At 39.6% G+C, this 285,757-nt stretch overlaps 3 protein-coding genes and 5 long non-coding RNA genes across 16 annotated transcripts; 5 read left to right on the top strand and 3 right to left on the bottom strand.

Annotated features, from left to right (window-relative positions):
• The first annotated feature begins 7,604 nt into the window (after positions 1-7,604).
• On the top strand, positions 7,605-15,133 carry LOC135327294 (uncharacterized). Its single transcript, XR_010387397.1, has 3 exons — positions 7,605-7,840; positions 13,880-14,092; positions 14,842-15,133. It is a non-coding gene; the product is annotated as an uncharacterized LOC135327294 (long non-coding RNA).
• A 27,071-nt stretch (positions 15,134-42,204) lies between these two features.
• Positions 42,205-45,847, bottom strand: LOC135327479 (uncharacterized). Its single transcript, XR_010387648.1, has 2 exons — positions 45,784-45,847; positions 42,205-44,877 (listed from the first exon to the last, which is right to left on the bottom strand). It is a non-coding gene; the product is annotated as an uncharacterized LOC135327479 (long non-coding RNA).
• Positions 45,848-46,054: 207 nt separating this feature from the next.
• Positions 46,055-129,725, top strand: ITGB8 (integrin subunit beta 8). 7 transcript variants are annotated; one of them, XR_010387644.1, is made up of 16 exons: positions 46,055-46,442; positions 60,798-60,883; positions 64,099-64,273; positions 67,832-68,078; positions 69,953-70,118; positions 72,952-73,110; positions 78,247-78,342; positions 78,439-78,528; positions 81,095-81,229; positions 84,233-84,638; positions 86,854-87,079; positions 88,575-88,678; positions 89,843-90,006; positions 97,439-97,564; positions 124,385-124,609; positions 125,339-129,725. XR_010387644.1 is itself a non-coding variant. In XM_064506331.1 (15 exons), exons 1-15 carry the CDS (start codon positions 46,313-46,315, stop codon positions 124,454-124,456), a joined length of 2,382 nt encoding a protein of 793 aa, XP_064362401.1. In that variant the 5' UTR covers positions 46,055-46,312; the 3' UTR covers positions 124,457-129,725. The 7 variants fall into 7 exon arrangements, 3 of the variants coding, with proteins under 3 accessions (XP_064362401.1, XP_064362402.1, XP_064362403.1); XR_010387647.1 differs by lacking the exon at positions 46,055-46,442 and adding an exon at positions 54,700-54,787; XR_010387645.1 differs by lacking the exon at positions 78,247-78,342.
• An 11,883-nt stretch (positions 129,726-141,608) lies between these two features.
• ABCB5 (ATP binding cassette subfamily B member 5) lies at positions 141,609-177,562 on the top strand. Of its 3 annotated transcripts, none has more exons than XM_026105132.2 (30): positions 141,622-141,746; positions 142,346-142,424; positions 142,884-142,952; positions 144,111-144,198; positions 144,294-144,342; positions 145,381-145,534; positions 145,963-146,029; positions 146,250-146,441; positions 147,514-147,685; positions 148,869-148,993; positions 151,394-151,571; positions 152,565-152,678; positions 153,643-153,753; positions 155,284-155,409; positions 156,414-156,617; positions 158,046-158,216; positions 160,259-160,420; positions 160,914-161,123; positions 163,159-163,305; positions 164,313-164,417; positions 165,235-165,312; positions 166,464-166,547; positions 168,613-168,816; positions 169,588-169,688; positions 171,080-171,220; positions 171,700-171,856; positions 173,516-173,713; positions 174,620-174,826; positions 175,846-175,992; positions 176,540-177,562. In XM_026105132.2, exons 3-30 carry the CDS (start codon positions 142,904-142,906, stop codon positions 176,735-176,737), a joined length of 3,939 nt encoding a protein of 1,312 aa, XP_025960917.1. In that variant the 5' UTR covers positions 141,622-141,746; positions 142,346-142,424; positions 142,884-142,903; the 3' UTR covers positions 176,738-177,562. The 3 variants fall into 3 exon arrangements, with proteins under 3 accessions (XP_025960916.1, XP_025960917.1, XP_025960915.1); XM_026105130.2 differs by having other exon boundaries at positions 142,845-142,952; XM_026105131.2 differs by lacking the exon at positions 142,346-142,424 and having other exon boundaries at positions 141,609-141,746; positions 142,845-142,952.
• LOC135327478 (uncharacterized) lies at positions 173,707-238,468 on the bottom strand. The gene is made up of 3 exons (XR_010387643.1): positions 238,318-238,468; positions 233,330-233,449; positions 173,707-174,392 (listed from the first exon to the last, which is right to left on the bottom strand). It is a non-coding gene; the product is annotated as an uncharacterized LOC135327478 (long non-coding RNA).
• Positions 238,469-244,229: 5,761 nt separating this feature from the next.
• Positions 244,230-248,649, bottom strand: SP8 (Sp8 transcription factor). The gene is given in 3 exon segments (XM_064506329.1): positions 244,230-247,438; positions 248,406-248,492; positions 248,494-248,649. Coding segments are annotated over 3 exon segments (1,722 nt in total). The 5' UTR covers positions 248,635-248,649; the 3' UTR covers positions 244,230-245,944.
• Positions 248,650-248,728: 79 nt separating this feature from the next.
• LOC135327477 (uncharacterized) lies at positions 248,729-249,817 on the top strand. Its single transcript, XR_010387642.1, has 2 exons — positions 248,729-249,238; positions 249,667-249,817. It is a non-coding gene; the product is annotated as an uncharacterized LOC135327477 (long non-coding RNA).
• A 10,236-nt stretch (positions 249,818-260,053) lies between these two features.
• Positions 260,054-271,505, top strand: LOC112985965 (uncharacterized). The gene is made up of 3 exons (XR_003259872.2): positions 260,054-260,333; positions 261,576-261,697; positions 270,476-271,505. It is a non-coding gene; the product is annotated as an uncharacterized LOC112985965 (long non-coding RNA).
• Positions 271,506-285,757: the final 14,252 nt, after the last annotated feature.

Below are 285,757 nucleotides of genomic sequence, written 5' to 3'. Positions count from 1 at the left end.
TTCCCTTTCCAGACTTCACTGAAACCCATACTCTGCGACAACTGTTCTTTGAAAATCATTTGATGAGACACTGTAGTTTTCTGCAGGGTTTGACTCATTTTCAAAACAGTCTTCCATAAAGCAGATTTATACTGTTAGGTCTTACGAATGCTAAGTATTATGTAGATAGTTAATACGCAGTTTCAAATGTTTAATTAACCACACTGTTTGTGTACAGGGGAAACCCACATGGTGTACATGCAGTTAAAAGCAGATGTCAATTGATTCATTTGACAACACGTTTTCCACATTTTTTGTCTGCTGAGCTCAATCCAGATCTCAGATACACTTCTATCATTGAAATCAATGGAATGCAGGGAGAAATATGTTGGCACAGAAGTGGGATCTGTGATGTTAATTTTTGGGGTGGAGAGCTTGAAAGCTGAGAAGTCACATGCGTAAGAAGCACCGGATGAAAGCTCAACATTATGGGTCCATCCATGTGGGCAAATTGACTAATATAATGAAGGGTGTAAGAGCTGTTCTGCAGCAACTACCTCTTCCAGGATATAAGTCACATCACTGGGGACTTGCTTCATTTTGGAAGTGGGTGAATGACACCAAGCCACATCCTTTGGCTTTTGCAACCTAGTAGTGGTGGCCAGATCCTGGAAAGCTTAGGAATGTAAACAGTCACTTTCTGATTTGACAAAACATGTATGGGAAGTGGCAGCCATGTCTTCACTTTCCATTTGATTACAGTATATGCTTTCCACTTTAACGATTCTTCCTTTTTATTTGTTTTTTTTAAACTAATTAAATATTGTGATGGACAGGCTAAAAATAACAATGATTACAGGGTCAAAGAAGTCACTTTTGTTCTATCTGTGAACATATTTTATTCATTTGCAACAGAAAAGGCTGCAGTGTATGTTATATATTTTTCTTATCCTGCTTACTTTGCTTGTTCCTAAAGGCTGTGAGAAAACAACTGTGAAATCCTCATCCATCAATCTATTAGAAAAGTGGAGCCATAAATCCTAAACTACATGACAGTTACCTGTGCAGCCATTTCCATCAAAATTAGCTGTGGCCGTTACATCATTTTATGTATGCATGTGTGAGGCGAAAAAAGGAAACAATCTTGGGCCATTCTGGATATAAATAGGCCATTCAGACATGGTGAAATGTATTGTTTTTCTCCCTCCTGTTAGTGGAAAAAAGATTCTGTGGCAGAGAATATTCTGGCCAAAGATGTTTATACATGGGCTAACAGCTTGAATGTATCTCCCAATGAAATAATATTTAATAACCAATGTGGAGGTGAGAATTGGTTTTCTGCCTGGTCTATGCTAAAAATGTGTAATAGTACAGTTATGCTGGCAAAAGCATGTTTTGGCTAGTTTTGCTGATTGCAGATCCCCGAGTATAATCGATACCAGCAAAAGCACTTTTTCTGCCAGTTCTGTGTCCACGTTAGGGCCGTTGCCAGTATCAAATACTGCCAAAAATCACACTCCTGAGGGACATTACTTATACTAACAAAAGTTTCTAATACAAAGCAGACTTTACAAACACTAACAAATACTCCACCCAGGCAGGCAAAGCCACCTTTCTCAATAAATAGTGTACCAAGGCAATTACAAAGCTTTTACCTCGTTTTGGAAGTGCAGGATGCAGTCCTGTGCAATGTTAAACATCAGAAGGACAGCTCTCAAAGGATGTTATAACCTCAGGGGGCCATCTCTTAGACTTTAGTAAAGGTGAGGACCTGGTTAAAAAAAACTGTTGCATTTTAACAAACACGTAGGAGTTGTGGCATCAGTACCACACTATGAGAAACTACAGCCAAAGTCTGCAGCAAAAATATATTGAAAGTGCTGAAGGCAATAGACAAGACTGAAACAGCACTGTGCAACATGGAAGGTAGTAAGGAAAATGTTATAGTGAACAGGAGAAGCTCTATCTGTGATTATTATATCAGCTTGTACTCTGAAAAAAATTTCACAGTTCTCCGCAGTGAGTTGTATCATGAACTGCGACTTATAAAAAATTTTTTTTATCAAAATGAAAATTCCTAGTAAAAACACAGTTTTCTGGTTTGCATATATCAATAACCTGAAGAAAATATGTGGTTTCTTATTATTCCTTAATCAAGTAATGAGTATGTCATGCCCTTATGCTGAGTGAACATTAAGTTATAAAAAAGGAAAAAAAAGGAAAAATTTTTTTTTTAGCGAAGACAAAACTTTTAAGAGGATCTTCCAAACTAAACATTAGTGTGAATAGGTAACTGGAAAATTAGAATGAAGTTCCAGGGCAGGAACTTTTCTGAATGGGAAGCATATGGTCACAAAAAGGGACTTGGAGGAAGGGCTCTGAAAATGGTAAAGAAAGATCTCTTTCTCTCTTGAAATAGCAAATGTGTTAGAACTTGTGCCCTAGGGAAGGACCCACAAAATGTCTTTTGTAACATGTAAACATTTGTGTTTCCGTTCTGTAACTGAGGCTGTTTAGTTTGGTTAGTTGCTAGATTAGTTTATGAAAAGTGTGTGCATTAAACAAACAATTTCTTTTTGTGTTTATACCATTTCCACTCTGTTGCTAGCAAACTTCTTTCTTTCACAGCAGAATCTGCTGGTCTCTGCAGGGAAGGTTCACTCAATCTATTCCCATGGAGAAAAGGCACCAGGTGACCTCGAAAGAAGGGAAGCAAACTTGGCTTTCGAATGTAAGCATGTCATCTCAGTCAGTAAAGCGCAGGCCCATGCAGTGTCTTGCAGGGAGCTGTGGTAGAGAAATGCTTGCACTAATGCTTATGGAACAGAGGCAAAAGCACTAATGGATGGTAGGATTACAGAGCACTTATTTCTGTAGTGTCAGAGTGGCAAAAGAACATCTTTCATGGTAGGAAACCCCTTTTTTTTCTCCTAGTTCCTGATTAAATCACTTGGACTAATTAAGATGGATTGCTTCACTTAAACTGCATGTTACCATCACAAATGTTCCATGTGACGGTAAAAAAAATTCTGCACACCAGAGTGGCAAGGTAAAAGAACAGGATCTAAGCCAGGAATTTCATTTCTTAAAGAGTAATGACTGGTGAAGCCAGAAAAATCCTGCTCTATCTCTGATGTTTTTACATGGTATTTCTAGAAATGATTAGCACATTGTACTCAGCTACAGTCTAGTAGAAAATAGCAAATAGCTGATTGCTAGAGAGATGCTGGAAATGAATACGTTTTTCTGGTTGTTTTTAGCCTGATTTCCCCAGGAAACAAGGCCTGTGCAATCACATCGTGTCTGTCTCTAAGTCTGTAGTCTCTTTGACTGTTCCTCACCAATGGTTTGTGAATCCATTAGCCAGCTCAACTCAGTTCACTTCAGCGGAGGGACAGCAATCTCAAAGTAGCTGGAGTGCTGTAAGTTTCTTGAAAAGAGTCATCCAGGTAATAGAGAAAGTTAAGGATCTCCTCAGGGGAAAGGTTATTATATTATTAGACCTCAGAGAATCATACAGAAAAGAACCTGTGAGAGAGACACTACTATGAAATTGCAGAGAGGGTTTCAGGACTTGTGCCTTTTTAGCAGTGGATAATCCAGTTCAAAACAAATTCAGGAGAAATTCAGTTCCAGAAGTTCTTCTTGCTCATAGGAATACCCATTTATTTTTGATTTGGTTAGGCAATGCCCATATGGGCAAAGAAGAAGAATGCATTTATGTGAATTTATGCAGCATATACATAAGGAAGCAGAATCTGATCTCATTGCAGATCCCAAGCAGCTCTGCTGAATTAAGCAGATTTGCTCCAAAGGAAAGGTGTGGTTCAGTAAAGCACTTCAGTCGGTGCTTACCTTTGACTGTATAAGTTGTCAACATGGACCAGTTTTTCAGCGGCTTGTGTGTTAGGAACTTGAAAGTCTGGCCATGGGTGCTTCACTGGGAGGCAATAGATACTAGGTGCTTTTGAATGTCAGGCCTTTGTTTAGGTGCCTACATGCAAAGCAGACTCAAAATCAGAAATGAGCCACAAGGCTAAAACCTGAAAAATGTTACCTGGACTGCATTACAGACTTAAGCATCATTGTCTCCATGTTAGATAGGGGTTCAGCAGTGGCATAAAATGAGTTTATTGTTTCTTTTCTTTATTGTGTCTTTTAAAATTGAATGTATTTGCTAGTTGTGGTTTCTATCTTTTACTTCGGCCTAATAAAAAATACAATTCTGAAAAAGCCCAAACACTAAAACTTATATATTATACCTTCTTACCAACTTGAATAATTATTTCTTAAATATACATTAATTACAGACTATCATAGCTTTTTTTGCTATAAACTTAATACTTGCCCCCTTATCAGAGATGTATCTCCAGTAAGATAGGAGCTAATAAACTCTGAAAACTTAGGGCGAGTAGTTCAGTGTTTTCTACAGTGAAAAGTTAGGGCTGTTTATAGTAGAAAATATTTCCCCAGTTTTAAGTTTAATAATGCTTTAGTCTGTATTTAATGCTAAACCCAAATTTAACTGATTTACTGAACTATGGCCTAAAAAGTAGCTAAATAGCAAATCAGCAGTGAAGCTGTGAGTGGCACCAAAGTCCTTTCTTGTAATCACTCAGCATCTTTAATCAGAGCATGTTGTTGCATACATCATATACAATGATGTATGCTTGAAATGTACTCAGTTAAAGTAAACCAGATGAGTGCATATTTCTGTTTCCACAATAACTTAGTCAATAGTCTAGGTCTATTGTATTTTTGACCTATCATACTCTGTACTCCATGCCTAATACCTTACGTATTCATTAGTCATATTTACGATGTTGGTTTATCAGACAAAGTGCAAAGATACATTTTCAAATGTTGCCGCCAACTAGAAACATGAGTCAGGGTTTAAATAATATCTGTAGCATGAAAAACAATTTAGGAGCAAAACTATCACAGAATTGTGTAAGAAACTGGATTAATCAGTTTGTATTCATCGGTTACTTATACCTCATTTTTGTAGATTAAAAATGTACAGGTTGTCCTTGCATTTTTAATTTATTTTCCTTAGATAATTTGGTCATAGTTATTTTAATAGTGACTCTAATCAGTTGGGTTCTATTTATGCCTGTGTCACAGGCTTGAAGTACAGAACTGTGAATCTGAACCTCTCTCCTATCTTTTCGTCTCTTAACTCTCACTTTCTGTGTACTCATTACCTAGAAAAAGCACTCCATTTCCCACCACTGGGTACAGAAGACAAAGTAAACTTCTTATAACCGTGCAAAAGAAAAAATGCCTGTGATGACTCTAATGATGGGTCTACACTATGTTTCAAAAGCAGCCTTGAAGGGCTGTGGGTAGTTGTCCACTGTGTCGTGTGAAGGGATTGCAAACCTTGGATGAGCATGAGGCTGTGGTGTGCTCCTTGGGGTGTCCTTGTCTTTCCTGTGCACAGCCACAGTAGGGAGTACTTAGTTCGGCCACCACCACCTATCTCCAGTGCTACTTAAATGACATTGCATGGTTAATCTGAAGCTGACATAATGGTCCTGAGTCCTTCCTAGAAGGTCTTTAATGTTGCCTACCAAAAGGGAAGATAGTCTAGGCTGCTTGAAGAACAACAGGGCCAGACCCAAAGAATATTTCAGCCTAGAAGCCGCTCCCAGAATTGGCCTGGTCCAGGAATATATATATTGTCACTTCTGGCCATGATACTTCAGCAATACCACCAATTGCCTCTGATTAGCATAATGACTATTATTAATGCATACATTATTAGAGCACTATGTGCTTGCAAAGCAGCCGTCCACACACTTCCAGCACTGGGGGTGATTCTTTGCAGTGTATGAGGCAGGGGTAGATGTGTACTCTTTGCATATACCATCATTTTTTGTATTAAGGTTGCTAATAAGGGAATAATAGTAATACAAGGGGGCAATATTCTGACCTCATTTTCTGTCAATATCTAGTGTGTCTTTGTTTATGTTTTCTCTTTTAAGGCTTTTAGAAATTCTGACTGAAAATGATTTGCCAACTTACAGAAAATCTGCAAGCTGTAATAAATAATATGATTTAAATATGGTGTATGCTGAGAATACAGTCACAGAAGAGAAATAATGCAGTTTTCAGTGCCAGATCACCAGCTATTATTAATCAGAACAACCTTCGTGAAGTGAATGGAGTAATTTCAGTTTACATTTTCTGAGGATCTGATTCCTTCATTCAAAAGCAAAGCTCTTAAACATTGACCATTTCTTAAGGGCACTAGGCCCCTGTTAAGCCAAAGCTGTGGAAACAGGAGCATGTTTGCTTTTGAGAATAGCAGGTTCCAACAAAGCACTGAGTATTTTCGATGCTGACTGGCTTGAGGGAGTGCTCACTCAGAAACCTTGCAATGTTTGTTCCTGCTACTTTCATTTTGATTTAATAATTTATCTTTGTTGACACCTACAGGAGTACAAGATCAAATAATTAACTGCTTTAAACTTCATTAAATGGCATGAGAGGTTTCAGGATATGTTTTACAGCAAAACAACACAACCAGTGATCCCTTAAACTAGCCTCTTTTGATGTCATACACAGTTCTCTTTAGCCTTTATTTTCTTCATTCCCAAGCAAATTTTGTGAGGAAGCTGTGATTATTCAGGGTGATGAAATTGCAGCTCTGTGCCAAAGCTGGTTATGGAGTTAACAGCTGCAACGTCACTGACTTCACACAACTTTTGAGTTTATACCAGCAGTGACACTGTCCTGTGGGTGGAAGCTCAAGTAGGAACAACAAATAAGAAGGGCGGTAAATCTATCTCAAAATGTAACAACAGAATAGCTGCATTTCAGTAAATACATAAAAGTTAATCTGTCCATGAAATAAGATGGTTTCAAATAACAGTTTGGATCAGAGAGGTTTCATGAGTATTCCCTTTGCATGCACTTCTTGCTGAAGGCCAAGTTCAGACACATGCATATATTGGACAGTGATGTTGGCACGTTTCAGTAACACTTCTAGACTACAGTAATGCAAATGCAAAATCAACATTAAAAATGTGCATAAATATTTGCCTGTATAAAAATCTACACTTGTGTTTTCATATTACTATCTACTCCTTTCATTGGTTTAGTTGACTGGCAATTTGGAATGCATTGCTGTATAAAGTAATACTGTTTGGAATAGGAGCTCATTATCTCACTTTATTAATAGTGGGCAAATTTAGTCATGGTAAAATAATATTCATTAAAACATTAATCTTTAAAATATGAGGAAAAAGAACAACTTATGAATCTGAAAGAGGTCCAAACAGTGATCTTCTTGCTGAGTGTCTTGAAATGGATTCTTCAGCAACATCTGTAAGCTATAAGTCATCAGTTTTTCTCCTCATGAACATGTAAAAGCATATACAAGTCCGATCATGACTGTTCCACTGTGGATCAAAGCCGTGATTCACTGTAATGAAAAGAGTACTTAAATACACATACATTTAACATTAGTTATCAGTGCTACTATTTTTACTGACTTCACAACTTCAGAAAACAGACAGCTTTTGGTTGAACAACTGCATATATTTCTAACCTGGCTTTAAAAATCTTCCTGTCATCTGACACTTTCTTACAGTAGATATAGAGCTGTCAAGCCTCACACACTGAGGGGAAGGTTTATACTTGTGACACCTACCTCCTGTTCCTCCATAGTTCGGGCCACATCCCATGCATTGGCCGTGCAATGCCGTCTCTCTGGTTCCTTTGCTGACCAGCTGCACCGGGAGCATTGGGTTACAAAGTAAGGGAGAAAGCCTGAGTCTGTGCTAAAGCTGAGAAGACAGGTGTGTGCTGACAGTTGCCTCCCAGGGAAGGACTCCTTCAGGGATTCATTTCTCTGGTAAGAATAGTGCCACATCCTTCCCATCCCCTTCATCTCAGGTGTCAGCCTGGCATTCTCCTGTCCACAATCCAGAGTCTCTCTTGCACACTGAAACAGCTGAAATTTGAAAGGAAGCATACTAATAAAGTTGGAAAATCAGTCAATCATGCTTGAAATTAGAACCATTCATCCAAAGCATGTTTGCATGTTTCTGTTCATCTTGACATCATTATGAATTTCTAGATCTTAAAAAATTGGTGCCTTTTCTGTTCAAAGTTTGATTGAGTACTGGACATTTGGAAACTAATTCATTTGAGCTAAAAAAGCTATAAAATACTTTGTTGAATTTGACTATCTATTTTTATTTGTCAGCCATGCTTTCTTTGGAACTCCCCTCTTCCTTGGACTATCAGGCACACCCCAAAGCTTCTAACTTCAAACCTTTTTGGTGAATTTGTCCCAGAATAAAACTGCAGGCAAACATAACCTGCCAAAATGCCTGTGGCAGCTCAGAAATTACACCCTTCACAGATTTTTATCCTTGCTTCTCTGCCAAGAATTTGTAGCTAGAGCTCTTCTGGCATAACATATCAGGTGAGTGCTCCTCATCGCATTCATAATCTGAAACTGTACCATGAAAATCTTCTTTCTGCATTTCCATTCTGCCGTTTGAAATACAAGGTGGTAACCTTTGCTTGTTATCTTATTTCTCTATTTCAGCAACTTGAGTGAACGGAAGCAAGATTTGCCTTCTTTCGCTGCAACTTGCAGACTACTGGAAAGATAGTCTAACTTGTTTGGAACTTTTCCATATAACTCGTATGAAATGGGCTGATTTCACAGAATTCACAAAACTTTGCTATCAGTTCAAAATGTCATTTTAAATTCTTTCTTTGCACCTCACACAGTTTTCCTATTGCAACATGTGCTAGTCAGTTCAGAAATTAAAACCAATGCTTTGCCACTCATAGACTATCTTTTGAGTCAAATTCCTTATGATGTCATCATGACTTTGCTTTATGTGGCCTGAAAAATAATGTCTCATTTGTGTCACTTAAATTAAATTTGATAATTTGGTAAGCAATGACAAGAGCATCTCGTACAATAGCAGTATTTTCACAGTCTCAAGCCATGCCAAATTCCAAGCATGGTCACGGCAATGAGTGAATGGAGCCCTTCCCACCTCCTTCAGGTTCTTTTTGCTGCTGTGATATTAAACTTCCCATAATATTGGCATCTTCACAGCAGGGTCCATGCCAGCAGCTGAGGCCTCAGTTCTGAACAAAATATTGTATCTTTACCAGTACAACTATGTCTTTAGTTTGCATAATCTTGTAGTCTCTTTATGAACCTTCATGTCATTACCCATGTATGCTTGAATAAAGTCAGTTGCTTTTGTTGGGGAAGTTTGCTGTTTCATCAACCATAATTGGATCCTGTTTACAAGAAACCGTTGCGAAAATACCCCTCACAGTTTTAACAGCCATGATTTCTGTTATCTTGTTCTGAATAACTGGAATTGTGCATTTGTTTTGACTCTTTTCTAGTTGCTGTAAAATATCAGAATCATATCTGCTTTCAAAAAGCAGTTGAGTAAAGTTGTATTCAGCTTTTGAGAGGCATATCTGCAGCTTGTTTACTCCAGTGATCTTGTGGTACAAGTCTTAGTCCTGCAAGATGATGAATACCACTTAGAATTTTGTTATCATTTTCCTGTTTCCTTCTTTCTCTTGTGTATACTGAAAACTTACCAAGCCATCGACATTCTTTGTGGTTGCTTGAACAGTAAGAGCTTTGGTGTCTCACAAACTTTTTTTCTGATTAGAGAATCCAGCCTGAATAAATGCTTCATCTGAGTACTTAATCCAAAATAATTCACGATTAAAAACTGTATGACCACACAAATGAAGTGCATGGTCACAGGCTTCAGAATAACAGAACCACTGAAAAACTTCAAATTACAGTGAGCAGAGGAAGGGGTTTGTTTCCCAGGGTTACACAGAAGGAAAGGCTTCCGTGGTTTTTCACAAGACATTTGAAATATATTCCTAGGATCAAGCACTAGTTCTTGTTTATGATTATGGTAAGTATAGTCCACTACTACATCCAGAAGATGGTTCACTTGCTGTCAGAAACAGTGTTTCCTTTTTAAATGAAAAATATTTAAATATTTTTCATTTTAAAATATATTTTATCTTCATGAAAATATTACACTTTCTCAGTAGTTTGTTCAATCACTACTTACTAAGCTTTAAGAATGTTTAGGACTGCTGACAAAAAAAACTGTTAGCTGACTTTGGGGTATATATGGTAACTATCCTTTAAACAATAATCCAAAATACAGCAGAATGGAGAAGGGAAAGTTATGTTCCTTTTTGTCCACAGAAGAACTAGCTTTTTCTAGTTCTGAGATAAGTAGTTATAACTAGTTTGTTAAACTAGAATTTTAGGGGGAGAAAAAAACCCAAAAAACAGAGTTAAAAGCATTTTCTGTTAAAATTCCTTTCTTGAGAAGTCTGGAAACTTGATGAAAAAATACTTTTATTTTAATGTATTTCTGAGAGTAAAAGTAATTAAGCAGAGGTTTTGGCTAAAATATTTTGATTAATTCTTTTAGTTAAATAACTAGGTGATGTCACACACAGATTTCACAGAAAACTGCTGCAGATTTTTTAATCGTAGCCTAACCTCACCACAATATCCACCTTGACCTCAGTGCCTCATCTAAAATTCCCAAATGATATAGGCCAAACTTTCACTATGTGTCAGTCTTGCTGTAATTGCCACTTGCACTCACTTTTTATTGTTTCTGAAAAGCAGGAAACCAGGAAAAGAACTATGTCTGGAAAAAGAAACAACCTTACTATTTATTGACTTTTGGAGTTGTCCTGCCAAATGCTTCAGGTTCATTTTCATGAGAAAGAACAACATAACCAGAAGCAAAATGTGTCTTTGTGGCTCTAGACATCAGCAAAAATACTGATGAATCAGAGATACAGAAGTACGTTGCCAAATCATAATTTTGACAGAATTTTTTTTTGTTTAATTGAATATTTTGCTAGAAATAAAACACTATTTTTACCAAATCTGAGGACTAAGAAGTAGATTTCCAGTAAACAGAAATAAAATGTTCTTTCTTCATTCCATCACAGGGACCACAGTGGCCATAAAAAAGTAAAAAGTTAGGAGCCACATGCCAGGGTTTTCTGGTCTTAATAGAAACTCTGGTTACATCCATGAAGTACAAAAGAGATATTTTTATCCCTGTCCCTTTTCTTCCTCTTCTCATTTTTTTTTAATTATCCCCTATTCAGTGAAAGTTCACCAAGAAGAAAAGTTGTGGCCCATGTATAATAGATCAGAAAACATTCATTGTTCTATGCCTTCAGGAGTTAATAGAAGTTTTGAATTTTTTTTTAGATGTTATTGTTATGTTTCTTAACAAAATAAATTGGCATTTGAGCATAGCAAATGATTTTATGTTTACCTTAACTTTCTCAATATTATGATCTATTTACTTTTGTGACTGTTTCTTTGAAGGGACTGATCATTTTTATTATTACTTTAAGCTTTGGTGTAGGAAGTATTTTAAATATATATTTAACTTTAGATGCTTGTATTTAATTAAAGTTAAGTGTGCATTTACATGCTTTTCTGATGTGGGACATTTAAACAGAAAAAGGGGCTGAAAATTCAATTTCCACAGTAACACACATTGTTTTAAAAAACGGTCTCTCTCTACTCTGTAACAGATGTCATATGGAACGTTGAACAGAAAATGTGATGAAGTGATTTTTATCTACAGCAAGTTACTTTCAGATGATTTGAATTACAAGATTATTGAATGTGATCTGTATATAAACAGTTGAAATCAAGGTTAACAGACATCTTTAAAAGAAAATGCTCTAACATCTTTTACACACATTTCCACTGACGAAACACCCATGAGTCATATTTTAAAAGCTTTGCAATAAAAAAGCTGCTATAACAGGGCTCTATTCCACACGCACACACAAAAAAGGTTGGAACCTCACATTAGTTTGATAGTGGAATAATTCTGTTCCAGAATATATTCTTTTGCCAGCTTTTTTCCTATGGAAACAGCAAATCTTTCCCCATGAAATACAAGGCTGGAAACACAGTGTGCTCAACTACCAGAAAAGCATGTGGATTTTCATAGACCCTTGTAACAGGATAATATAGTTAGAAAGAAAAACATACTTTACTTTTATTTATATCTCTGTCAATGAACTCTCATGCATTTTAAATAAAGAGATGTAAAATTTACCAGTAGATATACAATTAAGTATTATCAATGAGAAAAACAACAGTGAATATGAAGTTTGTAAAGCATTTTCTAAAGAGTTTTAAAATTTTCAAAACCTAATAAAGCTTTAGTTATATAAAATTCTTTCAAAACTTACATTCTGGATCACTGATTAATTAGTTTAAACTACTAAAAAGATAGAGACAGTCTATCACTAGCTTACATACTCCAGCTAGGCCTGAAATTAAGCAAGCAGAGGTAAATCAGACACGCTTCTGCCTTGGGGCTTTGTCCTGCTCTTGTTCGAGGAACAGAACTTTCGAAGAGGGCAGTGGAGAGACACTGTGCACTAAAACTCTTTGCAGGTGGTGACCTTCTGAGTACCCAACAGGCCTGGCAGGCTGCCACCGTTGATAAATCATACAATTTGCTACACAGACCTTTTCTGCTGTGGTTCTATTAGAAATCGTGCCAAAGAAAAGACGCCAGTTACTGCGGAAAGTATTATATCAAAATATTTGCCTGGCGTTCCTGGATCAGGAGCCTATGGAGAGCTATGAGAGAGGCCTGGGGCAGATTCTCCATTGCAAGTAAAGTTTAAATTAAGATTAGATTTATTTTCTAAAAGAAACGGTTGAAATGCAATTTTTTTCAAAGTTATGTGTTATATAAAAGGGCAAAAGAGATGACCACAACAGTCCCTTCTACCTTTACAATGTATGAAAAATGCAGGACCCCATAAACTCCAGAAGAGTATTTGAGACAAAGATACAGCCAAGTCCATGAAGAACAGAATTTATTGAGCCCAGAACTGGCCTAATACACTACAGCAACTAACAGCAGGCCAGGGCTGGTTTGTACAAAGAATGCTGTGCTAACATAGCTGAAGTATTTGGGAGAAAGGGCTGAAAGAATTTGAATTCTGGAATTTTTAATAGGGCGAAAGATGTAAAGATGCTTCGTAGGGCCATGTGATAACTTTAGCTGAGTGACATGCATCAGCAAAACACTTGTTATGGAGTCATCTCTTGAAAACATGCTTTTCATGCAATGATTAAGAGTAAGGTGGTTTTTAAAATCATTTTTCATTTTTAAAAAGACCTGAGGACCCACTCGAAATCCCACCGGGGCCCAGAAAACAATGTATAGTTCTTACTCAGCTTGATGGCTAATTTTTTGTATCAGCATTGTGTCGAGCATATTTTATCCATAGATCCGCTGTAATATCATTCCTTACCAAGCGCAACGAATGCAGAAGGCACACAGAAAGGTTTCCGCTCAAGGAGGCTTGGGGTGTTGTGGCATATCTGCGGGCTGTGAGCAGCGCACTGTGGGGGCCCGCAGCAGTGCTTGCTCACTGAAGTAACCTCGCCAACTTCGGCAGTCAATGATCACAAAAACAGACTCTCTGTTGCTATGGTACCCAGTTTCCATAAAATGGAAATGATCCTTAAGTTTTGTAAATGATAGAGCCCAATTATCAAACTGAAACGTTGCTAAACATCTTTAGGTTAGTAGAGTTTATGCTTTTCTTTTGCTTCTTTTTCACTTTCTTATTCTTTGATGTTCAGACTGCACGTGTTACCTTAAGGGAGAAAGAAAAACTTTCTTCTTGTTCCAGAGCAGCTTTTCTGTGTTTTCTTTTTGTAATACTGACAATTTTAAGCGAGATAAAATTTAAGGAGTCTTTTCTCCTTGTTTGGTATATTTAATAGTTGCTAGATACACTGTAAAAAGATTCTAGTGTTGTTCTAGAAAGCCTGCAAATATTTTGGGGATATCTTTTTCAGATCTGAATCAGCTGTGTTGTCTAAAAATAATCATACTCCAGGACTCCTCTTTCTATGAAGAAACCCACAGAAAAGAGATGAAGAGCCAGGAAAATTGGGGTTACCTGAAATGCCCTTTTTTGGAGGAGTTGGAGCAGGATCTTAAAGGAATCTGACACCTGTTAATCCCATGAGTCTTCAGCATCTGGAAAGAAAGGCTCTCCCGGAACAGAGGTAAAAATAGCTCGAAATCATGTAACTAGAGATTTATCTTAGCTACAATATTTCCTAACTGCTGAGGCCTTGATTTTGCAACATACGTTTTCAACAAAGCAGTGAATGGTAGAGAGGAGTGGGCATGCAATTCAGGTCTCTGTGGTCTTAATTAGGTGGAGAAGATCACTACTTTCTGGTGATGATTTTCCGGGCCTTTGTGGGATATTAAACTGTAGTACATTTCCTTATGCTAAGGCCTGCGCGGAGGAGAGTATTATCACTGATCTTTCAGGCTACAAGCAAATGCTCAGGAAAATAGTTCAGAAAGTTTTTGGATACTTCAGTTCTTCTGGGAGGACTATCTCAAGCTCTTTTGTCGATAGCTCCTGAGCTGTTAAGTGGCCACTATGGACCTTCCAAGTTTCACATGGAAAACCAATAGTCTTAGCATCAAAATTTTACTTGTGCATATATTTTAATGTTCAGTAAGACCAGCTATTGGCCACCAGTGGTCTGGAGACCACTGCTCTGGAATCTGTAGTTTAAATTACTAGCTAAGTTTAACTGCCCTGGAACTCTTTGGAAGGTCTCGCATCCTTACTGGCAATAAGAGACCTGTTTTTGTTTAAAAAGGCACTTTTGAAGGACAGTTTGTCACTTTGAAATAGGAAATATTGGTCTTGATAGTTGATTGTAGAAAATCAAATGTTCTATTGGAATGCCCCTTTTTCAGCATGATTAATGCTCAGAAACTTTTCATTTTACAGGAAAATAATTCCACTCCCAGACTTTCGCAATCCCTCCACCTGCTGTCTCACATTCTTCTCATGGGTCTCAATGGCAACAGTCAAGCTGTCAGTCAAAGTTGCTACTGATTTTGAAGATAGGTCTCTCATTAAAGTATAGTAATATCATTTTGTGTGAAGAAGACACTGTGTTATGCTACCTGCTGTTTAAATATCACACCATACATAAAGTAAACTTGCTATATAAACCACTTTGAATAAAATTATTTTCCTTTCCAAGACTGCATCAAAGGAAGTAATCTACAAAAGGGGTTACAACAGTAAATGAAATTACAGCTCACTTTTGCCATTGGAGTGCAAGATAATGCAGAGCTGCAACATTACTTCAAAGAGAAGTTTTTGCTGCTGGAGCTCGCTGGCATGCAGAGGAGGAGCAGCCATCCCCAGCTGGCTGGCTGGCTATTCAGCCTGCAGCGCAGAGGAATAGGAAAAGTGCATTATAATCGTGAGAATCCATATGAGTAATAGCTTACAGTCATGCCTATCTAATGTGTGTCTGTGTCTGTAATGTATAATTCACAGGCTGCCCTTCCACGGGGCAGCATAGATATAAAATGAAAGCGAAAGATGCCAAAATCATTTGTACACTGAAAAGCACATTGTACATCCTCTGCTACTCCTTCAACTTGGCAGGTTTGAAATTGATAATAGTCTCTCATAGGACTCAAAGGACAGTGTTTTATAACAAAATCACTAATATGCAGTTACACACTTAGAAAGATAGTCTCCTTGTATATTGGGAATTTTACTAGGTTAGAGCAGAATAGAAAGTGAATGTGCCATTCACCTGGTGAATGAAAGCTATATAGGCAACATGCAGAATATTAAAGAATCTACTGTGCAGTTTTAGCCCTAGGAATAGTAATAACCAAGAGACTACAGTCTCTCTGCACATTAGTTTTTTGTATTTGGCCCATCATCAATGTATTAGAATCTCATGCAAGAAATGGACTGATAAACTCTTGGGTTTTTTTTCCTTTTGGGTTATGGAAAGCTTTCCTTTTGTAAAACCTAGGACAAAACGAAAGCAGCTATTAAGGATATCATTCTGGTCCTGAGGAGGAATTAAAAGAGCTTGCAGTGGTTCCTTGGCATATTTCTCCCTCATTCAGCCTCCTAGTAAGGATGCACAGGATTTACACACTTAAATTTTGGTCTGAGGATTTGTATACCCTGAGAGAATACAACCTTCTGAAGAGCTCATATGATCATGTTACAATTCTCTGAGTGGAGTTTTATTCTCAATTTTTTCATTTGCAAAACCTTAAATTCAGCATTTGTGTTGCTTGTTGATTCCTGTGTTTGATTTTAATTGAAGGAAGAAAAAATATAAGGTCTGTTTTTCTTTGCTAGGAGAAGAGTCAAACTCATACAAATGAAAAATTATGAATCTAAGGCTTTAGGACTCTGTGATGCTTTGAAAGTTTGATCTTTTATCAACTGATGCGTCAAATTCTGAGAAAGCGGTTAGGAAAAATCTGGACAGAGCGCTCAGTTTATTCCAGGAAAGAGCTGCTGTTCAGACGCCTGAGAGACAGACAACAGGGATCCTTGGAACAGTGATTGCACCCTGTAGCATGCATTTAGCTGGCAGAATAAAAAGCAGACATGCAGTTCTGAGGACCATCACAAGGAGTGAAGCATTGACATACACATGTAGGTGAACTGACTTGGAACCCAGTCCTGCAAAATACCCTGTGTTTTCAAACTCAAGAAAAAATCAGTGGGAACTGAATGCAGGTTCAAATCTTTATACAACAAAAACCTTTTTTCTAAAGGACTTTTTGGTAAGGGAATTTCAATAATCTCTCTTGGTAGCATATTACCTAGGCTATTATACAATGTGAGTAGGGCAGTAGACTGAAATTTGAGAGACCTTACATTGCTCCAGATTTTCCTGTAGGACTTTGGGCAAGTTGGATTTTTGGGGGAGTTAAGTAACTAAAACCCTTTAAAGGTCATACCTTAATCTCTATTTTCTTCCATTTTTTGGCCTATAAAGTGGAGATAACAAGACTTTTCTATCTTACAGCTTATAAGAAAAATACATTAAACATTTTAATGCAGACAGATGCTGAAGTTTTTTTTTTAAGTAAGATTGTTAATGAAGTATTACATGTGTAGTCTACATATTTTTTCTTGCTTGGAAAAAAAGACAAAATTATACAATGTATAATTACAGACTTGTCAGTCTCTCTATTTAAAATCAAGACACTGCCCATAAATTGAGTCAAGATACTAGCTTGGAATTTAAATATGTTAACAACTAAAAAAATTAGGCTATTTTAATTGCTATGAAAAACTTTCTTAATCAGGTCATTTTTAAATATCTGAAATACAATATAGGTTATTGTAAATGGAAGAATGAGAATATACATGTACCCATGAAAGATTTAGTATACCTCCACCTTATTATGGTCCCAACAGAGCAAAATATTTTCTGCTGGACCAGGTATGGAAAACAGACATTTTCTCTGAGTGCAACTGAGAGTGGTTTTTCTCTAGTATCAATACATCTGTATATGGAAAAGTAAGAACAATACACATACTTTTACATACTTACATATGAATATAGAAATGACACACAATAGGTATGTGTATCTATTTTATATGGATGGGGCAAAGCTAAAAGAAAAAAACATAAAGGCTTAAAAATGACAGGCAAATTAAAAAGAAATAATTTCACAATTCTGGGAAAATGAGCTATAGCTCACTATTTTGAGGCTTGGGTTTGACAGTAATGACTTTATAATAGAAAGAACAACAGTAGTTCTCTGTTTCTTGGAATATTACCTGGGATAGAACTATTCTGAAATCAGCAATCTGTGGCAATATTTCCTCATTTTTTTTAGCATAAATTTAGAATTCATTGGGAGTTTATGTGCTGGAAGAACAGAGCCATATACACATACACACAAATACACAAACATATGACAAATGTATGTATGAATTATTTAATTCAGCCAGTGAAAGTTGTGCTGTAATTGATCCCCCACTTTGCATACGTGACCATACTGCAGATTAAGTTTATTTACCTTTCTTGGTAACTGTGCTAAAGGACACACATGTTCTTGCCCTGAGAACCCATCCCTGAATGGCAAAAGCGTAACTAATGCCAATCAGAAATGAACATTTCTGATTCTAATGAAGATAACACAGCATGAATATTCCTACATATACACACCCCTCTTCATCACATCACCAATATCTCATAAGAAGATAAAATCCTGTGTGTTGAATGTACCTCTGAAATTGTTATCCCTTTTACTGTAAGACAGTCGTTATATGACTCTAATATGGCAATCTCTGATATGTCTTTACCAAACATAGGATTTCTGTGTTCCATAAGCCTGGTTTTCAAATGCACAAAGTAAACTGCAAAATGTAATGGCTGGCACCAATTTTTTGAATGGATGGGTGCAAGTAAGAGGAGTATTGCACAAAATCCACAGAGTAAAAATAGTAGTAAAATGACCTATTGTGACCTGAACATTTAGCTGCAGGATTAGGCATTAGAGAGTTTAGAATATGTACTTAGGAATGAAAAAATATGTCTTTTTTTTTTCTGAAGTATATTTTCAATCATGAAAACAAAAATGGTAGCTCTGTCTATGCCATAAGGAATATTCACTCCAGTATGTCAAAGGGAATTTCCTCTAATGCATTCTGAGGTAGAAGATAAATATCTTAAAGTCTAGTTTTAATTGAAAGCTCCTGTATGATTTGCCTAGGAGTGATTTCTTTTGCCCATGACTATGGAAGTGTACCTAGAGGAAGGAATTAGTATGGTAAGATTAAGCAGGCAAAGAGCAGACAAGGCCTCTGACATGACAGCGCATGCCTGGAAGCTGAAGATGAGACTATTGTGATGGGTGATGGGCTGGAAAGAAACGAGAGCTTGTACTCAAGCTTCACATTATGTTTACTCAAACTTTCCATGACAAAGAAGTTAGACACCGCTGTATGCTGCACACTATTGTTGTCTGGTCTGTCTCCTGAAATCCAAGGCTTTGCTTTCCCAAATGGTGGACAACTTCTGGTCTCACTGATCACACATCAGATTCTTGCACAAAAACTGCTCTGGGAACCTGGGAATAGGAAAGCTATCAGAGATGCAGAGAAAACAGAACTTGTAGGAAGAGGAAGAATGTAAAAGACATTCAAGATGCTTCCCAATGGGAAAAATGAGAGCTGGAAGGATGAAAATCTCCAAAATACAGAGAAAGTTTAGAGCTATGCAGAAGCCACCTCAAAGTCAATTTTTCTAGGTACTTGACATTTTGTTTCACATTTGATATGTTTTTTGTCGCATATTTTCCATTAATTAGAATTTTAATTTGTGCTACGCTGTGCCTTTTTAATCAGTTGAGTCAATGGAGATACCCGTTTTTCTGTGATTTCAACCTTTCTAACCTTTCAACCTCTCTAACCAGAAGAAATATGTTAATTATGCAAAATGTGAAATATTAAAAAGGTCACAAAACCTAGAGCAGAGTAAGATGTAAATTATATATCTTGGGACAGATGTGCTGTCATGTCAATCTATCTACTCACCAAAATGCCAAGCTTGTCTTAGTCTTCTTCAGACGTGCAGTTTACGGACTTTCATGTCACAATTCAGCTTAGTTCTAAGGCTACGTACTAGTCATTGCTGCTTCCAATTTCCTTGATGCCAGTCTGACTTTTCAGCCTTTTTCTGGTCTACGTATCAGGTCATGCAATGGGGAAGAAACCACAGCATAAAGCTGCTATAGAGCAGCTTTCACTGGGCAGCCTCATTTCTGGTTCTGAAGCCAAGACATTCATTACAGCTGTTGCTGTGTTATCCTGTGTGTCCCATTGAGATCTGCTCCTATCATCAGGCTTCTGGGATGTTCTCACTCATTTAGTTCAGCTCTGTCTTCACTTCTTCTTTCTCTGTGTGAAATCTAGATTTGATATCTAGGATGTGAAATCTAGAAAGTTTCCTTTGCACATGAGGCACAGCAAAAGGCATGAAAGATGTCCTGATGTTGTGCTGCAAAGCTGTGAGGTAGCTGTTCCACTGCGTGGGAAAGTAGGGACGGAGGAGAGGAGTGTGTCTGCCACCCACTATGTCAGGCTTGACAGAGCTGTCCTGTCTTGTATCATGGGCTTCTCGCTTCTTCCTGGTTCAGTTTTAAGTCAATGGGGAGTGCTACCTATTGAGTGATCCTTGGAAAGTATGTCATTAGCTTATGATTTAAGATAATTGTAACTGAAATTTATACAGACAAAAATTACAGCAAGGGCTCTAAATTAATGAATCCACTTAATCTGACTTAGTGAGAAGGACAAATTGCACTTAAAGTAGCTCTCCTACAGTTTCATGGCCAGCTCACAGCCACTTTCAGTAATTCTTTTCTGGCATGCTGATCAAAATCTATGGAGCTGATCATAACTTGCCTGCTTTATGTGTAACGAAGCTTTTTGAATCTCCCTGTCTACTAAATCTCTCACAGATCTTGGTGTTTGCTTCTGAGGTGCCATACTGTTGTCCTTATACACAAAGTAAAAGAACTGTCCACTGTCTCATACTGTTGCCTTATATCCACACATACCAAAATCAATAATAGAATATTCTGGAGATCTGGAAGGAATTTTCTATTCTTCACTCAATGTAACTGTGAATAGCCAATGGATGAGATGAACTAAACTTTTCTGTGCTATGTATTTTAAAGGTACATACCACTCTGATAATTCCGACACTAGAATTCCTAAAGCAGGGAGATTTACAGCACCGGTCAAGTAAGAAAGGTTGAATTTTATCTTGGCTGGGGACATTGAAAAGGATTACTTTGTATATAACTTTAGGTTTTCTTAGCTGTTTAGTCTCTTAGATGTGCCTCAGAAAGCTGGCCTAAGGAAGGTTTAAGGAGTATTTCCATGCATAGAAAATGTTGTAAGCTGTGTATACAGACTACATTTCTGTTACTTTCCCTGTTAAATGAAGGTGTTCTAAACTAAAAGTGAGGGCATAAAAATGCCAGATTTGGTTAACTGTGGCATATGGGGTACAGCACACAGTCTGCCTGAGAGAAGAACTAGTATTTCTAAAAATATGATGTTTGGTTAGCTGATATAAGATGTTCACATTGCACATGATCTCAATCTTTATTTGCAGTTATTTAAAGAAAGAACAAAAACAAGTAATATCTGAGAGAAAGAGGAAGAAGTGAAGACAGAGCTGAACTAAATGAGTGAGAACATCCCAGAAGCCTGATGATAGGAGCAGATCTCAATGGGACACACAGGATAACACAGCAACAGCTGTAATGAATGTCTTGGCTTCAGAACCAGAAATGAGGCTGCCCAGTGAATGTTAGAGTCCAGGGTCTGACTGTTGTGAAAATACATGTTGTAAAGGTGGTAGCGAGCACATAATTACATGTAGCAGCAGTACCATTATGTCCCAGACTGACTACCTCTTGATAGGAGAAAATGACCTAAAGCATGGTAAAGTGATCCTGTGAGAACTGACCAAAGTAAATTAATATTCTGTGTGAAAAGGCTAGCAAAGGAGAGAATGTGAGTGGAACAAAGGGAAAAGCAGCAGAAAATCACAGATACTGGTGTTAGTTTGGGTTTTCAAGGTGATGGTCAATGACCAAGTAACACAAAGATTTTGGCTCAGTGGACATCTGTGGCCAAATAAAAGGATGAGAATATTCTGCATAGGGGATAAAGAAGAAAATACCAACAAGAAAATAGGTATTGAGAAGATGTAGCAATGCATAGTGGGAAGATGAGAGAGAAAGGACATAAACTGAAACAAGAAAGGTTCAAACTGGATATAAAGAAAAACTTTCAGGGCATTCAAAAAGTTGTGCAGAGACTGTGCACTCTCCATCCTTAGAGGCTTTCAAGACCAGACTGGATAAAGCCCAGAGCAAACTTGTCTGCCCTCCTAACTGACCCTGCTTGGAGAAGGAGGTTGTACTAGACATCTCCTGAGGTCCATTCCTATCTACACTTTTGGTAATTCTGTGTTATACTGTAGAGGTAAATAACTGGAAAATGATCTCGACTGATGGAAATCTGCATGAGAAGAAAATAGTTTAAAAATTGGTTGAAAGAAAAAGGAAGAATTACATGTCATGGTGAGACAAAAAAAAAAGAACCCAGTAAAATCAAATTGTATGAAGTTTACACAAGCATTAAAATATCTCAACTGATGGGTAATGGTTGTGAATAAGAATGTCAGTTTAAATGTTAGTGGTCAGGATGAACAGAATGAGAAGCTGGAAAAACCCTGCAACAAGAATACACTGAATGAACTGCAATGTGAAGTGAACTAGACTATGATTAAGCAAGTCACAAAGTACACGTCAAATTGTGGCCAGTAAGCACAATAGAAGAATTACTGCTTCACAGAATGAAAATGAGATTGCTCAGGAGAGTTCTGGAAAAAAAAAAAAAAACAGATATGCAGAGAAATTATAATCACAGTCCAGGTATCCCCTGTCACCAAAAAAAATGGGTTACATGAAATAAAAATTTGGCCTCATGGCCAAAGAACAACAAGTTTAAAAAGTTCAAGAAAATACAAATCACAGGAAAGAACAGAAAGAAATAAAAGAAGCTGTGGTCAACTTGAAGGATGTATATGGCATAAATACGTGGGGGTAACAAAAGCTGCTGACTCCAAAAACAGGATAATGAGAATACATAATTTCATAGATCTGCATGACACTTTGAAAAAGGAAATAGAACAGAATACTAGTCTCATTAAAAATAATTGACACTGATATAAGCCAAGCCAGAATTTCACCCATGCGTTTTCTCCCAAAAAGCTGATAATCTTGAGAAGCATCCTAGAAAGATTATCTTTTGTGAGTAGTCCTAACCTTGGTGTTATCCTAATAAATGATGTGCGAATATTCAGCTCTAGGCAGAATACAAAAAATGCTGATGCAAAGAGAGAAGACAAAGAGAAAATACAGCTATGAAATTGCCCAATTTTATCAGGAATATTTTGAAAGGGTTACATTGCCATGCTAAGACTAATATATTTTCTTGCAATTAATATCCAGGTGATCAATAATAGTTGTTGTTGTTGTTATTATTTCCAGTTTGTCCATCTTCACTTAACTTTTCCATCTCTTCTTTTAGATATTGCTTCATATATTTGGGCTCTTTTTTTTTTATTTTGGTCTTCCCACCATTCACCTCTGGTTACTTTTAAGACACTATTTCCCTTAAAAGCTGGTCAGGAAGCATATTTCTGCTTCTACAAAAAAGTATTCTTTTTTTAAGCATCATAAATCAGGATGAAATTCTGAAATCTGTTTTTTTCTGACATTTTTTGACAGATTAGTTTTCTCTTCCAGAAAAACTCCCAATCGGAAAATTTCCAGCTGTCACTCTCACCTTATTTTCATGTCTGCACAATGGGCCTGTGCATATAAAGTATAGCACTTCATCATGTCTTCAGCTTCTAGCTTCATTCATTCATTGATTTCTTCACACTCTCAAATCTGTATTTACTTTTCTAAATGATTTGGAAGCCTATTTTGTAGTAACGTACATGATCCCTTCTGATTTCTGCAATAGTTGTTGACCTAGATTCCTTGGGTTTTGCTGATAATATCTTTGAAGGAAGGAAAAATGAGCTACTCTCTGTCAGAACATGTGGAAGCAGACACTCAGTCCTGCACTGACATCTTGTTCTTCCTGACAAATTCTTTGGGCAGGACATGATTAGCTCACATTATACACCATGATAATGAGTGTCATGCCTAGTGGTGCTTGGTAACTGCTTTGTGTTATATAACATGAAAGACCAAGGGAAAAATAAAATACTCCCAAAAAATGTAAGTGCAGTTTAACATCTAGAAAAGAGCTGTTCAGTTTCCTTGTCTAGTTACTATATATTTGTTCCTTAGCAATAGAGTAATTAGTCTTCTCTTGGAATAGAGAAGTTATGGCCTGCTATTGAAGAACCATGTTTTTCCCCTTGATTTAGCAAAAACTGAAAGATATCAATGTCAGTGTTTCAAGATGGTACTAAGCCTGTTTGATAAAGAAAGCTTAATATATCAGAGTGTTAAAATCTCAAAGAGACAAGAAGGAAAGAAGATCAGGAACTGGGGAGAGATGTAAAAACTCTGGGGAGAATGGCTGGGTATTTATGAGTGGTAGTTTGCTGTCAGAAATGTGCATAAACTGTAATGGGAAAAGAGTCTGCTTGATTGTTTCTGGCTCTCATACTTTTACACTCAAATCTGACATTTACATATAGGACATCTAATTATGAAATGCCTGTTCATCCATTTATTGTCTCCTGTTTGATTAGCAGTGATATGACTGGAACAATAAATATTCTCAGTGGCTTCAGTCTCATGTTCCTTTTATAGCATGGAAAGTTGTACTGCTTGGCTTGAGTCAAATTGATTGTGACATTGGACCCCTGCCTTGAAATAATACTGCATTATATGGCTTTACATGCTTTACAGTTCTTTGACTAATTCTTCCACGAGGGAGAAAGTGTGGTTGTAGAAAAAAAAAGTCTTTCATTCTCTTTATCCAGCAATATTTTAAATTCTGATATTTTAGATTTGATTAAATGATCTTGCATTGTTGTTGCTATTCTTTAACGAAAGCTTAGACTTAAAGAAAAATCATATCACTTCATTTTTTTCAGAGTTTTCATTATAGCCTCTAGTCTTTGGGGCTCTGGAGACAGACAGTAAAAATACTTAGGTTCTTTTCATGATTCTTTCACTAATATAAAATGTTCCATAGTCAGTTCAGGGCCTCAGTGTTTCCACCTATAAAATGGAGATTATGTGTACCTGCCTTTATAAAATATTTGGACATCTAAAATCTTTCCGTTTCAACAAGCTCAAGAATGGAAGGTCTACCACTTCTCTTGGGATTTATGGCATGCTAAAATCACGTTCAAGTTACATTTTTCATTTCTTATATTTGCCTACATCTTGCTTTGTTCAGTTTTATTCATTTCCATATTCCTGGGCCAAATTGATATTTGCTTGTAATTCACTTTTAATTTTAATTTAGTTGTAAGCTGCCAAAACTCAAAATTATACATGTCATTTGGATTTTCCCAGTGGAAATCTGAACCTCTGCAAAAACAGAATTTTCCCTTAGTATATAATGTGGATTCCCCCCAAACCAATATCTGATGTCATATCATTTTGATGGAAAAATTTTGACAAGCATTAATAATTACTATATATCACTAAACTGTCATTTCCTTTTCAAAGATTCTACTTTTTTTTTCTTTCATTTGGTAAGACGTTTATGTTTCATTAATTTAGATTTAATCTCCAGATATTACTTTGCCTTTTACAATCACTTTGTTTATCATCTATATTGTGCGTAAATCATAGTGCTGCATGTTTCAGTTTGGGGGAGGCGTTTTGGTCATTGTGTAGATCTCTGTGTGGGGGTAGGTAGATCTTTCTGACAGTTTTGTGTTTAAGTATTCTGTTTTCACATACTCCAAGTAACATAAAAACCTCCATTTTTGGTAGCTCAATGCACCATTTTTAAATTAAAATGTTACAAACTCCACCCCTCTCCTCTTGAGAATATGTGAAGAGACTATTCATACCTGGCTTTCCAGTGAACTTCTTTTAGGTTTCATATGTGCCAACATACATATTTCGCTGAAACTTTGTAGAGAAACAGCAGAAAATGAGTGTGTGAGAGTTGAAAGGCAGCCCTCTCTCTGTTTCCCCTGTCTAGTTTTCAAGAAGACTAGACCGGCCCCAAAATTCTCTTTGAAGGAGTTAGTCCCGTTTACACATGTCTGCCTGAGAGGGGAGGTGCAGCACAGAATAGGTAGCAGATTATATATTCAAACAAATCTCTACATGGGGACCTATGCAGGGGAACTAAGGAACTATCCTGCCTCTGCCACAACATCCCAAGAATCCCAGTTGTGCTGTTTGCAAACACCTGGCAGGCTTGACACGGTGCCCTGGTAGCACCTGAGATCCTTGTTGAAGATCTCATCTCTGACTGGGAGAGCAACATCGTGGGGCCACCAGTGAAAGCGGTTACCAAAAGGGGAACTCATGCAATGGAGAAAGGTTGCAGCACGGCCTCTCACCTCTGTGTTTCTGGCTCCTGGGTTTCTGCATCTCTCTGTTCTATGTTGACAATGCCCAAATGCCTCACTTTTGGGCCAGGTTCTACCACCACCGAAAGAAAATGGCATGTCCAAAATATATGGTGGTGCCACAGCTTAATTAGAAAAAAGCATCCAGTTTGTATCTCTCTCTCTCTCTCTCTCTCCCCACTCAAAATTCATTTGTTCTGAATATAGTAGCTCAGTTTGCATGACAGTGTAATCATTTTAATGCCTGAAGAACCTTGCTACCTTATCCTGATTTGTTTTATATCTAGTGTGGGGTGTGGATTCTTTGCTTGATGGGATTTTAATACAGCTGTTCCCAGAAGCTAGATTTACCATGTTTCTTTTTGATCCCTGTTTTTTTCCTGTTTGTCTGTGGCATATATATATTTTTCAAGAAAAAAAAATCAAACTAATTAAATTTTACAAAGAATCAACTTTTTTCCTTTCACTTTTACCCTCTTAATTATACCCCAGTTACAGAAGCTTGATTACCCTTTGTACTTTACCAAAATTTCAGACAATTTCTACTCTGTCTCCAGGGTTCAAGCCACTTATGTCTTATAAATAAATTAGCCTGTTTCAGATAGTACTGGGAACATTTGTAGTTCTTGGAAGTTAAGCTTTCCCTAATATTGACTTTCATAAGGATATGAATATTTCTTTTACACTTGAGCTTGCTATTCAGAGAGTTACTAAGAGTGAGTCCCTACTTGCTCAACTAGTGTTTAAGGGAAGAATGGGCTCGAATGGGCTCAAATAATATTTATGAACTTTTATGGGCACTTTTTTAAGATCTGGACCTACCTCTAGAACTGAATAAAGAGGTGACAGTTGATCTTAATCAAACATTAGTGACCATTTTTAAAAACCAAGCCAGTCTGTTTAAAAATTTTTTTTTAGAAATTAAAATAGAAATAAGGATCCAGAAAGTTGACATTCAACCATCTAGTTGTCAAGGAACTACAACTCATTTGAACTTGGGTGTGTGTTAAAAAAGCAGATGTTTGTGTATCTACAGAAGCACTCTGGTATAGGGAATTCAGTGCCTACTTGAGATTGAGATAAGAATGGTATTAATTCTGAGCATACATATACAGATATATTAAGTAATATATGTATAGAGGAGGATTATAATAAAACATGACCGGCAAAGTCATGTTCACTCAGAAACTCTGCTGATGGTCACTGCTGTAGAGAAATATTTAAATGACTTTAAAAATATGGGCCTATTGTCTCAGAAACATCCCTGAAGAGATGTTCACATCTCTTTAATGGTGTCCAGACATAATGTTAGCACTGGGGGATCCATGAAGGAGGTCTCTCTAATTTATAGCTTGGACATTCTTTCCTTCATGTTGTGGTACTGCACTGTGATCCAATGCTATAAAAGCCCATATATATTGAATCCCATGAGCTACTTACAGAGAATGACAGACCTGTGAAAATAATGCTTCTGAGGAAAAACACAGGAGAGGTTTTAACTTATCCTGTTTGATACAATATACTAGGATTTTTACTGTCTTCACAGAGAGTTAGAGAAAGGTGATAATACACTGAGAACTTTTAATCTGAAATAGAAGTGGTGATTTTAGACAGCATGTGAAGGTAAAACAGTGCATTTCAATAAATGTAGCCATGATCTTGCCAGGAATTTTCCCTTTGGTGAATTAATTGTTACTGGAGAGAAACATCATCATCATATTTTCTCCTTGATTATTTGAGACTATATCCCTTTTGCAGTTATTACAGTTGGAGTACAATGATTCAGATAGGTAGTTGATGTGTACTGCTGGCTTCTCCGGGACAGAATCAAATCTCTGCAACTGCATGCTTGGAGGATCTACTATCTGAAAAATTAATGGAGATGTTTGCTTATGCCAAGTGGCAGATGCCTGGCTTTCAGGATAGAAGCAGCACTTGTCCTTGCTCTCTCAGAAGTTCCACATAGGCTTTGTTTTTTATGACAAACTAACATCACTATTTTATAGTGATGAAAGAAAAGAAACAAATTTTTACACATTTGTCATTGATACTGAACTCACAAGAAGCAAGCAAGATCTTCCCTTTACATCAGCAAAGTCCTCATTGCTTTTTCTGTAAAGGTGTGTCCATTTTGTTTCTTATCTCCCCTTTTATTTTAATAGTGCTTAAGCAATAATAAAACGAGTTACTGTATTGTTCTTTATGCAAAAAAAAAGGAAATATTTAGGATTTCCTAATCTTGTTTTAAAAGCTCTTCCTCAAACAAAACCAGCTAGTTTAGGATTATGGATATTTTATTATACTTTTGGTGGAGAAAACAAGGCATACCAGGACAGTGTTTATACTATTCAAGTGGTTCTCTTATGCTTTGAATTACATTACTCTGGGGAATCTATCTGTATCTATATTTTGCATTTGCTCTGGTCCATCTCCATAGCAACATGTTTGTTCCTAAGGAGAATCTGGGTGAATAATTTCAAATTGAGCCTGAAATTTTTAAAACAAGTGGTCTGTTATCTACAAAATAATTTTGGACAAAAATAATTTAAACAATCTCAAAAATAAAGATAGTTTTGCTTGAGTTTCTTTTAGTTTTGAACAATTCTTCAGACTGGGAACAGGCTTATCCACATGACTTCAGCAGCTGTTATAAAATCTGGTGGGGAATTTTTCATTCCAGTTTGAACAGCTCATTTACTGTATTCACTAATTATGTTGTTATATACACGTTCCAAGTTTTTGCTCAGAAGCCTTCAATTAATAAATAAATAAATACATAAATACATGAAAATCTCATGAGAGGAGGGGGAAGAGAACAGGGCAAGATGAGTTTAAAAGGACTTTCAGGATTATGTAAGTCATTTTAGAGGTCTTCTTTAAATTATAGCTAGTATCACTTCCTGCTCATATTTGTAATTGTTCACCCTTTGGTCACAAGGAAAGATTCTATGGCTAAGGACTATTCGTGACAAGGTAACAGTGTTGAAAAAATATTTAACATTAGAGCTAATGAAACAATTATTACTTCATTTCTTCAAATGTATGCATCCAGATAAATCTAAAAAAGGGAGGATATTTCCGTCAGAAATTACTGGACAGTAAAGTAATAAACCTATTCAGAAAAATATATATATATATATCTTAAGAAAAAAAATCACTAATTATATAGTATGTTTTTTTCTTTTGTCGTGAGTTTTCATAAACCGGTAGGTTTTGTAAGTTTAGCTGTAAAATGATACATTTAATTTTAACTCAAATAATTTCAGGAATTCTTATTGAATTGCCAAATTTGTCTGACCAAAGTCAGCCTTCCTGCATTGCACAATATAGCAACACTGAAAATCCTCTGTATAAACTGACATAAAAGAAAGGACCCTTGTTTTGTTTTTTTCTTGCGGTGGGATTAACTTATTGAATCAGACTCGGACGAGGCATTGAGCAAACTTACAAGAATTACTGCCATGAAGCTTGAACACTTCCATAATATTTTAAGGCAGACCCAGCATCTGCATCATGTGGAGGCAGTGAGGCTTTCATTCTCGATGCCAGCTATTCAGGTCTTATATCTGACATTCCAAGAGTTTTCACAGATGGCCCATTCCAACCTGTTCCTTTTCTACTTCCCCTGTGTTTGTATTTTTTTAGGCATTTCCCATCTGCCTGCTTTAAGATCTTTAAATAGGTGGAGTATTCTGGTGAAAGGAATGAATAATTATTCTGTCTGCAAATTCTTTCTCAGTGATGCCACACCAACATTAGTGCAGATACTTTTACAAGAAACATAAAGTTAAAAAACAAAATATGGACCTGTTTTATATAACAGTGAGTCACTCTGCTGTATTTCAATCACAGACTACAGACAATAAAACAGAAATGAAGTGTTAATGATTTAATTGGCAGTAATAGACAAAGGCTGTACAGAGACAGCATACTGTCTTTTAAACTACAAAATCATGTTCATTTATGGGGTAGGTGCCCTGTCATCAGCCAATGGAGTCACCTTTAAAAATCTACATGGCATAAGTAAACAGGACATACAATTCTGGAAGTGGTTTCTGAATATCAGTCAGAACAATATACTTGAATGATGAGAAAATAACTGAGAAATAGCTACTGAGTAAAGAAAGTAGTATCATTCTTTTTGAGTAAAAGCATTAAAACAAATACATTCCTCTTCCATGAAGTCAACAAATTATGAAATTAGGCAGATTCTGTAATGATTTGGTTGTTAATCATTTAAATCAACCTTTCCTAGTTCAGCTAGGGAAAAAGGGAACATAGAAAAGGGTAGTACTCTTGTTTGGAATTAAGACTGGATTTTGGTAAAAAAAATCCAGTGTGGCATGTGTGGCCTTTATTACTGCAATACATGCACTGAACTAGTCAAACATCTTCAGATTTCAGATTGCAATCCACTGGATTTCTGTGGGAACTATAGTGAAAATCAGCTCCTCTATAAATTAGGTGTGAAAAACTGGGCTGCTCAAGACCCAAGGAATTTGAAACCCAGGCCACTTTTGAAAATTTGTGTTTCTGTATATTAGCAGAGAATTTTCACTGGCAGAGTCAATTCATATTTGTCATTCAGCAACTTCTGCCTGAATGATCTACAAAAACCTGCAGAAAGAAAGAAGACTATTTTCATCAGAATTAAAGATACTGAAGACGACTTATGTTATTACTCAAGTTCATACAGTTTTAGTTTTCTCCATCCTAAGATTTAAGATGAAAAATATATCTTGCAGTATAGCACCTCTGCACCATTCCACAATGAAGATCATGAACGTTCATCAACTCTGTGGAATGTACATTAAACAACAGCATTGAAAGTTGGAAGCATTGAAACTATTGAAAGCTGTGTTTTTTATCTCACATGAAGCAGCAGAAGAACTAAAGAGCACATCAGGAATAAATCTTACTGAAATGTAAGAAGAAAAATTAATATCAGACTCATCATATTGCAAGAAACTAAGGTGATCAGGAAATCTCATATGCAATTTTTAAAAAGCTGGAGGATAAATATTTCAATGAAATACCAATCTAAGAGGCAAAAAGCATTTTCCTGACAAAGAAATATTTGGAGACTCATCATTTAATAGGAGAATTGATATATAAGCTCTTTCTCTTCGTATCCAAGGACTGCCTCTAAATGTGTGGTGACATCAGAGGAAGCTCCTGGGAATACTCTGTGTGCTTTGGATCACAGAACAAGTAAATGCCTTTTGCTGTGGTCATATTGGAGGTTGTCTGAGGATACATAGGATAAAAGTAAAAGTACAAACATACACAACAACTAGCGAACTGAGTAAAATGAGCCACATTATTGTTTATCAGTCTTTCATATTGTGTATATTTTGTGTAACTACATCTTATTCTAAATAAACACTACACTGTCTTCATTACAGTAGTGTTTGAGAGCCATGTATCGGTCATGTTCTTATGCTTCATCCAGGGAAAGAAGGACACACTGGAATGTCACGTTAGAACAGGTTCTTTTCATATACATCTTTTTTTATATATCTATGTCAAAAACAGCCAGGCCAGAGGGGATGTGCTTTGCACTTGGAAGAAAATATAGACATGTCTAAGGTGCCTTAACACTGATAGAATTTAATTCCACTGTTCTAAAAAAACTCTCTCCTGCATAAATAAGTTTTACTCAAAAAAGATAAGAAGTGTAAGAGACAGACTGGCATGCTCACTCACCAAAATAGAGAGTAAGCCAATAGTTAAGGCACTTTTCCAGAATGTGAAGGTTGTTAATTCCAGGAGAGTGCCTTCACTAACACATTAACTTTCCCCTCTTGGGCTGGAGAACTTTTCCCAGGATACTGTACGCAAGTGTACAGTATTATATATTGCCAGAAGATAATTCAGTTTCAAAAGAAAAATTTTTAGCTAAGAACTTTTCATTGGCTCTACATAATGGCATGAATAGCTATGACCATCCCATCAAGTGCTAGGACAGGACCTAGCTAGCTAGAGATAACATTTACAGTCAGAAGCTTTCTGTGGAGCATTCATAAGGAAATGAAGGCAATTTATACACTATTGAATGAATTAGCCAATTGTGAATTTGTATCACCTAGCAAAAAAGATGGCTTAATGACTATGAACTCTTCAGACTGTTTCTCTTTAACTATCCCACATCTCTTCTTGGCTAGCTTAAACAAAGCCTTCTTCTGTGAAATGCTCTTATCCATCACCCAAAACCATACTGTTAGCAGCACGATCTTAAGTGGTGAAGAATACCTGCAACATTTATATTTCATACTAAACATGCACTTGTTCCCATAAAATAAAATCCTTTTCATACACACTCATCTACACACATAAATTTTACATATGACAAATAAAAAGACATAACAAAATGCGTTAATGAAATAACTAAGTACCTAAGTACAAATTATGGACCTGCCAACATTCCCTAAAGCCTATCCATTGCATCCATACGGATCACACCTTTCTTCCTAAAGAGGCTTCCTGAAAAGGCTTACCTAGAAACGTAAAAGTAATTTCAGGTTTTTTTCTATTTAACCACCTCCTCTGTGGCTCTGGCCTTCTGTTGTGTTTCTGTTTAAAGAGTAGAAACACTTCTGCTTTAATGTTTCTTTCCATTTAATTCTATTGTATAATAGGCTAGCGGTGTTACCTAATTTGAAAAGCTTGGCCACCTAAAAGATGGCAGTCAAAGTAGCAGTTGCTACAATTTAAGTGCTTTCAGATATAGTTTCACTAAAGTGCAATTACCCACACCTGCTCTTATTATTTATGTGGGCTAATGTGTAATTCCTTCTGCGTCATAGTGGATGCATCCTCTCTTACCCCTCATTACATTAAGTCTCTTGTTTCCAGCAGCTTGTGAGATCATTTCTACTCTGTTTCCCAAACAAGCATTTTAAAACTACCCCCCATATCGCAAATATTCTCTAGGCAGGAAAATGTATGGCAAAAGAACTTAGTCCAGCTCAGTGCGAGGCAGGACATGAACACCCTGCTGATCACAGTTACACAGAACGCCATTATTATGAGGCACAACCTCAAAAGACATTTTACCCCAGGAGAGACTGCATGGCTGAATAGGAGATGGATGGACTTTTTAAAATTGAGTAAAAATGTTTATATAGTAATAAAATATTTAACTGAAAAGTGAGTGGACCTTTTAGTAACTCTGCTTCTAATAAGACATTCTCCAATGTTTTGTTATGTAAACAAATAACGTGCCAGTTATAAGGAAAATGCACACAAGAGGAGCAGGATGTCTTTTGGGTGGAAGACTTTTGTCTTAATCTTTTCTTGCCACGTAAACTTCTATTGGTACCCCTTGAAAGAGCAAGGGCATCTGTTATAGTATCCTGGCAGTATTCCATATCAAGTCATATCATTCCATTTACTACATAAATTCAGCTACTTGAATTAGATGCCCTATTCTTCACTTTCTGGAGACAAGAGAAAGAACAGAGCAAAGAAAAGATATCTTGTACCAAATCAAACAGGGACTTGAATAAGAGGATGTTTTGGCCAGATCATGGGTATGAATGATTAAAATGCAAAGAATTTGTAAAGCTTGATGCCTGCATTATGTATGCATCAGGAGGTGAACTAGCTTGCAGCAACACAGGGTAATAAGGGGATAACGCTGGTAATAAAAAAGCAAGGCATCTCTCCATAGGTGGAAACAGAGAGCCTTAATACCTCTTCCCTTCCACTCTGCTTCCGCTCAGCACTTACCAGGCATAAGTTAGTTAATAGGCTCTGCTAGCAGACAGATGCATCAGCACAAATCCAGGAGTGTGGTAAAACAGCCATAAGTCTCCTGGAGAGACCCTAGCTTGCAGAAGACTCGGACCACTGAAAATGGAGCTCACATCTGTCCCCAGACATTCATGTGGATATACACAAAACAGAGAAGTTGAAAGAGAAAAGTGAAGAAAAGGGGGATAAAAAAATAGATATTCTTACCTAAAAAATACCCACACATTCCGTCAGACCTTACTTATTTACAAACTTTTTAAAAGGAAATTGTATTTTCTAATGAAAATCTTAATGTAATCTGATCTTGTTAGTCATTGAATAACTAGTCATTTAAGTTAAACTTCTTGATTTTTCACATCTGGTTTGTAATCAGCATACACAATTGCTTGTCTCACTGCTGAATCTGGATGTTTGTTCTGTTTAGGTTTCTGGCACCACAATGTTGAATACTTCAGTGGATCTGTGGTATAGTGAGAAGATGTATACTGTATTAAACTGCAGAGGTAAACAAACTGATTTGTAGCTGCATATGATTGTTAATTATGCAAAGAAGAACTTCGGGAATGGTACAATAAACAGATGAAGTTATTTGTAAATCTTTCATCTTGTTTTTTAACTCCCAACATATATAATGCAAACGTGGCCATGCTTGCTTATATGATAGTAAGTCAAGAAAAGAAAGTTCAGTATCAAAAGATATCTTTGTGCAGTTATTTGTAAAAACAACAATGTATTTTTCCCCTATGATCTTGATTATCAAACATTTTGACATCACTAGATGTCTCTATAACATTGTAGGAATATATATTAGCAGAATTTCAATAAGTCCATTGCATAGCTGCAACAAGCTAATCCTAGGTTTTTTACAAGCCCATTTTATGAAGGAAATATTTTCACAAAGTTCTGTACTAGAACAGCATGGGAGAAGGCTGGGGTAGTAAGCCATGCCACTCCTGAAGGTGTAATTTGAGTGAACTCCTTTGGAGACACAGTTTCCCATGGCATGTCCCAAATTGCCCAGGACACCGTGCAACTGCTTCTTCCGGGGGAGTTACTGTGCCAGGGAGGCAAGGGGACCCACAGCCCCTATTACACTGCCATGACTGGCCCTTGTGCAGAGGAGGAGGATGGTAGGGGACTGCCAAGTGTTTCCAATCTCTTCCCAGGTACAGTCCGGAATATTATTTACACTCTAGTTGATACAACATAAAAATACCACATTGAATGCCATTTGTATACCCAATGTATCAATGGGAGTAAGAATTTAGACTTTATGGTGTGTTGCTAAGAGTACTTTGAAAGAGAGAGAGGGTGGCACAAGGACAACAGGCCACAGACAGTGTTCCCAGGAACATTCCTATATATCCAGATATAGTTATTTTGGAAAATTGTTTCACACGTGTGAAAATTCTTTCATTTTATTTTTGGATGGATTAAAAATTAATTCTTCTATTAGATATCCTCTTTGCCATCTGAAGAAGAGACCATAAACCACACAACTAATAAACCTAGGAATTCAAACTGTAGCCCTTGGCTGCCACCTAAAGGCTTCATATACTCCTTCAGAAGGCTACATCAGACTAAATTCCTATTTTTGGAATGGAAAAATGCTTGTCCAGTATTGTTAATGGCAGCCCCTACAGTCACTATTGCTGAAAGAGATTAAAGAGAAAAAAAATATTATTCTGGAAGAAAAAACAAACCAAAGAAAAAAATGTATATACATATTAGTTCAACAGCACTCCAGAAAAAATGATTTCTCCTCCCTGCATATACTCTCTATTTGAATTGCCAATATAAAAAGTAGAAAAAATTACTACACACACCACTTGGTTTCAGGAAGGGAACTAAAACACCACAAATATATGAAACAATTCAAAGAAAGAAAAAAAAAGAAAGAGACAGGAAAAAGCCTAACCTAATGAGCAATGGATGACTCCAGAGACAAATTGTGCCCAGACCCCATCGCAGTAATACAACAGAGGCAGAAGGCATGTTGTGTAGGCTTTACTCTCCACAGAGGAGAGGCTGTTCTCTCAAGGTACTCCCTAGAAATTCAAGCTACTTGAAAAGAGCAGGAGGTTTGATGGCTGTGACCACACGGACTCCTTTTTGCACCAACAGGCAGAATTCTGCCTCAACTATTGAGCTAACTCCCTCTATAACTTCCATCAAGTCATGTTAAATCATTCTAATACTGACATATTTCACAGGTATTTTGACTCTATTATAACTAAAAATTCAATTTCAATAAACTGTCAGCTTTACATGATGAAACCATATGTTTTCCTAAGATATCTTTGTATCTAGATTTTGTGGCATAATACAGTGAAACTTATGTTTTGGTCCTTATATAAGTAGTTCATCAATACTTTTTGGTAGGTTGTAGAATATAGAGGGAGGATCTGAATAAGGAGAAAGAGGGCTCTGAAGAGATTTGGCCACACAGTATAAATGTAAAACTGCCACAGAGTCAGCCTATAGCTTGAAATAGAGTTGAACTGAACTGTTTAGTGTTATAGTAATTTCAATGCACATTATCTTTTGTGTGATATGTGTGTCCTCTATGTCCTACCCCTTGGAGTACAAACAGAATAATGACTGAGATATTTCAGGAGAAAAAAATATATAGTGTCATGGGTTAAAAGAATTTATGGAGAACAAAGAACTGTATTTCTGCTATTTTGGTTTTGAAGTTTGATCCAGATTCACACATCCAACCCGATTTTGACTCCCCACAGTATCTGATCTGTTTTATTTTCAGTTTACCTTCTTCTACAAGAATGACACCTCTCATGTTCTTATAGGGAAGTGGACTGACCAAATGACAATGATGCACTAAAAAATAAACCGAGTCTACAGAGAACTAGTGGTTTCCACCCACACATGGGAAGAAGCTTAGTGACAGCATCCTTTTGGCCCCCATTGTAAAAATGAAAACCCACAAGTCATCAGTAAATTCATAGCTGTGCATTTTCAAGCTGTGATCATGTAACTGAAGTAAGTGTTCCTTGGAAGAAAGTTAATGGCTAAGAGCAAAAAGACCTAGTTATTCTCTTCTGTCCCCTTGAGTGGTTCATGCATCTGTTTTCTATAACTCACATAGTTATAGATAATTTTTTACCTTGATCACATCTCTTGAGATCATAACCTTCTAGGGCATTTATTATTATGATAGTCTGAGCATAAGTAAAGTGCATGTCACTAGTATTTGTACTGCTTATGGTGCTGGCTATTCTTTCTCTAAGCTCAGTTTTACACATGTAGTTTTCTTTTTAGTGGGGTGAAAGTTTAGTTGAATTTGATGTAATTTACTCCTTATTTATTTCAGAGTCAGCCAAGGCAAGTCTCTTATAAACTAATGTTTTGTGTTCCATTTTCTTCCAAGTCTTACACTTTTGCTGTATTATGGTAGCTTTCTTCCATCACTCAAACACTTTTTTTTCCCCCTAAAACTCTATTTATCATACATCCAGACTCTAGAGATCCTGCAGCAACTGTGTCTCACCAGCACTTAGATGATATTTATAACAGAATTAATTACCTATAGAACAGTAGACATTTAGAAGATTGATAGATTTTAAATCAAGAATGAATTATGATCATCTTTTCTGACCTCCTATATTATATTGGCTATAGAACTTCACATAGCATTTTCTCCATTAATGATAATGCTTTTGTTTGATCTATAGTCTGTCTCTCATACGACCATAGACTCTTGAACTAAAGACCCCAAGTGATGGAAAATTCTGCCAAAGAAGTCTAACCAAAAGCATTTTTCTTCAGCTACAGTTAAGTTTTACTAAATTATTTTGTAACCTTTACTTCCCCTTATCTTCCAGGGTTCATTAGTGCATCATGCCACACAAGGATTACTTGCTGGTAAAGTATTACATTAACAAAATTCTAAAGGAATGTATTACTAGTTTGGCTTTCACTTAATTATGTAAAATATTTTCCATTTGAGATAAAATGGCTGAATGGTAAGGTAGCTGTGTAGGCTTATCAAGTGTACATCAACAGTCTGACTTTAATTTTGGTCCTCAGTTTATATAGACTCTTTAAATATTGTGGAACAAATCAGTCATGCCTTGACTGCCTCAACTACAGCTGGAAGTGTCTGTCCCAGACAAAGTGATATCTGTCCCTTAACAACAAATGAATCCCTTAGTCCTTCTCATGCCTTATCCTGACTTCAACAATGGTCTGTACCAGATTCTTCAGCAAAGGTAGAAATCATCTTTAAAGGGCTACATTAGTGTATGGATGCCAGGGAAATTTTTTTGCAGCCCCAGACAATGGTTGGTTTTGTTCTGGAGTGTGAAAGCTTACCTCCTTTATGAACTATTATCCTGGCTAGTAAAAAGGAACATAAAATTCATATAAACATCTAATCTATTTTTAAATCCTGTACAGTTCTTATCTTGAGCCAATGAATTCCACAAGTTAATTATACATTATTTAAAAAAGAATCTTAGCTTTATCACAGCATGAAGGAAAAACAATAAAACTAATAACTGCATCTCTACTGGATCCTGGAACTAGATAAGGGAAGATACATTATTATGAATAAATATTTTTTCAGAAGTAGGGATGTCTTCTGTGAGGTGCTGCCCAAACATACATGTTTCTATGCCAGAGCGATAACAATCTAAAGATGGGCAGGATGTGAGAGGCAAGGACACATATATACAAACACATATTTGAAACAATTACAAAAATCAGTAAGCAAGGATTTTTTTCTAAATGCCCCCAACTGTCTGCCTCCATTCTTTCTCAATTTGGCCATTAAATGTTTCTTGATTTATTTTAGTTGCCACAGTAGCAGTAAGTCTTGAGCAGGGATCTGGTGAGAGGGGAGAGGAGATATCCTGATAAATACCCCAAAGAGAGTGTTCTGGCTATAATGTGCACACCAGATTTCAGAACTGAGGACAAGAGCATATGAAATCTTATCAAAGAGGATGAAAACCTATGATAATTTGGGGAAAACACACACACCCTTTCTCTGTTTTTTCCCACCACCCACCACCACCACCACGCACATACAAAGTTTGCCTTCAGGATTTTTCCATTCATTGACCACTGCTCAGTGCATCAGATTTAGCAGCTTAGCTATGGACGGGAGAAATGATTTGTGACCATCAATCACCCAGTTACAAAATTCTGCATTATAAGTGCAGGATACTTTTGAGTCTCATCTATAAAGCCTATACTGTGCTAATACTGAATGTTTATTTTCTGTTAAACAGTACAATTCTGTTTCTAAACCACAGCTTAACTTTCCCTTTCAACTCTAACACTTAATTTCCTCAGGAGTTTCTCACAAGGAACATCAATCCTTTAGGAATCCAAATAAAGTATTTCCTTCTATTTCTCCACTATAACCTGCCTTTTCTTTCTACTACTTCCTTATAAATGGGAACCTTACATAGGAAAACTCTGGGAAATAGGAGTGAGCTAAAGGTGACAGCAGCTTATCTGGGAATTTTCCTTGAAAACTTTCCAAAATGTTCTCGAGCCTGCTATATTATTATGGAATATCTCATCTTCTCCTTTGGCCACCCAATATCTTATATCCTGGGGAAAGACAAGGGATGAAATCATAATGGAAAGCGGATGAGGGAGAAACTGCAGCATCACTTGAGAAACCTGCAGCAGGAGAAATCGTAACCTTGGCCCTTCATTAGGGAAGTGAGAGAAGCAGTGAGGGGAAGGTGGGGAAGCTACAGGCCTGTAAAATAACCGAGGGATCATCTCAAGTGATTGAAAAAGAAATAAGGATCAGAAGGAAGAGCAAAAAATAATTATAAGACAGATGAGGAGGGAGGCAGAGAGGGACAAATAGTCCTCAATGGAAAGAGAGAGAAAAATAGTGTCTGAGGAAGAAAACAAACAAACAAACAAACATGAGTTGTAACATAGTCATTTAATTGGCTTTCAGGTACCTGACCTCAGCAGTGAGTGGAGATTACATACCTTTCTCAAGTACCAAAGAGAAAGGTAGGAGAGAGACAAGAATAGAACGAAATGGGTGGAGGTAAAAGAAAGGAAAACGGAGTGTCAGTGTAATGCGGATACTTTCCATTTGTAATAATACAAATATTTTTGATAAAAGTGTGTGACAGATACCATTACTGAACTTCACAGTGTCTGTTGTTCCTTTGTAGAAATGAAAATACTATTCATTTACTTCATAAATTGTCCTTTGAAACCTACATTTTCAGAGGAATTCTGTGGCCTTAGCTTTTGTGGATCTATATCTGTATCGATTAATAGGAAATCTGGCCATCACCCATCCTGGTGGAACTGAAAAAACACACAGGCAAAATCAAAATCATAATGACTGTTTTTGGATGGGCTGCAGTCATACATGAATATGAAACTGAGTTAAACAATATTCTTCTACTTTTCAGTTAGTCACTGAAAGAAAACACAGGAAAATAGCACAAAGATTATTTACATGGGGCCTGGTCTTCCGTCCTTCAGGTAAAAGTCACACTGAAATAAGGTTAATGAAATAACTTATCTGACTTACTACCCTTCTATTCTTTTCCTTCCAGAAATCAAGTTGCAGTGCCTGTAATTCTATGATGTAGTTTCTGGAAAATATTAATGATTACATTCAGAAGAGCCCCAGGTAAATTTTATACTTTAAAGATAGGCCAGATGGGAGCTATTCTATCTGAACTCAGAAAGGCTCTCAATGTGCACCACATGTTTACTTGTCAAAAGGAAGAAAATACTTCTATCTGTAATACCAGTTCCGTCACATAAAAATGTATAGTGGAAGTACTGAAAAATCTTAGTGTAATTGTTCTTTAAAACTTTCCATGTGACAACAATTAAAATGTTCTCGTTTCAGAATACATCTGTTCAACTGAATACACTGCAGGTTTTTTTTCAGTAAATACTTCCAGAAAGAGATTATTAGAGCATTTTAACAAACAATCCTAAGCTTTGATCACTTGTTACATTACATTTTTTATGCTTCCAAGCATCTTAGCTAGACTATATTGATAATTTCTTCTGTTTGCTTGTTTCTAGAAACATCACCCTACTCATTCTCAAACAGGGGACAAGGGCATCTTTGCTAAAGCCTCCATCAATACTAATTTACAAATTGGCTGTCTGTACCACAGATGCCCTAGAAAACAAGTTTCTGTATAGAGCCTGAAGTACTGATTTTGACCTAGTAAACCCTAAACAGACTGATAGGTCCTCACCTGAGAAGCCACTTCTCCCTCTGTCTCAAACTGTATATGGTGAGATCATAAAAATGATTGACTGTAGCACTGAAATTTATTTCCCAGAGTGGTATGAAATAGTTCGGGTTTATCGTGCTGCAATATATAACTGCTTCACTAAGCTTCTGGCAAGAACTGAAGCACACAAGATCAGGATCTGGGATTTCTTGGGTACTGCATATTGACTTTTTAATATACATACTTAGAATTGGATTGGTTATATGAGAAAGGAGGAGATGTATACTTCAGGGGGTTTTGCAAGTAATTGCATACAGAAAAGAGGAAGGGAGGGAATATTGCTTATAGCACTTATGGACGAGAAAAAGTTTCATCTTATAGTTAAACCCATATAAATAAATGGTGAATAAGAACATCAGTTAGACAAAACATACACAATGGCCACGAGGCTGGAATGATCAAAAATAAAAGGCTGGAAAATTCAACCTGCCTTTGCATAACATTGACCAAAATGTAGGGTCAAGAAGGTAAAATAAAAAAGATAATGCTTCAAATCTTGCTAGATGTTCTCATGCAGGCCTGTCACTAAAACTGAAAATCCAAGCAAGATTTGCAAGCCCATGTGAAATGCGCATGTGAAGTCAATGGAAGCCTTCATGAAATGCTCCACATAAAGCATGGGTCTTTTTAGATTATCACTTTTTCTTATAATGAGCAATTTTCTCTTTGTGCTTCAGGAAGGTCAGTAGTGTAGACTGGTGACTAAGGTACATTTTCATAGAAAACATCATGAAAAATAGTATTTCTGTTTTTCATGGATAAGTATCCTCTTTTGTCTTGTAAAGCTGACATTACCAAACAGTTTGGACAGTGAGAATTGAGCCTACAAATAAGAAACAATGCGCATAGTTCTAACATCTTACAAGGACATGTATCACAGCATTGTCAAAGTGACAAAATGTACATTTTCTTAAAAGTTTTAACTGTGAATTGTATAGGACAGTTAGAATTTTATGTAGAATTTCATTGAATATGAAAAACAGCATAGGTAGATTGTTCACAGTCTGCATTGCTAGAGGAAAAGCCTATGACTTATGGTAATCTATTTCTTGGGAACAGCTATTGAATTTGAATTGTTCCATCTTTTTAAATTGATGGTTTATGAAAGACTTGCAAAATTCACTGGCTTCTTCATATGAAACAGATGCAGTTTAGATTCAAATACTGTGTAAAAAAGAACCCAAACTATAGCAAACGTAATTGTGTGTGACAGAAAATCAGGTGATTCTTTTATTTAGTTATATAGCAAAGAAACTAGAATTTGTATGTTAATGTCAGTGGGATCAAGTGACCCCTCCCCCCCCCAAATTCAGAACAATTACCACACTCCAAAGAGATTTCACCTTATTAAATGAAAAGTAGTAGTTCAAAGTGAGGTCTCATCAAAATGTAAAAGAGTCAGAGGAAAGTAAAATTGATTTAAGTATACGAAAATGCTGTCATGGTGATTTTAATAGTGTGTAAGATGCCATGATAATGTAAGAAATCACATGACATACTAATGAACACATAATACGATTTTCATATAAAAAATACTTTTGATACTAGAAGTTGTAAAACACCATCACTCTTCCCTTTGCAGTGTTGGTTTGGATTCTCCCCCATGAAATGGCACATCAGAGATGGTTGGAATTACTCAACCAAAAAAGGAACATGGTTTTTGTAAGAAATGTTTCGGGTTTTTTGACCACCTCTAGTGAATATTCATTGTAGATGCAACATTTTCAGAACTGTTTCCAGAAAAGAGGTTATTCTTCAATGCTTTGATACAGTATTAATTACACTTTGTTTGTAGTAAAGCAAATGTAAATACTGACTGGAAAGAAAGCACAATGATAAATAACACTTTAAGAAATTAGAATAAGAACATGCAGAATAAGAACAAAGCATTATTCACTTTTAACTTCACAAATTCATAGAATGACTTCTGTTGAAATAAATCTCTAAAGCCCTTTGCTCAAAAGAGATCCAATTAGATCAGGTTGCTTAGGGACTTGCCCAGTCTCTGAGTTTAGAGCCTGAGTTTAGAGTAACCCCAAGGATGGAGATTCCACAACCGCGTGACCTCATACATTCATGGCCTCATGGATAGGACTCTGACTGACACTTAAATCCAGTTGCAGTGGTCTCAAATTCCTTGTTACAAGTCTCTTGTGTGACCTTAGATGATTCAGTTTCTCCATTTGCAAATTTAGAATAATTAATCAATTTCTTTGAAATACAGTTTATATTATTGCTTTATGAATGCTATCTCAACAGCAATTTATTTAAAGATGCCATCATTGCAGAATAAATAAGTATTTCTAGGTCTTTTGTTTCCACCATGGGAAGAAAGAAACTAAAGTAGTAGGCAGGAGCTGCATTTTATATCAGCGAGCAGGATACTTTGAATAGCTGGAGTGGCCTCAACTAGTACAGGCTGCAACTATTGGCACCTTCAACTCTTGGCTTCTTTTTCACTCTTGGTGCTGGTGACATTTAGTATATAGGATGAATAGTTCTCACCCAATACTGACATTCATTTTTTAATGTTCTTGGCATTTAAACTAATGACTGCAGTATGTCAATTTGGGTTACATTTGTCCCAGATTTTATACAAAAATTATCATTTTTTCCGTTCCATTTTGGACTATAGGTGTTTGTAGTCTGTCCAGTATGCCAAACTCTTGGACACCATTCTCATAAGAAACAGTATGTGCCTTTCCTATTTCTGGAGTGAATAGCCTCTGCTTAGAAATTCACAAGGTAATTCATGCTGTGGAGGACAGAGCCATGTTCTCTCTGATGCTTATGATAATTTACATTCTGATCTAATAAAGAGGTAGACAAAAAAATTCCAAAGTAGAGACATCGCATTTTCTGCAGCTTTTGCTTCTGCTGGGATTTTTTTTTAAAGATATTTCCTTGAATTTATTTATGTCTCATAGCAGTCCCATTTTTCCAGATATTTTTGAATCACCATGAATTTACAATGTCATGACACAGGATTTGTAAATTATACTATCAAATCAGAGTGGATTGAGTTTAGCTCACCTGCCACAAATGTGTCTCATTTCAAAGAATACCACTCATTTTTGTTCCCATAGTTTCCCTACAGGCATGGTAGCTTACCACTTGCGTAGTTTAAATTGTGATCTCTGAAATCATAGAGTTCTTAGGTCAAGAATGCCATAGTATTTGAAGTCATGTAGATGCTACTCTTTTATGTTACCATCATTATATATGGCTTTGTCACATACGGTATCTCCATTTGGACGTTGGCAGCTTGAGGAATGACACTCAAGATAAATGTCCGAAATGGGAGGATTTTTCCAAGACAAAGCAGAAAAATTATGTGGTATTCAAAAACTCCAAGAGTAGGAGTACAGGACTGTTGCATTGCTATCTCTTCCTCAACGACCTTGAACAAGCCCAGAGTACCTTCAGTTTCGGCCCTGTAACATGAAGATAATAAACCATCCTTTTCTTAGTGCTGTGAGGCTTCAGCACCTGATCTGAAAATGCTCTGACAATTCATCAAGACTGTAAAACAGCACAGTGTTTATGTGGACTGCATTTGAATGTTTTATTAGTGATGCATGCTGCGCAGAGAGACTGGGGCACCACGTGGAGATACCGTTTTGGGATCCATTCAGCTGCACCAAAGCTGAAGCGATGGCCCTGGACCACCGTCAGGGGCACCGTGCTCAGCCTGGTGGCCCGGGGGTGCTCGGCCTTTGCCTGCGACCCTGTCCGGGGCCTGCAACCCTGCCAGACTGGAGAGGCAGGATGGCAGCTTGACAGACCACCTTCCACAGGTGCCTGTCACCTGCCTCCAGAAGGTCACACTGCGCCTTCTCCAGCAAACGGTGCCCGCCGCTCGGGGACCGAGCCCTGAAGGGGAAAACAGCACAAATAGTGGTAGTCGAAGAGCAGGAATCAGCAGCACCAGACCTCCCTGCAGGGCTGCGACGTCCGGTGGCAGTGGAAGAACGCACCTAAGGCCCAGCAGGGAGTTTCCTCCCCTGCGCCTCGAGGCGAGGTACTTTCCGCTCAGCCCAGGGCACGGCTAACCTTTGCGTTACTCCCACTTTGCCCGAAGAGGTGGAAACTCCGAGCAGAAATTACTCGGGGAGGGTGTGAGGGTGACAGGGGCGATAAAACGCAGGGAGAGCGGCAAGTTATTTCGTGTTTTCTCTTGTTTTTTTTAAGATGAAGCAATCGGCAGTAAAAGCCGACAAGCGGCGACGCCGCGGGAGGGGGGCATGTGCGAGGCACGGGGCAGCGCCAGGGCAGCAGGGCCCGGGCGGCCCCCGGCGCCCCGCGCAGGCCTCACGCGGAGGCAAGGCCGCGGGCAGCCCCTCCCCCCCCACGCCGCCACACGGGGCGAAGCGGCGGCGGCAGCGCGGGGGGGGGAGCGCGCCGTGCCCGCCGCCCCTGCCCGCCCCCGCGGAGGCCGCTGGCCCGGCCGGTGCGAACAAGCGGCGCGGGCCGGCGGCCGCGAACAAAGAGGCTCGCGCGGGCGCGGTGACTTCACCGCCGGGCCCGGCCCCGCCCCCGCCCGCTGCCCCTTCCCCCCCGGCCGGGCCCGGCGTGGAACCTGCCCCGCTGCCGTCTCCTAGCAACGCGGGGACCCGCGGCCCGCGGCGCCCCGGCGGCGGCGGCTGGGGCGGGAGCGCCGGCTCAGCGCCGCCGGCTGCGCTCGGCAGCCTCCCGCGGCCCGCGGCGGCGAGGAGCAGGGCCGGCCGCGGCTCGGGGCGCGACGGGCAGCGCGCGCCGCCCGGCCCCGGCAGCACCCACCTGGCGGCGCGGCGCGGCGCCCCGGCGGGGCTGCGCGGCGGCGGCGGGGCGGCAGCGCGGGGAGGGCGGGGACAGCGGCCAGGCGGCGGCTGCTTTCGGTAGGGAGGTGCGGGGCGGGCGGCTGCGCTCCTGCCGCTTCTCCCCGCGCGGTGCCAAGTGCCTCCCCGCGGCCGGGCCGGGCGGACGGGCGGACAAAAGCCCGTTGTGTGCCGGGCTGGAGGCGGATGGAGGCAGCCGCTCGCCGCGCTCGGCCGGGGCCCAGCCGCCGCCGCCGCCGGCGGGCCGCCCCCTGCGGGGCGCGGGGGGGCGGCGGGCGCTGCCCCTGAGATGCGGCACCCCGCGCCCGCCCCGCCGCCCCGCGCCCTACCTGTGCCGGCCCCGCCGCCGCCGCCGCCGCCGCCCCTCCCCCGGCCCCGCCGCCGCCGCCGCCGCCCCCGCGGGGGCCGGGACTGAGCGCGCCGCGCCGCCGAGACGCGGCCCCGAGGAGAGGGCGAGGGAGCGGGAGCCGAAGAGCTGCCGCCCGCGCCGCATGATGTGGGTGCCGCTGCTGGCGTGCCTCGCCGCGGGGATCGTCTCCGTGCAGAAGTGCCAGCGCGGCCCCGGCCCCCTCCTCGGGGCGGCCCGGCTGCTGGCAGCCGCGCCGGGACTCTGCCAGCGCCGTAAGTAGCCGCGCGCCCGGGGCTGCGCGGGGCTTTGCGCGGCTGCCCGCGCGGGGGGCGCGGCGCGGGCGGCGGGCTCGGTGCTCCCCGGCGCCGCTGACAGCGGCGGGCGCGCCGGCTGCTGTGGTGCCGGTCCAGGTGCGCGCGGAGCGGTACCTGCCGCGGCGCGGAGGGGCCGCGCGGAGCTCTGCGTGGCCGCGACTTCTGCGTGCGGCTGGTGCGGGGCAGTGGTTTAGCACGGGGGTGCTCGGCCTTCTCGGAGCCTTCCCGCGGGGGGACGGGGCTCCGCGGGCGCGGTGGGCTCCTGCCTTACCCCGCCGCCCTTTGCAGACCCCCCCGCTGCGGCACACGGATCCGCGGGGGTCGCCAGCCGCAGATGGGATGGAAACGCTCGTTTTTACATCGCTTACACGGCGCTTAGCGCTGGGGTTTGCAACGGGGAGAGTGAGGGGCAGACTTATCCCCCTCTCAAAAGGGGATAGCGTGTGCGTTGACAGTTCCCTGGCAGACGTCGTAGTGGTGGTGGCAAAGGCTGTGGTAATAGCAGGTAACAGCTCAAACGCAAGCTGAAAGCAGTTCATGCAAATGTACCGCAGATCATACAGCAGTTTGTCAGCCAGATCTATCGTATTACTACCCAAGTGTTTCATAATCGGTCTTACTAACTGATGGTGATCAGAAAAGCGGATCAAGTTGCTAACACCTTTCCTTTTCTTTCTTTCTTTCTTTTTTTTTTTTTTTTTTTGTTTGTCTTTGTGGAGTAAATGCATATTCCAAGTTTCTGCCTGGAGTTAATTTAAAATGTTAAGTTGTAACCTCTAAGATTTATAATGGGAACAATGTATTAGTCTTAAATTCCTTATTGCATGTGTGACAAGTTCGTGTCTAATTCAGCCAGATTTGCCCAATGCTTTTAAGTAACAATGGAATAATTTGTTAACTTTCATAGGATAATTTATTTTGCTTTTTTGGCTTCATATTTTGAGTTCAAAACCAAAGTAAATGTCAATGGGAAAAATAAAAACTAGTATTATTAAATTTCTTTTGAAACATGACATCTTGTATTTAGTGTTCCGGATTATTTTCTATGCAGCGTAATTGAGTTTGAAGGCTAATTGAAACTTGATGGAGAGGGCTGTTCTGTGCCTCAGTGCAATGTGTCCTTGCTCATAACTGTAGCCCCCGGGTGATACGTAGTACAAATATGATTCTTGTTCATAGTACAAATAGTATTCTATCCTGTGAGAAGAGAACGACATAGGTGAAGATCGTGCGTGGGGCTTTTGCTCCAGAAAAGTGCTTGCTCTCTTTGCTATAGTTGATAGTGATGGTGAAGATAAGCGTGAGAGATATGCTGTGGGTTCCACATTTATTGTGTCAGCAGGCAGCTTGTAGCTCAAAGAGACCTTGTTTTTTTTCTCTTTATTTGAAATCTCTGCTAATTCATGAAAGCTGAAAGTTGCACTGAATTCTTTCCTTCATACATAATCACTTTACAGGCTAGAGCCATACTTGAAGCAAAAAGATTGTTTTGTTTTGTTTCCTTGAATGAACACATGAATGATGCTTTGGGGGGAGGGGTGCTTTTTCTCTGGGGATGGAGGGGCTTGCATTAGCTCCATGAGCCAGTGCAGCACCGCCTGAATTGTTTGAACTTCTGCAGGCTGCTCTTACAGAGGCTCTGGGCGGCAGCTGCCTGTGCAGCTATTTGGCAGCACAGCTTTGTTGCACCAGCCACTCCTCTTTGTTTCTGCCTTGACACACCTCAGTGCTGGGCATGGCAGAGAGCATCATGCTGTTCCTGTGCCACCAGCAAGTTCAGTTGATTTATTTGCAGAGCTGGCAGTACCTGTGTATGTGCTGCAATGAATCTCCAGTGCTGTAAGAAAAAAATAAATGTGAATGAATATGAAGTTACTTGGTACATTCATACAGTCTTGCTGGAGAATTTATTGCTCTTCTTATTGAAAAACGTACTGTTTGATTCTACCTGAGTTATTTGCACTGCAAACTGCAGTTTGAGATACAAGTTATTGCTTGGGTGTAAACAGAGGTAGAATTTGTCCCCTGAGTTTGAAGTTAAGAAGAGTACAAAAGCAAACCTCACAACCCTGCAAAGTTGCAAATTAAATGTTCTGTAAGCTCAGATAAAAGGTTAGTATTGCTGCCTTCTACAAAGGCTCCCTTGTTCAGTAAGTCTTACCAAAGGAAATTTGCAGCTCACTAAGCCAACTAAAACAAATACCTGACATAAGAATGGAACTATTTCAAAATTAAATTTGCCTCCCAGTGATTTAGACAGATCCCAAATTTATTATAGAATACTAAAAGCTGAACAGCTAAATAAGTAAACCGATGAGCTGAATAAAAGCTGAATTTTGCAGTGAGACCATGTATATGTTGATCTGTTGTGTAACTACTGACTTGAGTGGAGAGTCAGTTCACTTGGCTTATTCAGATACTAAACAGATAAAAGTCTTTAGTTTATGAGAGCTTTAGCTTTAGATATGAAATATCTAAGACTAAAATACTATGGAATAGCCACACAACAATTCTGTTATGTAGTCAAGGTTGACAAAACTGTAGACCTTTTAAAAGTTGATATTCTCATGTTTTTTAGTGTCATGTGGAAAGACAGGTTAGGGGTTTTAGGAATGTAGAGGGCCTGTGATCATAGCAGGGACAAGTGTTAATTGATTCATCCTAGTAGCATTACTTCTAATGCCAAACATAATTCATAAATGTTCTCTTTTCTGGTTCTTTGGTATTTCACCAGTCTTGTCATATCAGATTCTCATCTGTATTCACTCTAGTTAGAAAGTTTCATAAATCATTATTGTGTCACTTCTCTAAGGAGTAGAAAAAGTCATTCAAACCACCCATGAAAGAAATGTTTTTGAAGAGAGGTGGTCAGGAAATGTTCCTGAAGCAAAAAGAAAAAAAAAAGGGGGGGGGGGGGATAAATGGTATATTTTAGTAGCTTTAGCAGTGTGTTTGCCTGTTGATTTCTCTTTTTCCTGGTCCATTTCCACTTAGGGCTCAGTGGAGCTGTATTGCACAGGATACTCAATATTGAGACAGCTCATTTTTTTAAGTCTTACAACAACAAGAAAAAGAAATCCCCCTTTTTTTTATTTCCTGAGGTTGCGTGGGTGAACTTCTCCCTAAAGTTATTGGACCATCTTCAGGAAAGCCAACCTGAGTGTTTGGGAGGGAGCATGGCTGTAGGGTGTGGTTCTGAGGACCAGGGAAGTAGAGGTTTGCTTATCTGCTGATCCTGTTCTTTCTGCTTTGCCGAAGAAGCATATTATGCCACTGGCACATATAGATTTGGATTTCAGATTACACACTTCTCATAATCTGTTGCATTTTTGTGTGACTCTTCTAGGTTTTTATGTGGTAAGCTTTTTGTTTTGTATTTTATTTTGTTGTATTTGCAAGTTGAATGGAACTGGTGGCTACATGTATTTACAATGTTTCCATACTACAGATGTTTGAGAAGGAATGGTTTTGGGAACCATGGAGAGAGGATGTGGGCAGTTTACCAACTCGAGGAGCAGTAAGCATGCTCTTGGTGCATTGGGAAGGTTGATGGTATGTCATCAAGGACGTGCTGTTGCAGAGGGAAGTAGTGAAGGCATCTTGAAGCTTACAGTCATCAGGAATACTTTTTATAGCAGATTGAAGAAGCAGTAGTTTCTTTTCTGGTCTTTAAGCTTTCAAGGGCCTGAGATGAAACAATAACCAAGCAAGCAGGAGCTATACTCCATTAGTCAAGAGCCCTGAATGAATAAGTTTAATTTTCCTTTGAAGTACAATCTAAGTTTAATTTACCTCTCCAGAGCATCAGTAAGATATCACAATGTGAGCTTTACGGAATGCTTAAGACAGTGAAGAAAATCTTCATCAAATAAACCCTCATGTGGTTGTATGTTCAACAAAAGGACATTAAAACATGAAATCAGTGAGCCTTATAATCTCCCATATACTTCACAAAGTGCACAGATACTGGAAGTATTCTGCAAGTACCTAGAAAGAAGTCCATTGCAAAATAAGAATATGAGGAAACTTTTCATATGAATGACTCCTTCTGAAGATAAAACCACATCAATTCCAGATATTAGTGTAGTATAACAGAGAGTTACCAAACCAAGATGATTTTAAACTGGATAAAAAACAGAAGGATGAGATGTCCGTATTAATTGGACTTTAGATTTGGGACAATTTATTAGTTACTAATCTACAGTGGATGTTGACAAGAAACATGTAATACTATACTTACAAATTGCATAAGTTGACATTGGCTGCTAATATTTATCAAGACTATTGTCAGAAAGTCAGGTTCATCATTAGCATACTTGAAAGTGAGTCGATAGGAGAGACTAGAGATACTACTTCTTTAGGATAATCTGGGCTTAAAAATGTTAACCTCATGGGACAAAAGGAATCTACACTAAATAAATGAGTTATTTTGTTTATGACCAATACCCATATAAAAAATGCCTATAGAAAAAACATATTTTTTTCTAAGTATTGATATAGGTGTCTCTTGGGCAGTGATAGGAATTTAATGAGTCTTGTCCAAATAAGAAGGACAAACAGAATGACTTGGTGACTTCAGCTTTAAAGTTTGTTCAGTATTCCTTAAATACGTTAATGACACTAAAAACACATGCTGTATTTTCAAAAATGATATATGTGAACTATCTTGTGCTTTTACTGTAACTGGTAGTCCAGATATTTTGGTATCAACCTATCTTCTCAAGCTGAATATACTGAAACTAAAATGCTGGAGAACATCAATTCCTTTCTGCTAAGAAACTCTTACCAAACTCTTATGGCCTCAGAGATTCCCCTTTTACTTATGCCTTCCTTTCCAGTGAAATCTGTATTCAAAACTCCTGTGTCTTTCCATTGCTAATTGCTGACTTCTGTCTATCCAGTTGAAAGATGTAATACTTCTTTTTGATCTGCTTAAATAGGCACAATTTATGATGGACAACATAGAATATGGTCTATTATTCTTTTCTAAGCTCTTGAACTTTATTAACAAATAGAAATCATTTTTCTTGGCAGTTAGCATAAATTGACTTGGGCTATTTAGTTTAGCTTTTGGGAAGGAAGTAGGGCTCTAATGAATTAGTTCACTGTCCACTGTAATGGAACCTTTCTTCAAGAAGAAAAGTGAGCATCTTGCCAGCCATTCAGGATTCCCTCTTGTTCTGGTGGCAGAACAAGAATAACCCCTTGAGCAAAATATGTTTCAGGATGATAGGAATTTACAGCATTAGAAGGCTGCCGAAAAAGCAGCTTCTAGCTGAGACTGTATTTGCCTAAGCTCAAAAGTTTGCAAAGCTCATAACTGACTTTTTCTTTATTTCTTTCTATGCTTCCCATAACTTCATTATCATATGCCTGCGGTAATTTCTGCCTACTATTGCCCATAGTGACAGCAATGAGCCTGGAGTATTTATAATTATCGAAAGATATGAAGACAGAGATTTTAACTGTAAATATTGGAGAAGGAAAATGCTCTAGCTTCAGGCAGGTGGGATAATGTTCTTGGAGGCTGGGGTTTTATTGTTTGTAAGGTCCCTCCTCTGACAGTGGACTTCTTTGGGAATCAAATTGTTAGCAGCACTCTGTTATTTGGTTCATATCTTAAAAACTTAGGTATTTTTAGAATGTTGTTATTGTCATAGCTATATAATAAATACAGCTACATGTTATTGTATGGTGGCATCACAAAAGTACTCCGAAGGTCTGATTAAACCAAAAACTGCCCTTTCCCAAAATAAACTCTCATCTTTCTCAGTAACCTAGTGAATTAGGCTAAGTGAATTCCACTTGTTCTTCTGTACTTCAGAGTTAGATTTGTTTCCATTTCATCTTCTCAAGCTGACAGGAGTTAGTACTGTGATAAGGACAACTTGCTTCTTTTAGATGGCATTTTCTTGCTGTAAAGCTGAAGGTTACGTACACCAAGATCATATCTTCTTGTACAGACAGGACTCGCAGGAAGTAGGAAGACTTGAGACAGCTCACACTCTGGCAGGAATGATGAAAAATATCCTAAATAAAACTAATGACATAAGCAAGTGTTCTCTTCCAATCTAAGCAAAACTGTTGAATTGCATTTTGTTTCCAAAATGTTGTGGAATGACTTCAGAACATTAAATATATTACTACCTGTTTAAGATCTTGAACTTGCATATTTGAAGGCTTTCCATTATAAAGCATTTAAACTGCACCTGCAAAACATACACGTGTGAATATTTGTTTGCAGAAACCCAAGCAGAAGCATGCATTCAAACAGTGTATGTGTATAAGCTGTTATAGTTAGTATGTGAGTCTGCATATTTTATAGATTGCAGTCATGATTTATGTAATTTTGGCCCCAAAATTATAAAAACCTAAATGGCTTATAAAAACTTCAAATGGAGGATGGGCAGTATCTGTTCCTAGACAGGTTTGATTGATTGGTATTTTTCTGAATGTTTGTGAGCAATGCATATATCCTGTTTTGGAAGCTAAGTTCTCAGGATTCTTTTGGAAGATATGTGTATTCATTAATTTTTGGTCTGTATATTCAGAAAAGCACTGTAGTTTAACCCACCTACCTTTGAAGGACTCATGCTTCAGATGTTAATCATCAAACTGGATTTTCATAGGCTCTTGTGCTGTGTTATTGTATAATTAATTAAGATATGACAACTTATAAATGTTTATGCATTCAAAGAGCATAAAACAAACAAAAATATCTTAAAAGAAAATCCCAGAAAATGTTTACCACGCTCCATTTGTCTCATGGCCAATAACCATGTTCTAAGACTTAAAATTCTATTGACAAGCAAATTACCAAAATAACAAATACCAAACACTTTGTATTCCAGGATGCAATAACATTTTTAAAATAGCCTTGCTGAGTACATCTTTTTCCAAGACCTGTGCACTAGACTTTACAAGTCATTGAAGAGTGGTGGTTACCCTCTCTGAGACCAGTCCTATCTTTGGTTTAATATTTTTGGGTTTTTTTAATTGTGGCTGTAAACAACATATTATGTGTTCGCTATTTTGTTTTAACCTTGTAATGTCTTCCTAATACATACAAACACACAGTTTTTGGTTTGGGGTCTTTGTTTTGTTTCAGGAAAAAAATGCTGTAAGAGCAAAATTTAATTATCATTTTGTGTTCAGAATTGAGGCACTGATTCCTCTAGATTTTCAACTTTGAGCAGTACTGTCTGAAACATGGAATAATTTTGTTCTAGTCACAGGATATACAGATATAAATAAAATCAGTCAGTTGTTTACACCGCTACAGACTAAGTCAGTTGTTTACACCGCTATGGACTAAGAACCCTCACTGAGGCAGTGAGTGAGGATCAGCAAGCCCGTGGTAACACATCTTGTGAAGAAACAGTTTTGAGTTGTTGCCCCTCCTCTGCGCTGGTTCTGCGTTTCTGAATGAAAATGCAGCAGCAAGCTGAGGTAGTGCTCTTACAAGATAGAAAGCAAGAAGTCGGTGACGGCTAGACATGCAATAGAAAGCTTGACTAGGGAGGAGATGTAGCGTTGAGATCCTGGTTTGAGGAGGTGGAGCTATACTGGCTGATGGGAGATACACCTTGGGCCTGCCTTTTATTCACGGTCAAACTTCTTTAAACAGGCAAAAAATAGTTATTTGGGTCATCATCATCTTAAATTTAGGTAAATACTATATATTATACCCAGGAATATACTGATTATTCTAGGTTATTGGTGTGCTACTTGCTTGTATTGCTTACTAATGCATAAAATAATTAAATTAGCAGTGAAATATGGCAGCAGCCATTCTAGTCTTTGCTATAGCAATATTCAGTATAGCAGAAATGTATTCAAGCTGGCCAACTCCTAGGGAGATTCTAGCAGCTGGAAATGACTAGGGTATAATAATTCCCATGCTCATATTCCCTTTTAGGAAACAAGAGAATTAACACAGCTCCACACATCCTGGAGTTCCCTTTAAATCAAGGGATTTAATAAAAAGAGATTTAAAGTTTGTGCTTTCGTATGCTCTGCATTTCTATGGGTGCAAAGCTGTGCAAATAGGATCAGCAAACCTGTGACATAACAGCTGATGGCCGTGGGAAATGAGACCCTTCTAATGATATATTCAGACGAAATTATCATGTATGTTTTTTATTTACAAGGGGCAGAATAGGTTGGTTTCAGAAACTGAATAGTCTTTGACTCATTGTTTGCAGGCGCGGATTGCATCAACAAAATTGAACCATCCCCTGTAAAAGCAGGAAGTTTCATGGAAAGGAGAGGCTGCAAGTAGAGTTGGCCAAGAAACAAAAACAGTATGTTATGAAAATTTTCAAGGTTACTTTGCTTGTTTTCATTCTGTATTGTGGCTTGGGAACAAAGTCAGTCTGAGGTAGTCGCTACCCACATTCAAGGTCATATCTGAAGCTGTGATTTGAACATTGTATTTGTGTGTCCTAACTGCTGTACTAGGTGCTATTTTGGGGTAGTATCTTTTCCCAAAATGCTACTATATGCACCTTTCTGACAGGAAAAAAAATCATCAAAATGGATATATTTCCAAGAAAAACTTGAGTTTATGTGAAACGATACTTTCCCATGGAAAAAATGGTGAGGCTTCTGTTCTCCAAGTTTTTCTCTTGAATAATGTCCAATATATAATTGACCAAACTTTTCAGAGAAATGAAGCAAAGTAAGGCATGTGTTGCCCCATAGGGGCTTCAGGAGTAGCTTTGTGAAGCCTAGTGTCCATATCATTTCTTAATCACGAGAGTGTGTGCGTTCTGTATACTGCTCGGGAACTCCACCTCTATATGCTGTTAAATAACAGGCTTTTGATTTATTTGCTCTCCTCCACCATGAGCCATGAGCTATCCTTTTCTGTCACAGCTTTCCTAATGCTGTGTTGACAGAGGTCTCTTCCTTTCCTCTTCAACCCACCAATATCTGATAATGAAAAGGGGGGAATGATACCATAATACTCTTTGTCTTGGTTAGCTGGTATCCAGGACCAGTTCTCTTTAGTGTTGTTGCTTATACCTTGTGAAATGTGAAAAAAGGAAGATCTTAATTATTTCCCTGCACAGTTTGCGAAGTCCTGAACTCTGGTACATTGAGGCAGTGGACATTTTGATGGCTTTTAAAAATCATTTCTGTCACTATCAGTAACACCCCTCATGTTCATAGGACAATTTGTTCATATGATAATTGTTTTTCACTCTTTAGGTCTCAAAATGAACTTTAAGTTTTGTGGCCGTTTTCATTTCCTCTTCAAATGCAGCTTAACTGAGATGCCCCAAAACTGTCAGGGAGACAGTGGCAGAGTTAGGAATGGAAACCCATATTGGTCATCAGGACTTGTTCACTAGTGATGCTTTTCACTGAATTTATCTAGGTGTGCATGTTTACTTCTTATTTATGCCTTATTTGTATGTTTTATTTTGTTTATAACCACATTATGGTTTTATCTCTTTCAGTAAGCCCTACTTTTCTTTTAAGGAACGCTAACTTTTTTTTCAATGGTTAATAGGAAAGGAATGTCTTTTTTAAATGGGAAGGTGGTCTTATTCACTTGCCACGTTTACAGGTGTATTTTTCATGGGCTTAGTGTTTAACAGTGCCAATCATGTTTTGCACTTCCTTTTCTTCATCATCTTTTTTTTTAGCAAATATGTGTGTCCCTTACATATTCAGTTCGGGTTGGCTGCTGCTTCTGTTGCTGGTAAACAGTATTTTCGAGTCAGTATATAGCTTAACTCTGAACAGTGAAACTGAAGTGGACAACCATCAAAACAACAGTGAAACAGATTAACAAATCAAGTATATAATGGGAAAGGGGGGAAGGAAGACGGTTGTTTGGTATTTCTGTTTAGCAATTCAGGAATTTATTTAGCATAATAGATGCACAGTTTACAGGATAAGGAGAATGGCCTCTAAAATTCAGTCTGGAGGTGTACCTACGTCTTGGAAAAACTGGTTATGACAAGGCATGTTTTTAGAGCATGGCATTGTGCAGAAAGAATATGCTTATTGCTTGTTTGGAAAAGGTGGGGGGGAAAACCTAATTCCATGATTAGGTTTTAGAATTGGCAGTTAAAGTGCAAGCTCTCGTTTTTTCCCTGTAATCTGAGCAAGTAGTGTCAGACACAATAATCATGCAAAAAATTCCCCCTCTGTAACATTTTTACATTGCTTTTCGTTGTATTTGCACTCTCAGCCAAGATGAATTGAGAAGCTGTGTGTTACCTGGGACAGTTACTGGCTGTTCCCTCTGCAGGAATCACATATTTTAGTTTCTCAAGAGAGAAAGGTGAAGGTAACTGCAGCATATTGCATACAAGCTGTACTTTCCTCAGAAGTCATGCTACACCTGAGTTATTGAGAGACATTATCTATGGAGACAGACTGGTTGCCTGTTTCCATAGAAGACAATTGGAAAACAAAAAACAGCACAAACATGTACCAACAGTGAAATTAATGTAAATCCAAATTCTTGGCTGTGCTTTGGCAAAGTGCTGTCTATTTGAAAACCTGTTTAACCTCTACTCTCAGCTCCCAGTGTGCATTGTTATTATTATTCCATCTCTGAGATAAATACTTAGATCATGAGAAAGCTGTTTTCATAGCAGGGAGGCAGAATGCGATTATAACATATACGATTTTTGTCCAGCCTTGATCTCTTGATCTGTCTTGTTGCTGAGAATTTAGTCTTGCAACACCTGTGTTCATTGTAAATAGCTGGAGTAGTTGGACTACAGCCCTCTTTTTGTGGGGAAAGCTGGAAAAGTATAGTGTAACCTACTGGACTTACTTTTTATTATATGCATATGCCTGGGCAGTTCCCAGCACAAAATTTGGCCCTTCTTTTTGAAAATACCTTTTGGCATACATCAGTTATAACTAAGCCAGTAGAAACTTGCCCTTAGCTTTGGCTGAATATTAACGTAGTCTTGTCTGGACTCTGTTTTTGGTGAAGTGGCAGGAAAAATCTCAGTTCTTTCTTGAGCCAACTCATAAAAAAATGCTTTTTGCTTCAGCATATGATTTTTAAAAGAAACTGAGAAGTTTATGCTAAATTAGTACAGGTTTTAGGGTAGGCTTATAACTAAATAATAAATATTTGGTGAATGAAAGCATGTCCATAAATGTTACTGCTCTAAGGAACTATGTACTTGGGAACTATGGTAGTAATGTCGCCAGAATGTGTTTCGGGTATAAATAAACCATTTTAAAGTTTCTTTTTGTTCCAAAAAAATCAATTTTTTTGAGCCAGGGGTACCAAGATTGTCAATTGCCAATCAGTGACTTCATGTTGTGAAAACGGAGCTCTTGAGACTGGAGAGTTATCAGCAGAGATTTGCATCCAGCAATACTGTATATCTCATTTGTTAAAGCATTTCATCTGCCATGATCTCATAGAAAACCCAAACTGGATTTTAAGATCTTCTTTACCTCTGCCTTAGCAGTTTAGATAGAGACAGAAAGAACGTACATTTTCCAATACTGACTGTATTAAGAAATTGAAATAAACTTCGGATAGATTCAATACCTAAACTAACAATACAGAAAAATATCTGGGACAATTGTTTTGCAAATTCAGTTTTCTGATGCATCTGGAAATAGGCAGTTATCCCTATCATAGACATTTGTTATTCCTTTCAGCATGTGTGTAGTGCAACACACTAATCCAGTTTTGTTACATATTCATAATACAGTTTTGTAATATTTCGATATAACAGATAATACAATTTTGTTACATATTTAAAGGCATTTAATTTAGGAAAAGGGACAATTTGGCAGAGTACACTGCCTGTGTTAAGTAGCTGGGATTCTGCATTTTAGGCAAGGAGTATCAGAAATTACTGTGAGAAATGAGTTAGGCCAAGCTCCATTGTTGGTTTACTTTGGTTTACTGATTGAATTAATGACCAGGAATTAATTTGACTCATTCCTTATCTGTTTAGCTAGAGACAGAGGTCTCTCATTTCTTCCTGTCAAATGTTTATTCTCAAAATAGCTCCGTCCCTTGAAGGTGGATGTTACTTGATGAGTAACTTCAAAGTTCATGGCTTATCTCCTCCCTGTTTTGCCCTGTGGTGGTCTTCATCCACTATGCTGGAAATCAGCAATTCATATCTTTCCATGACCTTTGAGGCTTTCACTGAATCCACTGCTTTACTCTTTTTTGTTTTTCATAATATCTTTCAATGTCTGCTGTCTTTGGTATCCAGCTGAAGATACGAAGTGATGTTTCTGAGCCTAGAATACTTGCATTCCTTTTATTTTTCCCTCCTTCAACAACTTGTCTTCATCCTCTGTCTTCGTGCTTTACAAATACTGTCTAGAAACAGGTCTACAGCAAACTCTACAACCCTGTGCACAACTTTACGAACCTGGCATCCTTATTCTCATTCTCATCTCTTGGGGTGTGCATGGACTTTATCTATGGGCTCCAAGTCTGGTCCTTCAGACTCCAGAACATAAAATATTGCTACCATCTTCTTATAAATGCAAAGAAGTTTTATTGTGTCAAAGAATAGCGGTGAATGAGCTTGCTCTCATTTCACATCCAAGTCAAACTTGCTGTGTTTGTTTTTACAATAAATAAACAAGAACCTTTTGGATTTTGTCTTACTCTTTTTACTCTCCTTAGCAACTCCTCCTTTATTTATCCCTGTCCATGTCCCCCACCCTTTAATCGGTCTTTCCTCTGTTCCAGCACCTTTCTGGGCTGCTTTTCAGCTTATTGTTTCTTTCACATCTGTAACAGTTTTTCTCCCTTTCATGTACTTTTCTCACATTGACTGTGTGGCAAAAATTGTAAATAGTGTTTATGTGAAATAGAAATACAGGTTTGACCTTTGAAATTAATGAAATTCCCACCACCCTAAGATGTTATTAGTATAAGAAATTGTCCTGTATTAAACTTTGCTGTCTTGTTTATACCAATAATGAGATACATGTTGTTGATGCTAATAACATGCAAGCTGTGATGAGTTCCATGGCTCACCTGTTATTCAGAGTGATTTATTGAGGACTAGCTGTTCATGTGATGCTGGATTTCCTCTTGGAGTCCATAGCTGAAATCAGTTAAACAGAAATAAAAAGGTATTTTAGTAAATGTTTTCCTAATACTGCTTTTCAGTGTGAGAAACTGCTATCATTAGTTTAAAAAGAGATGGTTTGCATTACTGCAGATTGGAAAGAAATAATCTGACACAGTACCTCTGGTCAAAACTTTGGATGAAAAGCAAACCTCTCTTCAAACTGTTGTGATATTAGGATATGCACATTGTGATGATGGATCAGTTAAGAGATGTGGACTTTCCAGTATACAGTAATTCATTTTATTTTTTTCCAGTATATTTTATAATCATAAGACTTGAATATGCCATGCTGAATATGTCACTAGGCAATGTCGTTAAACACTACTACTACTGTGCTGTGTACTGAAGAGTCAAATTATGTACCTTCCTCATAACTCTTGGAGGCAGATTCTGCCTTGCAGAGAAACACGCTTTTGTAAAAGTAGCTTGTGCTGAATGTGCTGAAAGAATACACCAATGCTGACATTCAAATCGAGCAGACTGAAATCCTTGAAAAGGATAGCTCTTCTTCGCAACTCTGACTGCCAGAGTTTTATAGTAAAGATTTAAAAATAGTGGTAACTTAAGCAGTGACATATAAAACAAAGAAGTGAAAAAGATATAAAGTAGTTTGCTGATAGGCATGTTAGTAGAGGCAATTTCTGCAGTTGTTTAGCACAGAATTATGAGAGTCTTCAATCTATGACGCACTTAATCCTGGATAAATTTGTATTTGCGTCTGAAAAAAAAATCTGCTGCTTCTGGCATACAATTCTGTCCAGAAAATGCAGAGGGAATATTTATAGAAAGTGATAAAATATTTTGGGTTCCATACAGAGAGAAAAATAAATAACTCGTTATGGGCAAATGACTTAAAAGAAAGAATCTACAAAGAGAGAAACTACCTGGTAAATGTTTTCTGTTAGGCAGTTATTCAGCAAAGTCCATGCCAAAAGATAAATTTTTACTTCAAAATTATGCTAAATCAGGATTTTAGAAATTTGGACTTGAGAATGGTTTTTATTCTATCTGTACATATAGTTCTAGGCTATGATTACAAAAACTTCTGTAAATATTCTGCCAGCAGCTTGCCTTTGTCCTGTTTTACTTCTGTTTTGCTATGTTGTCATCACTGTTAATCTGGTGAAGTCATTTCTGAAATCTTAGTTTAAAATTCGGTATTTACAGTTCCCAAATAACATCATGAATCATGAATGTTTGGTTTTATATTTCGTTGCAGTGGAAAACAGATGTGCCACTTCAAATGCAGTAACATGCACAAAGTGCCTTGCTTTGGGTCCAGAGTGTGGATGGTGTGCTCAAGAGGTATGACATATTGCTTATTTATTTTTGACAGTATATTTTAGATGCGTCTGATCTTTATAAAGATGAAAGGATTTTAAATTATGAAAACTATAGTGAGAAATATCAGGAGAATCTTTTTAGACAACCTTTGGAGACAGCACCTGAGAGATCATGTGAAATACATTTAGTTCCAAAAGAGAAAATACAATATTTTATTTGGAAAATACCATATTTTACTTTATTTATATTTTATTTTAAAATTGCAGTAATTTTAAATAAAGTGAGAACTTTTTAATGTGTTCCATCTGCTTTGTAGACAGCTTTGGCAGACTTGTAATAACTTTGAGAGTTCAATAGTTTTTGGCTTCAAAGTCAAATTACTTATCAATAATTTACATTAACCCCTCATTTTGTATCAGAGTTAGTTGATACATATATGCCTATTGCATTTCAGCAAAAGGTTTTACTAAGAGTGGATTAAATTTTGACTTCACTGTATATTATGACCTCTGTAAAAAATGGAAAAAAATGGTACTCTTTGGACACTTGAAACTCTCAGTTCTGACACTTGTCACAAAAGATTTATCATTTTAGGATGAAGTATTCTGAAATCATTAATGCTTTGGGAACTGTAAGAATATGGGGTTTTCTGATTTTGTTTGAGGGAGAAAACCAGTTGAAGCACTTCAGGGGAGCGAGGTTTTTAAGATTGTTTCTTGGCAATTAAGAGCTCATATGCTTTTGAAGGTCACCTGCAAATTATCTCTAGTAGCTTTCAGGTTAGCAAAGAAGGCAGATAAATTCCTAGGGTATGCCCAGAAGAGATAAGGAGTTATAAGGCACTAGTGTAACTTTATCTGAGATACTGAGTCTTGGAATGATTAACTTAGTCTGAAACAAGTATAAGGACAAGTAATTCAAGGATGATTAGAGGCATGGAGAGTCTGTTTTACAAGAGAAGTCTTAGGAAATGTATATATGGCACAATGGATTACAATGTAGAGTGGTCCATTACTGTGATCTGATGTCCTCTGTTACAAAGGACACAGTTTTATCCAGCTACATCTGTATTTGTCATGGAACAGCACTACTTAGCTTTCCAGTGCTAGAGCCATAATGGGTTTCCTTCTAACCAGGCACTCAGACCACTGCGCTGACCTGGTTTGACTTTTCCTCTGACTCTCTTGTCTCACTTGTCATGTCAATCCTGCGAGTTGTTCATGGAACTCACTGATTTGTCAAACTGTCCTTTAAAAGTCAGTTCACATACTCAGCATCAATGTTTGTGGACTGGCAAAACCCAGATTAATTCAGATAGAATTTTTCCAGAGTAAAGGTTAAAGGAGTAGGTTTTCAGCATAGTGTGGCTGGTTCATCTAATCAATGTTTTTAATGAGAAAAGCAGCCCTGAGGGACACCTGATATGTGTTGACTTTATACCACCACACAATAAACTATAAAATGCTACATATATATTAGTTGCCAGTGATACCAATCAGAGTAGGTAACTTCTTTGCACATTTAAAAAACCTGTATTTTTGAAATCTATATACATCAAAAAGGGTATATAAATAGCAGTCAACTCAAAAAGCAATCTCTGTTGTCTACATTGAGGAAGGTTGTGGAAATACTATGTCAGAGATAGATCAGAAAAATGAATTGGAACATGGAAAATAAGACTTAATGCCCAGAACTTAAGTAGAGTTATTCAGCTTAGCAGTTATATGGTTTAAATCTTCTTTATGAAGAAGATGATAGAGGAAAGGTTGGTAAGGAGTGCAGACAGAATAACAGTATCTGTCAGCCTTCCTGGCAAAAGAAAAATAAAACCAAACGATGAAATAAATTCAGCCTTTAAACAGGACACAGTTTCCTGCCTGTTAGAAGGAGTAACTATTGGAATATTTTATTAGGGATTTGAATTTACCAGATCCTTATCATTTTCTGGAATTTTATATGTGAGATTAGATAGCTCTCAAAAGCCCAAAGACTGGCTAAGCAAAAGCATTTCTTCTGAAAGATATCTGCAGTCTGAATGAGCAAGGGGGGTGATGGTGGTACCTGTTGGCATCTGTGCAATGTAATCCTGTGCTTATCCCATACCTCCATGTGTGCTGGGGACTACAGGAGTGCCAGAACCATATTCAGAGTGCTTGCAGCACTTTCAGCTGTGCTTTTAAGGCATACATGACTATCCAGTCTCATTTTTCAGGGGATTTCTCTGGTTCTTTTAGGGTCTGCATGATTGTTTATTCCCTAATGCATGGTTGGCTCCATGCACTTTTTGTTTGTTTATTTTCCCCATCTGCCTCTGAAATATCAGAGATTGTCCATTGTTGGATCTCCAGCTGTGGCTGGGATGGACCAAGGCTTTGAAAGAGAACAAAGGATCTTGTCAAGTCTTTTTTTTTTTTTTTTTTTTTTTTTTTTTTTAACTGCATGATCAGGATCATGCTAATCACCAGATTTGTGGTCAGGAAAGAATTTTGCGTTGGATCATGTTGGCACAATCTTGGCAACTTTGCCCGTTCACTGCAACAAAGGACATGCTGCTTATTCTGAGATCATCCTTCAGCTAATCAATTTTCTTTTGTTACAGGGGCTTCTTATGTTGGTGGCACCTTAAACTCTCCAGTCCTGTAGTATGTAGCTTCCTCTTTCGAAGGACTGAAATAGTATATTCCAGTTAGTCTTTGTATTGGATCTAGGGTATGGGGTAAAACCTAAATATCTGTGGTAGACAAATTCAGGTTGGATAAATCTAAAGCTCACTTCTGCTTCTACTTTTAAATATTAGCCTAAGTAAAATTACTGATAGATTCCTCTGAAAACTGACGTGTTTTGAAGTAGTGTGAATGACATTTTCTTGGTGGAACTAATTCAGTGAGCATAGCATAAAACTTTTTGTAGTGACATAACTAAAGTACATGGTTTCTTTTTCTCCAAAGTCAGTTTATTCTGGTTGTGCAAGATCCTCTTTCTCACACAAAAGTTTTGTCCTTTGTAGAAAAAAATCATTGTAGCAATTAGGTTTAACTTCTAATTTAAATATTTTGTCATTGCCCTTATTAAAAACATATGACTTCCATGGACTAGTCCTACAATTTATGCAATTATGGTAGCATATTTTATTGTTTGAAAGACTATTATTTTGTTTCTCACATTCCTTTGAAGATACTACAGTTGTTTTTTTTTCAGCTCAGATTGTTTTGTACTTTTTGTCTCCTATAAAACAGGATTTCATGGCTGACGCAACACAGACAGGACGCTGTGACACTGTTTTTAACTTGAAGAAAAGAGGCTGCCAATCAGATTTTGTAGAAAATCCCACAGTTCATGTAACAATACCGAGTGACCATGAAACAAATACACAAGTGACACCGGGAAAAGTTTCAGTCCAACTGCGTCCAGGTTGGATTTTCTGTAACACATTGATACTATATTGAATGTAAACTACATAGCATTTAAGTACAGTTTGTGACAAAATGGCTGGAATAATTATTTTGAAGAATGATGCTATAACATTATGTTGTAGGACTATGATGGTGTTACTCCCATACTTAAGTATGGCTTTCAGCAAGAAGTGTTTCTGCCAAACACAGCTGAAGGTCAGAATAATGCAAGCAATAAGTGGAAAAAAGATTTTAGATGGTCTTCTATTTTCCCTTCTGTTATGGTTTCATGATTCTTTTTACTTAGCCACTCAAAAATTTTTTTCCCTTAAGTGCATATAAATTGCATTCCTTATGAATCTTTGCTGTAAGTAAATTGGGCTAGAATTCCTAAATTCATCATTTGATAAGGTTTTTGATTATTTGGTTGCTTTTAAGCACATTGACTAGACAACTGTGATAGTACCAAAGCCAATATGAAAGAAAGAGCTGGATTCATAAAGGAGACTTAAGTATTCAATGCCTAAAATTTCATTTACAAAGACTAAGTGAAAACCTGATTCCTCTAGGAGGAATGCAGTAGAGATAAACATGTACCTACAAATACTATCCTCAAGCTGGGGAGCTGTCTCACAGCCATTAAGAAATCTCAGGTGCCTTATCCTATGCTTTGGGGCTGTGCAGTTCCTAAGACTTAATGTTCTTCAACCTTCTCTTATATATAAGTGTCTATCCTCCTTTCAAAAGGCCTGATATTAAGACCAGTGTTCTACCAAAAGGAAGAGTGAAAGAAAGGATAATACGTCCAGCGGAGTGACTTTTGGGACATATGTCCCTTCTCCTAGTGAAATGCTACGAGAATAATCTATAAAGTCATTCTTACAGAAAGGATAAAATACACTGAAGTACATTTGTAGGAGGGCACTTTCTTGAAAAGTGGGTAAACCTTGACACAGAGAAAAGAATCAGCCTTAGTCCTGCCAGGATCTTGGTAAATGTGTTGTGTAAAATGGAATTGGCTGCACACTCCCACTCCTGCATGGGGCCAGGTCTGTCCCATCAGGCCCATCCTGGTCAGGCCTGACAGCCTAGACAGGCAGCAGAGCACTTCATTTATGAAAGCCAACTGAGCTGAGCTGGCCCAGTTTATCAAACTGAAGTGCTCCTGATCCCAGTCTGTTGCAGAAGTGGTAATTTCTGGTTGCAGGCAACTGTTTTGAGGATCTGAATTTTGATTTTTAGAAGCCCAAAAAGTAATTACCCACCTGACTTTAAAAGAATCTACAAGTCCCTTTATGGATCTGAATTTTCTAGTGTGCCTCTGTATGCTTTCTACTTAACACAAAAGTCAAATCAGTGTATGTCCTGTGTCTTTCAAACGAATGTAGCCAACACAAGAAGGGGAAGGTGATAGAAAGAAATACAGGGTATGTGTCACATCATAACATTTTATTTCTTACTTTTGCAAACTATAGTCAGAGAAAGATGTCATTTAGGAGGGATGAGTCTTTGGTAGAAAAACATTAAGTGAATAAGGAGAGCCTGAGTTACCTTAGTGACTTGTTGGTCTTCGCTGTATAAAAGATCACACCCTGTATAAAAGATCATTTCCTGGAAAGAAAGGAACTGCAGGAGTGTAAAGCACAAAGGAACTCTAGTTTTCCATCTTCTTTATAATAATACAACTGAAATAAGTAACACCACTTCCTCTCCTTTCCTTACTCTCCTCTGAAAGAAATGTCTGATACTCTAGTTTGTCTCAGGAGGTCTCAGGAGCTGAGCTAGCTCTAGAAATGTCTATGATCACATTTATTTCTAAAGGCTTTGAGACAAGTTGGACTTGTGTAAAACACTTAGCTCTCTAAAATTTGGTTTCGTTAACCTTTTAGCTAGTAGTGAAAATGAGTTTAGGGTTTCATATACTTTGCTGAAGCTCTTGCTTCAGGGATGCATGAGACCGAAATTTCTGGGGCTGCAGAAGAATAGCATTTGACATGTAGACTACATTCTGGCCATATTCTATTCCCAGGGCAAATATACAGATATACGCTTTAGCTGTGCCTGAAAACATAAATTTGATCCAGTATAATCATGCAGAACAAAGATATTTTTGTTTCAATTTGGATTTTTTGTCATAAATCCCAACTGTCAAGATTTACACAGGAGAAAACAAAAGCTGCATTAGTATGTGGCTCTATGCAAACTCGAGATCTGGTTCAATAATTCAGTTTACAGAGCCAAAGAGGAAGCACATAACCTACCACACACTGAAATTCTGTTTTGTTCATGAAAGACCTGATATAGACAAATCCTGAAATTTTCAGATGGATAATTCCTGAAATTTTCAGGTGGATAATGTTCAAAGAACATGGGAATAAAAACTATTTAGTGAGCCTATTTTGAAAGTACTTTGCGTGTTTAACTTTACTGTGTCAGATCTTTGATTAAAAAAAAGACACAGTTCTGTTAAAGGTACTTGAAATCTGCTATCCAATAGTCTTAACTAGCAATGTCATATACACTAGTAAATGCCATGAACAGAAAAATCACATTGTAGTAATTTTTTAAGTGAATCTGTTTCAGAAAGTGGTTAGATAGCTTTCATGGAAAAGCTGCATGATCCTTCTTTGTTTCCCTTCCACCTGTCCTTTGCTATGTCTTCATTGTGTAATACCAAATTAGATTCAACATTCATGCAAAGATCTGGTTCTGCTGTAAGATAGCTAGCATTTTGGTTGTCATGAAATAATGAATATTTTGAAGGCATGCATTACTGAAGCTACAGAGCCCATAGTCCAGTCACATCACTCTTTTTTGCTGGCATTGCAGAATATTAGACAAGCAAAATGTGGTGACTATTTTTTAGAGGTTTCCAAAGCATTAACTTTTTTATTATGTAAGAGAATGTGATGTGGTTCTGCAGGACAGACAGATATTTGTCATCCTGAGATAAAAGGATAGCTCTGCTTTGTCTGGGCCAAAAGATTATTAAAATTATATTATATTATATTATATTATTTTTTTTCTTTCATCCTACTGAGTATTCTCATTGAATCTTTGGAAGCAGACTGATACAAATTTGAAGCATAACTGACCTGAGTTTTTCAGATTCTGGTCTCTTTGTGATATGAATGTGTGGTTTTAGACATACATGACAAATACTTTGTTTGCAGAGTAAACTAATATACTTAAAACTGTCAGTCTTGAAGTGACTGACCACAATTTGTATGCAAATCTGTGTACTTTTTGAGTCATTGCTGCTGTTGGGTATAATGTCAAAGGGATCGCATAACCAGGAATTTAAAAGAAAATGGGAAGAAGACAAACTTTTTACAATAAATCACACAATACTCCTTCAGGGGAAAAAAAGTATGTTTTACAGAGAATCCCTTTACAGCTTGTTTTTGAACTATGCTTCAGGGTTTCATTTACTCTTGGGAGGTGTTCTTGATTGTTTTTTTTTCTGTTTGCTGGAACAAACAGCTTTATGCTTAGGTTCCTGCAAAAATAAATATAAGGTATTTTTAAGTGTACATTCAAAAATTGTAAATAAGCTTATTTGTTTCCTTTGCATCAGGAAGCGAAGCAAACTTTATATTAAAAGTCCGTCCTCTAGAGAAATACCCCGTGGACCTCTATTATCTAGTTGATGTCTCAGCCTCTATGCACAACAATATAGAAAAATTAAATTCAGTTGGATTTGCTTTATCTAAAAAGATGGAGAATATTTCTATTGATTTTCGTCTTGGATTTGGATCATATGTGGATAAAACTGTTTCGCCCTATATTAGCATTCACCCAGGTAGAATCCATAACCAATGCAGGTATGTAGTGTTTCTGTTTACTTTAGTACCGAGAAATTATCATGCATTTTTATTTTCAAAGCTTTTCAAAATCTGTGTCTGCTTGATTAGACTTGGGTTCTCGAGCAAGGTCCTTAAGAAAATGCTAAAAATTATTATACAGTGATTGCTTTTGAAATATCTGAAGAGTGATTTTAGAAGAACAAAGTTTGTTGTTGTATCAGAAAAAATGTGCAATGTTTGATTTATATAAACAAACCAAACAATATGGATATAACTTTCCAATCTTTGGTATATTTGAGTATGTTTTGCATTTAGTTATATAGTCAACTGATATGTTCTAAGTTATTTTGGATATATGTTGTATAGATTTGTTATGAATTTTTGTACTTTATGACCTAGGACTTCTCTGCTGGTGTATGATCTTGTATTCATTAAGACTTTTGTTAGAATTTCTACTTTTGTAAATGTGATGCATTTTCTTTCTGTTAGCTTATTTAATGAACAAAAGCAATCCTTTGATCTAATTCTGCAGTTGTTACATGAACAAACTCCCATTTTACATGAATAAGGTGTTCTGAATTGCGTTTCTTTTTTTCATGTTGTCTTTTATACATTGCATTCAATGCTGCAACATGAGGGATCACTTTGCAAACCTGTTAGAGGACAAGATTATTCACAACAAATTCAAATATACATAAACTGTAATATCTTTAAAAAATTCATATTGAACTGTTCACATCTTCTTGCTAGCTATTACCTTTCCAGAAAAGACTTGATCCAAAATTCTGTCAAGTCCATAATTATAATTTCGAAGAGTTTCAAACTGGGCATTAGTGGAATTCATCAGATAAATACAGATGTCTATTTCCGAAGCAATCATCTAGACTATCTGTATAGTCAGTAGAGGTAAATTTGCACTTCTGGGACCGGAGTCCTAGAGTTGCCCTAAAGGTGATGTCTACAGGTGTATTACTTCTTACAGTGACAATTTCCCTTCAATGCTTGTAAATTGAGTTGAAGAAGAATAGATTACTCTGGAGAGAGTTACTACGGAGAGCAGAATACTCTGGATTACTACACTGTGCAACAGAAGTTAAGTGACATGAAGCCTGGTTAGCATCTCTGAGTCAGCTGAGCACTTCAGCTTGTGCCATGAATTCCACTGCCGCAAATGGGTCACAAAGCAACAACCTGTATAAGTGCTATTGAACTAGCTTGCTTATGTAAAACTTAATGCTTTCTTCCCTTATACATCATTTCAAAAAGTATTGTTTAACAACTCCAGATACTGAAAATCTAGTTTCATGTCCATGTAATGAGGATGTAAACTGTCATTAATCTCTGCATGAGTTTTATATACTTTTACATCCTAATAGTGAATGTAGGAACTTAAATTTGATGATTTTAGTTTTGAATCCTGTAGCCTATGCATCAAGCTATTACAGGATCTTAATGTTACTGTCTAGTCACCCTTTCGCATTATAACAAAAAGTGAATCTGCATCATTCTATAGACATTCCAAAAGGCAGAATATATTCTATGAGATTATACCATCTCTCATGTTGTATTCTTTCTCATTCTGCATAGAAATACTACATATCTACTGTTACTGTATTAATGGCATTTAAATTGTATAAATTTATGCAAAATAGCATAAAAATCTGTTGCTCAAGAAAAGAAAAAGTAGAACTGGTTCCCACTAAAATTAATCTCATGTGGAGTTATTTTTCTTTCTTTAAATATTTATTTTACTGTGTGTATATACATCTTCATTAGTAATTTGGTTTAATGGGTTGATAAGAAATATTCACATCTCTTTCAAATGGAAAATATGGAATTTAATGGACGTGTTTTTATTTTTGTTTGTTTTGTTTTTTGTTTTTTGCGTACAGTGATTACAATTTAGACTGTATGCCTCCTCATGGTTATATTCATGTGCTATCCCTGACTGACAACATAGCAGAATTCAGAAATGCAGTGAATAAACAAAAAATTTCTGGGAATATTGATACACCTGAAGGGGGGTTTGATGCAATGCTTCAAGCAGCTGTATGCCAGGTAAGGAGTTTATGAACAAAAGACCAAATGGTAATCAGGCATGGATAAATATGTCAGTACATCTGTGTTCAATGTTCTTGAATTGAGAATGTCAGTTCAGTGCCTGATAATATTAAAGATTTTTTTCTTCCTTTTTCATTATTTCCCCCTTTAGCTCCATATTTCTGTTTCCAGTTGAAACTGAGAAAGGATAGCACCAGGAAATCTTTTTCGATACTAGTTAATGGTGTCCTTTATAGCGTGGCTTTTTTGAAGGATGCTTGTCTAAAAATGATGCTCTTTACTCCCAGAGTCAAGGTTTATTTTTATCTTTTTTGGGTTCAACCTAACCAGCAGAGCACTAGGATCATGCAAGTAACTGTTTCTTACTTAAATAGACACATATATTACTTTCAGTCAATTACAAAATTCAAAAAATCATTAAAACCCTCACTGTCTTCCAAAGTAAGGACATACCATTTGACATTTCTGATATCTTTTACTTAACAATGTATTTGAAAACTGAGGGGTTAGTTATATATCTTCTTGTACAGATGCTGAAAACGAATGCACTTCAGTGTTATCTCTGCTTTTAAAGAGGCCATACTTACAAAAAATCAACCAAAATTTAACTTTCATATATTAATAAAGTTGCATCACCATCCCTCCCATGCAGAAAGGGATGAACAATATCTTCATCAGTAGTTTCCATGTAATATGTAAGCACATTACATATTAAGCTTATTAAGTTCCATGTAATATGTAAGCATATTAAATAGTAAGAATTTGTTTGCTTGGAAGGGCTTTTTTGAATGTCTTTTTCTTTGTATGCCTAGTAGTGCAACAGAAATTTTGTACGTTGACTGATTTGTGGTTAAGTAGTTCTCTTTTTGGTCCTGTTGCATTAAGTGATTCAACTGCTGTCTGAATTACAGGATTTTGGTGTGGTTCTAGTCCCTTGGGATGATGTCAGGATAATTCTTTTATCTTGTCCATCTTCACATTCTCTTTTGGAATGGTAGAATGAGTCAAGACCAAAAAGGAATGCAAACTATGTTAAAAATGAATGGTTTGGCCCCAATTTTATTTTCCAAATTTCATGAGCTGTAAAACAGGTGAATAAAAGCCATTCTTTACAAACACTGATCACAGCTGTTATAAAAATTACTCTGAAGCACTGGAAATATTCCTTAAAATGTAGTGTTTCTCACTGGACACATTCCACACTTATGACATTCAAGTTTGAGAATAACATACGCTTCCAAAAACAATAAAATGGAAACATTCATGAGTGGAGAGGCTTTCCTGCTAATTGAACTGTGAACCAGAATGGTTAAGAATGTGCAATTCATAACTACCCTCGTGAATGATAATTTATGTTAATGTGCACTCATTTTACCTACAATAGAACTTTATAACTTGCTCCAACTTGCTGAACCAATACATCCCTATTGCAAGCAATAGCAGGTTAGGACATGAAGCTACTTAAAATTTTGGTTGCTATGGTGTATGTAGGTAGGAGTGTTGAGCTAACAAAGTGAAATGGTGAAGACTTAGGAGCAAGCAGGTTCTACGTTTCTGGAGGATAATTTGGTGCAGAATTTGAGATTATTTAAGATATAATCTATTTACAAATAAAACTTAAAATACTCCCTCTTTAGGTAATACTGTCTAGGATTGGCTGAATCGGGCTGGTGGCTAATATGTAAGCTGGAAAAGATACCACACCCCTCTGCACTTAGTATCCCTACTGTTATTCCACACTCAGAGCTCGCAAGTAATGAATCTGAAAAAGGAGATAAAGCCCTTTCTGCAAAGCAAAGAAAGGAAGAGTAGCAAATAATTTGTTCAGCCTGGCTGACTACATGGGCTGGATTTCATATGAGATGAATGATACCTGACAATGTTAAGGGAAGTGGCAGAGACGCAACAAAGTTGTAGGAAGGAGAAGCAAGGAAGAAGGAAAAAGGAGGAGGGAATACAATCACCGAAGAAGAAAATGGAGTAACTGAGAAGAGTGAAAAAGCATATGAGGGGGGTCATGTGAGCCTCCCTAAAGTTTGATTTTAAAACAACTATGTATTCCTTGCAGGGAAATAAATGTTGTGGGAATACAAGTTGGCACCCAACCCAATTTAGATATAAACTTGCCCTGCTAGTTCCTCCACATTACTAAATTCCTAAAGCACATTAAATTGGCCCTTACTTTTGTCACTGTGTCATTAATCTCTTAGGGTGGTGGATAGTCTTTTGGTGCATAATAAGAGATTTCTCAATTTGTAGGTGGATGAAGACACTTGAGCTTTAGTTTATTCATTGGTTGATCATATGTGAGTGTCCTTTCTGGGAACCCATGTAGAAAGAGGAAACCATAGGATGACAAGAATATCAAGAAAACAAATAGCAAGGAAAAATAAAAGGACACCAAGTAGTGATCTCAATAAAGACTGCAATGCTTTATGGATCCTAAAGGATTATACAAGTGCTATGCAGTTGCATTTGTATATAAGAGACACATGTAAAGTGGCAGCTGTTGCCCACGCCCACTTAATAATGCATAACTTGTATATATTTTAAGGGACCTTTCTTCAAAAAGGAAAGAAAGTAGTAAATGCACCTCTGACTCCCAGAAGTAGTTTGCAGATTTAGGGTATGATATACATATCCACAAAAAAAAAAAAAAAAAGAAAAAAGAAAAAAAAAGAATGCTTTAAATATCCCTATTTAAACTCTGTGCTCCTAAGTAGTGCAATATCTTAAAGTAGGCTTTTACATTAATTTTCATATTGTTCTTTATTATTTTAGAAAATAGGTAGTTACTGCTTTCTTATGCTTATTTTTGTTTTGTTTTTAGAGTCATATTGGATGGCGCAAAGAAGCAAAGAGACTACTTCTTGTGATGACAGATCAAACTTCCCATCTGGCCCTTGATAGTAAATTGGCAGGGATAGTAATTCCCCATGATGGAAACTGCCATCTGAAAGATAATGTGTACGTCAAAGCTACGAGTATGGTAAGGTATACGTCATGTTCTGCCTTCAGGGAAGCAGAGTTAAAACGTAGAAAAAAATGTAGATTGGTGTTAATGCATTACTTTTACTTCAGTTATTAGAATAATATTAGCCCCGGTAGGCAAGATGTGAAATGAAGAATCAATTGCCTGGAAATTACCTTCTTTTTATCTGGGATAAAGTAATTTGGAGTCTGAGTCAGCAGTATACAGTGGAGGAGAATATATTACTGTTTTTTGGTGTTTTTTAATATAACCATATCATAAAAATCACGTACACTTCTTATAAAATATATGAGTAGGAATTTTCTGTTGTGATATTTTCCACAATATAAAGGTGGTAATGTGCAAGAATTGCATGGTTCTGCAAGTCAGACAAAAGTAGTGGTTATGTTTATGGTCAGAAGATGCAGAGTTTCATTAATGGGAAAAACTTTGTAGGAGTAAAAAGATGTACAATAGCAATGAACTAATTCAACCTTGATGGACTAGAAAATATTCTTGTGCCACAGAGCTTTGCTGTGTTAATGTAATATCAAACACATTTGAATCTCACAGTATAAAACCAATATATGGTAGTGTAAAACCAATGACTGATAATATATATCTGTACAAGAAATTTCAACAAATCTGTTCTTGCAAAATGATATCAGCAGATATTTTTAGCTTTCAGAAGGATTTCTTCAAGAAGGGTAAAATAGCCATAAGTGGTTTAAGAAAGGAATTTTTTCTAAAATTTGTAATATTTAATTGCATTGACTATTTTTTTTAAGTTGCAAGAAATGCGAATCCTTACTTAATTGCTATGCAATCACCAAATAATCAGAAAACAGATATATAAATTATGATATCAATGAGAGGACATTACAGTTTTCTTCTCAGCGCTAACTTCAAGGCCACAGCCTGTGCTCAGTTCTGATACAAGCAGGGAATGTGCTAGTGCAGTCACTAAGGGTTATGTGCAAGTTAGGTTAGGCCTGAATTTAATCCAAACAACTGGTGTTTACAAGGATGGTGAGGCAGCAGTAAGCAGTTGCTGCACAATGTGTGATCATGAAATATGGAAGGTTTCCTGGAATAGGTGGGTATTAAGAACCTTTCAGAAAGGAGGAGGGAGTTCAGCATAAGCTGACAGGAAGGTTGTTTGGATTTCCGATTATCTGATGTTCTACATTAATATGCGCCCTCTGACACCTTTTGGATATTCCCTCTTAGACGTCAGGATTATTTATTTCCCTCTAGCTAGTCTGTTCAGTTTCAGTATTGTTATAGTGTTCCTGTGATGAAAACACCCCTTCCTTTATTCTACTTAAAGCAAGTAATCCAGAAACTTTCCTTTTCCAAAGTGGAGCATGCTTATAGGTCTCCCTATCTTTTTTCTTCCTTCATTTAAAGAGCTACTGATGCAATCTTTTTCTTTTCCTTTCTTTCTTTTTTTTTCCACTTCTTAGGAGTTGCAGTACTATAACTGAGAGGAATTTGGCTCTGGTTGCTAAACACTTGCTGTAGATACAAATCTTCCTCTGTTGTTCAGGATTCCTTTGATAATAAAGATACTGACTGTTTCCAAACAAATTATTTTTAATTTCTGTCCAGCTTGAGAAATAAACTTCTGTCTCAACTGGAAAAAAACAAAATGAATTAATCTCTATCTAAGCAACTATGGCAAATGGATGTCAACTGACTGAAGAAAGTTTTAAATGATTTTCTGGATTCAGGGCTGAAGGATCATGATTTTACTGTCCCATATAGCATAAGAAACCTTGATGATTATTGCTATGATGCTTTCTGTGAAATTAGGTAGTCTTTTTAGCCATCCGAATGAAATGACCTTGAAAGATGCAAAGATCTATAGTAGCACATTTTGGCCTATGTGTTTGTTGGCTGCTAGCCCCTATTTCTTTTCTGCCACAGGGTAATTCTTGTGTGCCCACATGTAAAGTTTGGTAATAGAGAAGGAGCCGAATGGCACTCTTTCTCAGTATCAGATATTTTCTAGAGTAGATTTGACATAATAATACAATAGAGTCCACAAGGGTAGGTGTACTGATTTCCTGCTGACTTTTTTTTTTCTCCTCAGTGTCATATATCCAGCAATTATTTTAGTCATATTCTCATTAGCCAGAGATCCATAAAGAAACAGAAAGAAGCTTGAGTTTCAAATGAACAAGAAAAAAGATAAAAAAATAAACAAACAAAAATCTATTGAAATGAAATATCATGAAAGGCTCTCATCTTTTTTAAAAAATATAGGTGAGACATAAAGAAGAAAAATATATTTTCGCTTTTTTTCTTTATCAATGTAATTTTGACGTGATATGCTGAATTATACTTTCATTCTTAGTTTCTCCTACTATAGATCAGATGGCCTTTTGGCATATGTTTGTGTCCTCTTAGTTCTGCCAGTTAAGAGGACTTTGCTTTATCTTTGCATAATCTTAACCTTTAAAACAGAAAAGGTTCTAGTTAGTCACTTTTCTGGCTGTCTTCTTACTAACTTTTGTTAAGTAGTCATCCAAAGGTCAACAAAAAGCATAAGACAGGAAAGAAATCTAGTCCATTTTAATTAGATAAGTGCTTGGTTCACTCATCTTTCTGAAATATTTAACATCTATTAGTTATCTTCTCAGCTTAAGAACAAGTTAGTTAAAATAGTAACTGGAACAAGAAAGAAGATCAATAACAAGAATACATTCTTCTGGCTAGTATTGGGAAAAGATAAGATAAAAATACATAAAGCACAGCAAGATTTTTACAGCAAGCAAAATGAGGCCCTTTCAGTGACCAGCATTCACTTAGGGCATCTCTGTACATGCTTAAAATGAAAAAGAAAGTGTGGACGGTTCTGTTGATGTTATTTTTCAAATCCTTTCTAATAAGTTAAATTTTCTTTCTCATCTGAAATGAGGTTTTAATGTACTGTTAGCCAAACTGGATACTGCAGTAAGTTCAATTTGACAAGTAGATGAAAGTTTCTTCAGCTGTACTTGTAAAAAACTAGGTAGTTTGCAGATCCAGTCCCTGTGACCCTTGCTGTTCTTTGCATATCATCTCTTGACTTCAATAAGCTCCAGCAGAATATGTATTTTTTTTCGTCAGGGCTTGGAAACCCAGTTCTGATACCACTCATCTCAAGACTTTTGCCATTAGTTGCAGAGATGTTGAAGAGTCACTTTTCTGGAATTCAGACATGTCTACTGTCATACGTTAAGCAGGAGACTTACTTATTTGACTACCATCTAATGATCCCTCAATACTGTCCCTGTCTTTCACACATTTACAACACAGGAGGTAGTTGCAGAACATCTGGCTTTGCTAGTCCATGCCCTGGGAGCCACTTGCTTCATCTGTGAACTGCCAAACAGATGCATGTTGTGTGGAGGGTTACGGTGCACAGATGAGGCCCCAGCTCTATGGTCTGTGGTCATGGAGAAGGAAGCCTCAGTACTCTGTTGTAGGCTATTGAGAATGGCAGCAAGGCCACCACACTTCACTTAAAATTGTGCTGTGTAATAGGACTGTATTCTCAATCAACCTTGGTGGATGGCGCATTCCCCAGTTGCAACCTTAAGCAGGCCCATTTATTGCTGTGTTACCTAACTTTAATCACTTATATTAAGCAATACAGTCTCCTACCAAGGGGTAAAACACATGTGTGGACCCTGACTAAGATCAAACTGCAGTAACAGACTCTTTAGTTCTTTCTATACTAGACTATTCTTAATGGTGGAATATGATGGAAAATGGATTTTACCTCCTTGCATAACTTTCTCTCTGCTGCCCTGGCACTTGAATTACTGTTAGGATAGCAGTTGACTTGCACAGTGCCTTGAATAACAAGTGGCTTTCTGAGGACTAATGAATTGTTCAGGAAAATGGGGAGTGTACGTGTGTGTGTGTGTGCGCGCGCACGTGTGCAAAAGACAGAGAGAAAGAGCGAGAGAGAGGGAATAGGGAATGGATAATGAAAAAAATCAGGAACAGAAGGACAGCAGAAGTATATGGGGTGGAAGGAGGTTGAAGGTGTCCAGATGACGTCTCTGTAAGGGAAAACACTGCCCAAAGCCCCAGTCACTTCTCTGCATTCGGTCATGAATTGTGAGTGTTGAATTTCCTTCTTGAGAAGCATTCACAGATGTGTAGTAAAGCAATGATAACTTGCAGGTACGGTTTATTTTAAAATCCTGGAATTTGAAATATCTCACATGGCCCAGATGTACAAACCCCATTGGGACCACACAAGCACCTTTGTGCTTCCCCATACTCTTGGATAGTAACATACCTCTTGTTCCACATCCAAGTGTCAGATCTCTCATTGCAGCAACAAATGACCAGCAGGTCACACCGCTGTCGCTGGCAGAGGACATACCATCATAGACACTTCACCAAATAAGAGAAAATACTGGGGAGAGACATGAAACTCATGCTTTTTCAAGCACTAAGCACAAGTGTTGTTCAGAAAATGTAGCAGACCTGTGCTGTGAGGACTTGGAGGCATCACTGCCAAGGCAGGTGTTAGACATAAAAGGATAGGAGAAAAGTGTCAGTCACAAATAAGATTAGAATACTGAGATTGCTTGGGCCACTGCTTACACTGAATTGATGTGTCTCATCCCCAGTGCCAAAGTATTTATCTGGGGAACAAACTCTAACTACTCTGCCATTCAGTAGCTTTGTCATTCTCCAAAATATACCTCATCTCAGTGCCCCTATGTCATTCTTTCTCCCTGATGTTAGCACAGGAGCCCTCCTACTGTTCTCAGGAGTCCTGTCATAATTCTAGACAGATTACAGACAATGTCATATCCAATTGATGTTTCGTAAGTACCAGACTCAACACCAACAAAATGGTACCATATGAAGAGAGTTCAGTGAGTCCTCCAAGTGTGCAGGACCACTACATAGCTGGCAACAGATAGACCAGTCACAGTCTAGCTGATGCCCTGATGATTTTTTGTCATGATCTGTCTATTGAGTTGGGGTCACCTTCCCTTGGATGTAGGCCTAGCATTCCTCTATAAATTAAAAAAAAAAAAAAAAGGATTGGGCTGGTTTTGCAATCCTGTATAGCATAATATATCAAATGTAAGGTTTTTTCCTACTAAACTGCAGTCTTCTCTGCTCTGTTGTATTTTGCAGGAGCATCCATCACTTGGGCAGCTTTCTGAAAAGTTGATTGACAATAACATCAATGTTATTTTTGCAGTTCAAGGAAGCCAGTTTCATTGGTATAAAGTAGGTTAGAAACCTGAATTTTTTCCCCCTGATTTTAAAAGAACAATATTTATATTAAAAATAAAAACTATGCATAAATGATTGTATTTTTCATAGGATCTGTTACCTCTGTTGCCTGGTACTGTTGCAAGACAGATAGAATCACAAGCAGCAAATCTCAATGATTTGGTGGTAGAAGCCTATCAGGTATGGTCAGAATGACAATATCATATAATGTATTTGTACAAGGATTTTTCACCTTTAGTAATGTAGAGCCTGAAACTGGAATTTTCATGGATACCTGGAAGGGTCTTGACTCCTATTCGGAAAAGTAGTGAGCCTGTCCTCATGGACTTCACAGTCCTTCAAAGTCCCTACTTTTCTGAATGTCCAGGTTGGTAGGTGACACTATCTCATGATGGCTCTCAAATCTCCAGACTGTTGAATTCTCAAAGCCAAGAGTTAGCACTCTTTTCTTTAGTAAGGATGCTCTTAAATATGCTGTTTGATTCTCTGCACTTCTGTCACGATACTTCACAGAAATGTCTCACTTACTTATTTGTATTTTGGCATCTCAGATCTGTAGTTGTGGACCATGCACCACTGTCTAGGCACCATATATATTTAGAGAGAAAAAGGCACTCCGGTGCCTAGAGAGTTTTACAGTGCAGTTCTTAGAAAACAGACAGCAGGTGGGAATTTGCAAGGAGGTAGTTGGGCAATGGTGAATACCGTGAAAAGGAGCATTTATGACTCAAGTTTTTGAGGCACTGCAGTGAAGGAGAGTTTTGATAGGGATCTGAGAGAGAGCAATGGAAATAGCTTTGTGAATTTTTATGTAGAATTCTTCACAAGCGAAAGTAATAGGATGAGAGAGAATATAAAGTTACATGTTCCTTTGATTAGGAAGTTGAATGCTGCCAAGGTATGCAAGTTACATAAAAGTTGAGAAATCCATTACAAAGTTATATGCAAGATATCAATGTGTATCACATCATTTTTAATTACTAGGACTTGGGAGAATGATATTAGCTGATATCTGTTGTACTAGGCTATCCATCTAAATCAGGTTGTTTGATTGCTTTCAGCACATCTGATACAATGAAGAGCTCAACCCCATGTCTCTTAGTATTCAGTAGCATGGGTTTGTGCAGATTTTTCTCACTATCATGTTGGAAACATTGTGCAGTTGCCAAAGACGGTCAAAAGCACAGGGAGGTTACGTAGAATCAAACTGCAGTGAAGTTCTCTGGTATTGTATTTTCTCTTATAAAATCAAGAGATCTCATTCTGAATATAGAAGTTTTCAGGAAATTATGAAATACTACTGGCTCAGTTTTTTGAAGATCATAGTCCTTTGGCATGCTATAGGATGAATGCATTATTTCTTGTTGAACTACCACTTTTACATTGTCCATCCTAAATTGTAGCCCAGTTTCTAGAGGACAATCCAGAGCAAACATTCAAGGAAAGGAAATGAAAATTTACAAAATAATCACTTAGTTATATAGAAGATTCTTTGGGACTTTCCTGCTTTGGCCACCCACTCTTTGCTCTTGCCTTATTTTCATTTTTTAGACATCATCTTCCTTCTCATCCCAAATTTTGTTGGATTTAATACTTTGATTTTTTTTTCATGGTTTTAGTGATCTGTAATTTACAAACACAAGGTTAACTGGGCTTGAGTGTTTTGCTCTTTTGAAAGCAAAAGTACTTACATAAGAAAATTAATTTAGTGTTGATGTTAGATGATAGTGGGCCTCTTGCACTTTTGTTCTAAGCAGGGAAACCCATTGGCTTAGTTGTGGAAAACCCTGGCTGAAAATCCCTGGCTAAAAAGCCAAACATGAGTCACTACTTTTCAAAAAGTCACTAAGATAAACATGTGTTCAGACTCATGTAATTAAATTTCCATTTGTAAAAATAAAAATATCCCACTAAATTGATTTTTTTTTAATTCTAAAATGTAAGGAATTTTAGTAATCTCTTTGTGCAAATTTCAGCTCATCGGCTTGTACAACCAGCTTTAATAAATTTGAAAGAGGTCAAGAAGTAATATTTCTTTCATAAGTAGTAAGTTGGATTTTAGAGGACACAGCAAATATTATTCACAGAGTTTTCGTTATTTTGTATTGTAAAAAGCCCTAATGGGAATCAACCACTTGTTGCTTTATACAGTCTTAGTTTTTACCTGAATAAATCATCAAGAATAATCCCTGGACCCTTTAGATCTCCCTGAAGTTTGTTCAGAGGAAACTTTTCCAAGGCAGATGCAAAATATCAGAAGTTTAAAGTATCATGTCAATCAGGAATCTTTTCTGGTGGTTAAGAATAGCTGTGCTATTGCCCGTATAATTATACAGTGTACATAGAATTGTACATTATATTGTTGTAATACTAGAGTATTTACTGTTCCATTTTAAATGCATGGCTAAAGGACAGTATTGCCTCTCAAACAATAATCATTTTTTGTTACACATGGTTTTTAGAATAGGTTTTCAAATTATCAAAAATACAGTCTCAAAATCACTTGAAATAGCTGAAAATGTTTATGCGTCAAAAACATAATTTCAGAATTATCAGTTCACTGGTTGTGTATATTTGGAATGTTACTGGGTCTTTATATGGGAAACAATAGTTGAATTCATTCCTTTATTCAGACAGAAAAGCTTTCTTCGTTTTAATCAGACATGGTAGCAGTAATTGGTGTTAGTCACTAATGCACATTATATGTTGAGAAGCAATGCAACTAAAAGTTGTTTTTTTGTTACAGAAACTAATCTCTGAAGTGAAAATTCAAGTGGATAACCAGATCCAAGATCTTAATTTCAATATCACTGCAATCTGTCCTGATGGAAGTAAAAAAACAGGCATGGAAGGATGTAAAAATGTGGGATATAATGAAGAAGTATGTTGAGATTTCTCATTCTTTAAGGAATTCAAATACTTTTTTCTCTATTTCGTTGGTTATCAATGGTGTGAAATCTTACAGGGATTTATTTCAACTGAAAATGGATTTTTGTGAGTTATGGTCACAGACTCTCTATTATTCTCTGGTTCTATTTTTCCTTAATCTTATTTTAATTCTTACTAATCTCATGGAACTAAGACTCAAAGCTTTGCCCAAAAGCTAATGTCCATTCAAACTGTCCTCTGTGGTCCATCATCAGACACAATGGTCATGTTCATTGTGATGAGATTTGTGTTTTAAGAGGTTGAAAGATAATCACTCAGTGGAAAATTGGAGTCATTGGAATTCTTGCTCCTTGCATCTGTATGAGACTCCACCTTTGACTCTCCTTGTCTTATGAAGTAGTCTTCATGTAGATAATTAGTGTATATTCTAAATAAAATTCATAAAATGCTTTATCCCTATCAGAGCCAGTGCCACCTACTGAATGAAGTAGGTTTAAAACTGGAGCATCACACCAAGAAAATGCAGGGGAAGATAATGTCTGGCTAATATAAAGAACATGGTTTTCTTCCCAGAACAACTTCTCTGTGCCTTGATATATTTATTCGATTGCTTGGACTAGCAGAGTAACTAGTTTTGCTTGCCAGGAAGAGGTCTGTGTTTCTGGAGTGCAGGGTCAAGGAGCTTTTTCCTTCTTGCCATGTACACGTGGCTCAGCTGATGTCACGTTATTTGTGTCTATGTGTAGAAACAACCTCACAAATAAGTAGATTAAATGTGTGAATTTTGAATATGTTAATTTAAATGTATTTTATACTTTTCTAAATTTGTCTGCATGATTTGCTACTGTTTGGCTCATACAGTTTAAGGAGATTTGCTGTTTTTCTTCTCAATTCATCTTTTCTACAGTGTTGTGTCCTGTGCAAGTCAGAAGAAATAGGACTGGAATTTGTTCTGTTTAATGAAAAGAAAAATATTTATATCTTTTTCTTCTTAATAAAAAGCCAAGCCAGTTGATTGTAAAAGATTACATGTGGTCCTAAAGCTAACAGCAGTTGAAAATGAGCCATCCTCAAGAGATGAATTTATTTTTAACCGTAAATCCTCCTTTCAGTATTTGTTTATAGGCAAAATTCTCACATTCCTTTCATTGTCTAATCCTTCTTCCTTCCTTTTCTTACCAAAACACAAAAGTGTATTATATTCTGGAAGAGTACTATGGCCTCTTTAGGGGTTGCAAAGCTAAGTTTGGCTATTAGTGAGTGTCAGTATTCACATCATCATAACTGTATAGTTGTAATATGTTTAATCTTTCTGCTACTGTGTTCAGACCTGCAAAATTTCATGGTTTGTGTGCAAGATATTATTTGCCCTTCCATCCCATTTCCTGGCCATTCCTCCAATACTATGTAGTACATGAAGATTGTGTTTTCTAGCATGGTTCTGTGTTGAATAAAAAGGACATTCTCTAGCTGCAGGCTTTCCTCCTCACATGATGTGCACCTGCCGTATGAATTAGTGCTTATCCATACTTTTGCCCTGTAACCTAATGAAGGAAGCCTAATGCACAGGGATTCTAGGGCAGCTGACAGGTGTGTGTATAGGGATGCATTTTTACAAAAAGAAGAAAAGGGAGTGACAAGACCTTTATGTACACTTGATACTACAGTTAACAAAGTGCATGCCTTTCTGCACAACAGTCTTCTACTGTTGTTCATGTATGCTGCCACAGCCCGGCTTGTCACAAAGATGCCATTGTCAAATGAGGTTGGCTATTCTAGTGTGGGGGTGCAGCGGGAGGGGGAGTAGACTGAGAGAAATGAATAGTCTTAGTCTTTGCGGATGGTTTCAACCTCTTCTGTAATCAGTTCCTACATTTTCGTATCTGCTGTTTGATTTGGAAATCTTTGTTCTTAGATGATAAAGAGTAGAGTGAAAATACTCACTTCTCTTGGGCTCCCTTATCATCTTTTTTTCTTTTTTTCTTTTTCTGTGGTTGTGTTTGCTCTGTGAGGAGTCTAAGAAAAATTGTTTTCAGTCAGCAGGCTAAAAAGCTGTAGTGAGAAAAAAGCCTACCAGTCCAAAAAAAAACCCCCAAACAAGCAAACGAAAAAAGCCCAAGTGCCAAATACAAAGACTGCTCTGCAGTGAATGTATTATAGATGTCTAAGATGTCAAAGAGTTTTGGTAGTGATTGATGCTAGCTTGATGGAAGTTGCCTAGAGCACCAAAATCATCTGAGGTCCCATGCCAGAACAGCAGAAAGCCAAGGGGGCTGGTGGCAGTAGCTGTGGAAGGAGGATGTGACTAGGGAACAGGCACTGGATTCACCTGGAGCAGCACTTGCTATGCCCAAGGCTGCAGCAAGAGCAGCAAGGCTGGCTCATCGCAGTACTCTCGATTCACATTTGGACCTTTCACCCTGTGACCGCTTCTTACCTTCTAAGTGGCAAAAACTCAATGGCAAAAATAAGCTGCTGATAAGGCCTGAGCCATTTCTGTTTTAGTAGAAATAGAGACAACTGTCCTAAAAATCTAGTGTATTTTATATTGACACAGTTTGTTTCTGCAACAGGAACATTCATTATAGATTCTCTTTATTAAGAGTATCTCTGCTTCTGTGTGTATTGTCTTGTACAATCTAGTCTCAATTCTGATCAGAGTATTTTTACATTATACACAGAATAGGCATGTTAAATAAAAATAGGATAATGATAATAATAATTCTGTGAGTATTTAACTTGTACTCAACTTGTCTTCTGCAGCCATTCCTCATTAACATGAAATATAGACTGATATGATTCTTTTACTATTAGGGTTTTAACTGTTTCAACTGTATTTCTGATGCTTGCCATTACTAATATGCCACCATGTATTTTGTCCGTACTACCTAGTGCACATACATACATAATGTAAAATTCTGATTTATTTATGTGTTAGTAATGTTAAGCAATTTATAGGAAATAATAATGATGTAAAATCTGTATTTCTTCTTAGGTGCTTTTCAATGTCTCAGTTACAATGAGAGGATGTCATACAACTGGAGGAAGAAAATATGTGATACTTAAGCCTATTGGTTTCAATGAAACCACCATCATTAATGTACATAAAAACTGTGCCTGTCAGTGTGGAGACAGTGCAAAGCACAAAAGGGTTTGTGCTGACGAAACTTCCCCTTTTGGTGAACAATCCCATTGCAGTGACACTAATTGTAATTCCAATAGAGAGATACTCTCTTCTGAGAGGTGCAGACGACACCAGGACCAGCCCATCTGCAGTGGTCAAGGAGACTGTGTAGATGGAAAATGTTTCTGTTACAAAAACAAGCTGGGCAAGGTGTATGGCAAGTATTGTGAAATGGATGATTTTTCCTGCCCATATCACCATGGAAACTTGTGTTCTGGTAAGCTGAAGAATTTAAGTCTGTGTTTTGTTTTTGTTTTGTTTTGTTTTGTTTCTCAAGCTTGTAGCATATACATTATTGAGCTGAAAATAGCAATATAAGGCTGCCAAGCACAAGATTTCTATTACAGAATCACACTCCTTGGTTTTCTTCTAAACTTTGGCACTACATTTTAGGGGTTTTACTGAGATTTTTTCTAACTTTAGCCATTTCACCACTGAAGTCTCAAACTTCTTCAAAGGTAACAATACTGATATCTTGGGTAAGACAGTTATATTATTCCAGAAAATAAGTTGATGCCTTTCAGTATAATTGGGAACATAAGATACTAGGAGATTATGAGGAATGCTAACTTCCAAATGAGGTTCTGATTTTTTAACAACCTAAATCGGTCTCATCAGAGATAGATTAACATTCGATTTCAAATACTAAAATATATGTTAACACTGTCCAGAATACCTGCTCCAAGTAATGGACAGTGTAAGTGACACATAAACAAGGAGAGTTATTAGAAATCCTTATTCCTTTTGTGGCCCACTTCCTATTCATAAAAAAAAGCATGCAAATGAGAACTATGTGAAACAAGTACAAAACAGGTACGTTTCAGTTAATATTACCAAAGAAAAATGGGTTTGAATCAGCATTATCACTGTGTTTCTACCAGAATATATATATTTTTTTCCTTTGGAAGTAATTTTTTAAAGTATTTTAAAATCTGTTCTGCTATCCTGCATCACTGTATTTACCAAGGAGTAAATTGGGGAACAGATATTTAGCTACAGTACGATAAATTTAGAGTAATGCTATTGACCTTAGTAGAGTTGTTTTGGTTTTGCTCTGCTTGTGACTATGAACTTTGCGTAGAAGGAAGAGAAATAATGTTACGTAATCCTTTAAATACTTCATTACAGCACAAAGAGTTATGGTTTGTGTTCTTACTCTTCTCCCCCACCCCCAACTAGGTTTGCAAATTTAGTATTTCTTAACATAAACAGACCTTTCAAATTTATAAACTGCTAAAGCCTGATATGCAGTGCCTGGGTCAGAAGAAGAGGCAGGAGGATCGATGTATAAGATGTACTGGAAATTCTCATGCATAGTGTAGTCCTGCCTAGCAGAAACACAAGGGGAACCTGCGCCACAGTGCCACAGCTGAGCAATGTGCCTCTCAGTGGGATGTTTTTGAGTGCAGAGCCTTGCTGTGAGATGTCCTACGAGCCTCTTCCTCCTCAGCCAAAAAAGGGGGCAGCCTACACTTTGGCTTCACTCCTATTTAGGGGCTCCAATGTGTTAGATGCAACTGTCTATCTGCAGCTGGCCTGTAAATCCCTGGAGCACAAGAAAGACATCACACTGTGTGTGAAATTTGGGTACTGCCAAGGCAGAGTGGAGGTCTCATGAGGTTTGCTAGATCTGCATGTGCTTTATGTGCTATTTCTGTATTTCCTGAAGGTGCTTTCCCACCCTGTGAAAAATGTGTATAAACATTATCAGCTTGTCACTTGTACACCTGCTTAAATGTAGTACAACATGGAAAACAGATGGACTTTGCCCTAAAGCTCCCCCTGCTTTGCCTGGAAAAATATAGAGGCCACCAGGGATTTTTCATAGCCTTTGAACTCTTGAGGCTGTGCATTTTAAATTCTTATTAAACAACCTACAGTTCATAAATACAACACATCCACTTATGCATCTCAGTCTTCTTTCCTTTAGAATGGTAGAAAGGTATTGTCATAATGCATGTTCCTGAGAAGAAGAAAAGAAACAAACTGGCATGTGCACATAAACTTGAAACCCCTTCCTCCTTGAATTTTGTAATTTATTTGAATTGAATGCTTTCTTGCTAAAGAGGAGAACTTTGTTTTGCCCGAAGACTGTTTTCCTGATAGTTGTGTAATTTTTAATCCCAGCTGCTTTGATGCAAGGGCAACCAGGAAAATTCTGGTAAAACATTTTACGATGAGATAAGGTAACAGCTTTTGCTCAAATTAGCAACAAACAGCAAGCATAAATATGTATCATTCTGGAAATTTCAGTCTGAAATGGTAACACTTAAAAACTTATTAACAAGCCAAAGTCTAAGTTAGCTCTGTTAGCTGAGTTACCTTAAGATTCTAGCAATAATGATACAAATGTATACATATAAAAATTGATTTTCTGTATTCTGAATTGACTTTCATGAAAGCATATGATTTAAGATTATCTGATGTTGTAGGTAATGGTGAATGCGAAGCTGGTAAATGTAAATGCTTTGCTGGCTGGGAAGGTGACCGTTGTCAGTGTTCATCACAATCAGCAAAACACTGCCAGAATTCAAAGGGCCAGGTTTGCAGTGGAAGAGGAAATTGTGTATGTGGAAAGTGTGAATGCACTGATCCAAGAAGCTTTGGCCGTTTGTGTGAATATTGCCCTACTTGTAACAGTGCCTGTGAAGAAAACTGGTATGTTTCTTGTGCTAGACTTGACTTTTTGACTATATACTGTTCAAAGAGAAGAAATATTCCTGCTGGGCTAAATGCATGCTGTATTTCTTAGATATTTAGCCTGTAGGAATTTGAAACAGAATTACTACTTGACAGTTTTTTCTTTGTATTTGAGTGGTTTGCACTAGCAATTAAGAGAGTTGCATGTCCACATATATTCACCAATCTATGTTCAACTTTCAGCTTTCTACAGTTAAAGGAGGTGTGTCTTAGGAAGATGACTTTTTAATATTATAGTCTTATTGTATATATTAAAGGATGCTTCTTTATACAAAATCCTCTGGGTAGGAAATAAAGCTCATAACTTTGGTGTTTTAAAGGTGGACACTAGATCCTACTCTTGTATGCCACAAAGTCCAAAAGTATTTTCCATATTTGTTTTTGCGTACAGGTCATTCATGAGTCCATTCCTTGTGCTCCCTAAGTGAAGCAAGGAGATTTGGAACAAGGGTGGTGCCTGCCCATTGCCACTCTCATGAGTCAGCAGAGCAGACCTGGTCTTATCCAGAGAACAACATTGTCTGTTACTCAGTTTCAAACCATTTAGTCTTTGCTGTGCTAGTTTTAAAATGCATCATTCTTCTTTATCCCTGCCCAGGAAGGGCAATGTGGAGGCAGAAGTCAGCAGCCAGAGAAGTTCAGACTGCTCTGTCGGTGGCCCACTGATGGGTGCTGATTTAAAGAGCACGTGAAACACTCCCTGGCCACAGTTCTTCTAGGAGCTCCTGTGAAAGCACGTAATCTTCTGACCCCCACTGTGGTTGAGAAGGTGACTGATCAGCTTTTAGCTGGAAAGGGAAGCATGGTCAAAATTGATTTGTTAGTACTCAGTTGAATTACAGTTCATCTGGTAAATATACTTGGGGAGAAAAGCTGGACCAGGTCTAAAAAGGTGATTGCCAAGACTTCACTAGATAAAATGCAGTTAGACTTGCTGGCTCTGACTTGTTCAAAGTCACTGTCAAATATATGCCCTTAATAAATTCAGAAGATGGCATAGTTTCATGAAGAATTCAGTCAAGGCTTTTTCAATATCATTTTTAATGTCCATCTTCTGCAGAACTATAAGGTGAAATTAGTAAGACTGAGCCCTATAGATAAGAGAGAGCCCTAAGACTGAAGTGGAGGCTGACAGTTGAAGAAGAGGTGCGTTCTTAGCTACACCCCCTGAAAAACACACATCACAAAACGCAGAGCAGGGAACAGATGAAGGTGGCTTGAAGCCAAAGATATCTGTGTTATTTTACTACTTTTCACCAGTTGGTTTAAGTATTACAGGGAGAAAATGCTGAGAGAGGTATCGCATTTCAGAAAAAAATAAATAAATGTCGCAATGTTTTTACTAACAAAAGGAAAACACTATGTGCAAATGATACTGCAGCCTGTTGATATAATCTTTTCAAGGGAAATGCAGATAAAGACAAGGGGTTTTAGATACATTTTTCTTTTACAGGAATTGTGTTCAGTGCCATCATCCTAACAATGCATCTCAAGCTATACTTGACCAGTGTAAAACCTCATGCACTTACATGTTGCATTATATTGACCAAGCTTCAGGTATGTCACATTTTCTAGCTAATTTTAGTAAGAGATGAAGATCTGTCAGGATTAATAATAGAATTCACCTCTGTTTTTCAAATGTATGTCAGTATTATTACCATAACAAAGAAAGCTGGAAAAAGAATAAAACCATTCTTAGCTTCAGGGAAAGTGAAAGATAAATAATAACAGGAAATATGATTGGCAAGCATTGCTACATCAGATTTCCCAGCTCCTTGAGAAGTCACATCTAATAATAATGAATCCTGCCGGAGCAATGCTTAAAGAAATATTTATAAAAATCTATTATGGCATCTGTATGTTTTATTACTTTGGATATGTTTACATTATTTGACATTACCAGAAACAAAGAATAATAAAGTAGAATGCTTACCTCACTTTCTGTAATGTTTATATATGCCTTTCAAGTACACACAACTGTACATTTATGAGAGCTGTGAAAGAATAAAATCATTTTTAATCTTGTAAATCTTAATCAGGTCCAGACTGCAACAAAAATGTAGCTATATGGTTACTTTTTGTCAGTTAACATTTTTGTATGTTTTTTGTTTTACAGAAGCTCATAAATGATAGTACTTATTGAGAATACAAGTCTCATGACCTTAATATTAATTAGAGGAAAGCCTGTTGTGTGAGGGAGGTGGCCAGTGAAGAGAGCACTGGATAAGGAATCAAGAAAACATGCTCTCTTCCACACTGTGCCTGTGATTTGCTCTAGAACTTTGTGAAAATTAAACTGTCTTGGCCCCTTACTTCTATAACAATTTGTTTTCTCTCTTTCAGCTGTAAACTCATAGTTTTACAGATAATTTATGGTGACTACCACAGTGAAGCTTTAATCTTAGTTCTGTAGGTTAAAGGAATAATAGTGTTTGGTCTTCTTTCTACAGCTCATCTTAATTGGAATTGCATTTCTTGAAATGTACTACTTTGAAAGCCTGTGTATGGCAGCATGAGTTATTTTCCCTTAACTTTTATCAGGACTTTGTTACGTTTAAGTTAACATGAAACATAATATAGATTTTAGTTAATTTAAATTTAATGCAATTTAAATTTTAGTTAATTTGCTAAATTAATGTGCAGTGAGAAATACAAAAGAGTTTTAGGGCTATGCCTATTCCATATTTTAGCCTTTACACTTGTGTTTTCCTTTTTTTGCAGAATGTTTCTCTGGACGAAGCTACTTTAGAATCTTTTCCATAATCTTTATAGTTACATTTCTGATTGGGTTGCTTACTGTTCTTATCATCAGGCAGATAATTCTGCAGTGGAATAGCAATAAAGTTAAGTCTTCAGCTGATTACAGAGTGTCTACAACAAAGAAGGTAATTGATTTCAGAGCCATCATATTTGGTAATTTTTTCATGCACATAAAAGTTAGCTAATTGTTGATAAAAATTGTATCTTCTCCTTCAAGGATAAGATGTTTTTGCCTACTGTTTGTACAAGAACAGTAACATACAGACGTGACAAACCAGAAGAAATAAATATCGACATCAGCAAGTTACGATTAAATGAAACTTTCAAGTGTGAATTCTGAAGACAGTGTGTTTTCTGCAAATATCTATTTCCATCATTTTCTACTTTTAAAGGTTACCTTTTGTACTCTGTAAGAGTCTTGACTGTTGCTGTTTGGTTTTGTGTCATGCATTTTGTTGAATACTGTAACAAAGTCACATGTAAGCATAGTCACATAATGTGACTATGTTTAAAACTATAGCTGCTGTATTTTTTTGGAAAGAGAAATGTGCATTACTACTGTTCCAGAACATTAGTGTTGATGTAGCACTTTAATGTATTCTAATTTATTTAGTTATGGCATAGAATGTAGATATGAACAGGTCTGACAAAGCACTGATCTCACTCTACATGTAGCTAGTACTGATATGCTCTGTGGGAATGGACAAAAACTGTGACTGAGCTATTAATATTGCTGTATATTGTGGCAATAGACGAAACTTCAAATACTCTTAAATAGAGTAAATGGTACTTTTATAGTTCTCTCAGTTGACTAAATTCCACTGATTTGTTTGTTTTAGTCTCTTAGCTTTTCCTCATTACTAAATAGAAATAACTGGATTAAATGAGCACTTAGTTACACTGATGTGTGTATAGTTGTGTGTATGTGTAGATCTATACATATACATACACATACATGCACACATACAGATAAATATGTATATAATACAATTTTTAATCTGTACACGATGGTGTCACTTATAGTTTGTATCTGATATAAGAGAATAATTTTTAGCTTTTTGCTTGTTTCAGAATAAAAACTTTTATAGAAATTTTAAGATATGTGAAAACTGAGTGCGTACAGGAAATGAGAGAGTTGTTCTTACCAGCAGCATAGTCTACAGAGTAATCACTGCTGGCTAACTTCACCTCTGGCGTTAGCAGCATCAGCTCTATTGCAATCAGATAAATTACACCAGAGCTGTGTTTGGTTTGCTAGCTACATGTCAGTGTTTTGCCAAATAAGGGCTCTGTTCTTTTTGAATGTCAGACTTAAGTCTGATTTTCCACATGTGCTCTTTTTTCTGTGTAAAATTAGTTGACAGGATTAGTTTTCTTGAATCCTTACTTAACCACTTCAATTTTTATGACTGTGCATTGAGAAATGTGTCCAGTGTGGTATGAAAAAGTATCTGCAATTCAAAAGAAGGTGCGGAAAATAGGAGTCTTTTTTTCTCAAGAGAACATGTTAGTTGACTTCATAAATGTAGAATCAAATTCTGCCTTCAGAAATGAGCAAAAACTCTTCTAAACACAGTGGGACCAATATAAGCTTATCTAAGAGCAGAATTTAAGCTATAAGGTCAGCCAGAAACATTTTCTTACCCTGAAGCAGGCCGTAGTGCTGCAAGACATGTTATTGCCATATGCTATTTCGAAGGGTCAGCTAACAGTCTGATTTACTTATTTTATGCTGCCAAAATCATAGAAATTCTGATCAACCTTTCTGAAATATGCACTAAGATCTAGCTGGCAAAAAAATCATCTCAGAAGACAGTATGCAGTATATCGTTTTAGCAGTATTAATTAGTGATACTAAATATTGATCTCTACTTGTTACAGGTAAGAGTCACAGAAACATCTTTATATGCCATTTCTACAAATGTATAAGAATATTACTATTTCCTATTCTGTACTTTTTCTGTACTGTAAATTCCCACTAAAATCTGAGGAGTATACGTGCAAAAAGAAGGCAGGATGTAGAATAGATGATGAGTGTTATACAAGGGTTCACAGTGAATTACTTGGGCCAAGGATCAAATGAGGGATTAAGAAAAATAATACAGAGATAGTGGGCTTTCCACTGAATTTTCCTAGAAGCTTTAGATTTTAGGGCTTGTTTTTAAAATTTTATAAACTGCACCATTAAAGGTTTCTAAAGCAGTCTTCACAGTAGAACCTGAGCTTCTTACCACATGGTTGAAAGTGTCTCATTTAAAGCAAAGGGGAATTCCTTACACAGACTCTGATTTCAGTGATAGCCTCACTATCATGTTATTTATAGATTAATTCTGTATGAAGAATTATTCTGTAACGTATCAACTGTATTTTAAACTTTATTTTATTTTTAAAACGGAACAGTATAGAACAATTTTCTTCCTGTGGAAATTAACAGACTCCAGACCATTGGTTCCAGTGGGATTAAGATAAACTATCTGTAAGAGATTGCTTAATATTGTCCTTGTCACAATTAGTATTTTTAAGTGAGTAGAAAACAGGGTGCCTGGTTATCTGTTTAGCATAACAACAACAACAAAATATTAAAAGCTCAACTGAAAATATGTGAATGTTTAACAAAAGATGTAGTTATGTTCTTAAAACAATGGGATACCATTTTTTTAACAAAAAGGATTCCTCAGAATCATATGTATCTCATAGCCCTTAGACCATTTTGTGAAGTGATAGCTATTGTTTTTCTTTAAAATTATTTTTCACTGTTAGAGTTAAATTGTGGGGGTGGGGGGGGAAGGAGCTGTGTTTTCTGTGGGAGAAAGATTTGAGTTGTAAAGCTCTATCTTTCAGACACATCGTATTGCTACTACTTTTCTTCTGTAGCACTGTGTTGGCATTGCAGTGCTGCCTGCGAAGGGGCAGGGCCAGTAGTTTGTTATCAGCACACCTGCCTGAACATTCAGTACGCTCTGGTAAATGGAGCAGGCTTACAGGACAAACTGCACTGTAAGCTGCTTGCTGTCCTGAGTTAAAAAAAAAAAAAAAAGAAAGAAAGAAAAGAAAAGAAAAAGGCAGGGGGTGGGGGAGATTCTTGCATCTCCCTTATTGCTCTGCTGTATTGTGGAGGGGGTGATGAGTGGGCTAGTGAGAAAGAATAAGCTGCTGCTAATGTGACAGGTCAAGGCTTTTAGAAGGCCCATGGGGAGCTTATACAGAGCAGAATCCTTGGGAGGAGCTTTGTTTCTATGGATGGAATCTCTCCCTGAGAAACTGTGGCTTTACTTGGTACTTGTTTCTCTCTGCCTTTGACCATGTTTTTTCAGAAGAGCTGCTGCAGGAGATGAATAGCCCAACAAAAACCTCACTATTTAGGGAGCTGTGTTCCCTCAGCACATGACCTTAAATGAGAAAGCAGCCTGTAATTCACAAGGAATTTGCTCAGCAATTGCAGAATGACTGTGCTTCCTATAGTGCTTAATATGGGAGATATTACAGACAAATTAGTTCATATTAGTTTTCAATGTATTGTGCATCAAAGATGCTCATACAAACAGGGGGTGGGGGAAACTAGCCTCAGAATAGAATGCTCTAAATTCTTAAATAAAACTTTTTATACTAGGCTCTTACAAAATTTTTAAAAAAAAAAAAAAAGAATATTTTGACCACATGCCTATACCCAAAAATATGCTACCATACAGTGTGGTACTTCATCATTGTTTTGGGGTTGGTTTTTTGGGGGGATTTTCATCCCACAAGCAGAAGAACATTTACATGATTCTTTATAGCAGATTCGTTAATGGTAAAATTTTCTAATTCTAATTCCATTTTTTACATTTAACTGTCTTGTAACATTTCAGAAATGGCACATGTTCATACAATTAAAAAAATGTGCTTTCTGAGTCTGATTTTTAAAAAGACACAGAACTGAAGAAATACTATGAATTGATTATATCCGAGCACCATGAACACATTAAAAACATCACTACAGATGGGTGTGGGAAAATAGCTGGTTCATCTAGAAAACGTGCACATGGTATGCAAGGAATTTTCATTGTGCCCAGCTGAAATTCCCTTACGTTCACAAGCAATGTTGAAAGTGAACCTTAAAAAGGAAGGACATTTGTATAGGCATAGTTTACATTTTACCCATTATTTTCAACTAGATTCATTTTTTTTCCTCTTTATGGTGTCGTGAAAATCTACTATGTGAAGTATTCTTCAGACTGTATTGGAAGAAATAGTTTTCCCAGTCTGATCAAATACAATGTTTGCTTTCTGCTTAGTGTACATACATAGATGTACATGTGTTGCAAACTATGGGAGCGAAGCAGCTTCAGGCAACCCTTAGTCCTGGAAGCAGCCACCAGGACTAGTGATGCCCAAGACTGAGAGAGATACAAGGACCTACTGCTGCCTGTGCGGGAATCTGGAGAGCGATGGCATCTTAAGCTTGCATAATACATCCTAGAGTGTATTCTACGTGGCATCCTTAAAAAGATTACGCTCTGAGGCCATACCTCTCTATTTGTCAGTGCAGGAAGCCTGTTTAAAACAGGCTGGCTTGGCAGAGGTGATGCCTTGTCTATCCCAGGTGCTTAGCCAGACAGTGGAAATGTGTTATGTGCAGTCTGTATTCCTCAGCTATGCAGGCTTTTAGCATCTTTTCTGCTCATTGACTCCCTCCCCCCCCTCCCGGGATATGCACTGGCCATAAGCAATGGGAGCTGTAGCTGGGAAAAGGCACTTCTCATAGATGAATCTGCTTGGAATTTTACTGGAAAATACCAAGAGATGGAAGCTTAAGGAGCTGTTTCCTAGTTAAGTAGAGTATGGTAAATCAATACTGAATGAAACTTACTCTGGTCTAATTATAAATGAAATGTAGTTATGGTGTTCTTGCAGTGCGTTGAAAATGGAGTGTGGTAAGCAGGAATAGAGCAGTAGTTAAGAAGAAACACTACTTTTTAATCATGATCTTGACACTGCTCAATGGGCAGACCTCTTATGGATATTACATAGAACTGAAATTCATGAAGAGGAAAAAAGGTTAAAATTAGTTAGCATGAATAAATTTCCATAGTGAGCCAAATCAGTGGGGTTTCAATGTGTGCAAGACAGCTTTGAATGATTGGGTCTTTCTGAAAAAAATAAAATAAATTTAAGACATTCTTAAGCTTTAGAAATGCTGTGTTGGATTGCATGTTCTCTTTGTTTTCTTTTCTGCACACACTCTTGAAAAAAGGTACCTACTTATTAAAAAAATACTAAAATGTCTGACACTTGTTAAAAAAATGAATTCAACACATCTTAAGGTTTCATCCTGATATCTCTCTTGTGTTGGGGCTGTTTCTGTTATATTTTGAAGGGAAAGGGTGAAAGAAGAAAGATTCATTTGGGAAGGCATTAGTGTTGGATGAATCCACTGTGCTAACATCTTTTTCATTTTTACCTACTACTGCTTCAAAAAACAAGGCTACTTTTACGTGTCTTATTTAGCAATGGTGTGACAATTATTAATAATACTACATATTTTGTTTTTAACTTTCTATTTAACATATACTACCTTTTGTAAAAAAATATATGCAGATAAATAATGTTTCTCTAGATTTTATGCATAGAGAATGTTAGTAAGGGAAGAGGTTTTAAATAAATGTATAACTTCTTACTGTTCTTTTCCCATTTTAAATGATACTTTTAAATCACTACTTTTGTTTGTCTGGAAATATACTGAATATTTTATTATTTAAAATAGTATACTTTTATAGCTGTTTATTAATTTTGGTTGACTACTAACTTCTATTTTGATATTTATTAATGAGTTGACACTGTAGTATATTGAGATGTTTATTTTTCTATCAGAGCTGTAACAACTATGACATGGCATTATTTTAATGCAACATCATTGTACTTGCTCTCTAAAAAATAAAATCAATATTTAATCCATGTGGAATTTTCATATTTTTAATGCTTAGTATATCTGTGATTGATAACTTAAGAAAGAGATGTTGGCCTCTTTTTTATGATATAAAGCTGTTTCATTAAGGTGTGTAAATATGTCCACAGGAGGAAGTATATGATTACAGTGGTTTTAAAGTGAAATAAGACTATCGAGAGAGATAAATCAAAATATGAAAAAAGTACTATGTTTATCAGATGTGGGTAAGCAGGTGAATGCATGTTCAGGACAAATTTTGAAAATGTGGGAAGAAATAGGCTAGCAGTGAGCACTTTGGAAGCACAGCTGCTTTACTTTGTGCTACCCAATTGACACATTAATGCACCTTGTAGGGGACAAGAAGATCCTTCTTATAGAAATATTCTGTGAATTACTATATAGTTACAGTATCCTTTCTTCTGCTTTGCTCTGAGTGGGTTGTAGAGGAGCTAGCGCTCTGGGAATGGGTGAGTTTCTGAGCAGATACCTCATCTGTGCCACCTACTGCAGCCTTATGTTGCTTTATGGGTACTGGTGAAAATGCATCAGTAAATTGGGAAGGTGCTTGCATTCACTTCTTGTGGAGAATCAGTCATAGCAGTTGCTTTGCAAAACAGTGCCATGAAATTTCTCATGAAAAGGACTTCACAAGTACGGTGTGTCAGGACATTGACAGTTTGTGCTTTAAGGACATGATGCATCATTAAGGGATGGCTGTGGCACTAGGAACATGCCCCACTTCCAAACTCCTAAATGATGTCTCTGGTAATGATAGCTATTGAACTCGCTGGTGCAGAGGAAAGTTCATGTTTTTAAGATGATCCAGTTTTCGCTCTGGGGATGACAGTTAGAATCAAGTGACAACTGATATATGTGCAGGCATTAGGTCACTTAGTCTCCAGGACTTTACCAATACAATAGAAAAACCTAGGAAAAGAGGTACAACAAAACTAGAAAGAAAAAATAAATACATATTACGACAACAGCCTGTGCATCTTTATTGCTTTTTCTGTCAAAACAAGGAACATAATCACAGTATACGGCTGAAGAGATTACGGCTGAGAAATGTCCTTTCACAGAGACAAGAGATCCATAAACATTCATCGACACACAGAACAAGCACATACATCCAGTGCCACTGAGAAATACACATTTTTCCTTGAAAGCTCTTTGTAGAGGGAACGTTAATGTTTTCACCAACTCAAGGTAAATGTAGGCTTAGATTTGAAATTCAGATATATAGTTTAAGCATGTAACTTGAGCTATAGCCGTAGAGCTTCTTTTCTGCCAGTTGATATGTAATCTTGAAGAAGTCAGTGTTAACATTAACCTTAAATCCCTATAAACAGTGATCCTGGCACCAAGCTATGTGTAAAGCACCCTATATGTTGTGGAATGATGGTAAGTGAACCATATGAAGTCTTCCTTTATTCTTATGTCCTGAAATCTGGTTATTAAAACATGCCTTTTACTCTAATACTTCAATATGTCTAGGTAGTGAGGTATTTTGGCACTGTCCAGTGATGCCTTGTATTGAACCAATTTTCATTCACTTCCATGAAGTTGTCAAGTGAGGGCACAACAATGCCCTAATTTGGCTCTGACGTAATGCAAGCTATATTTTATTGCAGATACCATTGACAAGAAAAAGTCTTGCTGCTCAAGCTCTCAGAAGAGGAAAAAAACCTAAATTACAGCCTCTAAAGCCGGAGGAGGAAAGAAATCCTGATTTCAGCCACTTTTTTGACAGCAGACATGTAGGTGAACACTACTATAGAATTTTTCTCCCTGCATGATTCCCCTTGTGTTGGGTGCAGAATTTGATCTGAAATACAGAGAGGATGGGAGGAGAAGAGTTTGGCATTGGGGACCTTGTGCATAAGCTATCTGCTCAGTACAGTGGTTTGAGTGAAGATCCGTATATGCATGATGACAACCAAAAAGTGATTATCAGAATTGGAAGTAAAGACATTTGTTAACAGGCTGATCTTAACTAGCAAAGTGTTAATCTGAAAAGTGGGTGGTTTCTTTTCCTTCCAGGTCTACAATAAAGACAAGAATCTTGGAAATACACTCCTGCTACCTTGGATTTAAAACAAAACTGTTTAAGCGTACTGTGTAAATTAAATTAAAAAATCCAATTTTACAGAAACCTAAATGGTCTGAGGCTGTGTTTGGAGCAATGGTATCATTAGTGTGGTGCTGGGGCTTCTGACTGCTCAGTATTTTGCTCGGGAGTTTTGATGTTGGTCCAAATTCTTATTGTTCAGTATTCAGATTATCCAGACATAGGCTGAAAGTCTTATTTATTAGGGCTAGAGAGCAGTCAATACTATCAGCTCCCAGCCTTTCACCCTAAGGAAACTGTGGTGGGTAGCAGAAAGCAGTTTCTTCACTTTTTGCAAACCATTCTGTCATGTACTTAGCTCAGAGCATAACGTGTCCTCTAATTGATTTTTTGGCCTTGTACTGCATGATTTATGAGGAACAGTTACTGTTTAGTAAAGACAATGTGAATGCAAGTTGATAAAACTAAATGATTAACCACAAAAACATAATACTGCCAAATTATGTCACATTATGCATACTGAAATCAGTGCATGTGGTGTGTTTCATTCAGCTCTGCAGCTTGACTAGTCCTCCTTTTTGACTGCTAACCAAAATTACATCCTAAGTCTCTGTTTTATGCTTCTGAAATCTAGACAGCCCAGGACCTGTCCCTCACTGGGGTTCCAGTGCCCTCAGAACTGCTTGCAGGAGCAGCCCTTTGCACAAATCCACTTCTGACTCCTTAGCCTGTGATCATAGCTCTAATTCAATCCTTCTGAAAGCATCACTGAAGGTACAAAATATGTGGTTTAACTGCTAAGGAGACGGGGGACATGTCAGTTGACAGGTTTGCACAGAATTCTTAGACATTCTTTTGCTTTACTTAACAGACAAAGCATGGGTTTTAAAGTCTTCTAAAACTTAAACACAGGGCTCTTTACCTAGATCATTGGTGTCTTCAGAAGTGTTTAAGAAGGTGTACAGCTTGCAGTTTGTTGTCTGTCCTTGAATCATTCTGCAGCTGCCCCCAGGCTCCTGTGCAAACAAAGCTAGGTAAAAATAAACACTTCCCATCTTTCTCAGCTCCTTGTGCATTTCTCCGTATCTAAATTGGGCTATTGGAGATCTCTCCCCCAGTGCCTTCTTGGAAAATTGCAAGCACTGAATCAGAGGACTTCCTCAGCAAACAGCTGATTTATTCTGAAAAGAACTTTTTTCATTTCGGGGCACACAGGAACAAGTTCAAGACAAGTCTGTAGAGCAAAGCTAAACAGTGCATCTCCCAGCCTTGTCAGATGCAGCCAGCAGTCACAGTACTCTGGTCCTTTCCAATATTAAGAAGTCAGAGCTATTTCTTGGTGAACTAACCAATCCTGAAACACCCACAGGCATTCTCCAGCTCTAAATCATGGCTTCTGCAGCGTGTGTGCAACATACAACAATGGTACATTTCCCTTCAAGTACTATCATTTTGATGACAACTTTTATTATTTGTAAATACTTCTCTATGTATGTTTTTATGTGTGTGAGTGAGACAGTGACTGGGAATATTTCATCCAAATTACCTTTTCTTCAGTATCAAAGAGTCTATTGCATATTGCTAAGTGGCCTGTCAGAGGCTGAGCTATGTCACTTACTTACTTACCTTTTTTTTACATTTAGAATAATTGCTCTCCTACTTTCTCATGCATAGCCAGATCTTCCTTTAAAAATTCCTACACATATTCAAGTTTCTCTTGCTGTGTAGGCTGCTATCACAGTGAAACCACTACTTGAAGTGCTGTCCAAAATCCATCTCCTTGGGAGATGAATTGCACTTTCCTGTTTATCTATCTTTTTTGTCTGCTGTCCTGTATATTAAACCTAAAGCATGAAAGACAGACACAGCACCTTCACAGTGCATTCTTGGTTCATGACCAGGTTCTAATCATGACGTTACAGAGAATAAATGAATATGTCTTTAGCCAATTTATTGTTCATGCCTTTTTTAAAAAAAGGAAATAAGCAAAAGAAAGAAAAGATAATGGCTAATGTGTCAGGTCATTTTGCAAATCAATAAAAAGTGACATTCTCAGAAGGGAGATTCATTGTCATATGACAGAGGTTTTTTGCTACCTAGAATGAAAGCTAGTTAGATCAATTTCCAGGAAAAAAATAGAAACCTTTGGTTCCAACACTTTTGTCTGAGGTTTGAGTCTTTAGAGTTGCTGGGCCCTTGCAGTTCAGCTGAAGACATATAAGCGAACACGATGAGCACCTTTGAGTATCAAGTCTTTAAGCTCCCCTTTGAGAACAGGCATAACAGGTTCAGAAAGTTAATGTTTGTAACACATGTTGTATCCCTCCATTGAAAAACTGATATTTATCTTACAGGACATATTTGGCAAGCCAAAACATGAGAAGCTTTCTTTATTGTCTTAGCTGATGTTCCCTCTTGGCTCACAAAGAATTTATTCAAGCAACTATTGTATTCTTATATTTTGTATTTATTCCCTTTTCACTCACCGGGAACAGAGTTTGGATTTGAACTACCTCAAAATAATGCAATTATTTTGCATTATTTGCACACAAAATGTGCAATTCACTGGGCTAGCTTTTCCTGAAAGAGTTTTGCTTACCTAGTTAGCTGTTTTCTGCTAAGTGTGTTAATGAAAAATGTACTTGATTTTTTTGTGAACAAATGAATATTTAACAAATGGCTCCCAACGTCACTTGAAATATCTTGAATGAATGTGTGTTACTGAGCATAATTACTATCTTCTAAGCAATTCAATATGTTCAGGGACTTAATTTATATGGAATTCAAGTGCTTTTACCTTGCCAGATTTTACTCCCTATTTGTTCAGTGCCCAGTTACTACTCCTTGTCTAGGGCAATGCAGGTGCTTGCCAACAAAGTGAAGTCTGCAATGTTCTTTGAACTAGTGAGATAAGGGAACTAATCTTGAGCAAGCTTTGGCAAAGATGACTGTTATAATTTTGTTATGATTACAACACCTGGATTATTGCAGTTTTATCTGATATAAAATTAACAGTGGAATTTATATCTAGCTACTCCTAAACTCACCAGTATAATATATCTGAAATCTTGCTAATTCTAAGTATTATTGTTCAATAGGTAATTTACTTGAAGAGTCTTCTTCTTTTTTTTTTTTTTTAATTAAAAGCTTTTGAGATGTCCCTTGGAGCAATATTTTTCATGTATTAACATTGGTTTGATTATTAGGATATATTTTACTTTCCCATGGTGCCCTCCTATTAGACCCTAAAATAAGATTTCGTTTACAGCATTCACAAGGAAGGTCAGGGGCACTGTGCCATGCATTACGGATACATAAGTGACATTAGCTGAACCATGTTCTTACAAGAGTACTTACTTTTTAAACCACTACTTTGTGAGAACAGCCAGATTGTTTCAGACCTAGGGTCCATCTAGTCCAGTGTAGCTATCTCCAACACTGGAGAAAATGGATGCCATGGAAAAAGTAAGACCAGCACAATTGTATCATTTTCAGCTGGGGGAATTTCCTAAATCTGATTAGTTTGTTTAATCAGTAACTCTCTCTTCCAAGTACTTGGCCTTGAACACACTTTCTTTTCTTTTCTTTTTTTTTTTAATCCATCAAGTTTAGAACAGCTGCATAAAGAAGCGCTTCCTTTGGTTTTGAACCTGGCACTTTGCTTGGTGGCCCATAGCTCTTGTGCTCAAATAAAGTGGACACTGAGCCCTATCAACTCTGTTCTGTAGAGCTTGTCAGACCTACCCAAGTCATCTTTTACAGATTGAATAGTGCAAGCTTACATGGTCATTCTTCATAGCAAAGCCTTTCCTTATCTTTGATCATCTTCATTGCCCCTTTTCCAACACTTTCCTATCCTTGGTATTCTCCTTTCCTTCCTTTAGCATGAGGAACCAGAGCTATATGTAGGATTCAAAATGTAGGTGAATGATCTATTTACACAGGAATATACAGAGTTTTTTCCCCCTATTCCTTTTATAATAGATCCTAACACTAATTTGATTAACTGCCTTAGCACTCAGCTGATATTTTTGTGGAACTATCATAACACCATGATCTTTGGCCAAAGTAAGAATGAGAAGTAATATGACGCAATCCTTTATTTTCCTCATTTAGCCCTGAAATTTCAATCCATGTTGCTTGTAGTGGTGAGTAGGTTGGTAATTTTATTGTAAGCTGCTTTTAATTTATTGCAGTATTCCATGGAATTTTCTCCATCTTACCTGTGTTTTAATATACTGATATTACAGTAGGCCACTAATGAAAGCCTTCATTTGATAGAGTTTTCATGTCTTTCTTGTTAATAGATGTCTCACACTGAATCATGCACCTTTCCTAGCTCCAAAACCACAGAATGAAGGAAAGGTGATCACTCACAACCCTCTTGATTTTACATTCTAGCAGTTTGGTTCACCTTTGGTTCTAACAGAAACCCTCTCTCCTTTACGGGCTCTCTTTGGTCTGCAAATAAATAGTTCCTAATGAGTCAGAAATCTTCTGCCAGATACCATCCTCCTAGCCAGGCTTTACAACTGCTTTTCTACTTTTCTCTCCAGTCCTGCATAGGATACAGTAAATATTTCAGAGAAAGTTACTGCTAAAGTCCTGGTCTCCAGCCTTTTCCTCAGAGCAAAAAAGGTTTTTGCCTCCAGAATTTCATGCTTTTCCTCTTCTGTATGTAGTTGATGTTCACCTGAATAGTAACTAGAAGCTCCAACCCATGGTTTCTGAGGCTTACCGCCTTTGCACCAAGTAGGCAAACAGTATGATTCTTCCTATACACAAGCCCCAGCTGTCTGTTTGCTGGATGACAGCATCTTCCACGTCTTTATCCAGCCACTTGCTTTTTGCTGGACATCCCAACTCCAGAAGGGTACCTCCAATAAGTGAGGGTACACAGCCATAAGCCAGCTGTTGCTGCAGTCATGTTTCGCTTCACTAGGCGGTTTGATATTTCTGGATATCTCCTCTGTCAGCCTAATTCTCAACAGAAGTAGGCTGCTCTTTTTGAAAACTAAACTGCTCAGCAATGTAAGGTGTCCTTCATGGACATCTCTATAACCCTGATTTCCTCTGGGTCAGCTGTCCCACCCTAAATATTCAGAAATATCCATGCACTAGCTGGTTTCTCCGTAGATTAAGTACTCATATAAGTCTCCCTCTCTCCCTGCAAGAAAAGTACTTCTAGAGCTTTCCTTTCCTTCTACCTTTCAGAATAGATGCAAGAGCAATTCCTATAGCTATCTTTTTTGCCAGCTGGTCCTTCTTCCATTAATCTCCCTAGGCACAAAAAACAAAGACCAGACAGCCTCTTCTGCTACTACCTCTCCACTAGAGCCAAAAATCTTATTCAGTCACTTCTCAAATCCTCCTCCTTCCATGCTAGAATTGTCCTTAACTGAGGAACATATCATCGCCTTGTCTCCGGCTTTATACCTGTGGCTTGGTGGCCTCCTTGCACTCACTGGCCCAGTCTCACCCCCCAGACGCTTCCCTGACAGGGTTGCTCTCCCTTAATAGTCTTGGTTGGCTACCTGATTGACTAAGGGTGGGAAATCATGATTGTACTCCTAGGCTTTGTTCAAAGCCTAAAGCTCTGAACTTCTGCCACTTAAAAATGTTGGCAGAGATTTCTCCAACTTTTGGCACAGTACAGGCATAAATCCATTCCTGCGTTTGTTGAATCCCAAGAAGTGGAAAATTTTATAAAAAGAAAAGACTATTAGGATTGCTCTGAAAGTGAGGCTCAGCACCGCAGAAATCTATTTTGAGATTTTTCCATAGCATTGACCTCTAAGAGCTTTTCTACATGCGGGTGTTTATTTCAATTAAGGTAGACATCTTGACAACCTGGAGGAACAAGCCAACAGGAACCTCATGAAATTCAACAAGGACAAGTGCCAGGTCCTGCACCTGGGGTGGACTAGTGCATAGCACTGATCCAGGCTGGGGACTGACTGGCTGGGAAGCTGCTGCACTGAGAAAGACCTGGGGGTGCTGGTGGCAAGGAGCTGAACATGACCCAGGAGAGTCCCCTGACAGCAAAAGAAGGCCAACAGCATCCAGGGCTGTATTAACAGGAGGAAAGCCAGTAGCTCAAGGAAAGTGATTATCCCTCTTTAATCCTTAGATGAAATCTAGAATACTGCATGTGGGTTTTGGGACCTGCCAGACAAGAAACACGTTGACAAACTGGAGTGAATTCAACAGAGAGCCCTCAAGGTGATTGGATATTGGAGCACTTGCCCAGTGAGGAGAGGCTGAGGGAGCTGGGCTTGTTCAGCCTGGAGAAGAGGCAGCTTTGGGGGGACCTACCAGCAGCCTGGCAGTCACTGTGGGGAAGTTATCAAGAACATAGAGCCAAGCTCTTCACTGTGGTGCATGGTGGGATAATGTGAGATGTTGCACATTAATTGAAACTGGAGGTTCAGACTGGATATAAGGAAAAAAGAATCATTATGAGGGTAATTAAGGTTGCTTAGAGAGGCTGTGGGATCTCTGTTCTTCAATGCTCTCAAGGCACAACTGGCCAAATCCCTGAGCAACCTGATCCAATGCAGTGTCGACCCTGCTTTGAGCAGAGTGGTTGGACTAGAGACCCTGTGAGGTTCCTTCCAACCAGAATAGGTCGGTCAGTCTGTGATAAATATGGAGTCTGGTTAACCCCAAAGGGGACATTGTTGTTCCAACATGAGACCATCCCCTTCTGTATTACCTGCATTTCCTTGCAGAGGCTTGCCATATGCAAGTGATCAACAGTATTGCTAGCAACAGTTTACTAAGGATCTGTTGGGAAGAAAAAACTGCAATTTTCAAACTTCTGTAAAAAGCAGACAACTCTTCTTTAGTTGAAGAAATAACTATATAAGGAAAATAAATACACTGAAATTTATAGCATATGTTGATTTTTAATGTATATTTCTCATCTGGCTATGGGAGAGTTTTGCCATCTAAAACAAGGGACCATATTCTCCTTTGAGGCATATACAAATCCCCTTAGCTTCAATGGGAACTGCATATACGTAGCTGAGGGCATGGTTTGGCCCATGGTCAATATTCTCCTAAAAGTTAGCAAGTCTTCTTCCTGCCCTTTTTTCTCTTGTAGCATGCATCTTTTTCTTTCCAAAGGTTCTGATGTCATTTCTGTTGTTGCAATTACAGAGTTCATCTACTTTAGTGGGAATATGTTTGAAGTCTAATTAGATTTCTTGAGAAAGACCTTGGGTAATCTGAAATACAACTCCACATGATCACTTCAGGCCAAAAGTGTCACACAGCAATATTAGACCAAATATTATGCAATTGCTGTGTAACTCATGCTCTCTTGCCACCCATGGGTCGGTTTTGAAAAGCTTGTGGAATATATATGACATATCAGAGAAGTGCCAGATATTCTTCATATAGTCCATGCTCACATTTCATATGGAAAATGTCCCTTTTTGTGATCTTTCCTTCCCATATTGAGCTAAAGTTTGTCTGTTACACTGGGGTGATATCATTGATGTCAACAAAGTTGCAAAGCATAACTTGGTTCATTGTAATTTATAAATACCAGGAAGGCTATTTTAATTTATAGGGAATTTAAAGGGGATTTATTGCAGATGTAAGAGAAACAACAGACCAATGTCCACCATATGTCAGCAAAACATAAGAGTACCAGAGTGGAAAATTTTCTATATAGGGTCAATACTGGCCAAAAGTGGAGACTATCACAAGGCATAAGGAAGTAACACACTGAGGCCTTCTCTATCTGGGACCAGCACCACAGACAGGATAGCTCCTGTGACTTTTGCAAGGAAAGCCTCACATATATCTGAGATCTGTTCTGATACCAGTGGTTCAAGGCCAGGTACAGGCTGCACCAACAGAACTAACAAGATAAAACAAAACAAAGTAAACACAGCTGTAGTCTACGCTCTCTTTTTGAGATATGCATAAGTGATTATGCAGAATTATTCACAATACTTAAAAATCGATATTACAGCCTTTCTGAACCAGTACTGGCCTTGTCTGTCTATTGTGGTGTTTACAGTGGGTCTGAAATCAGATGTGATCTGCCTTGGGAGGCAAGGAAAGAGTTCAGGGAGAGGAGGGGATGAGACTACATGTGTACATGACTGAGCTTTAATCAGGTGGCCCATCACAAGGCACACATGAAAATACTGGGGAGTGGGGAGAGATGCTACATCCTATCTTACGGCATCTTATAACTTCCCTCATACCCAATGTATAAGTGCCTCTGCTTTGCAATGCCAAAGGAATCCCATCCTGGACTGGGTTTTGTTTTTTGTTTTTTTTACATTATAGTGACATTTTGTTTACAGTGGTGATATTTTCAGCTCAGAAGAACACAGTGTGTATTTACAAACTGTGAGCTATAATTCGTTCTTAGTAATTTGCTGTTCAGTCATAGTTACTTCGATTTCAGTGGAATAACGATAGCGAAGCTTGCGCCAGGCTTGTCCCAAGAAACGACTGTGTCTAATTGCTGGGCATAGCCACCTTCTTGTTGAAATGCCACAGCTGTTTAATGCAAGTTAACACTCCACTGAGCTTTAGGAGAGGGTGCTATAAAGAAAGTCTTACCTGATAGGAATTGCCAAAAGAATTTAATTAGCCAGAATGCAATGGCACACACTGAACTAAAGCTGACACATCAGCTTTAACAGCCCTATGGCTGAGGAGAGCACCCAGGCATCTCGGCACAGGGAATAAGTATTTGGGGTTATTCCTGTCCCCTCAGCACGTCCCCCACAGCTCTGCTAGGGGCCAGGGTGCCACCTACCCCTGTGCTACTCCCCACCACAGCCTCAGTTTCCATGGAGGTTTCTCACTGAGGCACTGAGCAAGCATGACCCTACTAAGACATTATGAGATCGTAGCCTGGGGTTGTATGGCCATAAGCCATTACTAACATGCACTGAACAGACTAGGAAAAAACAGTTTAGTTTTTCTGTGTAAAGACCTTGAACCAGATACAATAGAAACCATAAAATGGGTATGCATGTTGCTGAAGGTCAGAGAGAAATGTTTTTTCTTTTTTTTCCTTTTTGCTGTTTTTCCCCCATTCTGGGCTTCCATAATATTGCCTAAACCATTGTGATGCAGCAGTTATATTTTTCTTATTAAATTAGAATCCTAAGGGGAAAATTTTTCTCTCTTAAATTTCTGAGGTGAAAACAACTGCATGGATGCCTACAACTGAAGGGAGCCCTTAGCTGCTGACTGATAGTTTATAAAAAAAATAGACTTTGGCAGGAAAACGTGTAATTATGAGAAAACTTAATCCACTGTAGAATATTGTATTGCATTTTAGAATCAAATTGCAGGCTCCCAGCTATTTTAAATATTAAACAGAGGAATATAACAAAGAGATGCTATAAACAAGGTAAAATGTAATACCACCGACTATAACTTTAGACAAGAAAGGCATTCTGCCACTACAACAGTGAAGGTAATTTGATTTCATAGGCAGAAGTACTGGATGCATTTTTTTTACTATTATTAATGGTTTTATTTTCCTGCAAAAAGATGGGCTGATTGACAATCTAAAGCAAGTCTAGGCTAATGCTGATGTTTTGAAAAAAAGAAATGAGTGAAGTTTGGATACTTCAGTTTAGTGCTTAATGTTAATTTCCCATATTGTGCAATAAAAGTGTCAAGAATGTGGTGACGTTTTACTGAATTTTACTTAACTCATGTATCTGAGCCTTCTTTGATGTTTTGGTGTTGCTTTTTAACTTAATAAACAAGAAAAAAGGTAGAAGTCCAAGATTAAGATACAAACTCAGTGTATTCTAAAAATATGCATTACTAGCTTGATTTATAAAAGATGTATTTCTCTGGCTCCAATCAAGTGTTCTTTAAAAGAAACTCTGAAATCATCCATATTCCTTCAATCTTTCTTGAAATTCAAGATGTAATATAGTAGATGCGTGTAGGAACTGGCTCTAAGAAAAAAGTGAGCTACAATTAACTTTGCAATGGTTAAAGTTAAAATGAAACAGAACTGCTTTCAGTTGCTTTATGGGTTATATAATTATGGAAACACAACTCATCAACTTACTGTCTTGTATTTTCCCACATTTTCAACGATGGATGCAGCAGCTACGTCTGAAAAAACAAAAACAAAAAAAACAAAAAAACCCACACCTATATCTCTTTGCAAGTATTCCTGGCTAATGGGCCAATGTATACTTCTTTGGGCAGGGTCTGCCAATGTGAGACCTAGACAGATGACCAGTAACCTACATCTTTATCAGCAGGTAATGGTGATGGCAAATCACGTGCCAGCAGTCCATGACGTTTGCTTGCTTTAACTCGTATGAACATATAAGGAAATTCAAGAATCTCAGGTGAGATACCTGGAACTGGGATGGTATTTCTTAAAAACAAGCAAGCAAAACACTTCTTTTTCATAACCTGAACTCTTGCGTAGGGCTCTCCCTTATGCTTTAATTCTGCAGTAGGTTAGTTACTAGCCTGGGAACAATGGATACAAACCACCCATGCCATCCTGGAACCGGTGCTCTTTGCATTAGCAAGGTGCAGGTTCTGGTGTTCATTTTGCAACAAAATAATAAAAGAGAAGGGCAAAATCTGGCATGGCTTAAGTCAATAGCATATCTCTTATGTCAATAGCACTATGCTGTCACCCAAGGTTTACAATGAACTCAGTCAATGTTGCAGCCCCATAAGACTGCCCCATTAAGGACAGCTCATGCCGGTTTCTTCTGCACTATTGTGTCACTGGTGTCAGAAGAGCCCTTGCTCCTCAGGCCAAGATGTAGACATAGCACAGACAGGTCATTTTGGCATTGTAGGAGAGCCGACAGTAGTGTGCCATGAACAAGACTGTTTCCCTGCCTAGAGAGCCACTTGGCTTCTTTCAGGTTGTAATATAGGTACAAACTGACAACATGTGCAGTTTGGGTGACCAGGAGAATATGACATCAGAGCAAAATATGAAAAACACCAATATGTCAGTGCAAACTCCCTATGGATGACGTATTTACCTCCCTGCACAATTAGCACACATTAGAGTTTTCACATGAGAGAACAGCACACTAAGAAAAAGGAGGATTCACCCTGCCAAATATATTGCCCAGTATTTCTGTTTTATAACATATTCCAATTCTTAGTCTGTAGTTAAAGTCCATTTCTTAGGTAACTGCAGGAGACCTTCTAGTAAGCTCATGGCAGTGAAAGTTACATTCAACCATTACTTTTTCAACAGGTAATAACTCTGATAGTTAAAGAAAAACAAACTATTAAAACATTAAACAGCCAGATTCATCCAAGCAGTATTCTAATGTTACTCTAAAGTAAATGCCATTTATAAAATTGGAGTTGTGCCATAATGAATCAGGCCCCAAAACTATGCATTGTAAACAGATGGTTGTAACTCAATATAAATTTTAATTCACATAAAGGGATCTGTTGCTGCTTGCGGTTTTGTGGCATCAGCAAAGCTCTGAGAATAAATTAGAGACTCACAGTATATTTATTCTACGTGCTCTATTCTCTTGACAATTGTTTTAAAATTCTTTATGAGAAATAAGCACTAAATGTACAGAAAGGAAGGCTTTTATCCTCAAAGCTTTAGTTTCAGAGATACCAAAAACTTCTGATTTTGCCTGTGGATTCAGTAGGTCCAAATAGTTCCACATGTATTTTTAATTCAATATAAAATATCTTTGTTACTTACACTGCAGGAGCACCCAAAATCCCGGTTCTTCACTCATGTTGCTGTGTGCAATACAAGCCCCGAACAAAAAGACAACCTCTCCCTCAAGGACAGTCCATCTAGGTCAGGATGGTCTATTTGGGACACTACAGACTGTAGCAGCTGCAACTTTGGGGGCATTTTATGGGTGGCCTTTTTAACTTGCTTTCTTCCCCACTCTTTACGGGGACAATTTTATAAATCAGGATGGGGATGAGATCAGTGTCTAAGTGCCTGTGGAAAGCAGCAGCCACTGTCCCCCCGTGTCTGAGGGGTTCCCCTCTTTTGCGGCAGCCTTTCCTGAGGGCTGGTGCTGGCCAGTGGGCAGCACAGGAACAGGTCACAGGGGGACAATTAGGATCCTGAATTAATTTGCCTTCTATAGGAGAACCAGATTGCACACCAGTTATTAGTGGTGTGCCACTATTTCTCTTTTTCTTACAGAAAAGCCAGCTCCTCCTTTATGGTAATGCCTTGGATCTGTGTAGGAGTCTTTGGTAGTAGTCAGTACATGCATTTTTTCAGTTTTATCCAGTGATTTTGGGTCTCAAGGGTACTACTCCTCTTCCCCATCAAGGGGATCCCTCCTCCACACATGAACTGGTCAGCTATTCATACAAATGTTGTTTATTCTTCTGGTTTTGAATTATGCTTATTAAAGAATTTGCTTTGCTACAAGAGTGGAGTCTCTGGGATTCAGAGCTGGCCATGTGCCATGGTTTCCACATGTAAACTCTTTGAGCTACTCTCACTCTTTCCATGGCTGCTTTCTGCTTCTACAGCTTTCATGGGTATAGCTATTTACTTATTTCCTCCTTCTTTTCAGTGTCTGTCTGAAATTAGGCATCTGATTGCACCTTTAAAGATTAAAGCAAAAATAGTAATAATAAAAATTTTAAGAAAAGCAGCATGAGCAGTGGAATCGGTGAAGTCTGCTTTCCTGCAGATTAGCATTCTCCATCCACCTAAACTCTCCTCATATTTCCCTGATAATGCCAACACTCTCTCTCATGTCCCTTTTGGTTTGGTTGAGCAGGTCAGAGAGAGGAGCAATGCATGTGCTCACTCACAGGCTGACAAGCCAGCAACAGTGAGCTTTTGGAAAGGCTAACGGGACACTGCTGTTTCCTTGTCTTCTTCTGTACCCACACACCATTTTATTCCTCCCAACACTGGGAGAAACTTCATAAGTTTAAGAATTTCTTTCTGCTGTCATCTTTCAGAAATTATTGGAGGCAAGCGGCCAAGTGACAAATGATGTGATCGTGCAAATCTCTCTTTCTCACTCTCCTTTTCTTATTTTTTAGAAAACCATGATAAAAGTTACATCAGCAACTCTTAAGCTTTATTCCTTGTTTGGTTTGGGCAAACAATGGTGCCCACCCACATTGCAGCAGTCACTGGGCTTACATCTGCCCATGAAATAACAAATCAAAATCTCAGCTGAAAATTAAAATGAGTCCTAAGAAGAAGTCCAATATGAGTAATCGGCTGCCTGTAAAGCCTATTAGAAGGATGCTGTTGATGTGTAGTTGTATTACCACAGTTGAATATCAGCCTTATATGACTGTTCTTTTCTTGAAATACAAGAATCCAACCAGTAATACATGTCATGGACCACTACCCTCATAGTCATGAGGTGTCATAGCCTTCATAGTCATGATGTCATAGCCTTCCATGCTGTAAGTTATAATATCTTTCCTGTTTTTCCTCAAAAGAGGAAGGAAGGTGTGGATCCAAATAAAGTCATCAAGAAAAAAAAAAATCAAGTAAAGTGTTATACTTGACATTATGAAACAGAGGCCTTAAAACAAAATGGACAGCCAGGTTTCCAACAACTCAACTGAGAAATTACGGTAACTTCTATGTGACCACTGTTTAGACCTATTAGTTTGAATGTATTTTTAAAATAATAATTATTTGATCAATAAGTCTAATATTTTGTTGTTGTTTTTAACTAATTCGAAAAGAGTGGCAATGCATAACATAAATGAAAGTAAAGTTTGGCATTGTGACAATTACTCAAATAATTGCTTTGTTTGGTCCTTTAAAGCAGTGGTGTTTGCAGGATGTTATAAATTATGCAATAACACATTGTACTTTCTACTTGCTGCATGACTTTGATTTTGTACTTGTGTTTATTACACTGTATGCAAGATAACTACTTTGTACCCCAACTAAGTTATTTATTCACTTGCATCTAGAGAAAAAGAAAAAACAACCCAGTTTTGCAATAGTTAAATAGAGCAACTGTGCCATCCAGTGGTTAGCTCAGTTAACTCCTCTGCTCTCTTTCCATGTGATTATTTGGGTATTTCTTGTTTCCTATATAAAAATATGTAATTATTTTAATTTAAAATATTAATTCCATTACAATACCCCATTAATATATGTAATTAAAAAATAATTCTATTCACAAGTTTTTTTTCTAGTATGCTGCTCAAAATGAGGACCCAAAAGAAAAGAAAGATGTTCTGTATATCCTTCTACATCAATTAGAGGTAACTTACAGGTTACTGCACATCCTATAATCAAATGCCATGTCATTCATGAGTAGTCCAATCCGTTTGGAATAAAAATCCTAGGCAATTATTTTGCAACAGATGCTGGACTGATTATAGCCATATCTTTACTACTTATTTGACTTCTGCTTACTGTTTCCATGGGACCATCGACAGCAACAGGCCAAGAAAAACATAGCTCTCAGTCTTAGCTAGCGTACAATGTCCATGGACCGTGGTAGAGGCTTGGATGAAGTGACGCCAATATAACTTTGTTTAATAGCAGCTATAATTAAGTTTATAAGCTAGTTCACAAAACATCTCTGTGACCGTTTGAAAAAAAAGAGTCAGAGGGGAAGGACTATATGATTTGCATATAGTGCGATTACATTTGTATATGATCGGTCTCAGTCATATTATCACCATAATTCTGACGTAATGCTTTGGAGCAAAGGTGACACCGGGTCTTCAATACCCAAGTCTGAACTGAGCAGAATGGGAAATGCAGCCATGGGTCTCAACCTGAAAAGGCACCCTCATTTCCAAACCAAGGTCTCTTGTGACACCTCCGAGGAAGGAGAACCTTCCTTAGTGCAATATTTTATTGGTGAATCATAAGCCTGGTTTTGGGGAAAGCATCATTGTGCATAACTGACTTAATATTTACAAAAAAAGTTTTGCTTCTCTACTTAGTGTTGTACCAAGGAGTAAAATATCAGGTCCTTAGCTTTCTGGGATCCGTATGAGGCCTCTAATTTGGATAGAAGCAACACTGGGACACAAAGAACAAACAGAAGGTACTCAGGGGAGGCAAAATGTAAGGAAAAAGGCTAACACCCAGATATACAGTTTATAAAATCCAATTTTGAAGAAAGGAAACTAATTCTCATGGACTATTCTGGCTCTTCTGCCTACTTCTGTGTTTTGAGAAGTTCCACTGCCCTGAAATAATAACCTGGTGCAGATTAAGTCACACATCCCAGGGGGCTGTTGCCTGGAGAAATAGCACATCATTAAAATAGAGTGGGAGACTTGTGCTGTGGTTACAGGGTCATTAAGAAAAATTCCAAAATCTTAGCATACAGTTACAGCCTGGTTCTTGTAGAACAGCACTGCCCTGTTGTTAGTCCTGGAGTGAATGGGCAATGCCCAACAGCCTGTCTCGCTCTTAACACATAGCCTGTCTAATTGTTTTTGTGCGGGTTTAAACAGTTTTTCAGCTTCCAGGTCTCTGCACACAGTCCAGGTGTGGAACCTGTCCAAGGCCGGCATATACACAAGTAGTGACCTCACACAGAGGGCACTGCTACATGTAAAGCAGCCAGTACAGCTCCCATTTTGGCACACCCTCCCTGTTTACCTCCTCCCCTATAGTCCAACATAGATTATGACTTACTAAGTCATGGGGTGATTCCTTGTGAATTAAGTATTTCCCAAGCAATTGAAAACATATTTTCTTTAAAACAAGCAGTAACTGCACTTATGCCAAGTAGGACTTCCAGGGAAATCTCTGTGTAATTCTGTAATGCCTTTCAGCAATGTGTATCACTGTACATCATTACCTTCTATGTTCCATCATGCTGTGATGTGAAAGGCTTGTTAACACATTTATAATCCTTCTGCTATAGAGACAAGGTAAAACTTTCCTGTAAGGAAGTTGTTCTTTGAGCTAAACAAAGTTGCATCTTGGCTGTAAGTTTGGAAAGTGGCAGGAGATTTAGAGAGTGTCTTGAGTTCTAATAGACCAGACTAAGAGAGACTTAAAACAACTTTTTACTTTGCAAAAATTCAGTATTTTCAATGCTTGTCAAAAACAAGGCACCAAAATCACTGGTTGATTTTTAAAACATTGTCTGAGATGTTTTGTCCCTGGTGTACATACCTCACATTTACAAAATAGTGTTCATTCACATCACACCAAGAAAAAACATTCATGCTATTGTTTTTCATTTAGATATCTCCAGCTCTCCAGAAAAAAAAAAAAAAGTGTGTGCATGTATATATAAAATTTCTTCAAAAAATTCTGAGATTCCATCTCAGAATAGAGATGCTAAGTGCAGAAATTTCCTGTTAGATGATTTCCGTCTTTTCTAAATTAAAAAAAAAAAAAAAAAAAAAAAAAAAAAACAGGCCTAGCATCAGGAGGGATGGAGAGACAAGAGCTTCTCAAGCCGGATTTCTCTTACCTCCTCAGTGGTGAAACTCTGTCCTGAAGAGACCAAATAACTATTTTGAAGATTGTGACAAAACACTTCCCTAAGAATAAGGCCCAGCCTTCTGAGGTCAAGAATGCACTGTTCTGAGGCCTTTTGAGGAAGGAAAGTGCTGACAGTCATTACTGTTTCTCTCCAAGTGAGTGTGTATCTGCTAGGCAGATCTCTGCTGCCCCTCCTGCATGGATTGCCTTGATCGAATCCAGCTGAAGTCAGGGCCAGGTGTGGATACAGATTTGTGGTTGAGATCAGCATTGCTGAGAAGACCGTGGTTCAGATCAAAGGAGAAAAATATTCAGTTTGAGCCCTCCTGAACAAACATTATTGAATATTTACTGAAAGAATTTTTACTGGATAGATGACCTAATGTGGTCTGGGAAAGCTTAACTGTTTCTTACAGCCTAAATGGATGTTTTATGAGGTTATTGTAAACTGCAGTCCTCATATGTAGTGCTAAGAGAAGACAGCAATATTGTCATTTTAATGTGCAATATTTAGAAATGCTGATACATAGTTAATAATGAGCCAAGGAAGAAGAGTGTTGGTAGGGAGATTTTTCCATCCTCACCATATTGCTAGGAGTGATGGCACAGCTTTTTGAGACAGATCTGAGCAGAAAGGAGATAAGGCCATGGTGTCTGACTAGATACAGCAGGTCTCCCTCTCAGAAATTGTTACAGTAGCTTTCCAATCCACATGAATTCCTGAATACGAGGTTGTTGGGGGAGATTTTTATCAAAGGCATATAAGTGTTTGGGGAGTTTTAGAAACTTCCCCATGGTATCTACTAACCAGAGGAAACTAAGGCTGGTCCCTCAGTGGGACCCGGTGGTTTTCAAAATATTAATCCTCCATCCCAGAGCAGCTCACTCATCCAAGTTCCTTAACGCTGATGAAGTCCAAGTGATTTCAAAGCAGCTGTGGTGACACATCTACCACTTTCACAGGGGGTGAGCTGTCTGCACCCCAGAACACAGCACTTCTCACTGTAAGCCTCTGATACGTCCTACCGCACTGCAGTGCGAGCTCACAGAGCCAAGAGGTTTGGGCTAATTGCATTCACGAAGCCCATCAGTTCATGCGGCAAAACAGCCTGCCTGGTAAATCCACCCTGTTACTGCAAACAGGGCTTTGGCTAGGCCAGTCTTGCAAACAAGATGGCAGTCACTGGAGCTGAGTTTTCAGCTCATCTCAGTATGTACGGCTTCAGTGCAGATTCACATGTACTAGGTTTTCAAGGCTCCCTAATTAAGCCCCTTAATTCCTTTTTTGTTCCTTTTTTGTGTTTCTAAGCCCAGCTGTCTGCATCCCTTCTCCTCAGGAAGCTCTTGGTTGCGCAGATGAGAACTCCTGTTGAAGTTAGAGCTAATCTCTGACGGTTTTGATATGCCCTGGCCTTGTTCCAGGATCTCGCTCAGTAAAAGCAAAACACAAGTATGAGTCAGAAATTCATGCTTGCCCCACCTACAGCTTATCTACAGAGGAAGATAACAGCCAAGCCTGACTTCTTCTTAGGACACACTTATTAGCAAAGTGTTCAATGTTCTTTTTTCATTCACCACGAAAAATGATCAGGATGATACCAAGTTTGTGAGGAAAACTTTGTCAAAAGCAATTGTGAGAGACAATTCGCTGTCATCTTCCAATCATGAATTCTGCTGCAGCATTAGTATTTGTAAGCTACCCTGAAATATATTGCTGTTGATAATTATTTCCCTAGCAGCCTAGTGGTTACCACCAAGAGGAGTGTGCCAAGCCTCTTTTTGTGCTGTCTCATTAGTCACAGGTAATGAGAATGTGTACAAATAACAACTCTAATTCCTAAAACTTCAGTTGTGGTGGCAGCATCAGGAATAAACTACCAGCAGTCAGAAGCAAATTATTATCGGCCACACTGTTTCGTGTTCACGTCCAGACCTACAATTACTTAGTTACCTGCATTCTCTCATGTCTTTTTGCCATCTGAGGTTACAGGAAACAGATTTTTTCCTCCTTTGTAGTACTGTAGTCCTATGTTTCATTTTCCCACTGTTTTCCAGTGGATTATTCATGTCTAAGACTCCCTTGTCTTAGGACTTGGTGTTCATTTTTAGAGAAATCACAGTTTTACTTTAAAAGTCCTCAGTAAGCTGTTGCATCAAAAGCTCAGGACTTAGTCAGCAGTTACTTACCAGTTTCAGCATTAGCAAGGAGTCTTGCAAATGCAGCAGCTCTCCAAATTCTTTCTGATATTCTATTCCTGTTTTTTCTGTAAGTATTTCAGCCCCTATCACTGCTAATTTATCATGAAATATAACTGCAAAGGGAAGCAGACTACCTGCAAGATAGTCCTGATATTTAAGAGGTTATTGGACTGTAATCTTTCATGAAGCTGCATCCAAAACCTTACATTTCAGGTTCTTTGTCTTCTTCCATGTCTACAGCATCACTAACCTTTGTGGGGGAAGCCAAAAGATTAAATAGAAAGCTGTGTTCTGATAAAATATTTAGAGTGTTAAAAGGGATGGTCTTTTCTCCGTCACATATGGCACTGGCATGAGAAGAAGATTTTAAAATGGTTTCCTCAAAACTATTCCTTCGCTTTTGACAACCTCTGGTGTGTAAGAGTTGGCTCAAAGGCTGTTCTTTGGTGTATATCTAACCAAGATGACTCATAAATGCACATTTTCTGATTATAGCTGGAGTTACTAATAAAGTAAGTAACTGATTATAAATGGTTACAAGAGGTATAAATTCTAATTGAAAGAGATCATTCTGAGTCAACTTTAAATACTACACATTGTGTAACACAGATCAAAGTAGCTCCAGCACTGCTGTAGCTTTCACAGCTTCTAAAATAATCTCATATGTTGAAAGCTTCCGGGCTTCCTTTTAGCCTGATTTTGATGGATTTGATTAATAATTTTTTATTTGGTTGGTTTGACTTTTCTTTTATTCTTAGGGAGTTTGATACAATTTCATAAGGCTCTTATCGGAGAGCTTTATGGAAACATCTTTGTCCCAGCTGGGGATGATTCACCACAAGGCCCTCTTGCTCACATGAGCAAAGTGCAACCAGGGCGTCTGAGGTCATCTAGGAGCAGAACCATTTGTATCTTGAATTGAGTGTCCAGGGAGAAAGAGTGCCAGCAGAAAGGTAAACTGGGGGTCCAAAACCGGGATGAGGAAGGGGTATTTTCCCCAACTGGTGTCCAATGACACAAAGAAGCTCATGCCACTTTCTCTCTATAAGGTAGAAATCCTTGGATGAACCTCTAGCACAGTATCCTGTCAAAATAAATGTGAGAACATACAAATGAGTACCTTTCACGAGAACCCTTTTCCTGAGTTTTTGGAAAATAAATCAAGAAAAAGGGAGCAAGGGGGGGGAGCAGCAGAGCAGTTTCAGAAAGTTTAGGAAAGGCCTCAGAAAGGGAGTGAGAGAGGCAGAGGTTTGGGAAAGCCGCAGTCAAGTCATGTGCTCTGTGGCCAGCAGCAGAGGCCCGCGAGAGGCCGGCAGCCCAAGGGCAGCTGGGTGCAGCAGGCAGCGCGCAGCTGCAGGGCAGATGTGCAGCTGGCGCATGCTGCTGAGCTTAGGACCCAGATGGTAGCTGTGTGCGCCGGCTCACCAGGGGGGGAAGCAAGGCAGTGCGGGCCCCGCGCGTGTGGAAACATCGAAGGGTGAAAAAAATCTATGTCAGGGAAGGGGTAGAGTTCTGTGGAAACCAAGTCTTTTTTTGTAGGTATGCTCTCAGTCACAGAAATGTTCCAATTTCAGTTATTTCTCTAAATAGCCCAAAACACTGAGGGTACCAGTGTTGAGAATATCACCCTGTGTTGAGAATTCATTGCCATGCACAATACAACATGAACAAAAAAGGCAAAAAAAGAAAAGGTTTTCTGAGATGAGATCGGTAGAGCAAAAAGATAAGCTGGACACAAAGGAGGAAGGTGAATCCAAATTTTAGGTCACCTTTCTGAAGTGAATTAGGTGAATTCCTTTTTACCTTGAATCAGAGGTGAATTAAGCTGAAGAGAATTGTGTATTGAAAGAGAAACAGCCATCTCTCTGCAATTCCCTTCCAAGGCACTGGGAGCTCCTTCTGCCCAGATAGACATTTCACCTTGAGCCCAAAAACTAAAACTGATCACTGTCAAATTGCTAGGCTTGACCACCAGGCCACAATTGGGATGGGAAACTGAAGCTTCAGGACAAAGCAGTTTTATTGGTTCAGTTTGCATGTGCTCACCAGGAATTGCTAGCATGAACAAAACACATGCGCACAAACAGGTTGTGCAGAATTCAGTTGAAGTTTGAGCCCTATAAAAATCAACTGTGTACATTCTGAGTGAATTTTTAAATGCAACTTCCTTTTATAAAATAAAGTGGAGACAGAACAATTGCCAGCTTTTTTAGACTTACAAACTCATGGTGACTTAATTGGTTATTCATTTACTTTTTAAATTATTTTTTAACAGGCTGCCTTAATTTCTTTCCAAGAACTAGAACAAAGGCTTTTGCTGAGTGTTTGCTGGCAGGCTCTGGGACCTGGGTACCAGATTGAAAAATTGCTGCTTAGAAATCCAATTGTCTTCTGTTGAATTATCTATGTATTATCTTTATTTCTGTTAAAGGGGCCCAAAGAGGCCCTAAGTGACATCAAGCCTTTTTATGTTGGATGCTATGCATGAAGCTGTGTGACTTAAATAAATCTGTTAAAAAAGGCTACGAAAAGGAAGTAGTTGTTTTTAGGGAGGGTAAATGAGGACATTAGGGAGAGGCAGCAATGAAATTCTGACTGGGTATACCCAAAAACAAACTTCTGTCTAAGGTTAGTTGTGTGGACATGGCTTTGCTGGCAGTGGCTATATACACTCTTGCCTGCCTCGGGGTAGGTTATACGCTTCAGTGCTGTTCCCATTGTCCACACCACTGCTGTATCTCAGAAGAGCTATTTCCAGAGTTGAGTGTGCTTCGTTTTGTAGGATGGCAAGGTCTGCCATGCAAGAAGCCCTCCCCTCCTCCCCTGCCAACACTGAACTTTTGAGTCTAAAGAAGAAATACAGCCATTCACATGAGGTTGTGCAGGCTGCTGTGCCTGTACAAAAGGCGCTTGCATCTTAATGACAATGATATTGACAAATGTGCCTGCTCTGAAGTATAAGGTCAGATTTTGAGATGCTCATCACCCAGAAGCTATTAGTCAATGGGCACTGGAAAAAAAAATCTGTTCTCATTAAGATGCCTCAGTGGGGGCAGAGCTCTTCTTCCTCCTGGAGTGCTTTATTAAACAAAGAAATGATTTCTAGCTTTATTCTTCACAATTAGTGAAGGTCTCTTCAATGAAAAATGATTTTATAAAGAACCTCAATGATGACATTTTTCTCCTCCTTCTTTCCATTTGGATTATTATAATAACTGGTCTGAGGAAATAATTGAGTATGGGGCCCAAAACTGGTTGGTGGTCTTTCATCAAAATTGCACAGAAGATGAAAATACGTTTTTGACAGAAGAAATGTTTGCCTTTTTTTCCTCAGAACAGACAGTTAGAGTGTCATATGGGAGAGAAACAGGAAGGGAGAAAGATATTTCTTAAAAGGTAGAAGAAAAAAATGTAATAAGCTGTTACTCAGAATGAAAAACACTTCAATTTTGAAATACCAGTTTAATCCTTTGCCTTTTTTTGGCCAAAAGTATGTGCAGAATTTGGTAGAAATTTACAAATTGTTTTGGCCAGCAGGAAACTGCAGTTTTCCATAGAAAAAAATTCAACAAAGAGTGCAGCTGTGCTTCCAGGTCTCTTCTTGTTTGTTGCCCCACATTGTACAGGTAAAACTGTTTGTGGGTATGGCTAATGAATCAGATTAGGAACCTGACCCAGTTTAACAAAAAAACTGTCATGGAGGGGTTGTTTTTAATCTGGATTAGCTCTCAGTTGTGGGAGCTGCCTCAGTCAATCATGCTGGTAAGAGGAATGTATGAACTATACTTTGCCACTACTTGCTTGTACAGAAATCTCCTGCTATACCCTCAGGATATTAGTATAGGAAGGCAGAGTCCTATGGGCTAGCCTCTGCTTCTGGCTCTGCACTTGTACTTTAAATTCAATCAATAGATGAAATATAGGAACAGTCTGAAGCAGTTAATGGACTCAGGACTTCAGTGCTACCCAGCAAGTGTCCTAACTTTGGAGAGACAGCACAAGTTTCAGTCTTGTCCTCTTGCTGGTCAGCTGCTTAATCCAAGAAAGAGTCGTCATGGTTTGGAGGGGTTAGAAGGCATATCTCCTTTGGGAAAACTCCAAGCCCCAAGTGTCATGGTTACTCCTTCAATAGAAATGTACAAAGGGCCACAATGTGAAAAAAGTTTGGTTTTGTGTTGTTTCTTTTCAATTTTAGTCCCATTCATATTTTCAGGTCACAATTTCTATTTATTGAAGTGGGTTTATTTTTGCAGCATTGGAAATTCTGATTTAAAATATGTTTGTTTTCTGCACTTACCCCAGTGAGTGTGCTGGATGTGTTCCCCCTCTTAGAACTTCCACTTTTTTCCATTTTATTCATCTAACAAATGCTACATTACACAGCCTGGCTATTTCTGCATAAGCAGAAAAAGTAAGCTAAAGTAACCTTTTTTAGTGAATTACTTGATCAGCTTTTACAGGCTGAAATCCAGTCGATGTATAAAAACAGCTAGCTTTATGGGTTTTTTTTTTTCCTAATGATTAATCTGCAGCTCTTAGCCTCTGCAACATGAAGAGATAAGCCTTCTTTTATGGTGGAACCATTTTTTTTCTACCTTTATGGCTGGAGATTTGTCAAAAGCTGGTAGTAGGCAAACTGATTTAACCAAATGATGGCTTCTTTCTTTAAATTTTTTTCGTAACTTTAATGTCTAATTAAAAGGAGCCTGTGCTTAAGCTTTTTCATGAAGTGCTGCATCATATCAGATAACATCCACTAAATATTATCTCAAGCTGATCAAGGGATGAAAACTGACACATTACAGCATTTTCCAACATTATCTGGGCAGTTTAATAAGCTTTGAAAAACTTAATGAAAAAATTATGAAATATGTCTTTGAAATGGCTAAAGCTACACAAGGCAGGGCAAAGCATCTCTAAAGCTTCCCCTGACTGCAGAGCTAAGACAAGACTGCTCATATCTAAAGGCAGCCCCAACACACCCACCACAGTGACCCTCTGCCGCTACCCATGAAACCATGTGGTTTCCCTCTCTGCCCAGCAGCAGTGCTCGTCTCCTCTTCCCTTCAGCTGCAATGCCCAGCCGTTCCTGACTCTAGTTCCCTATGTGCTTGGAGGATTACGTGGTTTCCCTTTAAAAAGAAACAAAAACCATTTACAGAAACATCAGTCCTGATAAGACAAAGTACATAAAAAGCTTTCACATATGCTCATTACCTCATTATTTTCCTCAGTGTGAATAACCTCAGCCTCTTTCATTAATCACATAGTGCATAGTATCCTTCAACAATCAGTGTCAGCTAGACCACCGTACAGGCTTAAGTAGGTTTAACAGTTTTTTCTATAGTAACATAGGAGACATCAGAGTCTGGCTGAAATGTACTATGCTGTTGAATTTGTCACTATGAGGCAATTTTAAAATTGTTTGTGTGGTTGTCTGGATTTGATTGTCTCTGTGAATGCAACTTCAATGGCAGGACTGCTAGACTGACCTACTCAGGCACCTTTAGCGAGATGCTTCCTTGGGACCTTTATATGATTGACTTTCTCTTCCTTTTGGATACACACAGAGAGAAGGAGAACTGTGAATATTATGGCTTGGATCATTTAAATTATGAGGGAAGACTTTTTTTTTTTTAAAGAATGTTTTATATTTTTCTGTTCCTCCTAACTGGTGTTAGCATAAAGAAAAATCCTTCCTAAATAATATAGGTATGGAATTACACCATGAATTGCAGTGAAAGTTGGAAAACACTCTTAGCTGGACACCTTCGGGTTACAAATGAAGACTTTACTTTTCCAAAACAATTTTCCTTCTGAGATTTAACCATGCTCCTTGAATTAGAAATATTTTTTCCAACAACAGTTTGCCCTTTCCACTTGCAGTCCCAGCTGGGTCCTCCAATTTTAAGATAAGTAGATATGAAAAAAACTTTTCTAAGACTTGAGCAAACCTCAGAAATACTGGATACTGATTTTGGGACAAACCCAGATACATTCTTTTGTGTCAGCCAATTCCCTTATCGAAAATTTGAGTGGTGCATCAGGGAAAAAAAAGACCAGAGCATTTCAATAAAGAGAATAGCAGTAAATATTTAACTTTTAGGACTATCTGCTATCTACCTATCTGCTTTTGAATTTCTAGGCCACTGTTTTTGGCTTTTTTCCTCCTCTTTTAGTTATATAAGTTTTTATTAGTTTCCTGAAAGCATGCAATTTACCTGCAAATTCTCCCAGCACTCTAAATTCTCTGAACTGACCATCTCTCCTTGACATAACTTGTACAGTTGAGTCTGTTTTCCATGTTTTTCATCTTCTTTAAGGTATTGAACACATAATATATAAGCAGTTAAAAGCCCAATGATTTTTGCAGTGCCATTGAGGTCTCACATGATTAACCTGCTGAGTGGGGCATGAAATGCAAAGAAACAAATGTTCCACGAAAACAGGAACTGTGCAGAGTAAATGGAGCAAACCATGTTTTAATGCTTTATATGAATGCTTATACTTTGTTTTCCCATGGATAAATGAATATTTTATTATTCTTGGTTGATACACTGAAACTGATAAATGCACAAATGCCAATTACTGGTAGCAGCTTATGAACACAATCACAAGAACTGGGAGAAAAGTCAAAAATATGAGTATCCAGCTTGGCTAAGTAGCTTGGCCATTCTGTTTCATTTATACATCAAGGGCACCATCTCTGTTAGTCCATCAAGCTGGTTCAGCAGAAGTTTAGTTATTTGTAAGTAACACTTATGTTTAGATCTGTCACAGTGCCTCCAAAAAGTACAGTTGCAAGTTGTAGCTAAAACCACACTCCTCCATAAAGATTTTGCTTTGGAGCCTGAAGAACCATCAGAAGGGAAACACTCATGTTTTTGCAGTTGTCAAAAGCTTATTCTACACCCTGGTACCCTTTGGGGAGAAGACTCATGGTGCCTGAAGGCTGTCACAGTCACCTGGTTAGTGCACCTTGCCTCCCGGACTAGTCTCTCCCTGAACATCCATATCAACTGATCCTGGAGAATCTTTTCACTTCATATTTGACTTTTTTCTTCCAACAAAGCCTGATGCTGCTTCTCTTTGCTTGCTCAGTTATACCGTCACAATATTTGTGCAAATCTTCATCTGCTCCAGTTTGACTAACGCTTTTCCATGTAGTATCATAGCAAATGATTAGACAGAACATTACAGCATTCCAGGTACTCTAGAACAAATACATCTTCCTCACCTAATAAATCAGTAATCTAATCCAGAAAAGTCATCAACCTTAGAAAGATCTCACTGCATTTTGTCCCACTTTCCATTTGCCAAAGAATTTGCTATATACTTAGTTCATCTAACTGTGGATAAAAATTGGTTCTAATGAATGTATGGCTGAGAGATCGGTGCAAACTCTGTCACAGTTTTCAGTTGTTGTCTTCTTCTTAATGCCTTTTACCATTGCATGTTCTATATGAAGCAAAAATTAAAAGGTCATAACAAAAATTGGTGCGTTAATGTAAGATTAAAACACTTTGATAATGATTATATCAGTGTCTCTCTGTAGGTACCACACCGCTTAGGATTATCTCTAATAGTGATAATGAAGCAAATATCAGATTAATGTCTTGCCCCTTAACAAGTCTGATTGTATGGGCCTATAATGAATTTGATTCCTGGAATTAAAGGATAACAGACAATTTTAATTTCTCGAGCTCCTGAAAATTGAAGGAAAAATAGTATTTCTTACTGGAGAGACAGAAGATCATCAGTTTGTGGAACATATGGTAACATTTATATGCAAGCTCTTTTATTTTCTTGAATTGAATTGTAATGTTGGAGAGAGAAGCTGAGATTCCCAAAGCAAGTTTGATAAATATTTCTTTTTTTCATTGTCAGACCTTGAATGCCTTTGAAGAGAGAACTGAGATACATAAAAGGAATTCCCAGTGGCTCACAAAAGTCTTCTGAAGACACCTAAAGTCTTTGCAATGAAAATAATAAATATACTTCTGGTGATATTTGGTTTTTCAAGAAGTGACACATATTTCAGAAATCCTCTGTCTAGAAACCCTGCCATTTTAAAGGTGTTTTGACAGTAAAGTCCACCTTACTGCCTTAAAGGTAAGATTCAGGCAACCTAGACACTGGAAATTACTAGGACTATAACTACTATGATAATTTGAGAAAGGAATGTTAATGTTTGAAAACTCCAGCTGAAATGCCACACTGATAGGAAAAATGTTTCAAGTGTTATAAAGCAGACAAAATCTGCCCAGAAGCTGATCCGGATAGGTTGGCAAGACAACTGGGAACTGATACTTTTTTTAAGGAGTGGAAGATACAGCTTTGGGGATCCCTTCTGGGTCATCATCATACAATTCCAATTTTGCTAGGTATGTTTTCCCAGGTGCTGGAGAAAATGATAGAATACTCATCTTAGTTACCTATTCCACATTCCCATTTCTTAAGCACAGACATATAGGATTATATACATTTAATCATTTAGATGTAAATAATAATGCTTATCCTTATAGGTACTAAATTATATGACAAATAAAGATTTAATATTTTAGGGCAGGTCATCTTAAAGGAAAGTAAGAATTTTCATTACATTTTGACAGAACAGGCATTCAGACACTATCACTAAAACTGAAAAAGTTCCATTTTCGGTATGAAATTGATGGTAACTTTCCAGTATTATTTATGACTTCCCTGAAAACAGCCTGATTTTGCTGAGAAGGAAAACATCAGTTTTCACAGGTACTTTGGGGGTTTTTGTTATGCTTTTAAGAAGTTAGACAACTTTCCAAAATTTAAAGCTGAAATATTCATTTCCCCTCCTTTCAAAAGATTTTTAAGTTCCTACACAAGAATGTCTCCATGTCAACTAAACTGCATCCTATGATGGACATCTGCCAGAAATTTTGAAAAGTACTTTCCAGAAAGAAAATATCTGAGATAGACGAACTTACACATCGAAATGACATGCCTTCGTCACAGAAAATTCTTTTCGGATACCTTATCGTCAAGATAAGACACTTCCACTTACAAGAGCATAAGTGTATTTCCTCTTGGGAAGGAAGAGCAATAGCTAACGTATAATACAAAGAAGTTCAATACAATGTAAAGATTGTTCTTTGACTTTTCTTCGTCTGCTAGTATATAGCAACCCTGTAATATAGAAAATCTTCTGAGCTGTATGCAGTAATAATCAGTTTCTAGATTTTGGTCTTGTGCACTGTACTGCCTCTTTTACCTTCTGTGCAAGTATCTTTCCTCCCACTTGCCTTCTTTGCCAGTGATGTTTCTTTAGATAGACAAATTAACATTAGAAAAGGAAGCGTCCTACTCACCACAATGTCTCACAATGACTGTTCATTATTATATGATGAGCATGACAAAAAAAAAAGCATGGCATCTTTCTTATGATGAAAAGTAAGCTGAAAATAACTCCTCCACTCCTCCTCCTTGTTTCTGTCACCTTGCAGGGAACTCAGGGACAGGCTCCCACTTCACAACCTTTTTAACCTGTTGAAAATAATAGACATGAACGACACACCAAAGTCACTGATAAAATGATAGTGCATTTTGCAAGTCAGTTGTAGAACAGACAAGACACTTCAAAAAAATGACTTAAACTCTTCTCTCTGACTCATGGAAAGTTCCTGCAGCACATTTACAAAATCAGTCTACAGGAGAGAAAATAAAAGTAACTGAATAAAGGTGATGAGGGTACTATGCATATTGCATAATAGTTACAAATTCTAAACGATAAGAAAAAACAGGAACTGTGCTTTTATTTAAGCATTTTTGGACTCCTCTAACAAGTTGATAGGACTCCTCCCCATCTATTTATGACCCATTTGGTGGAGGAAGGCATTTTCTCTCTCCCTTTCTGTTATTGGTTATATCCAGTTACCTGTCTGCTACTGTATAAACTTCCAGTTTTTTTGTTAGTAATTTGTTATCAAAAGCTTTAAGTGTAATTTGGTTTTGCTAACTGTCACATTAAATGGAGAAGAGATTTAGTTGCAAAGTTCAGACTAAATATTGGTCAAACTGGTCATCTTTATGACCCCAAACATCTCCTACTGCATATCCGACACCAGTCTGTAACATTCAAGGGCCTTGTGGCTAGAGGGACACTTCATATCCCAACTTTTGTTTTTCTATTTCAAATGATAGCTTTACCATAACATCCCTAAGTTTTCCAGATTTTAGTAGTTGGAGCTCAACACTATGGCTCAGCAGATCTTGGCTAGGTTTACTTTACTACGATTGACTTAACTGACAAATTGCTCAGATACTGTTCCTCAGTTTCTTTGTATAAAAGAAGTGAGAGAAAAGGCTTTGCTACTTCCCTAGAAAATTGAAGCCTAGTTAATAATGACAGCAAAACATCTTCAGTCTCAGATGAAGCCGCTATTAAAAGATAAAATCTTATTAACCTAGGTACACCAAGTAACAGAGACATATTCCAAGAGTAAAATTCTGTGATGGAGGTAGTGGTTGAACACAGAGTGATTAGAGAGGGGAGGGGAATATCTGAATTTTACTTTGAGGCCCTGCATATTTTTACAGAGCAAAAATTTGGCCTCTGCCTTTTCTCCACTGATGGCAAACAGAGCAGTAGCAAAGGCAAGGTGAAGAAATCATCTGTCTTTGGTGACCCTTGAGAAGAGGCACAAAACAGGGGCAAACACATCTGAGACCTGCCTGTACATGTCCAAGAAAGCTGATGAGGCCAGTGGAAGCAGAAAGGAGTTATTCGGGGTTGGGAAGGACAGAGAGGGAAAAAGAACTGAGCTGGAAATTAGAGCAGGAGGTGTCCCAGTTGCCAGAGTGTGTTTCCGTAGGGCTGTTTATTACTATATAGCATGTGATAGAAGAGCATGCATGTCTTTTACAGTGAGAGGCTGACAGAAATGACCTCAGCGCAGTGTTTCAACCTTTTTTAATTAGATTGCCCTTTACATTTTTGTCACACGTTTCAGCTAGAGCACAGACCGCAAATGTTGGCTGCTGCAAATTCAGGCTGAGTATTTTCTTACATGCGCGTGTTCCTGCATACTAATAATTCACCAGCTTGTTCAGGTTTTTCTTACAGTGTTTCAACAGGTGTATCCTCACTGTTTTACTATTGTGACAGTGTTAATACTGAGATAAAGAACAGTTAACTTTAGCTACTGAGATCTTTTTCTTTTATATATATGGCTCAACATACAAAAGAGTGAATGAAGAATGGAAAATGACTTTTTTTTTCTTCAGAATAGTAGCTCTTCCACAGTCCACAATATACACAAGGCTTAACAGATAGCCCAAACCTTAAATAGAAAGTTTGTCCTGCTGTAATCTTCTAAATTTCCCAGGGTTTTCCTGATCTGTCTATTTACATTCCATGCTTTCTTGGGAGAGGTCAATGCCTGATTTCATATACAGTAACATTCAGCAAAAACTGAACACAGGGAACTCATATTAATATAAGTTCTGAGCAACAAAAAAGTTAACTTTGGCTTTTACATCTCAGCTAATGCTACAGAAATGGTAGATTATCTTCTGTGGGGAATACCCATCCCCAACTAAATACCTGTATTTTAGACCCTTAACCTACACCGACGTAAAGAATATTTTAATGGATTTCTTATTGCATTATTTATTTATTTTGCACTTACCACCTATGGTTTTGTAGTACCTAAAGAGACTGCGGTTAGAAACCTAATGCTATCAAAATGCTCTCAACCTTACAGTCTGAAAGCATATACAACATAAATAGACATATGGCAGGAGTGAGGAAAGAAACAATTTCACTGACATTGCTAATCAAAGCCAACAATCTGTTTAGTATCAGATACTTATCTGACTTTTCTGTCTGTAAAACTTCAGGAATTTCACAATTTATTCTCAAACAACTTCTATGGATCAGGAAAGCTAATTTCATAAATCCTATTTCATAAATAGAGAAATACTAAATAAGTTCAATAAAACACTTTTTTTGTATCTGGGGAAAAAATCAACATTAGTTTGACCAAGATCCTTCAAGACAGTGGTAACGGAGTTGAAACAAACAAATCCTAGCTTTCCAGATCATCTCACCTTTAACAATTTTTTTCTAAAAAGCAGAACACTAGCCCAAAGATTCAGAGCAAAGTTCCCATTGTTATAAGCCCAGGAGAGTGATATAATTAGAGTAATAAGGGAGATAACAAAATGAAGGTTTCATGTGGAGGATCAGTACAATTCTTCAGTTTCACTTTCCAAAATGAAGGTTGAATCAGTCTCTTCAGTGCCTGATTTGCCCCTCACATGAATCCTGTGGCTTCTGGTGAAAGAACTTCACTCTAGTTTAGTTCAGGGTATGCACAAAAGAGCAGCTGATGATAACGTAATATCCTTATTTAATTTTCACAACCATGTTGTAGCCTCTTCTGTACACATGACTTCAAATGCTATGCTTAAGGAAGCTATTGTGAATCTCCATTCTACAATATTTTTAGGAAAACTTTTGGAAGGTAATATTCTAAAGCTAAAGCTATAAAATTATTATAGCTATTCTCAGAATATTATTTAATTAAAAAATGTTTGAAATGTCCTTGCCTTTTCATCGCTACATAAAAATTAATTTTCCCACAAACAAATATTTTAAATGCCCTTTGAAAACTTTCCTGAAAGCAATGTTCAACATGAGGTGCTCTTCCTATTGAAATTCATTGGACAGATTCCTTCTTCAGAAAGATGGCAACCACAGGGAAATAACCTGGGCTCTATCCAATGCCATAGAAATATTGAGGCTTTCAAAGTTGCAGTGTTTTAGAAATACTTCCTGACTTTTCCCTACTACTTTTCATGAAGAAGGAATTTTAAATCTAAAACACTTACCACTTATTTCTACTGTCGCTGAGATGCTTAGAAACAAAGCTAAGGCAACCAAGATATATGTCTTTCCTTGACTGTCTACTCAATTTGTAATCCTTTCTTGCCAGTTACTGTGGCAGTATTATGCTATGTTGGTGTAGATAAAGTAGTTCACTGTTATCTTTGTTGTCTTGTATTAAATGGGCCTTAAGGGGTAAGATAAGTCTTGCCCGTAATGCTGCAGTCTTGCTTCTCCACAGAAGGCATTTTAATGAGGATATCAGTAAGAGCAGATTTGTACTGAACATGGTAACATTCCTGGCTTTAAAAATGTATAAAATAGATCAAAGCAGGAAATGTAATAAATATGATTTAAAACCGTGTATTCTAAGTAGTCTCTTTTCATGTGTGTGACCACTGACACAACAAACTACATGACTTTTCTTTATGTAAATACTCAAATCACTAAATGCAAGTCCTTAGTGTTTACCAAAGTCAGTCACCACATTTTTCTATGTTATTGTTTACTGTAAACTCTTATTATATTTTTAAAACATATGTTGGCAAACAAGGTAAAGATCAGAGGGAAACAATCACAATATCACAGCTTTTTACAATGCAAGGTTTAAGCAAGTCAGATGTTCTATTTTAAATGAGTGAGCCTTATACACTGAGTCTCAAAAAGCAAGAAGCACAGAGCTATCCTTAGGTCAACCTAATTTTTACGACTCCACAAATTGCCAACCAAGACTACTGCGATTCCAGCACACCATTTTAGAGGACACTAGAGCTGAATGGATTCTGAATTTGGTTTAACAAATCACATGCTCACTGAAAGTTTTGATCATCCTTTCACCTGGAAAAAAAAAATGGGTTGACACTTGCAAACATGTTGTGATGCTTCCCTTACATTCGAGGTGGGCTATAGTTCCCAGGTGCAGACTGATCATTTTAGGTGTCTGACTGTAAAGGTGTCTAAGCTCCCATTATAGTCAATGAAAATTAGTCATTGTGGTCACTGAGATACGAAGAGTGAAGATATCGGGCCAGCTCACCCTAAAGTTGACGCCTACAATATTGACTAGATTCCTATCAACTGTAACGAGAATTTGTATGCGTAGTTCATATGCAGGCATCAACACGTAGTCTTGTAAACGTAGATATCTGAGTCTGTCCACTGAATCCCATTTCCAATGTCAGACTGCAGAAAAGCCAAATGCTGTCCCTTAATTCTTCTGAGAGAATTTCAATCCGTTTTCACTAGGCAAGGAGATTTTGCTATCACCAGGTGTTTAATCTTGCTTGTAAAACTGCTTCATGCTGTGTAGATAATTAGGCATTAATCGGACAAAAAACTGGAATCGAAGAGCCCTGCTGGCTATTGGAATGTCCCACCAGGAAAGCTGCGTTTCCTCTGTCCTGCTGTGACATTGCCTGTGTCCTGGCGCTTGTGCACTCACCTTTTCTGTAAGAGACTCAGAGACAAATCCACAACTTAAATCCAGCAGAACATGAATTTAAACATCGTGTGTCCCACAGTATCAAAGTGCTTCAACTTCTGAGCTGCCAGTGGAGAAGGCCTTTTTCCTCTCCCTTCCCCTCTCCCTCCCCCTCGGCACGTCAGTAAGTTTTGGCTTTGTCCTGTTCCATGGCAGAATTTTTATGCTCTTTGGGGGAAGGAGGATTGTTCCCTGTTGGACTCTGCTTAAAGCTATCATAAGCTCACGCTGGAGAAGAGGGCCAGAAGAGAGAGAATAATAGCTTTCTTGACAAAGAAAAAAATCTCCCAACTCTCAGGAGAAATAACTGGGGTTCTGAGCCCTACATTCATTTTCTACCAGATTTAGAGGTAGGGAAATACTGCTATTCCACAGCACTATGGTAGAAATGGGCCTAGAGGTAGAAAAGTAAAGGATAAATATTCAGATTGTGCTTTCTTATTGGGTATAGGGCAGCATCCAACAGGTTAAAAAAATCCTGACACATTCACAGTGATACTGTCTGAATGCTCCACCCAACTGCTGTTGTGGACATATGGCATGATTTTCTGGGTAATTCATTAACAGCTTTTGTGAATGACATCACAAAGGGAAGTGCACAGTGCATATTGACTTTAAGGATATTTAGTAATGAGCTGTGCAGCTAGCTCTTCCACTTACTTACATGTCTACGTATTCGTTCATCAGCATAGTACAAATAGATTCCAGTGAATGACATAGATTGTTGTAAGGACCAACAGGACAGAAAAATACCATTTTTTCTTTTTTGTTGACCTAAACAAATTTGTATCCATTAATAAATCAAAATAATGTTTGAATAACATCAGTTTTAAAATATAAGTGCTTACTTTGCTTTGAGTATACTTTTGGTGTAACTGATCTCAAATAGTCACTTTTTAAAATGTCTATTTTACTATAATTCTGCAATGCAGCTAAATATCCTTAAAAACAAAATGTTGCTTCTCTGAATATAAGTTGATTATAGGACAGTTAATTGACATGCTACCTGAATTCATGCCTGTACTAAGTCATTAATTAGAAAATTATGAGACTGTTCAGGAGCTCCAAATAGTTTTGGCAGTGTAACCCAGATCATTTGTCATCCTTTTGAAAAGGATAAAGAGGAACTAAGAAACACAAGGCATCAATGCCAGTTATTCCTCAGTGTTCCCACCCTTTCTTTCATAGTCACAGGCACATTTAGTGGAAGGCTAATATATTTCCAAAGCTAGTGTGTTATAGACTAATCTTTATTGGCAGGCTGTCACTAAGTAGAAAACACTAGCACTTTCCTGAATCTTTAAGAGCTACTCAGGCATATTCTTTTGTGTTCCTTGGAGTTACTATTATCTCCTTAAAAGGAAATATCTTTCCGTTGACCTTGCTGATGTCCACACTAACTCAGATCCAAGCAGAAGTTCATTAGAGTTCTGGTAATCTGTTTAGAAAGCAGTACAACAGTAGGAAAGTTTGGTGAAAGCCTAAGCATGGTTGTGCAGTGAAGCATACAAAACTGTAAAGTTACGTAACTTGTTTAATAGTGCAAATCTAGTTAGAGCTAAAAGTTTAGCACTTCATTAAAATAGTACAGACAATTCTGATCTAGAGTTGTGTCAACAAGACATAAAACATGGTGGAAACAATAAAGTGATCTTTGTCTCAGTAGCCCCTTTGGTTGCCCGAGCACTCTGTGGTCCATGTGAAGGGCTTCTCTCACTTTTGTGAAAGTAAATTGTTACTGGTACATTAAAGATGCCACTGGACAAACAGTGCTCCTTATCTGTCTGCTGAAGGACTGGCCCAGAAGCTTAAGGAAAAAGGAGGTGATTTTGAATCCCAATCTGCAGAGTACGCAGATAACATTAGTAACTAAGGTCTGTGTATACTGACACTTCTCATATGGAAGGAGCAAGAAGCAGGAAAAAGAGACCACAGTGATAACTGTGGTGTTGAGCATCTACCACATGGCACACAAAGAAGTGCACATTTCAAAGATGCCAGTGTCTTTCTTTTAAATTTTGAGCAAGTCTGTTTTGGGATATGGAGTTCTTGATCTGCCTCTGATCACAAGCTATTTATAAATCAGACAAATAAAATACTTTGTTCTTCCTCTTGCCCTGTCAATCTCTTCTGTTTCATCTGAATTTGGTTCCATGGAATCTAACACAAGGATTAACAACCATAAACACAGCAGTCTGAAAAACAGGAACCAAACTTTGGCAGGAATCCTACTGTTGTTGTCTGAAGTGCCAAAACATTTTTCCTCAGCAGAGAGGAAGGCCAAAGACATGCGAATAGGCTATCATGAAAAAAAAAGCCAGCTGCCCAAAGGGAAAACATTATTGTGATGATATAATGCAACTTTATGAAAAGAAGTAACATCTTCCCTGACCGAAGAGGCTTAACCCAGGTTTACAATCAGAGTAATTTCTTCGGGTGATTGAGAGCAGTTTGCATACCATTGCACTAGGCAGCTGCCTTCATAAATTTGCCCTATCTCCCCAATTTCAAGCTGATTCCACCATTAATCCCAGGACGTCCTTTTCTATTCATGCTCTCTTGCTTAGGTACCATGTAACTCGGACGTGACTATGAGGTATAATGTCAGGGGACAGCTCATATTTTCCATGCTCAAGGCATGGATGGATTGGGAACTTCTAAAGAAAGAGTCAATGTGGTTTTGGAGAGAGAAGAGTGATGGTATCAGTTGCACAAGCAGATGCTGCAGCTCTCAGGAGAGGGGGCAACCATGGCATGGGGCAGGGCACAGTGAGAGGGTTTGTAGTAAGAAATTTAGGAGTGGCTGTGATTGTGACCTACGCAGTGCCAGCTCCAGCTCAGTTCTGCAATAACCATCACCTTCTTGAGCCTGGAGCTATCATATATATTATCAAAATAGGGAGCTCATTTTTTATTACTCTTAAGAGCTTTATTTTTATTAAGGTTAAATTTCTTACTTGTATCTTTAAATGATATATGCTTCTGTTATAAAGCACTTGGGGTATGTAATGCAAATCTACCTTCTGTCCCTGCTTTTTAAACATTCCTTTTTCTAGATTAGATAGTATCAGTGGAAGGTCATCGTTCATGAGCGTTTTTACAAGAAAGAAAAGTCCATTTTCATTGTGGTCTGTTCTGACAAAGGAAACAGTGACATTCTCATAAGATTTGTGAAGCACAGAGGAATAACCTCAGTGAGCAAGGATTTTTACACTGATTCCTTTAGAAGAAAGGTACCCGATTCACTGATCCTTGAGAAAATATAAGCTTTTGATATGAATGTCATTCAGGACTAAACACACTACCTGTTTGACTAACTCTTGTTTGATTCAGACAGCCATGTTTTTTTGCTATATATGTATTTATATAAAACCTACAAAATGCTAGATTGTTGGAGGGGGAGAAGCTAGAGCAAAAGAGATTGATCCTTTCCCTCAAGATTTGACATTGTGTTGAGGAAAAAAAAGACAATTAATTGTCAGTATGGTAACATGCTAACTCCCTCTGAGAATCTGAGGCAAAATGATAAATGAACTGAAATTTTCTGTGTTGCTTGCACCCAGTCCAGCACTGCCCAGCACATTCAATACAACGGCTTTCAGGACAGAGTAAGGTGCTTGGCTACAGCTACACCTGTAGTAAAGATATCAGGTATTTTCTTTACACATTAGTATGCAAACTGCTGGTAATCTACCATCACATCAATTTGTGCTGTGGAATAGGATTCACTCCTTGAACATGACCTTTGAGAAGCAGAATATACTGTGGTTTCTATCCACAGTGCTTCATTCAGCCCTTGGCTGTGTCAGAAGGACACTATGAATTAATCTTACCAATGAGCAAACCATTAAAGTCGTTATGTCTACATTGGTAGAAGTGTCCAGCTCCTGAGGAGGTCCATGGCCCTCAAGTCACTGGACTGGCTCAGAAATAGCCCCTCTGGAGTGGACTGGCCACATGTTCACAGTCTGTTAAAATCCGAGTTTCCTTTGGGCCTCATGCATCTCATGCACCCAGGATTCTGAGACATACTAATTAATTTTTATATTTTAACAATTCACAGTGTTATGCATGAGTGCTGTGCTGTGGCACAGTGATGTCACACAGCAAAAATGTAGAGAGGTATTTTTATAGTACAAAGCCAAGAAGATGTATTGCATGCTCCAGGGTATGCATGAAGGTGTGCAGAAATGAGGACACAAAGCCTACTAGAACCATGTGCCAGCGCAGTGGAAGGTGGAGAGAACCAAAACCATCCCATATAAGTTAGTTTCTGAGAGAAAACTGAGGAATAAACTATTTTTAAAACCAAATCTTATTTTCATCCTAAAGTGAACTGGTTCATTCCAAAAAGAAGCCTGGTAGTTAACTAATATGCACACCATGTCAGTAACCCACTCCAGGGACATCATGGACTAGGAAGCTAAGTCATTTGACAGTGCTTGAGATGGCACTTGATGTATGCTAAAAGAAGTTGCGGAAAAGGATGCTTTGAATCAGTTCTTGAAAACCATCCATGGCCCACATGTTCTCCTAGGGTATGAGTTTCCTTTTGTATCACTTTTTCTAAATGCTCTGCAACTTCTCCAACTTCCCATCTCTCACCAACAAAAACTTTTACCATGTCTGATGCTAGCAAAAATTCCACAAGCTCAGTTTATACCTGACATCCTGTCTTTCACCAAATTAAAAGATGTACCAGCTCTGTTCCATTCTGCCCTTCATTGTGCTCATAGACACAACAGAGAAAACAGAGTTGATAAGAAACTCAAAAACTGATCTAATCTTTCACCAAGCCTCAGGGGGAAATCATTGATACAAAACCTTTCCGTAAAGAAGATTGTTTGATTTGACTTGGAAGAAAATCAATCTAGACTCCAACAACCTTTCTTAGTAATCTGCTCCAGTGCTTAAATGCTAATAACATTTTCCTAATATTTACCTTTTTTCTTTCTTACTGTAGTTAAGCACCCCAGTAGATATGGAAGAAAACGTATTACATTGTTTTTGCAGCAATCTCTCATTTTTTAAAAAAGCTATTTGCATGTTTTCCACCACACCCAATTCCTTCCATCTTTTCTTGTAGATCATATCTTCTACTCCCTTTTAATTCTGCTTTCTTCCATACTTCCTTTCACCCACATCTTTCTTGAAATAAAACAACTGAAACCAGACAGTACTCCAGCTGGGGACTTGAAAGTGCTAAGCAGAGCAAACATTACTCCATGTGTTTCACATATGACTTCATTTGGCTTTTGTGAATTTTTCTTTTTTTCCCCATAGCAGTTTGATACTGTTGGCTCCTCTTTATTTTGCCATTCAGTGCATCTCCTAGATGCTCTTCTCAGAAAAGCTGCCTACAAAGTTATTCCTAACCTCTACTTCTTGATGGATTATTTCTACACAGGAGTGCTTCCTGTGCTTCTGTGAGAAAGAATGGCATCTTATCTGAGTTTGTCAATATCCCTGTCCCATTGACCACAATGTCACTATGTCCTTATGTTCTTGTTATCCTTAGTAATTTGACCTTTCTTACACTTTTAGAACATTTTCCTCTCCAGTTTCAGGTCACTAAACCATTCCTTACTTGGCAAAGCTGGTCTTTTTATCATACTTATCTTTTCTTTATACTGCTGTAATTTGTGTTTCACTCCATAACAAGATTTTATGAACTGCCAACTCTTCTTATTTCTTTTTGCCCTTGGACTGCTTTTCTATGAATAACAATCTTCACATGTCCAAATCTTTTCTATATTTTGCTGTTGTTCCCCTCTCTTTTCTAACTAAATCATTAACTCTATAATTTCAGTCTCTTTCACCCAAATTTTCTTCCTCTATAACATTGTCTCACCAGACAAAATGTAGAAAGCCAGTTTCTAGCTAACTAGATCTCTTGAAACAAGATATTGTCCCTAGCACAGTCCAAAAATTTAAGAGACATTTTTTTCTCTTATTTAGCTAGCATCATCTTCCTAATACTCCTGATCTGAGGAAGCAAACAAAGTTGGTTTGTCTGTCTCCTCCACTGTGGGCCTCAGGACAAATAACTTTCTTATACAAGGCAGTTCCTCCTCCCTTTCCCTTTCTCTGCTCCCTGTCTTCCTGAGGAAGGTGTATAACTTGACATTTCAGCCCAGTGAATTATCCCTATAGGTCTTTATCAGGCCAAGTAAGTGACATCATTTTGATAATGCATGAAGTCTTCCTGTTTGTTTAGGTATATAAAGTGTTCATCAGAATGACTAGCTTCTGTGTTTCCTATGATTTTACTACTTATATCCCTTCATTAATTAAAAGAGTGATTTTTTTTTAATAGAAAGCAATGAACCACATTGACTTGATGTTTTTTTCTGAGGAAGGAAGAATTATTGTAGTTACCTGAGAAATCTGTAAATTCTCTGTATTTATCAGTTAAGTGTCTCCTAAAACAGACCTACAAACTTTACAAGAAAGAATAAAGTGCATTTCCACGTTTTTCCTCTTTTGAGCAAACAAACTACAGATAACCTGTAAAACCATTTCAGCTTCGATAAATTCTTGCAAGTTGCTCTAAGTAGAAGAAATTGTGCTGAAATAGATACGTCTGATATAACTCTGTTTAGTTAAAAGAATTGGATATGTTCCCACTCCTTGATTTCAGGAACACCACAAATAGCTGGTTTTGTTGGTCACAGCATCCTGACTTTTAGACAACATAGCTAAAAAAACTCAGTCTCTCTCAGAAAATTCAAGATGAACTCTAACCTATTTATTGCCTCTATCTACTTCATTTTTTCTGTTTCCAACCTTCACTTCCACTCAGACTTTCCATGTCCCCCCCCCCTCCCCCCCATCCATTGCATCAAATCCCTGACAGTTTTGCAGTTGTCAGTATTGTAGTGGTATATATGACTTTGTCTCGGTTTGGAGAATTACAGCCTTTAGGTAGCTGGTCCCCATAAAGAAACTAGAAAACTTCTTTACTTCTAGTTTGCAAGTGTGATGAATATCCCCAAACCTTTCAACTTAGTACTTAAGCGCACATGCACTTACAGCTCTCTCTCATGCAGTGCTTCTCTGTGCAAAGCAAAACAAAAGGTGTCACAATCTTTTCTCAAGCCTGAGAGACAAGTGCCACAATCTTTTCTCAAGCCTGAGAGACAAGTGCATGTAGTCCTCTTTAATAGGCATTGTAGAACCTTTTATAGCGATGCAAACAGCCTGAAATAATTGAAGAATACGTCAGTAGGTGAGCCTTTCTGTTTCTATTTAAAACCAGTCAACTGGCCTAACCAATGGTGTTATCAAGCTTACCTCAGTAAACAGAATTTATCCCACTCTCATTCCCCCAACTGGCCCTAAATAATCAACATAACCTCTTAGCATATTCAGTAAGAACTTAGGATGATAATGAGCTTTGTATATGCCCACCAAAACATGGCTCTACTTTACCGTGGGGCTGCACACACTATTGCATAACCGCAGCTACTACAAATAATTAAAAATATTACTGTTGAGCTTGAGTACAATACCTGCGTTGCTGTGCTGTTGTAGAGATGCAGGAGTTGCCTGTAGCAACAAGTGAATGCGTCTGCAGGGCTTGAGCCCTGTAAGTGTCAATATTGTATTTTTGGTCTAACTTTTGATAGATAAATGTTGAAACAAATGATTTTTTTTAAAAAAAAAAGTAGTTCTAACAAGTATTTTCTGGCTGAATCACAGCTGTAACAAGGATACAAAGGTTGCAAAGTGAGTAACATACCAAATAAGAACAAGAGAAGATACAGCTCCTTCTTTCATAGCTCCTTCCTGTTAGCTAGCCCTCGGCTGCATGGGGAATGTACGTGATTTCCACCGATGAGCTGCAGCTAGGGTAATGAGCCAAGTATTACCCTGGACTCCCCAGGAGTGATTCACTGGTGCAGGCTGGCTGTCTCACCTGCGTTCTTCAGTTCTGTTGTGGCAGTCGAAAAGCAATAATGGCTATGATAGTGGTAAAATACAATACATCTTCTTTCTTTGACTATTATTTTGAGGAGATGTTCCAGTAAAACTGGATGTTTACTACTTTCACATACCACACAAGGTATTCTCTTTAGTACTAATGCTTTGTAGGGGAAATGAGTTCTCATTTCCAATTTTTTTTTTAATTACACTGCTTATGAATAATACTTCTTTTTACTAGGTATCTTTTCTAGTTTAGTCAGCTATGGCTGCTGTTAATTAATCTAACTTGACTATGTTTAATTAATTTTGCCTTTCCTGTCACTGACTGGTTCTGGGAAGATCAAGCAAATACATGAAGGCATGTGTGAATATTGTCTATGTGGAATAAAAAGAATATTTTTCAGATGCAGTATTTTCCTAAGTTAAGAAAACATTTTTGGATAAAACAGGAAATAGCACTTCATCTCCAAATCATGCATATTTTACCATAATGGCCTCCAAAAAATTCTAAAGGCATTACTGTAAACTACTTTCTTTTATTGTTCCTCTACCTTTTGGCTATTGTTTGGAATCCCCCCTGTTTGACATGTACATGTTTTAGTCCACAGCTTGCCACTCCTGCAAAAATGTCAGATCACGTTAATGTGTTAGTTTTGATTTAAGTACAGGGCAGTTAGAAGTAATTAGACTTCAGCGGTGGGAAGGAGGGGGGTCTATATTTTTTCAGTAGGCTGTGTCACAAATCTTTTCTAGAAAATTCCTTCTTTCTCCTTCCTCTTCTTTAGTTTTTTGTTTGTTTGTTTGTTTTTTGGTGGGGAGATGCTTGTTAACCTCTATTGAATTTAGCTTGTCTTCCGAAGGAACAAAAGGAAGCAATGGAAGGGAGGAGGGGAAGTAGAAAACAACTTTCTTCTCAAGACTCAGTTCTTTTCTCTTCTGTGTGATCAGGTGTGATTGCCCTACCCATCTCCTATATCCTTTTTGGACTGTCTTTTCTATGTAGAGGAACTCAGAGGCTGTTTCTTACCTGGTGTGCAGTGACTACAGCAATGATCTGAATCTTATCTGCGCTTTAGTGTTAGAGTGTGAACAAATGAGAATGACACTTTGAAAAGTGGAGCTGCCTGAGTTTCAGGAGTATCAAACATTCAGGAGCTGCTAGCAGTCCCAAGACAGACTCCTGGGTACCCAGCAGCTCTGAAAACTGGCCCAAGAGAGTTTCGGGTTCATTCTGCTATTCTGCTTCCCTCCTTCCACTCTGCTATCTATGCGCTCTCTCAACCCCACACCTATCAAAAAATCCATGTCAGGCATTTAATGTCTTTCTTAGGGGGATGTCCCTACAACTCATCAATTACTTTAGATGTGGTGGTACATTCTTATGAAACCTACAGCTAATAATGTATTTTAACAAAAACTGAGATATGGTGATGGTTTGCTCTTTCTCCAATTGAAATGGAGGAAAAAAAAAAAGCCCTATTGTCTTCAGTGAAGACAATACCACATGCCACTGTGAGTTTTGGGATTGGGACAGCTAATTATTACATCTCGCCATTCTTTCCCTTCTGCTAAAATCTGTATATGCAGATTCTTCACATGTGCAGAAGCTGAAGCTTTTCATAAACCCTCTGGAACAGAGAATGCACCTACTAATGTGTGTTGTGCAGGCTGTAAGATGATGGAGCTTAACTCTCTGAGACTGTAATATGAACACTAAGTAACAGATAATGAGACAAGAAAGTAATAAGAAAGTAATAGGCCTGACATGCAGAAGTTTGGATTCAGGTGAACGTAAAGGGTCCCAGTGGGCAGAAGATGATGGTGAATCTTGTGAGTTGTTTTCAAGATACTGTAACCAATATAAAAAATGTAACATGAGTCTTGTAGAGAATAAAAGAGAAGCTTAAATTAGACTCAGTCCTGAACTTTTTACTCAAGAAAAAAAACTTGAGCTATTCAGCTGACTAGTTTAATGGACTGGGATTCAGTTTATGGGAAAAGAATGGCATTTGGGTGAATGGGAAAATAAGTAGGAGTTTATTTTTCACAAACAGTAAAGCATTGTTAGAAACAAATGATACAGATTCCAACATGTGCAGGTGGGTAAAGCTGAAGAAGTGTTATATTTAGAGCTGTGGAGAAAATCTGATTTGTTTACCTGATTTCTTGGTAACCCTTTGAGCTCACTCCTATTTTTGCCAAAATGAAACCCCACACAAATTGTGGGGTTGGGTGGGAATTAAATAAACAAAATGTGTTGTTTAGCTGTCGTGTAGTATTTTCTTAAAAAAAAAAAAAACTAAATTCAGCTAGCTTTGATCTTGATGCCATCTAGGAGTGAGAAATGAAAACACTTCTTTTTAAAAAATCTTAGTTCTTAGGTGGAATTCACAAACATATCTCTATTCATAGTTGAAATTCACTAAATTTGGTGTGACCTTGCAGAGAGTTTTCACCAACCGGAATTTTTCACTGCACAACTGACTTTTCTTAAACCATCACCTCACTGCTGTTTATTGGAAAAGACGATAGCACGGAGCTCCCCTGCGGGGGACGATCCTTCAGGTGCTTTTCCCCACTAAAATCCTTCTAGTTTCACTAACGGTGGGAATCAACTTGGAAAAAAGCCGTTTTCTGCTACCTGGGCCGAGCGGTTCCCCGCGTGGGGTGTGCCACGCCGGGCCCCCGCAGGCTGTCCCTAAGGAGGCCGCACAGCCCGAGGGGGTGCCGAAATCGCCCCTCACCTCCGCGGGCCCCTTTGCGGGAAGCAGTCCCCGAGCAGCGCTGCGCCGCGCCGCCGGGGCGAGGTCTCGCTGCGCGGCTGCGGGGGCGGCGGCCGCGCGGGGCAAGGTGCGGAGCGAGCGGCACCTTGAAAGCCTCCCCGCGGGCCGGCGGAGGGAGGCGCCGGCGACACCGGGCAGGTGGCGGCCGGGCCGGGCTGGCGGCCGCGGAGCTGGGGGAGCCGCGCCGCGGGGACGGCCGTGAGTAGGGCCGGGGGGGCCGGGGGCCTCCGCGCTTTGGCGGACGAGGCCGAGCGCGCCGGTGCTGCGAGTCTGTGCGAAACCCTTTTGCCTTTTCTCTAGCTGCTTTCTTTGGGATGTTGCCGTTTTGGCGCTGCCCCTAACTGTAGCGAATCTGAACGCGCGTTTTGGGGGAGCGCGGAGAGAGATGGGGGGCAGGGAGGGAAGGGCTATGACTTAAACTTCTCCCCCTTATTTTTCTATCAAGGATAGTGAGGTGTCTTGTAGTAAGGCTGTGGCGAATGACAGTGGGTGAATTTTAACCTCATAAGGGTTGTCCTTCTACCAATATATCCATCAGGACAGTCCCACAATCTCCTAAATTTATGGGCACAGCATGAGGTTTAAAGATAAAATGAAATAATAAGAGAAAAACACAACTAGAAATACATCTAAAAGGATGACTGAAAAAATACAGATTTTTCAGGGATGTGTTCACTTGCGTAGAGGTTATGACAGACTGATTACATGTCGTGTTGTAACTACTATTTTAGCCTACCTCAGTGACTCAAATTCTTTTTAATTTTTTTTCTTTTTAACTTATATACATGATATATCAGGGAGCAAAGCCTAGGAAGACTTGGAATGTCAGTCATTTACTGTCTCAGAATATCACGTAGTTGGTGCGTGGCATAACACGTAAGTGTATCTTTATTACCTTGATAATGATGATCATGTTATAACTGCTCAGTAAGCTTTAATCAAACACAAATTATTGAGGGAAATTTCTATTCTGTATTGTGCAGATTACCTTGGATGATCTGTTATGAATGATCTAGATGATTTAGTATTTATATGATACAGCATAAAAGACTACTTAAGTAGGTAACTGGATTAGGTGATATTGTTCTAGTTTGTATTGTTTTTAATATCTTCATGCAACAGGAGTGTTTTACCATGCTGTTATAAATTTCTTTTAGTCGTTCTATGTCAGTAGGGACAATATTGATACTAAAATGTATTGAGTTATGAAAAAAACATATTTTTCTTGTGAACTCTTTACTTATCAACCATTTCCAAAGGTGGTGATGTGGGGAGTTTTTGTTATTTTGTATGCAGGTTTTGACTAATGTGACTTTCATCTTTATACCTCATAAGTATACAACAAAGGAAAAACAATGAGGGATGATTTTGTAAATCATGCAGAAAAGGACCTCTCTGATGCTGGTAAGCTAAGTGCATTAAAATGGTGTGTGTGTTTGAGGACTATATTTCGCAGCTCTCAATCTAAAGGTGCATTATAAATCCTGCTTGATTGCTGTAGTGATTTTATAGGAGATAGAATATTAGCAGGGTCTGAATATGTGTATTCTATAGCAATTTGCTGGACACATCCTATTTTTCCTTTCATATTCTTCCATCTCAGTAAGTTTCTAGTGAGTTTAAAATAACTAAAGCCATCACCCAGAAAATGTGCATGAATGAGTCATTCCACTGAGTTCAACTATGTTCATGCGTAAACGTGAGTAAAGTTATTTAGGTGGTACTGGCCTGAGCATGCAAATAAGATGAGCCCAGTAAGGCAGATACATGTCATTGCCTTTGAATAGCTATTTAAACAAATCTGTATAGACTGCCTGACAAAGGTACATAAAAACAGTACATGGAAAATTCTGTTCACAATGAGTCAGTAGTTATAGTTGAGGCCAAAGCAGACTGGGGATGGCTACTGTGTTGAGAGCAGTTCTCCACATGTGATTCTCAACTGGCTCCCTGTGGTGATTCTGCTCATCAGTTTCTTTATCCACTTGTTACATCTCATCTTATGCTGTTATAATCATAAGCTGTTTGGGGTGAGATTCCTCTTTTGTATAGATGTCTAAAGCCTTTAGTACAAAGGAGCTGGGCTCTATGGCAACTACTGCAATACAAAGAAATAATAAAGATGGCCAGACAAAAGGCAAAGACACAGTTCTGCAGTTAACTCGCACACATTCAGTGTTACCTACAGCAATTATAACCAATTCCACTTACATGGGTAGGGCTTCTCCTCCTTTTGCATTGAATCATGTAGGTGTTTGTAGAAACATTGTTTAATTCTTGCTTCTAGTCTTTGATACCTTTTCTGTACAAATATATTTTAATGGTGAAAATGAAGGTTGTTTTCATCACAGAAATGGGACTGGACACTTCTCCTGGAGAGGAGGAGATAAGCTAAAGAGAAAGGAACTTTTGAGGAAAAATTAACTGGGCTGTTTCAAGAATATGAGAAAAAAACTAATCTTTAAGCTTTAAACTGCAAAAGAATGAGCAGGGAAAGATGAAAGAAAATGGTACAAAAGACTGGATGTTATGTTAAAACAATGTCTGCTTTTTGTTCCACAGAACCTGCAAGCGAGGGATATGACAACCCTTCTTTCCAACATGAGGAAAATCTTCAACAAAGTGATGAGTTAAAGACCAAGAAAAAAAAGTAGGGGTTCTCTGAACTACACATATTGGCTGCTGGTTTTTATTGCTTTGCTAAAAGGAGCTTATCTTAATTTAGTCTTTTGTATTTCCTTCTAGGAAGCAAAATGAGAAGCCAGAGAAAAAGGTGGTTAGCATTTTTGAACTGGTTAGTGTCCAGTTTGATGGTCTGCTTTACATTTCCTTTTCTTTGTCTGCCATTGTGAATTGTTTATGTATGTAGAACAGTTAATAGGCAGTCAAAAACTGGAAAAGACATCTGAGACCCATGAAATGCTAGGTCCTCTTTAAAATTTGGACTGCTATGTCAAGTTCCCACCAGCGTATATTGGTAGTACTTGAAGCAGTTCAGTGTTAGTGCTGTTGCAGAATGAAGCTCACCCGTGTTGAGGTTGATCTAGGACATATACACTGCACAGGCCCTTGCCTGAGCTCCATTTATAAAGGATTATCCTGGGCTTGACCTCTGAGAGATTTACTCTCTGAGAGAAGCAGTGGTATGTTTTTACATCAGTTTTCTACAACAGCTATTCCCAAATAACTCTGTGCATAGACATGCTTATTGTGGACTGAGAGAACTTTTATTCCTTTCTGGTTTATTCTATGACTATTTACACTTTGGAAGTAGGTTAGGACACTTAGGAATAACATGTTCTGATTTCAGATTAGCCACATCCAGGAATAGCTATTGCGCTTTAAATTCACATCATTTTTTTAAACCAGACAAACGTTCAAGGATAGACAAGTCTTAAGATACAATCACTGATGCAAACAATTTCTACTGGTAGATATAAGCCAGGTGCTGGTTGATAACTTGTTTACATTTCAAAAGCATTATCTTAGTAAATATGTAACTTGGTGGAAGGCAGTATGTAATAAATTGTACAAAGATCATCACTTAGAAACATATAGGACACACACTTTTTTTTCTTTTCCTGTTGAGTGAGGAAATGACCATGTGTCCTGCCAACATCCTGCAACAACCTTACTGAATATTGATTTAAAGATGTATATGGCCTATTACAAATTCTTCTTATGTTCTGTTTACCTACAGTTTTAGTATTGTTGCTTCTTAGAACATATATGCAAAATCAAAGCATGTCCTGGAAATGTGCCCTACTGTACCAAGTATGTGAATTGTCAGACATAACTTCGCTCTATTTTTTTTTCTTTAATGTTCACATAGTTTCGCTATGCTGATTGGGTGGATATACTTTTGATGATAGTTGGTTTGATAGCAGCTGCTGCAAATGGTACTGGATTACCACTTATGATCATTATCTTCGGAGACATGACAAACAGTTTTGTGCTAAGTGGCCTGAAAACAAATGCGTCAGAAGGTAAGTGAATAGACTTCTCTTAACATCGTTATGTTTTTCTACAGGGGCTAAGATATTCCCCAGACTGAGCGATGGTACGCATCTGAAAAAGTGTGTGATGAGCAAAATTCATCCCTCTGCAAATTACCAGATCATTTAAATCTACCCTTGATGGCTTGGACAGTACAAAACCAGTCCTTTGGCTGTCATCTTTATGAAAGAATTTCAGCATTGGTGGGATAGTAGGGAGCATGGCCAAGTTCTGTATCATCAGTTATTGGGGAATGTTGTGCCCTTACAGTTATAAGGTCAGAAAAGATGAATCTGTATTTGCCTAATGTCTGACCGCATTTGCTAAATACAGAACATTAAAAAATGATGACCCTAGACTGCTGTGATTTATTTTCTCTGTATATTATTACATAATTAATAGTTAATTTTTTTTGTAGATACTTCAGTAAATGGGTCCAGTTGTCCATCAATTCCAGGGATGGATATAGAAGCTGAAATGACAAAGTAAGGGTCTTTGTAATTATTCTGTTAACAACAGAATTTTTTTTTCTTTATTATCCTTGAACAGAAGCCAAATTTTGCCTTCTCAGAAGGGCTTCACAATAATGCATCACAGACTTTGGTATTTACCTTAGTGGAGTAAAGACTAACTGTAGCTTTGTAGATGTCACTTCTCTTGCAGGGTACAGAGTGATTATATGGCCTTTTTGTTCCCTTATCTCAGATTTGCTTACTACTATGTTGGAATTGGCTGTGCTGTGTTGATACTGAGCACCATCCAAGTGTGGACATTTTTGGTTGCTGCTACAAGGCAGACAGCAAAGATCCGGCAAAAGTTCTTTTTTGCAGTACTTCATCAGGAGATGGCTTGGTTCGACGCTATCCAGATTGGAACGCTGAACATCAGGCTGACAGAGTGAGGGCTCTATTTATTTTTGGCCCCCTAAATGTGATGTCTAAAAGAAAATTGCCATTTGTCTTCTATGGAATTACCTATAGAGAGTTTCAAAGAAAACTTCAAACTGAAGTGTGAAATATTGCAGCTTTCTGAGGGAGGAATTCATTATCCTTTTCCACTTCATTTGTGCAGTTTCTGTGATATATGTATTGGAAGGGTTTATGCTGTGAAATGCTGTATTCTACCTGTCTGACATTGGCTTTGCAATATTTATGAAGTACATGTCAGACAGTACTAGATAAACAGCTCTGCTGTCTCCAACTAATTTACAGACACTGAAAGCTCTGACACTTTATTGAATGGGTATGAACTCACATTTATATCCAGCCAGATCTCAGTCCGGACTCAATCCGAAGTCAGTTGAAGACTTCTGGAGCTTTTCCATAGACTTCAATGGGTTTGGGGGTGAGGACTGCATAGATGAACACAGATTCTTCTGGGTTTTAAGAGAGCTTTGGACAGAGCTGTAGCCTGAAAGCTGTAAGAGAGGCTTAAATGAAACCACTCACAGCTCTAATATCTGCACTATCTTGGAAGAGAAAAAGGGGAGGGAAAATGGTATGAAAAACAGAAGTTCTTCCAAATAACAATTTTCTGATAGAGATAAGCCTTGATCTGAGGATGTGAGCAAAATTAAGAATATAAAATGCATCAGAGAGCCCAGAGGAAGAAGCCATTTAGAGGGGATCCTGGGAGGTGAGAGGGTTGTTTGGCTGTTTACTTGTATTATTCCATTTGGATACTGGATAAGGAAACTAGGTCATTTGTGACCTAGTGACAGGACACAGAAACAGCAGAGATTGATGGAAAGTACAGAAAATGAGTCCTAGAAAATAGGAGGTTTCCACTGTACTTTGGCCACACAAGAGACTAATGGTACCATTCAGTAGCTGTGGTTAGAAATTTCCCTATGCCAGCTATGAAATGGCAAAACTTCTTACATTAGGCCACACATCATGAAACTGGAGGACAGGAGGAAGTCTAAAATAAGAAGCATTCCAAATTAACAAATCTTTTTTCTTTTTTTAAGGGACATCAACACCATCCATGAAGGCATCGGGGACAAAATCTGTATATTTGTACAATTTTTTGCCACATTTCTGGCAGGGATTATTGTAGGATTCATCCACGGGTGGAAGCTGACGTTAGTGATTTTGTCAGTCAGCCCTCTGCTTGCTGCATCAGCAGCAGTTTGGTCAACTGTAAGTGTGCGGGACTAACAAAGAAAGCAAACCAGAAAAAAATCACAGTTCTTCTCATACACAGGAAAGGGGAAGAGAAAGCAAAAAACCTAGCATGGGCTCTAGGTTGGGAGGCTGGTCCCATGGTTACTTTATCATTTCTTCCCTTCCTCCTATGGCTTTGTTGCTCTGGGTGCACAAAAAACCTGCGAGCATGCCCTTGCATGCCGTGTTCCTTCAGTCCACCTACTCTACTTTTGTGCCATGTAGCAGAAGGATAACCTGCATCAGAGAATCTGCCTCATGCAGAGTATTGCCTGAGGAAGGCCAGGCACACGCTCATACCCCTCACCCTTCCCTGTTAACACAAATGCCTTTCAAGCTCTTTCTGCCAGTGTGTGTACTGTATTTCTTGCAAATAATTTACCAAGTTTCATGCCATGTACAGAATTGAGGCTAGGACATATATACAGCTACCACAGAATGGATTAATACAAATCAGTGAAATAGCTGGAGAGGTTTCCTTTACAGACAGGGAGAGATTTTTCTCTTGTCGATCTGTTGTGGTCACACTAATGGGCACTGCTTGCATTCCTTATCTGTAATATTGTGGTTTTCTTCCCCTTGAAGCATTGCAAATATGTAAGGAAAAAGAGAATTAGAAGCCATAAGGGTAATGAGCTTGCTTACTTCAATGTCTATTATTGCTCTAGTTTCTGAACACCTCAGCTTGCAATATTTCTATACTCTGAGCACCATGATGTTAAAAAGTACTGTTTATCCTCATTGTATGGAGAGCAGAACTACTTACGCTGCCTGTTAAAGTCATCTCTAAAGAGCAGAGTTTCCTAACGCCTTCACAGGAAGCCCAAGGGGCAGCCCCCAGAGCAGCTATGGCACACTTCCCTGACCACACAAAATGCTACGTCTGACGCATATCATAGTGTAGTTCAGAGGCTGTCCTCAGCCTGGGAGGGAGGTGGGTAAGTTGTGAAGCTCCTTTTGTATTTGTCTAGTCTTTCACTGATTTGGATGCAATCAAAAAAGCTAGAGAGTTTGGGGAAGTTCACGGCAAATGGAGGAGTTGATCCCAGCCATCCTAAAATTTATTCTTGTGCCTTGACCATTGATCACTCTTCTTCACCAATACAATGTGCATATCCTTTTGATAGGCTGCAATAAAATCTGTTTTCCAACTTTCCAGCTCCTGGCATCACTTACTGCTAAAGAACTGTCTGCTTATGCTAAAGCAGGGGCTGTAGCAGAAGAAATCTTGACAGCTGTGAAGACTGTTGTGGCTTTCAATGGACAAAAAAAGGCAATGGCAAAGTAAGTTTTTGAATTAGTAGTAATTCTACGTAATATATGCAAAAGAATTTTGGGTGTAGGGTATCGGAGGGGGGTGGAAGGAGGAGGTGGCATATTCTCCTTGGAGTCAGTTTATCCGTCTTTAAGTGAACAGCTCACCTGAAAATAAAGATGCAAAAGTAGATCAAGTCTGTGAACATAGAGTATTCAGTTTTATCACTACAGCATAGTCCCAAATTTCTCTTCTGAAAGAGATCTGGAGTTGAATTCAGAAATCAAAGCTATGGAAGGGTTACCTTTGTCTAGTACTCAAATAGAGCAAAACGTGATTAATTGCTTAACTTGTATAACGTGCACTGCTGTTCTGATCTTTGATTAATGAGCTTATATTTAAGCTTCACTGGATAAAGGCCTTAAGTAAAATCTCATCACTGGCTGTTATTACTTTAATGCTTTGCAAATAACACTTGTAGCTGACCTAATCCAGTCTTGGCCCTAGTCACATGTAGAAGGTGAGTCACTTGGTGTGAGTTGGATATGGCAGGACAGAAGCTCATTCACATATGTCAAATAACCCAACAAGCAAGCAAATGAAAATATTCAGTGCATAGATACAGGGCCACTAGTGCCATCTAACTGGAGAATGCAAAGACCTGGTCTACAGGATCCATAAATCTCTTATCTTTTTCAGCTGTCATGTTTGCCCTGCCGTTGTGCAAATTTTCTTGAATGACGTTAGCTCTAGCTCCAGGTCCAACAGTCTGCTTCTGTATTTGTCTGCTTCTAAGGGCTGAGGTCTGACTATCTTATGGTACTGGTCTCAGCTTACTGGGTTTTGTCCTTAAATTGCAACAGTTTTGAGACCCTCTTTTTTTTTCTAGAGTCTAAACCCTTTCCTCTTACATAATGAAGGCAAAAATGCCTTAGCTGGCCTAGATCAGTTGTGCCGCTACCAACACTAGGGTCTGACTGTCTTATGATAGGAGCTCCTTCAAACTGCTTTTCCCTTTTCTTGAATTCTAGAGACAAAATAACTGATATCCAGGTAACTTCATACCATTAAGGCCTTTTCCTCCCTCTACTGTTGACCGATCAGCCTCTTCCACAGCTCTGCCTCCTTCTAATGTGGAACAGGTGGCTCTCCTGGGTGGCTTTCCTGGGAACATGCCTACCCACGGACTGAGTAGGGCATTTTGCAAACTGTGGGTTGCAAATCCTATATAGCTCTCGAAAGGTGGTCTCAAGGAGTTAGGAAAAGCAACCATTAGTGATTCACTGTACAGTGTTCCCACTGGCTGCAAATGTTTACACTTGCCAGAGACCTTAAGAAGTCATCTGTTTCTGGCAGAGGCTTGGTGCTTCCACTGTAGCTGAGTGATCAATTATACTTGTAATCCATACTGAAATCCAATACTCATTCCCCATTCTTGGAGGATCTATGGTGCTGCTTATTTGGGGTAGGGATTGGACTTAAGAAGGCAACCAAGCCGAAACATTTCAATATATTTGAGTAGCGAATCCAGCATCAGTAGAATGCAGCAACCTACCTAATCAAAATTAGTTTGCATCATTTTAAGATTCCTTCCCAGCTGACTAAACTTGACCCTTCCCTTCAGATCTTCCTACTATGGGGAATTTGTGTGCATAAAATGTGCATCAGGAAGAAACTACAAGTTGCTGAGCCATGCCACTGACAAATAAAATGATACATTTGATCCCTAGGTTGAACTTTCCATAAAGACCTTGAGAAAGTGAAAGCTATTAGTTAGAGACTAGAGATGAATGAACTTGAACTATCCTTAGAAAAAATAATTCTTTCACTGAACTCATCAGTCTTTATACTGGTCTTATGTGCACTTACTTGCTATATTGTCATGCTAATCAGTAAATTAACCTAAATGAAAGACTTATGACTTCCAGAATGGTCAGCAAGAGAACCACTCTGGTAGTCAGCGGGAGCTCTGGCTTCTATTCATTTATCTGGCTTCATCCATAGTGCCTTTTTTTTTTTTTCCAAAAATTTGGAGGACTAAATCTTACATTTGATAGGTGATGTTGATAAACCCTTTTCAAGATTTCCTTTCAAAACTAAGAAAAACAAATTGCTCAACAGTGGTGTCTTGTATTTCATCATGAAAATGAAGTCATTGTACTCAGTTGTTTTCTAACTTTGTCTTTCACAGTGGTAATTCAGTCGTGAATGATGGGTTTACATGTTTTCAGAATAGGTCAGAGCAGATTTATTCAAAAGAATTATATTACTGCTAGCCTTCTGTCAAAAACATTCTGCATGCTAGGTTAGAATCTGGTTAATTGCTTTTATGGCAGAAAAACCTTTTAATTAAAAAAGGGCATTGGGAAATGTCAATCAGAGTGGCATGTGGTACCTGATAAATTAATGGTTTCCTCATCCATTTTCAGATATGATGCTAATCTGGAGTTTGCTAGAAGTGTTGGACTGAAAAAATCCATTACCACCAACATATCTCTGGGTGTTTCACAATTTCTGATCTTTGCATGCTATGCGCTTGCATTTTGGTATGGAACCAAACTCACTGTGGAGGAGAAAGAAAATTATGACATTGGTCGTGTGTTAATTGTAAGTACAGCAGTGCAGCCTTGAAAAATGCTCTGATTTCAAGCAAAAACTATGTTATACAAGCAGTCTATATAGTTATCCCTGCTTTCTCCTCAGCCACAAAGTGCATCCTAAACTAGCTGTTAGAGACTTACTTGGTATAAAAGAACTGAGAGGAGGGTATTTGTCTTACTTAACTTTTGAAACTAAAAGCTAGGCATCTAGTTTGAACAGGGCACCTGAATTCCCACTATAATCAATGTCAAGGCAAAAGTACCTGCAGAGTATGACTTTTCCCACTTGTCTTAGACACTATTGTAGGGCAGGATGAACAACCTAGAGCTGCTGTCTAGGCAACAAAGACAACTAACTTGGATGGCCAACAGAATTCCAGCCAGCTCATAAGATTAAATGAATCCCACTGGTGGGGTGAGCGTGTACTCTGAAGTCCTCAAGATCTCATTTGTCCATGATGTCTTTTTTGTGGGTGTTGTTTTTCTTCACTTGCAAGTAACATTACATTGCAATGTTAGCAATATATCTAGGTTGCTATTGGTTTGGAGGTGTTTGGCTATATTCTTCAAAAGTTTGGCTACATGCTTAACTTTCAGGTTTTGAGTGAGTTCTGATGAGTTCTCCTTAGTGTGGTTCCTGACAGCAAGTACGTTGATCCCACAGTTGGGATTTCAGTTAGGAAACTGGTCTATGTTTTGGGAGCCTCGTACTTTTGGGAACATCTGGAAAGCAACAGATAAAGATGTTTGTTCTGACTGCAGATGATAGAGAAAGCAAAAGCATCAAAAGGAAAAGCCATTCATGCCACAGAAACACGTATCAGTAGCTACTATTCACTGCTGAAAAACTTGAAGTGGGCAGGAGCTACTATAAAATTCACCTTTCACTTTTACATTTGATTTCCCTGGGAAGGGTGCACTAGAATGACTTGGGCATTGACAAGGTGTTGGCGCATCTGTAATCACCACTAATCTCATGGTTTCTCTCTGTCTGATGCAGGTCTTCTTCTCTGTGCTCATCGGTGCCTTCTCGCTGGGACAGGCAGCTCCCAATCTCGAGAGTGTAGCTAATGCACGTGGGGCTGCCTATGAAGTGTACAAAGTTATCAATAAGGTACTTAGAAATTAAGCTTTCCAACTAGGTTTACATTTTCCACCTTTGTCCTTGAGGGATATAACAAAAAAATCCCCAAAGTCTCCAAACCATGAACCCTAAAGATGCCTACCGCTGAAACCAATAGTAAGATATGTCCATTCATATAATGGAAACTGCTTCTTTTTTTTGTTATAATAAATTTTGGGAATCCTGGGATGTGGATCTGAGACTTGTGTGTGAGGTCAAATGTTAGATTTGCAGCTATATTGGGAAAGTAGTAAGGTACTACACCTTTTTTTTTTGTTTATGTATATATGTACAATTTCAGCTGAGCTGTTCTTTTTTTTTATTTGGGTATTAGTAGTGCTATTGAAAGCTATAATAATACAAAGTAACAGTGATGATGTTGCTATGAAAGAACATTTCCACATTATTATCGTCTTGGTCTTACCATTTTATGCAGCAATTGGTTATCTATATATACGGAATATTTTAAACAAATAGTACTAGAAAGCTAATACAGAAATGGCTGCATTTTTCCCCTTGCTCTGAGCATGAAACTCTTCTATATGTGTAACTGAGGTCCACATAGGATAGTACAGTTACTTAAGTTCTACACTTTCAGATTTTCTACTAAATATTTTGTTGTATTTGAGCATGTGCTGTATTTGTCGAATCAGAATTCACACATTTAATTGTTCCCGTGTATTCGTCTTCAAAAAGACCATAAATCCTTAGGTCAGCTGGCTATGCCTAATAATTTCATGCCACTTGTGTTATGTTTTTAAAGCCAAAAGGCTTTGTAAGAACAGCACTTCAATGACATGCAGCATCCCCCAAGTCTAATGCAACAGCTCAGCAATGATGTGCTGCAATGTAAACTGGCAGCTAAGAGTGTAAAGTAGAGAACAGTGTATCCAGCTGAAACAGCAGTTCCAAAAGTATAGTAATGAGCAATGCATTTTAAAAAATCTCTTTCCAGAAACGGCTTATAGATAGCAGCTCTCAAGAAGGCTACAAACCAGACAAGCTCATAGGCGAAATCGAGTTCAGAAATATCCATTTCAATTACCCATCCAGACCTGATGTTAAAGTAAGTGTTCATTGTATTTGTATCTAGTGTAATGAAATTCTGCAGCCTATATCTGTATTCTTTCTTTAATCCTTTTGTTATTGTTGCTCTTCAATGCTTTCTCAGCTCAGAAATCAGAGGTGACAGGGCAGAGCTCTTCTTCCTTCCTCTTAAAGAGCTCTCCAGGAGATAAGCTATGTTGTGGGTCTGCAGGCTGACTGGGAGGGAAGTAAGAAATATTTTGTCATCCCTCCCAAATCTCCTGAGTCAGCAGCTCTCTCTGCAAATAGTATCAAATAACATCAATAGAGCCATAAAGAATCAGCAAAGATATGTGGAAGTTATCCACAATCTCCCAAGCAATTGATGCAATACAGTGTAATCTCCACTGTCTAGACTAAACCAGATCAAATATAGCTACTGTCAGTGTTAATCTTGACACCTTTCCTGATAACAGAGAGTTTGAAACAGCCTATTAGGTACGTGTGACTATTGGCATTTGAAGAATTTATGGTATCCAGAACACAGTTCTTGCTGGATATGTGGACACCAGGATATCAGCATCCTGGAGATGTGAAGCTCACTGGATGTAACTTAGAGAGAGAAGCACAATATTGCAACTATTTTAATCTCTCATTGCAAAAACATGTGTAGGCAAAATTGTAAATCAGCCTGGTATAAACAAAAAGAGTTCCCATAGCAGCAAAATATTTTGGCAACTGCGCAGTATTACTCGTATATGAAAAGGACATCTTTTGAGGTAAAATGTTCCTAAATGTGAAAATGGCAACCAAGATACCATTATCTGTAACTATTATTCCCAAGGTTGCTCAGGTTGTTAACAATAAGGGTTGGGATGTCTTAAGGACCTTCCAGCAGCTACCTTGTCAAAATGACCGTTTGTAGATTAAAAATAGAACAAACCAAGCTTGTTTCTCAGCAATAATGCTAAGCACCTTTGATTTATTTTTTCTGTGAAATTCATAACTAAGTGTTGTGCCATTTTCTAAGCACTGAAAAACAGAGAAGGATGGCAGCAGACCATATAACCCTGAGTCTACAGTATCACACAAATCAGAGAAAATGAACCATCAAGTTTAGAGTACTATGGCTGTGTCTATAGTCGTTGATTTGAGTGTTCTGTGGAATTTTCCCAGGCACTGGAATGCAATGGTCTATGCAGGGAAGCTGTTAAAATGTTTCTTGGCATGAACTTGGCCTGTTCCAGCCATCAATCTTCTCAAATAATTCCCAGGCTTGGTTTAGTAGCCAGAATGATTCAGGGACCATTCCCAAAAGGCAGGTTGCCTACTGCCATCCTGTTTTGGAGGTTAATGCATGTCTCAAGCATAGTGTAGGGTGTTCCATTTCAGTGCCCCAGAACATTCCCAGGTACATTTAATTTACTACTATTGCCATACCCTGTCAGATGACACCCCACACTACTGTATTGATTATTGCTACAATTATCTTGACAGACTGGTTTTTAATCAATCTATCTATTTCAGTAACTTCAAATTTGTCAAACTGAAATATAATTTTTTTTCCCAGGTTCTTAAAGGTCTAAACTTGAAAGTTCAAACCGGGAAGACCATTGCTCTAGTTGGTGCCAGTGGTTGTGGAAAAAGCACTACCATTCAGTTGCTACAGAGATTCTATGATCCCATCCAAGGAGAAGTAAGTTCCTACAAGTGAATTATAAAAACTGAGAGCTATTAGGACAAGCATGAATTTCCCATGTTGACTGAACTTTGATTATTGATTGAATTGGAGCACATCTCTGTGTAGTGTTGTAATTCCACCATTTAAACTTCAAATGAACTGTCTTTTTCTGATGACCTGACTTCTTCTTTATTATGTTCCTCTTTCTTCAGTAGCTTGCCAGAAATTGCTAATACCACAAATCTTTCAACAGATGCAAAGATATGAAATTAAAGTTCTTCTTATTAACAACTGGCTTCTGTAAACTTTGACTTACTTTCTCTCTCTCTCTCTTAAAAAAACAAAAGCAAAAAAACAAAAACAAAGCATAATCAAACAGTGCTCTTCCACGTTTCTCTTCCTTTCCATTGAACATAAACAAAAACCTGGAGCTTTTCCTATTTTAAACAATTGTTTTCGTGGCTCATTTTCCTGAATCTGCTAGTCCACAGCAAAACTTTGCATCATTATACATTGTATGTCTGCTTTATTGCTACTAAACACTAGATCTGGTCAGTAAATGGTGAGTGTTTCTCATGAGAAATTTTCAAAGGAAAATATATATATTTAAGGAAAATGTTATTTTTGTATTAAACAATATTTAAAGAATGCTACTTAATAATTATTACTCTTTGTTGGGACTAGGTAAGTATTTCAAGTATTAAAGAGTAAACTACTACTATATAATGTATCAAGATAGCTATCAATTATCAATGCAGTTGTTTCGTAGCTATTGTTTCCATGGCTGTACATGCCTCAGTTTGCTGTTTTTCTGTTGTGCCACTATAAATGTTCAGAGGACCATATGGCAAATGATCTACCTTAAAAATAATCTCCCTCATTCTTTTTGGTGGACTTAGACTGTTACTTCAATCTGGTGTAAAGCGCAGCCACAGAGTTAATCATTTACCTTTTTCAATTGATTTATTATAAATAGAATTCATTTCCTCATCATTTTTGACATATGCTTTTCCTCTCAGGTTACCTTAGATGGACAGGATATTCGGACACTTAATGTAAAGTGGCTAAGAGAAAATATTGGTATTGTGAGCCAGGAGCCTGTTTTGTTTGCAACAACGATAGCTGAGAACATTCGCTATGGCAGAGAAGATATTTCTGATGCTGAAATTGAGCAAGCAGCTAAAGAAGCCAATGCTTTTGATTTTATATCAAGACTGCCTGATGTGAGTTCATGAACTTTTTTAGTATAAGAACCAAAGGTCTGTTTAGGCCAGTGTCCTTTTCCTGACAGGGAGAGCATGGGAAATCAAGCTATAGTGTAACTTCCCAAAATATTCTTATAGCCTCCAGCAGCTTTCAGTTCAGGGACTTTCTCGGCCAGATATTGTGCCTTCGTGTGGTTGCCCTCAATGGATTTGTTCCTATGTCTACAAGAAATGTAGATGCTTTAACTCAGGAGAATGGAAGCTGCACAGCTGTATTACCCTCCCTGCTGAAGAGTCGGGCATTTAACAAGAAGATCCAGAAACCCAAATCTCTGCATGGGGAGCCATCTGTGCATTTCAATAAGAAATGGGGAAATAGGGAAGCGTGCCCTGAACTCAAGCTATTTCTGGGAGCTTAATATGGATTGCAGAGAAGCATCTCCTTCCACCTGAGATTCACTGCTTTGAATACTCTCCTAGTAGTAGATGCATTAACTCCTTTCTTTTTTTTTGTGGGGGGGGGGGGGGGGGGGAGGAAAACAAGATCAGTCACTCGAAACACATCCTCAAGAATGGATGATGGTATGCCCCTCCTTTTTGTTCCTGCAATTAAAAAGAGATGGAAAAGTGCCCACCAGGGGTTTTGATTTCAAATTCTTCCACTATAGGAGAGAACTCAACCCCCATCTCTCAGGTATATACCATTTCTAGCATGAGAAAGCTTATTCCAAGATGGGAAAAGTTCACAATCTCCTCTTCTAAAGCCACTGTACTTGCATGGAGACATGACAAGATCTTTTCCTGGGTCAAAGGGAGAGACAGGAAAGTGGGACTGAACCCCATAAGCTGAGGGAACTAACCAGACGAGAGCCAGGAATTCAAGTCTTTCCTCTCAGGAATGGTTATTAGATCACATTTTCTGCTTAAACAGCTGTAATATAGTGTAGCTTGGGACTTACTCCTTTGGAGTGAGTGACCAGGTCAGTAGGACCCAAGTTGTGGCACCAAGGAGGTGTCCTGGGATCAGAGGAGGCAATATTAGAGGTCCTGGTGAGACATTGATATGACTTAGATCCCTATAGTCTCAGTCGTGTTGAAAAGGTAGGTAGTCCTCAGCAAAAGCAGAGATGCCTTTTACAGGATTGACTTCAGAAAAGCCAGGGTTTGGAGCACTCTGAGAGCAAATAGTAATGATCAAGACTGTACAGTTCTAATTTAGGCATGGAAAGTATGTAATGGGGGTAGAAGAGTTTAACTAATAGCTAGCTGGACAGGTGTAGTTGCATGTTTGCTCTGCCCATGCTCAGGTCGGCCAGATAAACTACCTCTTGTCTAGAAGTTGAGCATGAACACAGCATTGTACACATTGTCTGTCACATTGGCAGAGAAGCATAGAGTTTGTCTAAGACATTCCACAACTTTTATTTCATTTTCTCTTTTTCTCAGAAATTTAACACCATGGTAGGGGAAAGAGGGGCTCAGCTGAGTGGAGGACAGAAGCAGCGAATAGCTATTGCCCGTGCCCTGGCAAGGAATCCTAAGATTCTTCTTCTGGATGAAGCTACATCTGCATTAGATACTCAGAGTGAATCCATAGTGCAAGCAGCTCTTGATAAGGTATGGATTTTGTTATTAAAACTACCAGTCACCATGAAAAAGCATGTTGCAACAGCACTTGATAAAAATTAACATGCAGTTTTCAGTGTAGCTTTCTGTTAGGATCAAGGACACTGGAAAATAAAATTTGGATGGATGTTTCAATTTCAGTGTTATAATAGTAAACTTATAATAATTAATCAAAACTCCACTTGGGAATCACATCTTTTTTTTTTTTAGTATTATTACTAATTATCAAGACATTTACACTCATATGTAAGTATAACTTAGGTCTCCTGCTGTTCTTTCCTCAAATCACAATTGTTCACTTCCTGGTGAAGTATGGATAGCACATTATCAAGGCAAGGCATGAAGACTGAATGGCCTTTCAGGATAAATTGATAGAAACATAGTCACTTTGTAATCTTCAGACAGCTCTTGGAAATTAGCCATTTTCTTTTTCACAAATAGAGACTGAATATAACTGAGACCCTTCACTGAACAAAAAGCTGAGCTAGTTACCAACACTAAGTCTCTGCTTCCCATTTGTTACCAGCACCACAGCTATAGGGTAGATGCTACTGTGGAGCAGAGCTGTCAGAGCTCATGCCAGTGCCTCTGTCCCTCCAGCTGATGTCCCTTCCTTAGCATGGCTGTCCTACATCAGCAGTTTCCACTCAGATGAAGTGGAGTCTGGAGCCTTTGATTAACCAAGAACTACACGGTTGGTCTGGAATGTTGTATCACATATCTAATGTGTATTTTAATGTTTTTTTAAAAAAGCTTAGTGAAAAATCCGACCTTTTATTTCAGTAGTCATGAGCACAGATTTATGAGTCACAAGTATATCTCAAGGGAAATATATAACTTATCACCTTCATCACCAGTCAGTTTAAATCTAAGAGGCCAAATGTAGCTGTCAGTTATACTCAGAGGACTACACTGATATTTTTAGTATTGAGGTAATAGGGATCCAAAGATAATATTCTTCTAATTTGTATATAAATGATATATTATTGCTGCGAAGTAAGGCACTAGAAAAGGTTGCCACTTCAACCATAATTTAGATTTTTGTCTGCATGTACCCTATCCCTTAATCCCATGATTAAATAATAACTTTTTCTTCCAGAAGTTTATTGCTTCATTTAGTGGATAACACAGAACAGTCCCTGTGCAGTGCTCTCCCTCTATATGCTCTGTCCTCATCCTGCAGGCTCCTGGACTGCAGAACTCTCATTTATTGCAAGAGACTTCAGTTTTCTCTTCCTGCTCCCAAGCCAATGTCTGCTCCAGGCTTTGGGGAAGAGGGCAGTCACAGTTTCCTCCAGCAGTCGCAAGCTGGCGGATGCTCAGTCACTGAATGAGGCCTGTGTGTGTCACTGGCCTATATGTGGGAACTGGCAAGGGATGGAGCATATAACCTGCCAACTGAGACTTCGGAAGCTCTAGCTGCCATATATTGGCAAAGCCCTACTGAGAGCATATCAGCTGATGATTTGAGACACGGCTAATTAGAAGGACTTGGAGAGAGTTTTAGGGTCACATTTCTGACCCAGATGTTCTCCACTCCTTTACACTTTCCTGCTAAGTCTTATCAGAAGTCATGCTAATGTTCTACTAACAAAAATATTCACAGAAATTATGTTAATAAAATATATTTTTAGTTTTATTTTGAGAAATATCTAATAATTTTCATTGCATTTCCTTCCCACACATGTGTAGATGTACAAACACTTTATGTGCAACTTTAGCTTGAACAGTTCAATTTCGGTTAAAAAAAAAAGTCAAGTAACCTAATTATAGGCTTTAATACCTTCATTGTCTATCTAATAAGATTAATCCGATTTTCTCTTCCTGAATTCAGTAATTGGAAGTGTCCTTAGACTGATAAGCAAGAGACATGAAACCAGGGAAAAGAGTGGTGATTTTTAGAAGGGAGGGTTTTATTTTTGTATGTATGTATCTATCTATATATATAATAAATACCTAAAAATATTTTTGTTTTGGTTTTGTTATTTACATGCACATTTTAATGTAAATTGCTTTTGTTATTTTTCTAAAAGGCTCGGAATGGGCGTACCACCATTGTGATTGCTCACAGACTGTCTACCATCAGGACTGCTGACACTATTGCTGCATTTGAGAAAGGTGTTGTGGTTGAACAAGGTACACACAGTGAACTCATGTTGCAGAAGGGAGTCTACTATTCTCTTGTAATGCAGCAGGTAATGGCAAATGATTTGATTTGCTGTCATTGCTTGATGAAGTTGTATGTGTAATATCTTAAGATGCTGCTTATGACACATGCTGACATGTGCTTTCTCTCTGTAGTTCCTGCATGTTGTCCAGCTGAAAGCTAGTCAGTCAGTCTAGTCTAAGACATGGGCACAGCCTTGGATACTTGGGTTTTTTTTACCTGTAATGGTTTCATGTTGACATGATCTAATATGTCAAAAACGTAATTGATTAGAAGACAGAGACTACAAAATTATGACATAATCACAGGATTGATAGATTCCAGATCCCACTTACACAGAGTGCTTAAAAAAAAATTTAAAAAAAGAAAGAGACAAATTCTCTACTACTTCTACCATTTCAGAACTAATGAAGCAACTGTGCTCACGTGATTGAAGTAACAATATTCATGAGAAACAAGTTTCACTCTTCCTTCTCTCCACTCAAAATGTCTTGTGATTGTGTATCCTGAATTGTCACTAGGGTTGTAGCAGTAATGTTCAAGATGATGTGACATCAGAAGATGAAAACAACAGAAATGATCTTGTGCAAGAATTGACTGGTCAAGTTGATTTTGAGGATCTGGAGATCTTTAAGAAAGGCAGCATTCGCAGAAGATCCAGCAGATATAAGAGCAGAAGGCACTCTTCTAAGAAGAAATCCTCTGAAAAAAAGCAAAAAAAGGACCTGGAGGTTGGTACTAAAATTTTAGTTCAGAGGTTTAGTGATAGCTTGTAAGCATAATCACAAAGCACAGTATTTTAATTATTTTTAGATAGCTGACAGCCATGCATGCAACCTTGACTCTGGTGCTATTATAGGGACTACAAGCTATGGTGAGTATTTACCCTCAGGAATATAGGGGAAACATGTACATTTTACATATCAAAAATCACATTTGGACACTATTGAAACAAAATGTGGGAAAAATTGTGCTGCTAGAGATCTATTATAATCAGTAAAATACATACTAAGTCTCAAGTTTTGTCATACTTTATAAAATTAGGTGTATTAATTTCAGCGTCCTTGGCAAGTTCTAATTCTGTCTAGTTAAAATAATTGTGAGATTTCCTTTCCAGTATTCTTTACTTCTTGATGTGAAGTGTTGCACAGACTTGTGGATAATATAATACCCAGGGCGCGCATAGCAAGTTTTAAGTCACTTTGGGATATCATATTACATATATATGAAATGGAAAAAAGGTACTAAAACCGTGAATTTTTGAAGTGTAACCTAAATAAAAGAACCACCTCTCTCTGTCTCTCTATATATATCAATATATCTATATCTACATAGTTCTGGAGATTGTCATTTATTCAAATAAAACACTTTCATTGATCAGAAGGAGGAAGAAAAAGTCAGGTTTTAGAGATAGAACATTGTTTTGTCAAAGCTGAGCAAAACTTGCTCATTGCAATCGATAGGAGAACACTCCTAGTGGATTCTGGGTTCTACTTTGTCTAGAAAGCTCAGCATAACTTAGTTTTGATATATCACACTTTGTACTATTTGAACTGCATGTAAGAATTCCTAGCATTTTTGGTATCAAAAGTATTGGAAAAAAGAGTTGCCAATTTTTTTTTCGTTATTATTTTTTAACCTGACTTCCAGACCTTCAATGCGAAGAAACAAAATGCATATTCTGACATAAAAACCTGGATTCTTTGAAATCTATGGAAATTACGATTTCATCTGTAATATAGCATCTGATTATTTAGCATATTTTTGGAAGCCATGGTGTCCTTTGCATTTATCTATGTTGCTTTTCACTAGAATATGGTTTCCAGCTAATACATGATACAAACAGTGCACAGGAACTGGCTGCATTTATATTATCACAAAAATGTGTGACTTTAAAACATACTTTTTGTCTTTTTATTATTATGTTCAAGCTTAAGACCTTAGAGGAAGTGAGTATAAGTACTCATGGCTTAGTATTCATCACATTGGCAAAAAAATTAAGAAATGAAGTGTCTAGCTGTTGTAATTTTTTATTTCAAAAAGTTCAACTCACTTTTATGGTTGAAGTTCAACCACTTGATGCTTCTGAAGCACAGGGTAAGATAACCAGGAGGCAAGAGCAACAATCCCATCTAATATTTTGTTTCAGTTCCAGTGTTTTCATTTTTTGCTTTTCCAGACCTTACCCAGTGGAAGCATAGACATGTGAGTAAATCAGTAAAACACAACAGAGTATTTGTGTATTTTCAAAGGAAATGCAGGCTAAATCACTGTTACATATGCCTCTTTCATGCTTCTGATAATGATGCATAGGCTGTATTTTGTAAAAGAAAAAGACATCTATACCCAATTGTATTACTGCCAATCCACTAGCATTTAGCTGAAGCTGAACCAGAAGAATCTTTTCTATGCTCTAGACAGTGCGACTTTTAGTTGTTTATAATGATTCAAGTGTTAAAGTTGCCATTCATGGTGACCAGTCCTATCTGACTTTCAATGGACTGTACTGACCCTCCTCCCGTCATGACTTAGCCTTTTGTTGAATTTTTGTCTCCAGATTTATACAGTGCAACTGAAGTCCTAGGACATGAAACAGCAAAGCTGCAGATCTCCAGCATGTTTGCTCATTCAGAGAGTGCACATAGAGGGCTTTCAGTAGTTTACTAAGACGGTTCACTACTCAATGCCCAATTAACTCCTCCTCTATGGGGATTTTTGTGTTCTGCAACTTTCTGAGGAAAACTTGCAAACTTCCCTTTCTTCTAGGAAGAAAATCTCCCTGCTGTGTCATACTCCAGAATCCTGGCTCTAAACAAACCTGAATGGCTGTATGTACTACTAGGAGTGATTGCTGCTGCTATTTTGGGTGGAGTCCATCCTGCATTTGCTGTTATATTTGGAAAAATCATTGGGGTAAGTTCTGCAAATGGACATTGGATTCCTGAGCCTCCTTCATCCCAGCCAGTTCTCTCCATGGGAGACTCTGGGTGGGATCCACTCGTGTAAATGTAGCCCCCATTGCCCCCTTTCAGGTGCCTCAGACATCCAACAGCATACAGAAGGCCACTGGATGCCTATGTTTAGACAGCAGAATTACATGGGGATAGGGGGAAGGTTACCATCTCTGCAGTCTAAAGGCTGGGTTTTTTCATCAGTCCAGGCAGTTTGGATCAGAAATTCTCTCCAGTTTAAATATTTTGTCTATTTTCCATCCTCATACCTCATATAAAGTAAATATCTTTTTTCTAGTCCTCAGGTTAGTCTTAAAAATACATTCCTGAAACAAACCAAGTGAATGTGCCACTTGCCTGTACTTGCCCTAGAGCTTTTGTGTATTAAACCTTCTAGTCTTTCAAGATGTCTTGTGTGGTCAGTGCCATTCACAACTATTGGACTTCATAAACAATTGCTCCTTTGTTTCCAGCATCATTACAAGGGGTGAGGAGTCTCCTGTGGGATTCCTATACTAAACTGTTCCTATTCCGTACTGCGCAGTGCTGAAGTAGTATGATGGGGTATCATCTGAAGAAAGGACACTGGACGGAAAGCTTGAAGGAAGATGACAGGACTTCCAGGCAGCTCAAAGGGATATGGATTGTCTGGTGGAGAGACAGGTTCCCAAGTAAAACAGATAAAAGCTGGTGAACTGACTGTCTAGAGGCAGAGCCCCGTGGAATTGCAGCTGATCAGCAGAGGAAATGACAAGTAGTTGGAGCTGGGGGAATGAGCTAACACAGTGTAGGTTAAATGGAAAGCTGGACTTCCTTCTGGCCCAGAACAGAGAGCTGAGTGCAGACTGAGCTCAGGATCCTGGAGACCATTACAAGAAACTGCAATAGAGTAGTTTCTTGATATGAAGATTTGTTTATGTGACTGGCAATCATTGTCTTGTGCTAATTTTTGTGTTATTTCTTATGTAGGCTTTCCAAGAGACAGATCCAGAAAAAAGGAGTAAGAACACTTTGGTGCTTTCTCTAATGTTTCTTCTACTTGGAGTGATCACCTTAGCAGCATACATAATCCAAGTAAGTGTCACTACGCTGAAATGCCAGAAGTCCTTAACTCCCCGCCAGGCTGCAGGTATAATTGCTGTCAGTGCAGCTTAAGGAGCAAGACAGAGCTTACAAAACCATGTAGAAGTGCCAGGGTTTTTTTTCTGAAATATGTGATTTTTATCTATGTGTTTGCTTAAACAAATATGCCCATATTCTGTGTGGATTTAAGATGGCTCCACTGAAGACAATGATGGTTTCAACATGACTGAAATCCAAAGTTGAGGGCCTGGCCATAAAAGCTGTAGTTAAAGCTTACATGTCCCATTGGCAGTCTACAGACTTTTCCCAAGGAAAGTTACTGAATGGCTGGTACAGAACAGAGACTTGCAGATGGTCTTTTTCATACCGTTCAACAAAGTCTACAATTTTCTGTCCTCTTGTTAATGTCCTGTGGCTTGCAGGAAATGACTACTGCACATTGATACCCATATCCCAAAATGCATTGATATGACTGGTGCTGGTGGACACCTCTGGTAGCAGTCTCAGTAGGGAGGCCAACAGCTGATTGGGTCTAGTGGCTGATTTATCCTTTGACCTTGCTGAGGCACATGAAAAAGGCATTACAACAAAGCTCCTGCTCTCCGTGCCATGTTGCTCCTTTTCTGTGGGAAAACAAAGTTTCAGATTCCAGGAATGTGAGTGGTACATTTCCCAAGTTTTACAAATGCACAGTGGGTTGCAAGAGACTTCTTGGTGTCATTGCTTTTATTGTATAGTTTTTCTAATCTGATGTTTTACGTCATTGTATAAAATGTGACCATTTCTCCCTACTCCACTCCACCCACAGGGATTCATGTTTGGAAAGGCTGGGGAAACACTAACTATGAGACTGCGCTCTTTGTGCTTCAGAGCATTGCTTCAGCAGGTATGAGTTATGTAGCTAGGATATCATGAGAGCCAGATGACTTTTGCAGACTGTTACAAGATATATGTTTGGTTTCAGTTCTGTGATCTGGAGAAAAGACAAACAAAAACCTGTCTTTTCTACCCGTGGCTTAGAAAAAAAATACTGCTTTTCTGGAAGTCTCCTATCCCATGTGCAATTTAGCTCAGTGCTGCTACTGAAAATAGTCTAATTTTGAAGGAGTATCATTGCACATGTGCACATTTCTGACATGCTAACATGCACATGGTTGGCAAGAATCTGGTGAACACAGACAGCTGCAAGGAGGGCAAAAAAATTTAATCTGCGCTTGCTTGGGTGGTCATGATGCAGGTATGTAATACATAGATTTAAGTCTAATCTGTTTAGCTTTTCAGTTTTAGATCTATATATTACAGTCTGTAGCAAACAGACTATCTGGTAACTTTTTACTGAAAAATATCAAATTACACTATTGCATAAAGAATTACTTGTGAGAAGAGAAAAGTTCTTAAATTCAACCCTTCCTGTAATGGATTTCACACAATTGATTGTTACTTTCATAGGGGTTTTGAGGGTGAATAACTTGGCACCCCACGCACCCACTGAGAACAACTGGCAAGGACCTGTTCACGGAAACATCTGAAAGGGTGTAGGAGTGGGGAAAAAAAAGTGATTAAAAAAAAAACTCCCATAAACTTTGGAGGTAAAAGAACCTGATACTAGTCTATATGGACAAATATAGATCAGAAACTGATCCTCTGTAGTTAATGCTGTAAGAAGAAAAAAGTTACCTCTCTTCGGGCCCAAGGAAGCACTGGATAAAAGGGGTTTATAACAAAAATTTTTAAATAGATACATTCTAAACAACATTACAGTTGATAGCACCTTGTTTGTGAACAATTACATGTTCAGAGCAGAATACTACTCTTTAAGCTTTTCTTTTAGTTTACTTGGAAGATACTTACTATAGAGGAAGACTCTTGTAGTTTATTGTAGTTAGTGCTGTCACTGACTTGCATTTCCATTTCCTCGTGTGCTAGATGAGTTGGAAATATTTGCTCATTTTACTAATGATCCTGATAAAAAATTACATGTTCTTCTTATATTTAATTTTCGAAACAAAAAATTAGTAACTGCATCTTCTCTTGCAGGAGATGGGATGGTACGATGATCAAAAAAATGCTGTTGGTGTTCTGTTAACCCGGCTTGCTACAGATGCTTCCCAAGTCAAAGGGGTATGCAGATTCTTTTTTGTGTGCTTATTTTTTTCATATTTTTCCTACAAATATTAATTGCAATTGGCAAGGGACACTGAGACTATTTCAGAAAACAAGGTAGTAAATCTACCCCACAGGCTGGCACATGCATTTAAATAGCATGATGTTGACATCTTGGAAATGGCTTCCCAGCTGATAATTTATGAGGACTATCAAAAATTCAGCAGATGTTCATATACCTTTCATTCCCTTGCTGCAAGTCTTTAAGCTAAGTATATAATAGCAACTGTGAACTATTTCACCATGCAAAATGAAATCTGTATATGTACTGGGAACCGAAATCAGTGGAGCCCACAATTTTACACCCTACGATGGGGTGAAGACTTCGGTGCCTCTAGAGTCTCCCCTCAGTGACATGAATAGGTTACATCTACAGATGATGCAGCCCCTTACCAGCCTTAATGAACAGAATTCTTCTTCCCATCCCCATCAAATGTGCTTCTCACACAAGCAGGCCAAACAGGAAGAAATGACTTGTCATTAATAAAGAGCACTAGGGAGGATGATGCCCAAGGGATGGGATGACTCAAGGCACTGGCATGGGAGAGGTGGCCACTGGAAACCCAGCAGGAGAATATGGCAAATTCTGCAGAATTCCACCTACTCCTCACCTCATCAGCAGTCCTTGAAAATCTGCCAGGCTTAGGAAGAAAGAAAAAAAAAAACTCTCTGTTCTTTCCCTTCTCCCTGCAAAAAAAAATCACTGCAGGATTCATAGAAAAACAAGGTTTACTGGTTTGTTTTAAGAAGACTTTCAGTTTCCTTCAAACTTGTAAACCAAAAATCTACATTTTTCAGCCTCAGTACACTTTGTTCCTCGCTCCTCCTTATGCACCAATACTGGGAAAATAGTCTTTGACAGAACTTAGTTGTTTGCATCTTTTAGCATTCCAGTTTGTTTCAGTGTTACTGAACTATATCACCCTGTCAGGGAAAAAGTAGAAAGGAGGTCCCTTTTTGTAAAGGGTCCCTTATTTGTAAAAGCAAACTAAGGATGGGAATTGCTCTCCAAAGCTGTTGCATTCTCTGCAGCGCTACAAAGTGTCAGTAGGTAGGTGTCCTGCCTCATGCTGGGTGAAGTTTCCAGATCATGTTTACGTGCAGCCCCTAGAACATATGGCAGCAATTCATCTTGGCATTGGTTTACTTATTACTATTTTAAATTGTGTTGAACAAGAAAAGTTTTTTCAGGGCAGGAAAATCTTTGGCAAAAGAGGGAAGAATTTCACATCGCACCAAGCAATTTTCATTTTTTCCACCAAATGGGATTTTGGAAGATGGACTATTTCCACAGGGCTTTTTGCAGGCAATTTTTTTCTGCAGTCCTGAGAGCCCACCTGCATAGTGGATGCCAATCACCTCTTGTTATAGAAGTTCTCGATGAAAGTTTTATGCAAGCAGAGAGGAGACAGTTCTTCAGTATGCGCTTGCCTTTCCCACATGGTAGCCCTGCTGAGATGAAACATTTCTGCAGGGTGGAACCAAGGTTCTTCCAAGCATCCGGTCCCAGATGCAGCCGTGTGAGGACCTGAGGATGGGTAGTTTCCATTATCGTTAGTGGGAAGGGTTCCTGGACGGCTGTCGTTTGAATGAAGCCCTCCTCGTCTGCTGCTGGGTTCCCGACAGCCAAGCTGCCCCAGAACAAAGAACCCCAGGACAGTATTGCTGGCCAACGTGGCCGCAGGCTTCTTCCTGTGCCTTAGGTAGCCAAGGAATTCCATATATATATATATACACATATATGTATATATATTTTTATATATATATACACACACATATATTTAATTAGACATCTGCTGTTACTGTCTTCATAGACTTCTTTAATCTCACTTGAAGGTCTGAATACTGGCAGATAAATGTCTAAGAATAGTTACTTAAGTATATGCCTATTGTCATGACAATGCATGATTATGTTTTCCAATTGAAATTCTGGCCTTCAGTAAACAGTGATTTCAAATAATGATATAATTAACAAAAAGAAAATCTAACGATGGACATTTTGGTGTTTCTGGGGTTTTCTTAGGCAACTGGAGCTCGACTTGGACTGATGACTATGACTGTCTGTACCCTTCTGACTGCCATCATTATTGCTTTTGTATATGGCTGGCGGTTAACTTTGCTTATCCTGGCCTGCATTCCTTTCGTTATTGCTGCAAATGCAATAAGCGTTCGCTCCATGTCTGGTCATGCAGCAAAAGATCAAAAAGCTTTGGAAGAGGCTGGAAGAGTAAGTTCTCCAATTTTAAGTACAGGGTTATGGTGTGAGATCAATTTTAAGGACAACATTGTAGCTCTATTACAGCTGACTCAATTATCCAAGATAAATGGAAGGGGGAGAGGAAAGGACAGGGTGGGGAAAGAAGGAAATGTTTATATATCCCCAAGAAAAGCAAAACATAGATAACACAAAACATCTGTAAATTGGACTATAAAAGTGCATTTGAAAGCTTCCATACCAGGTTTCTGTAGAGGAAAGGGACAGCTAAAACAGCAGCAGCTCCAATGCTGGTGTGCTTTGGGCCTAGTGCAAGCGGTGTAGCTCTGCACTGCTCCGTGCTGCAGCCGGGCGCGTAGCAGGGCCAAGCCCTGACATAGCTATTTTCTGCTTCCATCATAACGCGCAAACCAGTAACATGCTTAGGAGTGGTAGGGTGCTGCCTTCATTTACCTGAAGGGACAGAGGGATGGTGCATGCCAATTGGGCTTAATATATAAGGGTCACAACCTATGGGACAGGGTGTGATGTTGCCTGTGCCCTAACCCAAGATTCAGAACTGAAATACATTGTCAGCTTCACCCTCACCTTGCTTTGTGACCTTGGGGTGAATAACTTCATTGTTCTGTGCAACTCACCTGATAATAGACCTTAATCTCTTTTCTGAAGTAAAGACTTGCTGATTCAAAATAATAAATGTTAGAGAAGAGAAGCATTTAGGAGATATGTTGTAGGTTCCAATTATAAGGGGTTACCTCTTACCTGTTTTATCTCCCAATTTAGATTTCAACAGAATCAGTTGAAAATATAAGAACTGTAGCTTCACTGACCAGGGAAGATGCATTTTATGAAAAATACATTGCAAGTTTGAGCGGTCCATATAGGTGGGATTTTTTTTTCTTTAATAGTTCTTTTTTGTACCTATTGAGTCTCCCAGATTTATAATAAATATGTTTCCTGTAAATTATCCAATACCCACATGATTGGTAAGGATATCAATAGCCTTTTAAATAGGTTTGAAATTTGTTTACTTGATGTATTTTAATGTACTTGCTTAGATGTTTGTAGAATGAAAAAATGTCATTTGCATGACTTGCCTTTTCATTATACAAGCACTTCATATACTGTATTCTCCAGGTATGTTACAGAATATTTTGTTTGCTTGTGTATACATAGAATATAGGACATCAGTTCACTCTGTTTTAGTATAGTGGGAAAATATGATATAACTCAGGAATTGACAATAACTCCTGTATCACACCCCTCATAACAGAAACCAGTTTTGTTCCAAACATATGACCTTGATACCTTGAAACAAATTTCATATTTGCCTTGTTTGACCTGCTGCATCTCAACTGACATCTTTGTCTCAGGTGAACCTCACTGTAATAACCATAAATGTCAGGTTTTTCTAGTCTCCTTTTGTTTAGACAGAATAGTCTAAAATTTGATTTGTTTCTTTCCTCCCTAGGGAGGAAACAGAAGGGATTGAAAATAAGGCATTGTATAATCTGTTCTCAGCCAAAACAGTGTTAAAATTTAATATTGGGTGAACTAGCATATTGGGTGAACTAGCAATATCCAGGATATGACCTGGATGCTTGCCTGGACATCAAAGGCTCCTGATTTACAGCTTGGACTAGTAAGGAGACTTCTGTTTCCTCAGAGCATCCTAAACCATGAGGGCAGAGTCACTTCTCTTAACTCTGATTCAGTGTGCAGTCAATTATCTACACAAAATGAAACTTCTCCAGAAGGATGGATTGAGAAATAGAGGCTAATTCTAAATCCCAGTGGGAATACCCAGCATAGAGTCCTTGCTCCAGTTCGGGGATGAGAGGTCTCTGCTCGGATGAGAAGATGAAGACCTGGCAGAAGCCCTCAGGCAGCTCTTAGGCTGGGCTGAAGCCTGTCTGTTTTCTTAGTCAGCTGGGTCATATGTGGTAGTTATTAAAATGTTTTTTTAACTGCTCCAGTGACCTGCCCTGGCTTAGAACAGACAGAGGAAGAGATTCAAGATAACATAACAGAGGATGAAGGTTCTCACTGCTGTAATTTTCTGCCCTAAGGGCCGTTCCAGGTCACCATGCAGGGTGCTTTTAGGGTCAGGCAGTTTTTTTTCTGCGAGTGCGTGCATGTTTTAGGTGGTTTTGTGTTTTGGGGCTGAGATGTATTGTTTGAAATCTTTAACCCAGAAATCTGGCCATCCCTCAGCCAGTGTCTGCTGTTTCTGTTTTACAAGTTATTATTTATAGAAAGTCTCTTCTTTTATCAGAGATTCTCTGACAAAAGCCCCTTTCTATGGATTTACCTATGGAATAGCTCAGTGTGCGAACTACTTTATTAATGCAGCAGTCTTCAGATTTGGGGCATGGCTCATTGCCCGTTGTATCACCAACTTCGAAAATGTATTCATGTGAGTATATTTTATGAAGGTAAAGATTGATACATGGGATAGTGGCTTCAATGCATGCTAATTGTTTAGCCTAATTACAAAACTAATGGGGCATAGAGTTTCAGGAATTTGCAGTCTGGTTGGGAGTTCAGTTTGGGCAGAAGGGCTGTTTCTGGGAAAGGTGTATATTCAGGCAGTGAAGCAGCGAGCATGTTGCCATGCTCAGTGCATTTATTGTGGAGAAACTTTCACTATTTAGCATTTCTTCCAGGCAAAGGATTTTGCACAGAGAAGTGACATGACATTACTCATCTATAAACTACCTATAGGAATAAACAGCAAGTTCTAATACTGTATGAAATATTTCTGGGAGAGGAGCACTAGAAATGTCACAGTCTGAAGAGGCGGGAAACTTTTCATTTTGAGGGTTTGTTTTATAAATGAGGAAAATAATATATTGTTTCACCTGAAATGAGCGTTGCTCTTTCTTTCATTTTTAGAGTTTATTCTTCAGTCTTATTTGCAGCTATGAATGTTGGTCAGTCTGCTTCCCTGGCACCAGATTACGGCAAAGCTAAAATTTCAGCTCAAAGAATCTTTCAGCTTCTGGACAGAAAACCTCTCATTGACAGTTATAATGAAGAAGGTGAAAAACTGGTAAGGTTTTTCAGAAAAATCTTGAAGCAAATTCTTTAGTAATGCTTTATTGCTCATAGCTGTATTCGCATAGTTTCATATTCTTTTAGGTGTCACGAAAGACAAACACTATAAAATACTGGTACTGCCTTGTTAATATTTTTTTAATTGACCATTTTATTATTTTAGCATTTCAGTCAGAAGTGTATGATTCTGCTCTGATTAAGCTAAAAAAATGATATTTCATTCAGCTGAGCTGTATCTTAAATGGCTTCAGGAAAACAGTGTCAGTTCCACTCACAGTCATATTGGCTTTGAAAAGGGTGTACAAGAGTTATAAAACAAACAAACAAAAAGAAGCAGTGATAAAAGTGCCCTTGTATAAGAGGTATAGACCAGTTCCTTCAGAGACAGAATAGTTTTGCCAAAATCCATTGTTTTACAGCAGTGGAAACTCATTCAAGTAAAAATGTGCTCTTTTGGAGTCAAAACTAGCCTGATCTGTCTGTTTAAAAGCAAAAAAAAAAATCAAAAACACCAAGCAATCCTCTCCCCTCCCCCCCCCCCCCCAAAAAAAAAAAAACTCATCTCTAAGCCAATTCTGTCAGAAGGAAACTGATCTTGGCAGTTGTAAACCAAAAGCATTTCATATAGAAATTTGACAGATTAGAAGGCTTACATTTGCACATTCCATTCAAAATGAACCTCCCCTTTAAGGTTTTAGATAGTAGCCACAACTCAGGAAGTTGTAAGCCAGTTTCTATAGCTTTAAGCTCATATGCAAGATATTCAGCCTTTAAAATTACAAGCATGTTCATGTATCTTCTTGAACCAGGGCCCTCAGGCCCAGACTTTGAAAGATTTGGTAGAATGTCCTCTGATAAAATAAGATTTGAATTAAAATATTTCTAGTGTAGGCCAGCTCGGATACCAATGATGCCTGTGATGTTAGCAGAGTAAAGATTTAAGTCCATTAAATTAGATCTTTAGCTGCTGCGATAGCACTGTACTAGCAGTGCAGCTAGTATGTACGTGGGGTGGCTCCTACCCCAAACAATAGGACACACAATTGTCTTAATGCATTTCTTTCAATCATGCCGATGAGGAATGGCTAAGCAACAGCTCTAATTACTCCTTAAAACAGAGCTTGTCCTAGATGCCTCTAAATTACTTCCCAAAGAACTTAGCTCTGTTATTTTAAAATGTGATCTTGAGTTTTTGCTATATTCATTCTGTGTTTTACATACTCAAACTGTGCTACCTGGAATGTGAAATCAATAAAGCAAAAGTTCCTTATATTATACCAAGAATAAAAGTGCCTCAATCTCAAATATAAGTAGCATAAATGAAAAATGTTAAGATTATTTACTTCTCTAAAGTAAATATACTCCTTTCAAAGCTGAAGTGACATGAAGTAGATATGAGAGAGACAGATGCAGAAAGTGATTTCTTCAGATGGTTCTAGCAATTGACATCCGCAGATCATCCCCTAAGTAATGATATTACACTTAACCCAATCTGTAATTGAAAAGGAGAAAAACATCAACAGCAGTTTTGAAAACACCATTCCAAACTTCCTTGTCAATTCTCTCACTTAAATAAGGCTTAACCAACTGTGTTTTATTTTAGTTAAAGCAAATAAATTTTAATTTGAGCATATGAACTTTCTGTTGCATTCAGAGTAATTTTGAAGGCAACATTGAATTCAGGAACATCCATTTTGTATATCCATCAAGACCAGAAGTTCAAGTTTTGCAAGGACTCAGCGTGAAGGTTAATAAAGGACAGACTCTGGCCTTGGTAGGAAGCAGTGGCTGTGGCAAAAGCACATGCATTCAGCTCTTGGAGAGATTTTATGATCCTGTGGAAGGACAAGTGGTAAGAAAAGATTTGTGTGGCTATTACTAACAGTTAAATCTACAGAGCTTTTTATATTTCAGGTGTTTCGGAGGCTTTCAATGGCCCTGGCAATATTTCCGGAGAGATGCCTCTGCATTAGAGGTGTGGATTACTGAGGTTGCAGCCCCTCTGGAGCTAATCTCAAGACCTCTGTCATTGCCTGCCCACATGCATTTGCCATGCATGCCAGGCACACGCGTTTGCGTGGTAACCTGGCTGAAGGAGCCGATCCCTCCAGAGGAAAGAACGAAGGGGGCAGACAGCATTGTCTCCCCAGAGCTGTTCACAGCCTGCTCATGCAGGACCATAACGCTTACGTTACTTACGTGTCAGTAAATCATCTCATTAATATGAATTCACATATTAGAGACTTCAACGTATGCCTCAGATAATATGAACATAATCCGATGGGGATGTTGCTGTGTCACCGTCAGAGGGATGCAATGGACTATGTGTGGCAATCCCCAGTAGTGGTTATAGGAGGTCCAGGGACATTTCCTTGGAGGTTTTAAGGCTGAGTGTTTAACTCACGGCAGAGAATATTTGTTGGTATGTTCAGCTCCTAAGAAATATGCTTTCCCATGAGGTTCCTGGTACTTCTTGTGTTCAGTGAGGACTGCAGAAACGGCCTGTGGTTTGCACTCCACATTTCTGTCTGCTGGGAAATAGAAGCGAAAACACACACAAAATTAAAAACTAATGAAAGGAAATATTTATCCATAGCATTGGTTCAGTTCCACTTTTTATGAGAAATTTACTTTATTTCAGCTGGGAATCCAATACATACCAGGTTTCCTGTTACAATTGGTGTTTCCTGTTTACACTGTGTATGTGTGGATGAGCTCTGTGCTCAATTTGGCATCATTTTTCTGTTGCTTTTTCTAGTTTGCAGATGGATTTGATACCAAGACTTTGCATTTACAATGGCTAAGGTCCAGACTGGGCCTGGTGTCACAGGAGCCCATTTTGTTTGACTGCAGCATTGCTGAAAATATTCAATATGGAGACAACAGTAGGGCTGTAAGTCAGGAGGAAATTGAAGAAGCAGCTAAAGCAGCAAATATTCATGCCTTCATTGAAAGACTGCCAGAGGTAAGAGATGGTGATCTTCCATTCACAGTGACAGTGGATACTTGGAATGACATAGATAAATCACTTACAAAGATAAAATGAAAAAGAACATTTTTGTTTCCTCTAAGGAGAACAATATAGAATTGATGTTTAAACATGTCAGTGTGTTTAAGTTTGAAATCATTGTTAGGTTAGGTCATTCAGAAAACATTGTGGCAGAAAAAGCAGAATGTGAGGAAAAAATAAGTAGGAGGACATTCTATTATTTACATGTACTTCCTTATGATTTTTTTATTTTTTTTCTCTTTTTCTGGATGCAGCTTCTCAAGTTACTCTCAAAGAAAAGTGAATTATACTAAAATATTTCAGTAAAACTAATTTTAATTGGATGGGCTAGCATAGAGAGTGTTTCTTAAAAGTAAGATGTGCAGATAAATGAATGAGATGGCATTTTAACCATCATGCTTGCCAAGAATTTGTTCTAACAAGGAAAAAAACTTTGATACTTGGTTTTCGCTATAGTTTCCAGTAACTGAAAATAATGCAATGGTGCTGAAAAATGTTTCACTTTCATTACTACCAGTATTTGAAAATACATTGAAAAGAGGGATGGGGATTTGGGAGTTTATGTTTTTTTATTTATATATGGTTTTTTACTATACACAAGAAACCCAGGATCAAGTCCTGTGTGTAGACTTCAGAAAACATTAAATCTATAGTTACTCTAGTGATCGTATGGTCATGGACAGAGTCTCTAGAAAACTGTATCACTGGTGGTGCCATTCAAGAACTACTCTACTCTTCAGGGAAATAAATTTTCAGACCAGGTATCAATAGGCATGGCTGTGTATATATAAACATTTATATAGGAGGTGTTTATAAAACTTTAGCTTTATTAAAAACACTCGTGCTATTCTTTTTTTCACCTATCTTTCAAGATGGAAATACCTCATCATCTTTAAGTATTAAGCTTTACTTTTCTAACCTTCCTTCATATAGAGTATTCACAGGCTTTCTTTTTTTTTCATATTAATACCCAGAAATATAATACCCGAGTGGGCGAGAAAGGAACACAGCTTTCTGGAGGTCAAAAACAAAGAATAGCGATTGCCCGTGCTCTGGTTCGTAAGCCTGCTGTTCTGCTTCTGGATGAAGCTACTTCTGCACTTGACACAGAAAGTGAAAAAGTGAGTAATGATCATTATGCAGAGTATTTATGGCTATGTGCATGGTTAGTTGCTTTCTCTAAAATAAAATTCAGAATCAGCTGAAACATAGTGCAAATGCTCATCTGTGAAACAACCAGGCAGGTGTATCACTGTAGCTTTTCCAATTACAAGCTGTGAATTTAAAAACACTAGGAAGCAGTGTGTATGTATTAAGTATTTAAAAACAAGCAAACAAAAACTACTGCTTTAAGTAATACACACCATGGAGAGTTGATGCTCTTCAGCTGTCTTTTTATTAGCCATATTTGATGGTAAATACTGAACTGGTGTTCTGATCCAAACTGGATTCCCAAGAACCCAATTCTCAAGTGATTCATGCTCATATGATCAGTCTTATTGACCTCAGTGAGCCACCTTGTTGAGTAATGGCTTCTCATATATGTATTGACTCATATACCTATGGGAGACATACAAGTGATAACAATGAGTATGAAATCAAATGCTGTTCCTATGACAAGTGAGGCTTTCTAGGTCATAACAACATTTTCTTTACATTTGTGTGCAGATCGTCCAGAAAGCTCTGGATAACGCCCGGCAAGGTCGAACCTGCATCGTTATTGCTCACCGCCTGACAACGGTACAGACGGCGGACGTCATTGCAGTGATTCAGAATGGCAGGGTGGTGGAGCAGGGCACTCACAGCCAGTTGTTGGCAAAGGAAGGACATTACTATGCACTTGTAAATGCACACGTCTCTAATTAGCTCTGTTTGAAGAAATGTTTGTAGGAAGAGAGGAAAAGCTTACAATGAAGTAACATTGGCTGCGTCTGTGGTGGTGAACAGAGCAGCAGCCAGGGACTGTTTTCTAGCCCTGGAACCATGCGTCACAGCCTGGCCACATGGCACAGTCCTTGGCCTGCGTACCCATGAGGGCGAGTGTCGCACACCTCCGGGTGGGTTGTGAAAGCATGCAGGACAGTCTGAGGAACAAAATCTTCTGGGAGAGTTGCAGGGGATCATGTCAGCTGGTGGGAGTCACACCTGTAGCAGTTTCATCCGGGCTATGACTTGGGTAGGGTGTCTGGCTCTTGCGGTGACCAGATCCTGGCCCATGCCCACTGGCACAGGCTAACCGGTCGGGACCAGGGAGTACAACAATGCTTAATCACCATGGTTAAGCAGCAGCCTGGTGCTCTTGCTTGCCTGTGGTGTGTCTCACCAGCTAGATGCAGCCATAAATTTTCCTTGATTTGATAAAGATGACTGTTGTTTCTCACTGCTGAGGTTCAAAATAAAGGCATTTATACTAAATTTAGAGAGAGGAGTGGGTGCTTTCCACTTTATGGCACATTTTTGGAGATTCACTTCTTGGAGATTCAGTTCTATTTCCGGCAATAATTGTAATAATTGTATGCCTTCTGTGTAGATAAATTGACATAAAAGATACCATTGCTTTGTTTAGTGTTTTTCAATTGTTGACCTAACAAAGCTTAATCGCTCTTTGCAGTCATCAGGGTAATTTCAAATAAAGTCTTCTGTGGGCTAAGATGGTTCCGTTGGAGCTGATTCATGTTAGCCATGTAAACAGCTGCTCTGTCTCTCTCTTTTTTTTTTTTTTAGTATTTTTCAACATGTGATCCTTTATTTTGAATGCCTTTGAAGACCGTTTGAAGTATTGCAAAATTGGTAGTTTGTTTACACAAATTTTCTGTAATAATTAGTTATTCCTCTGATACAGTCTTCAGGCTTCAGGATGCCTTAATGCATCCTTCAGTAGTTGAAAAATACATATTGTGTAACCAGAGAGAGTGGCTCAACAGCCATGTTTTTTTCTGACTAAATCCAGCTGCAGCATTTTAATTTTCCAAGGCTTTGCATGTGGTTTTGGTTTAGGACTTATGGCCTGGAGCAATATGAAGTATTTATAATTTCCAGATAACCCTGCTCAATTTGTGGTAAACAAAATCTAAAGTATCGACCATCTCCTTTGCTCATTGTAATTGTTTTCGGGCATCAAAATCTGTGAGGAGAATAAAATACACACACACACACACACACACACGCACACGCACACGCACACGCACAAAATCTGGTCTCAGTTTTGCCAAAATAAATACACTCACTCTCCCCCACACCATTTTTCCCAGAGAGCATTACCAGGAAGAGTTATCACTCATTCAGGCACCCCTGTTGGGTGACCTTTTCACTTTCTCATTATAGGAAAATACCACAAGAGCTGCTGTCCTCATTACATTCCCCATTATCCAAAGTGGAATCCAATTAAATTCCGTTTTCCCTGTTTTGTTTCTTCACTGGAGTTAAAATTACAAGCAGTAGATTTTGATTCTCAGTTTTGAAAATAAAATGTCTTCTTTCCTACACCAGAAATCCCTTGGGGAAGAAAAGGGGGATTGATTCTGTATTTTGGTTTTGATATATATTTGCTTTTCATCACAAAACTGACTATTATTCATTACAATTGTTAAATCTATTACAGTAACAAGTAAAATGAAGTAAAAATGAGAAATTAAGACAAATATATAAATAGAGATAGCAAACATTATGTTACATAGCTTATTTAATGAATCAAGTAACATCTGTGCCTACTTAATGGAAGATCTTTGTAGAAAATATCACAATTATATCCATGCAGACAACAGAGAAGAATCCAAAATGCAGGATTACACAGCATGCTTCCTACCCTGGAATCATTTAGTACCACAGTGGCAAGATGGGTGAGGAAATATGCACTATTCGACCGGAACTGTGGCATGGTCAGCCTAGAAAATAAGTCCTGGGACTTGCATGATTCCTTGTTTTCTTTCAGGGGCCAACCTTACCCACAATGGATAGAAAAGGGCCTACACTTGCATCATTTGGGGCATGTTCCTCACTGCCTGTTTACATAGAGCAGCCTCCTGCCACAATAGCCGGATAGCCTCAATACCATCTACGTATAATGGTCTTGAAGTAAAACATCTAGCAGCAATGTGTCACATCATTCCTGATGGAAAAGTGGGCTTGGATTTCTGTCAGGGTCAGAACAAGCAGGTGCTGTGAAGTTGCGATCGACGGAGCGTGTATGCTGCTCCGGGCTGCAAGAGCAGACCTGGGGAAAGATCCGTGACCTATGGGTGCTCCTTAGAAATGTCTCTTCTCTTCTGTGACTAAAAAATAGAAAATCCAGTTAAAGTAAATAAGATTCATTTACTTCAGTTTACAAGTGAGATGTTACAAAACATAAGCACATATTTTTCTGATTTATCGCAATATAAACATGTTAAAAGACACTAATATCACAGCCTAGTTAAAAAGATCAGCTGCAGAACTGAGAAAACCAACAAACAAAAGCAAACCCTATCCAGCACAAACAAGATGGTCAGCATGGAAATAGACCAAAATCACAATCATCTATGAGAACAACAGAAGAGCATACTATTGAATGCTTGTTAAAACAAACACTGAATTGGATGATTTTACTCTCTCCATGAGATATAAAGAGATTACTATACTTGGTCTGTAGGCACTAGTAACAAACTCCATGCCCTGACAGTTTATTTCAGCTCATCCAAGTCACCTTCCACATCTGGATATGCCCATACAGCTTGCAGGCTGGCTGTGCTCCAATTAAAAGCAGGCCTAAGTTCAGAGCCAAATGCATGTTAAAAGCACCTTTCCAGCACCAAACTCCATCCTGGTGCTGAGATCAAAAGAATTAGCCCAACCAAAAAGAAATGCCTACAAGGACACATTTTAAGAGCATTTACAAGCAAGTATTTGTTGGCCTCATAACTCTTTGCTTTGTGCTGCCGTGTATCCCTGGTGCCCCCACTAAAGCCGCTTCCCTTATCCCTGCCCAAACAGAGGCAAGTAGTTTCCAAATGTGCCCAAAATATGGCTAGTATCTACAAGTGTCACCAGGGACCTTGCCCCTAAAATGAGCTGCCATGAGCATCAAAAAGAAGAAAACCCAGCAGGCCATCCCCATTAACTAGTAGTAACAGCCTCAGTCCCAGCTAGATGAGAAGTGCTTAGCCCATATGCTTGCACTACACCAGCACTGATCTAAGGCTGAAAAGGAATTACTAATGTATGATGTACTGAAGAAGAGAGCCAAGACTTCAGAGAAAGCATTCATAAGGGACTTTGGAGAAAGAGTTGACAGCGTCTTAACCACTCAGCCTTGCAGTAGTGCCATACATAGTGGTTACATTTAATTAAAACTTTGCAATCAGGAGTCTAATTTAAACTGCTAATTACTAAAGCAAACTGAAACCTCAGAGATGGGATAAGTGGCTGACAGAAATGTGTGAACTAGAGGTCACAGGAACTGATTATCCTTAGGCTTCAAAGAGTTACTTATCTTCTTATTTGTGCGAGCACTGGAGTGCAACAGCCCCAATGGGTGTGGACATTTCCCATTCCTGGATGTCTTATTTCTGTTTGGAATACCTGTCAGTAGGTCAGGAGCAACGCTCTTTGCAAAGCAGTAAATGAATATAGTGTTTATCATGTGCTTTCCCCAAATGTCTGCTTTTCTCTGCAAACTATACAATTTTTATTTATATTCATCTAAAAATTACAAAGTGCATGGCCTTGTAAAGATTTTACTTGATAGTGCTGGTTGTATGGCAAGAAGGAAAGCTTTCATTAAAATTGCAATTCACAACCCTTTTACTTTTAGAAACTATCTTCTTTTTTGAAAAGTGCAGAGAAAAGAACAATTGGAATTTAGGTCAACTGAAATACTAAATCAATATGTCCTTTCATTTATTTTTGTACTGGGATTAGATTTATGAGTTTAATTAAAATTCTGAAAGTTTGTAAAATTCTATTAAACCATCGGTGACAGGCAATAACTACCTGTCCTCTTTTGGCTATAATCAACACGCATTGTACCAATGACTTTTCACTTGGGTGTTTTCGAGTGTAAATGTGTCTGGCTAACAGAGGGCTCACAGGGCTCTTGTCATACTAAGCTATAGGAAAATTCCTGTCACACTTGGGAGCAGGCCTATTTAAATGTTAATGGTAGGTGATTTCACCTAATTGTTAAGGGAAATGTTAAGAAACTATGCAGGACCGTTAAGGTCTGTTCACCTGACATTGCTGGAGGGTTTGAAGTGAAACTGCTCTCCTTGACTCTACTCCAGGAAACTAGCTACCCTTGTGACGCTGGTTTAAAACAGCCCCCCGCCCCCCCAGATCTGCACAAGGTCTTACTACATCGTTATCAATAGGACAGCTGCAACTACGCTGACAACCTAGCACGGTAACCTGTAGTGAATTGGTTTTCACACATCCAACAGCAAGAGTTTGTGCATATGTCCAAGGATTAAGTGTCATTTCTGGATGAGGTTCAGGCCTTCCCTTCCACAAAGCAGAATTTCATAGCATTTTCCTAGCAATGCTTGAGCTGTGTCTTAGTTTAGAGACTGCTACCAAGGGAGCTCTACCCAGGTAACTAATTTTTCTAAGGAGAAAGAGCCAAAAGCAGAAGAGTTCATACAGTTTATTGGAAGACATGGTCATGTGTCTTGCTGGAGAAGTAGAGTGACAGCTTTTCTGAGGAAAAGAGTTTCTGTTTGGAGATGGACTTGGATTATACTAGAGAAATGTGGCTTGGCAATTGCCACTGCTATATCCACACACTCTACACGAACTGGCCAAGCCAAGGAATGGGTAAAAGCCAGTACATTACTTGACCTATTTCCATGTATTCATACTGCTGAATGTAGGACAAACTTGAGTTCTGTAAAACACATGACCTCCATCTGTATAAGTTCTGAGATGTCAAGGTAGTTCCAAGACATAGAGCACAATAAGGCAAAAAGAGACATAGCTAGGCAATGAGACCATCAAACTTGAGAGGCTAATTTTGTTAAGTCCTGATCCTTGTGTGTTTGCAAAGCACTGACAGAGTTTCATGCAGTGGTAGGAGAATCCTTTCACCCTGTTACTCTTTAACAGCCTCCAGCTTCCCTGTAAATGTTATCTCAGACTGCTTATCCACTTACAGCTCTCCCTGGACTGTTCCCTTCCAGTTGCATGGGTTACTTTCCCTCTATAAGCACCTGCCTAGCACACACGGCAAATGCTGTACCATGCGATTGGACCCAACATGATAGATGGAGATGAAAGGGAAATGCCAAAAGCAACAGAGATACAAAAGGATTATTTTCTAAAATTACGAAAACTTCCTCAGCAGGAGACTGGTTATTGCGCTCAGTAAATGGATTCTTTCTTTCTGTCTGACGTAGCATAACATTGAGACGGCAGGCAGCTCTTATCTACCTGTGAACTTAGCAGTAGTCTTTTCATTTTAACATTTATTTCCTACCTGGCTCACCAGCAGTTATAGCCAGAAACTGTTTTAAGACACATGCCTTTCTGTCTGGAAATAGTTTGCTGTGCCCCTAGGGAAGATAACACATCCACTGTAGTTATCACCTACCTGTCCAACATCAGTATCACATGCTTCAAAGCAAACTCACTAAGCTTTCCTGAAGTTCTTATGAAGATGTCAGTCTTTATTTTGCTGAATCCTTTTATAGAAAGATATATTTAAATCTCATTAGTCTAATATATAGTTTTTGTTGATATGCTTGAATTGACCATCATATATTTCCTTGCTTTCCGGTTTCCATAGACGTAATCTTCTCATTTCTTTTTAATCACTGTAAACATCATTGTGACATTTAGGTGCCACAATCCAAGGTAAAAAACGCCTTGCAGTTAATCACCACTAGAATAGTTCCTTTTGGTATTGTCCTCACTATCTGAAGGAATGACTTGGATGTGGCTATTTTTGTGGAAATAACAGTTTAAGTTGAATCCCCACTGCAAAAGCACATCCGCAGTATTTGATCCACCAAGGATAGCAGTTCTAGAGAAAGTACATGGCATTCTAGGAAGAGGGAAACAAGCACCAGGCAGGCGCTGAAATGGGACATATCTCACTCAACTTTGGACATCTAGGTCTGAAGCAATCACTTAGATTACTTTTAAAGTACCTCTAGGATATGAGTCATCTGTTTTCAGACACCTGCATTAGAACACGATAAACAGCACCAGAGAAGTGCCTATTTCTTACCATAAATCTAAATGAAGAGTCTCAATTTTCATTCATAGATGTCTACACTAGGTGAAGGGAGTTCCACCTTGAATGCTTGATTTCTCTGAAAGGGATTGCTAGGTTAGTTTAACAGTCCTACAAATATTATTTGGAGGTTTTGACCACAAAGGCGATAGGGAGGGTATTCTTATAGATAAGGAGCACTTCAAAGGAGGAAAAAGTGCTTCTGCATTGCTGGGAGGTAGTTTCTCAGTCTGGGTACAAGGAGTGCAAGAAGGCTGAAGTGAAGGACAGAAATTCAAGAAATAGTAATTATTTATGCTGAATGTGCAAAATGGAAGAGAAAGTTAGAGATTATAGAAGCTGCAGCATGCAGAAGGGTTTATAATGAGTGAACTAGCAGAATGTCCCCCCCTCCCCCCTTTTTTCCCCCTCTCTTCTTAGGGATGGGATGAAGGGAGTTTTAAATAAGGAGTTAACTTAAAAGTTTCATCAATCAAAATAAATGGCCTCTTTGACAATCCCACTTTTTTGGGGGCAGGGGTGGAGTGGGGTTGTCTTTTTGTTTCCCCCCACCCCCCTAAAGAAACTACACTGAAGATTGTAAGAGAAGTTCTCGTTTTCACATGTGCTATTTATAGGAACATACACCTAGCAGTGTAGTGTGTGTTGCTTCAGACAAAAACTCAACCAAATAAGTATCACTTTATACAGCACTAATGGGCTCCGTTATAAACCTAGTACATGTGTTATTTACTGTAAATGATGTGTACATCAGCAACAGTGAATATGAAAACTAAGTTTTAATGAGTCACTTTTATGATGCTAGAGCAATGTGAAGAGACATCTGTAATATAATTTACTTTTTAATACTCAGCAAAGTAGTTTTAGTTGGAATAAACAGGCTTCCCTATGAAGACTCACATGACTTATTTTCTTCAATTTATGTCACACATACTTCAAGACCTGGAGCACTTTTTCCATGAATGTATGCTAATCCTTTTTGGGCATATCCAGTGTTTTGTTTTAAGTTTTCTTTCTTTCTGTTAAATCTTTGTACCTTGCCATAATTATTTTACATTTATATATCAAGTTGCATAATATGATAGTGCATATTGATTCTGATAAAGATTGTCTGTGTCTACCATCATTATAAGTTCTTTGCATCTATTACTTAATTGTTTCTTGCAAATAATCCCAGTTATGGATGTGTTTTTCCTCAGAGAAAATGTCTAAATTAGCCCTTTTATAGAAAGGAGGAAAGCATGCACATATATTTAAGTATATTCATGTATATTGCAATATTTAATATATAAATATATTTATATGTATTTAAATACTGTTAAAGATTACTTTATATGAGAATTTTGGAAAGAATCTAAATGAAAACTCAGATGAATCATGGGAAAATCCCATTCGCTTTCAGCATTTTAGTTCAATCTTGCAGAGTCAATAGTAGCTTTTTTTGACAGACATCAAGCTTTGATGATGCAATTTATCTATTCAGCTTAGTCAGACACATTAGCCACCACTCTTGACTCACATACTGCATTTGCCCACATGATGTTAGTTATGCATGCAGATTTATTCCATTTTTCAGCAGATAACAGAGGCTTAGCTTTTATGTCTAGGCCTTTTAGCCATACCTCCTGGGAAAGCATTTAAACTCCTTGCACTTGAAAAGCCCAGACAGCTCACTTTATGAAAGTGGCACCAGATCTGTCAGGACCTCAGAAGCTGTCCCTTGGCTTTCATGAGAGTCAGTGTAGTGAAAAGCTGCAGAATCCAAACGAGCCTTTCTGAAAACATTTCTCACAGCGAAAAATCAAACCTCTCGTGGTCTCACTGCCTTGCCACAGGCTTGCTTTCTTCCAGAAAGTAAAACTTTCCTGTGAAGCTTCTTATTTTCATTCTCCCTCCAGCCATCCCACAAATAGACGTTGTTTTCAGCAAAACGGAGGGGCAGCACTGACCCCTTGCTGCTCAGCTGGGACCTTTGAAGAACCCCAGGAAGAGCGAGGAAAGGGCCCAGCACAGAAGTAGCCTAGAACTGCCACAAGCCACAGGCCAAAACCTGAAAAACTGAATGTCCTTAAAAAGCAGCACAGGCTAACAGGAGGCACAGCTCTCATACCACCCCAGTTGTAATTACATAGTTATTGCCAAGCGTCAGTAAAGAACTCTATTATGTGGGTGACATTTAAAATGCATTTCATTAAAGTTCAACATTTGCCATGACGACTTCAGTTTGTTTTCATCTTTATGGTGAATATAGTACATCCAAAAATGTATTTTACCCTCCTTTCCTGTTAATTACATTCAAACATAATGCTCCCAGGATGTCACATTCACATAAACATTCACATATGTTTATAATAAATTTGTGCTAAAATAAATCATATTTAATCCAAATCTCAGTTTTTCAAAATAGCACAAGCAAAGGAAAATAGGAATTGGTAAGTGATTTTTTTAACACTGCATGTGTTATTTGATTGTGTGATCTGTAAACAGACTTTTGTTCAAAACTGTCTGCTGCGTTTTATATATATATTTTTAAATACATACAGTACTATGTTTTTTCCTCTAATTTGATGAAGTTTCCTTCAGTCCCCTCATTCCATCTCAGACTGCCACACACGGCAATGCCTCAGCTACAACCACTCCCATGGATGAAGAAAATAAGCTACGCTGATAGCGAAAGACTGAGCTGAGCTAAGACCAGCAAGGGCACACCTGGTATCACACCAGAGCACAGCAATGCAGCCTAGAGCTCAGTCCTTAAAATTAGACATTTGCTGCTGCCCCTGGGTAGGTCCAGGTCTAAGACATCATTACTTGGGATTATGCTTCCCTGGAAACAGAGGTACACAAAAAAAAGAGACTTGCTAAGTTTCATTTACTTGGAAAAGATAAATACGGCCAGTCTGAAGAGATGTCTAGAACTTCAAGTATTGAGGCAGATGCTATATATAACCTCAGTTTGATGGCATGTCAAAGTCAGAATCGGCTTTACTATAATTGCTATCATATTTATTTAGATGATGACCTCTAAATTGTGCTAGCCACTTTCTAAAGAGGCAGGAACAATTTTGTCCACAGACAAAAAAAACACACACACACACACACAAAAAAAAACCATGCAAACCCTAAACTCAAACACTTAAAATACATGGATGTATGCACGCACACAAGCAGAAATATCTCAAAATCTTTCCTAAGGACTCTGCACTATTTTAGCTTTCCAAAAAACTTGGCAACCATTAAATGCTAACTTCAATGACAGTCAGACATGCATTTTTTGGAGATATTTTATGAGGCATAAGTAGATTACGTGCTACAAGGATATTAGCCATACATCTTTCATATTGCCTTCCCTCCTTCAGCTCATCACATTCACTTGTCATATCTTGCTTCAGATTAAATGGCAAACCTGTCAGAAAGGAGAGGTATTTCCCCAAGTGTTTATAAAATGACATGCACAGTTCAACTTTAGTCCGGCCTGAATACTTTCAAACACATGGAACACAGAATAAGTGTCCTAAAGTCCTTCAAATAAATACATATATATATAAAATAACCCTCCAAAAGTGGTGAATAACGATGCTACAGAAAACTAACAAATAAAATATCTGTAGGGTGTTGTTGCTCTCTGAATGATTAGTAGCAGAGAATCCAAAAGGTCATATATGAAGAAGCCTTGTTATGCTTAGATCACAAGACAGGGGATTTTCTACATCCAGTGACAGCAGAGATAAGCAATCTGTTCGTCCAGCTCCAGGTTTTGGAGCACGAAAGCCTGTCAGCTGCTCTCATATCGTTCTCCCTGACACCCCGTGGCCCCAGCAGGAAATTGTACGAGTGCCGCACCAAGAAAGCCTTGAGGAAAGAAACAACTCTGTCTGCAGGACTGGCTATTCTGTTCGATATGTCACAGTCAGTACTGGACTATGTATCAGAAGGTTTCCAAAAGCAGCTCAGGGTCTTATCTAACAATGTTAGTTCTGCCACAGCAAGTTCTTACCATAACAAATTACAATTGCAAAATCATTACAAAGAAATTCCCACCTGAATTGTTCAGGAGGAAATACACATTGAAAATACATTCACTAAAAAATTACTAAGGATGTAATACTTGGCTAAGCCAAGTATTTTTAAGATTTTGTTCAAGCAAAAACTGAATATTCCATTTCTGTTTTTTTAATTTTTATTGGAAATTATTTTTCCAGATGAAAAATCTTTGTTGTTATTGTTTTAGAAAATTTGAGATGAGAAACTTCAACCTTCTTTATTTTTCCCCACTAAAACCATTTTCCCAATTTAGCTGTGAATAGCTTTAATCTCTGCTGACTTTTTACTGAGTTAAGGATACATCCAAAGCTGATCACCCAGCCCTGATGCTAACAGACTGTAGATGCAATTATGACAGCTGACTCCTGTAACAAGAGGAATCTGCTGGTGAAAAAAGGCTGAGGAGAGGCACAGCAGTCAAGAAAGAGGTCTTCATGTTTGGTTATGCTCTGCAGTGCATTGCATAGCACCATCTTATTTCCCGAAGGGCAGTGGGCCTGGCATCCAGGCAACTCTGATCAGCTGGAAAGAGGATATGTGAAAGTGTGTCCTGTAAGAGCTGCGTGTGCTCTGCTGAGAGGAACATTTGCAGAAGGAGGACCTGACTCCTGCAGGAGGGTCTAAACTTGAGAATGTTGTGCAGAGGAAACCCATTACATCCCTAGCTGGGCCCGTCTCATTCAGGGGAATGGTTCAACTTAATAAAGCAGGCCAAGGAGGAAAGTGCTTGAAGAATCCTTGGGGAGGCAGGACCAACAGACCACAGGTATGGAAACAGCATGAGAAGTATGTAGAACAGAAGCCTGTGCATCTTGCAAAGCCCTTCTTGTGAAGTCAAGGTGCATAGTGCTTGGCATGGTGATAGTAGCCCCATGTATATTCTCCTGGTTGTGAAGACAGAAGTGAAAAAGGAGAATATGGAAAATGGATGGAGTGTAGGGTTAGAACGAAAGATATGTTGAAGAGAAAACAGAGGGCAGTGACAAGAAGTCATAGCTTCTTTTCTCCAAGTGCAAATTGGTACAAATTAGGTCCAGAGAAGAAAGGAGAGGTGTGTCACCTGTGTTTTTACTTGGGTTTGGTTTGATTCTCCAATTTTATAATTATAAAAAAAGGAAAAGAAAACTTGCTAATATTAAATAAAAAGCCAAGAATGAGAAGCTTCCTCCTTGCTTAAAACATGTCTGCAAATCTCACAATGGATTGCAATGCTTCAACAGATAGTTGAAAATATTTAAGTAGCCATAAATCAAGATGGTTTTAGCCAAAATAGATCTTGAACAATGTTTTCATGAGAAATTGTCTGAATCTCTAATACAGGAAATGTCCGAGATTCCTGAGGAAAAGCAGTATTAGCAGGGCAAGGTGATGATACTCAGTAGTATTGCCATCCCAGTAACAAAAGCTGGACTTCCAAAGATTTGAATGCGACTTTCAAGTTTGAGACATTCTGGCTTTCGACATAAAATTAGTAGTTCACATATCTGAATGGTTAACTTCTGCAATCATTTACCAGAAGTGGTTTTTTAATTAGGAAAAAGTGAAGGGGGAAGTGCAAATAGTAATAATCCTGATTTAAATCCTCATTTTTCCCTTTTGTTTTTAAATATACCTTGCATGTCATACATCATTTGAAATGATGGGGGGGGAGGGGAGGCATTGAAAAAAAGTGCAGGAGGACAAAACAAAAGCTTCATAACAGTTGGACTCTGTGTAATTTACAAGGCAAATTCCTAATGTCAGAGTCTCATCCATGGGGATTTTCCACATCCCCCACTCATCAGAAGCACAGAGGCTATTGCACATCAGCATACGCTAACCCCTCTAGAGAGCCAAACTATCCGGTATTGCTTTTGTCTCTCTCAAGCTCCCACGAAGGTACTCAGTGCACAGACCAGTATTTGTATTATGCTGCAAAGGGAAGGATTTCAGCCAAAAGAAGCTGGCAGTCAGGGTTTTTTTTAAATGAGCCATGTGCTGACAGGCCTGGTTGTGAGCTATTACAGATGTGGAATGGACAGTGTAATGAGACATTGGAAATTCAGAGGCCAAAAAAACCCTCTTCAGATGTTCTGGTTATGCTGGCAGGATCAAAACCACTTGTGTTCTACCTGGTGTCCCTGAGCAAGGGATGTTTGATGTCCTTAATAAAAACATTACCATTTGAGGTAGAAGCACTGATGCACACTGATTGCCATAAGGGGGAAGAAAAGAAGGGACAAGTCATTAGCCAAGAATGAGAGAAAGTAGGACAGTACTCTGAAGTGGCACATCAATTATAGTAATATTGTAGCAGGGGAATCCCAGACACATAACCAGAGATGCAGCAGCATGAAAGGGGGATGCCATGGGAAATGAGATGCCCAGAATGAATGATCTTGCAAGTAAAGGAAAGCAAACCTCTAGGGAGAGAATACCCCTCCCCATCCCCCCAAATCTCTTCTCAGTAAAGTGAGGTCTCCAGCTGATAACTCCAACGAGGAAGATACAAGTTTCCTAGTGCTTTAGCAGAGAAGTGTTCTGGTAGCTTTCTCTGAGCATGAGTCAGATACAGAGGCTGCCAAAGGGTTCAGTGCCAAGCACTGCTCTCAGCTACATGTGCCCACAACAACACAGCATGTGAGCAGACATTATATCGGTGCTGAGACATTGGAGTGTCTGTTGGCTGTTACGTGTTGTTCTGTACCTCATTTGTTTCACCTTTATTATCTCTGTGAAATCTCATTTTCAACAGTATTAGAAATGATATTACTAATTGCCAAAAACTGTAAATTCAAATGGATCAATGGTAAAGGCCTATTTTTAATCACTATGCAACAGGTAAAACTGATTTTAACAGTCTTCCTGACTAAAGCAGTAGCCCGCAAATGCCCCAGTTTACTTGCTCCTTGTCATATGGAGAGGTGCTTTTCTTTAAATATATATATGTATACACACATACATACATACCCCTGACAAGAGTCTAGGGAACAGGACATTTATATACAGACCCTTTTTAGCATAGCTAGGTCTGTTTGCCAGAAATAAGGCTGCATAATGCATGCAACAGTGACATCTATCGGCACAGAAACTTTGCACAAGTTAGCTGTTTGTTTATTCTGCTGCAGTATTTTTAGCTGCATTAGCAATAACACAAATGCGTGTTGCATGCTGTTGCGATAGCATGCCACTACTCTCTCAGATCCAGCCTCAGCAATTTGCTGGTTTGCAAGATAAAGAAGTTCTTGGATAACTTGCCCTTAAGAAACAAGTTTACAGTATCACCTTACGAATGGCCTATTTTCTTTGCCCAGTAAAAACTGCAGAGAAATTATGCTTCTGCAATAAACCCACTTTAAGACTTTACAAACACTCCCTTGTGATAGGTTCTGGGATTAGCTGTACTGAACTCAAGAGATCATCATTTGTCAAGTATTAGAATTTATTAGAGATAAAAGGTTATAACAGAGCTAAAAGTATTGTATAGCTAGAAATAAAACAGAACTGAAAATATATATACTTATCAGAGCTCTACAGTTAAATCACAGCTGCATGGTACAACAACCACACTCATCCTTTGTGAGCCACCCTCCAGTAGAGTTTTCCCCAGATTCTCTAACAGCAGACACACAGTATAGCAACCACTCTTGCCCCTTATGGGCTACCCTTCTGGTCTAGTTTTCCCCAGTTTCTCCTCACCACATTGTTGACATCAGGGGCATCTCCACTGACAGGTGGGCCCTCATGTCCACAGGCCAGCTGACCATGGGTCCAAACCCACAACAAGCATGTGGCCAACTCCTTTATGCCCAGTCAAAACAATGCCAGCCCACAATTACACAAAAGCTGCACAGCTGTAGTCAATACCAGCATGCACATCAGCAGGTCACCCAGTGCTCAGCCCACAACATTGCTCAGTTGATAACAGTGGCTCCATGCACAGGTCCTTCTGTACGGAATGGCTCCACAGTACCTAGATGTTTATGGTGTGGCTCTGCAGTGCCACTTCTCCTTTGTCTGGACTTTTCAATCATGTGGTCAGAGCAACCCCACAGCATGGTGGCACCAGTCATGATGCACCCAGCGTTCATTAACTTTTGGGGAGCATGCCAGAGCTACATCATTCAGAGTCCCGCACTTGCCTGTGTGGCACCTGTCAGCTGTACATAGCCCACCCAGCTCAGCAGACACATGGCTTCCCCAGATGTTCTGATTTCTGAGAACAGAGAGAGAGTTAAAGTGAGAAGGATTTAGGAATTCAGAATAATTATCAGCTTGACACCCCTCCCAGATAAAAGCCTGGAAAAAGCTAGCTACATTGTATTATATCCCCACACCTCAACTAAATTGAATGAGGTAACAGGACTTACATAAACAGATACCCAGCAACCAACTACTACTTTCCTGAAGTGCAGCATTTACCTTTTAAAGTCCTCCTCTCTAACTTCTTGGAGGGGTAACTGTAAAGGCAGCTACCTTCCTTGCAGCTCCTGCCCCTTGTCTTGGTAAGCTGCAAAGCCTTCCCCAGGCAGCAGTGGCTTTAGCAGGCCATCACAGAGCTTACCTTGCTGCTCAACCAGCTGCTCACACAAGGCAGTCTTGCTCCAGAGTGAAAGCAAATAAAGCACACACATCTATACACAACACCAACCATTAGCAACACTTCTTAACCACGTTCACTTCTCCCTCCCTTTAATCCACAACTCTTTGCCTCACAGCTGCAAACTCTCACCTTACATTAGGGTCACCATGTGCCCCTTGTAAACTTCAGTATATTTTGCAGGGCAGAGTCTTACCCCTAACTGCAACTGTATAATATTTTTTACTTGCCTATTTTTAATAGAAAGGCCTCAGAGTATGGTCATTTATAAAATATAAAGCAAACATGCTTCAAGCCTGCTTTTAGTTTTCTGCTTTTTCTCCCACAGGATGACAGCACTGCTGTGCATCCCCCTCCTTCCATCCTGCAGGAGCCATTGAGATCAATCTTTTAACTCAGACCACAGGCATCCAGCTTACACATATTTTTTTTCCTTAAAAAACAAAGTGATCTGTAATGTTAAATTTATGTCTCGTGTATGAAAAACTCCTGTCATCTTCAGATCTCCTTTGCAGAAGCACTCCCATTTTTACAAAATCTCTCAAAATAGATATTTCAGTAGTCAAAGGAATGACACTTTTTTTCATTATCTTTGGTTGGCCAATAATGGAAGGAAAACAAACAAAAAATGTCACAGGCTCCAGATTTCTTAGCCTGTGAGGTAGTAGAGGAGTTAGCAATTTTGAAAGTTATACATTAGGCCATTTCTCATCACCACTGATCATGTGGTGCTTTTAGATCTTGGTTTGCCAGACCCATTTCTTTCAATCTGACAAAATTTACACCACACAAGTAACTTTACTGAGGAAAATAACTAATTCTTCTCGAAGCCTTAGAGAGTTTTGGAGTCCATTTCTCTGCTACATCTATTTCTTCAATAAGCCTGTGCATTGGGACAGTAAGTGAGATGCTATAAAGGAAATAGTTAACACTTTGGCTTGTGGACAGAACAGACCTCCGTAAGTTGCCCTGACATGTCCCCGTAAATCATATCGTGTGTTGGAGGCAACTTCAGAAAGGGTCTTAGGAGTGCTTTTGTGGCGATCAAGACAAATGTGAACTAATTAGTTCTTGGCTTCTCATTGAGAGAGGAGTGTGAAAAGCTGGCACACAGCAGGTCAAGCAAATGAGCTGCCATAAGGGCATGTTGGGCATTTCATGCATGTGCATATAATGGATGATTTTCCCTGCAAGGGAATTGAGGTTGCTGTGATTATTCTCCCAGTAAGAACTCACTCACTGGTGACATAGCTGAAAGTAAATGCAGACAAATGGTGTCTAGCTACTTCTAATGTGAGCATTAGAGAATTTATCTGCTTCTTGTTGCCTGGATGTAAACAATAAACAGGTGATTTTACTTCTTTTTTTATTTGCCATTACATTGTTCTCTCATCTTTTCTGATTTGGGGTGGCTTGGTTTAAGTGTTTTAAGGTTTGCTTCTAACTAAAGCTGCCTGCCTACTGCATGGCCAAAATAATGATTCTGGCTGAGTATTTGGTTCAATAACTATTATTAACTCCCAGTGATCTTTTCCTGTTTCCATAATTGCACCTGAAACTGTGCAGCTCAATGCAAGAGGATAAATTGAGTTCCTGAAATACAGTGTGCTCAAGTACTTCAGAGGCACTGTTAAGTCAAGTTCAATCGCCAATTTTGATAGTCCTAAAGGTATTTTTTAAGCCTTCTTTCAGTGAAACTATTTCTGATTATTTCAGTTCCACTGGAAGCAGTTTCTGTGAACAAGAAAAGCAATTTATCTACCACCATGTGGCCCTATAGAAATGTAGCAAAAAGCTTATAAGATTAGGTGTTGTAATCAGAAGACACTGGTTTTCTTGTCCCATCAGAGAAGCCTGGGAAGAAAAGAGAAGAGATCATCTCAACTTGATTTTTTTTTTTTTTACTTTCTACTATTTTATTTCTTTCTTGGAATAAAGCAGTATCTATTCAAGTTTAATTGTATTGATGAATTTTAACTTTGTAGTATCTAAATCAGCCATCTGTAAAGAAACCTAATCAAATAAGATCATACATCATAAATATCCTGTGTCACAGAGTCAAAGAAGGAAAAGACTGTGAGGAGACTGGATTTCCAATGTGGTCACAGTCGTTGTTGCCTTGGGAGAAGCGGTAGCTGGTGCATTCACCAGTATTGACTAAGAAAATAGAGCTCAAGTTGAAGCAAATGTTGTCTCTAGAAGGAGAGTAGCTTTTCTATATAGCAATGCAAAAATATCCCAGTGAGGAGATTCTCCTCCAGAAAGATACTGTTTTCTTAAATAAATAAGTAAATCACTGAAACATGACTTTTTTTTTTCCACAGGCAGGGGAAGACTTCAGCAAATCAGTGACTGCTGCTGTTTAAACTGTATATCAGTACACCTGTGGCATCAGGTTTTCTTTCTAAAAATGTAATTACTTATTTTAACTGAAAGTTTTCTACAGCTCTTGCATATTGATTGCTTTTGTGAATCCAGATGTGCAGGTTTAAAAGCCCTAGCCAAACTGGAAATGCTTGATCCTAATTACAAACTGAGTCACTGTTTTAGGAACTAAAGCGATGCAAACAGCTTAGATGACCAACCATCATGAAGCAAAGCCAGGTTAGAAGGGTATATTTCAAGTGGCCTATATTTCTGTATAAAATGTTAGTCAACTTGGAATACTTTCTTCACAAATTCTTCAGATAATCTTGGCTTTTTTGAGTCTTCCTGACTTTCTAGATGCAGTGACAAATCGATGTGGTCCAGAGAAACACTTAATGTCTCCTCCTTAGTTTCTTTTTGATGCATGTGTTCTTTCTTGATAAAAACTGGCCATTACGGCATTACATGGGAAGCCATCAACTAACACACCCAGTCACCAGATAGGGGCATAAACCAGCAGAATAAGTGCTGGGGGGAAGGAGAGAATGACCAAAGATAAAGTAAGGAAGTGGTGGACAGGGTCGGCATTCAAAGGGTGATGTAAATGGAAGGAACCTCTTAATCAACACAACAGGGCTGAAGCACACACAGGTAAATAAGGAAGTGCCTACGGGACCACATTATGGGGAAAGCTTTCGTACCCTTTTTAGGAAGTCAGCATGCTGGGGTGCCTCTATTTAAATGCCTGTAGGTTAACACACATGACATGAGGACCAAACAGGAGGAATTAAAAGTCTGTATGCAGTTACAGGGCTATGATCTCATTGGGATCATGGAGATGTGGCAGGACAGCTCACACAAGTAGCATGCTGCAGGCTCTTTGGGAAGGACAGGCTGGAAAGGCAAGGAGAGAGAGCTGCCCTTTGTGTGAGAGAGCAACTGGAATCTATGGAGCTCTGCCTGGGGTTGGGTGACAGATTAGCTGAGAGCTTGCAAGTCAGGATTAGTGGGCAGACAAGCACAGTGACATTGTAGTGGGTGTCTGCTATAGACTGCCCGATCAGGGAAAAGAAGGCCTTCTTCAGAGAATGGGAAGAAGCTTCACATTTGCAGGCTCTCATCCTCATGGGGGACTTTAACTACCCTGGTATCTACTGGAGGGATGACACAACAGGGCACAAGCAATCCAGGAGGTTTCTGAAGTGCATTGAGGACAACTTCCTGACACAGGTGATTGAGAAACCAATAAGAAGAGGCACTCTGCTGAACCTCACACTTACAAACAAGGAAGAACTGGTTGAGGAAGTGGATGTCAGGGGCAACCTTGGCTACAGAGGCTGTGAGATGGTGGAGTTCAGGATCTTGTGAAGAGGGAGCAGGCAAAAAGCAGAATCACACCCCTGGACTTCAGGAGAGAAAGCTTCAGACTGTTCAGGAACCTGCTCGGCAGAATCCTGTGGGATGTGGCCTGGGAGGGAACATATGACCCCTTGGTTCAAGAGAGCTGGTTGATGTTCAGGGATCATCTCCTCCAAGCTCAAGAATGATCCATTTCAACAAGCAGGAAAACAAGCAAAGGCAGCAGGGCCTGCATGGTTGAACAAGGAGCTCCTGCCTAAACTCAGATATAAAAAGGAAGTGCCAAGCATGCAGGGATAGGGTTAGGAGAGCTAAAGCCCACCTGGAGTTGAATCTGACAAGGGATGTGAAGGGCAAAAAGAAAGGGTTCTACAAGTACATCAGCAGCAAGAGGAAGGCTAGGGAAAATGTGTGTCTACTGCTAAATGGTGCAGGGCCCTGGTGACAAAGGACACAGAAAAGGCAGGGGTGCTGAATGCCTTTGTCACCTCAGCCTTTACTGGAAAGACCAGCCTTGAGGAGTCCCAAGCCACTGGGACCAGTGGGGAAGTCTGGAGCAAGGAAGACTTACGCTTCGTGGAGTAGGACCACATTAGGGAATACTTAAACCAACTGGACATATACAAGTCGTGGGCCCTGGCGGGATGCACTCATGAGTGCTGCGGGAGCTAGTCATTGTCATTGTGAAGCCACTCTTGATTGTCTTTGAAAGGTCATGGCGGTCAGGAGAGGTTCCTGATGACTGGAAAAAAGCAAACGTCACCCCTATGTTTAAGAAGGGCAAGGAGAAGGATCCATGGAACTACGGGCTAATCAGCCTCACCTCAATCCCTGGGAAGGTGATGGAGCAACTAATCCTGGAAACCATCTCTAGACATGTGAAGGACAGGAAGGTGATCAGGAGCAGTCAGCAGGATTTATGAAGGGGAAATCATGCATAACCAAACTGATAGCCTTCTGTGATGAGCTGACTGGCTTGGTGGGGGAGAGGAGAGCAGTGGATGTTGTTCACCTTGATTTAAGTAAAGCTTTTGACACTGTCTCCCATAATGTCCTCACAGACAAGCTGATTATGCACAGGCTAGATAAGTGGTCAGTGAGATGTATTGAAAACTGGCTGAACTACCAGCTCAGAGGGTTGTGATCAGTGGCACAAAATCCAGCTGGAGGTCAGTCACTAGTGGTGACACCCAGGGGTCAGTACTGGGGCCCATATTGTTTAATATCTTCGTTAATGACCTGGATGATGGAACCAAATGCACCCTCAACAAGGTTGCAGGTGTTACAAGACTGGGAGGAGCACTGATACACCAGAGGGTTGTGCTGCCATTCAGAGGGACCTCAACATGCTGGAGGAATGGGCAGAGAGGAACCTCACGAAGTTCAACAATGGGAAGTGCAAAGTCCTGCACCTAGGGAGGAATAATCCCATCCATCAGTACATGATACAATCTGCTGGAAACAGCAGGGACAAGAACAACCTACTGGAGCAGTCTTGCACAGGGAGACCTAGGATGTCCTTGTGGACAACAAATTGAACATGGCCCAGCAATTCAACCTCGTGGCAAAGAGGGCCAGTGGTATACTGGGCTGCATTAGACAGAGTGCCTCCAGCAGGTCAAGGGAGCTGATCTTTCACCTCTATTCAGTACTAGAAAGGCCACATCTGGAGTGCTGTGTCCACTTCTGCGCTCCACAGTACGAGAGGCATGGATTTGCTGAGGCAAGTCTAGTGAAGGGCCACAAAGATGATTAAGGGATTGGAGCATCTCTCATACAAAAAGAGGACAGGAGAACTGGGATTGTTTAGCCTGGAGAGAGTCCATCTGAACGCTAGAAGACACTTTTTCACTGTGGTGGTGGTTTAACACTTGACCAGGCTGCCCAGAGAGGTTGTGGAGTCTCCATCCCAACTGGACATTGTACTGGGCAACCTGCCCTTGTCCCTGCTTGAGCAGGAGAGTTGGACCAGATGATCTCCAGAGGTCCCTTCCAAACCCAACTGTTCTGTGATTCTATAAAGCACCATTAACTCCCTCAATTAACCATTAAGGGAGACAAGCATGAGAAAGAAAATGTGAAAGAAGGATCGTCCAACAGCTTTCTGACTTTGCTCCAAACTCAAAATTATGTTATTTCCTGGAATATCAACATCTAGTTTGAGTTTGGACTTGGGAAGGAGTTCTTATCAGTGATTTTGTGAAGTCCTGGCAGATATAGTCATGATATATATAGTTACATATAGTCATAACAGGTACAGTTAGGATGAATTTGGAGAGTTGGTATTGGCACCAATGGCATGAAGATGGACAAGATTATCACAAGAAGAGATGGACATGTGCAGCGTCTTCTGAATTCTGTAGTCTTTTCCAAACTGTTCTGCAAAGAAAGCGATTTAATAAAATTGAAATTAATGGTCCCCCTCTAGTAATGCTCATACATATGTTTTGGTCAGATTGAAACACAACTCTTTGCTAATCAAATTGCCAAGGACAATTGTCCTTGTTCCAAAATGCCCTCAACAAAAAGCTTATTCCAAAATGTGGAATGTCCTTCCATCATCTAAGTATGGCAACTATCCTAATTCTTGAGGGAAAAAGGCTTATTGTTTAAAAATAAGTGATTATATAATTTCAGAAAAATATTTTCCTATTCCAAGCTCTGTACTGTCTGTAAGCACATTTTCCCCATCCTCTAAAATTTTCTATTAAAGTAGGAAACTTATTTTTATGGTTCATGGGCCTTAGGTCTTACATTCACTTTTAGCAGTAGTGGAATGTTCGTTTCCATCAGAATTCTCTTGTAAATGCACTAAGCCATAGAAATTCTCAGAAAAAAAGGATGCGAATCCAGAAAAGCCTCTGCATAAAACTGAGAAGCTCTCTCACTGAACTTATGTTTTGGCAAAGTATTGATGTTTGGCTGGGGGCCAAGCATCTCCAGCAAGCAGAAATCAGATGCTAATAAGAAAATCCTTTAAATTTATTGACTGGAGAGTTGCAAGCATTTTCAAATGCTGTATGATTCAAGAATATTAATCTTGGGGAAAGGGAAGGGGAGGTGGAATCTGTTCAGAAAAGGAAAAGAGTTTGTTGGTATTTTAACAGAAAAATATAAAGAGACAAACCATGTTCATAAGCCTAAGGCATGTCTATAAGCATGCAATTACACAATGTGGAAAATCTAGTCCCAGCTCTATTGTCAAACATCAGTTATACTGTTAAAAAAAGACTTTAATAAATGCATGAAGAAAATACCATATAATGGCCCAAATTTCCATGTTCACTCTTTCTGCAGAAAGATATATATATTCAGCAGAAAGAAAATGTGTTTTATAATATATACACAGTGTACATCATATGCAATGTATGAGTATTATGTATTTAATATATTTAATATATTTAATGTGATATATAATATATAAATGTACTATAAGTATGTAGTTATTTTTATTATATTACTGATGTCTAGAAATGTGTAAGTAAATCCATCATTTCAATTTAAAAGTTAATTTTTAAAAAGTAATTTGCAAAATATTGTTCACTGTGGCCCACTTTACTCCATATAAGTCACAACCAGTTCCCTAAAAATTGACCAGAGATTTCAGTCTTGAGTTGTTTTACTCGAGCAGGTATATCTGGAGAAAAAAAGATTGTTTTTGCTCTCAGTTTTCTTGTTTCTGGCTCATCTTTTTAAATGACAATTTCTCCCTCAGCAGAGGATAAAGATCAATGTTCAGTTGTAAAAGAAATTCATGAAAAGCTTCTCTGCTTCATATGTCTCTTGTCTCTTACCGCTTTGGATGGAACAGGTTACAGGTTGCAGAGCCATTGCTACTTTTATTTGCTGCTTAGAAGTCTCTTCACTTCCTCTGTGAATACAGAGATCAACATTTTGCACAAAGGCAGCTTACATCACCCCTGACTGAAATAAGAGGAGACAGCAACCATCTTAGCTGAAAGACCCTAAAGAGAGTAATGCAAAAAATATTAACCTTAGGGAAGTGTTTATAAAACCTACACATTATACCAGCTCTGCTGAGTGTAACTACAGCAGAAAATGATGAGAAGGATATCTGTCAAATAGGAGCACTTTTCAGAAAAGTGTATTTCAAATCATAGCTGAATCTTTACAAGTCAGGTTGTGTGCTCTATACATCATGTGTGTTGTGTCACTCGTGATAATGTATTTATATGTGTGTAATTTATAAATTACTGGTCCTAGAAGAGCTCGAGTACTGTGTAAAGGTAACAATGAAATAATGATTTCTGGGCTGAGCATCTGCTTTATATGTAGTGGCAAGATGTACTGGCATATGTAGTAGCGTCATGAATCACCAGTCTTACACAAGAACTGCATACACTGTCTATACACTGCCTGAATTTAAAGAAGTTACACATTTAATTCTGAAATGTCTGTTAACGGATTATGCCAGCGGAGGTGACCCTGCTGCCTTGTATTACACTAGTTAATATGTTTGTTTTCTGAATTTGCAGATCAAATTCATCCCTGGGGTAAGTCCATTGACTTCAACAGAACATAGAACTGGGAAAATTTGCTCCAGAAACCTTAAACAAATTCTCAATTATGTATTGAAAGGTTCTCTTTATTTAACCTAGAGATTTAAAATTCAGTTCTTGCTGATGTAGGAAGAATTCATTAAATTAAATTACTGATGATCAAACTGAATACTAATTACATTTTTCCCTTATTCTTCTTACACATACCATGAATTCAGTAAAATAAATTTAAGATCACCTGAACTATGCACACAAGTATAGAAGATGGAGTCATTTCTGTTATCAAATCAGTTTCTTCACATCCAAAAATATTCATAATTTCTATTTTCTGCCAACTAAACCATATCACATGCTCTCATGCATCCAGAACATCTCAGACTAGCTGTCTCTGAGCAGACTATTCCTTTCTGGAATAGAGATTATCTGAGCTGAACCCACAAGCTCTTTGACTGTTGTCATTTCTATTTCCTTGCTTTCTGCCCCTTTTGTAATTCTGTCTTTCTTCCATATGTTACATCACTGGACTCCTAGAACACTGAGACAAGGTATTGACTTAGTTACTACGTTATGCAGTTATGGTGGAGGCAATTATACATAATGGCTGTGCTGCTTTTTTCCTTTTCTCTCCATATAGCTTAAGAACTACCTATTATCAGTCTTAATCTTTTGCAGTATCCAATGCAGCTTGATTTGGAGTCATTCTCACTTCATCCTTATGCCTCTTGATATCTAAAATACAGCTGAGTTTGGTAAAAAATATATTTTTCCCTTTTTGTAGGTTCTTTGCTTTCACCTACTATGTATTTTGATAGGAGTATTCATTCTAAGGCTTTTCAGTTCCTGAGAGCTTTTGCACTGTTTATATAGAAGAACATTTCAAGTTTCCTCCACATTCAAGTCGCTCAGCTCTTCCGCCCAGATGAATTCATTGGATATTCAGTCAAGCAGAATAAAATTTTTACTAAACTTGTTCACATAATATGCTTATGATCCTCATGAGTACTGAAGTCAATGGAAGAATGGACTGTGGTAGCTGTTAAAGGGTTCTATGTGTCTTCTAATTTAAAAAAAAATATCCCATCTATTATTAACTATATTCATTCTCACTCATCCTAAAATTGAGACTTTTTTCAGACTAAAGTCTTTGCTCAGTTGTTATGGTTCTGCAGTATTTAGAGACAGTGAAATCAATGATTTAGTTATGCTCATACATTTTTAAAAGCATCTTCAACCAGTTTTTAATCTGCTGCTTACAGATTTCATCCCATGTTCCTTTCCCTGTGTTCTAACTGAAACAAATAGCTGTACAAGATTTTCTTAACTCTATATCACTTGCTATTTTGGATACTTCCACCCTTTCCCTCTCACATACTTCTGATTTTTCTCATCTGCAGTCTGCGAAGCTCTTTTAGAAAGGTATGGTTATTACTGACATTCCTGCAGGTGTATCAGTCAGTGCAGAATAAGGACACCCAGTCTCCTAGCTTAGTTTGGATAAATATACTCCTCCTTAAAACAACTCTGTATAGATGTGCTGTGTTCCCATTTGCTTCTAGAGGCAAAGCACAGTGCTGAGAAGCTGCAGATTTGAAGGCGTGGGAGCTCCAAGATGTTGATTTCAGAGAGGGTCCTCAAACTTCAGACTTACAATGTCACAACAGCACTCCAGCAGTGCTTGTGGGACCTCAACAACTGTCAGCACCAGTCTCCTACTGGTCCTCTCCTGGAATTAGGGCCAAAGGAGCAATCATTGCAAGTGCCCTCTCATCTACCACAGGCAAAATCAGGAGCTCAGCTGAAAGACTTCCATTTAACCTGATAGTTCCTGAAGTGGTTAGTGCTATGTCTTCCATAGAGGTTTGCAGGCAGATGGTCTTTCTCTAGTTTTGTTTTCCTCATTGGTATCATTCCTCATTTCCTCATGGGATCTTAATTTCACTAGATTTTGCACCGGTGCTTTTAATATATCTTTTGCAATGATTTTTGCTTCTCAAATAAGGGGCAGGGATATTATTTCTGCCCTTTCATACTGTCTGAATAAGTCTCTTTTCTGTAGTTGTCATTTATTTTGGTGACCTGAAAACAGTACTTCTGTAGCTGTCACAACATAGTAAAGAAATAACCCAAGAAAAAAATAGATTCATACAAAATAGTCTCCCATGGCAAAGGGACGGTAATTGGTTGCAGTTGAACTAATATTTCTGTTGAAATGGGCCGTATCTGCTATTTGCTACACAGCTTCTGCAAACCCTCAGGCAATTCTGGATGCCTTTGTAAAACCTTCTGAAGTTGCACACTGCACTGGCTATATACAGACAGGCAATGTGATTTCTCTTGTTTGTAACTCTTTGGTACGGAAGAAATGTTTGTCTTTACAGGAGTGCTGTAGCAAGTGTATATTGTGTCAGATGAGTCATTTTAAATATTTCCCCTTTCTGAGTAAAGAATAAAGGAATTGCATCCCAAAACAGGGAACTTGGATCCAAGGTTGTAAACGCTTCTGCCTTGGATGTTTTAAATAAATAAACAGATGCAAAATCACACAAAATGATACATATTAGCAGCTAGAAGATTGGACCTGAGATTCAAAACAATTTTTGGAAATGGATATAAAGTTCGTAGAAGGTTCCAAACTGACAGTTCTTTTGTTCTTGGATTTCTTCAGTAGCTCAGCTGTCTGAAATGTACTCCTTAACATTTTCAGAGTAAACCTGCAGAGGTGATAGTAAGACCAGCTAATGGTACTGGTGTTCTCACAAGAGCTTTGCTGCTGCTGTAGCAGCATTTATTCCAGTGCAATTACTCCACAGTTTAAATGAGGTCAGGGAAAGGTCCAACTGGTCTCAAGTGGTACAGCACCTCTAATTGTTAACTGCTGCGTTCAGCAGCAGGTTGGCTTTTTCTACAAAACTGTGTTGTTTCTATTTTAATTATGTTTGCGATAACCTGACTTCTTGGTGACAGATGCTCTCAGAACAATATTGAGAGTGCTCTATCTTCACAAGTATTTTACTCCAATTTTCCTCCTGGAATAGCTACGAAAAATTTCTGCTGACTTATTAATGGACATAAAGAGATCCAAGATAGTGGATGAGTGGATGAAACATGGATGAGTTTGTCAGTAAAAGTAACAAATACAGGCTTAGTATCTCATGAGTGATCTCAAGTAATTTGTAATTACATTAATCTTCCAAAAAGATATGAACAAGAAAGACTATATTGCTGCAACCTAGACTTCCTTAATGTTTTGACCAGGGGTAGGCAAGGTTAATCTTAGCTACAGTTAATCTGGGGTTTGACAATAACTTAGCCCATCTGACAGAGTCTCCAGCCACCCAGTTGGCACCATCAGCTTTGAGTCATGCTGTTACCTGTTTGGATTTTATGATACTCTTTCAACGGATGCCCCATTGCCTTCTAAAAACATTTTGGATGTGATTTAAATGGTAACAGACCATTAGGAGTTCTACAGTTAATCATAAATATTTGCATCTAAGACCATCACTTCTTTATATCAAATAGAGAAGAAAAGGCTTTTCTAGGATGCATTTTATCTGAGTTGTTCATATGCCTACGTTAGGATGGTATAGACTGTGACCTAGAAGAGGCTTTTTCTTCACTGCTTATTATAAAGTGCATCTAGACAGCTGGCACAGGGTAGACAATTAACTGAAGGCATTTGCAATCCTATCCTTCACCACAGCCTCTCCCAGCTATTGGCCTTGCTCACGAATATCCTTACCATATTTTCAAACCCATCTTCACACCCCAGTCCCACAGATGCTTATACCTTGAACAAGGAGTGCATAATCATTTATATTGCTGAGGCGTAGTTACTAGGAGGGAAAAGATGCATCAGTAAGATTAGTGTTTTCAACTTTTATTTTCAATTAAAATCAGCTTATATTTAACTTGCTCATGCCAATGCTTGTCATGATAATATTCATGTGTTTGGAAACAACATAAAAATTTTGCATTAATGCAACTGAAGTCAAATACAGAAAAAGAATTAAGAAATAGAAATTCTTCTTTTAAATATTGAAGTAAATATTTTGGCACCACTGCTTTTACATGGTTACCTATCTTCAGCTCAATTTTTTTAATCTGTAGAAGAATTTTTTTTAAAATGCATGGTATATTTCCTGGAATGCCTTCATGTAATACTTCAAAATAAATTAATGACATACTTAAAAGTTTGAAGGAAAACTGCCTGTAATTTGCCTGATTTCTATCAGAATTAGCCTGATGAGGCATGACACCACAAACCACAGCATTTTTTCAGTAGTGTGCTTGCTGAACTCAAAAATCTTTTACTTTCAAGGCACTTTTAAGACAGCCAAATTTGTCTTTCGTCCTGGCCTTTCTAGAAAGCGTTATCAAACACACAGGATTAGCAGACATGGCAGGCACTGTACAGAGTGTCAGGCTTCTGATTCAGGATATGTCTGATGTTCACTTTTCAATAAAGTAGCATAGTTTGTGTTTTGTTTTTTTTTTTTACTTTCTGTTATGCTTTTTTGTCACAAAGAATAAAAGCTTGCTTTTGTTGATCTGGTCACCACTCTTTTACTGTCTTTCTTGTACAACCCAGCTTCTCAAATTAGCATGATCTTTTGAGCACCTGCTATTGACTGATTTAATACTGCATTATTGCAAGCTTTTTGAGAAACTTAAGCCTCTGGAAGTGTTGGGTCGATGGGATCAAACTAGACCTAGTCTTACCTAAATTTCCCCAAAACATACAGTGTAGATGCTGGCAACAAACGCCAACTGTTTTGCTCCACTGACCCACTCCTATTGCCCTGCACAACTTGTTAATGTAGACCCAGTCAATGTTAGGTAGAGTGTCACAGATTTCTCCATACCTGGTCTTATTAATGACAAGATTTTTTCAGCTCTTACATCTGCACAGGCACTGGCTAATAAGTCCTTATTGGTTAATCTGATAATGATCTTCAGGTAAGAAACAGAAAGAAACCAATTTTTAAAAAATAACAAACAAAATAGAACAGCTTTGCACAGACTTCCCGGTATTTCAGTTGGTCATGGTGGAAGAAATATCTTGAAATTCACAGTGATCTTCAGAAGGGTTTCCAAGTTCTAATGTCATAAAGCAATAGTGATTCTCCCAAACTTGTATCTACTATTTATAACCTGCCTAAAATCACATTTATAAGTCAGGGAAAGGAAGAACAACATAAAATGATTACTTTAGCACGTTAGCATTGTTTTACATAGTTTCAACCATCTAAATTTGGGTGTCTAGCCTAAGCTAATCATCTAGGCTCCCTTTATAATCAATGGAGAGGAAAGATGCCTCCAGAAAAACCGAATGAAAGAACTGGGAGTCCTGTCATTTGGGGTAATACTTATACAGGTGAGTTTAAGTGTAAGAAAAGTTAGCAGAATTGAGGCAGTTAAGTCATGAGTATACTGTCTTGTTTTACAGCATTACATAGTAATCTGGAGACCAGAGCCCTGTGACCAAATACACTCAAGCCTAAACTCCACTGCTATGCACTCCTCTGTGAAAATGCACAAGGAAGAAGTTGTTCAGTTCTGTGATCGCTTGATATATACACACACACATATATGTGTGATTTTATGTGTATATATATATATATAGTATATATATATAACATATATAAAATCACTTCCTATTTGTTGTCAGGACAAAGAATCTGCAGGGACATGTACACACACCCCTTAACATGGATTAACTGTTAACTGACCACTCAGTACTCTGCTATCAGCTGTGGGGCTGCTTAAAGTGCTGTACACTGCGCCAGGACACCACGGCACTGCACACTCGCACAGCCTTTCTCCAGTCTTCTCTCTCTTTTATGGTATTTGTCACTGGGCAATGCTGCCATGTGCCTGATGAGGAGAGAGGGATTTTGTTGTTCAGTCCTGCAAGCATGAACACTCCTGGCTAACACTAGAAAGGAGCTACTAAAAATGCGTATCAGTGGCCCCCTTTCTTTTTAGTTTATATGGCACACAGCTGAGGCAAATGTCTCTTTTGTACAGGCCCAAGGACTATGTCTTCACTCAGATTAAAATGAACCATCATTACTACTGCTTTTCTTAATCTTGCAAGATTTGGCCCTAAATGTGAGTCTGATTAAGGAATGAAAGGCCGTAAAATATTGCACTGTAGTTGAGGGTGCGATATTTTCTGTAGGGCACCCTGGAGTAACATGACCCAAAGCCATTTAATTTAAGATACCTCAGAAAAGTCATAGGCATGGTCAGCCAGCCAGCCATTCTCTTTAGGATGGCAACTAAAAACAAAGGCAAGGCAGAGAAAATGTAACTTATGAATAAATTGAAACTACGACAAAGGAAGAAAATGTATATGATGTCGTAAAGCATTTTCCTGATCTAAGTTATTAGTCAAAGTATTTTTCTTCCTCAGAAATGCACTGACACAAAGTTCAGTGTTGAAGAGAAGCTGTTCCTTTCATGTATGTGGCTGAGTCTGATGTGACAGAACATATACAGAAAATGTAGCTTTATCTCTAAACACCTTGAAAAGAAAAACTAAAGGATGTAGAAATGCACTCAGAATAGAGAGGTGGAGGCAGATAGGGTAATGGGTAGAGACAACAGGATCCAAAGCTACAGGATAACTGAGTGAATGTAAATACATTTTAAAATTTAGAATGACACCTTATTTGAGGGGGGAAGGGAGGGGGAGAGAAATGTTATATGTCAGCTCCAAGCAGATGACATCTACCTCTGCACAAAATGAGTAAAATCCAGGCAATGGAGGCTCTCCAGGGCTGAGCTGCATAAGAAAAAACACTGATTTTCTGCAGCCACCTTGTGTCGAAAAGTGAAAACTGCAGCTTTTAAAATCTGTTTTTAAATTACAGCACCCTGATTCAACAAGATATTTAATCTCCAGTATAACTTGAGGCTCATAAATATCTCTGTCATTACCATGGGTTACGTAACAGTGTGCAGGTGAATTTGCCCTGATATGCAGTTTCTAGAAAGCAAAGCCATATAGCAAGAAAACATTACTTTTAACTCCCATCTTCTTGCAGCTTGATGTAATCCTCAGAGAAATCAAAGGGGCTATTTTCATTTACCTTGACGCTCAATAATATCCTAATTAAAAGTAATTGTTCAAAATGCAAAAATGGTAGATCTTATACTCTTCTTTTGGAAATTTACTGTCTTCATGGTTGAAAGAGGAAAGCAGTACAGTGGAGGTCAGAAACCAGAAATAGCTTTTGACTGAGCTTTAGTGTGCAGTCCTAAAATTCTCTTATTAGGTGACAATGCATCTGCTCTAGACACAAAAAATGAGATGTTGGTTCAGGATGGACTAGGGAAAGTAATTGTTTTGTCACTGATGTAACTTTCTTTTTTCTCAAATCATACATTCAATTTAAAGTCAGTAAAGAGACACAGTCCACAGTTATCATTTTCTACAATAGATTCACAGCAATGATTCGGTTTTCTCCCCATTTACTGGAGAAAGCAGTACTATACTGCTTCATGCAGTAAGCATCTGAGTGGGTAAACTTCCACTGTAATAATTAAGACAACCTGACTGTTCATAACATTTAACTTGGAACAGTTAACTCAGAAAGAGGCTAAGCTAGAGGCTTTGGGGGAGAAGTCTCTGTCTCTCGTGCTTGGTTTTACAGACAGGTTACAGGCACAAACCTGTACGTTTATTCCTGGAAATGAGGCATCTGTACTTGCGTAGTGTGAATAGCTTTCCTCCATAAATTAGCAAAGTATAAAAGCTATATTTCTGTGGGGCAATGAAGGCCTGAAACTACGTATTTAAGAGATATGCATTGCCTTCAGCCAGATAATGCATGGCAATGTTTACCAGTGGCAAATAATTGGTGTCACATTATTGGAACTGGGTGGGCACCGCGGACTTCTGGGTTCGGTAACACTGACCTGGTCAGCTTTAATCAGGTACCAGAGGGCAGAGAGAGGGGACATGCTAGGTTAAAGTGACGGCGTGTGTCCTCTGCCAGTGAGCCAGTCTCTATGATGATGCTTTCAACTTTATGTCTTAGAGAGGCTTATGACTGAGTTTTTAAATAGATTTTTTAAAAGGAAAAGATACTCCAAGAAAAGCAGAAGCAGCAAAATAAGCCAAAATGGGAAGCAGGTTATGACTCCAACCTGTCAGGGGAAGGAAGTAGGTCATAGTTTGAGTCAGTTGTGAAAGAATCATGGATTGTACAGATGTACAGCAAATGAGATCAATGGGATGTAACAGCAGTATCAATATGACAAATTAGAGGAATTACTCTAAATCACCAAGCAACAGGGGACATGAATTATAGTTTGGTATTTTGTTTACAGGCCAGGCAAGGTCAGCCTACTATTATTATTGCTCATCGGCTTTCCACTGTTCAGACTGCAGATGTAATAGTGAGCACTGTGGATGGCACAGTGGTTGAAATGGGAACACACACAGAGCTGATGGAGCAAAAGGAGTCATGTTATTCACTTGCAATATTGCAGGTACATTTATTATTATTACTATTATTATTTGTAAAATCACAGTATGCAGGATGACCTATCATGGATCAAGCCCCCACTGAGCACAGTTTTAGCCATGAGAGCTAGAAATACGATCATGGATGCATTTGTTATTTAGCAGTTATACTGAATCCTTTTATGAAGCATACTGAGTTTGTTTGTTTATGAATATCTCAGATGATCTTTAAAAGACAGCCTATTAAACAAGTCACATGTATCCTGGCCCATGCATGTGCAGCTCCTCTGCAGTCTGCTTACAGCAGCTATTTCCATAATCTCAGATAGAAGTGTGGGTGAAGATTTTCACAGTTCAAAGTGCATTCCAAAGAAGAGGACAAGAGCTCAGCTGTAACCCTGGACTCTACCTGTGCTGTTGGAGACCAACTAAAAACAAAAGTAATATGAGGACACAAAAATCTCCAACACTGTCAGCAAACTACTTTTTTTGTGCAGACTTAATCACAGGTTGGATCACTTTTATCCATGCTGGTCTACTCTATCAACAAAACAAAAAGTACAAGTGAAAGCATAGAAAAGGCAGAGGGAGGCTGAGTATGGGCAGGTATGGGCCATCTTACTCAGGTTTGAGCAACTGTTAACATTGATAGTCAGAAAAGTGCCAGTAGCATGATAGTAGAGATGAAATCTTGACTGAGCACATAGTCAGTTAACACACTGTTTATGGTAGCATAACCTGAGAGACACTCCTGTTTAACACAATCAAGTTAAAACAGACAATAAAAGTAATGGGACTGAATTTCCAGAGGTTGCTAAAGCACAGTTTAAAAGCTACATTCTGGAAAATGTCTTTAAAACATATACTTATCTGGCCCTTCCCAGGAACATCATGTGAGCCATTTGATAGGTGTGGTTCTAGCACAGCCAGAAGTGTGCTTTGGCCAGGGAGGCTTTTGAGTATACTTTTTAGAATTAGCAAACATAGCTATTTGTCTGGGGAGGAAGTAGCTGGTACTAGAAAGACTCACAGAGAAAACAGTTGCAAAATTTTAAGGGTGAAATCCTGCCCTATTTGACCTTAACAGGAGCTTTGTTAAACTGACAACACTGACAAAGCAGTTGCAGCAAACACCAAACGTATTTCCCTAAGAGTTTGCCAAAGCATTCAGAAAATAGAATTAAAAGTTGTCAAGTTGTTTTCCTTTTCTTTACTGTAGACTTGTATGTGGATTTCCTAATGACTAAGAGAAATGTTTATAACCTTACCTAACAAGAGCATTTAGAACTGTAGCAAATTTGGTCAGAACGATAAATTTAAAGTAATAGTACTGTACTTACGTGGAATTTGCAAGAGAAACTAGTCTGCCCTTCACAGCCACAGTGGCCTACATGGTATGTCTGTGTTTTAATTTTCTTCTAGTCTTCTGTTTTTTCAGCTAATTTAAACAGATGATAGTAGAGGAAACAATGACCATGTAAGATCCTGAGCGTGTATTCAACATCAATGTCTTGAAACCCAATAGAACAAGTGGAAAACATGCTCCACAATGAGGACCTGAAGAAGAAAGATCCACCCCTTGAAAGGTGATGATTTGCACTGGCTAAATCTAGGTCCAGAGTTCTCTCTGAAGCCTAAAAATATCTAGCATGAAGAGGTATATACATTTGTTAAACATTAGAACAGGTTGTCCAGAGAGACTGTGCAATCTCCATCCTTGGAGCTATTAAAAACTCAGGTGGGCAAGGCCCTGAGCAACCTGCTTTAATTGGACCAGCTTTGAACAGGAGGTTGGCCTGGATGACCACCCAAGATCCTGTCTGACCAATGTGATTCTGTGAAAGCTGAGGATGGCTTCTACACATCACTTCCCCTTTCGGAACTGACATGACTTCTTTGGAAGAATACATCAAAAACTATTTCTGTAGCTGTCAGGAGGACTGTTTCCTTTTTCTAAAATTAGTGTTATTGATTCAGAAGAGTTATTAATGTGGCTTTTGTAGTTACCTCTGGTCCTGGAGAAGGACTACCATGTGGTTCATAACCATCTCCTCATGTTCTCTATCTTACTCTCTGTTCTTCCAGGATTCTTCTATTTGATTATTTCTGTATGTGCTGAAGACAATATTCAGGTCAGTTTTCCTTTAAAAAGTAGTAACAATTGTAAGGTCAAAAAATTTATTTAACCTCTGAGTCTTCTTTTATTTGAACACCTGCCCCAAATTTCTAGCCTGAAAATATAGAAATTAAACAAATATGAATAGTCATTTATTGTGCTGTGAGCAGTAGCCACTAGCCACAGTTATTAAGGGAGCTTGTTCCCCTCTGTTTTCCATCATGCTTGCTGATGGAAATTTAATTTTAATTTTAATTTTATAAAATTATTATATTATTTTATATATTATATTATTGTATATATTCTATTTATTATGTTTATTTATATATTTTATATTATATTATATTATATATTATTATATTAAATTTAATTTTAATTTTAAAAATAATTTAATCAATGTGATATGGTGGGTACCTTTGACAGTCTTTGATTATCTACATCACAGGGAAATGCCAGCTAGATTTGTTTCTTAATCTGATTCTTTATTAAAAATTTGGCATCACTTCTCTAGTCTCTAATCACCCAACCTAAAAAGATTATAAATTTGGTTTCTATAATAGTCCTGAATGTGGTCATGCTTGGTCCAGGGAAAGAGTGGTTGAGTCCTGCTATTCAAAATAGCTGTTGTTGACATAGTTTCTCGATAGTATGTATAGTAGTCCCTAGGATGTATACAGCACGTCCCATTTGCACAGCATGTAGAATTTATGATTTCAGTATTAACCGCACATATAAGTTTTTCCAGATAGGAGAAACTTGGACAAAAGGTGTGAATGACTTCCTCCAAACCGCTGAGGTTATTAGTAATGAAGCATGGAGAATGAAAGGCTCCATCTCTCCCAGTGAATGAACAGGGCCGGGACGTGGACTTGAGCACAGCTGCTACGTTGCCATGCTGCCTATCTGTTGGCATCTCGCTGGCACAGCTTTGGCCCAATGGCAACCACCACATACTCAGGCAGCGCATGAGGCAGTTCAACTGGTAGTCCTTACGAGGGAGCAATGTCAAAAAGCAATATAGCCAAACCAACCTTGTTTGTGGGAGGACAAAAATTCACCCAGACAAGTGTGAGCTGTATCATGTCCCAGGAATAGGCTTTAGCTCATTTTATTTACTCTTACTGGTGAATGCTTAAAGTCCCTAGCTTTCATTTCTTGTGTTTAAATCTCTACTTCATGCCTCTTTCTAGCCTCCCCTATGCAAACTGGAGTATTTTTGAACTGAAGATCACAGCCCCAGCCTAAACTATTCTATGATTTTTATCTGGTCCAGCCCCTGCTCAAAGCAGGGCTAACTCTGAAGGTAGGTCAGGTTGCTCAGGTTCTTGTCCATGTGAGCCCTGAGTATCTCCAAGGATGGAGATATCATGGACTCCCTGGCACCCTGTGCTAGTGCTTGGCCACCCCATTGTGAAGAATATATTCCTAATTTTTAGTCAGAGCTTCTCTTTATGCATCTCGTGTCCGTTGCCTCTCAGCCTTTTGCTGTGCACCTCCGAGAAGAGGCTGGCTCTGTCTTCTCTATATCCTCCCATTAGGTGGTTGTAGACAGCAGTAAGATCCCTTATTAAACTTCTCTTCTCCAAACTGAAGAAAACTTACTTCTCTCAGTAGCTCCAGACCCTAATTATCCTGGTAGCCTTCTACTGAATTCACTCCAGTATTCCAATGTCTTTCTTTTTTTCTTTTTCTTTTTTTTTTCATAGTGGTAAGCGCAGAATTAGACACAGACTGTGTGATCTCAAGTTCTGAATAGAAGAGAAAAATCGCATCCCTCCACCTGCTGGCTACACTCTTGCTGCAACGGCCCTGTGTGTGGTTGGCCTTTTTTGCTGCAAGAGCACACTGCTTATCTTTGTCATAACATGACCACACACCAGCATCACCATCCTACCTTAACATTCCCATCAGTGAGAATCGATCTATTTTACTGATTAGTCTTTTAGAAAAAAAGTTGAAATTAATCTAAATATAAACTTAAAATTCATAATTTTCCCCAACACATGTTTTAGATATTCTGCAAAAGTCCTTTTCATTTCCTTTCTCATTTACTTTCTGCTAGCTTTTTAAGATATCATCTAAACGTTGATCTCTGGGGAAAAATATTCAGTAGAAGTACTACAGGTATAAATGTTTGATTCAAATCACAAGTTTCTCCATTTTTTTCTAATGCAGCCAATAGCCAAACTCTATTGCAGTGAACAGTCTGATATCATAAATATTTATCCTAGCCCAATGGTGGTTTGTTATAGTGAGGTTAGATTATGTCTTCAACTTGAATTTATTTCCACAGTTACAGTTAGAACTAGTGAAGTCCATATTGTCACACTGATGATGTTCTTTTGAAAAGCATATTAAATCCCAGTGATTTTTACTGGGTTTATATCACTTAACTGTTTTTGGAAAATTTTACACTTAGTCTTCCTTCTTAGCCCTATTCATTCATATAATATTCTCCTCTCTTCCACTACCAAGACTGTGAGTAGGAACAGTATAAAATATAATGCATGCACTGCAACATTCTTTAGTGAGTTAATAAATTAATATTTTAATTTATCCTGACTTTCTACACATTTTTAAATAGAGAATGATAATTACAGGGGGACTCAGAGCGAAGCTAGTGTCTTTTTCCATTGTATTGCTGCTATTGGTAGTATTTGCCTAGTCACTTAAATCTTACAGGTAATTCTCATGTTTAATAGAATAACTTGTCCAATAAACAGTTTCCATTCTGCTTGTTTGAATTTTGACGGATTTAACGTTGGCAGCCAAGGGCTCATAGCTTGAAGGGTGGGGAAGTGTTTCCTTGTGTAGCTGTCTTGTTCCAGTCATTGCAGTATTTATCTGTAATACTTTATTTTTACAAGCTACTGCAATGAACCATTTGCATCCTCCATAAATAGCACTGAGTGCCTGTTAGTGCATAAGTGAAATACAGGACACATGCAGCTTCTTGCAAGGATTTCTTTATAGGGAGGTGGGAGAATTTCTAACAATGTTAAGGCTTATGGCATTTAAAGCCACACACAGCCAGGTTGGTATTAGGCACACTAATAAATGCACGACTTATTTATTTCCTCTTATAAAAATTAATAGGACGTAGCTTGATTCCTATTTTCCTCTTGTGCAGCTCAGTTTTATTGTATCATCTTCTACAGGAAAAAATAAGAATTAATGTTTGAAGCATTTGCTAATTTTCTATCTTTTAGAGCACTTATTAGTCTTGGAGGAGAGCTTTGCTAAGTACATTCACAATTAAACATTGTCTGCTCACACAGTTTCACTGACCAATGATGGCACTAAAATGCAGTGGTAATGCAATTCAGCTTTCTTTTAATAATTAGTTCAATTAACCAAGCAGATTGTAGTAAATGTTTGCATGTTTATCTCCAACACACACATAGTTCCATGCACAGAAAGTTTGCAAGAATCCCTCCTTGGCCACCTTCCCCATTTTACTGATTAAGACACAAGACTCTGTTTCCCGTTTTTAGCAGTCATAGCTCTACCTGCCAAGAGTGAATGATTAATCAGGTCCTTAAAATGACTTAACAGCTGTAAATCAAGTACTAATTTTAAGAAGCAGAGCTCATGGACAAAATAGCTGTTGGGTTTGCCAGGGAGTAGAAAGATATATTTAGTCACCTCTGGATGTCTCCACATCAGATCTTTTAGAAGGTCAAGCTGATTATTCCACAAACCTTGTCTGCATGTTGCTCCTGAAAAATCTCACTTCAACTTGCATAGCTTCTCTTTTTCTCTCAGAATGCCCCAATATCACAGCCACAAGTCTTTTTGTACCTGGGCATTGCCTGAGATAGACAGAGGTTGTCTACAACTTGCTGAATCCATGTTCTGGGCTTTATCCTTCACCTCTCTTTGAGACTCCTGCCACTGCCCACTTTCCATTCTGCTCCTGCTACTCCATGCTTCCCCACTTGTTCTGCTGCCAGCTAGTCTGTCAGCTAAGACCAAGCAACCAAGCCTGTCTGAAAGCAGTCATTTTTTTCCAGAATCACCTACAAGTCTCTCTATCTTGCTTTCCAGCACTCCTGATTTTCTCAGGGCTCAGTGCCATGACAACCGTTCTGGTCCTTCTCAGTGCCAGGCCTGGCAGCAGTTATTACTGGGGCACCATATCAAACACCGCTTACAATGTGCTCCTGCCACACCAGTGATGTGTACGTCCCTGGGTGGGAATGACTGTACTTACTTGCCTGACCAGGGCAGCACAGTAAGCTGTGGACTCAGAATGATGAATGGTACAAGTTACAAAAACAGCATTCCTGTGTATCTACTGCCCAGCTGTATTTGTCATAAGCAGATCAGATTCTACAGCTGGTTCTGGAAGTAGAGCTGAATTCATCTTGTGGGATACTTTACAGCTAACTTATGCTTAAAAGGCCTGTTCCTCCACCCAGTGAAGGTAGTGAACTATCTCTGTATTCTTTAGGGTCAGAGCACTCTTTTCTGACATCAAGGAAATGGACGTTCTCCATTTCATGAGCTTTGCAATACATCTGCTGATATGTTTCTAATTATGATTTTGAAATAGTTCCTCTGAATCTCTAGAAGGCATTTTAGGTTTATCTGAAACCCTTTTTTTAGACCATTTTGAAGTCATCTGAGCCCCAGTGTTCCCTGTACAAGTGTAGAATGCGCTGTAGGGACAAAATGAAAGTACTCTTTTAAACTCAACACCTGCATCAAAATAGCCTGCTCACTGTTAGAGTGAAATTTAAGTTGGAGAAATATTTGAAAAATGCAGCCTTTTACAGATCTTCATTTCAGTTACCTTCACTCCACTTCAGGCTTGGAATCAACCTTACAGAGATAGTAACAGACCAGCAGGCCATCTAGTTTCTCATCGTATCCCATAACTGATCTTCAATTGATCAGTAACTAAAAGTCAATCTGATATATAGGACCACCCAAGGCCCTTACACTAACATGCCATCATTTTGAAAAGGCTAATTGCTGGCCTCCTTTCCTTTCAGACTGCAGGTTGCAGGGCATAACAAGATTTATAGATGGGGCAGAGCTGGTCAGGAGAAAGAGGAAGTTCATGGTGTAGGACTTGAAGAAAAAGTAAAATCTAGGTTATCATTAGAATCAGATACTGCCTTTACTAAGAATGCATAATGTCAACTTTTTAAAGCAAGTCTGTAGCTGCATCTGTAATACCATGAAGAATGTAAAACTGGCTGCAAAAATTCCATGGAATATTTCTGAAGCAAATATAAATCAGCATAGCTTGGCTGAAGTCAGTGGAGCTATGTCAGTTTACGATAGGTTAAGATCTGGCCTCACATGGACATTTGCATGCATAAATCAAGTAATTGCATGCACAAACTGATAGTTAATGTGATTTGCATGTATAAGTGTTCACATTAATTAGCAAGAGCACTATTGAACTAATGCGCATGGTGTATTTTTCATATGCAAACAGATGCACTTGCAGACACTGAAGATTTTGTTAATAATGACAGGAAGGAGAGAAGAGGCCTCTTACACACTGAATAACCCCTTTTCTTCTTCCTCTCCCACCCGCCCCGCCTCAGTCTGTTCTTATAGGAAAACTCCTGGTTCAATAAAGAAAAAATAATGCTTGAGCTTTGATGACAAGGTTAGCAACAGAGAGAGAGAAAAAAATTCTAATACTGTGTGTGTTTCTGTAAATTTTGTATCTGTTTAACAGTGACATTAAATATTGGTCAGTCTTAAAGGTTATTAATAATATCAAGCTTACCACAGAGTACATATTTCTATAGCAAAGGATAGCAAAGTCAAGCAATGAGTCACTCCTGAGGGGAAAAAGGCAAGTTGTCAGCAGAACAGGAAGGAAAGTAAGCAAGGAACCCCAAAGTTTTTTTGTAAGAGCACAGTGTAGATAGCATGTATTTAAGCCAAAAGAAGTTAGATTTAAACCCAAGGACAAAGGGGCAATAGATAGGGTCTATCAGTATAGACATGAACTCTGAAGTCTGGAGTTTGCACAGCAATTTTGCAAAAGGTCGAGTGTTCTCAGTTCTTGGATTATGAGGTCAGACAACTACAGTGAGAGATGCCAAACTTCAGGGTTCCCCAAGGTTTATATTTAGGGATAAGATTTCAGACTAGCCCAGAATCAGTATAAAGGAAGGAGACAGAATGCATGAATGAATGTACTTCAACTGAAATGTTACAGAGATCTTGGACAGATAAGAGATTAAACAAAAAATTGCAAATAGTAAATCTGTCCATACAAACTGATTTCTAAAGAATCAAAACAACTTCTTAATTTCAGCAAATATTATGGATCAGAAAAGGGAAGAGAGGAATTTGTAGAAGTCAGAACTTTTTGTTTGACATTTTCAAGATGAAACCTTCTGTTTCAAAACAGTGTTTTCAGTTCAAAATGAACTTCAGCTTTTCAAACAGCCCTCAAGGAAGATTAATTAAGTCAAAAATGAAAAGAAACACTTAATGTTGGATAAAATTAAGCATTTTGTATAACTTTTAAGGTTTTTTTTAATTGTTGAAAAATATAATAATTTTCTGATTTGGACCAACCTTGAACTATGTTTAATTTGCTCATTTTGTGGGTCATCTGCCAGGCTAAAAACATTCCATTATTTCCAATGACTTTAATTCTGTATTCCAGTTTCAAATGAAACCAGTTGATTTAAAATCCTGGAACTGGCTGCTTTTTCAAAGATGTGACATGGTGTTAAAATGCAGACAAGAATGGGAGAAGAGAAACTGTGAAATGGCAAGCTGTTACAATAAAGGCAATGTGGGTCTATCCTCCAAAGGTATCACTTCCAGCTCAGTGTAACTAACAATTCTGTGCACACAGTAAGAGTGCCGATGCACACAGCCTGGGAAAATATTTAAAAAAAATGGACAGTGGGTGAGTGACAGATTGCACCACACATTTCTGTCAAGAGAGATGAGGCCATGCAGAATGACACCTCTTACATGTTCATAGTCTCTAATCTTTTTCCTCTCCCTTTCACGACTCAGCTTGAGCCAGGAGAAGAGATTTAAAATTAATTTAATGTTTAATACCAAATAGCAAGCAGTAACTTTTTTGAAATTACATGATTATAGCTTACTGGCACAAGCCTTAAAGATGTAACATAAAATATCTCCATCTTTGGTTTTTTTGTCATTATCACTTTTACATATGTATGACCACTGATCTTTACTATAGCATCTGTGCTCACTGTCATGGGAATGCTAGAGATCATGGCAGTAGCTTCCATGGCAAACCAGGATGAAAAGGAACCGCAAGAATGAGGGAAGACAAGGGCTGCTCCATATCTTCAGGATTTAAAGGTACTGAGATCTGTGCTTGGCCTTCTTGAGGTGTGTTTTCGATACAGCACCTTTCCTCTGCGTCTTTACTGGACCTGTCACAGTGGGGTCCGATAGCTGGATGTCTTTGGGCTACCACAATGATTCATATACAATACTAACACAGTAACACAAATGACCCAATAACTATCATACTTTACATATGTACACTATGCTAATTTGGTAATATCCCCAGCCATTCTGAAGGGGGGATTTTTTTTCTGTGAAGAGCATGCTAAAGCTCACTCTGCATATCACAAGGATTTATTACGTAGAATCAAAGGAGACAAGCCAAACAGTCAGCAAATATAGAGATAATATGGGCAAGTCTCGGGAGCTGGCCAGGAACCTTGTACAGTGGATTTCCTCTTCCCGCACATCACAACCAGAGATGGATCTTCTGCTTTATGGGGTGAGATAAAAGCATGGTGCACTGCTGGAGTGCTCTGCAGAGGCACGTGCCCCATCTGTACACTAGCATGGGCCTTCATTCCCGATCACACAACCTCGAAGAACAGGACATTTCTTTTGCTCTGCCTGGTATAGCAGCTACTGAAGTACTCAAATCCTTCACTAGGAAAACACCAAGCCAAGACAGCATTGGAAAAAACTAGTGGCAATTTTTCTTGTTATGTGTGCTTATTTTTCCTGTTTGACTAAAGGTAGCAACTGAAGCTGTGGAGAACATCTATGTCATTAACAAAAGAGTACTTTTGAAAAATGGCATAAAGAAAATTCACAGGACATGTATGGGTCAGAAATGATTCAGGCAAACCAGTCATATCAACCTGAGTGATCCCAGTCATTACTGGGAGCATGGAAGCTGTATGCATTATCTTTTTCATCCCTTTTACAATTGTCCCTTTCAGATTTTCCATTTTACTGACCAATTTAAAGATTAAATTAATTAATAAAACCTGCAGGAGCAAAAGGCAAGAAGGAAAGGCTAGCAAAAAGCTGTATTTGTATAGATGAGCACAGAGGTTTTTTAAAGACGAAACAGCCTTTAGTGCCAACTTGAGGGGGAAAAAATAAAGGAACAGAGAAGAAACCCAGATGGACAGTATGGCATCATACATTGATCTTTGTTACTCCTTTTTAACTAATTATAATATTTACTTTGACCATCGTTTCTCATATTCAGGTATTCCTTATACTGGAAAGTTGTTACACTTGGCTGTCTAGAGGTTAAATTCTATCCTTTACAAAATAATCAAAAATACCATTTATTTTTATATTTCTGTGACCTCATCCTGCAAATACATCTGATTTGGTATACCTGAGAGAGAGAGATCTCTTACTTTGTGTGACCCAAGCAAAGTAAGACCAGATTCTTGTTGAATTCTTAGAGATGTGGAAAAAGATTCAGTTGAACTGACCTCTTCCTAAAACTGGCAGGAATATACTGATAGACGAGGTTTGCAGGGAGTACTGATGGAACAATATGGCAGTGGCAGTCACTGCCCAGATGCCTTGCTTGCAGGCCACTGCTCTTACTGGTCCTGGAAAAATTTTTTCCCTGTTCTGGTAATGGGTGGCTATATAAGGTCTGGGTAGGATCATGTGTTTACCTGTAGTGGTGGATGCTCCATATTAAAAAATATTTTTTAAAGTTTTCTCCAACCTGTCATTTTCCTGTAACTGTACCTGGATGATAAACCATCACTTCTTTTACAGGTCCTACAGTGGGAGCAATGAGAAAGATGTAACAATAGACAATATTGTGTGCACTTCCACTTGTGCATGAAGTCTGTATGTGGGGCAGCTTACTGTGCACAGTATCTCTCCGAATATACGGAGCACATCTATGAATGAAGCTGTCCCATTTGCAGAACTCTGTGCCTCTCCAAGCAGAGAGGAAGTTCTCTGCATTTTTACAATTGATTTATGTTTATAATTAGTCAGTATTGCAGAAATGCTCATAATAGAGCTCAGATAGGTGGGTCCTGCTAAGCATTCAGTCAGGGTTTTCTGTATTTCCCCTATACTGCAGGCTTCTAATTTTGGGATGTACTTAGTCGCTCATGTGAGACTGACTGTGAAGGGTCCATTCATGTAAATCTTATAAATTAATAAATACAAATGTGTTTATTAAGAGTGTGCAAATTTACACCTCCTTTTATATCCTGGAGGATATTTCATTGTCATAAAAATAAATCATCTTCAGAGTGGAAGGAAATAAACACTATTTTATGTCTGTATTCTTTAACACACCAGAGGCTCTCTGAAAAGACTTCAGCCCCAATTTCTGCAACAATGTTTTCTGACGGATGCTGAGAATTGCAACGAATTAGGCAACACGGAGAGCTGCTCTTAGGAAGTTTCCTCTTGTTCTTAATTGGCCCCAGGGGTCTGTTTATATGAGATCTGTGAGGCTTTGCACAGGATCTACCACAAAATTGTATTACAGGACTGAGGCCCTGAAAAATGGCCAAGTTACTGATATCTGATTGCTGCCTGTTTTTCATGATATGAATGGGAAGAGTTCAATAGGGAACTGAGAGTGCAAATCTGACCAAGATGCTTCTGCTAACTCCAAGAGCATGCACATCCTGGTGTTTCAAAGAATATCAGATGTAAAAGGATCACGTAAAGGCCCAATTGATCTTTGCAGTGTGAAGCCTGGCTAGAATTCTGACGCTCACCCTAACCTGGCACATCTGCACATCCGAAACACAAGATATGCCCTGGAGCTCTCTGAGAGCAGTGTGTCAAACACATCAGTAAACTGGAGCCTGGAGGAAAGGGTATGAACCTTCCCCAGGAGAATCTGAAACATGTGCCTTGCTAAGAATTTCACAGTTAAATTGAAGCAACGCAAAAGGGTTTCTCAGTTTTTCAGTGTTTATTTATCACCTCTTCAGGCATCCTTTCTGTCTCTTTTTCAGTCTGCACTTTGTGGTGATAAGCAGTAAAATACATAGAGGGTTTTGTTTACTGAAAAATGAGACATCTAGTCACATTCTGGATTTTGATCCAAAGCTTTCCTGTGGATGATATATGTCTGGATCCTGTCTGATTTTGGTGTCACACTGCTGGCAAAAATCTATATTTACCCTTGATGTGCCTAATCATATATGCTAGCAAAATTGGGAAGATAGTGGCAATGTAGGTGAGACAGAAAATGGCAGATGATCAAAAATTTTAAATAGTTCCCTGTAAGTGTCTGGCAGAGAAGTTTGCCATATTAAAAATGTTTAAGTGCTAAATGTAGTTGTTCCAGACAGAGATGTATATTGGAGTAATACCACCACCAAGAGGACATATGCATAATGAGGACATGATGAAGAAGCATGTGGCAAGTTCTCACTAACTTTCTGTAAAGGCCCTGAGGGCAATAACAGGCCCTAATGTCCCTGACCAGCCTCTTCCAGGGCCTTCCCCATCATGCCCATGCCCAGATGCCATTTCAGCCCAGGCTGGGGTGTCAGTCCCTGCCACATGTGCCTGTCCCCAGCCCTGTCCTTGACTTGTTGCTTGGGCTTGGCCTCGAACCTGGCTTGTCACCTTGCTTCCACCTGGTGGTCACTGGACCATCAATAGGACCCACTGCAACCCTCACCCCGCTCTGCTCTCCCAGCACAAGTGACAGGGGACTGCATCCTGTCTGCGCCAGCACAGCCTCCGCTGCGGCCACCCCAGCTCCCCTTCCCTGGTGGAGCAGCCAGCCCTTGGCAACCTGGGCCATACAGGAGCCTGCCCCATGGCTTCCCTCAGCCCAGTGCTGTGGGACCCGGCCCTAGGGCCCTCTGGGCCCAGCACCACAGGGCCTGGGTCCGTCTGCCCCCCTCATGTGGAGTACAATGACCCCAGAGCCCCAGCGATCTATTCACTGCTCTGCAGTGCCTGATTATCCTTTAAAGCAATATTGGTTTTGCCTCCTGTTATAGAAGTCTCTCATTTTTCAGGTCAATTCTTTAACTATAGAAAATCAGAGGAAATGAGGGCTAATCCAAGCTCTACTATCAGGCAGGACAAATAAACAGTTTTTTAAGGATGCTATGACCATTGCTATTATATTAAGAGTCTGTTGATGGAAAACAGAGGTTTGAATTTGAGTGAACACTGAAGAAATGCAAGATGAATTTTCTTTCATGATTTAAAATGTTCCTTCTGCTCTTGAAATTAGCAACTGATAGACGTAAAGAGATCCAGAAATACATGGTACATCTTCATAGCACCATGCAAGGTATCCCTGTAGGACACTTGACTATGCTGTGTAGATACAGTCTGTGTTTTTGCTACCCTTTCCTCATAGACTTCCAGCATAGATGTTCAGTAGGCCAAATTATTGCACCCGGGGCAAGGTGTGGAGAAAGTGAAGAATTTCTATGCCTTATGTATTAGCTCTGACCAACCAAACTACATGTATGGCATCTGCAGATGTTGTTCTGAGCACAGTCCTGAGAAACATAAAGGATTTTCAGCAAAGTCCAATGCCATTTTTACAACTCCTCATTATACTTGAAAGGCATAAACTGATTGTTCTCTTACAATGTATGTTAGAAAAGACATGTCTTAGATTGATTTCCTTTAATTCTTAAATGTATGCTACATTTCACGTCCTTTCAGGCACAAAGAACAGTAGTAGCAGCAGTACTTCTATTGTTATTAATGAGAAATTACTATACTTGGAACATTTTCTTCCCTGGAGAGTTGTTACTGCAGTTACCAACAGTGCTGTAGCACTTGGAGAGCTACTGACCTTTGTGCCCAGGTATGTCAGAGCCAAATGCAGCATTGCACACTCTTAGCTCTATTTGAAACCATACTGGATATTGATAACAACAGCCAAGAAGTAGTTAACCAGTGAGCACAGCTCCACTTCTAAATGAAATGCATGTGCCCTTATGGTTACCTCTACTCATTGAAGACTTGGTTTGCAATAAAGAAAACGGAAGCCTTGAAGAGAAAATTTTTCTCTATGTGCCTTTCATCTCTCATTACCTCAGTATAAGGTTGTTCTAATTGCTGCTATTACTGCTGGGCTCAAAATGTGCTCTCATCTAATACCGGGAGCTGAGCAAGTGGTTCTGTTAGTAGCTGATTATAGTCTTTTAGCAAATATAAGTGTTCCTGATGGTTCCCTGAACTTTTTATTTTTGGGGTTCCTGTGCTGTGTTGCCCTTTCACCTGCTCTATCGCTTCCTCTCATTATGCTCCAATCTGTTAGCTTTTTCCATGGAGGAGGAGACTTAGCCCCCTGCCCCTAACAGTCAAAGAATTGCTTGTGAAGAATAAACTACTGTTAGGACTACAGGAGCATAAACTTATGGCAAGAAAAATACTTTCATTGTAGAACAAACTAGGAAAAAAAGATTGTTTCCCATCGTGCCTTTGATAACCAGAAAATGTAATCCTCGATAGAGAAAGTTCATAACCTATAAAAATGAAGTTCAGAACAAACATGACTTAACTGAAGCGGAGGTTTTAATTATACACTAACCATCTCCCTCCCTCATACTGCCATTCTACTGGTGACTAGAAGACCTGATGGTACTAAATCGTGTAAAAAGAGAGCAGAGTCACTGTTCCTTGGTATGATTTCCAAGGAAGCATAGAAGAGGGACACTCAGACCACAAATGAGTCATGTGGTATTTAAATCATAAGCCTGTCAGAGTCCAAAGGCTGGCATAGTTACATGATTGTGTTGTATCTGAGTGTTTTTAAATTGTTTAGTTCCGGAAGGACATCACACATTCCCACATACGGAGATATATACAGTCACCTTTTGCCATTATTTTCCATGCAGATGTTGAACAAATTCTTTTCCTGGAAATGTTAAGAATACAGCTTCAAACCTAAAATTAAAGATTGATTATAGTAGAATAAAATTGAAGAGCAGCTTATAAGGGTTACTCAGAACAGTTAGTCACCATCACACCCACACCAGCATTTCAAGGACATTGCAGAAATCTTTTGGTGAACATAATACCTTAGGGTATCTGAGTATAACAGAGTTATCTAAAAACAGGTCTGCAATAAATTCTTAATCTGGAATGAGCATTTTAAGGAAAATGTCTAAATGGATTTATTGGTTAGTTTTTAGAACATATGTGGCATTTAAGCTTTGTCAATCACATCTCAGGGGAGGCATTTGATGGAAGCTTAGAGCTCTGTAATGCTTCTTTTGTGTATCTAGCTCACTCAGATGTCCCCATCCTAAAAGACTTGTCCCTTAAAATTGAAAGAGGACAAACCAACATTTGTCGGCAGCTGTGGATGAGGGAAAAACATTTCTCTTCAGTCACCCTATGGAAGAGCAAGTGGTTAAGACTACTTCTTGCTGCACTGACAATTTCACTATGATTTTCCTAACCAGATATTACTAAAGTTCTACTGTTATTTTAAACCATTTAGTGCCACAGCCATAGAAAGCTAACTACCGTGCAGTCTTCAGGGATTATGGTAATTCCATCCCATCACATCATCTACAGGTAGAGATAAGAGTAGGAAAGTTTCCTATTAACAATATTCACATTATAGGCAGTAGCAGTTCTCAGGATGACTCTGAAGCATCAAATGTACTTTTCACAGTTGATTCACTGTGATCACTACTGTTACTTATTTCTAACATAGTAAACTTGAATATTGCTGATCTGTAAGAAAACAGGATGCAGTTTGCCTTATCCAGCTTCAGAATGAGTACTAACAAATTGCAGAGCAAGAGCAGGAAAGCTGCTATTATGCTTTGCTTCAGCATGACTCCATTGAGAGCAACTGGGCTCTACCAGCTTGCATCAGATAAGACAGATAATCTATAGTCAGTTCTCTGACAACCAAATTTTATTGAGAAATAATTCCAGATGATTTAAGTGGAAATGAAATGTTTCTTTTAGCCTCTATATCAGGGAGAACAATGGAGACTCAGGATAAGGTGGGTAAGCTTCAGCAACTGCCAGAGATCTAGGTTTTAGGAACCTCCTTCCACCCTGTGGGTCAGTCTGCTCCACTCAACCAGGGTACCCTTGCATCCCTACCACCGTCCTTCTTTGCTCAGGCATATAGAGGGCTTGTGCTGGCAGTACCTATCACTGCTACCCAACAAGGAAAATCAGTTATCACACCAGGTCCACTTGGCAGCCACAGAGACAGCCTCTATGGCAGCCAATGGAGACAGCTGGTGTTCAGCGTCTTCACTTTCCCTGCCTTCTCCAACAAAAAACAAAACACACATGGGATTTTCCACTGAAAAGCCCTCAGAAAAGATAAATCTTGTGGACTTGCACAAAAATGTATATTTTTGACCATACCAGAAACACATGTTCCCTAGCAGTGTACAAGAATCAATGGAAATAATTTGATTGAGTCATGGAACTCTGGACAGAACCTCAAACTCGTGACTTTGTCACAACGGCAATACAAAACAGATAATAACTGGCCCTCAAGTTTTTTATGTTACCCTACTTCACACAGCTAGACTGAGTTACTACCTCTGCTACTCCACTGCTCCACTGCATGTTCAGAAGCATGCTCAGCAGATACTCTGCAGGGCAAATGCAGGGACTTTGTGCAAAGTCTATGTTCATTTAGGTTTGAAGATGATCTTCTGAATTTGTTTGGGCTTCTCTTTTGGTTTTTAAATGCTCAGATTTCAAAATTCTGAACTTTCTTTTAATCTTCTGTTTTAGCTTGATTGTTACTTTCTCCGCTCATCTTTGCCAAGTGTCTAATTTGACTGATATATCCAGGAAATGTTTCCCAAACTGATACTTCTCTACTGTCTTTTCACCCTTCTACCAATTTCCATGAATGAAGAGAAATTGCAGTCCTACTCATAAAAGCAAACAAAAGCTCAAGATATTATTATGAAGTGATGAAACTAATTGCTCAGGAATTTTTTTAAAACCATCGTAGGCCTTGTTGAAGCCTGTTCACTGCATTTTAATACAAGGAGCTATTTCACTGCCTTCTTTCACAGTAGCATTTCATGATGTTTTAGAATTTATCTGGTCATATTCACTATCCACTAGCATTTCAGTTAATTGAATAAATGTTGTATACAAATCAAATTGTACAAGCTTATTTTTTCAGAATTTATAGTAGAGATGCTGTTGGGATTTTTGTGGTTTTCTGGGTATTATGATTTGTTTGTTAGAACTAAGATAGTTATCAATATCTTAAAAATATGGGTAAAATATGGTTTTGTGTGCCAAAACTCATGAAAATTCAGCAAAAGCCAGTAAGGCAAAAACATAGAGATAGGCTATCACCAGTTTCCTTAGCACCAGAGAAAATCTAGATGATGATTTCAGAAGTTAACACCTTGAGAGCCAGATACAGCCTGAAATTGCAGGTATCCATATGACTTTTATGCAAGCTGGTCAATCAGAACAAGGTATGCTTTAGTGTGTAGCCCAAACGAGATATTTGAAAGACTACTCCTGAGCTGGCAGCCCCATTCTAGTCCAGATGCTTACACCCTAAACTCACACTTAGTAGTATTTTTTTTTATGGCTTCAGATGACATGTGTAGTTCTTATACCTTCTTATATTTTACAAAAGAATCTGAATAAACAAATTCCTGTGGATTTCAGTGAGGTCAGATGTCACTCCTGCTAGTATATTTAAAACTAAGCAGGGAAGTCATCTTAAAGCATCTTCCATTGCTGTTCTAACATTACTCTCTTGGTATGCATTTGGCAGGAGAAACCACAATTATCTTTCCAGTGTCCATCTATATGCAAAAACAACACCATGGAATCACCCCTGAGACACTGTTCTTACTACTGCAGAAGAGGTATCTCTCAGTAGATAACTGCCCATATTTTACCCTGCGCTTTTAACAACTTTACTGTACCATTCCCAGCATGGACATAGGTTTTCTGGGAGCATAAAGAATTTTAACTGTTCCATCACTGGATTTTTGCTTCACACAATTGGACCCAGGCTCACAGACAGCTGAGCTGCATGAAGCTGGGCTGTGGTTTACAGAATGAATGACTTCTGACAGAACATGGCAGGAAAAATCCTGTAACACAACTGTATGACAGTTGTGTTTTAAAACTGTTTGTTCCGTGTGTAGGTATGACCAAAAACTGGTGAAAGTATGAGTATATACTGCTCCCCTAGGAGAAATATTTAATTTAGCACTGTTTCTTGAGATGTCTGGACCTGTCTGAATGGGAAAATTTACCAGCTTAACTATACCACTGTAATTCCCCATGGGGATGGAAAGAATAAGTGTGTCCATGAAGGGAGTTATAGTTCTGGCAGTAAATTTATCCAGATAGACAAACCCTTCAGTTTTTGCCTACAACAGGAAAATTCAGACTTGGTTTTCATAACACATAATTGATGAAGTTGCAGCATAAAGATGATGCAGCTGCCTAACCTAAGGGGAAAGAGAACAAGGGGATTTGTTTTTTACCTTACAAAATATCCTAACATATACAGAACAATCATTTCCTGGTTTAGTATCTGTTTGTGCCTTCTCAATGCTCTATACACCTCATTTAATTTTATTTGGATTAGACCTTGATAGAACTAAACTCACAACTAGTTTAACTCATTAGAAAATCATCAAGATGTCTCTGCTTTCTCTCCTTTCCTGCAGTAGAAGAGTATTGCTGACAAAGTGCCAGATTTTGCCGTCATAGAATTATCATGTTTGAAAGGCATTATAGGCCTCTTTGAGGCATTTTATAATGCCTTTGAGAGTCATTATATATATATCGCTAATGGATATAATCTAACTTAGCGAAGCAGACCCACAAAAACACACTATTTCCCTATCTAGTCAATGACAGATAGAGATTCCAGACAGAGATGCTTACAGACCTTCAGAAATAGATCTTGTCCTAGTATGCATTTCCAGAGTTGCCGTTTTGGAGGCTTTCAAAGCCACTTCACTTCTTGGCTGACCAAGTAGACACATTATAATTTCTCCATTTTTCTTCAGGTGGTGGAAGAAGCTCTTGGACGGGCCCGGTATGGGAGGACCTGCCATTATAATCACTTACCAACACTCACCAGCACAGAGCACAAATATTCTTCTTGTTGTTACCAATGGAAAAATAATAGGAATTCAGCAACAACTGATGGCAAAGCATGAAGCATATTTTAATTTAGTAAATGCACAAACACTGCCATAAAATATCAGTAGCTTGAGGTCTTCTTTAGAAATGAGCTGTCAGGAGGGGGGGGAAAAAAAAGAGCAGTTAGTATCAAAAGGGTGTTGTCTGACCTGGTGGTTTTACAGGATTTCTTTTTCTAACATATAAATCCTGCTTAGAGTTAGGAGTCCTTTAACCTGTTCAGTATTCTTGCCTTCGGAGAATAAATACACACTTTTCATATTGAGCTGAATATGAATGTTGGCTGCAGATAATTTTTCAGCTTTTCACTCAAGTGTTTACACTTTCTTTTCCTAGTCCATAAAATATGCAACTGAACAGGCTCCCTTGGAGCTAACAGTGACAGGCATAATTAATTAGCTGTATAAGCTTAAATTGTTGTTCTAGTTCTTATGTTAATTTTTGTAAGAGGTAGTTTAAATCATTAAACTGAACTCTTGGTGCTGCTCACTATAGCAATGGACCTGATATGGAATCTCAGATTAAATAAATTAAAGTTTATAAAATATTTTGTTCTGGTTTCAGACCTCTTAGCTCCACTCATCTCAAATTTAAGTTAGTAGTTAATTCTTTAACCATTTCCAGTCCCAACTTAAGCTGTTACAGATCCCTCTTTAGAGATCTGTATTGTGTTTTGCTCCTGAATTGTCTGTCTTTTGACACCCTAATTGTTTGCTTCCTATGCTTCAATTTCTCTATATGCAAATCTGGATTACTGTTAGTTACCTGTATCTTTAGAGTACCTTAAGACCCACTGATAGAAAAGTGCTGGTAAGAAGCAAGTATGATCAAAAATAAATGTCATGAGGGTCACATTTTGCAGAGAAGTTTGAGGCTTGTGACTACTTAAATGTCTGTATTTTCCTGTTCGAATCTGTATATAAATTATAATATAACTAGCCATGTGGTTGGCACACTTGTGGTGACACGGAGTGATTGCAGATGCACAACCTCAAGGCTAAATTGAGCTTCTTTAAAAGAGAACTGGAGAATTAAAATGTCCTTTACCATTTTTATCAGTCAATTTTCAATGTATAAGAACATGAAAGTTTCATGTTTTTTTAAAGATACTGCTTCTGCTTATTTTTTGAATGAAATGTATTGCATCTCAGTGTAATTGGTTCTGAAGAAGTATCCTGCAGGATTAGATACCCCAAATAGAAAATCTCAACCCACAGTAGAAGACTACTGACTCTCTCAGAGACACGTTACCCCTCACCTGCCAAGAATACACCAAGAATTCAAGAAGCGTAAATTAGACATGTATTCTTCCACAGTGCTTAAATTTCGCTCTGTTGTGATGCTGAATTCTCCAATGGACTAAGGGATTTACCACCAGTTCATGAATTTACCAATTGTTGGGAAAAAGGAAGGATTTGGATTTTTCTTTCATTGTGTGCTCCATAGAATTATTGAAATTACATGTGATCGTAATTTTTCTGGAGATGCTTACTACTAATCAAGCTACTTATGACTCTATTATGGGTTTAGGAAATTAGAAACTCATTTTAAAAGTTGGCAAATCACTGAAGATCTTCTTTTAAACTCTTAGGCTAAATAATCTGTGCATCTTTTCTTAATGAAGAATAAACTTGGCTGCAATACATAAGTAATGATATATGAGATTCTTCTAAACAGCATATGTCAAACATGCACCACTTCTGAGTTTAGAGCAGATATATCTTCTAAAAGCATTTACTGAACCATTACTATGGTGTGCAAAGCCTAGAATAAACACCAGCCAATCTCACTGAAAAGATTCACTAGACTTGCAGGCGGAGTGCCCAAAGCAGACCTTCAGCTTTCTCAGGTAAAGATACAGTATATCAAAGTGTGCAATAAAATGATGTGCCCTTGATCGATATTGCTTTAAAATAGAAGAGTGAAGATATTCACATGACATTAGCATTCAAAATTAATAAACATTATAGAAACTTTGTCAAGATTATTTTTCATAAACCAACATCTATTCAAGCAGCCTGAGTCAAACACATGATATCTGAATCTAATCTATTTTTCTTGGCTACAAAGAGAAGCTACTGAATAACATTTCCCTGAATTCAGCCTGAAATATATAAGAATATGAGACATTCTCTATCAACGTGCTTCAAGACTAACATTCATCTCAATTGTCAAGAATAGGCTGAGAAAAAAATTACTAAAAATAAAGATCTTGGTTTTTTCCATTACAGTCATAAAATGGCAGCCTTTACTTTTGTTCTGAGTACTGTGCTTTATGCAGGACTCTTCTCCATTGCAAGGATTCATTACATTGTCATAATTATTATATTATTCTCATATTATTATAATTTAAAATCATATATTATCATATTTGTACAATGTAAATATTTCTATAATAATAGATTTATAATACCATGTAACTAGATTAAACACATGTCATAAGTTATAGTTTATATAAAATTATTATAATGTGTAGGTATATTAAATATATCCTATTATAATTTTTATATATTTATGTATTTATTATATAAAGGTTGTTATTTTCTTACTTTTTCACTGGGAAGTTACTGAAAATAATTGGGAGTGCTGGAAAATGAGCTAATGTCATTTTGTGCACAGGTGGTGCTCAATGCAATTTTAGCTTACATTCATTCCTTATGCACTAGATCAAAAAAAAAAAAAAAAAAAGACTCCAAAGATGAAAATAGGACAGCTGCTGCACAAGGCATGGACTGAGTCAAACCTGCAGAGCAGCCCAAAGGTCAGTCCCCTTTGACGAGTGAAGCTGCAGTGTTATCTTTGTGAAAAACCTGCAACAGCTGCTGAGAAGTGTGAAGCCTTCCAGATGGTGTGGTACTACAAGCCCTGGAAGCCAGGCAATATGACAGCCCCCAGGCTGACAGTCACGGTGGGGCTGAAATGAGAGATGACTCCTTTCATCAGAGAAAGAACTGACAGAACTGAGACCAGGCAGGTCTTTCAGATAAAAAAAGTTCTCTGGATTCAGGTTTTGAAATCATCTTTTTATAGTGAGATTGGACAAATCTAAAACGATGCACTAACTCATGGGGGTATGGGAAGTGACTTCTACCAGAACCAGTTACCCAGAATAAGCCTTCCAGAACCACAGAGCTGGAAGAAACCTGAAAAGGTCAAGCTGTGTGTCCACAGCCTCAAGACAGGTTTGGCTACACCTATGTTACTCATGAAAGGTGTTTGATTAACTACTTCTTTAAGATTTCCAACACTGAAAGCCCCAAACCCTTGGCAGTCCATTCCAGTGCTTCATTCTCCTTACAGTTGAAAGGGCTTGTTTTTTGCTTTCTTTTTTCCCCTCTTGTCTAACCTCAATCATCTTTGCTGATCATCCTCATTGCTTTCTGTTGGGCTCTTTCCAGCTGGCCCACATCCTTCCTGAAGTCTTATGCCTGAAGCCAGGTGGAGTGCTCTAAAGCATTTCCAGAGCTGAGTGGGGCAGGAGGAATTTTTGTCATGTCTTGTAGTCTATATTCCTGCTTAGTGTATCTCAGGAGGGCATTTTGCAACAGCATGACATTGTTGACTCGTGTCAAGATTTCAATCTACCGTAAAATCCCACATTCTTCTCCATAGAAATGCCACCTAATCAGTTAGCCTGGTTATCCTCCAGCCTGTGTTTGTGCAGTTGGTCATTCCTTCCTGAGTGTAGTTCCTTGAACATATTCCTCTTGAACAGCACCCTATTTTTTCAGACAATTTATCCAGTTTGTTAAAATCATTTTGAATTCTAATCCTGTCCTCCAGCATTCAGTCTTTCTCAACTTGATGTCTGGAAATTTAATAAACATGCTCTCTCTTCCCCTGCAGGTCATTAATGAAAATACTGAATATAATCACAGCCAGGACGAACCCTTTCAGAATTCCATTTATGCATATGTTAGCAGGAGGGATTCATAGAGAAGCAATCAATAAAAGTTAGTAGATAGATACATTTAAGTGTTACAGTTATGTCTTCTTATAAGTCAGCATACTTTGATATGAATGCAAACAATTCCAGTTCAGGCTGTAAGGTTTAAAAATCCAAAGATGATTGCATCTGTTCTCATCTGAACAGTTCATTTCACAAGGGACCCATTCTAAAGCCTATTATAGTTAATGAAAGGCTCCTATAAATTTCAGTGGGCCATGAATCAGGTTCAGCTAGAGGGCTGAAGAATGCTAAATATAATCCCTTTCCAACACTAAAATAAAGTTCTGCAGAAGTCAGCATTCGAAAAATGTAAAAATATTTTGATTAATTAAATTAATTAATCAGCAATACTGGCCAAAGATGGATTTTTCTCAGCAGTCAAGGAATAAATTAAACAAATTTCAATTTTGTTGTACAAATATGGAAGGGGAAAGAAATACCCCAGCCAAACCTACTTTCCCAAGTAATATCTAGCATGAGTTCATGGTGGGACGTACCAGAACAGAACCATGAGTTATGGGTTCACCTGTTCTAGCTCTCTTAGAGTTCCAAATGGTAAATATAGATTTGAGTGTCATACAGCCTCCAGCAGTCAAATCATTTTTCAGTTTTGTACCTAATCACTTGATGGCTTATCGCCGTAGATTCAGAGATAGTGAACTCACTGTAGAAGATTGCTGTGATATCCCCCTTAATACTTCTCAGGGAGTTCTCTGAGGTAATTCCTGCTTTGGCTACATTTTATTTCCTCTAGAAAAATAATTGATTAAAGAATTAACACTGACAAAAGTTTTACTGTAGCCTTTGGTGATGGTTCCAGTAATTGGTTACTTTAATTTCAGTGGTTGGTTATCATCACAGTCAAAACTTTGCAACCTGGAATCTAAGCTTGGTTCATTTCAGCCACGTTTCCAAACACTGAATCTTAAGGATCTCAAGGGCCTTTTCCTTTTACATTTCTGTTCTCCGTATTTGCAAACAAGACTGTTCTTTCAGGAGGAATATGGGAGGATGGATGGAAAGGGGGAAGAGGAAGACGACTGAGAGACAGGCTAGAGTCCCATCTCTGAATTGGCAGATGGGTAGGAGCATTGGACTGCAATATGGAAGCTCATGCTCAAACTCTTGCATGTCTTATTCCAGGCTGGGACTAGAACCACGTTATGCTATATCAAGGTAGCTAACCTGCAAGGCTTTGGTGAGAGGGGGTTAACCAAAAGTAGCTTTCTAAATTCAAAAGCCCTCTAAAGTTGCACTGAAATTGGTGCAGAAAAACTTTCAGTTTCAACACATTGGTCTTTTTCAATGAAAAGCAGCTTTGCGTAAGAAAAAGTAACATGCATCAGTTGTATTTCTTAAAGATAGATTTACATATTTTACCTTTGTATGTCTTAAAGACAAGCTTATAATATTGCATCTTACTGTTTCTGTTTGACAGCAAGATTTGTCTTTTTCAGAATTTCATTTACCTTGGTTGTCTTCCTCAGGATGCCTTGCTTGTTAGTTCTTCTTTTCATCTGTCACTTTGCTCTGGAAAGCATCCTTTCTCTCCAGAGTGCAAGCTGAAATTGTCAGGAGTGCTTGGCTGCCTGTTTTCAAAGCAAGTGTTGAATACTTTTCTGTTATGGAAGATAATTCATTAAATTGGAGGTCTAGCTGGAATTACCTGTTTCATATTTTAAAATCTGCAAAAGAAAAGCGCAAACCGTGCAGCAGTTGGGAACCTTATGTAGGGACAATCACTTCCCCTGCAAGTAGCTACTGCTGCTAGCCTGGGCCCTCCTACTTGTCCTCCTAGACTTGTCCTACTCACTTGTTTCGACTTGTTTCTGTTGCTTGAGGGAACAAACTATGAATATGCCTATACGAAAGGTGTTGGGGTTTTTTACAAAGCCTCAAGTAGACACTTGCTGTGGTAAGCTGTAGTTTCACCTAAGCTTTGCCAGAGAGAGTAGACTAGCCTATCATCCTATCAAAACAAATTCTTTATCTAGCTGTAGACAGGACAAGTAGTAACCGGAGCACCCAGCACATGAGACCTTCCATGGCTGAAGGCTTTGGATACTCTTTCCATGTTAATAATAGGCCAAGTTAGTGTGTTTTTGCTAAAATAGATTACAAACACAGGAAGGAGTTGGAGAAATAGAATAGCATATTACAAACTTTGGTCGTGAATTTTAGCTAGCTTCCTCAGAATCTTTGTTTTAGTTTTTCATTCAGAAAACAAAAATAAATGTTTTGAATCTCTTGAACAGGAAACCACTGTGAAAATGGAAAACCTTCACAGAATTATCTCACAAATAAAGCAAAATAAGACTAGTATTTTCATAAATATTTTCAGGCTATCTATAAGTTCAGATTTCTTGTGATGGTCTACTGTACTTTCTGTATCAGTAGTATTCTGTAGATAGGAAATTTGATATGTTTATATATAACTTTCCTGTTAAATTTTGGAAGTACTCCAGATATTCTTGTAGTTTATTTGAACTGTAATAAGACTCAGGCACACTTCCACCATTCTTACCCTTAAATGTCTATATAACCATTACAGCTGCTGCATTCTGGTTCTGATCAGAACTGAAAAGTATTCTGGAATAATTCCACAAGTGACTGTAAGGCAATAGCTTGTAAGACAAATAACATGCAATTTAGTGTAGAAATGGCTTTATTTTGCAAGCCTATTTTTACCAGTTTCTGTGTTGAACAGTCTTTTCTCAGTTGATTAGTTTATGAGTCTGGGATAAATGTACTATAACTCACTTCTGAACTGCACTTATGAGAATAGTCAGTCCTGTTACATCAGTTACATAGATCAGCTTTATGTAGGAGGAAAGAGAGTCAATGACACTTTTCAAATGTAAATGCAACCTCAAGAAAAAAAGGCAGTCTCTAGTTATACTAGCAAAATATTCTTGTACTAATCAGAAAATGTAAATATTACTGTAAGTGAGTTCATGAGATTCTAGCTGCCAGTGATGCATATGGGGAATTATATTTGTGTTTGTTTTGAAGCCACTTCCTGGGGAAACAAATTTTATATGATGAAACTGTCAGTCTAACTATATCCCTCTCCTCTCAGGAACTCTTATATTTGTTAACTGGTTTCAGGAGCAAGTAGCTAGCTAAAAAATGAGAAAATACACAGCTTGGTGTGGATATGATTCCTGTATTCCAGTTGAAGAGAAGGTGAAGCTCACATTATATTACATATAGAAGAATCCATACGAGGCAGCATTTTTGCAAGTGTTCCCATTGCAGAAGAAGCCTTTGCCAGCGTTCACATCTCTGTAAATAGACAGATCTCTTCATTGATTGGCATGAATCCAGGAGAAACCAAGCATCATTTGATCTCTGAAGTAAATGCTTTATTTTGCCTAGGCGTATTACAGGTTAGATAACACCTGAAGGCAATGGGACTGAAATCCTGCTCTTCTCTTGGCTTAGGCACTCCTGCTCTGACTACTTGGAAGTCCTACCTGCACCTTGCCTGCAAGTAGAGTCCCAGTCAGGTGATGATTTCATATAAAATGGAGATACGCTGCAGTGTCTGCTCAGCCATACGGAGCCTGAGGCAAGGCAGGGCAAGTACGGAATGCATATCTAGGCACCCAGAGACCTGTGAATTAAGGTGCCTACCAGTTCTTGCTGGGTTTGGCAGCAGCCAAGCATCTGTGTTCTTTGTCCCATTCCTGTATTATTTCTCGGTCTTATCTTGCATGTTTTGGCAGCAATGAGAAGGGGAAAAAAACTTGCCTGCTTTCTCTGCTCTTACTACGCTTGCTGGAAATATAGGTAATGTCTCACAACACAGTTAGATGCCAATGTAGAGAAACCCACCTTGGCAGGAGAAGCAGCATAGTAAAACCAGCCTTGAGATCTGCCCATGATAAATATCCTTGTTTCTCCAACCTGTCCTCAAGCACCATGAGGTTATATATGGGGGGGGGGGGGGTTATATATATATTATATTTTTTTTTTCTGAATTTGCAGCTTCGTCCTTACCTAGCAAAGCCACAGTAAAATCAGTGCTTCATGGAGAATGAGAATTTGGTCAACAGAAAGGCTAAACACAGATTTTGTCACAGAAGTGTTACAACTATGCTAGAGGCGGTAACTGGCTGACAAAAAGGGTAGGGGGAGAATACGAGAGCAAGGGATTGAGCCAGATCATGATTCCTACTAACAGGGGAGGTGTGGCTAAATTATCTGCCAAAAATGTATCTAGTAGATGCAGCTATTCCCTTCGATCCCTTCTGTGCTTGTAGAAACATGATAAATTATATAAAAGTATTTGTAACATAACTTTCTTGAAATAAGCCTTGTTTCACAAATGCTTTTTTCTCTGACACAAGAAAGCAAAATCCACACATCTTATTTTAAACATATTGCAGAAAGTAAAATGTGTGCTCAGCCCAAAATCAGTAAATGCAATTCAGTAAGCATTTTATGCAAGACTGAAAATTATTTTCTTTCGTAATTAGCTCTTTGCCCTCTCTCTTTCTCTCTCTCTCTCACTCCTTTCCCACCACTTACATCAAGAGAAGTGCCAATGTTAGTATTTTCTTGAGTTTCTTTTTTTTAAACTCATGTTAATTCTCCCATTAGCAATTTGGTAGCATGCCAGCGATTACATTATGAAACAAACTGGTCTTTTTGCTACCAAATTACGAAATCAAAACAAAACAAAAAAATACTACCACAAGAAAGAAGGACTTGTTAACTAAGGTTATTAACTAAATTTTATTCTTGGTTTTCATCTTATATTAAAGTTTAATTGAAAGATAAAGCAGAATGTCTATATCGTATGCTTATTGGTTTTTCTTTTTAAAAAGTGTGTATTATCTCTAACAGGCAATACAGTTTCTCCCATTATCTGGAACAAAGTTATGTAATATTACTAATAACAGGAAACACCTTTGCCTACTGCACATTTAAGAACAGAAAATATTGAGGCAAAAGGAGGAAGATCTTCTGCTTATCTATATTGCTGCTTGAAGATTTTTGTAATAGATTTTTCACACCTACTCTCCGGTATATCATGGTGCTAAATAAAGTGCATCCTTGAAATATTTAACTGCCAAGATGCAAGAGGTGTGGAAATGCAGCACCATGGCTAATATTTAGAAGTCGATCATCTTTCTTGCCCAACTCATAGAGTCAGAGAAAACTAATGTCTACCGCAGTGAGTGAAAATTAGCAGGGCCTGATGTGAATATAAATGTTGGCCAGGTTGTGATTTAATGTCTGTAAACCACCATAAACCCTTACCTACTAGCTGTTTTGTAACTGAGCTTAAATTTGGGTATACACTACCAGTTCAGAAACACAAGCAAGATCCAGATCATGGTTTTGAAGTCAAGTGTATTTTTTCATTTGTGACTAAAAGCAGGTCAGACCGAATTTTTGGTTTTCTTTGTTACTAGGGAGGAAAGGGGAAAGGATTAGGCAGAACTGCAAACAAATACATTGCACCTACTTTTTCCAGGAGCTCCTCAGCAAGCATAAACTTTTCAGGATCCAAATATTTCAGCATTCACAGAGCTTTCAAAACTTAGTTTTCTAATAGAGATATGCTCTATGCACGTGTTTTCAAGTCATTCATATAGCTTCTTTTAAAAATTCTGCACTTGGCAAAATGAGAGGTAAATCTAGTTTGCAGCTGTGAAGACTATGGCTCCATGGCTATTGACCTTAAGGGAAAGTAGATATGATCCAGTGACAGCATTGGTAGAAGAGAAGACTGAAGAACAGAAGACTGTTTGCTGGAAATCCTAGGTTTAATACATGAGACTGATCACACAAATGAGCTACCCTTCCTTGTGCTCAAAAATCACCCTAGCTGCTGAGCAAAGGATGTGCTACTGAAGGTGTGACACCAGTGCTCTGGAGAGAATGAGTCCTGCTCTGGATCCCTCCGAAAGATGGGACCTGTGTGTGTTCCTGACACAGACTATGGCTGTATAGGGATAGCCATCCAGTTAGCTATTGCGCACAGCACAGCAACAATGTGAAACTACATTTGGGAAGTGTTTTCCCTGCTCAGCTTCGTTCTGTTATGATCTACTTCAACATGTATAAGCAAAATAAGCCCCTTTAGAGAGTGGGCCATCCAAAGCAAAGCAAAGCAAATACACGTAGCACATAACAACAGTAGCCTTTACCGATAGGTCAGGTACCAATTTCCTTAGCAGTTAAGATAGCTTGTTTCCATTCTCCAACTAAACTCCTTAACCAGCCTCAGCACCCTTTGTTTTGCAGAGATTTCACTTTATAAGTAGTTTAGTTGTGGCTTGTCTGCTTACCCTTTCGAGAGGCCAGGAGCACATAACTCGCTTGGCAATTCTGAGAAAGGAAAAAGGAATTGTTTCTGGGATTATTTGCAATAGGCAAGGTTTGCAGGGATAGGCAACGTCTTCATACTAGATCAATTACTTTAATCGGTAGATAATTCTCATACCTGTTTCCAGGTGTTCACGTCTGATCTTCAGATATGACAATTAAGAAGAAAACTCCGAAGGCTGGAGAGGAGGAGGCGACCGATGGGTTAAAGCCTGCGAGGGCAGCAGTGCAGAGGGGGAAATCCCTGCAGTCGCGAGCATTACATTCTCCGCACTGAAGTAGCTCAAAATGTGATCGTCTGTTCCTTGTAATTGGAGGCATGAAAGCAGGCGGCGTTAGTACTTTGACACCTCATTCGCACTCCTGAAAGTAATTTCTCCGCCGGCCGCTTTTCCTCTGAATGGGCACATTTGCTCTGGCTCTCCGTTGTGCCGCAGCCTTCCTCCACGAAAGCTTTCCGCAGCGGTGCCAGCCGGCACTGCCGGAGCCCCGGGGGTGCGGGCCCCCCCAGGCAGCTCTTCCCTCCGCGGGGCCGGTACGCGGCTGCGCTGGCAGCCGGCGTGTGCTGCCCGTCTCCGCGCGTAGTCCTGTTCAAAACACTTGCCTACAGAGTTGTAAGAGTTTAATAACGCGCTCTACTCTTTGATTTAAAAAAAATAAGAAAGCTCTCTAAAACTTGGAGCTCGGGAGCTGCATTAAGTGTGGAGTAACTTTAATTGGCAGGAATACACTTTCTTTCACATGCACAAATCAGTGTAGGAAACAGCCGGGCAAGCCTGAGAATCTAAGTTTAAAAAATTATAAGAAAGTCCTTTGAAGTGTTTCATTGAAACTGAGCTGTCTACAGTTTAGTTTGCAAAAATGCAAACGACCTCGTGTTAAACGACGTGAATGTGTTTAACAACACAGTCAAAAGCCCTTGTAGCCCTGTCAGCTCTGTGCGAGCAGCTTTGAAAGAATTCGGGGGGGGAACCACCTAAACAGAAGCCATTTTCAAAACCCTGCCCTTGTGGCCACCTTCGCATTTCCAGGGTCTCCCTCCGCGATGATAACGCTGTGAAAGCAGCGTCCTGCGCGGGTGGGGAGAGCCCCGGCCGCCCCGGGCTGGGCGCTCGGTGCTCGGCGCTGCACCTCGCGCCTCCCCGGCGGCACCGCTCGGGGGGGCGGCAGGCGCCTTCCCCATCGCACTGATTTCCAGGCAACTCCAGGGTGCTTTGCTCGCCCGCAAAGCCTGGGAGCAGCATCTCTGCCCGCAGAAGCGACTTCTGGACCACTCGCTCAACAAGCAAATAATTCCAGCCTCCTAAGAGGGCTAGCAGAGGGTCCCTCGGCTGGGGAGGGGGGAAGCAAGGCAAGGAGGGTGAGGAGAAGGGCACTCTTCCTAAGGGGAAGGGAGGGAATTGGCTGTGACCTGGAGTAAAAAGCGAGTTCGAAAGCCACTTGTGGCCGGTAGCAGCGAAGCCTCCTTTAGCCTCGCGGGCTGCGGCAGTGCTGCTTTTCGGGGCGGGGGGGCGGGTGGAGGTGACAGCCCGGCGGCAGCCCCCACTCCAGCAGCCCAGGAGACGTTCCTGCAAAATCCTCCGCCCCCTCGAGGCCCGAGAGAAGGTGTCAGCGAGGAAAGAGATTCAGTCTGGGCTCCCCTCTGCTCTGACTCCCGCGATGGCCTCTGTTACCGGGGTAATGCCGAGGCACGGGGGGGGCGGGTAGGAGACGGCCGCTGCTCCCACGCAGTCCGGAGGAAGCTCCGGCGGCGCCGGCAGACACACGGCGGCGATTTGCCTGCCCGAGGGCAGCCCCGCGTCAGGGTGGCAGCGGGGGCGGCCGAGAGCGGCGGCTCGCCCCGGTGCCAGCCCCGGTGCCGGACAGTGCTCAGCCCTGCCCGCCTCCGCGGTGGGCTCCTCCCGCTGCCCCGCGCCCAGGAGGACAGAGACCCTCGGGGGCTTTGCCGCGGCTCGGCGCTGTTAGCCTCTCCCAGCCGTCGGGGAAAACGGCAGAGCTCGCCGGCCGCGGCGTTGAGAAAGAAATAAGCAGCTCGTCGCCTTGGGGCAGCGGGAGCGCGCTGCTCAGGGCAATAGGTGCCCGCAGAGCCGCCGGGCCGCAGCCGGCGCAGCAGCCCGGCCGTCGGGGCGCGGGGAGCCGCGCGGGGCCGCCGCGGGGCTCGGGCAGAGGGCGCGGGGCCGCCCGCCCTCCCGCCGCGCACACGCGGGGTGGCGCTGCGAGGCCGCGGCAGCGCCAGCCGCTCCGCCGGGCTGCCCCGGGCGCGTGTCCCGCCGGGCCCGTCGGGGAGCGGGGCGGGCCGAGCCGAAGGCGACGGGGAAGGCTCGGGGCAGAGCCCTCCGCTCCCGCGGGCAGAGGCAGCCGTGCAGCGGTGCGGAGAAGGTCTAGGAAGGGGGCAAAGCGCAACTCCGCGGCCGGCGCTGCCGGAGGGAGGGAGTGGGCGGCTTTATAACCGGCGGAAGGCTCGCTTATAACGCTGGGGGAGGCAGCTGGAGGGGTCGCATTGAGTATATAGGCACACGCACGCACGCACATGGTCCTGTCTCAAAAGAGTTGGCTGCTGCCAGGCGTAAGCCACACTGTAGGTTGCTCTTAGCTAGCAAAAAATATTTCCTTCTATGCCCCCAAGGGAAACTGGTACGGCGCTACAACTCCCCGAGACCCGGTGAGCTGTTCAAAAGATCTGCCCCCTCCCCGCCCCAAACTTCGCTCTTTCCCTAATGAGGGGTGAAGTTTCCGTGCCACTTCTACTACGAGCAGAGCTACAGTGTTACAGGCACACAGCTCTCCCTCCTGCTCCGACCCAAAGGGAAGCCGTCGGGCCTAGCTCAGCGAGCCGGCAGAAGGGGCTGCTCCGCAGCGCTCCCTCGCTGGGGCGGCCGCCGCTTCACCTGCAAAAGTTGCGGCGCTCTGCTTCTTGCGAAGCACTTTGCAGAGCAATTCTGAAAAACAGTTATCTATATATGCTAATACCGACGTCGCTGCCCTACGAGATGGGCCCACTAGCCACCCTTCCGCAGGATGTTACATGGAATATAAGTACGTCTCCTGCTGAACTGTTCGCCACTCAGGGAATAATACAAGGTCCTAGTTTGTTTCGAAATCCACAAGTGTAAAATGGAGTTACTCTGTATTTAGAGTGCCTCAGTATAGCTTCTCTGCAGTACTGCTCGCCGTTACCCCCGTTTCCCTAATCCCTTTTTAAAAAGTGAGTAATTCCAAGCAGCAATTAAAAAAGAAAAAAACAAAACAAAACAAAACAAAAAACCTATAGAAGTGGAAACTCAGTAATTGTCCTAAATGGCGCAGTTTTTCTCAACGCGCACTTTCCTAAGGCGTAACGATTTCCCTTATGCTTTGGCACAAGATGACCAGCTAGTTTGAAAAGATACCACACGAATAATAGTCGAAAACTTTGTGTTCTCCGCTATGAAGTGGATATTCTTATGGTTTTCCTCCTATAGAAACGTGGAGGAAATTTAAATATTTATGTATCTTTCGCATAACAAAGCAAAGTGTGATAGCGCGAGTTGCGAAAGCAGATTTGATTTATGCTAAAAAACGTAAAGATATTTTGAGACAGAGAAAAAGTGTTCTGTCCTTTTATATCTGATTAAAGTGTGAACAACCGCACACCTCATTTGTTCACACCTTTTCCTAGCTCTTTCTTCCCAAAGCTGAAGCAGAGGTCGCCTCACGGAATGTAACTGGTGTGTGGCAGATTTTGGCAAGTGCATACTTATAACCATTTGTAGTGAAAGATTTGTTGTACTGAGTCAAGTATTCTTATTCCACCGGCTTAACAACTATGAAGGTGCTGATGGCTGGATTAGCCATCACATCCACACATAAAGTGTTCAAGATTTCACTTCTTACTTTCTGTTTTTACATTCCTAGACTGGAAGCAAACGAGAAGCCAGCACCCTTTGATTACTGTTTAGTCTCCAGTGGGCATCAGGCCGACAGTAGCGGGAAAGGCACTAAGGGAGGCAGAAATGCAGCGGTGTTTTAAACAGCTTCAGCTGCGCGCATCTCCCATCACTGCTGTATTGAAAATTTAAACTGGAAATTGACAATGAAAAGCCAGAACAATAGGAAAAGCGGGACACAAAATTCGATAGACATTGCTACGAGCTTGAAGAGAAGAGGCTTAAAAGGTCAGAGAGCAAACGGGAACGGCCACAATCATCTGAAGGCAGTTGGAAGGTAAGTTGATGGACACCGGTTTGACCTGCAGGTCAGCAAACTAGTTTAACTCTACCTTGATCTGCACAACGCAAGACAAGTTCCCGGCTCCTATCAAACAACTCAATGCCCTTATCTGGAAGGGTTTAGTAAAAGTAAATCAACTACAAAAAGGAGCTATTCAGCCTTCAAGTGCTGGGTTTTGCTCCGAAAAGAAGGAGAAAAAATATGTCTTTTCTTGTGCAGCCTGTAACCAGCTCCTGAACGGCGGGGGCGCAGGCTGCGACCGGGGCGGCCCGTGCGGCTGCCCTGGCACAGCGGCGCCAGCGCGGGGACCCGCTCGCCAGTGGGCTCGGGCCACTTTGGTAGCCTTTTCTTTGCACTGGGACACGGGAGAAGCGTTGTTAGACGTTACCTACATTTCCCTTTCCTTCTTACTTGCTGCTTGTCCCATTTCCTCCGAACGGGAGCCTTCAGGCAAAATGCACACGGCCTCTTATTCCCACTATGGAAACCTGGTGCTGCGACCCTGTTGCATTTACATGGCATTACAAAGAAAGAAAGAAAAGAAAAAAGGCAGAGCAAACTGTTGCTTTGTTGCAGTAGAAAACTTTGCAGGCCTCTGACTGTTGCATTTGTAATGAAGTGAATTCGGAATGCAGGTCAGAGAAACTCAACCAGAACAACTCCTGTTTCCACTGTACTTTAAAAGCCCATTCTAACCCCTAAATCACACAAAGAATCAAAATCTTGAATGCACCTGGAGCTGACTCGTCTCCACCATTTTGCACCGCGTCCTAACACTTGCTACTTAGACTATCTCTACTGTGTTTTAAATATATAGGCACCGAGTGCAATCGCTAAAGAGCATTTTTCTACGCAGATTCAATGCTTAGCTCGGATTTTTTAGCAAGCCGACAGTATGCGTCTCCTTCCTACATAAAATAAGAGGCCCGGTTTCCAAACAGGAACATGCCTGCTCCCCTGCCCCCCACCCCCCCCCCAAAAAAAAGTGTTAACAGAGAAGCTCGCGACTTTTTGCCAAAACGCTACTCAAATGTCGTAAGTACTTTTCTCTCTTGAGCAAAAGATGCTACGTTTTAGGAAAAGCCTCAGGTTTTAGGAAAGCCTCGCAACAGTGCTTTTTTGTTGTTCAGGGACCTGTGGATAACGTTTAGACGAAAGGAAGAGTTGTAGCGCTGACCGGCTGGTTGCCAATACGCTCCAGCACTTGAAAGTCCTCAGATTACCGATCCAGAGGGGAAAACGCCGGCGGACAAAAAGGTAGCGTTTCGCGCACAACCGCGAAGTTTCCCACCCCGAGAGCAGCAGGACTTAGCGCTCGCTACGTTAATTAACATAGTTCCCAGCCACAAATATGCTATCTAAAAATAAATCCTGCAGAACACTGTTTATTTTGTCTTTTAAAGAAAAAAACCTTAGAATTTCAACATTAAATCGCCACTCACAAGGGATCTGGCTCCGTGTGAAAAATGAAATCAAATGAGGAGGTATATGCAAGGCAGTCATTCATATAGAGTTATTTTTGCGAGAGGCACCATATCGTTAGTTTGATATAACAAAAGGTGTTCACGCCTTTCCTTCAGTTTCCTCTACTAGTGTATTATGAAAAAGAAAATCAAGGAGAATGCCAAGTCATTCATTTTAATGCTTCGAAGCTGTTCACGTTAGATGTTACAATCTACAACGAAATTAAATTCATTCGCTGTATTTTCAGTTTTATATGAAACTCTAGAGAACTATTCAGACCATATGGGTTCAAAGTAAATTATAGTCGGTAACGATTGAATTAAAAGAATAAAAGAAAAACAATTAGCTGACCTATGATAGAATGTTTTATCTGGAGTTTATTAATACCATTTAAAATACAGGTAAAAATCAATTACATTTCATGCATTTAAAATGCAAATCTAAAATGTTCCAGCGAAGGGCTTTCCATTTCAATGTGAAATATCCAAATTATTTCAACATTACAATGAGACAATTAGTTTGCAGCATTGCAAACTGCTAATGTAGTGTCAGGAGTGTTTATTAACATTTATCAACATTATTTTCAGGAAATACACATAGGCCAACGTTAGTTCAGTTTCACTTGGACAGTTTATTTAATACATGGGTCGTAGCAAACCCACTTTATGAAATATAGGAGAACTCTCACTGTAACTATACCTGAACTGCCAGCAAATGCAAATAAGTACATGCTCCATTAAATTAAATGTCATTCAACATTTATCAAATATTGTTTGCTTAATTACAGTTGTATGCCTATCTAAATTAATATTCAAGCAAAACCTATATCCTGAAGTGCGATTTGGTGTACACTTCAAGAAACAAGTCCAGAAAAAAATGCAGTTAACCAGGACTGCAACAATAACGCTTTATCGTGACAGGAAAAAAATAAAAATTAAAAAAAAGCTCAAGTGTACTTCAATATATTTTCAAATATTTACTGGAAGTAATTTACAAGAAAAATACTATACAAAATCGTCTCCTGGACAACTGCACCTCACACCGATACATTGGTGGAGTTATATTTAATTGTTAGCTAATCTAGAACGATTCCCCAGTTGTACAAACCTATAGGTTCAGATGTATTTTACAAATATTTTATTTTCCTATACCCCCTCCCCCAAGCTCCCTCTTTTTGGCATTCGATCTACAGCTTCGCTTGAAACCATCCGTGCTTCTTCATTTGCTCGGAATTTAAAAATATAGGACTTTGAAACTAATTATTTCCAGTGTATTTCACGAGCCTGCAGAATCGGGAATTATACAAACGCGGTGGCAAACATAATGAAATCTGGGCTCGGGGAGGAAAACGAATTGTTTAAAAAAAAAGGGGAGGGGAAGCGGAGAGAGAAGCAGGACAAATACACTGTCACTCTGGTCCCCGGGAGGAGAAGGGCTTTTAACAATTAACGAGATTAGGGCAGCTCTGAATTTCAGCCTCGGCGCTGTTTCAGGAATGACAATTGCGGCTGGCGGGCGCTGCCGTCGGGGGCTGCGACCCGCGGCCCCCCCGCCGCGGGGCAGCGCGGCCCGGCTCGCACCCGGCGGCCCGGCCGCCGCTCCGAGAGGCACCGGGGGGGTGTTGGCGCCCGGCGCGGCTGGGGGGGCAGGAGCGTTTCCACTAGGAAAGTGAGAACGGATTTTTTTTTTCTTCTTTAAATTAAAAAAAAAGCGGGCGGGGGGGGGGGGGAAGGGATCGGGATGCTCCGAAAGCGAAGCGGGGGGGGGCGGCGCTGCACGGCGGAGCCCGCGGGCGCCGGCGGCGGAGCCGCCCCGTCTCGCTGCCGCGGAGCCCCGGCGGCGGCCGCCGCCTCGGTGCCGCGCTGCCGCTTCCCGGCCGCCGCCCCGTCCCGCCCGGTCCCGCAGCCCCGGCGCCCCGTCCCACAGCGTGCGGCGCCCGGGCCAGCTCCGCGGCGTGGGGGAGCCCCGAGGGCTGAGCGAGCGCCCGCGGCAAGCAGTGCGCGCTACTTACGCGTCCGCGTCCCCGCCAGGGTTATCCCGAGGCGGCGGGCGCGGGGCGGCGGGGCCGCCGGTCACTCCAGGCCGCTGCGGTGGCCGGGCTCGGGCGGCGGCAGCAGCTCCGGCGAGGGGCAGGGCGGGCTGCCCGCCGCGCTGTGCTCGCTGTCGGTGTCGCTGCCCTTCTTGCCGCCGGGGCCGGGGCCGCCGCCGGGGCCGCCGCCGCCGGGGCCGCCCGCGCCGCCGGGGCCGCTGTGGGTCTTGACGTGCTTGCTGAGGTGGTCGCTGCGCATGAAGCGCTTGTTGCAGACGGGGCAGGCGAAGCGCTTCTCGCCCGTGTGGGTCCGCAGGTGCCGCTGCAGCTCGTCGGAGCGGGTGAAGCGCTTGCCGCAGAAGAGCCAGTTGCAGACGAAGGGGCGCTCGCCCGTGTGCCAGCGCAGGTGCGCCTTGAGGTGCGACGTCTTGCCGTAGACCTTGCCGCAGCCGGGGATGTGGCAGCTGTGCAGCCCCTTGCGCCGCAGGCTGGCCCCCGCCGGCCCCAGCCGCTCGGCCTCCTGGCAGTTGGGGCAGTCGCAGGTGGCGCGGCCCGAGTAGCGGCGGGCGGAGGAGCGCGGCGAGCCGGCCAGCGGCGCGGCGGGGCCGCCGCTCAGCATGGAGCCCCCGGCGCCGGCCAGCGGCGAGGGGGCCGAGTCCGGGTAGGAGCCGGGCAGCACCGGCTTGAATCCGTCCATGAGGTGCTGCCCGGCGGGGCTGAGGAGGTGCGAGGAGGCGCCGCTGCTGAAGGCCGAGTGGCCGAGGCCCGAGTAATCCGAGTTGTAGCCGCCCAGCGGCGAGTGGAGCGAGGTCTGCAGCCCCCCGGCGGCCGGGTGCAGCGAGCCCGGCAGCGCCGCCGCCCCGTTGGGGCTCTGCACGTCGATCCAGCCGGCGCCCACGTCCCACCAGCTGGAGGCGCCCGCCGAGCCCACCTCGCCGGCGCCCAGCCCCGGGTGCGAGGGCTTGAACCAGGACTCGTAGGGGTGCGCCATGCCCACCCGCGGGTAGATGCCCTGCAGCCCCTCCACCGACGTGTGCACCTTGGAGATGAAGACGGGCTGGTGCGCCGCCGCCTCCTGCCCCGCCGCCCCGCCGCCGCCGCCGCCGCCGCCGCCGCCGCCGCCGCCGCCGGCGCTGCCCGGCGCCTGGAAGACGGGGTAGTCGTTGGCGAAGGGCGAGCTGGCGGCCGCCGCCGCGGCGCTGCTGGAGGTCAGCGAGAAGGCGCTGGAGCCCGGCGAGCCGCCGCAGCTGAAGGAGTCCGAGACCAGCGCGGCCGCCGCCGCCGCCGCCGCCGCCGCCGCCGCCGCCGAGGAGCCGTTGCGCGCCGCGCCCGCGACGCCGAAGCCCGGGAGGCCGGAGCCCACGGCGCCGCAGCTGCCGGCCGAGGACGCGGAGGAGGAGCGTTTCCAGGGGTGGAAGCCTTTGCCGAAGGAGGACGCGCTGTCCGAGAGCGAGGACGGCGAGGGGCTGGGGCTGCCGATCTTGTTGCAGGTCGCGGCGAGCATGGCCAGCGGCGTGGAGCCTACCCGCGGCTCTTCCTGCGGGCACAGAGGGGAGAGCGGCGCGCCGCCGGCATCAGCCACCGAGCGGCCCCACCGCCGCCGCCCGCGCCCCGAGCGCGGAAAGTTCCGCGGCTCCCGCCGGAGGGTCCCGGCGCCGGCACCGCGGCGCGGGGCGGGGGGACAACCGGCGCCTTCCGCGGCACCGTCAGCCCGAAAGCACTCCTCCCACGCAGCAGCTCGGGAAGGGTTAAAAAGGGGGCAAAAGAGAGGGGGAAAAGTTGCTTCCCTTATCTTAGCGAGCTCCCCCCCCGCCCCAGGACGGCTGCAGCTACATTGCAGCCTGTCCCCTTCTCCCGGCAACTGGCCGGCTCCCCTTCCTCAGGCCAGAAAGACTGTTTTCTTAAGTAAATAATTGCACGGTTATCAAACTAATCATGAAAAAGCACACACACAGAAAAAAAAATTCCCTTAAAGAGCCTCATTTACCAACGATAATTAAATATAGAGATAAATTTAACATATGTACAGATGTATGTAGACACAAGTTCAACGTACCTGCTGGACACGGCGGGCTGTGTTATTTTAAAGGGAAATAAAAAACCACAATCTGTTGCAAATTTAGAAATTGCACACGAAAAGCGAGAGTGCTGAGTTTGGGGCTTTTTTCCTTCCAGCAGTCACATGTAAAGAAGAAAGGACACTTCTCCGGGGGCACAGGAACAGCACAGCCCAGGCGCTGTAGGTTGTTTCTACAAATGCCCTTAAAACCTTTTCCTGCTAACTGAAAACTGACTCTGCCCCCTTTTCCCCCTCTCGCTCTTTCTTTTCTCCTAAACTCACTTGTACTTAAGTAAAAAAAAAAAGAAAGAAAGAAAAAAAAAGAAAAAAGGCTCAATAGAGGAGACTGATAGCCCCGGTCAGGACAGGGGTTATTTTAACCCCCTCCAATCGACAATAAAAAGAAACTAATTAAACCAGCAAGAGAAAAAATCCTTAGACTCACCCCTAGAAGTGAAGTTGCCATCACACAAAAGTGCCCTCCTCTCAGAGGATCTTTTTTATATTGATAAATCAGAGGCAGTGTTTTTTTTAGAGGTGTGCAATACAATGATCAGTTCCGCCCATTCCACCACAATTGTAGCTCCCTCGCCGGCTTTGAAGTGCCGCTGAGCAGCCGCCAGCCAATCGCCGGCCCCGCCGCGCCGCTCGCCGACGTGACTGCGTGAGGTCATCAGCGCCGTCGAGCACCGCGGCGGCACCGCGGCCCGGCCCGGCCCGGCCCCGGCCCGGCCCGGCCGGCGCGGCGGGCACGGAGCGCGGGGCGCTGCCACGGCGCGGTGCCGCTCCGCGGCCCCGGGAAGCGTCGCCCACCGCGGTCATTCCTCGGAGAGCGTTTAATCCCCCGCCGCCCTCTCCGTCCGCCCGCTGTAGAAATGCGCGCGTAATCTGACAACAGGTTTTTCCGCCTGGGCTGGGTTCTCTGCCGGACTGTTTAGATTCGTTTTTCATCTTTATATCGTCATCATCTTATCGTTACTATTACTGCAATGGTGGGGGAGTGCCAAAGCACCCCGTTTCTCCACGGGATGCCCCCCAGCCCCCTTTGCTCAGGCCTCCCCCTCCCTTCCATTTCTTCCAGCGCGTCTCGTCTGTCCGCAGGAAGCGGGGAAACACTTCAGCTGAGGTCTCCCCCTGCTTCCGTGCGTTTCTGTCCGGCCGCCTCTTAAATATCTGCTGTTTTATGAGTGACTCTCCACGGCGAAGTAGCATAAGTCACGTCAGGGCCGCGGACGGAGGGACGGTGCATCAGAGCCGCGGCGGTGCCCCGGGTTGGAGGTACGAGGAGGCGGCGTACGCGGCTGTGCGCCCGGCCGGCGTCGTCCCCGTCGCACGAAATCCGCGAGGGGCGACAGCAAAACGGCCCCCGCGGCGCTCCTGCTCCGCGCAGCCCGCAGCAGCGGCCGCCGGCGGGGCGGGGGAGGTCCCGGCCGCCGGGGCCGCTGCCCCCAGCCGGGCCGGGCCGGGCCGGGCCGCCGCTGCCCCGCGCAGGTGCTCTCTGCCCTGGAAGTTTTGCGTAGCGAAGCCGTCGTGGAGGTGTGCTTCATAGGGGTTGTTTGTCTTTCTCTCGCTCCCGTTTTTTACCCGGTTTAATGTCGTGGGGATATTGACTGTACATCATATCTATTGATCAAGGGGGTAACGTACATTATCACACTTTGAAGTAAGAGTGAAGTAAATTAATGAACTGCTTTCTTTCTCTGAAGGCTGACGGTTACCATAAATGTCGCGTTTCTCCCTGCGAGCTGCTCTGAATGATTTTAGCCTGTTGAGAAGGCGTGACAGGCCAGCCCAGAAGGAGGAAGGGGTGGGGGAAGGAGGGAACTCCGTTTAACAAATAAAAAAGAATTAACTTCATTGCTTTGGTCTCCTTCTATAATGATATTCATTTTACAGACCTAATGCACACTTGTTTAAATTTCGGGTTTAATTTAATCAATACTATCACCCGCAAAGAGGGGAAGAACATTTCCTAGCGATACTCCCTTGTATGAATGCTTATTAACTTTTTATCTCTACTTCCTTTATCTGCTGGAGGTGGGGAGTAACTATTAAGACATAGATCAGAAAGCGTAAGAGCAAAACAAGCATTGCGAGCATTATATTTTAGAGGAACAGAAAATCGCATTTTGTGGTGTGCCAGGTTATGTAAAAAGATCGACACGCATTTCTTTCAGCCCCAGAAAGTCTGTGAGACCTTGCCATACACCAGGGAAGGAGAAGGCATTAGCGATATATCTTTTTAGAAGAGCTTCGCCGGGTGGGTCTTCCATTCGCATCCGTATTTTGTCTGCACATGTCTGCACAAGAGGAAACGTGTCGTTCCTTGATCTTTCTATATTTGTTTGTTTCGATGCTTGCGGTGACTCTTTTGATTTGGGGCTGAAAGTTTTTTTAATTTTTAGTGCGCTTTCCTTTAAAAACAATGTTGGCTATCATGAAAAAATCGTTGTGAAAATAATCGCGGGAGTCTTTACCAGGGAACTCAGCAAAGAGGGTGGAAAAAAGCAAAAACATCGTAACAGAATAGGAAACAAAAAAGACTCTCAGTGGCATCCTCCAGCTACTCTGATAGTTTCACTGAAACTGGAAAAGCAGCAGCTTCTGAACTTTGAGAGCGCTGAGCTGATGGTTTCTGAATTCGCCACGGAAACATCTGTAACCTTCCCCCTTTGTATACATTGCCTGCTGGGCAAAGGATTTAGGGAAGCTTACAATTTTGTTTGCATTTGCGTTATTGACCACTGCACTTAAGGGTGCAGTACATCAACATAATATGCAGGTTTGTGAGGGAGGGGGGGGAACGCCAGCAAGGAGAGGTTTTCCGGAAATTAATTAAAACTTTTTTTTCCATTTGAAGTTTAATGTACTAGAGTAGATAAATGTTCGTGCTGTTTCTTGAAAACCTGTGGGATCCACTCTCAATAAAGCTAAAATCTATTAGCATTCTGTATGCATCTGCAGCATAAATTTCATTTGAATTTCAAATTTAATAAACCGGGAGGTTTTTAATCATCCCTGGTTTTATTTGTTTGATATTAACATGCTTATTGACCGGGTCTGTTGACCAGTTTGATCATTACAGGACAGCAAAAAGTTAATTAAAACGACCACAGCTCCTTAATCATATCATCTGTCTCATCCATGTCGCTCCCTTTATTACAGGCTATGATGGATAGTCTCCCAGATTAATTTCTCTGTTTCTTCGATTTGGACAACAGCTTTTGGGACCTAATTTACATCCTGGGAACAACTTGCTCAAGTCTACCTAACATCTTGTGTCTACAATGTACATTAGCAATCTCCGCACTTTAGCCACAATGATAGCTTTCACTAACCTTTTCCCGGGAGTGATTTTCCTCCGAGGAAACCTCGGCCCTTCACTCTCTGGCCAGCAACCAGATAGACAGATAGATGAATAGACCTCTCTAAGAGGGGTCGTTGTCTGTGTACAGACAGCTCTACCAGAGTGGGGGGCAGATTTCTCTTTGGGGAAACAGGTCTCACCGGCTATTTTGAAAAGCCGAGCTGGAAAGATTAACCTGACTGCTGACCGTGCCGTATGTTGAATGTCAATAAAAGGGAGGGAGCACCTTTCGTGCACCTGCGCTGCGGTGCGCTTGCAGCATGTCAGCACCCTTGCGCCAATGTACGCGCACGCGTTAGACCCTGGAAGCTGTCTGGTCTCGACTGAATCACCTAGTGCCTCCTCAGCTACACGGCTGGTCAGCTGCCTCTCAAGCGCCCAGCGAGGACGAAGCCCCGGCTCGCTCGCGCCGAGCGGCTCCCTGTCCCACCCGCGGTGTCTGCGTGGGGAAAAGCTCCTTGGACCGGACGCCTTTGCCCCGCTCTCCGCAGGCTCCGTGCCGGGGAGCCGCTCTGCTCCCGCCGGCTCTGGCCGAGCCCCGGAGCCGCCGCGCGGCCCGGCCGAGGCCCCCGCGCCCGCGGTGCCGGCCGCCCCCCCCGCGCAGCCCCCGCGGCCCCCGGGCGCGTGTGTGGCGCGGGGAGGCGGCGGTGTCCCCTCCTCGGCGCCTGCGGCGGCCGCCTTCCCCTGGGAGCTGTCTAGCGATGTACCGAGAGGTGACAACCAATTCCCCAGCCGCAGGAGGGCTCGGCTTGGAAAAGGCGAGAAAAAAGGAGAATAACGCGTAAATGAAACAAACCAGCCACTAGCCAGAAAGGACCGTGCGGTGCCTGGAGGTCACTGCGCGATGATAATGACTAATGTCATTTAACTTGCAACCACACCTTCGCATTGCTGTGGTTTACCTGGGATGCTTCTCTCGCTGCCTAACTGGGTAGTTTCGTTGACTGCGGCTCGCAGTCGGGCACCTGGCGCAGCCCGATGAAAGCAGACAGTGCATGTGTGGGCAGGTGTCTGTGTCTTTTGCTATATAGATCTCCAGCGTTATATCTTCCTGGAGAGCAAACGTGTCTATTCGAGCTGTCAGGCGGTACCTGCAACCCCGAGGCTGCCCCAGCCGTGCTCCCCGTCCCGCTGCGCTTCCCGGCGCGGCCGCGGGGCAGCGCGCAGCGGTGCGCGGCCTGGCTGCTCCCCGCGCAGGGAGCAGGGAGGCGCCGGCAGAGCCCGGGCTCCTGGCTGTGTCGCTGCGGCGAGGACGCGCGCTGACCTGCCTGCTCGAAGCCGGCCGAGGGGATCGCACCGATGTATTTCGGCTTTTATTTATTTATTTGCCTGGGCCTGTGTCAAAAAAAAAAAATCAAGCTGGCTGCGCCTCTGAAATGTCCCTGTAATTAGATTAGTCCGGGAAGACGCCGTGCACATGTTGGCGTGTGCGTGCCTGGGGAGGGAGAGAAGAGGCACCTTCACACCCACGCTGTTTACATTGCCGGTGTGCGCCCAGATCGGCTCCACATCTCCTCCTTCTTCTCCTTTTTTTTTTTTTTTTTCCCTCCCCCTCTCCCCCCAGTATCTTATCGCTGTGCACGCATCGGCGGCTCCTAAGCGGTCATGTAAGTACCCGGGAGGCGCCGGAGGGGAGAGCGAGCTCCCGGGCTCCGCGCCGGGCGCTCTGGCACCAGCGCGGGGCACTGCGCGGGCGCGGGAGCCCCCTGCTCCCGCCTGCACAGCCGGTCGCTTCGGTCCTTCCTAGAATAGATTTGTTTAAGTTGCTTTCTGTTTTTCCTATTACATATCACTTTCTCCCATCAACCACTTACAGTTAAAAACTACTAAATTCTTCTCCTCAGCGGTATTGATTTCTTTTCATTCTGCTCCGCTAGGAGAGGAGGTAATGCTTCCAGATTACCCCGCGTCTCCTCCAGACGGTTGACAATTGCAATCGCAGTTTCGGGAAGATAAATGTTACTTTGGGAATTGAGTTTAATTACAAATAATCTAGGAGCTGCTCTGGGTCCGATGGTTTAACCACACGTGTTCAAATCATTGTACAAGCTTTACAAACGGGTGACAAGATACAGTAAACGTCTGAAAAATCGGTGTGCAAGACAGGACGTTCCTATTTAGGTAGGCTATCTAAAGCCAGGTCATGTCCCGAAATACATGCTGTTTATATATAAACATATACATATACGTGTGCGTGTGTGTGTGTGTGTGTGTGTGTACATATGAACATACATATGCATGTGAGCGCGTGCGCTTGTATATGTGCGTGTATATATGTGTGTGGGTGTGTATATGCACTTGCATATACAAATCCTACAGCACCACAAATCCTATCCTGCACGGTACAGGAAGGGAGGAAAAGGAAAGCTTTCCATGTATGTATGTATGTATGTATATACGTATGTATTTATATGTTCTGCCGATCACAGAAAAGTGACAATCCGGAAAAAAAAACCTCATCTTTTCTTGCTGTCGTTTACGAAGTGCAAGAATAGCTAGTCCTCGGAGAAAGACGTACCTTCAGAATAATGAGCCTGAAAGGTTTTGTCCGTGTCGGCTCACGCACTCAGTTTGCATCGCAGCCTCCTCTAGTTGCGCAGAACTCCTGCAGTTTGTCTTGACAGACCCTAATATTGATATTTTTACTGTTCCTCTTACAATGTAGCTGCCACCTTTCCCTGTCGTTATTTGCCTATATGGCAGAGCAATTAAGTCACCTCCCCCCCTCACCACCACCCCAGCAGCCTTATTAACTAGATGGGAGAGGGAGGGGAGGCAGGAGAGCCGCGGAAGGAGGCAAGGTGGCGAACAGGTTACTCTCTTAACCTGACCTGGCTGTAGGAGCGAGATGAGCAACACTGAACAGATGTCCCCATTTAAGCCATTCTTTTCCCACATGCCTGCTGGATACTGCCACGGCGCAGGAAGCTTGCTTCAGACCTGGCCCATTCCCGGCCATTATGGCCAAGTTATTCTGGACCAGTGAGCACGAACAAAATGGGCTTCAGATCGCGTGCTTTAGAATAATTCGACTCCGAGCCCTGGAAAAGCCCCCTCCCCCCATTTTTTTAAATGTTGGGGGGGGACGTGTTTCAGCTCTGATCGCAGGAGAAGAACTTCTCAAAAGATCGTTAGCCCCTTCCCCCTCCCTCTCTTCGGCAAATATAGTATAATTTACAGAGCAACTTAATAATCCGAGGGGCACCGCAAAAGCCCTTTGCGTTGTAAACCGCTTCTAATTACCTGCCAGAGCAATTAGCTGACTATCACGAAGAAATTAGATCGCTCAATGTAGCATAAATAATGCGAATAATTTTGTAAGGAGAATGGAAAGCGAGACCTAGTGTTTCTTTATAAGGAAATAACACCTCGTACTGTACGAACCCTACATGAACACATATTAATGTCTAGGCATGCACGGAAATGAATCCGAACATGAACCCTCTGGCTTAGATTCAGCACTTTCTTCATTTACATATGCGGGGTGAAAGTCGGCTTCCAGGCGTTTACAGAGCTCTTCCAGATCACAGTAATTAACACATAGCGACTTCAATAGGAAAACCTGTTTTCCAGATGATTTTTACAATGCGGCTTTATGTCTCATTTGGCAGTTTAAATAGCTGGAGTTGTTTTCTGGCTGCATCTCCACTATCATCTGTTGAGCATATTTTGCCTAGAACACTGACCAAAACTTAGAAGCAGATTTTTTTAAAAATTGGTGACTAACACGCTGGGTATGACTAGAGATTTAGGGCGTTTTCTCTTCTCCTATGGGCTAGCTCTTGGACAAGACTATATGGAATTGTCTAAAAGGTCTGTGATATTTAACAATTACATTTATTTTTCTTGTCATATTTCACTTTGACGGATAGAAAGCCTTTGCATGATTCTCGCTGGTTGAATATTTTATCTCGAGGGAAAAGTGTTGTTTGCGAAATTAAAATGTACAGGTAATACACAGTCTGCAGAGATTTCAATGAATATTTATAAGCATCTAAGAATTAGGCTATTAAATAGCACTCTTTGCGAGATATTTCTTTACGCTGCTGGATCTACAACTGCGGAATTCAGAAAGGAGATTGTGCTCACAAACGGCAGGCACGCTGTGTAATGAAAGTGCCTCTGCAGTTTAATTCAGCTAAACTGGACTGAGTTTTTTGCTGTTGTGTTCCCCCTCCATCCTCCCGTACTGAGAAAACTGCTAGTCAGAAAGCTACTCGTGAAGGTGCCAGACCGTAGTGAAACTAATCCCAGCCCAAACTACAGCTAGCCACTGCTCGGAGTGAGCGTGGGGTTTAGCAGATCTCCCTCGGAGTGGTCTAGATTACGGATAAACACGACTAAATGGGCATCTCTGATAAATACAAAAAGCAGAACATACTATGGTTCTTGTTCAGGTTTCTCTGGAATGAAGGGGAGAAAAGCTCAGTGTACGACCCAACCTTCCATAACTTTTCCGTGCTTGCTTTTCCTCTGCTCCTCTGCTAGCGCAGCAGCTCTGAAACCAGAAATGGTTCGTGAAACTCCCTGTTCCTGAATCGTCTCGGCAAAAGTTGCAATTATATATGAATACCATTTCTAGATCTCCTCCAGGTTTGAACTCAGGCTGCTCAGCTGCTTCGCAGACCCCACGTAGCACACCCTAAATCTGTACAGCATGTTTAACGATTCTTGCTCGTCGGCTAATTAGAGACGGCTTTGAAGCTCCATTACCGGCAGCAAAATTATTGCGGTCACTTTAGGCCAAATTCTGCAGTCCTTAATGGAGCGAAACTCCCATTGAAGTCAATGGGATAGAAGTCAATGGGCGTTTTGCTCTATTAAGAGACACAGAATGTGTCCCTTTGTGATTTAGAGATTAAAAATTGGTATCGATAAGACGTATTTTAAAGACGATCACAATCTCCGGGCGGGATCTGATCTGCGACACGGGAAGGGCCCGATCCCCCCCCCCCCCCCATCCACTTGTGCGAGCTGAGCCTTTTCGCTTCGCAGACGTGATGCAGAGGGCAGGATCGGTGCCGCAGCGCATATTAATCGTTATGCCCGGCAAGACAAAAGAACTTTTCCGGGGGTTCTGGAAGAAGCACAACTTCAGCCTCCCGCGGGTTTCGGTCCCCCGGGGCTGGCGTGGGGGTCATTACTGCGAGAGAAATCTGGTGCGTCCCATGGCCTTGGCATGTCCCCGCGCTGATCCGCAACGTCGAGGCACCGCCGGGGCGTCCCAGGCGCGCAGCCTGCGCGCACCCCCTCCCTCTCTCTCTCTGCGCGCCGCTGCCTCTCTCACTGATCAAAGGGGCTTGTTTTCCAAGTGTGCCTTTGGATACCGAGACTCTTGCGTGAAAACGCGATAACTAACCCCCCTGGAGACCATATACCGTCCCTTTAGGTACCAACGCAAGACTTGGGAAGCCTCTATCTAAACATAACCTGCTATCGACGTGATTTGACAAAGGCGCAGGTATTCAGAGAGCGGGTTTAAGTTGCTGTTTTGGGCTAACTGTTAAAACTCCGTAATGACTTTTGATTGTGCGTTTAAAAATTTGCTTTTTATAGCTGCGACATAGCACTGAAAAGGCTATGAGGAATAGTCCGTTTTACAGAACTAAAGGAAATGTTGCTGGTTGTTTAAACAGGACTGTAGTTCAATTATTCTTTCTCTTCGGGGCGGGGAGGGGGGGAGAGCTGTAGGGGGAGGGGAGGAATAACCTGAAATACAGCGATCTTTCTTTCTTCTTTTTCCTGCCCTAGTGGGAAGTAAAAGCCTTGAGGAAAACTTCGCAGCCTTTTTCCCTGAGTGCGGAGGGGGACCCACAGCTGATCCTCTAGGAAGCTGCACACAATTAAGACTCATTTTCTTTCTGCTGGAACAATTAATTGTACGACTCAAAGGTCAGGCATGTGCTTTTCCTGTGTTTATCAACCACAATAATGAGCCCCTTCTATTTTCCCCCCCCAGTGTATTATATTGCAATAAAGTGCTGCCGTAGCGCCGTCTCTTTGGGTAAACATCTTCAAAGGCGATTCTGAAGAACAGGGTTGTACGAGTGCATTTTACAAGCGTGCAGTGACCGGGGCGACCACACATGAGAGGTGAGAGAAGCGAGGGCTTCCCCGGCTTTCCCGTACCCGCAGACTGGAAAGAAGCAGCTAGGTTTGTGCGTGCAGCGCTGCGGGTGCCCGGCCCCTGGCGCAGCTGCCCGGGCGAAGCCCGCGGCCCGACCCGGCAGCCCGGATCCCGGCGGAGCCCAGCGGGGCGTTTCTTTGTCCCTCGCGGTTTGTGCTGCTTTTGCTGCTTTTTTCTCCCCTCTTGCCTCCACGTCACAAATTCGGATACTCCCGAAGAGAAAGACTGGCAATAGCTCCTAATCCACGACAGTTTGATTTTCTCTCCCTCTCCCTCCCCGCCACCTTAAGAGACCTCTGCTCACATCCTTAGGTCCCACCGTGGGTGTGCCAGCTTCTAAAAACATTTAACAGGGACGTGAGCTTTCCACATTAGCAGGATGTGGAGAGAAAGGCTACATTTGGTACCCGTGGAAGAGAAATATGACATTCAGTATTCGTATCAACAGGTCCGCTTCTTTCCACGTTACTTGAGGAACGGAAGATGTCCACTGGGATCAGGCTTGGGGGGGTTTCAAAGATCAGAACACAGCTAGTGCTGGTAAAGTCTTTTTTTCCCCAGCCTATATGTTTCCTTGCATACATCTGTCCTGGTTACTCACACTGTGTGATGTTCTCCTTAGCCTAAATCCGACTGCTGCTCACAGTCACAGTGAGTGCATTTTTCACTGATTTACCCATTCTGAACACAAACAGCCTGCGCTCCTCACACGTGTGATTTGAGGGAATACTAACTTCAAATAGTAACTCTCTAACACTGTTAGGAGGCAGAACGGAATTTCAGGACCCATTCGGCGAGCAGGAAAAGATCTTGGTTTTTCATGTCAAAGTTGTCCGATGTGCTGTGCCTGTCCAGGCCATTAGGATGATGTGATTTTTTTTTTTTTGTTTATTTAAGTCGTGTTGGCCTGAAATGCCTAGAAAAATTCTCAGAGGGATATATCTCAATCAGGCCTCAAAACGTGTTGTTTCTTCCCTTAGGTAGGAATCATTGCCCTGTCTCCTGCAACACCCTGTAAGATGGTGTCCTGGATACTTAGCAACTGCGGACGGGCAGGTCTGGTTTGAACCAGCAGGAAGCTCTCACCAACTTCAGCTGGCCTTTGGATCCAGCCTTTCTGTCCCGACTAGCTCAAAAAAACGCCACTGGTCCAGAAGTCAAGGGGAAGAGCGCTGCTGGACAGCAGGTGCAAAGTGGCCTCTTACAATGGCAAAAGCAGTCTCGGATGTGCAAAGTCCAGGAGTTCAGTTCCAAAACGAGGACACAGCTGACATTTTAGATCCAGCAGACTCAGGGCACTTAGGCCTGCACAGGGAGAGGCTAATGCCATTGCTCCTGGTATGTTTAGCTAATTGTCTAACAACTGTTCTGCGCAAGAGCTACAAGATAAAAGGCCAGACTGACCCTCGGCAAGGCGGACACGGTTAGTAGTAAAACTTGTCGCTCCTCTGAAAGGCTGCTCACTATTGTGCTGGGGGAAAATTGTTCCTCAAACACGGAGCAAAGTCTCAGCCTAAGTTTACTGCGGTTTCACAGAGAAAAAAACCCCAAAACACGAAATAAAAACCCAAATAAGAAATAGCTGCAGACATGTGCCACAGTGGGAAACAGGGCTGTCCTGATTTATATAAACACTTGAGCTGAGCTGTAGATGTCCCAGCCTAAGCATATTAAAAAATGTAGCTAAAAGATACCCTTATAGTCGTCTGAGGGGCTACAGTGCTCAGGTCGAGTGCTTGGATTTCCTCGGCATTTGTCAAATCACGGCTGTGACCTTCAGCCATTCCCACTTTTCCCCTGTCACACCGCCGTATATACGTACCTAACACACACACACACGTATATAACGACACAAGCTGCCGCTGCGGACACGTCGGATGCGTGTGCGTGTCAGGTATGCGTGTGTGCACCCAGCAAACACATACGGCGAGTCGTCTGCAAGGACCTGCTGCCTCAGCCCCCACACACGCGCTCCCTGGGAAGCGACGTCTGGGCCCCACAGCTCACACACAGACCCCAGGGCGCAACCCCCCGTCCCAGAGCCCACACACACGCAGACCCCCAGCGCACAACAGCCTGTCCCAGGGCTCGCGGTCACCCCTCACACGCACACACTCGCGCGCACACACACACACACTCACACTCCCAAACCCCAGCGCAGGGCCCTCCCCCGCAATCACTCTCGCCCCCAGCACTGACAGGCTGGGAGGGCAGAGCACAAAAGGAGGAGGCAGGCGCAGCGCGGCGGAGTCCGCCCCGTCCGGCCCCCCTCCGCCCCCCGGTCCCACCCCTCCGCCCGCTCCCGCCCCGCTCCGCCCTCTCGGCGGGAGCGGCGCCCTCACAGGCGGCCGCTCAGGGGGGCCGGCCGCGCCGCCACCGCGCTTCAGCGAGCGCGGCGGCCGCGTGCTCCGCTGGCGGCTGCCGGCGGCCGTGGACGGAGCGGGGCGGGAGCGAGGGGCGCCGCCCGCGGGTCGCTGCCGCTCGGCCCTTCGCGGGCTCGGCCCGCGGGGCCCCGTTGGGGCGGGGGGAGGGGAGGGGAGGGGAGAGCAGCCGCCGAGCGCGAGGTGGGCTGCCGCCATTTGCCTCCGCGGGGCCGCTGCCGCCCGCCGCTCGCCGCAGCCCGGCCCGCCTCTGCCGTGGCTGCCCCGCGGGCGAGGGCAGCCCGCCCCGCGGGCAGGAGACCCCCAGGGGCACGGGGCTGGCGCCGGCGCCGGGCTGCTCTCCGCCAGGCCGCCGCAGGCCCCCTCGGCCTCGGTGGGTTTGGCGCTGCGCGGGCAGAGGCAACCCCGGACGGCGGGAAAACGACACCGCTGCCCCCCGACAAGACCTAGTAATGAGCTTTTCTAACGTTCATACGGTTTCAACGGCCCTTTAAGGAGGTACAAGTACTAGTGCTGCTCGGAGTGCCTTCTCTTCAGTTCCCTTGGCCTTTGAAACATCGAATTACACATTTAATATAAATGCTTTGCTTGTGCCTGGTACTCAGCAAATACGCTAATTAAAAGGCCAGTGGAGGCGGCGAACCTCAGGTGCCTCATCCAGGCAATGTGGAAAGCTCAGGAGATTCCCGACTGGAAAAGGCTGTTTGCAATTCGTTGGGTTTGAAGTTGCTGTTGCTTTATGGTCCCTTGCCACAGCCCTGTAAATTCTCCTGAAAGGCTTTCATTTTCTCCAGGGGACTTTGAATAAAACCCAGTGCCAGAGCTTTATTTCATAAGTATAGCTACAGTCTTACCTTAGTGTTCCTCCTTCTTACCCAGGTGTCATTATTGTGATTTTAAGTTAGAAGAGTTTTAAACTTTTTCAATATCAATAAACTCCAAATCTTAGTTTTTCAACATAATACAAGCAGAGTTTGTCCTGACAGTGAATTATTTCATGTTCCCCCGTGCTCACGTCTGAATATGTAGGGTTCTGTATGATGATAGTTATTTAAAAGGAATCTGCAATTTTAATGATTGCTAAATGTTTGTAATTGGAAGATGATTTTTCTGTATGTTGACTCTGTATTTTTCAAATATTGCCATTCAAAATTGACTTTTTATGGAATAAGCTCTGTTTTTTCCTGGACATTCTTGGCTGATGAAAAATTGAATGGCATGGTAAAGAAGTACTCTTTAAATATCTGTTCGTATCAGGCTGTATTAAAAGTAGATAGATATTGAATAGCTAAATGGATTTTCTGAAATGGTTCAAGTCCATTCATTGGTAAATTAGAAGTCTGTTTACATTAAAAAACTTGCCTTCTAGGCAGAAAGTTTAAAATTGTTATTTTTTATACAGGATGCAGTCAGTGTTTTATACATGATAGTGGTAGGTATTAATTAGGTATTGCAGAAAACTTGGGGACAGCTTTAAGTACAAATTTAGGAACCTAATTTGTTCAGTAGTAATAACGAATTTTATTCTGCGGGGAAAACTGTTGTTAAGTCTATGCTATTTTTTGTGGGATTACTGTTTCCACAGAATCATTCAACAGATAACATCATGTTAGTAGTTATTAATTTATTCATCTACTTTCTGCTGTGCTAGGAATACTGCCTTCAACTGTTAAAGAAGCAGCTGGCTTTTTTATACAAATAAACTGGGCTCTGAGACTGTCAATCTTCTTTGTTTGACAGAGAGGAGTTCCCGCCTGCACTGAAAGAATAGCTCAACATCTGTCATCCCATTCTCTACCATGGCCCAAAATCAGGAAGACTACAGCTGTCCTGTTCCTTTCAGATACTTCTGGGATAGAGAGGTAGGAGGACTGAGTATTTGGTCAGCGTGTTCATCATGCATTAAGCAAGCCTCTACAAGCCCTTGCATGTAATTGTATTGTTTTCCCACTGCTTGAATAGTAGAATTTGCAGTTTAAAAGGTCTTTGGAATGTCGATCCTACTATGTGTTTTTCTCTGTCTAATTAGTTTAGTCTGAACTTGCATTTGTTAATAGAACACATCTTAATTGAATTTAAAATGGTTAGCAATAATTTATACCTAGACATGTGGCACACAGGCATGTAAATTGCAGATTTATACGTGAGCATAAAGCAGAAAATATTTATTCTTACAGGCTGGGAGTTATACTACAACTGCTGAGTGCTGGATGAACATGAAAACAACGGATGTAAATTAGGTTATTCCTTGCAAGCACAGAAATGACATCTTTTAAAATATGTTTGTATGGAGCAGAGGAGAGGGAAGGAGAGGGAGAGGGAAGGAAAGGGATAGAAGAGGCTGGGAAGAATAGGTTACCACATAAAGGAAACATTTAACCACATAATCTCATAGGTTCATTGGTTTAATATCAGGCAAATTAGTCAAAAACAAAAAGTAGAATAGAAATTCAAGTTATTTATTGAATGAATAATATTGTTTTTTGCAGACGTCTTTCTAACCTGCAATTTAAACTTCACAATCCAAAGATTTGAAGAAAGCATCGTGAAGTGCAAAATGCTCAGAGGGGTTTAGACATTGTGAAACCCAACTCTGATGTCCAGGGTAATCCACAGTCTGAAGTTGGGCCTTCAGGCTGTCTGTCACACATATGGTGAGAGTTAGATTGTGGTTACATGGTGATTTCGAGTTGGCTTGTATCCATGCTGCTGCAGAAAGAACAGCTCAGCAGCTCATTTACACTGTTACCTCCTACTTAGATTTTAAGAGTACTACTTTCAATTTATCTGCTGATCTTAGACACAGGGGAATGACAGTGGAAAAGAGGTACTTTCTCAGTAAAGCAGGTCTTGATCCACTTAGGGTTTTTTAAGTAAAAATAAATGCATTAATTTTTTCTGCAGAAGTGCCAGTCTAATCCCAAGGAATTTACTGTTAGTAAATGCTGGAACAGTGAGACACTACTGCACCACAACTACATGCTGTATCAGACCATATTTATGGAAGACTTCAGTGTGGCACCTCAAATTGCAAAAAATGATCTCCAAGCTTGCGTAAAAAAAACATAAAAACTTGTTATTGGCGCATACTATTTACAGATAGAAAGATGGGCTTGGGTCCACAGCCACTGTCACAGCATTCAGTAAAAAGCCAAAAATAGGAAAGTCTCCTGCCCTGAAAAAAACGATCATGAATGGTGAGCTCCTTCTTTCCTTCTAGTCTGTCTGGATCAGGAAAAGAAACAAATTCCTTCCGTTTCTTCTGTTTCTTTCTACCTACCTACCAAATTTGTTCTTGTCCCACATGAAGTGATGTACTCATTTTCATCTAGGCCTGCAGTCCTTTGGAGACAGTAATTGATTTGGTGCCTCCCCAAGTACATAGTTCGGATTCTCTGCTCTCTCCATAATGTTGAACTCTAATTTCCAGAGCGTGGGTGAAGTTAATAGTCAAAAGGGCAGTAGCTTACAGGAAGGAAGGGGACTTGCTGGACTGTCAGAAAATGGAACATCTGTCTGTTCATGTCTGCCAGGTAAAGCAGCCTGTGACTGAATTTGTTGTTGGCCTTCTCTCATTCCTCAGAAAAGACCTGTTAGCTGTCTTACTTCTAAAATAAAGTCAATCAACACTATGCCTAGCGATTTATCCTGGTAAGCTTTTTCCCAGTTCATCATGTATAGAAATTTCCATAGGCTATGTAAAGTCAGGCAAACAAACCACTCAGCATGGCCTTCTTTTGAGAGGTTACCAATGAAGTATTTTGCATTTTTCTTCTAGCTAATGAATTTGTGGGGTGCAGTCATTTTAAGCTTTTTTGTGAAACAGTGCAGAGTAGAATTTTGTTTTGTTATGTGCCTTTTTAATGAGAGCTGAGAATCTTGCATGATCATTTTGCTCTGGGATCGGGAGAAACACCAAATACTGTGCTACTCACTATAGCATTGCAAGTGTTAGCAACATTGTAATACCATGGGAGTATTAAGTCTGAATACCACCACAAAGTCTTTCTGAGGAGACAGATCCTGAAAGTTAATAAGCTTAGGAAGCGTTTAATGAGTATATAGACACTGAAGCAACTCAGCATTTGTCTTTGTCTTATGAAAAGGAATCACACTTAAATACCTCATTAATTATAACATGTAATTTGAGCTTTTGATTGGCAGCCTTCAAAGGTATGTTTTTCATGATTTGTTAAATTATGTGAAATAGAGACAAATTCACAGCCTTTAATGGCCTGACCAAGATTATAACTTTGGCAGACAGCTTCCAGGGAAACTGCTCTTACTGTTGAAGTAAGGAGCAAAACTCCTACTGATTACATCAGTATCCTTTAAGACAATATGCAGATTTGCATCATGACAATCTAAAAATTACAAGAATTAATGTAACAAAACAAACAGAGCTGTTAACGTAGTTACCCTCATCTATATGCTGGTAAGCAACATTAAAACTCCTGATACTCAGACAGTTGTTTCACATCAATGCCCAGTTTGGATCACAGAGTACATGCACTGGCTTCTGAGACTCTTTAGCATCTGTATCATCTCATAGCTGGACAACCAAACTCCCAAGGCTATTTGAGACTCTAGCATCTGTTTCATCTCATATACCTGGACAAACAGCCTACAGAGGCTGGTCAGAGTTCAGGCTGACTCTCTTAAGCCCAGCCATTGCTCCCCCAAGCAATTTCACTGCTTGGGTGAGCTCTGTCTCAGGTGAGAGAGTTGTGACTGTACCTGAGTTTTAGACAGTATTTGTTCTTTTCACGCCACAGATTTACCTAATGGCTAAACTGTGGTCTGAAAAGAGTGAAAATATATCTCTTATAGAAAAATGGAACTTTGAGTCCAAAGATTAATTGTTGCTCTGGACCTTTTAATGAAAAGAAGTTAGTTGAATGGCAACTGTATTAATCCTGAACTTTACAAAAAAACATTTAGATGTGAAATAGTGAACAGGCAGGGACCACCTTTAAGGGCATGTGGTTGTGCAGGTCACCAGAATGCAAGGTCACCATTCACACAATGTGAGAATGTTGCAGTGTCATGACTGCACTGCTGATGCAGCTCCTTATCAGCTCCTTGCTTGGAGCTTTTATGGCTGATATGACAAACCATAAATAATGGAGGGTCAAACTGAGCAATGTTGTTCACTTTGACCTTCTAATACTTCTGGCTTATTAGATCAGTCAGTAGAGTTTCAACAAGCTGCTAAGAAGCAGAGTACAGTGACTATAGCTGCCAGATCTTTCCCTAGTCACAGACTGGCACTCTGTGTAGATATCAAATGTAAAATTTGTACGTTACTTAAAACAAAACCAGGTTACAATGTGGGGTAAAAATCACCAAGTAACCAAATCTAAAACATGAGCAGGTATGAAGAGGAACTATCACAAAAATAAGGCTCACAGCTTTCAGGATGAATCATTTTGTCTTTGATTGTCAAAGGCATACGAGTAATAATGTAAAAGAATAAGGCAGTAATTATAAGGAGAACAATCAGAATTAGACTAGGAATAAATATTCTGTTCCTCTCCCCACCTCATACTGAAGTTATGATAGTTCAGTCATTTCCATTCTAAGGCTCTATTTTCATGCTTTTTATACCATTGTGAAGTATCAACTATTAACCTGAAATTTTTCATGCCAGTGATTTTCCAAAACCTTAAAATTTTCAAAAAGTTTAAAGAAAAAATGGTTCTGAATTCACCATCCCATCAATTCCAAAATGAAGGTTAGGAACAAGCATCTTTTAGCTAATTTTAAGAAGAATTTTACATTTCTTTTCAGTAGCTCTAAAGGCACTTAAAAAAAAAGAGGGAGAGGTAGGAGCAGAAGGGCTATACTAGAATAAGAAAGCTACTACTAGCATACAATCCATTTAGGATTTGCCTCAAGGTTTCATAGCCACAAAGCAAAGGCCATAAAATCTACTGGCAAGATGTTATGTGCACTCCTTTTGTGGGTTCATACGGAGCTCAGTAACTACTCTTGCTGCCCATATGTTACCTAGACTTGTAGAAAGTGGTGCTGTGAGTCCCAAGATTCTAGCCATGCCAGAGAGCCACCCAGAGAAACAGCGGTTCTACAGAGCAGAAGTCCTGTTTAGTCAGAATGTTAAAAAAAGGAAGGTTAAAAAACTCTATACTAAAAATCTGCACTCAAAAAACTTTTAAGGCTGCGCCATCAACTGAGAAATTAGAAAATGGCAAAATTAAGCTCTCCTTGGCAGCCTTAATTATCCTCCTTTATGTTATGAATATGATTGTGAAGTACACGATCACTGTTTTGTTTCTACAGCATTCCCACTCTATTCAGGGCGCAAGGGTTTCTCAGGGAGTGCCCAAGGTGGCTTAACATGAGAGGCTATTATCTGCTGGGATATCGTGAAAAAGTGATACGCTGTTATAAATCGAACTGGGATAGGGAGAAAGAGAAAGCAAGATCTATTGGTGAAAAGTTAAGTGCTACTGTAGATAAAAGGATTCTCCTAGAATCATAATGCTAGAGTTGAGCTCTTGTCTATCCTGATTTTATCCCTGCTGTAGTCTGGGGTTCCTTACGTGATTCAAACAAATGTTTCATAGGTGGCCACTTGCTATGTCTTCCTTTATTTTCTGAGTGCACAACTTGAGATATTCAGGACTGTTTCACGGAAGTGCTGAGTATTCACAGATGCTGCTGAAATCAGTGTGAAATGTGCTTTAAATGTATTAAGTACCATAAAAATGCTAAGCATCTTGGAAAATCTGGCTCTAAGCACATCATATTGAGGACCCAACATTACTGGACATTTTCATCAATCTTGGCCATAACGGCTCAGCACTTCAGTTCCCAATCTGTAAAGTGGGTCTAATGGTACAGTCTCACTTCCCAAGTTTAAAGATAAATTAATTAGTATTTGGGAAGCACTCAGAAACCTAGCGGAGAATGCTATAGAAACACCCATAAAGATATTAATAATTCAGTATTCTGTGCAGGGTTTGAATGATGTGCTGTAAGGAAGGCATGGAGCCACATATTGAGTGATAAGAATAAAAAGAATATTGAACAGCTGCTCACTCAGGGCGCATCGTCCATCCTATGTGCTGAATGATGTATGTGTCTGTAGTTAAAGACTTATTATCATGCATATGTGCAACAAGCTCAAATTAAAGTTGCAAAGGCAAGCTTAATTCTGATTGTTCTTTAGAGGGCTTGAATTTGCAACATGAAAATACTTTAAACACAAATACTTTGTGTGATCATCTCTATATTTTCATGTTTTCTTCTTGAAGAAGCAAAAGGTTTTCTGTGTCAGTGAACACAGTGACCGATTACATAATGCAGTCATGTGGCCCAGTTCACTCTGGAACAAATGTATTGATTTCCAGGGAACTTACACCAGGAATGAATTTGGCTCAGATCGTCTTCTTTGTCTCATTGCAGAGTTTCATAGTGGCTGCTGGGTAGAAGTGAGATATTAAGCATGTTCCAGGAACACAATAACAGACTTGTCTTTTGGCTTTACTTTGTATTAGGTTTTTTAGTGGTTAATGCAACATTTGGAGAATCACATAAACTTCCATCCCAGAAAGGAAGTTATTGCCAAAGCAAAAATTCCTATATTTACATATAAATATCCCCATTCAGCACGACTGAATACCTTTTTCATTTATAATGAAAAGCCAACAGCCACAACAATCAAATTCTAAGACACAGATGTTAGATTAAACTGACTGTACATATCTTTGGATGCAAAACGAATCTTTCAGAAATTCTACCTGATCCAAATGAATAATCCTTACTAAACCTATTCTGAACCATGAACAGATTCCTAGATATGATTACTTGATCCCAGGCAAATAATTTATAAGATCTTTACAGTAAATATTAAGACAGCTGCCTCCTCCTGTGCCATGCAAGAATGTAAGTCTATTTTTAGTACGTCATCTATCTTTAGGTCAAAGACCAATAGCTTGGATTTTCATAGTGACCTAGAGCAGTCAATGAACATAGCGGTCTTCTATTAAGCACAATCTGGTCATTTCAAACATATCAACTATTTGACACTTGAAGTGTTAGAAAGAAGAAGAATTATATTGTAAAATTATGTTTGACTGGTCATTTGAGTACAATTAAAAATATCTCTTTCTCCCTTTTCTTCAGTGTACTTTAGCCCAGATTTCATAACAAATAAGATGAGTTCCAAAGTAGATCTAGCCCTTTCCCTCACTAGATTTTCTTGTTATGCTACTTTAAAACTCATATCAGAGAAACCTATACTTAAGTTGATCTCTAGTCAGGAGAGAATTTAAATATTAAATTGTATAGATTTAAGCAAACCTTTAATTTTATTTACATACTTAAATGCTTTCCTGAATATGGATACTTTTATGAGGAGAATGCCTCATTATTTATTTACATAACTCTTCCTTTTACCTTTTCTTCTTTTTTTCAGAAACATAACTTATTATCTACTCCTGGATTAAAAGCATTCTAAACCATATAAACTGCGAGAAATAGCTATCTTGTTGATTTTCAGAAGGTCTACAATACTCCATCTAATGTATTCAATGAATTATTTATCTCTTAAAGAGATACAATAAATCTTTACCTACTGTATTTGATGATTTTCATAGTAGGAATAATAAGTAACATGATTTGAGAGGGATTGGAACCAGGTACTGGGGGGGGGGGGGGAAGGGAGGTCAATTTAAACTATTTACTAAACACGTTAGAAGAGAATGCATCTGTAAACAGGCTGGACATTGTTAGTCACTTAAAATTTTTAAGTGAAGAAAAAGCATATATATTTCCATTGAAATAAAAGTGGAAGAATGTCTTAAATACATATATTTTGAAGGAGCAGCTTAGGTGCAAAAGCACAATAATGATGTTCAGTACCATTGTTCTCTGTTACCTTGGAGTGAATCCAAAGTAATTCCATTGATTTCAGTGGACTTTCATTGGGCTGACTGAGAATAGAATCTGACTCCATGTTATTTGGGGGGGGGGAGGAGTGACAAGAATATAAATAACCCAAGATAAGTATTTGAAACACAAACACCCTGCAAGATGGTTTCCGTCTTCTAATACTGATCCTATACCATATTAGAAAAGTTCCAAATGGATCCTCTACCATCTGAAGTTTTTGAATATATATATTTTTAAACTTTAAATGGTAGAGGGTCCATTTGGAATTTTTTCCTTTTCTTGATGCTGTTGTGTTTTGTTACTACGTCATGCCTGAAGCATCAGAGGATCTCAAGAATACCTCAGAAGTATTATGTCTCACAACAGACCTATGATCAGGCAAAGGTTTTAGGTTAGTCTAGTTTTTCTTGACAATTACTGAGGAGATTTGGGGAGTTCTCTGTGACACTGCTGTGTGTCTGTGTAGTGAACAGGGCTGAATAAACAGTTAAGAGCATGAACACTCAGCCTTATTATATCACTATTTTCCAAGCCGTGCAAAGGAATCTTGCAGAACATTTATATGTAACAGGTGTTTCAGGGTTTTACAATTTCATCTCTTCTTTTCTGCATTCTCATTTTCCCACATAGACACTGTCATTTTCTGAGCATTAACTTTTTTTGATGGGATGGAGACTCCAATTCAAGGGGGCTTCAGCTTGTCTTATAATACCTTCCTCCTCTTGCCTGCTTCTGCATGAAGGTATATTTTGCATGGATTACCTGCAACCAGATCTTGCTCTAGGTAGAATCAGCAGTAAAACACAAAGCAATACCCAGCTCTCTATGTATTTGTGTATCTGTATGTATCATCCCTTCACATCTGAAGCTTCAGGGATATGCTCAAACCTGCAATCTTTAAATCCCCTTGAGCTCCAGTTCTCCTAGATGGCTGATGCTATATAAATGCATATTATCAATATTTTCGTCATCAAAATACCTGATCTTCAGAATATGCTGTTAAACAGCAAACAGACTGACTTAAGTAATTTCAGCTTATACACTTTCCTACTTAAATATATCTTCTGTAAAAAGCTATTTCAAACATATGTTTGCAAAAATGACTTAGTAATTTGCATCTGTTGACTGGATTGCAGATTCTGTTTTCATTTTCAGGAATAGTTTGCCTTAATATTTCTGTTAGTCAATGACATTTGACTGCCAATAAGACACAGTGCTAGCATACCAAAGTAGATGAATTCTTGTTTCATTATTTTTCTTTAAAGCAATGTCATCTTTCTCCCCTCTTTTGCTTTAGAGTTTTGTGTAACTTCCTAGTTAATGCTTGTACTGAAAAGCTCTAAAAAGCTTTTCTCTAACAGCACAAATGAACTCAGCATAAATGTAATTCTAAACTTTGGCTGACATCATAAATGAAAAGCTTTATGTTCTAATCATGCACTTCTTAGGTTCATTATGTGCATAAAAGTAAAGCTAATAATAGCATTAACATGGCAAAACAAGTACCACATCTATCTATTGGCAATTTCCCTAAGATATAACTAAATATATGCTGATGCTATGAAACCAACTTATTTCAGGACGGAATTTGATCTCACCAGATGCAGGTATACACATTTTGGTGACTGGAAGTAGATATTGCACCTCTTTTACCAGTCATGTTGGGAAGGGGTAGTTCCCCATCATTGAGATCTCTGGCTGAGTTGTTGTTTGTTTTGCTGCAGGAATCTTCTGGATGCAAATGTTTCCCACCAGTTCCCTCAGTCTGGAGTACAGAATTGCTGGCTATTGAGACCGCATGTCTGTATATAGATCACTACAAGCCAGCAGAGCGGAGGAGGATCCCTGCACCTCCCTTCTATCCTAACCACAAAGAGAGAAAGAAGCTCCCATTCAGCTTCACGCTACCACCAGTGGCTGGCTGCTCTGGCTACTCAGCCCAGCTTATCTACAGATAACACAGAAAGGAAGGATGGGGTAAAGGGTCAGTGTAAACTGTCACTTGCCTCCCTATGATCAGTAGACAATTTCTTTACAGGAAGGTCTTAGGAAGGATTTGGAAGAAGATTGGGCAAAATAAATTAGGGATTTTGATAACCTCATCCAAAACAATTGGAAAACGTAGGCAAAATCAAACATCACAAAATCTATCCCCAAAGAAGCCTTATCTCTGTTACAAGAAACATGTTGTCATAGCCTTACAGCTATTGCATCCAGCACTTATAGTAGGTCCTTAGATTTGTCATGGGATATAGAATGTATTTTCAATTAAAAAAAGGAAGTGAAAAAGCCCTTTCTTTTTTAAAAATAGCTTATTCAGATGACAGACAGCTTAACTGTGAGTTTATTCCCTTTATTAAACTGAAGTTTACAAGAATCATGCTGAAATAAACCTTCCAAGGTTTCTTGCTCTGTGTGTGCTCTTTTGGCTCAATTCCTCTCCATCTTGGTTTGTCAAATATGGTATAGGCTAGGGACCAGGAAGCTTACTTTGTTCAATATAAAGGAAATCTAACAGCATTAATCTGCCCTAGTTTTCTAGCCAACAGTGTGTTCTCATGGTACCAAGGAAATGTTTTCCAACTTAACATCAGGTGATTGAACTTCGCAGTATCTGTTAAATCAGCCTTCAAGCTTCATGCTGTTCTTTTTTAAATAAAAACGTCTACATATTTATTCCTGGCTTTACTGTACTGTGAAGAGCTGTTAAATTTCCAATAAAATGTTTATTTAATAATAATTAAAAGAAACTCATTCTAAGCTTCACATTATTTTTTCACTTAGACTGAATTAAGTTCTTTGATATTGGAGGGGTACCTGAGATTTGGCTATCACTAAATAGTGTCTACACATCAGCATTGCTACAAGAATGTTGTATCCCATTAAGATATTAACTTTTTTAAAGGGATGATGGAAAATTGGAGCAGGTTCAGAAGAAATCTGAAGGCATGATTGGAGGCTTGGAAAGCATTCCTTATGGTAACAGCCTGAAGGAACTTAATCTACCTAGTTTATTTAAAAGGTAAAGAAGCAACTTGATTGTGGTCTATAACCCTCTGCACAGTGGTGTATTAGCTGAGGCAAGCAGGTTCTTAAAAAAAAAAAAAAAGGAAAAGAAAAAAAGGTGCGTATAACTTGATTCAATGGCAGAAGTCAAAGTCAGCAATTTTCAAACTGGAAACTTGAACAGGGAGAGCAATTAACCAGTGGAAAAGACTGCCAAAGGATGAAATCAATTTTATATATGTTAAATCAAGACTGCATGTTTTTCTGAAGGATATGTTGTGATTCCACCACAAGCTGTAGCTTGAGGCAGAAATTCCTGGGAGAATTCCTCTAGTGTACGTTATGCAGGAGGCAGACTACATGATCGTAACTGTCTTGGCTTAAAATCTGTGATTCATGTTCAAGTGCAAGCACGAGACATGCTTTCAGCACTACCTCCAAACTTATACTAACTGTTCTTCAGGTCATTAAAATCCCTTTAAAAAGAAAAACAAGTCTCCAGTCATTCACAGGCTGTCTTTTTCAGCAAATCAAATACTGATTCAGATTTGTGCTTTGCTTCAAATTGCAGATTCTTTCTCTTGGTGGGAGGGGTAAACCTTAATCATAGTTAATGGAGGAAGTGTGAGAGAAAAAAAAATGCCAGTGTAACATCAGTTTCCTCAGTGCCTTCCAGGAAATGCAGGAAAATCTTCTTCTGGATGCATTTAGGGCAATTCCAGTAGAGAAAGGTTGGCTGAGTACGGAAGTCGGCAGTGAGAGAGCACTATCCTTCTCCTCGATCCTGGTTTCTTTACCCAGCATGCAGTTTAAGCTCTTAGTTATGACTCACTACAGAATGTGAGACCTAGATATCTGTGAGACTGCCAGAAATTCATTTTTAACTCTTATACAAAAGATTTGTGTCATTCCCGATCCAATACACCACTAATCAGAGTTTTTAACTCCTATAGTGAATTCTGGAAGTGGGAATCTGAGCTACTGCCAGCTAACTAAGCAAACAGTACCGATCTGCACTTGGAGGGCATGCCCATGCTGAAGACCGCATTTTGAAGATACGATCGGATTGCCTCCAGCACCCAAACCAGCCCTGTTACCCCTGCACCAACCTTCAGCCTTCAGTGTAGACACACCTTGAGAAATGAGGGGTGGAAATGATAAAGCTGCTCTTGTGCAGACTGTTTGGCACTTTCTGGTAGACTTCAATGGTTATAACCAAGTTTTAACCAGATAACGGGAAATTTTTCATACTGGGTGTGCTACATCAGGTCAGTCCAAGGCTAGGAGAAAAAAATGCTTTGTTCACATTTAATGTGCAAGTTACCTTTCCTATGAATAAAATTCTCTGATGCTATCTCATGGTCACGTTCCTTTGATATGTTAACTTCACCTAATTGCCAATGGGTAGCTCAGAGCATGTCCTGAGTAGCTGATGGACATGCATTAGAGGTGTTGTGCACTGCTGTTGAGGCCCTGTTGAGCTACACTCCATTATGTAGTACAGACCTTTTGAATAACCTTCTTAGTGACATTGAAGTATTTGATTCCCTCACATCAACCGGGTGCAGCTAACAGAGGCAGCGAAGAGATGCAGAAGTTTGTGCATCAGTTTACACAGAAGGGCACAAAGAAGGTGCCAGCAACTCTGCTTAGACCAACATGTATGTTCTCATCTATGGTGGTGACATGCAACAGGGCATTGTCCCTCTCTGCAACTGCCCCTGCAATGTCAGAAGCTTTGACCCAGATGGAACTTCAGAAGGGGGATGCAGCTTTTAAGGTCTCAGGCTGTAGGGGGTGCCTGGGTCCTCTTGCTGAGGCTGAGAGCTGACCAGCTGGAGAGCAGCTTTGCAGAGAAGGACTTGGGGGTGTTGCTGGATAACAGGGTGAATATAAGCCAGTAGTGTGCCCTTGCGGCAAAAAAAGCCTGGGCTGCGTTAGGCAGAGTATTGCCAGGAGGTTGAGGGAGCAGATCCTTCCTCTCTACTCAGCGCTGGACAGGCTACATCCGCAGTGCTGTGTCCAGTTCTGGGCTCCACAGTACAAGAAGGACATGGACATACTGGAGCGAGTCCAGTGAAGGGCCACAAAGTTGATTAAGGGATTGGAGCGTTTCTCATATAGGGGATCTTATCAATGTGTATAAATATCTGATGGGAGTGTGTAAAGAAGAGAGAGTGAGGCTCTTCTCAGTAGTGCCCAGTGACAGGACAAGAGACAGGAAATTCCACCTGAACATAAGAAACCATTTTTTTTACTGTGAGGCTGGTTGAACATTGGAACAGGTTGCCCAGAGAGGTTGTAGAGTCTTCACCACTGGACATATTCAAAACTTGACTGGACATGGTCCTGGATGACCTGCTCTAGCTGACCTTGCTTGAGCAGGGGGGTTGGACTAGGCAATCTCCAGAGATCTGTTTCAACCTCAACTATTCTGTGATTCTGTGATCATCAGTAGTGAGTGCCACTTCCTAGGCCTATCACCAGTTCAATAACAGCAAATTATTTTCTGGTATCCTGGGTTGTGAGCTAGCACTGGTATAGCTGGTTATTTAATATGATCTGAGGAATCTGAGTTGGGATTCAGTCTGTTTATATCCTGTCTGAATCAGGACAGGTATTTGAAAACCCATACACATTCCACACATCAATCCAGTCAACCTATTTCCAGTGCTGCCTAATCCTCTCGGTGTTTGCTCTATCTTTGACGGTAAACAGGATCTTTCTTAGCTCTCCTGACCCAAGCATTTTTGCAGTTCTTCCTGCAAATGAGTGAGCTTGCACAAATGGAAATTCTCCAATGAAGCATCTTGAGCCTGATAGTTGGAATCCTTTTCTGGAGGTTTTGGAACCCTAGCCTACCCCTATCTACCCCTACTTAACACATGCAGTTTAGGAATATCTGGTCCTACATTATGCACTTGTGTTGGCCTTGTTCACCCCACTCCTGGTTTCTTTTCCATCTCTGCTATTAGCCTGTGCTTGATCTTGGTGGAGCCATTCTTTATTTCTGGTTTGCTTCCCTTTGCCTTTTTTCTTTGTACAGCACTTAGGACAACCGGACCCTAAAACACAACTTGTATTTTTAGAGAATAAGAACTACATTTTTTTACCAACAGCATTTCATAAGTCTCTGGGATCTCAGAGGGATTAGAACAGCTAGGTTTCATCTATTACCAGGATCCTGCAGTCAATCAATCAAAAATAAAAAGGTCTTAACTAAGTTTCTGTTTGTCTTCTGTGAGGAATTTTGCCTCAGTGGTGAAATTTAAGAGAAACTTCTGGAAGTCCTGGTCCTTATCCTGTCTAGGACATAAGGCTTAGATTGGGACAAGAGAATTTTAAAGAGTGGGGGATGTTCAGGGAGTTTGTGTTCTGCCAGGTGATTCTGTAGAGGGCAATTCTTGATAAATCTCCCACAGCAATCAACACCAGTTCAGTTGTGCTGGTGCTGTTGCAGACAGGTTGCTGCTGGTACTGTCACAGTGCTTTGGATGGATCTGAATGTGAAATGATCAGAACAATTTTAGAACTATCCTTAGTGTGGACAAGGCCTGCTGCTCCTTGCTTTTCAGTGGTACTAGTGCAGTCCTGGGAAAGTGTAGAATGTATTTTTTCTCTTTAATGTTAGTTAGGATTTGTGGAAAAGAAAAATCAGAAAAAAATGAAAAAGGCAAATGATGATGCCTGAATAGAAGGGAGCTGTAATTTACTTGTTCCTGTAATTGTAGTCCATATTTATAAAGAAGTATGTACTTATTGTGAATTAAGAAGGACAAATTTCTAGCTTACTTATGATCCAGTTTTGTTCTGTCATTGACAGTAGTGGCAACGAATAGCTTTAAAATGAAGGTAATGGGAAAGGACTTGTTTGCAGAGCTCAGTGAAAACAGATTGGCTAGGAGGGGCGCTGAATCCATATTTGTCCTCAGTTTTGTGCCATTCCACATTTACCTGGGCCAGTAATCTCTAGGCACCCAGACTGACTGGATCTTGTAACTTTTTGTTCTGTGGTGTCTTTGAGGAAGGCAGACTTACTCCAGGGAAAAGCAAGCCTGTACTTTTAAAGAAGAAAGGCACCCAAAGGCCTCTATAGAAACCACTGAAGTTGAGAAACAAAGCATTTCTCCATTTTTGCCCATCCCTTGGCTTCAAAGTATTGCAGAAAGGCTAAAGAAGCATCTCATGTTGTCAAATACTTGATGCATAATGAGCTAACTTAAGGACATATTGTCAAGCTTTTCTTTGAATTCTTGTCTTTTGTTGTCCTGTTTCCCAACCAGAAGGTTACTTGAAGCTGGCAGTATGTTAATTAGTATGTTGTTAATTATTTTATTTTTTAAAAGCCTTTGTCTTGGTGTACTTTTATCTAAGAAGAGGCAAACCTTTACATATTTCCATATTTTCAGCATATTTTATGCAAATAGTTGTTAAAAATGAAAATTCTAATTTCAAATGAAGAAAATTCATGACATGCATCTTGTGTTGCAGTTTAATCACTGTATACCCAGGAAAGTATTGACAGTTGTCCCGTGGAAGCTATTAAAGTTCCTGTCCAAGGTTAAATGAAATTGCAGTTTATCACAGCAGCATTGAGAAAATAAGGGAATCTGTTCATGGCTCTTGATTAATGCCAAGCATGATCAACACAAGGGGGTTCATTAAGCTATACATCATGTGGGTAATTTAACATGTCATTGTGCCTGCTGTCTGCTTTAACTCTCTGCATAACCTAGTGTTCTGAACTTGTATCAGCCCTGCACCTGAAGTTTTGTCTCCCAGACTTTGTCATGCTTGGGCTGGCTCAACATTTTTGGTTTTTACACCAGTCCTTTTTTTTATGAACATTCTGCTTTTTTAAAGAACATTTAAGATTTCAACAGCTGCACAGTTTTCTGGCTTGTCTAAATACGCTCATAATCTGGTAATGTTTGTGCAAGAAACACAAGGAATGTGTCCTTCATTGTCTAGATTTACCCAGATTTTTTATGCTTTTCTACATCGTAGGCAGTTGGGCCAAAGTAAAGTTTGGCACAAGGCAGTTAGAAAAAAAGGAACGAGGTCCTGATCTTGGGAGAGAACAGCCACCTCAATTCCCAACAAATGCCTGCATCTCACAAGATCAAGCCAGACAGCTTTCCACATAACTGCTACACTGAAGGATGGAGTGGATGAGGCTTTGTACAAATAGCTAGCAGAAATCTCCTAATCACAGGCCCTCATCCTCTTGGGGGATTTCAACCACCCAGACGTCTGCTAGAAAGGCAGCGCAGCATTTTGCAAACAATCCAGGAAGCTTCTAAACTCTGTTGAGGGGAATTTCCTAACACAAATGCCAATTAGGGTAATGCTCTACTTGACCTGCTGCTCACAGACAGGGAAGAATGCAGTGGGAATGCAGAAAACAGTGGGGAGTGCGGCTTGGTTGACAGTTTGGGCTGTAGTCACTACAAGTTGATTGAGTTCAAGATTCAGAGTAAGGCTGGGAAGCAAAGTAATGTTTCTGGACTTCAAGAGAGTAGATTTCAGCTTGTTAAAGAATGCTAGTCAGGGTGTCCTAAGAAGCTACCATGAGGAGAAGAGGTGTTTTATTATTAAAGAAATTTAATGAGGGCTTAGGGACAAACCATTCAGTCACTCAGGAAAATGAAAAAAATTGGCAGAAGGCCCACTTGGCTAAGCAAGGAGATTCTGAATGAACTAAAAAAGAAAGGAGAACATACTAGAGATGGAAGCAAGGCCAGCCAACAAATATAGAATATAAAAACCTCGTTCAGGTACTTAGGGAGCTCAGGAAGTCTGAAGCCTATCTGGTGCTAAAACTAGCGAGAGACATAAAGGGTGACAAGAAGTGATTCTACAAGTATGCTAGAAGCATAGAAGCAAAGGAATTTCAAAGAAACGCACAGTGTGCTGATAAATCAGAAAGACAACCTAGTGACGGATGATACACAAAACCTTGAAGTATGCTTCCTTTCTTCTGCCTGGATTTTCACAAGCAAAGCTTGCTTGCAGATCTCCATACACACCAGCATGATTTGGGAAGAAAAGTCAGCCAACAGTAGAAGAGCAGCAGGATAGGAAAGCTGGAGAAGCTGGATATTTTCACACTCATGGGGCTGGATGAGGTTTACCCAAGGTGCTGAAAGAGCTGGCTGATTATGAAGGTGCTGTCAGTCATCTGTGAAAAATTATGACTGTGGGGGAAAGTTGCTGATGACTGAAAAAGGTTAGTGTTACATTTATGCTGTGTTATGTTTAAGACAGGCAGAAAAGGAGGAGCCAGGGTATTATGGTGTCCCGATCCAATATCGGGGGGGGGTTTCGTTACGATCCCAAGGATGAGATTAAGACGCTAAAACCAGTCAAATATCGTACAACCTTTTAACTTTATTTTCCACAAAGTGGGGAGAAAAGGTGGGGAAAGGCGAAGGGGAGACAAAGGGAAGAAGGGAACAAGGGTAAGGGGAAAGATAAAGTTGGAAAAGGAGAGGAGAAGCTAGCTACCACCACTCCGAGTCCGATGATGTTCTGCCGACTCCGTTTGAATTACAGCTCAGGCTGGGTGCCTCCGAAGAGGGACCCTGAACAAAGAAATCCCTGGGCAATTATACTTTCCAATCTTAAGCTCTCCGCCCTTCACGCAGTAGTTTGGACCAATAGTAATATTTAGGTCTGGGGTCTCCTGCTCCTTATTGGGTCCCTAGGTAGGTTGTTTACCGTTGTGGTTTCTGCTGACAGATGCGTTTTCATTCTTCGGGTCCTGCCCTTATCTCTCAAAGCCCTGACAATTTATTACTTCCCCAGCAGTGACGGTAGGTGTTATTTCCCAAGGTCCAGACAAAGGGAATATGATCTGGACCCCAAGATAGCCCAGACCCCCCAATCAGCATTGTTTCCGCAGCGAGAGGAGGCCCTGCTCCCCAGGGTCCCGGTGCCCAAGCAGGCCTCACTTCAATGCCTTGACATCCTTCCTCCCGGAGCGTGAAGCATGGGAATGCAAACTGTTGGTAACCCCCTTGTCTTTCCTGCCTGCACCAGCTCTGGGGCCCTTTCTCACTGAACTAGGGAGTGCGGCCTAAGGCTTCAGCAAATTTAGCTACTCATGCTAAGCAAGCTTTATAGAAGTTGTGCTAAGCAGCAGTAATTTACAGTCCAGGTCCCAAAGTCTGTGCCCGATCGTGGTCTGGTTCAGCGCAGGCTCGGTGTGTCCCGGGTGGTCGCAGGGAGACCATTTTGGGGGTCGCAGCAGCTCAGTCCTGTTTCTGCCGGGAACAGATGGCTTGTTCGGGGTTATGGTTTGCTTGCACCTTATGTACCAAGAAATATTTAAGGCAAAAGTTCACTCATCTGTCCACCACATATGGTCAGCTTTGCAGCGGACTCTGGAAAGATTATGGAGCATGTCCTCTTGAATCCACTTCAAATATGTGCAGGACAAGAATGTGCAGTCACAAGCAGACAGCACGAATTTACCGAGGGCAGATCATGCTTGCCCAGTGTGATTATTTTCTATGCTGAAATGACTGCCTATGTGAATAAGAGAAATGTCATGGATGCAATGTAATTTGACTTTAGTAAGGCTCTGACATCATCTCCCACAACATTCCTATTTAATGGACTGTTGAAACTTGTCTGGATTGCTAGGCTCAAAGGTATTAATCAATGGTTTCATGACCATTTGGCAGTTGACAATAAACAAAGTACTGTGAGGTTGATACTGGGGCAAATACTGTTGAATATATCCACCAACGACAGGAGCGAGAAATGGAATGCTCTTTTGGCAAATTAGGAGGGGTGGTTAACACACTAAGAAGTAGAGCTTCAGTCCAGAGGGATCTTGAGAAACTTGAGGATTTAGACAAAACTCATGAAATTCAACAAAAAGTGCAGGGTTATGCACCTGTGGCAGAATAACCCCATGCATTAGTACAGGTTGGGAAGCAGCTTCGCTGAAAAGATCCTGTGGGTCATGGTGGACACCATGCTCGCTATGAGCCAACAGTAAGCTCTCATTGCAAATAAGACAAATCACATACTAGGCTGTATTGCAAAGAATGCGGTCCAGATAAGGGACATCATCATTCCTCTAAACTGGGTACTGATGAGGCTGCACTGGGAATACTGTATCCAGTTTTGTATTCTCCTGTTCAAAAGAGATGTGTCTAAATTGGAGAGAGGCCAGCAGGAGGTTGCAAAGGTCAGGGGCCTAGACCACATGCCTTACAAGGAGAAGCTGAGGGAGTTGAGCTTGTTTAGTCTGGAAAAGAGGAGGCAAGGGGGTTGTATAATATCATCCTACAACTACTTGAAGGAAAGCTAGAGAGATGATAGAGCCAAATTTCTCAGTTCTCATAGATGGTAAAACAAGGGACAGTGGCCTAATACCCCATTACACTGTGGTTTATATTGTACAAATATCCAGCTCTGCATCTGGGTGCATGCCCAGGCTATTTCCAAGACCATATTTGAATGGAAATGCCTTAGAATGCACTGTTCCTCTTCCCCTTTTCCTCCCCATACCTGTCCTTTGGCCTGGCTTCCCTGATCCCCATGGGAGGGAAATATGAACACATGGGCTGAAAGGGAACCACAGCATCTGGCTAGTCAGGGGCCAGGACTGTAGGTCAAGCAACGGTGTTTCCAAGTGTCTTTAAGGACTTGTATCTCAGCAGTCCTTTGCTCTCTTCTGAAGCCTCCAACGGTGATATAACTGATAAGGCACTGTTGGTGACATTGTGGTACCTCTCCACTGAAGATCTGTTACATTCCCCTTCACTGGTAAAGCCATACTAGTGCTATCAGTAATTTAAATTATAGCATGGAATGGGTACCATCATTTTTTGAACTTATCTTGATCCTGATGATTTTAGAGAAGATCTGCTAGAAACTTACGTTAGCTGATGATTTTCAGTTCCTATTTATTTTCGGTTCTATTGTTGGCATTAGCGCTGGTAATCTAGAAAAGGCAAAGGATACTGCACTTATTTTTCCAAATGTAAAAGCAGCATCAGATAGAAGAATCATAGGAACAAGTGATTTGCAGGGGAAACATCTACAAAAACAAGTAGCACAGTTCATATTATGTAAAATGTGTTTGAGCAATTGGAATGATTTTCCATTCTCCTCCTATTCACTTGTTTTTATATAGTAGAATTATCTAAAGTTGTTGTATCTAGGAAAGACTGGCTGTTTGTCAGAGATTTCAAAGCACACTCATTTAATAAGAATTGTATCTTAGCTTCAGTTATATGTATTCCTATTGTAGAAATTATATTTGTTACCTCCATCTGAAAACATTAACTGTTTCATTGCTTTTAATATAGGGGTTGTGAATTAAACTTAAGTAGATCTAAAGCTAGATTGTAAAGGCGTCAGCTGAATACAGTGGTTTAGGAAGTAACACAGAATGATTGTTTAACAGTGTTGTAGTTATTGTATTGCATTGCTTCTAACAAGCTGGCCTTTAGTTACAACTATCTTGCCTCCTGCTGCAGTGTGAATATCTTTTACCTTGAAAACTTAAAGGGTTTTCACTTATTCATAGTTCCATACTTGAATTTTTTTTTTAAGATACAGTATTGTCTACTGCTGCCATTAATTACCAAGGGTTTATTTACAAGACAATAATTAATTGTACTTCTGGGATGCTGAAGAGTCTAACATAAATCAAAGCAGACTTGATAAGAAGCGATGAAAGTCTGACATAATTAAGCAAGGCACTAGAGACCAATTGTTTATAGAATGATTTTGCTGGGGCTAATTGACACTAATTATTTAATCTGATTTTCTTCTTTGCAGTAATGCTTCTACCACAGTTCTCGGCTAGTGGCACAAGCAGAGTTGACTTTTTCAAGGTGTTCTTATTATATCAATACAAAGGATTTTCAACTATTATGTTCACTAGATTTTTCTTCAGAAATGCAAGAGACCAGGATGGAAAATTGTGATCATTAAGTTTTGGTAATAATTTCCTAACTACATGGAGTGTTTAAAGTATTGTAAAAACTAGGAAAGGTAAAAAGTTAGTTGATGATAGAAGTTAATTCTACTCTAGAAGCAACCATAGGACAAAAGCATACATAAAACATACTTACAAGTCAACTGCTAGTTTAACCCATTTGGTACAGCTCTCCAGGTACTACAAAAATTTTGATAGGAATTTCTTTCTAGGTGAGATCAATAACATTTCCCTGATGGTTACCTATCTCCTGTTTGATAAGCATCCACATTTAGTACAATAAAGTGTTAGTGGAATTCTGTAATTTGTTCCAGGGAACGTGCTTCAAAGCCCAGTTATGTCACGGAATTTCTTCTGTTATTTTACTGGATCACCACTCACATGCTTTATGAGAGCATCAGCATCTCATACAATTCTGCCATGTCCTGTGTCCATATTGCAACAGTAGCAAAACACAGATACAAGTAAGTTAAATAGGCTAATCCTAACTTACTATTACATTATTTCAAGACATTCCATTTACATTACAGACACGGTGTTGTTATTTAGTGAGTAACATATTTGGATATATGTTTATATATATATTTTTAGCATGCTTTCTTAAAGTAATGAGGCCAATCTGATTCATCCTTCTGCATGCTGAGAGGCCTTTCCTTCACCATAATGTTTAACTTGTTTATTAATTTCAAGCAGATGTGACAAAGGGACAATGGCCTCAATCATATGATTTTCCAGTGAAATTCTTGAGAACAGGTGTTTGTATAGTGGAGAAAGAACCATTTTAGAATCCTCACAGAGAGAATGGATTCTGTGTAAGTTAATATTATTAGATAACAGGGAATCCATATGGGATTGAGGCTAAGACTTCATAGTTATGCAGCTGATGTTCTTAGGCAGTGTTGAAGTAAGTATCATAACAAAGTTTTTGGCCCATGGTTTGCAGGCATTTGATTTCAAGTAGATGAATGTTCTTCTCCTTAAACATTGGTGAGTATTTTCAGAACATAACTATGCAATGGACTAAGCCAGAGGTTTAGCATGGTACGTACATAGCCCTCTCATCTGCAGCATATCTGAATCACATGTAGATTTAAAGCTGCTTTTCTTCCATCTCTGCAGCTACACATCCACTTTTTTTTTCCATCTGAAAATAATTTGAAGTGCCTTTTTAAAATAAATGAATAACTTTCAAAAATCCAACTTTGTTCCAGTCATCAGGCCCTTCTCTCTGCTCTGTTTTCGCATATCTTCTTAGATCAAGAATTAGCTTTGCATTCTAACAGAAGTAATTCAGATTTCCTGATTATGATTACTATCGTTATTATTCTGATGGCACAGGGAATAACCTCCCTCAAAGGTCACAGCTTTTTGCTTCTTCAAATTATTCTTCAGGCTTTCTGACTACAGAAATGCTTTCAGCAAATGATACAAGGTCCAGGTTTGCAAAATAACCCACCTGATACTTTACAGAGTGAGTGACTCAGTGAATACAGCTTGACTTGAAATATTTGAACATGGGTCATGTGGTAGTAAATGCGAAAGTGGTGGCTCATCCAGGGCATTGGTGCTAGAACTAGTGTATCACCTATATAACCAACCTATGTCCTGACTAGATCATTACAAATATCTCTTACTAATTATTTTCTACTAAATTACTTCACAATCAAAATCCTTATTTATCATCTTTTTTTTTTTTCCTTCTTGAGATCTATGCACAGCAACTTCTTTCCCACAAAATCTGCAGTCCATTTTACCACTTGGGTTTTTAATTAAACTTTGAAAATACCTTAGAATGCTTAGCTGAAAGCTGATGTACTGTATAAAGCTGTACAAAGTCAATATTATCATTCACAAAAAATTATTATTAGAAATATTAATAGTAAATTATGCTTTAATAGTAAAGTTGTGATGGCTGGCTATTTTCTTCCTACATCATATAGAAAAAATCTATTAAACTGCTTTTTAACAAAAGTTTCTCACACACGTATGTGAATAATATTCTAAACAAAATAAGAGATCGAAACACAAAAAAAGGAGACAACTTTAACTTCTCTGAGGTGACAACTAAATATCTGTTGTTTTTATGTCTCTCTATATATACATGCATAACATTTTTGTGAATATGCTTCTCACAGTAAGCTACAAGAATGCCACAGAAATCATTATTTTCTATCTCCTTGTTTTTTATCTTGATGCTGGTTTTAAACTGACTTAAATCAATTTCAATTGAGTTTGCTTGTATGTGCTTTGTAGGGGGAGATTTAATCAGTCTGTTATAAATTTATTTTAACAGGCGAGGTAAAAGATGGTTTAGTGTTGGAATCTAATTATCTGTATATAAATGGATCTTGTATAGAGAGGCAATAGAATAGTATGGTTTTGAGGATATTTCAAAGTTGTGCTTCAAAACTGAGAGAAGGATATTACATTTTAAATAATGACTTTCTAACTGGAGAAATGGAAGCTATGAGGAAAAACATGTGAAGATGTAAATTATAATATGAAAATATGAGTAAGTAAGCATTTTAACTTCAAAGTGAAGGAAGAGTTCAGAGCCAAAATGTGAAAAAGCAGGTGCCTGAAAGAGAGTACCTAAATCTATATTTTTTTACTTTGAGTATGAGTATCATACAGATTAAGGTTTTTTTAGATGGTTTCCCAAAATAATCAGGCAAGTTTATATTCAGGAATTTAAAATAAATTTCCCGACTTCTGAAAATCACAGTACGACATCAGCCTCATTCTTAAACGCTCTTTATTTGCTCAGGTTTTCAATATATTCCTGGGTGGAATTCAAACTATCGGTTTTAATCTATAAAATTCTGACTGGCTGGGTTGTTAGCATAGGTGATAGATTTACCCTCATGACACACTGCCATAGCTGAAGACAATGAATGCAGCTATTCAGAGATTACAGTGTGTTCTGGGGGAGGGACAGTTCAGCTAGAGCTTGCTTCTCATCTGAGCATAGATGCGCAAGTATTTCTCACCTCCTTGTTAAGACTGCTGAGGAAGGTGTCTTTATAGATAGATTTTTATATTAGCTGTTTTATGGGATGGGCCCAAGAGCACTAAAACTGTAGTGTCAAACTCAGTAGGAAGACAAAGAACATTTGGCATGAGCCTTATATAAATATTTATAACCATACAGTCAATGTATTGCACCTAGAGCACAAGGAATGACTTCTGTTTCTAACCACTAGAACTGAACAACTAGTCCTTGTTCAGTCTAAATATCTATTAGGCTTAAAATCCAGTAGCAAAGTTCTCTGTGTAGGGTTGAACCACCTGATTTACTCTGTTTAAAACTGCTGTGGCATGTGGAAGCAGCAGAACTGGAATCTGACAGTCTTGCTAAATTTCTCCTAAGAGTAATGTGGTAAATTAGATATATGAAAGGCAACTCCTAGGCTTAGAGATAGTGTAGGGATAAAATGCATCATTGGGTGTTTAACAGCACAATGGAAATGCTAGGCTCAAAGCTTTTATTGGGTTGTTTATGTAACTGCAAGATCATGTTCAGAGGATTTCAACTTTTGTGAGATGTTTCCCAGGCCAGAAGCTCCTCTGTTCTTATTGCCTTTAGGCAAAACTGTAGGTGCTTCTCATTGTTTATAAAAGGTCTTGCTGCATTTTATCTGATAAATAACTAACAGTATTGTGAACACTTACGTTCTCTTGTTCTGACATCTTCTTGTGTATTATGCCTCACCGTGTTAACCCACAAATATTTTTTTTTCCTTAAAGCAAAGGTATTGCCACAAGAATGCACATGGGCATGACCATCTGCTGCTTAAAAGACAAGAGGACCTTGTTGAGTTTACTGCTGTTTGAAAAGAATGCAATTCATTTCCATCTTCACAAGTTAAATTTATCCACAAATAAAAACATACCGCATGAACATCTCCCTTAAATGTGACTCCAGTCTATGAACTGACTGAGAACTTTTTGTCAGCAATTTTATATTTCCAACAGCAATGGAATTTCTTCCATTTTCTTCTTCATGAACTCAAAGTTTGAATATGCCATTTCTGGTTCA

This window comes from Dromaius novaehollandiae, chromosome 2, assembly GCF_036370855.1.
Source record: "Dromaius novaehollandiae isolate bDroNov1 chromosome 2, bDroNov1.hap1, whole genome shotgun sequence".
NCBI classification, from domain to species: Eukaryota; Metazoa; Chordata; class Aves; order Casuariiformes; family Dromaiidae; genus Dromaius; species Dromaius novaehollandiae.
This window is presented reverse-complemented; position numbering and strand designations above follow the sequence as displayed.

Bases quoted from the DNA above. Each gene is read 5' to 3' on its own strand.
- ITGB8 (XM_064506331.1), top strand. From the start codon at position 46,313: ATGATGTGGGTGCCGCTGCTGGCGTGCCTCGCCGCGGGGATCGTCTCC. The intron at 68,079-69,952 runs GTATGTAGTGTT...TTTTGCGTACAG, and splicing joins AGAATCCATAACCAATGCAG to TGATTACAATTTAGACTGTA. The intron at 73,111-78,246 runs GTAAGGTATACG...TGTATTTTGCAG, and splicing joins ACGTCAAAGCTACGAGTATG to GAGCATCCATCACTTGGGCA.
- ABCB5 (XM_026105131.2), top strand. From the start codon at position 142,904: ATGAGGGATGATTTTGTAAATCATGCAGAAAAGGACCTCTCTGATGCT. The intron at 148,994-151,393 runs GTAAGTTTTTGA...ATCCATTTTCAG, and splicing joins CAAAAAAAGGCAATGGCAAA to ATATGATGCTAATCTGGAGT. The intron at 155,410-156,413 runs GTAAGTTCCTAC...TTTTCCTCTCAG, and splicing joins ATGATCCCATCCAAGGAGAA to GTTACCTTAGATGGACAGGA.